Source organism: Canis lupus, chromosome 33 (assembly GCF_048164855.1).
Source record: "Canis lupus baileyi chromosome 33, mCanLup2.hap1, whole genome shotgun sequence".
Classification (NCBI taxonomy): Eukaryota; Metazoa; Chordata; class Mammalia; order Carnivora; family Canidae; genus Canis; species Canis lupus.
This window is the reverse complement of record NC_132870.1, coordinates 12933335-13139730: the sequence shown is the minus strand read 5'-3', so window position 1 is coordinate 13139730 and position 206396 is coordinate 12933335. Positions and strand designations below refer to the sequence as shown.

The 206396-nt window shown below is 35.4% G+C and overlaps 1 protein-coding gene across 17 annotated transcripts; it reads left to right on the top strand.

The window, feature by feature from the left end:
* Positions 1-20722: 20722 nt before the first annotated feature.
* On the top strand, positions 20723-192494 carry SNCA (synuclein alpha). Of its 17 annotated transcripts, XR_012023382.1 has the most exons (14): positions 20723-20852; positions 21732-21834; positions 26990-27078; positions 27387-27483; positions 42107-42252; positions 55083-55124; positions 62876-63018; positions 109536-109584; positions 118927-118981; positions 174002-174060; positions 175600-175705; positions 176256-176418; positions 184000-184083; positions 186325-192494. XR_012023382.1 is itself a non-coding variant. In XM_072810553.1 (7 exons), the coding sequence occupies exons 2-7, from the start codon at positions 42132-42134 to the stop codon at positions 125920-125922; spliced, it is 513 nt and encodes a 170-aa protein (XP_072666654.1). In that variant the 5' UTR covers positions 40423-40608; positions 42107-42131; the 3' UTR covers positions 125923-126041. The 17 variants fall into 17 exon arrangements, 9 of the variants coding, with proteins under 9 accessions (XP_072666656.1, XP_072666653.1, XP_072666654.1 ...); XR_012023378.1 differs by lacking the exons at positions 20723-20852; positions 21732-21834; positions 26990-27078; positions 27387-27483 and adding an exon at positions 40417-40575; XR_012023379.1 differs by lacking the exons at positions 20723-20852; positions 21732-21834; positions 26990-27078; positions 27387-27483 and adding an exon at positions 40417-40750.
* The last annotated feature ends 13902 nt before the right edge of the window (positions 192495-206396 follow it).

Sequence of the window (206396 nt, the reverse complement as noted above, 5' to 3'; positions counted from 1 at the left end):
TTATTTCCTTTCCTTTTGCTTATTCTTGGTTTTACTTGCACTTATTTTCCTGGTTTTATGTCTTTTCTAATATAGGCATTTATTTACTTATTTAAAGATTGTATTTATTTATTCATGAGAGACACAAAGAGAGAGGCAGAGACACAGGCAGAGGGAGAAGCAGGCTCCATGCAGGGAGCCCAATGTGGGACTCGATCCCAGAACCCCAGGATCATGCCCTGGGCTGAAGACAGACGCTCAACTGCTGAGCCACCCAGGAGCCCCTAATATAGGCATTTAGTGCTGGTATGTCCTTATTTTATCTGTACTCCAAAATTTTTATGTGCTGTGTTTTCATTTTCATTCTTAAAGATATTTTAAATATCCCATTTCTTTCTTCTTCAGCTCATGTGTTATTGAGAAATGTATTATTTAATTTCCCAGCATTTAGGGATTTTCTGGGGAAGCTTTCTGTCATTGATTTATAATTTAATTTCATTATGTTCAGAGAACATGCTTTGTATGAGTCTAATTATTTTAAAAACGTGTTGAGAATTGCTTTATGACTTAGGATATGGTCTATCTTGTTAGACTTTCAATATGCACTTGAAAATAGTGTATATGCAGCTGATTTTAGAGAGTTCTAAAAATATCAATTAGGTCAAGTTTACTGGTAATGTTATTTAAGTCCTTCATATCCTTAACTAAATTTCTGTCTAGTTATTTTATAATTGTTGAGGAAAGACTGTTGAAGTCTTCAGCCGTAATTATGGATTTGTCTATTAGTCCTTGAAATTCTGAGATTCTAAGACCTGGGATCTTGCCCCCTGATGTACCTGTCTATATAAAATCCTTGGAGTGTTTCCTTGGTGGACCTCATCTAATCAGGTGAGCTTTAAAAGGGACAAGTGTAAAAAAAATAAAGGGGGGGGCAAGTGTCCAAGTGAGAGGGATTTGAAGGATGAGAGGAATTCTGTGTGAGGGAGACTCCCTGTTCCTGGCATTGAAGATGGTGGGGTCCATGTGGCAAGGACTTCAGAGGGCTTCTAGGAGCTGAGAGAGGCCTCTCAATAACATCCAGTAAGGAAATGGAGACCTTAGTCCTGTGGCCACAAGAAAGTAAATTCTCCAAGAAGTATGTCAACTTGGAATAGGACACTGACCTCCAGATTAGAACATGGCCAGCTGACACCTTGATTTCAGCCATCTGAAACTGAGTAGAGAACACTGTGCCCAGACTTTGACCTATAGAACTGTGACCTAACATATAGGTGTTCTAAAGTCATTACATTTGAAGTAATTTGTTATGCAAAGCAGCAGAAAGCTGAAACAGTGCATAAGCATTTAAGATTTCTATGTCCTCATAATTAATTGGAAGCTTTATTATTATGAAACAAACTTCTTTGCCACTGGAATACTCTTTGATCTGAAATCTACTTTGTCTGATGTTAATAAAACCACTTTACCTTTCTTTGATAAATGTTAGCATGGAATATCTTTTACAATCCTTTACTTGTAACCTGCTTTTGTTTTATATTTAATCTGGATTTACCAAAGACAGCATATAGTTACTGTTTAATCTGATGTCTGCCTTTTAATCGGGGTGTTTAGACTTATCACTATGTTTGATTATTATATAGTTGGATTTAAATTTATCATCTTGCTATTTGTCTTCTATTCATCCCATCTGTCCCTTGCCACCACATCCTCCACCCTTGCCTTTTTTCCTTTGCCCTGTCTTCTTTGTTTTTAAGATATACTTCATGATTCTTCTTTGTTGGCTTATTAGCAATAACTCTTTATAATATTATTTTGGTTTTTTTTTTAAGATTTATTTATTTATTCATTCAGAGAGAGAGCGAAGAGAGAGGCAGAGACACAGGCAGAGGGAGAAGGAGGCCCCATGCAGGAAGCCCGATGTGGGACTTGATCCCGGGTCTTCAGGATCACACCCCGGGCTGCAGGCGGCGCTAAACCGCTGCGCCAATGGGGCTGCCCATCATTTTGGTTTCTGTAGTGTTATTATCCATCTTTAAATCATCACTGCTTACTTTTAGGGGATATTATACTACTTCCTGTAAACTAGAAAAACCTTACAAAAGTATTTTGCATTTTCTGCTCTTCCACAATTTGTGTTATTTTGCTATATATTTTTCTTCTGCATACGTTGTAAACCACACAATAGATCATCGTTAATTTTTTGAATTAATTCTCTCTTCGGGATCCCTGGGTGGCTCAGAGGTTGAGCGCCTCCCTTTATGCCCAGGGCGTGATCCCAGAGTGTCAGGATCGAGTCCCACGTCGGGCTCCCTGCATGGAACCTGCTTCTCCCTCTGCCTGTGTCTCTTCCTCTCTCTCTCTCTCTCTGTGTCTCTCATGAATAAATAAATAAAATCTTTTAAAAAAAATCTCTCTTCAAGAGATTTAAATAATAAGACAAAGAACCTTTATATTTATTCATGTAGTTACCATTTCTTGTGCTCTGCATTCCTTTGTATAGGAATGCGATTTCACCTGGTATCATTTTCCTTCTGCTTGAAAAGCTTCCTTTAACATTTCCTATCATGCAGGTCTGCTGCTGATGACTTCTTTCAGTTTTCATGTCTAACAAAGCCTCATTTTACTATTACTATTATTGTTATTTTATTTTTATTTTGCAATTACTGATTCATTCACTATTACTTTTGAACGATATTTTGGCTGAGTGAAGAATTCTAAGTAGTAGTCTTTTTCACCAGTGCTCTAAAGATGTTACTCCAAAGTCTAGTTTGCATTGTTTCTGACAAAAAAGAAGAAGAAGAAGAAGAAGAAGAAGAAGAAGAAGAAGAAGAAGAAGAAAGCAAGCAAGAAAAAACAAGTACTGACATCCTTATCTTTGTTCTTTGTTCCCCTCTACACAATGTGTCTTTTTTCTCTGGCTGCTTTTGAGAGTTTTTCCTAGGCAATTTCTTTTTTTTTTTTTTTTTTTTTAAAGATTTTATTTATTTTTTCAAGAGAGACACAGAGAGGCAGAGACAGAGGCAGAGGGAAAAGCAGGCTCCATGCAGGGAGCCCAATGTGGGACTCAATCCCAGACTCCAGAATCATGCCCTGGGTGTGAAGGGAGACGCTCACTGCTGAGCTACCCAGGGATACCCTCTTCTTCCATTTTTGAGAGTTCCATATATATTTGGCTACTTGAAGTTATCTCACAGTTCACTAGTGATGTGTTATTTCTTTTTCAGTTGTTTTTCATTCTAGGTCTCATCATGGGCAATTTCTAGTACTAGATCTTCAAGGTGACTAATCTTCTTTTGCAATGTTTTATCTGCATTAATAATCCCATCCAGTGTATTTTCCATCCTAGACATTGTTTGAGTGTTTTTTATATCTTCTCTGTTCACACTTACTATGTTTAACCTTATTTCTACTTTATTGACTGAATAGAATACAGCTAAAAGTGTTCAATATCCTTATCTACTAAATCTATCTTCTGTGTCATTTCAGGGTCATTTTTAGTTGATTTGTTTTTCTTCTCATTATGAGTTGTATTTTCCTTTATCTTTGCATGTCTTATAAATTTCAATAGTATGCCAGACATTGCAAATTTTTCCTGTTGAGTGTTAGATATATTTGTATTCCTTTAAATATTAAGTGTTGTTCTGGTATATGGTTAAATTACTCAGAAATAGCGTGCTCATTTTAATTCTCACTTTTAATTTTTGTCAGGTAGAACCAGAGAAGCATTTAATTAAGGGCTAGTTTCTCTTGACTACTGAGGCAAGATAATTCCTGGTATTCCAATGCCTTGTGAAATATGTGGTGTTCTACTCTGGGTATGAGGAACAGACACTATTCCTGGTCCTATGTGATCTCAGGAGTTTGTCCCCTTCATACTTTCTCCATGGTCCTTTCCCATATATTTCCTCATATGTTTATATTCAGCAGTATCCAACTAAATACTATAAAGTGGCCCTCTGCAGAACTCTGCAGTTTTCTCTCTGGATAGCCCTCTTCCCTCCAGTATGCTGTCCTGTAAGCTATAGGCACCTTTGGTTTTCCAATTCCCAATTCTATCCACCAACTTGAAGAGAATGCAGTGCTCTGTTTAGGATCCTCCTGCTGTGCCATGGCCTGGGCACTTTATCCAGGCAGTAATCTAGGATATCCACAAGGTTCACCTTGGTAATTGCTCTTGTGTCAGCAATCACTGTTCCCTGATATCCAATGCCTAAAAAGCCATTATTTTATATATCCTTCCTGATTTTTTGTAGCTATATCAAGCAAGAGGATAGAGTCACTCCCTATTAACTCCAACTTGGGTAGAAGCAGAAGTTTCCTAATTCAATTTCTTTTGGGGTTTTTATCTGCTGGAGAGATAGGGATGGAAGATTTTTTTAAACATTTGGATTCATGTACTGGTCTGATATGTTATACTTAAAATACTCTAAAATAAATTTATTCCTAGAATGAGGTTATTACTAATGAATCTCATTTAGAATTAAACATAAGAGAAGAATATAATCTTCATGAACTCTTTCCTTATGTAAGCTATAGTAGTGTCTAGCACATTCTGGAAAAAATTAGGAATCCTCTATTTTTACCATTCTAGAGTATTCTTAGAGTAATTATTAAAGAGAATCCAATTCTAAAAAGTAGTTTTACAGTTCTACTTGTAAATTTAATAACATTAGAAAAGACCCTGACACGAACTAAATTGAAGTGACTTAGCATGTAAATGTTAAACTACCTCTGTGAACAACATAAAGTCATTTGAAATGTAGCCCAGATGAATGATCCTTTTGTAATATCACAAATCTAAATTGCTCAGAACTTCCCTGGATTTTCTTTTATCTGTTCATATGTTAACAAATTCATTATATAAAATATCTTTTTGACTAAATGGGGAGACAAATATGACAAAGATTAAGCAGTAGATAATTTCCATATGAAGACTATTAGCTAGTTATGAAAGGAAAATGGAACAGAGAATTTAATACATTTCTTTGGGATTTTGCTTCTATTTATCCAAAATATAGATCCTATGCTGGAATTATTTTATTTTTTAACAAACTTAGGATTTTTAGTAACAAATAATCACAGTTGATGTATGATTTGAATTATTTTCTTCATGAATAACAATATTTAATTAGTTGATTTGCTATTATCAATACTTAAAATCATCTGGCAAAGTAAAAACAAAGGCCATAGCAATTAAAGATAATAAAATAAAAATATTTTTGTATCATTCAAATAACTAAAAATATATTTATATATTTCTTATAGAAATGATTTTATATAAAAGCTCCAAATACTTTTAGTGAATCAGTGAAGGTAATCTTAGTTTTGTGTGCATCCATAAGATTAATTACATAAAGTATTTGAAGATTTCTTTTTTTAAGGTTTTTATTTCAATTCCAGTTAGTTAACACAGTGTTTTATTAGTTTCAGGAATACCATATAGTAATTCACCACTTCTGTATATCACCTAGTGCTCATCACCTATTTAGCCCATCTCCCCATTCCCTCTCCCCTCTGATTACCATTTATTCTCTGTACTTAAGAGTCTGTTTCGTGATATGTCTCTCTCTCTCCTTTTCTTTATTTTTTTCCCTTTGCTTTTCTGTTTTTGTTTCTTGAATTCCATATATGAGTGAAACCATATGGTATTTGTCTGTCTGACTGACTTATATCACTTAGCATTATATTTTCTAACTCCATTCATGTCACTGCAAATGGCAAGATTTCAGTTTGTTGTTTTTGCTTTTTTAAAATGTATTTGACAGAGAGAGAGAGAGAAGGGGCACAAGCAATGGAAGTACCAGGCAGAGGGAGAAGTAGGCTCCCCACTGAACAGAGAGCCAGGTGTGGGGCCCCATCCTAGGACACTGGGATTATGACTTGACTGAGCCACCCAGGCACCCCTCATTGCTAACTTTTAAGTAGATAGTTATGTAATATTTATATTTATAAAAATTTCAAAGCTATAACACATTATACAATATAAAAGAAATGATATAAGCTCTTAAATACAAATTTAGAAATACAGTATGAATAAAACGCCACATATTTCTCTCTTTTTAACATATTGATAGCATAGGATAAATCAGTCTTATACTATTTTTTCTTGGAAACTAACAAAGAAATTTTAGCTTTAAAGTACATGCAACTTTGTTTCTAAACAGCAGATGGCAGTATCAAATTCTAGATTCACTTTACAATATTTTTTTTTCTATTTTTTTTCTTAAACTTTTTTTTTTTTTTAACTCATAATGCAATGCTTGGCTTAACCTCAGAAACACAATTAGGTTTAATTCAACAAATATAGTTTTACTGACATTAATTCCTGAGGAAAAACGTTTGCAGAACTGCTTTTTCAGAATTAATATCTGATAGTAGTTGAAAGCCAATTGGTTAAATTTTGGAGGCATTAACATCAAAACAAAGGAAATCAAACTCTTAATTCAATTGATTACGCTAATAACCCTGGAACACTCCACTTTAAAACTAGGATAATCTGGGGGCACCTGAGTGGCTCAGTTGGTTGGTTAAGTGATGGACCCTTGATTTCAACTTGGGTCATGATCTCAAGGTCATGGGCTTAAGCCTGAGTTGGGCTCATGTAGGGATGGAACCTGCTTAAGATTCTCTCCCTCTCTTCCTGCCCCCCTCTTTCTCTTAAAAAACAAAGCAAGGGCAGCCCGGGTGGCTCAGCGGTTTAGCGCCACCTTCAGCCCAGGGTGTGATCCTGGGGTCCTGGGATCGAGTCCCACATCGGGCTGCCTGCGTGGAGCCTGCTTCTCCCTCTGCCTGTGTCTCTGCCTCTCTCTCTGTGTGTGTCTCAGGAATAAATAAATAAAATCTAAAAAAAAAAAAAGAATCAACAAAAAATAAACAAAAAAATCCCCTAGAATAATCTCCTCTGAGCAGAGATTATGATGGTTTGTGAGGGAAAAGCCTGCGTTGAAGTACACTAGAACATGGTAGCCATCAGGAAGCCCAAGCAAGGCCTGATGGTCACATGGATTCTAAAGGTAAAATAAACACTAAAAATTAAAATAAAATAAACCAATAAAATTTGCCAAACTGTTATTTTCTTTCCCTCAAGAAGTGTAGTCTAGGGAAGAACATATGGGGAAAGAGCTGAGAAGAAGGAAGAAAGATGGGAAAAAAAATAGGTTCATTCTCACAGAAGAGAGATATTCCAGTCTGGTATAGGAAGAACAGATTTATTTATTGTGAAACTATGCTGTAAACACAAGTTCTTTGGTTGAAGAGTTTAGTTAGCAACTTTATCCTGATGATTCTCTTATTCTTATTCTGGTCCATCCTGGCTCTGCCAAGTAGGGCCAGAGGTAGGGTTGCCAACTTCAAGTGCTCATCTGTTTATGTGTTGTATTTTGTCCCACTTTCAGCAATGCCAGTGATATATCATTCTGTTGTGCCAAGTGTTTTTCTTAGAACAACATTTTGGAAATCGAGCCTAAAATATTCTCTTGATCTATCATTATCCCATTTCTCTTGTTTATATCTTTTTTTTAAGTACTTTTTCTGTTTGTCACTCAAAAATGAATTATATATCTTTTTCTCCTTACTTAGCAAAATATTAAAGATTTAGTTTTTTCCATGTTTTCTACCTTATTCTTTTTTTTTTTTTAAGATTTGACTTATTTATTCATGAAAGACACACAGAGAGAGGCAGACAGTAGGCTGAGGGAGAAGCAGGTTCCCTGCAAGGAGCCTGATGTGGGACTCGGTCCCTGGACCCCAGGGATTATGTCCTGAGTGGGAGGCAGGAGCTCAACCGCTAAGCCACCCAGGGGTCCCTCCTACCTCATTCTTTTCAACTTCTTGATTATGCTTCATAAAATGGATTTTGAATGTAACTGTTTTAATCCCATTTAATAATATACTTTTTTTTCTGTTACAGAATATCCCTCATGTGTAACTCAGAAGATACCCACACTGTGGTTTACACTTTCACTATTGCCACTTCTCTACTAAGTTTGTATAAATGGCTTGTTCATTTATTTTGACTCTACCATAAACAATGTGCATTTGTTTTGCTGATTTAGTAACATCAAGAATAAGATTTATTTATTTTTTTTTAAATTTATTTATTTATTTTTTAATTTTTACTTATTTATGATAGTCACAGAGAGAGAGAGAAGCAGAGACACAGGCAGAGGGAGAAGCAGGCTCCATGCACCGGGAGCCCGACGTGGGATTCGATCCTGGGTCTCCAGGATCGCACCCTGGGCCAAAGGCAGGTGCCAAACTGCTGCGCCACCCAGGGATCCCAAGAATAAGATTTAATTGTCTTTATCTATTTTCCCGGGATTTAAAAACAAAAGGCCTTAAGTAAATCAGTTTCCATTCCTGGTTGTGCAGAACTCCGGAGTGTTACTATCTTGGGAGGTCATGATGCTTTAAAAAACAAACCTACGAATAAACCAAGATAAAACTCAGTGGTGTCTGGAGTTCAGGAAGGGTAGGACTGGCATCACTGATAGAGCTGTTGGGGTCCTATTCACAGTCTGGCTTCCACCTAGAGAATAAGAGTAAGAGCGAGAGGAGCAAACAAGTGCTTGCAGGTGACACATAAATGCGTACATGAATGAAGGAAGATTCATTTTTCATGAAAAAGACATAGTGCTGTCTTTCCTATTGCCACTATTCATAGACATGTCGTATGTTATGATTAGTTTCAATTGCAAAAAAGGAGAAAAATGAAAAATAGCAATCACTTAAATAACAATTTCTCTCTTTTGGAGAAATTCAAAGTTGTCAGGAGCTGGGATGATAACCACGTTCTGGAAGGTTTCAAAGATCAAAACTACATCTCATCTACTACTCCGCCATCCTCAGTATGTGTCCCATGTCCTTAAGGTCCAAAATGGCAATAACACCTTTCCCCATCATATCTCTATTTCAGGAAGTAGAACAAAGTATTATATGGAGAAGAAATGAAGACAAAAAGCTGTGCAGCAGATGTCTTTACAGGAGGGTGACACTTATGTTAACATTTAATTGGCCAAAACTTAATCTCATATCCCACCAAACTGTAAGAGATTATAGAAAATGTGCCTTTCTCCATTCTACCTGGATGTTATCCCTGAACATTTCTCAACACAGAGATCTATGTAACCCACATTAAAAAGTTAGTGTAGATAGAAACCTAGTCCTTTAACTGAGTAGAAAAGTACAAATGCTGTATTAATCGTCTTTCTCAGTTTTGATTGTGACAATCCAAATGAATTTGATTGAAACTAAAATAAAGGAAATGCATTTTACTCTGTTGTTATGGTAACTAGAATGGTTGAAATGCACTCATTATTTTCACGGCATAAATGATACATTTCTAACCATGTATTTTAAATAAAATTGCTGCAGGATTTGCCTAAAAGCCAGAGTATAAAGGAATATTTGTTTCTTAGTTGGCAAAAATCAGTTTTGACTAATTTGACACATCTTCAGCAGTTCTGTATTGTATTTGATTTAATTAAATTGTCATCTTGTTTTCATAATGAATAATGGAAATAAAATTTAAAGGTCTAAACAGATGAAAATTCAATTTGAATTTATTGGGTGAACCACTTAAAATGTTCATTTGTAATTTTACTAACAGAATAAATAAGTAATTTCACTGGATATGAGCCATCTCAAAGAGAACATGGCCAATTGCAGTGGCTTTAAGGGATTTAAAGTAACCTATAGATTATGTTCTCAGAGTCCACAAAGTGTTACAGCCCAATATTTGGAAAATCAACATTTTGCTTATGACATCGGACAAGATGTGCCTATGGATAGGTGTATATAAAGTTGTAAAACATAAGGCAAGTTTTAAACTTCTGACCACAGTGGAAGCTTTCATGTTTCAAAAACTTTCAAATATTTAGTGTTTTGTAAAAGGACCATGGTTATATAAAAAGTTAACACTACAGTGAAAGATATACAGGAACTCTCTGTACTTCATAGTCTTTTGTCAATCTCATATTATTTCAAAATAAAAAATGTCTTAAAAACGTTCAGTCTTAAAATACATTAGAAATGTTTATTTGAAGTTTTATTTGGCTAATATATTAATAATATTATATACAGAAAGACAGAGAGTGAAAAAGTTATATTGAATCTGACTGCTGTTTTCAGCCATTCACATTTAGCCTCATCAACTTTACCTCAAGTTGGTCCATTATCCCCTCCCAACTTAGGCTCATGGTTAGGTTATAGTAAATATTTGAAGTAAATAGCAGAAGCATTGAGATATCAAGGATTCACTACGTGTCAGAAAATGATAAAGTTCCACAGCCTTTTAGCACCTATGCCAGGCTGCCTTAGGGTAAGCATACCTCACATTCATAAACAATGGTCTACAGCTTTGAAAGACAATGTGAAAGGAAGTATTTACCCTAGTGGTTTGTTAAAGTGTTAGGAAACAAACCTAATTCAGCTTTCCTCATAATGCAAGCTTTTTTCCTACCTTCTTTTTCACAATTAAAGCTACTTCCATTTTTCCAGATGTCTATATGTTAACATAGAAATGTTTGGGTTTTTTTGCTGAAATACAGGTTTGTGTTTATATTCAACACCTCTTTTCCATCCAACCTTCCAGTTTAGCATGCTCTTGATCTGACCTGCCTGCTCCCTCATAGTCTCTACCTTTTATTATTACATAATTCATCCCATGAAACACCATCAGCTTTTTCTTTTTTTTTTAAGATTATTTATTTATTTATTCATGACACAGACACACACACACACACACACACACAGAGGCAGGGACACAGGCAGAGGGAGAAGCAGGCTCCATGCAGGGAGCCTGATGTGGGACTCGATCCCTAAACTCCAGGATCAGACCCTGGGCTGAAGGCGGCGCTAAACCGCTGAGCCACCCAGGCTGCCCCCATACAGCTTTTTCTATTGCACATCAATATCTCTGGACCTGCCCTGATACATTCCCCCCCCACACACACACACACATATTCAAAGATTTTGAGGCTTAATACTGAGCTCCAGTTTTCATTCTATTCAGTTCAATAAATCAGAAGCACATTTTACTACAGGCTGTGGACTAAACATTTTTATTCACAAAGAATTAAGGCCAAATGTCTGCACTTGTGAAAACAGTGGGGGTGGGGGAATTGGCCATCCAGCATTGTATTCATTCCTACTTTCCAAATTTAGTCTATTTTAGGAAAAATGGACACTAAGCTCTCTAAATCTACACTCCAAACTTCCTTTCTCTTCATTTAAAGTACCTACCCTTTCTTCATTTCTTTCTTTTAGGTTATCCATGAAGATCCTTTGAGGGATATTTATTGCAAACTTTTTTCTAAATCATACAGCAACAAATGATCCCCTGATTTGCTTTTAAGGAAAACATATTTACACAAGTTCAAGGACATGAGACACTTAAAAAATGAAGAGATTTTATGATATAGCAATTTCATTTCATTTAAATCAAAACTTGCAGAAGCAAAGTTTAATAATAGTAAGTTTTGGAATGTTTAGACATGGAGAAAGCCTTCTGGTACATGTTTAGCACATTCTATTTAGTATTAATATAATCTTTATCTGTTCTTTTTTTTTAATTTTTTTTTTATTTATTTATGATAGTCAGAGAGAGAGAGAGAGAGAGAGAGGCAGAGACATAGGCAGAAGGAGAAGCAGGCCCCATGCACCGGGAGCCTGACGTGGGATTCGATCCCGGATCTCCAGGATCGTGCCCTGGGCTAAATGCAGGCGCTAAACCACTGCGCCACCCAGGGATCCCTCTTTATCTGTTCTTTTTATCCTCTATTAGTTTGTAAATTTCTCAAGAAAGCAAGGACACCCTTTAATTTTCTTTTTTTCATAATATTTTCTATTACACTCCACAAAGACATATGATGAATCTTATTTGTTGAATGTATCATAATCTACTTATGGAACCCAATAATAGATTAAAGTTTGTCAACATGCTGAGAGACAACTCTCCATAGGTCCCTTACCTTTCTGCATATCTGGGAAGCAGATGCACCAACTATCTTTGTTCAAGAATATATTTCCAGGGACAGTGGTATGGGGAACAGCCTTGAACCATGTCTTGATAGCTAAGACATTGATAGCATCTTTCTCCAGAACAACGGAAGGTTTTATGACAGCTTTGAAAATAGTCACAGTGTTTTATTCTATGGCAAAGTGCATGCATGTATATTTTCCATTATAAAAGATTTGAATGTTAATATAAAGGTTTTTCTCCTGTATGCAAACCCCTGCATGCATGGGCAACATTGTGTTGTCCTGTGGGGATTTGCTGTGTAGTCTGGCCCCTGCTACATGAGTAAGAAACGGTCTTTCAGCTCTGCTCCAGGAATCTTGAATCTTCTGCAACATTCATGAAACTATGGCAAGCTAACTTGTTGGTTGCAAGTAAGATAAAACTTCAGACCCTTCATAGTTCTTAACTCAGCATTTTGAAAAATATAGAAAATTGTATTTAGGAGAACTGAGCTACATATGGTCCTCCTCTTCAGAATAGCAAAAGTCAAGAAGGACAAAAATATTGAGTCTTGACAACTCTCATCCACAGCTGATAAGAGTGCAATTGATATCACCACTTTGAAAAAACAGCAATATGTACTAAATCTTAACATATTCATACCTTATGATCAGTGATTCCATCCCAGAATAAGGGCCCCTGAAGATGATCACTTCCTCTCCCTGTGACATGAGTATGTTATGTTATGTGGCAAAGGGGAATTTAAACATGTGATTAACAGTAGAGGCCTTGAGACAAGGAGCTTATCTTGGATTTTTCAGGTGGGCCTAATCTAATTGTACAAATCCTTGATAATGTAGAATCCTTCCTGGCTGTAGTGAGGGTGAGATGTACTTATATGGAACCATGATCACAGTGATGCAGCATTGATAACTTTGAGGATGAGGGAAAGCTCCTCTAGAGTCTCCCGAAGGGAATAAAGCCAGCCAACCCTTTAATTTTTGCCCAGTGAGATTTGCATTGGACTCCAAACCCACAGAACTGTAATATAGCTAATTTGTGTTAACTAAATTAACTTGTTATATTGCAATAAAACTAATATAATACCCTAAAGAAATGTATGTGTATATGTGTGTGTATGGATGATTAAATTTATTTAACAAATCAAATAAAAATGGTAAAAGGAATCTATGCTCTTGGAAGTTGGGAGAGTGGCTACCCTTGGGGATAACTAAGAGAACACATGGTGGCATTTTGGGGGTCATGATAATCATCTCTTGATGTGAGTGTTGGTCTCATGGGTATATTAGGTTTGTGAAAATATATCAAGTGACACACTTATGATATATCCAATTTTTCTATATGTATTTTATGCTTCATATAAAACGTATAAAATGCTGCGATACACAAAATCACAAGGCTGAACTACTTGCATTAATTAGATGAATCTGAACAAGTCATGTCGCCTTTTTATCATTCTGAGCGTCAGGTCTCCTAATTATAAGGGGATGAGGATAATAAAAATAATTCCATATTGGATCGAATAGTATCTCTCCAAATTCATGTCTACCCGGAACCTCAGAATATGACCTTATTTGGAAATAGGGATTTTGTAGATGTCATCAAGTTACGATGAAGTCATTTTGTATTAGAGTGGGCAAGACCAATGACATGTGTCCAAAGAAAGGACAGGGAGATTTGGATGCAAAAATGGAGACACATGCAGGAGAACAATGTGTCCATAAGCTGAGGAATGGCAAGGGTTGATGGCAACCATCAGAAGGTAGGAGAACACAAGAAAGAATTCTTCCCCAGAGCCTTCAAAGGGAACAGTCTTGCAGACACCTTGATTTCAGACTTCTAGCCTCTGGAACTGGAAGAGAATAAATTCTTGTTGCTTTAAGCCACCCAGCTTGTGGTACTTTGTTATGGCAGTTAATAAATTAATGAATAATTTAATAATTAATTAATAATTAATGATAGTTAATAAATTAACTACCCTCCTCATAGGTTTTTGAGATAGGTTGAGGACGTAATTTGTATAACAGTGTTGGCAAAATAAAAAATAAAAATAAATAAAAAATAAATAAAAAATAAAAAAACAGTGTTGGCAAAGTACTCTACATTGTTTCCTCTTAACATTCCTATGGGAGTCAGTCTCCAGGTAAGATATATTCCTCCCAGCTACATATCTAAATAATAGATTAATCCTCCTGAGGGGGGAAAAAAGGAATGAAGTGGGTGGGCAGAGAAATATACTAAAAAAATAAGTTGATTGAAAATTTTTTTATTCCTTTAGCTTCCAGCTTCTTTAAAAATCTTCACATATAAAAATAATGCACATCAAAGTAGGTTTTGGTGGCTAAGGGGGCCGGATACATAGCAGTGCTTTTCTCTACCTATATTCTAAATTTCCTGAGAATAAGGCAAAAGAGAAGAAGATAGAGAGTAAAAAATATTGCTTGTATTAGCACTGAAGCTAAGTTAGAAAATGTAGCTTAACTTAAGGAACAAAAAGGTTGATTAACTCAATCCAAGAACTGGCAAATGTACTCCCTTATTCCTCAGTAGCACTAAGCTAAAATCCTCCTCACAGGGCCGGCAGGGGTTAGATTTAGGGCAGGACCCTAGGATGTGCTGGTCGTCTGTCTATAGAAAAATTCCTTTAGAAATGTGTTACACAGCGGCATCTGGGTGGCTTAGTGGTTGAGCATCTGCCTTTGGCTCAGATGGTGATCCCAGGGTCTTGGGATCGAGTCCTGCATCAGGCTCCCCCATGGGAGCCTGCTTCTCCCTCTGTCCATACCTCTGCCTCTCTCTGTGTCTCATGAATAAATAAATAAAATCTTAAAAAAAAATGTGTTACACAATCTACACGTTGCATGTTGCAACGTGCCATAGAGATTTATTAAGTTTAGAACAGAGAAGCAGTACATGATTTTTTCATATTGTATATTTAGTACAAGTGAAGATTCTTCAAGGTAGCAGACATCATTCTTCCTGTTCAGATCCAGGAACCATGTCTCTATGTTTATTGTCAAATGCATGGTTCCTGGTAATTTTATATCTCCCACCTTGAGAAAAAGGCAATAACATATTCATAAGGCTTTGGCTCTTCAGAATCTATTTGTATTGAAATGATCTGGGTTGTCTTGCCTCTGCAGTTGCCTAATAGTATTTATTTAATGCTGCTTACAGAATTACTCATGATGCTGCATCATCCACCATGCTGGCTCTGAATACTGGCTTCAAAAGACTCTCAAGAGTTATTACTATGCTTTTTTGATGAGGACCACACATACAAGTCTTAGAGTATGTCAGAAAATGTGAACAATTGTTTCTCCCCCTCACATTAAACTTACGGTTGGGAATTTTATTGTAAACCTAGAGCAACTCATCTTCCATGTCTTCTCTTGAACTCCTTATAATATAATCACTGACTTTCCAGAGTGTCATCCCTTTCAATGTTGATCTCACCTTGCCTCTCACACATCACCACCAATGAGGAGGATAAGGGAACAGAGAGCCTATAGCAGTCACATTTGCACAAAAATATCCATTTCCATCTCCAACACCATTTAAGAACATCTTCCTGAGAATGTGACTTTGGGCTTAACTCCATTGAGAAGCAAGAAAGAACATTGTTCAGAAAGACTGAAAGGCAACATAGAGCAATTGTCTTGAAAGATTTCAGAGCAGATTGGTGCAGTTACCCCTAAAGGTTTGCCTGATGGGTAGTCTGAAGCACTGAAGGAAGAGGGACTTCAAGAATTTTGAGGAAGGCACTCCAACGTACGGGCAGTGTCAGTGTGATGAAAAAATAGGAGGAAAGCAGCTTTTTCCCAAGTGGTAACAGAAGTGGAGCCAAGCTTAATAGTGTATCCTTTCTATGTTTACCCATTGTTTAAATCCCTCATCTTCCCTGGGGCAGAGTGAGGGTTAGGGAAAGAATTCATGAGAATTTAGGAGAAATCTCTTTTTACGGGAGCCTAAGAAAGGTGGGGAAACTGTTTGACTCTAACAGTAGAAATAGCTGCCTTTTTCTTCAGCCAACAAAATGAAATTTAGAAAGTTATACACTTCTACATCCACCTGCTAACACCTTGGTCCTGCTATCTGAAGTGACTCTCAAAGCAATATGTATATGATGAAAGTGTTTCTTTTATCCTCCACACATTTTAATCCTTGATCTTTTCTGCTTATCTTATAAATAATGCCTAAGAAATTGGCTTACTTAAATTTTAATTTTTAAAATTACTAGGGTTTGAAGGTATAAGTACCCCAGTTGTGCATATTTACCTCCTATGTCAATAGAGTGTATGGTTCACATGAAAAGGGAGCTAATTAAAACCCACTCGAACAAGGCTAAATCCTATTTTTCTTTGTTTTAAGTATCTTCAATCTGTTGACTGATTTCAGCCACAAGTCTCTGCTGACTTCTAAGAGGAGGGTAGCCTTCAAACTGAAGTTTGGAGAATTTTCATACATTCTTGATAAATAGCCTCCCCCTCCCTGTTTGGGATGTGCCACAGAACTCATAAACAGGGATTTACACAAGGTTCTATTATTTTCTTTCTTTTCTTTTTTTAAAGGTTTTTTGTTTTCTAGGGAACAAATCATGGACCATGAAAGTGAAATGCCCAGTGCTATTTAAATATATAAATATGCACAGTCGCTCAGTGTGCTTTTCACTGGGTTAACAATATGTTGTTAAACCATGATGCTGCCAAAAGGACCTGATATTTCAAAAGCAGGAAACATTAGTGTTCAAAAAAAGAGGAGGGGAACTCTAGGTTATGTCCATGATTCCCTTGTGACTATGTTGTCTGCTTCATTGCCTAAAGCAGAGCAAAAGAACCTGTCAAAAAGACCAAAATTCTGGATTAGTCCAACCTAGATCCTTTGCTCCAAAGTATCGTCTTTGTGATTCTGTTTCCTCATCAGCAACATACATATCATTATTAATACTCAACACAATTCAAAGGGTTGAGTGAGGTTAATTAATTTAAAGCACTTGGGTCACAGCTTGAGCCATTACAGGGTATGGATAAACACTTAGCATTAGTATTAGCAACCTTCACTTTCACTTGGATGATGGGATAATATATTTATAACTTGTATATTCAAAGGATTAGTATAAAGAAAAACCAGGGATGCCTGAGTGGCTCAGCGGTTGAGTGTCTGCCTTTGACTCAGGGCATGATCTCAAAGTTCTGGGATCGAGTCCCACATTGGGCTCCCTGCATGGAGTCTGCTTCTCCCTCTGCCTGTGTCTCTGCCTCTCTCTCTCTGTGTTTCTCATGAATAAATGAATAAAATCTTTAAAAAAATTAAAAAGAAAAAACAATTTTTATAAAATAGTTTAAGATACAAAAAGAAGTTAAAAGTAAAGTAGTAAAATTGTCATTTACTTTAACTTGAGTTTGTTTGACCTCAGCCAAGTGGCTATTTCAGTCAGTTTAATTTAGGCATTCTCCAAGTATGATCCCTCGGCCAATAACACCTTCATCACCTGGGCAATGAGTTAGAAATGCACATTCGAGGGACTCAATCCAAGCCCACTAAGAACCATTGAAGGGGAACCATTTAGGGGGAAACCAGCCAAAACACTCTATTTAATATCATGTAGGGAAACAAAGAAATCTTTATATCGATAAGTACTTTCTTCACCGCTAAATGCTCTTTCTTATAGACACTAGATCTAACTCTATTGTTACAAATAAAGTTGTTTAAGTTTTTTTCACAATGCTTTTCCTGCATTGTGTTCATTATTTTTTTTTTAATTTTTATTTATTTATGATAGTCACACACAGAGAGAGAGAGAGAGAGAGAGAGGCAGAGACACAGGCAGAGGGAGAAGCAGGCTCCATGCACCAGGAGCCCGATATGGGATTCGATCCCGGGTCTCCAGGATCGCGCCCTGGGCCAAAGGCAGGCGCTAAACCGCTGCGCCACCCAGGGATCCCCATTGTATTCATTATTTACGGAAATGCTCATTTCTGAACCCAGATATAAACCCAGGATCAGCCTGTTTTCTTCCTATATGTCTCCTCCTCACCCTTCCCCCATCTCCCCTGGATTGCTAGCCTCCTCCCCCACCTCACAGAACTCTTTGCCCTGAAACCCTCAGTCTAATCTGCTTTACCCTTCTATCCAAATATGCTGACCAGTACAGTCTTCTTTTATAAGTCCAAACAGCTGGAGATGAAGTCTCCATGAGGAATGATAAGTTCTCTCTCTTAGCAGTGGTGGCTCTGTGTCTGTGCTGTGCCTTCTGCCCAGATCAATATTTCTTCATGTTTTCACATCATCACTTGTCTTTACCGTGGAGTCTCTGTTCAGACATCATCTCTCCAGGAGTCCTTCGCTGACAGCTTCATTATAAAAACAAACAAACAAACAAACAAACAAACGAAAGCATTCCTTTCACTCCAGGAATTTTCCAGCTCATTCCTCTGCTTTATTTATTTTAAATTAATTATCTCTATTTTGTATATATATATATATATATATATATATATATATATATATATTTTTTTTTTTATTGACTGCCTCTGTCATTAGATCATAAGCAGGTCTTTTTCTCCAAAGCAGAACATGCCACATCACAGGCACACGGTGAACACCACTAGCATTCAAATATAAAACTCTGACATGCCGTTTTATGCAATAATACCTACCAGGAATTTGGCTAAACACTGGGTAGAAAGAATAATAGGATATGTTTCTTGCATTAGAAGAGTGTGTACCCAAATGGTCATTGGTATAGTAATAGAAGAGCATACACAATGGTATGTGAATGCTAAGGCCAACTTCACAGATCAGGAAACATTTTTTTAAGAGAGAATGATAAAAAGCTGAATCTAATTTTAAACTGGTAAATATGGGATTTCAAAAGGCAATAAACATTTATATGTTCTTTTTTTTTTAAGACTTTATTTATTTATTTGAGAGAGAGGGAGAGCGAGAAGCAGACTCACTGTTGAGCAAACAGATGGATGTGGGGACTCAGTCCCTGGACCCTGAGATCATGACCTGAGCCAAGGCAGATGCTTAACTGACTGAGTTATCCAGGTGCTCCAAACATTTATATGTTCTATCAATATTAAAAATAGCATGCTTTATTCAAATTAGTTCATATCACGTTTTCAAGACCAAAATAAATTTGTCTGGCAGCCCGCGTGGCTCAGCGGTTTAGCACTGCCTTCCGCCCAGTGTGTGATCCTAGAGAGCCGTGATTGAGTCCCACGTCCGGCTACCTGCATGGAGCCTGCTTCTCCCTCTGTCTGCCTCTCTTTCTCTCTGTGTCTCTCATGAATAAATAAATAAAATCTTAAACACACACACACACACACACACACACACAAAATAAATTTCTCACTTATTTTTTGTTTGAAATAAAAAGTTTGTCGAGTTAACAAATATGTCTTAGAGCTGTCTTCTGTTTTTTTTAAGATTTTATTTATTTATTTATGTAAGACACAGAAAGGCAGATATATTTTTTAAGATTTTATTTATTTATTTATGTAAGACACAGTGAGGCAGACATAGGCAGATAGGCAGAGGGAGAAGCAGACTCCTGGGAGGAGCCCAATGCAGGAGTAGACCCCCAGCCCCGGGATCATGCCCCAAGCTGAAGGCAGACGCTCAACTGCTGAGCCACCCAGGCGTCCCTTGGAGCTGTCTTCTAATTGGAGTCACCTAACATCTTCATGAACTTCCAATACAGAAACCAGAAAGTCTTTGGACTTCTCCCTCTCCTTCAGCTCTGACATGCAAGTTATCTTTAAATTATATCCATTGCATCTTTTATGTTCGCCAAATGTATTTCCTCCCTTTCCGTTCTCATTGCCAGTGCTTTCACTTTAGCTCTCATAATTCCTTTCTAGATAATTATAACAACATCCTAATTGCTTTCCCCGAATATAGCTTTCATTCCCTTCAAACAACTACAGGATAACATCAGCGTTGCTCTTTAAACAAAATGTATCATGTCACAATTCTCTCTCACTTAAACCTTTTATCACTCTTCCTATCACTAGAATGAACATAGAGCCCAGTCTGTCCAAATGTAGTTAGTCCAGGGGTTACTCCTGCTGTCCAGCTGTCATTACTTGTAGTGCCCTCTTTTGCTCTTATAAGTGCCTGGTTTGAATAATAAATTATACGGTTACTCTTTTCATTGCTTTTAGTATTTGATTTGAATTAGTATTTCATTATACACACAAAGACTTCATTCATGTTATGCCCTGCTATGAAGAGAGGCAAGATTGATCCCACACCCTAATTTCCCTGCTATAAAATCGGAGTGTATCAAAATCATGGATTATGTCTTAATCATGTTTGTACCTCTAATTTTCAACACCATGTCTGGCATTGAATAGGCACTTAATGGTGATTTTTAAATTTTGAATAGTTGCATTTAAAGTTTTTGTTACTAATGATATTCTGTGTGTACCGTGTTTGGATTATTAGGCACAGACATATAGATTTTGATATTCTTTTTAACATGTTCGTTTATTCCTTCAACAAACTGTTATTGACCACCTAACATTTACTAGTTGAACAATGTCCTGGCCATATTTGCAACCAGAGAAACTGAAAACAATAAATGTGACCAAGTAAACGTATGAGTGTTATAAGGTGCTGGAATTAAATTCCATGTACTGTGAGGTCACAAAAGAGGGCACTATTAAGTTTCAGGGGGTTCTAGGAAAAGAAGAGTTTTATGAAAGAAATGACTCTTGAGCTGAATCCTGGAGGATGAACAGTTGTTTCTTTGACAGACAATTTGAGGGAGGCTATTTTAGGCCTGGGCACAAAGATGTGAAGTAGCTGTGCAAATTCAGGGAGGTGCTACTATTTAGCAGAACTGTTATAAGACCTAAGAGGAGCCATGGATGAGGCTAGACAGGTAGACAGAGACCGAAGCATGGGGAGGATTATTGCCCAGTCCCTGTAAACAATGATGAGGCTCTAATGGATGTCAGATGAGGGAAGGGCATACAGAAAATCAGAAAGCTCAGCCTGATTGCAAATGCTGAAGGAGGGAGGTACTTGCCCTTGGGTAATAGAGGTTATTTCAGATATCCAGAAAAGAAAAGTGTGTGAATTTATTTAGTTTTCTTAAAGATTTTATTTATTTATTTGAGGGAAAGAGGGAGAGAGAGCAAGCATGAGGGAGAGGCAGAGGGAGAAGCAGATACCCCACTGAGCAAGGAACCCTACTTGGGGCTTGATCCCAGGACCCTGAGATCATACCTGAGTGGAAGGCAGACGCTTAGTTGACTGAGCCACCCAGGTGCCCCAGTGTGTTTCCACTCCACTATGGAAAATGGGAAATCAATGGGCAAAATATTAAGGAAGTAGTTTCGAAGGGCTTGTTGACTGGGCAGAAAGGGAGAAGAAAGATGTGACCAAAGGATAAATTACAGCTTTCTGTTTTGGCTAATTTAGTGTTTTTGGTGCTGCCATTTGCCAAAATGAGAATATCAGAATGAGGAGTTTTTGAGGAGTGATGAATAGAGAACAAGGATCTGCAAAGGAGATTATAAGAAATGAAGAAGTAGGAAAATAATCTGAAATGAACCATGTCTTAGAAATTTAGGATTGGAGGATTTTAAACTATGGAGGATTATCAGCAGTAAAAAAGGCTGCAGACCAGCCTGGAACCATAAGGACTGAAAAGAATAAGAAATATATTCAGATATAGATATCTGAATTTAATAATGCCTTTGGCAAAATCATGACATAATGTGTGAAATTTTATTCAATTTCACCCACATGTATTCAGTTCTCCTGGAGTTTCAGGTTCTAGATGAGGATTCATGAATATTGACATGAATAAGACCAAGCTCTGCCTCCAGGACTCATGGTCCACAGGACAAGTCAAACGGGTAAGCCACTTTATTGGCCAACCTCACCTTGTCTAAATATAAACGTGGAGCTTTTTTTTTTTCTTTATTGCCTGTAGCCATATAATGTTCACTTCCTCTTTCCCATCCCTTAATAGAATCTGGGTAGAAATAATATTTTTCCAACAAATTTCAGTTATTCAGTTATTCCATCCAGATGTTAAAACTTCAGTAGCAAAATCAATTCAAAACTTCCTCTTCCTCCACAGTATGCCAGACCTGAGGTAAGAAGACGGTGTATTCAGAAATACTCACATTTCAGGTCTTGTAAGAATTTACTGACAGCCACAGATGGTGATAATATTGAATTTAACTATGGTACCAACAGTTTAGTTTTTCTAAATGCTTTTTTTTTTAAAAGATTTTATTTATTTATTCATAGAGACAGAGAGAGACAGAGGCAGAGACACAGGCAGAGGGAGAAGCAGGCTCCATGCAGGGAGCCTGTGGGACTCGGTCCAGGGTCTCCAGGATCACACCCTGGGTTGCAGGCGGCGCCAAACCGCTGCGCCACCGGGGCTGCCCTCTAAATGCTTTTTTTATTGAAGAAGAGAAAATGAGCGGGCAGAGGGCTGGTCAAAGGGAAAAGGAAAGAGAGAATCTCAAGCAGGGTCCATGCTCAGCATAGAGTCTGACTCGGGGCTCAATCTCATGACCCTGAGATCATGACCTGAGCCCAAATCAAGAATTAGATGCTTAACTGACTGAGTCACTCAGGTGCCCCAATGGTTTAGCTATTCTAAACATGGACAGTTTTATGTTACCTAAAGCATCATATAACTTTGCTATGGTGTGTAAATTTTTAAGGCTGGTTGATAGACTGGACGGCAGTGCTCAGAGTCCTAAAAGCATAATATACTAGAGGATCAATGTCAACTGGATATGGGGCTTGGGAAAAAAAAAATTAAAAGGTGTTTGAAGGTAGGGAAGGAGCTACTTCTGGAACCTGAGTGATGGCACCATCATGACAGTCTTGAGCGAGTAGTAGTCTTATGGGGAGTCATTATTTAGGGGAGAAAAATCCTACTTTAACCATTTGAAATATCATTCTTCTTTCTTGTGAACATTCCATATTTACTGAGAAAGTTGCTGAAAGTGGCCATTTGTCATTTTGATCACTTAAAATCCAGCATTATGAATTCAGTACTTTACCACCAGTTCCTCTGAATTCAGCATACTTGCTGGGTAGAAACTGTCTGGCACTTTGTCCGGTGGGAATTCCTTACATTTTAAGTAAACACTAAGTGTTATTGCATGTCAAATCTTGTCTTGCCATTTTGAGATTTTTAACACCTGCTAACTCTGGAAGTTAAAATGTTAAATCAGATGAAAAACATTGCAATAAATTAAAAATAATTGAAGTCTCAAAGCATTAAAGACCTAGTTTAAGAGTTTTAAAAGTTCATATGCTTTGCCAATAAACAAGAAAGATTAACGTGTTGTTTTAAAGAGCAACAACAAAGAATGTGTGAGACAATTGAATTATTCAAGCAATGAATTTAATTCTATTAAATTACTGAAATGAGTTCAAAGAAACATATGATATACATATTAATATATTTGTTTTTGAAAGGGGAGTGAGTAAAAAATTTCTCAACAATTGAAAAAAATAAAATGTTTCTTCAGACACCAATGAGAATTTAATTTGGTGTTCTTAATTAAAATAATGTATTCCAATTTAGACTGCCAATTAAAAAATCAAATGGATCTACTGGAGATTGGCCACTTTAGGAACTAATATAGGTGATGAAAATTATGACTGTTATTATGAATTCTTAATGATTACTAAGTTGACTGTAAATACATATATATACATATGTACATAGATATACATGTATGTAATGAATGCTATATGCTACATGAATTTAAAAAAACATAACTGCAGTAATAGGAAAGAAACTCAAACTTTTCACAGATTTTAAGTGAGACATTTGTGAAATGAGCAAAGAGGAGAAGCTAGAGGTGGAGAAGGAGCTGGAGATTGAGGAAAGGGAGGAAGGGGAGAAGGGATGTTGAAAGTATACCTTGGATAAACCGTGTGATAAATTGGTACATTCTGAAATGTTATGTAGTAAAGAAGTGACATTTGTTGGCAGCTAGAGGTTTGACTCTTCTTTCTTTCTTTCTTTCTTTCTTTCTTTCTTTCTTTCTTTCTTTCTTTCTTCTTTCTTTTCTTTCTTTCTTTCTTTCTTTCTTTCTTTCTTTCTTTCTTTCTCTCTCTCTCTCTTTCTTTCTTTCTTTCTTTCTTTCTTCTTCTTTCTTTCTTCTTTCTCTTGTAAAGATTTATTTATCTTAGAGAGAGAGAGAGAGAGAGTGCAGGGGGAAGGGGCAGAAGGAGAGGGAGAGTATCTTAAGCACATCCCATGCTGAGCACAGAGTTGGTGTGGGCCTTAATCCCAGGACCCTGAGATCATGGCCTGACCTGAAACTGAGAGTTCAACCCTTAACCCACTGTGCCACCCAGGCACCCCTTGACTTGTTCTTTCATGTAGAGACTGTATTGAGTACCAACTAGGCTAGGGTTACATTAACAGAAAAAGCACAAGGATTGAAGGCAAGAGATCTGGTTGAAAGCTGGACCAGCACTTAAAGCTCTCTAAGGACTCTCTTTCTTCATGCTCCAAGTAAAAAGGAGAAAGTGACTACTGATTCATATCTCAGTTATGTGAGGATTAAATGCTATATGAAGTCAAGAGCATATTACCTGTTGTGGGTTAGTGTTCAGGAAATATTAACCCTTTTTTTTCCACTATAGGAGGTAGTGGGTTCTTAATCTTTGTACATTTTCTTGTTTGTTTTACATACGGGTAAGGAAGGCAAGACATTATTTGAGTTATTTGTAAATTTGTGACTTAGAGAAAACATGTATTCAGTCAAATCATCCACTGAGTGTGCCATATTAGAGAGTGAGAGTGTTAGTTTGTGGAATTTGGTGCGACACTTTAGTAAAACAGAATTTGGTACATCTGTAAGTTTAAGCAGGATTTACACTGTAGAATATTAAAAGAACTAAATATTTTTTGCTCATATCTTTCTAATTCAAATATTTAAATTAGTTACTGAGGTATAGACTAAAGTTTACTTTTTTTGGCCTTATTGAAAGAACTATATAAATAACTGGAAAAAAATAGCAGAAATATTATTGTACATTTGATTAATTAATGTTTATTAATTATTTTAGGTATCAAATGAAACTCATAGTCTGAAAACTTTCTTTTTGGTTTTTGTTTACTGAATCTGTATTTTATGTTTTTAAGATAAATTTTTTGTAAACTATTCTATAATTTTACTTTTATTAGTTCAGAATAGTCTTAACCTTCTTTTATCCAAATCATTGAGTATATCATAAAGTTTTAGTTAGGAAGACAGGAGCAATAGTAGATTTTTCAACAGAGATAATGCTGTAAGAGTGGGCTACATTGTATCAAAGGACTGAAAAAGGACATAATGTGATAACACATAGATTAATAAGCACATGAAACAGGTGTCACCGGTACAACTAGGCCATTGAAGGGCAAAGTTCAGGTTATCAGAATCTAAAATCACAAAGCAAGATTCCTGTCAAGTTGGCATTTACACTACTGAGGAGAGGGTGTCACCAGGCTCCTGCCGGCATCTCAGGAGCTCAGAGCAGCAATCAGACTCCTGAGGAAAGCAGACCCAAGAGGAAGGGGTACTGCCTGGATGGCTGGAGCTGATAACTCAGAAACCCAGGGGAAGGATACCACGTGGTTCACTCAGACACCTGAGGAGGGAGTGCTGCCCTCCTGGTCCTGGCAACCCAGAAGGCAGCAACAAGGCTGTTACTGGAAATATAGAAAGCAGCTAGAGGAGGGAACAAATTGCTGCTGGCATGAAGGGAGATGGTTGGAGTCCAGGGATACCAACAATAACAACCAGCAAATAAGGATCAAATCCTTTCTCCCCTGTCTTCCACCATGTCTCTAGAGTCCTCAATTGATAGAATCTAACAGCAGGCAAAGGAACATGGTTTGTGGCTCCTAGCCTCAGCACCAGTGAGGAAAGAAAGGAAAAACTCACCTGGACTGAAGAGCAGTAGCTTTCTAACTAGCACAGTGATGTTCCCATAGGTTTAGCAAAATCTTGCTCATCATCAGTTTTGTTCAGCAATTTCACTTACTCACATATTGATGTGTGTTTATTTTGTGATAATCCACCAGTAAGGAATTGAGTATTTGGTGTTCATAAAAAGCAAATTAATGTCTGAGTACAATTTTTAGTTCAATGTTAAATGTCTCGATTTAAATACAATCAGAGAACTGTTGAGTTATCATCATCTGTTCAATTGATTACCCAAATAGGAGAATCTAGTTACAAAACTGGCAGGAATTCTGGTAAATTATCACTTTTTAAATCAACACTTTATTTTTTTAAAAGATTTTATTTATTTATTCATGAGAGACACACAGAGAGAGGCAGAGACACAGGCAGAGGGAGAAGCAGGCTCCACGCAGGGAGCCTGATGCAGGACTCGATCCCAGGTCTCCAGGATCATGCCCTGGGCTGAAGGTGGCAACAAACCGCGGAGGCACCAGAGCTGCCATTAATCAACACTTTAAATATTCATTAATAAGATATATTTTCTAACTTAGTACTTTAAAAATTGAAAAATAGTTTATTATTGTTATCATCATCATCATCATCATCATCACCATATCCACTGCACAAATACCCTGCTGCGGTCTTTATTCATATAACAATATCCTATATCCTGAATCTGCTCAGTGTTGAAGCCAAGCTTCTCTGTTTAATGTGTCTGGTGGAAGAAACTGTGACAGTGATTTGCTAGGCACATATGTATTTGTTTTTAGTGTAAAAAGGAGACTAGCCCTTCATATTGCCAAAATTCTTCCTGTTTGTGTGATTACCTCTATTCTTGATGCTTCTTTTCAATACCTCTGGGCCTGCCTCTATTTAAAAGTTGCACTGGAATTACAATTTAATCATAGAGTATACAACAGTACACAAACACATTCTACTGAAATTGAAAGGATAGGAAATTTAAAGACTATAGTATAAAACTAACATAGTGACCAAGTAGTCTAATGTTTCCCAAAGGATCCATGAATCTATAGCGCACTGGATGGCACCTTTCAAGTCTTCATTTTCTTTGCAGAGTCTCCAATAGTTCTGTCTTTAAAAGCGTTTCTGCCAAGATTGATAACCTCAGAACTGAGTCTGGGAAGCAAACAATCCAACATCCAGGTAAAAAGAATGGAGAAAGATGAATACATTTTTCAAATTTGTTCTTTTTCATTCTGATAAGTTTCTTCACCTTACAAAAATAAATAATTCTACAGTCTAGATCAATTTGCTTCATTCAGAGGAGATTAAGAATAATAAAATCAGTGAAATGGAAACTATGGGTAAGAAAGGGAACAGATTAGAATGCCTGAAATCAACCTTATTCTAGTAAAAAAACCAAATAGTCGAACTAGAATAGTACAATCATATTTTTGAATAACATTTTAAATCAAAATCAAAATAACATTTGAATCTTTTCATATACACAGTGGGCATTTAAGAAGCTTTTGGAACAAATTGCCAGGTTCTAAAGAGAAATACCATCAAAGTCAAAGCAAGACCCTAGTCCTCACAGAGGTCCCTTGGGTAAGTAGCCAGTTTCCTACAATTGGAAACAGTGAAACCAAAGGAGAAGTAGAGTGAGTAAAGGAGTACTTGAGAGGGGCACCTGGGTGGCTTAGATGGCTAAGCCTCTGCCTTGGCTCAGGTTATGATCTCAGGGTTCTGAGATTGAGCCCCGAATCTGGGTCCTTGCTCAGCGGGGAGTCCATTTCTCCCTCTGCCTCTCCCCACCTGCCTGTGCTCTCTCTCATTCTCTATGTCAAATAAATAAGACTAAAAAAAATGTGCAATTTCTACAGAATTGTGTGGGCAGATTATAATGGAAGGCCTACAGGGTAGAAAGTTTAAAAATGAATAATGGATTCTTTTGATCTTCTAGCAGGTAAAATCAGAAAGGTAAAATCAGAAAACACATTCTTTATAACCTGATTATAATTCAGTTCTTCAAATTCTCAGTTTTAAACTTTACTATACAAATGATATTTTAAGTGAATCTCTCAATCCCACTCTTTTTAAAGAATGACAGCCGAAATGATAATAACCAAATGGCATTGGTGAAGCTGGTTTTAAAGCCTTAGATTAAAAAAAAAAATCAAAGCCTTCGATGTATTTTTAGTTGAGCATATTTATTTCAAAATATTCATGGTGCCAGCTTTTGTTCTCTGTCTCCTGATTTTGTTCTCTACTTTCTGAAGCCTGCAGAGTACAAAACAAACACTTGGAAAGAAAAGGATTGGATGGTACTCATTCTATATATTTTCTTTGCTGGCATATTTGCTTATGAGAGAGTGAGCAAAGGGATTAGTATATATGGCAAAAATATGGCCTCTACATTAGCCATTGCTGTATGCTGGTTGATTAATCTTGGGCCAGACCCATGGCTTCTACAAACTTCAGATTCCCCGTATGAAGCACTAGGCTGGTCATGTAGCTACACTGTTTTTATTTCAAAATATAACTATGACTCTGATGTATATTATCTTTCTAGGACTACCATAACAAAGTGCCACAGATGGGGTGGCTTGAACAACACAAGTTTATTTCTTATTATCCTGGCACTGGAAGTCTAATTTGTCAACAGGGTTGGTCTATATGGTCTCTCTCCTTGGCTTGTGGATGGGCATCTTCCTCCAGTGTTTTCGCATTGCCTCCTCTGTCTTTATGTGTGTCCTAATCTCCTCTTTATCAGTCATATTAAAGTAGGCTCACCCCATGACTTCATTTACATTTACTTACCTCTTTAAAGATGCTATTTACAAATATAGTCATATTCTGAGGTGCTGGAGGTTAGGACTTCAAACATCTGAATTTGAAAAGGACACAATTCAACCCATGGCACTTGAGATGTTAACTCCATTAGCTATTAGTGCTTTGATAAATGAATTTCTACTACTTAAATCAAGACCAATATTTTAGAAGAAAAAAAAAACCTAAAAAACAAAACAAAACAAAGACCAAGATTTCAGAAAGGGCAGGTCATGAGAAATAAAAGGAGAAGACTAAAAGACAGAAAAGATAAAGTGAAGGGGAAAGGAAAATCCTGGCTAAATGAGAGGCTCCCTAATTACGTGAAGCTTCTGAACTCTACTGAGTATTCAGAGAAATGTTTGTATGTCTCTTCACCTTCATTAAAAGTCTCAACATGTCAATCAGAATATACAATTCCCATATGAGAAATTTCCTCAAATTGCTTTCTCTAAATCCATAGCAAAAATTAATTTGCATATTTGGCAAGTGTGCAAAAGCTCAATACCATTCCAACACTGACAGAAAAATTCAAAAAGATTTTAGATGAGAATTATATTATTATTGGCTCTAATTAGCACTCTAAAAGGTATAACATTCTTTCCATGCAACTAAACTCTATTCAGAAAGGTGGTAAATTAAGTTTTTTTCTTTGAGAAAAGAAAAATGTGTAAGAAATCGTGAGAAGTAGAGCTCTAGTGATCATGAGCATATGAATCATCTCGATCAAATAATTAAAGCTTTAATGGAGAAAAATATCATGCAAAAATAATTCCTTGGATGTTATTAGCTAAGGATTATAAGCAGAAGTTAAGATAACACACACAAAAAAAAAATAAAAGAAAAAAAGAAGAGAACACAAGTTCTGCAAAGTTCTCTTGCTTGGATAGGAATTAAAGAGCACGTTCCTTTCTGTGATAGGGACAAATGACTCGGTGATGTTTCTCCTTAGATAGCAGTCTCTGAGAGTCATCCTTTCCACAATGGATTTGGGCACCTGCCCTGTTTCATTACTTCTCCCCTTCTCTGTGATTGTGCTCGGTCATTTTTAGGCCATTATAACACAGAATACTTGTGAGCCTCTTCTCATCTTCAGATAAATTTCTATGTACCACTGTGGGATGTATTGTCAACTTTGTAATAAAGGTTGGGGAAACTCATCACTTGCAATATTCTCAGTTTGAAAATTCCTGAAGAAAGCTAGTGTATTTTAAATATGCTAAACAAAAATATGCTAACTTATGCTAAACAACTCTTAATTACATACATAGGTGTGATTTTTAACTAAATATTATATATATATAAACTATATATTATATATATTGAAAGCTCTTCAGCTATTTGAATTGATGAATCTCAAGATGTGGCTGGTGATACTGATGCACTCTGAAAGATTTTTTTGGAGATTATTCTAACAGAGTTGGCTTTAATGATAGGATGGGAAGAGAATTGTTTTAGAAGAATGTTTAAGTTTTTCAAATATTTTCAGCTCTGAGGTAACATTTGGCATTTCTAAAGTGTTTCAAATTTTCACACTTCTTAGATTTCTAATTTAAAATCCAGTGGTATATACTGTATATATATATTTTTAATAATAAATTTGTTTTTAATTGGTGTTCAATTTGCCAACATACAGAATAACACCCAGTGCTCATCCTGTCAAGTGCCCCCCTCATATTGCTTCATGTCCTCATGCCAATCATTTCTTAAGGAGTTTTAATTTTCTTTTTTTATTTATTTTTTATTTTTTGAGAGAGTGAGAGAGTACACAATTAGGAGGAAGGGGAAGAAGGAGAGAGAGAGAGGGTTTTCTTTCTTTTTTTTTTTTTTAAGATTTTATTCATTTAGGGGCAGTCCGGCTGTCTCAGTGGTTTAGCGCCGCCTTCAATATTTTATGCATTTATTCATGAGACACACAGAGAGAGAGAGAGAGAGAGAGAGAGAGAGAAAGGCAGAGACACAGGCAGAGGGAGGAGCAGGCTCCACACAGGGAGCCTGACTTGGGACTCGATCCCGGGTCTCCAGGATCACGCCCTGGGTTGAAGGCGGCGCTAAACCACTGAGCCAGCCGGCCTGCCCCTAAATGAATAAAATCTTAAAATAAAAAAAAAATAAAAAAAAGAAAAGAAAAGAAAGGAAAAAAAAGAGAAAGATTTATTTATTAGAGAGAGAGACAGAGCATGAGCAGGGGGAAAGGCAGAGGGAACTGGACAAATATATATGCTGAGTGTGGAGCAGAAGGGAGGGCGACTCAATTGTCTGGTTCCAGGGAGGCTTGATCCCAGGACCCTGAGATCATGACCTGAGCCAAAGGCAGACATTTAACTGAGCCATCCAGGTGCCCCGGGAGTTTTAATTTTATAGACAATAAAATTGAACGGTTTTAAGCAAGTTACTCTGAGAAATTTGTAATAAATCTAAGATATATTTGGGCAAATTCTCCTTTGCTTCTAGGTAGACTCTTTTTGGTGTGTGACATTTGTTTTGGTGTTTTTCTGCCTAACCGGAAAGTGTTTACAGCCTCGCTTCCTTTTCATCCAATTAGTAGCTCTTCCGTCTCCAGAACTAAATCTATCCTTTACTTCAACAAGCATTATTTATTTCATCATAGGTGGCATTTGTCTTAGGAGAAGGGCAATAAAACGATTATCCGCTTCCTTCCCCCAAAGTATGCTTTATTATAAGCTAAGTAGAATTAGCTATTTCACACACCATCATAGTAATAATTTACATACATTAGTTTAATCCATTTTCACATGTTTATCAGGTAAATATAGTTAACCTTTCTCTCTTAAAGAGCAGAAGGCAAATGGAGAAAAAGGTCAACAGCAAATTTTCAAGCTGCATTGTGTGCCACTTAAGAAGAAAGAATATTAGGTCGCCTGGATGGCTCAGCAGTTAAGCATCTGCCTTCAGCTCAGGGTGTGATCCTGAAGTCTCAGGATGGAGTCCCACATTGGGCTCCCTGCATGGAGCCTGCTACTCGCTCTGCCTATGTCTCTGCCTCTCTCTCTATGTCTCTCGTGAATAAATAAATAAAATCTTAAAAAAAAAAAAGAAGAAGAATATGGAGACAACAGACTTCATCATTTACTAGTTATGTCACATATCACATAAGAAGTGGACCTAGAGAGATACCTACTCAGAAACTTAACTTGGAAAATTGCATTGCTAAAAACTTTTTATGGAAAATGTAGGAGTATTCTTACAATTGTATAAAACACCATAAATACCTTTCTTTGAGTATATGACAATATTTTCTTAAGTATGAATCTTTAGAAGTGAAATTGCTCAAATGTCTAGATATCAAATGCTTTTGGTACATATTTTTATGTGATCTTTTTAAAAAAGGTAATTCTTAATAGGAGAGTCCAGGTTATCTCATGTTTCTGGACACACTGATATTTTGTTTTTCCCTTTTCTTATATGCATATATTTCTAAGAAGCATGTACTATTTATGCAACAAAAAAAGATGAAGGTGAATTATATTTATATGTCTTTTCAGTCAGTCCTGGCATGGAAGTCCACTTTGATTTTTAACATGTGTGAAAGTGTTATTTTAACCATTCAAATGTTTCCTACAGTGTGAGATCATAATCCAAGATGATTAAGGAGATTGAATTCTCATTTAATTGATTGTTGTTATAGACAGAGAGAGATAAACTAAGCCATTAGGCATGAGTTGCCTTTACATTTGAAAATACTTGGCAAAAGATTTCACTAGTATTCTTTACTGCACATAATATCTTCATTATGTGTATATATGTGTGTATTATATTCCTTTGTGTATATTTTAATGATCTTGTAGGTCATTAAAGCTACTTTCTTACTTCCTTACTTTGAAAACCAGCTGCATACATTTCAGTAACATCAGTGAGATTTTTTTTATGTGAATTATGTTTTCCTTTTGGTGATTCTGTTACATGAGGATGTTTGAATGTTACTTTTTTTTTGTTATATATGAATTTGAATACACATAATGTGAAACTTCTAGTTAGATTTCCTGTAGGAATTAAAGATTTAATATATTTAAACATATTTATTTCTGCACTTTAAATTTTGATTATGTAAAATAAAAAATATATTTTAAAAAAGATTTTATTTATTCATGAGAGACACACAGAGAGAGGCAGAGACACAGGCAGGAGAGAGAAGCAGGCTCCATGCAGGGAGCCTGATGCGGGACTCGATCCCAGAACTTGATGCCGGGACTCCAGGATCATGTCGTGGGCCAAAGGCAGGTGCTCAACTGCTGAGACATCCAGGCATCCCCCAAATACACAACTTTATATTTTAACCATTCTCAAATATTTAACATCCACTGCTATAAAAAAAAAAAAAAAATCTTTCTGGGATCCCTGGGTGGCGCAGCGGTTTAGCGCCTGCCTTTGGCCCAGGGCGCGATCCTGGAGACCTGGAATCGAATCTCATGTCTGGCTCCCGGTGCATGGAGCCTGCTTCTCCCTCTGCCTATGTCTCTGCCTCTCTTTCTCTCTCTCTGTGTGTGACTATCATAAGTAAATAAAAATTAAAAAAAAAATCTTTCTTTGTGACTACCTGATTACTTGGAGTTTCTTCCTATTTTGATCTAAGAACAAAACCAAAAAACAGCTTTTAGGGAAGCTGGGGTGGCTCAGTGGTTTAGGCCTGCTTTCAGTCCAGGGCATGATCCTGGGTTTCAGGATCAAGTCCCACATCAAGCTTCCTGCATGGAGTCTGCTTCTACCTCTGCTTATGTCTCTGTCTCTGTCTCTGTCTCTCTCTGCCTCTCATGAATAAATAAGTAAAACCTTAAAAAAAAAAAACACAGCTTTTAGTCTAATTTTTAATGAGGAAAGTGAAGGGGAAACTGAACTCAAATGATACTTATAAAAATTAAAAATTAATTTTAAGAAGATGATTGATTACATGATACAATATAATATTTTAGTCACAATGATTATACAAATATATATTTATTGGTGTGATTATGTGCTAGTGCTAAGCTGTTTATCAAGTAGCCAGTAAGAAATAATTTCTTCTTGGGGAGCCTAGGAAGCTCATTCAGTTAAGCAGCCCACCCTTGATCTCAGCTCAGGTCTTGATCTCAGGGATGTGAGTTCAAGCCCTGTGTTGAGCTCCACACTGGGTGTGGAGCCTACCAGAAAGAGAGAAAGAAAGAGAGAAAGAAAGAGAGAAAGAAAGAATTTCTTCTCTGAATAATTTCCTTTTCTTAATTTCTTAATAATGTAAGTTTCTAATTTTAGGTGGAATAGCAAGCTTTCAAAATATTAATGACGTGCTTTACATTTGCAGTTGAAGAAAATGTATTTTTTTTAAAAGATCTTATTTATTAAAAAAAAATCTTATTTATTTATTCATGAGAGACACAGAGAGAGAGAAGCAGAGACATAGACAGAGGGACCTGATGTGGGACTTGATCTAGGATCCTCAGGGGCCCTGAGCCAAAGGCAGGCACTCAACCACTGAGCCACCCAGATATCCTTCCCCCAAAAGTATTAAATGCCAGTTAATACTGTAAAATTATCTACAGAGGGAACTATATTAGATGCCTGGATAATTTTGATGTTATAAGAAAAACATGCTCATTTTATTAATTTGCTATGATTTCTGTTTACAAAAGCATTAAAACTTAAAACACTATACAAAACATTATAATTTCTCCCGAAATATTTTTTTCATTCATTTATTTTCTCCCCTCTAAACTCAAATACTGTTGCAAAGTAGAAGTAAAAAAAAAAAAAAAAAGTAGAAGTAGATTTGTGACTGTCTCATCAGTCTGTCCATTTTTCACTCACCTAGAACATTAGAGTCTGAATTTATCTCTGATTTGGATATTCATTCTGAAGACTTTCAGAGTCTTGTCTAAATGAGCTTGGTAAATTTGGAAACAATTTGTTGTGTCATTTTATTTTTCTCCTGTGGCAAATCAACATAATTCACTGCCTGTTTAAAGAAACCAGGGTTCAAGAATGCAAAAGTGCCAGTAAAGATAATAAATGTTAATTCTATAGCTATCATCATTTCTTCAGGCTGCTGAAGTAAATTGCTATGAGAGATGTTGTTATTGTAATCCATACATTAAGAGGAGAAAAGAGATGTTGGCAGATTTTTAATCAATGATTCCTATCAATTCTCCTTGGCTCCCCCTCTCTCTGAATTCCCACAACTTCTATCCCTGGTTGGAAAGGTTTTGCGTACCATACAAAGCTAAAGTTATCAATGGGGGCATCAGATATATTGCGAGTGAGATGAGAAGTTAGAGAGGGCTGGGCATAATGTTCATACTGCTCTAATGAAAAAGTGTTTCCAAAGGCACCCTAAAACAGGGGACTAGGTAATAATAAGGCTACAGAGAGATTTCACTGTACTTAGTTCTTTGCAGAGAACAAATTATTTATTCCTTACAACAGTCACACAAGACAAGTGAGATATCATCCTCATTGTGTTGATGAGAAAATTTGAGGTTGGAGACGTTGGATACTTGCTCTCAATCACTGCTACTAAGTGGTAGAAATTTGCTGAGTCCTTGTATTTAACTTGTTCCTGGTACCCCTATTCTCAGAAATCTACCAGGCTCACCAGGGCTTAGTGCTTTTCTTGAGCTCATAAATATGTATTTTTTCTTCCAATACTAAATCATTTGAACTTTTAAAATCCTAAAATATTTAAATGTATTTTCTATCTGGCTTTATAGTCTTTAATCTTGGAATCGTGTGTGTCTTTGTATTCTTAGCACCACAAAAACCATAGGGACATTTAAGATACTATGCAATTGAATTTTACTTATTTCACGTGGCACTTTCTTGTGGTCACAATTTCTAGTCATTCTACATTTTCAAGGATATACTACAATATTAAGAGCCATGATAAGTCACATTGCGCTATAATAAATGTTCATGATTTTTTTGTTGTTGCCTATGGTATTGTAGAAAAAACATGAAGTTGTTCATGGGGTTAAATTAGTGAATCTCCTCTGGACATTATACTCCCTTTTCATTGCTCCTCATATTTTTTTGGAGTAACTCTATTGCCCTGTCTCAAGCTCACCCTCTTAAAAATCATACACAGTTGTCATCCCAACTGTATCCATTAGGCTTTCCTTTCTGTGCTCACTATGAAATTACAAGAGAGGCCTACCAAGATGTCACTACTCCATGCTTTTCATCCATCTGCAAGAAAATGAGAGAAAGGTACAGATAATTAGATACAGCTGGCTCAAGAATCAATATTACATTGCTCCTAGTGTTCACAACAAATCTGGAATATTATCCAAAGATAGTAATGATTGTATTTTCCTCACTTAAACATACCAAATAAATTCTTATCTGTTTTTCAAAACTTTGTCACAAGAAGCTTCCTTATTTTTCATGCCATTCCATTTTGCAGTACAAGATTTCCACATGTACACTTAGAAAATTTGTTGTTGTAAGGGAAAGACAGTCTAGGTTAACATGCATCTCATAGAATGTTAATCTCTAGCTAAATTACTGTATTAAAACTCAGATAAAACAATCCTATTAAAGAGTAGCAAAGTATTTAGATTTCACTTATCAAAGAGAAAACCAAACATATATGTAGCAGTTATTAACAAAAAGTGCACATCATAGATGTCTCCCAATAGGTTATTCTTCCATATTCTTTATGAAGTACAGGCCATTCAGTGAGTTAACTTTTTTCAAGTTTAAATTTTAAAGTTATATTTACACAGTTAAAAATTTACTTAAGGCTATGATGTCAATCAATGATGAAAAGAAAAGAATATCTTTATTAACTTCCAGTTCTTTTTTTGTCCTTAGAGTAGTTCCATTTCCTTAAGAATAGAGAGCTAAGAGAATGTAAGTAGAATATAAGCAATGTCACTCTTTATATCACCAGTAATTAAAAGTTTATTAAATGCTTACTGTGTTCAAGATGCCTTGTGTGGAGAAAAGACGAGTGTAATATAGAATTATAACTATAACTCTAAATGACCAAAACTGGCTTACAATTTTCTTTCATTGTTTCTTTCTCCTTTCTTTTCTTTCTTTCTTTCTTTCTTTCTTTCTTTCTTTCTTTCTTTCTTTCTTTCTTTCTTTCTTTCTTTCTTTTCTTTCTTTCTTTCTTTCTTTCTTTCTTTCTTTCTTTCTTTCTTTCTTTCTTTCTTCTTTCTTTCTTTTCTTTTTTGTGAGTGATGAGAAATTATCTTTCCCTACTAAGAATTATCAATGTAAAAAAGCAAAATTCCAAATTTGAATGCTTAAGTTATTCTTGATTTCTATGGTCAAATTCAAATCCAAAGACTATTTCTAAGAGAACTGGGTCCCACCTTTATCCTCCCATCCTATACCACATCCTATCTATAAGGTTCTATTGTATTATATTTTATTTTTAAAAATATTTTATTTACTTATTCATGAGAGACAAAGAGAGAGAGTGGCAGAGACAGAGGCAGAGAGAGAAGCAGACTCCGTGCAGGGAGCCCGATGTGGTACTTGATGTGAGACTTGATCTCAGGACAGCGGGATCACGCCCTGAGCCAAAGGCAGATGCTCAACTGCTGAGCCACCCAGATCTCCTCATCTATAAGGTTTTTTTTTTTTAATTTTTAAAAAGATTTTATTTATTTATTCATGACAAACACACAGAGAGAGGCAGAGACACAGGCAGAGGGAGAAGCAGGCTCCATGCAGGGAGCCTGAGGTGGGACTTGATCCCCAGGTCTCCAGGATCATACCCGGGCCTGAAGGCAGCGCCAAACCGCTGGGCCATCAGGGATACCCCATCCATAAGGTTTTAAAGAGTAACTGACAACTCAGGAGATAATTGTGCCTTTTAGAGATTTATTTATTTATTCATGATAGGCATAGAGGGAGAGAGAGAGAGGCAGAGACACAGGCAGAGGAAGAAGCAGGGAGCCCGATGCGGGACTCGACCCCGGGTCCCCAGGATCGTGCCCTCGGCCAAAGGCAGGCGCCAAATCGTGGAGCCACCCAGGGAGCCCCAATAATTGTGTCTTTTACAATGGTTCCTGCTAGATTATCTCAGCTCTGCCACTTAAGAGCCATGCAGTTTTGGCCTTTTACTAAAATTCTTTCAGCTTCAGATTCCCTGACTATAAAAGATACATAATAAAACTTAATTTACCAATTGTGATTAAATGATACAGTACATTAGTCTTTGGTGAAGCATAAAGTACCATATAAAGGTGCTATGGTATCATGCTATGCTATAAGAGGCACAAAAATGTAACAAGCACTCCACTCCAAAATAATTCTCTCATTGGTCTGTCATGAGACTGAAGAAAGTTACCCTTTGGTTTAAAGCAGTAAGTTTCAAGGAGGTCCCTGTTAACTATAAATGTGTCATATGATACATTAAATAACTGTCATAATAGTTTATCAAGGTTACTTGCAGTGATAGGTCACAGTGGAAAAGATATATTACTGCAAAAATCAAAAGAAAAAAAACAAAAGTAGTAAAAGGAAACAAACTACTGATACATGCCACAACATAAATGAACTTCACAAATATGTTGAGTCAAAGAAAGGAAAGAAATTCATACTCTATTATTCCATTTTTGTGCAATTCTAAAATATGTATAACTAAAAGGACAAAAGGGAATTTTCTGGAGTGATGAAAATGTTCTATATTCAAAATGGTGTGGGCTACACTAATGCAGCTATTTTGCAAAACTAATTTAAAGGAATACTTAAGATCTGATGATTTCACTGTATGTATATTATACTTCAATTTTTAAAAAAGACCATTTACATGTTATTGTGGATATTTTAAAATAGTTATTATATTTTATGCATACAGGCTAAAATAGTTATAGATGAAAGGATATATATAATTTTGGGGGCTTAGTAAAATATGAAGGGTGGTGATAAAAAATGGAAAGTGAAGAGCATATAGATGAAATATGATTAGCCATACGTTAAAAAAAGGTGACAGTTGGGTGATATTCACATGGAGTCCTATATTCTCTCAGCTTTTGTTTATGTTTAAACATTTTTCATAATAAAGTTGAAAAAGAGAAGGCTCATTTGCATTCAACTCCTCATTTACAAAAGAAAACTGTGAACAGAGGACATAACTTGTTCAAAGTCTCACAGCCAGACAGCAAACCAAACTCTAAGTTTAACTGTCTTTTTCTGATCCCAAGGAAGCAAAATATGAGCATTTGGAAAGGCTGCTTTTAATAGGGGCAGCCAATAGTGCAAGGGCTTGTTTAAGCAATATATATAATAATATATGACATATATTCTTAACATATCTATACAACATAATATTTACATATATTATATGTATATAAATGGTTTGGTTTTATTTTTTTTAAAAGATTTTATTTATTTATTCATAGAGACACAGAGAGAGGCAGAGACAGGCAGAGGGAGAAGCAGGCTCCATGCAGGGAGCCCAACGTGGGACTCGATCCCGGGTCTCCAGGATCACGCCCTGGGCTGCAGGCGGCGCTAAACCGCTGCGCCACTGGGGCTGCCCAATGGTTTGGTTTTAAGGGATTGTTTTGTAGATTTAAGTTGCATTTTACTTAAATTTCAGAATCCAAATGAGTGCTGGGATATGGAAAGCATTTTTGCCTACAAAAAAAAAAAAAACAAAAAAGAAAAAAGAAACATAAAACAAAGAAACAAATAGCAAAGACTTGTTTTTCCCTTCCAGTGCTAAAATCATCCTCTCAATTCAGGCAAAAACAGCAAATACATTCTGTTAGAGGGAGGAGCTTGGTTCTCCATTCTGGTGTGATCCAGGAACAGCTGTTTTCCCTCCAGCTCTGAGAGAGGTGCAACGTGTTAAGCGATGCAAACGTCGTCTTCAGGCCCGCGCGGATGTCTGCGCGTCCGTGTGTGGGATGGGATGTGTGGGGTATCCGCTCTGAGGGCAACGTGAACCAAAGGAGAAAGGGGAGTAGGGTGTAGAAGGGATGGAGCAATCGGAGGTGATCGTTCAGGAGAAAAAAACCACGCTGGATTCGTCTCCTCCATCGGGCACTTGAGTGTGGAAAGTAAATTCCATTTCGAGAACGAATAACCTTAGGACCGCTCGGTATCGACGGCCGCGGAATATTTATTCCGAGTTCCACTGATGGGGAAAATCAGCGTCTGGCAGCCGCTGATTGGTGGACTAGAGAATGGTGATAGTGGGGTGGGGAGAGGATTCGAAGAGGCTCCTCCTGCCTCAACCCGTACCTCTCTCTCCCTTACTAGCGTCCTCTCCATCCGCGGGACCCTTTCGGGCTCAGCAGAGGTTAAGAGCCAAGGAAAATCTGGGTGACATTTGAGCAAAAGCATCCCTCACATTGTGTTCATCAAAATTTCAGCGATGCGAGGGGAACATGCTCCTGGAAGTGGGGGCTGAGCACCGTTCCTGGGCTGCCGGTCGCCTTCGCCGGCCTCGTAGGAGGGTGGCTCTCCGCGGCCGTGGATCCCTCAGACCTCCACGCCACCAGGGTGGCTCCCGCCAGGGGGTCCCGGGAGGAAGCGGAGGGAAGGGCGGGGAGACGGCGAGGTGGGGGAGGGGGGATGGGAACCAGGGAGAAACAGCAGCCGAAGCCTGTCGGCTCCAGATCGCCCCAAGAGCCCCCTGGGTCCTGAACTTGGGGAAGCGCGGAATACCTGGCCCCGGTCCCCCACCGCGGCCCAGGCTGGCGGCCGGACTGGGAGGTACAGCCTGCCCCGCCCCCCCCACCCCTCCCCGCAGCCGAGCGGAGCCGCGAAGTGCACGCGGCTGGGAGAGCCGCGAGCGCCGGCAGAGGGGCGGGGAGAGGCGCTGACAAATCAGCTGCGGGGGCGGTGAGCCGAGGAGAAGGAGGAGAAAGAGGAAGGGGAGGAAGACCACGACGACTTGCAGGGGACCCGAGAGAGGGGGTGAGAGACCGAGCGCGGCAGCGTGGGGGTGAGGTGTGTGCTGGCTGTGGGCCGACCCGAGGACCGAGCCTGGCCCTCAGCATCCTCCGCGCGCTCTCCCTGCCCTCCCTCCCGACCTGTCTCTTTCTCTCCGATCCAGTTGTGCGGGGGACGGGGAGTGGCAATCCGACGACAGGTTCGTGGGTTTGCCTCCCACGCCCCCAGCCTCTCATCACCGGGTTTTGCTGACAGCAGCCTCCCCGGGGACCATCCCTCTCCTGGTGCCGCCGCCTCCCTTCCTGTGCGCTTCTTATTCTCCCTCTTAATATTTAAATAATATTTGGGATTTTTTTTTTTTTTTTTATTGTGAGGGGGTTGGTCGAGAGGAATTGTAGTTGTGAGGATCAGAGGGACCCAGGTAAGTACCTAAGGATCTCAAAACGGGCAGCTTTGGCGATCCTGGGGGAAACCCGGGAGCACCGGGTCGTGCACTTCTGGGGCGGGGGTGGGGGGGGGGGAGGTCGTTGCTGCAATGAGGACCCGCTGAGCCAAGTCCCTCGGAGGTGGGTGCTTATCTCTTCAGGAGCTCGAGGAAAGTAAGTTGCCCTGGCTTTCCCCTGGCCTCCGATATTCCGCTCTGCCCGGCTCCAAAGGCTGAGAGGTCGCGCTGCTTCCCTGGGAAACGCTCTTCCCTTGGGAAACGGGAGGATGCTCGATGGAGCGTGAGCGGCCAACTTTTATTTCTCTTGTACCTTAAATCCCCCAGTCCGCCCCCCACCCCCCAGTTTCCTCGGTGGAGGAATCAAGCTGTGTTTGGCAGTAATTACCTGGAAGTGCAGGGAGGGCAAGTCAACAGGTGGTAAGGGGTTAACAGGTGCGGCGCCGGGCGGGGCGCGAACTCGCGCGCTCGGAGGAACCCCCCGCCTCGGGCGGCTGGCGCGGGTCGGGAGACGGCTCCGAGTGGGTCGCTGGGGGTGGGGGTGGGGGTGGCTGGCGGGGTGCGCTGGGGCGGGCGCCAGTAGGCTCCCTGTGGGCCTCAGGTTGAGCCCCACCCAGAGCGAGTAGTTCTCTTCCCTCCCCTCTTGGTTATCAACCAGTTAGCCTTCTTGTGGGATTCATTTTAAGATTGTCCCTGACCCCATGCCTCCAGCTCCCTTTCTTTTCCTGTCATTTTTTTATACGAACTTTTGACTCACCTGCTCATCGTTTGGACTCTAGGAAGTTGAAAGAAGGGCCCATCTCTTCATGTAACTACACTTCGAAAATACAGTAAGAACAACTGAGAAAATTCATCCCAATCCATGTTTAGGCAGCTAGATTTTTACTAGCCAAGATGGATGAGGGGTGCTAAATTTTTAATGCAGAAGCTAAAAAAAAAAAAAAAAAGAAAGAAAAAAAGAAAAAAAAATGTTGCCCATCCCCCCAGTGGTTTATTTAGAGTCTCACACTTTTGGGTTGTACTGACCTTTCAGTGGTTTTTATCTTGGGTGATTCTAATTTTATTTTATTCCACCCAAAAGTTCTCATTGAAATTGTATTTTATGTTCTCTAGTGTGGTGTGAACGAATTCATTAGCCATGGATGTATTCATGAAAGGACTTTCAAAGGCCAAGGAGGGAGTCGTGGCTGCTGCTGAAAAAACCAAACAGGGTGTGGCAGAAGCAGCAGGAAAGACAAAAGAGGGTGTCCTCTATGTAGGTAGGTAAGCCCCATATGTCATCTTGATATTTATTTATGACTGGTGGATTAGGATGATTAATGCTCTAAATGCTGGTATTTCTTGCTTGATTCATTTTTGCATCATCACTTGTCAAAAAGAGAAACCGAGTCAGAGGACTGTAGGTAGGCTAATGTGAGCATTTGAGCTAATAGTAAAAAGTGAGGATAACTTTTTGTGTTTTCAGAATATTTAATTTTTCAGTAATACTTAGGACTTTTTAAATGAATAGTTCTGTGCATAAGAGACTATAATTAGGAAAAAGTTTTAAGGGATCCCTGGGTGGCGCAGCGGTTTGGCGCCTGCCTTTGGCCCAGGGCGCGATCCTGGAGATCCGGGATCGAGTCCCACGTCAGGCTCCTGGTGCATGGAGCCTGCTTCTCCCTCTGCCTGTGTCTCTGCCTCTCTCTCTCTCTCTCTCTGTGACTATCATAAATAAATAAAAAAAAAAAATTTAAAAAAAAAAAAAAAAAAGGAAAAAGTTTTAAAAACTCAGTCTCAAAAGGTAATTAAGAATATTTTTGAAAAAAAAAAAAAGATGGGATGCCCGGGTGGCTCAGCTGTTAATGTTAAGCACCTGCCTTTGACCCAGGGTGTGATCCTGGAGACCCAGGATCGAGTCCCACATCAGGCTCCCTGTATGGAGCCTGCTTCTCTCTCTGCCTCTGTCTATGTCTCTGCCTCTCTCTGTGTCTCTCATTAATATATAAATAAATTCTTTAAAAAATATTTTTGAGAAAAAAGAATATTTTTGAAAATCAAAATCATTCATAGGCCTCTGGTTTTTAATCCATCATGACTAATATCAGTAAATTTTAGTGTATTCATGTTTTAAACTAAGACTTTTTGATATGGCCTTGGGATATGTAGAAAGAGGCCTACTGTGGCCCTAAAAAGGAAAGTACAGAACAGTTTTTGGTAGAGTTCATCCTTGTGAGCGCTTGGTGAACTGAAGACTAATTGACCAAAAAAGCGCTTGAAGACTGCTGCTAATATCTCAGAGACATTTATATGTATAATTCACTTGTTTTTTTTTTTTTAAATATTTTATTTATTTATTTATTCATGAGAGACACTGAGAAGGAGAGGCAGAGACACAGGCAGAGGGAGAAACAGGCTCCATGCAGGAAGCCCAATGTGGGACTCGATCCCAGGTCTCCAGGATTAAGCCCTGGCAGAAGGCAGGCGCTAAACCACTGAGGCACCTGGGCTGCCCTATAATTCACTTATTAAATAACACACATACAAAGTAACAAGATTGATGCTTATCATTTCTTTTTGTTCCTAAGTTGACACTTTGTAATATTCACACAGATCCTGACTCTTTTTTCATGTCTTGAACTGTGTTAGGTTGGGTGTTATTTTTGCAAATCACTTCAGAGTCTTTGGGGGGAAGGAATAGACACATACATACACAAACACTCATCCACAGGGATGTATGCACACACTTACCTTTGCCCATTCTGCCTCTCCTCTTTCTCTTTGGCTCCTCTGAGCTCTTGCACGTTCTCTGGTAGCAGCTGTAACAGCAGGATGTGCAGTAATGTGGAGGATAAACGTATTGGATGGTATAAGGTGCTATACTTATGTCTGTCGGTGAAATACCACTATGTTGTCTCTTCAACATGGATACATTGAAAAAGAGTTACACTTGGAATGATTTTTATGAACGCCTCTCTTATATTTTTCATTGCTCGTAGACTTTATTGGCTGAGTTTGATACAAATCTTCAGTTAAATTATTCATTCTCTTAAAATATATTTTCAGAAAATCCTTGAATTAAAGAATGTCACAAATGGAAAAAATGAGTTACTTTCAAATGTTTTTGTAAAGTGTGAATTCTATCTTTTTAGATAGAATTTGGAATACTGAATCAGCAATGCGCAGATAATCAATATCTTTATACTTGTCCTTAGTTTCCTAAGTTGTGCAAGCATGTGCTTGCAACTATTCTTTGACTTCAGTTACTTTATAATTTAATAACTTAAAAAATTTTTAGGATGCTAATATTTACTCCATTAGTTTGTAGTGAGTCCAGAAACTATTGAATATTAATACATTGCTGTTTTCTAGATAATGAATAGGTTTTATTATATGGAAAACTTTTGGTTTTCATTGTCAACTATGAGTTTGGACAAATATAATGATTTTTTGAGATTAATTATGTTCTTATGTAAAATTGTAATTGTTTACATGTCACATGTATTTTTAAATAATCTTCAATATATATCATGGTATTTAACACATAGTGCATTCTATAAATTATTTGTTGGTTGTGTTCTGAAGGATAGTTAAAATTTAAACTCAAACACAGGATTTAGGATGAAAACTGACCATGGGAAGACACAATATAGAGATCAGGATTTGATAGACTTTTTCTGTAAAGTGCTAGGGAGTAAATATTTTAGGCTATAAGGTCTCTGTGTCAAATTAATCCACTCTACTGTTGTGGTAGGAAAGCAGCCATAGATAATAATGTGTTCCAATAAAATAACCTGTGTTCCAATAAAACCTTACTGAAACAGGTAATGGGTTGATTTGGCCCATAGCCTGCAGTTTGTGGACTCTGAGAAAAATAGAGAGAACATAGACTTGATGTCACTCACACAAACCTACATTCTAGTCCAGACTATATCATTTATTACCTTTAGAATACCATAAAAGTTACTTACTACCTATGAGCTTTACTTCCCTCATTTGTAAAAATATGATTTAGATAAATGCAACTAGCTTGCAGAGTTTTTGTGAGGATGTCATAACACATTCTTGCAAAACAGAACACATGAATAATAAAGCACACTTTAAGAAAACTAGACTTATTTTTTGTAGCAGTTTAGGTTCACAGCAAAATTGAGAGGCAAATAACAGAAGTTTCTCATGTACCTCGTGCCCCCACACATGCATGGCCTCCCCCATGATCTACATTTGTTAGATTGAATGGTTCATTTATTAAAATTAATGAACTTACATTGACACATCACAATCACCTAAAACCCACAGTTTACTTTAAGGTTCACTCTTCATGGTATACATTCTTTGCATTTGGACAAATGCATCATTATAGTATCATATAGTTATTTTTAGTGTCCTAAAATTAGGCATCACTTATTCATTTCCCTCCACCAACCCCTGGCAACCACTGATCATTTTTTCTGTCTCCATTATTTTACCATTTCCAGAATGTCATATACCTAGAATCATAAAGTATGTAGAGTTTTAAGGTTGGGTTATTTCACCTAAAAATATCCACTTCAGGCTCTTCTGGGTCTTTTCATGGTTTGATAGCTCTTTTTTTCTTTTTTTTTTTTTTTTAGCACTAAATACTAATTCCATTATTTGGATGTGTCACAGTTATCTATTCACCTCCTGAGGGACATCTTGGTTTCTTCCAAGTTTTAGTAATTGTGAATAAACTGCTATAAACATCCACATGCAGGTTTTTGAATGGACATAAGCTTTCAACTCCTTTGGGTAAATACCAAGGATCACTATTGTTGGATCATATCGTAAAGATATGTTTACTTTTATAAGGAACTGACAAACAGGGGATCCCTGGGTGGCTCAGCAGTTTAGCGCCTGCCTTCGGCCCAGGGCGTGATCCTGGAGTCCCAGGATCGAGTTCCACATCAGGCTCCCTGCATGGAGCCTGCTTCTCCCTCTGCCTGTGTCTCTGCCTCTCTCTCTCTCTCTCTCTCTCTGTCTCTCATGAATAAATAAATAAAATCTTTTAAAAAAATAAGGAACTGACAAACTGTCTTCCAAAGTTGTTGGACCATTTTGCATCCCATCAATAAAGAATAACAGACCTTGTTGCTTCACATCCTTGTCAGCATTTGGTGTTTGAAAATTCTAGATTTTGATCATTCTAACAGGTAGGTGTCTTGTGGTATTTGATAGTTTTAATTTAACATTTCCGAGATGACATATGATGTGCAGCATCTTATTTGTTATCTATATATCTTCTTCGGTGAGCTATCTGGTAAGATCTTTGGCCTTTTACCTGGTTATTTGTTTTCTTATTGTTGAGAGTCCTCTGTATATTTTGGATAATAGTTCCTTTCCAGACATATATTCTGCAAATATTTTTCCTGTAGCCTTTCTCTCTCTCAACACTTCCTTTCATGGAGCAGAAAGTTTTAATTTTAAAGAAGTCCAGCTTATTGATTCTTTATTTCATGGATTGTGCTTTTGGTGTTATATCTAAGTCATTGCCATACCAGGTCATGTAGGTTTTCTCCTATGTTATTCTAGGAGTTTTAGAGTCTTGTATTTTACATTTAAGTCTATGATCCCTCTTGTGTTATTTTTTTTTGTGAAACGTTGTTGTCTAAATTCTTCTCCTTCTCCTGTTTCTTGTTTTTTTCTTTCTTCTTGCATGTGGATGTCCAGTTGTTCCAGCACCATTTGTCAAAAGATTGTCTTTGCTTTATTGTATTACTTTTGCTCCTTTGCCAAAAGTCAGTTGACTATATTTATGTGGTTCCATTTCTAGGTTCTTAATTCTGTTCCATTGGTTTATTGTCTATTCTCTTGCCATTATTTCACTGTCTTGATTACTATAGCTTGACAGTAAGTCTACAAGGCAAGTAGTGTCAGACTTATGATTTTATATTTCAATATTATCATGGCTATTTGGGGCCTTCTGCTTCTCCACATACACTTTAGAATCTGTTTGTTGATATCTACAAAATAACTTGTGAGATTTTGATTAGAATTGCATTGAACTATATAGATCAAGTTAAAAGGAACTGAGATTTTGACAGTATTGAATCTTCTCATCCATGAATACAAAATACCTTTTATTTAGTTTTCTGCTTTTGTTCATCAGAGCTTTGTAGTTCCCCTCATATTGACCTTGTATTTATTCTGTTAAATGTACACCTAAGTATTTTTTTTTGATGAAAATATAAATTGTATTGTGATTTAAATTTTAAATTTCATTTGTTCATTGCTGGTATATATGAAAGTGATTGACTTGTGTTTATTAACCTTGTATCCTACAGTCTTACAATAATTAGGGTTGGTTCTTTAGGATTTTCTATATCAAGTCGTCTGTGAATGAAGACCATTTTATTTCTTCTTTCCCAATCTGTATACCTCTTATTTCCCTTTATTATCTTATTGCATTGGCTAGGATTTCCAGTATGATGCTTGCCTTGTTCCTGGTCTTAATAGGAAAACTCCAGTTTCTTGCTATGAAATATGAATTTATCTATAGTTTTTTTGTAAATATTCTTTTTTGTGTGGAAATATTCTTAATCAAGTTGAGGAAGTTCCCCTCTATTCCTAGTGTACCAGACATTTTTACCACAAATAGATGCTGCATTTTGTTAAATGCTTTTTCTGCATCTATTGATATAATCATGTGATTTGTCTTTTTTATCCTGTGAGTGTGATGGATTACTTTAATTAATGTTTGAATAATGAGCTAACTTTACACACCTGGCATGAATTCCACTTGGTTGTGAAGTATAATTCTTTTTATACATTGTTGGATTTGATTTGTTATTATTTTGCTGAGGATTTTTATAGAACACACTTTTATATATAGGAGCAATGATTAATATTATCAAATAAGCGATTTGTTCAGTGTGGAGCCCCACACGGGGCTTGATCTCATGACTCTGAGATCACCAGCTGAGCTCGAACCAAGAGTTGAATGCTCAGCTGACTGCACCACTCAGGCGCCCCCAGAAATTTATAAATTTAGAGTCAAATTAAGAAGCAAAAAAATTTAGTTTTCTTTATATAATGCCAACTATTATAACAGTAAAGGTGAGAAAATTATCTTCAAAATGCTCTCAGTGCTACTTTGCTCAGTAAGCGGCAATAGTCAAGAGTATGGATTAATATCAAGCTCTCAAATCACAATATGGTTCACCTGCATCAAGTTGACAAATTCAGCATAACATGCAAAGCAGCAATATAGTTGACGATGACTATAGTATAGTCTTACTGTGAGTTCTTGCAACTCCTAGGCATTTGTTTAGACCTTCTCCACTCTGTACCTTGTCATGAAAGAAAGTTATGAGAGAAAAGATGAGAGTTGTGGCCACCTTGGCTCATGGAAGCTGTTAGCTCTGGTCTCTCTTCAGTTTACTAATCACATAGCCACTTGGTATCTACTTTGTAGCTATATGTTTTCAATTATAGATTATTCATCAATTACATGTTAATTACTAATTATAAATACTAATAAACAACTGATGGCAAATAACAGGTGATTAGTTTGATATGAAGCAACTTCATTAAGGCCTTCATTTATCTTTGAATCAGGATACATTCTATGGTTTAGCCCAATGTCCAATTCTGAGGTATTATTCAGAGGAAAGACCACAAACCAACTGTTAAACATTTCTTTCAAATAGTCATTTTTAAAAATATGGGGTACAAGAAGTGGTAGATGAATAGCAATAAGTAGTATTCCCTTAAATACAAGCTGTTCTCACCTTGTGTAGTTCCAGTAGAGAAGAATTTCAGTTTACAACAGTTAGTTGAATACCAGTCCTTCATATCCCAGTTCAAATTTCTGTTCATACAACCTTTGCTCCTAGCTCTTCAGCCCACAGATTGCTATATAAATAACAGAAACTCATTATAATCCTTGATCAAATTACATCACTTTTTTCAGTTTGTCACTGATTGTTCATTTCACATCCGCTACTCAGCTTGCACAGGCAGCAAGGCCTTTGGTTGTGTTGCTTCCTTGTAGCCCAGTGATAAACTCGGCCAATATTTTAAAAAATTGCGTAACTGAACAAGAAAATTGGCCAAAAAAATTGAAAGTGCCTCAAAGAAATGAAATGAAAATGCTGGAAGTAAAATTTGAATCAAAAAGTGTTTTATTTATACAACAAATAGCTGATCTGGGGAATGGTAACACTACTACTGTTCAGGTGACTATAGATTTGTAGCCAGAGGAACTTATTCAAGCGGAAGTAAAATTTAAAAAGTTGTGATGAATAAATTGAAGATGTTTCAGAGGAAGTGCTGCTGCAAAAGTACCTCACATGAAAGGAACTATCAGAGATAGAGCATGAGGTGAAACAATGCAAAGGGTAACATTTTGGAAATTGATTCAAACTTACAAAAGATTATACAGATCTCTAGGGCTTAGGAAAGATGCTCATGCCATATATGAAGTTATACAATGACAAGAAGACCACACTAATCTTGATAAGTTTTTTTTCAAATAAATAAAATACAATAATTCTCAATGTCTTAAATTGATATACTAAGTAGATATTAATTTTACTAGTTTTTCATTTAGCTATCAATTTAAAATAAGTAAAAGAATTTTTAATGTTTCTACAAAAAAGTTGAAAGGTCATGGGATAATTGTAATTTTTACTACCAATTAATTGTTATTTACTTCATTGATATTTAAGATCACTTTTTATAGACTCACTTCAGCCTGTGCATGGTCACTTTACAATCCTATAATACTATGCAAACTGAACGTCAATTGCAAAGTATGCATATATACAAACATGAGCACATTGACACATTGTACTGGATATATAAACTGTTATCCTGTATCCTTTTATGTATTTAACAAGCACACAACTTAATTTATATGAATTTATAATTAATTATTTGTTCTATTTTAAACTGCAAATCCCTTTACAAATATTATATGTGAAGAATAATTATTTCTTACTATTTGATATGTACTAATCACTGTTTTAAAATCTTTATGTGTATTATTTCCTTGATTTTCATGTTGACTGAATGATGTATATTTGGTTATTATGTGGTGAAGTAAAGATTTAAATCTGGGAAATCTAAATTCAAAATCTATATTTTAAAAATTTAACTTTAGTTTTTAATATTGAAATATATTTAACACACAATATTATATTAGCCTCAGTTGTAATAGTGATTTGACAATTCTATACAATATTCAGTGCTCACCACAGTAAGTGTAAGTAGCCATCTGTTACCATATAATGTTATTACAGGGGAATCTCTGTGAGTTAAGTATCTGCCTTTAGCTCAGGTCATGACCCCATGGTTCTGGGATTGAGCTCCATGTCAAGCTCCATGGTGTGTGTGTATGTGGGCGGGGGGCGGGGGGGGGGTCCCTGCTCAGTGGGGAGCCTACTTCTTCCTCTCCCTTTGCCTCTCCCCTGCTTTTGTATATGCTCTCTCTCTCACTTTCTCTTTTGAATAAATAAAATCTTTAAAAATATACTAATGTTATTACAATATTATTGAATATATTCCCTATGTTGTAATTTGCACATCTGTGACTTATTTATTTTATAATTGAAAGGTTGTACTTAATCCTCTTCACCTGTTTCACCCATCCCCTACCCACCTCCAATCTAGCAACCACCATTCTCTGTTTTTATATTTCTAGTCTTTTTTTCAGTTTTTGTTTGTTTTATTTTTTACATTCCACATATACATGAAATTGTGTGGTACTTACCTTTTTCTATCTAACTTACTTCACTTAACATAATACCTTCTATTGTCCATTCATGTCGCAAATGACAAGATCTCAATCTTTTATATGGCCAAGTACCATTCCGTTGTGTGTGTGTGTGTATGTTTTATCCAATCATCTATCAATGGACATTTATGTCACTTATGTTGTTTTCATAAATGGCTATAAGGTGCAGTAAGCATGAGGATCCATTTGTCTTTTTGAATTAGCTGTTTTCATTTTATTCAGGTAAATATTCAATAGTAGAATTACTGGATCATATGGTATTTCTATTTTTAATTTTTTGAAGAACTTCCATACTATTTTTCAAAGTGGTTACACCATTTTACATTCCCACCAACAGTGCATGAAGGTTTCCTTTTCTCCACATCCTTGCCAACTCTTCATTCCTTCTTTTTGATATTCACCAGTCTGACTGGTGTGAAGTTATATTTCATTGTGGTTTTGATTTGCACTTGTGTGATGATTAGTAATGTTGAGCATCTTTTCATGTTTCTGTTGGCTATATATCTTCTTTGGAAAAAATGACTATTCAGGTTCTCTACCCACTTTAAATTGGATTATTTGTTGTTTTTTGGTGTTGAATTGTATGAGTTCTTTTTATGTTTTGGATATTAACCTCTTATCAAATATATCATTTGCAAATATTCTTTCCCATTCATTAAGGTTGCCTTTTCGTTTTGTTGATGGGTTCCTTTGCTGTGAAAAAGCTTTTTATTTTGGTGTAGTTCTGATAGTTTATTTTTGCTTTTATTTCCCTTTCCTGAGGAGGTATATACGTATATATGTTGTTAAGGTCAATGTCCAAGAGATTACTGCTTATATTTCTTTTTAGGAGCTTTATGGCTTCAGGTCTGACACTTAGGTTTTTAATCCAGTTTGAGTTCATTTTTGCATATGCTGTAAGAAAGTCATTCAGTTTCACTCTTTTGCATGTAGCTGTCTAGTTTTCTCATCACTACTTATTTTTTTTAAGATTTTATTTATTTATTCATGATAGACACAGAGAGAGAGAGGCAGAGACACAGGCAGAGGGAGAAGCAGGCTCCATGCAGGGAGCCTGACACGGGACTCGATCCCAGGACTCCAGGATCACACCCTGGGCCAAAGGCAGGCACTAAACTGCTGAGCCACCCAGGGATCCCACTCATCACTACTTATTGAAGAGACTGTTTTTCCCATTGTGTATTCTTGCCTCCTTCATTGTAGGTTAATTAACCATGTAAGTGTGGGTTTGTTTCTGGACAAAACCCATATTCTTAACTACATTGCTATAGTTTATGTTTTATTTTTATCAGAGGTCCTTAGATATATTAGGTGTTTCATTAGATATATTAAGATATATTCAAATTGAAACTTCTTAACTATATTTAAATTGCTTTATTAAACATAAATACTTTTCTAGACTGTTTAGTTAAAATGTAAATTTAAATATGATGCATCCAAATTTCACTTAATGCCTTATTTATATATTTTCATAAAAATATTTAGTGAATGTTTTCAACATGGTCCTGTATATTCATTTCTGTCATCTCATTGATCATATTATTGAAATCATAGATATGTGCTTCTAAAATTTGGAAATTGAAACTCTGTTAGACCAATGTTTTATAAATTTGATCCATGAATTATTAGAATTAGATCATGAGGGTTATTAAAAAATGCAAAGATCAGTACCTGATATATTCTGAATATTTGATGCCCTGACACAAAATTCAGCATTTCAACCAGTGCTCCCACCTGACTGATTCTGCTGCACTCTCCAGTTTAAAGGCCTGGTTCTTAGAGAATGTTTAATCAATTGTATGTAGTCATCTTATTGATAGGGAATCTGAGATTCCCTTATGCTTTTTTTTTTCTGTGTTTTAAAGTGTTTACTGTTAATTTTAACATACCTAGGAAGACCTTTTAAAATAGTGCACTTTTAAAGTAAGGGTTAATACCTAGTTTAATCTCCAAATATGGATTTAAGTCATTTCTCAGGTTTATGCCCTCATCTCCTTATATTCTCCTATGTCTGATAGAAATATATTATTTGATTTACAGGGTAGTTTTCAAATAAATCTCCAATCCAGTGTTATTTTCTCCCCCAAAATTTTTTTAAAAAACTGATGTATGGCAGCCCAGGTGGCTCAGCGGTTTAGTGCTGCCTTCAGCCCAGGGTGTGATCCTAGAGACTGGGGATCAAGTCCCACGTTGGGTTCCCTGCATACAGCCTGCTTCTCCTTCCTGTGTCTCTGCCTCTCTCTCTCTCTCTCTCTCTCATAAATAAAATCTTTAAAAAAAAAAAAACTGGTGTAAAGGCACCTGGGTGGCTCAGTTGATTAAGCATATGACTCTTGATTTTAGCTCAGGTCATGATCTCAGGGTCATGATCTCAGGGTCATGTAGAGAGCCCACTTTGGGCTCTGCTCTGGGCATGGAGTTTGCTTAAGATTCTCTCTTTCCCTCTCCCTCTCTCCCTCTCCCCTCCCCAGATGTGTCTCTTTCCCTCTCAAAAAACAAAAACAAAACCAAAAAAACTGGTGTGACTTACACTGAAAAGTCCAACATTAGAGAGCTCATGAATAAAATAAACTTAGTTTTAATAATAAATATTAATGAACTGTTTGTATAAAAGCTATATTCCTCCTAAAGGTTTGCTTGGCTCAGTGGAAAGAATATAGGTTTAGGGTCATATAGCCCTTAATATCAAAGTATTTAGAGCCAGTTATTCCCTGTATGACTTTAGGCAAATCATTTACTTTGATTTGCAATTTCTTCATATATAAAGTGGGCATAATTCACCTGTATTAAATAGATTGTAACCAAGAAATAAATGAGGTTAAAATGCCTTTTACGTAATACTTGTTCAGCGAATCTTAATTTCTTCTTTTCCTTCTCTTCTGCTTCAGTTTCATGGGTTGACTAATCTCTCTGTTGTCCTGTACTTTAGTATAGCTTTTACAGTTCTGAACCCAAGATCATCTTCCCACCGAGCCCCAGTGTTATCTCACCTTTTTTTTTTTCCCTCTGTAAGTTGATATGTGAAGAGGGACACAAGGGGACAAAAAATCATCATTGTAAGGTGCAGCCACTGAAAAACAGTATGGAGGTCCCTCAAAAAAAGTTAAAAATAGATCTATCCTATGATCCAGTAATTGTACCACTGAGTATTTACCTAAAGAATACAAAAACACTAAATCAGAGGGATACATGCACCCCAATGTTTATAGCAGTATTATCTATAATAGCCAAGAAAGATATGGAGGCTGCCCCAGGGTCCATTGATAGATGAATGGATAAAAAAGATGTGGTATATGTATTTAATGGAATATTGTTCAGCCATAAAAAAGAACGAAATCTTGCCATTAGCAATGACATGGATGGAGCTAGAGAGTACAATGCTAAATGAAATATGTCAATAATGGAAAGATAAATATCATGATTTTACCCCGTATATGGAATCTAAGAAATAGAACAAATGAGCAAAAAGAGAGACAGAGGGGGAGAAAGAGAGAGAAATCAAGGAATAGACTCTTTTTTCCTCAAAGATTTTATTTATTCATGAGAGAGACCGTGAGAGAGAGGCAAAGACATAGGCAGAGAGAGAAGCAGGCTCCATGCAGGAAGCCTGATGTGGGACCCAGGGATCATGCCATGAGCCAGAGGCAGATCTTAACTGCTGAGCCACCGGGGTGTCCCAAGGAATAGACTCAACTATAGAGAATAAACTGATGGTTCAGAGGGGAGGATTCAGGGGGATGGTTGAAATAGATGATGGGAATTATGGAGGGCACTTGTCCTGATGAGCACTGGCAACATATGGAAATGCTTAAATACTACATTACACACCTGGAACTACTATCATCCTGTTAACTAATGAATTAAAGGCTTAAAAAAATAAGACATCATTGTGGGTTAAAAATTTAATTGGAGAGAACCTCCTGGTAGTTTTGCTCTCTTCTATTTGTTGTATGATTACTGGAATTCCTTGTTTTAGATTCCCCCCTCCCCCAAGGCTATTTTTCTATAAGAGCTTCTAAAGATTGAGACCTTTATTTTTTTATTTTTATTTTTTATTAAAGATTTTATTTATTTATTCATGAGAGGCACAGAGACAGAGAGAGAGAGAGGGAGAGAGAGGGAGGCAGAGACACAGGCAGAGGGAGAAGCAGGCTCCTTGCAGGGAGCCTGATGTGGGACTCGATCCCCGGTCTCTAGGATCACACCCCGGGCTGAAGGTGGCGCTAAACCGCTGAGCCTCCGGGGCTGCCCTCTTTTTTTTTTTAATTTTTTTTATTAGTTGTATTTAAAACAAACTAATCAGCAATATAAGGCCAGTTGGAGACTTATGTTTATGTTTTGAATTTGTCTTTATAGGCTCCAAAACCAAGGAAGGAGTGGTTCATGGTGTGACAACAGGTAAGCTCCATGGGACTTATATCCAAGAATGATATTAAAAATATCTAGTAAACATTAATTATTCAGAGTGTAATTGTAAGTAGTCACTGTGTTTGTAGAGAAGCATTATAAGGGACTACCAACTTTAACTTTAATTCTTTATTAAATATGTTTAGATAAGTAAATAGTTATTACTGATAAATAAAATAATGTATTCCACTGTCAAGAATGATTGCTCTGAATTGACCAGATATGTTTAATTTATGGTAGTATCATATATACTCTGAAATATTATGTTTTGGCAAACTGCTATGATAAATTACATATAAGTATTGCCAGTTTTCTAAGGATTAATGTCAAATTTCCTGTAGAGTATAATAAAACATTTTGACATTAAACTATAGTCAGTATAACGCTTCCTTGATGATTCGGAAAACATTTTGGGAAACACCCTTGAAGTAATCAATGAAGTATTTATTGTATTTATCTCTATTTGGTATAACTTTACCAAGAATTTGAATAGGTGTATAATATTAAAATAAATTAATATCAAAAATGATGAAAATTATGGTGGTGATGATGATGAGGAGAATGATAGAGACAGATAGAAAGATGAAAGTAGAACCGAAATTTCATAATCTTAAGAGCCCACAGACTTGCCATGATTCAGTTTCATCTTGTATGTATTCCAAACTGCCTGACAGATGTGATAAAACAGGATATATAATCAGAAATACAATTCACATGATCAGAAAGCAGTAAACGTAATAGTATCTCAGAAAATTACCATGTTCCTACTACTGAATTATAAAATGGAAATGGGGAAAATCAAATGAGAGTATTAATACAGTATTGTGGTTGATAACCATGACACTGGAGCCAGACTTCCTTGGTTCAAATTTCTGCTTACTACTTATGAGCTTTGTGATTTTCTGTAAGATTCATAATCTTTTTGTGATTTAGTTTCTTTATCTGTAAAAGAATAAAGAAATTTAATGTACACAAATACCTAGAGTAATGAAATCAAGTGGTGTGAATTATGTAGGTGTTATTTATCATCACTTTATAGGTGTTTCTATTTGAATAACATTTTTACAGCTAGTGGAGAAAAATATTTCATATGACTATTTTATATATGCTTTTGATAATAAATGAGGGCACAAAATTAAAATAGAACCTTTTGAAAGGTTCTGCTAGAAGCTACATTAACGTATGCTGCTTGCTTTTGCTCTGTTGCAATCCAATCAATGTGTAATGCCCAGAACTAGGCAAGTAAATTAACTGTGTTGACTTCTTGGGACCATCTATAAATATGATTTATTAAGCATGATTTTAATAAGACCTAGGTAGCAGACAGTTGGAGACTGTAGTATCTGAAGAGCCTAGCTAGATTAAAAGTGTTCCATTTGATAGCTGAAGAATCCATGTGGTTTAGAAAGTAGATAAGCATGTGGTCAGATTTAGAGTCTGTGGTAAAAAGTAAAGAATATAACTAATAATATCATCAAATGGAGGCTATGGACATGAGCTGCAAGGGTAACTAACAAAGCTGGAATTTTCATCTTCTCCAGAATGACACAAAGTGAATATGAGTTTGTGTGTGTGTGTGGTCTGTGCACATGTGTATGCACACTACTGAAGTTTGTACAATAAGGCAGCAGTTTGTTTTCTGAAAAACAGTAAGTAGACGGCTACTTTATGTTTCCCTGGTTTTATAATATTGAGGAACTTTGCCTATCATGCCTTCTTTAGCATATTGAAGAATCTGAGATATTCCATAGTAAAGAAATTTTCATAATTTAGTTTAATCCAGGGCCTTTCAAATTTATTTGACCTTATATCAATAGTTACTAGGATTGAATGAGCCAGTGTTCCAGAGAACACTATGGAAAATGCTACTAAGCAACAAGGCCATGATGATTTTGATGTGGGTCATATTTATAGCCATTGTAAAGCCCTCAACTACTCTGACAATAGAAAAATATTGAAAATCTCCTAAGTAGTCTGACTATGAGAAATGCAGTGGGATAAATCTGCGATTAATACTATCCTTTTCCCATATCAGGTAATGAGTAGGATTATTTAATATAAAATTCCAAAATCTAAGTATAAGGATAAATGAATTTAAGATAATTACCTCAATGGTTAGGGAGAAGAGAGGAATTGGTTACCATACCTGGTCTAAAATGTTTCTTAGGGCTGCATAACATAAGTGCTAAATAAATGTTATTATTGTAAATACTCTTAAAGCAGAGAAGTGAGAAACTATTATATAGTATACAACATCATCAGCTAATGTTAAAAGAAAAATTTCCTCAAGATTCATCCCATTTCTTATTTTTGCAGAAATAATAGACTTCAGTAAACTTAGTTAGGCCAAGAGTTTTCTACCTAAAAAATTCCAGAAAAATAAATTCTCCCAGTTAGATAATATCATGATAAAATCTAAAAAAACTCTACCTTACACCCTAGCTATTTGATCTCAGTTCAATATTGTTGCAGTTGTCAATTTAATGCATTATGTTATGGAAAAATATGAGAATGTATTTATTTGGTTGTACTGAATGACATGTCTTTGAAGACACTTTAAAAAATAGATGTTGATAAAATCTTAATTTTTTTTCCTCATGAAAGTATAGTATAAAGAAATTCCAATTATTGGAGATTTTCTGAAAGTTTTGATTCTTATAAACAGAAATTTGTTACATGATAATGAACACAACTAATTTCAACATATTATAATTTAAATTTCTATATCAAAATGTTTTATAATATAAATTTATTTTCCTCAGATATATAATTTGTACCACTCAAAGCTAGATCTTCTTAACTTTATGATTGTGTTTAATATGAAAGGTTAGAGTTACTGTAACTGTTTGAAAAGTTGGTGCCCCATTTTCTTTCTGAGATTTCACTTTTGAGTTAGTCAAATTAAATCTAATTATTGAAGATAATGAATAAATTACAGAGTACACAAAATTTCTTTTTAATGCATTCATAATCATTTATTGAGTATCTGCTGTGAAATACTATAAAGAAAAATAACAGGATCTCTGATTTTAATGGACTCCAAGTAGACTGGTGGTGGTGGAGAGGCACATTGGAAAATGAATAATTCTGGCACAATGCAAAAAGTTCAATAGCAGAGATATATCTAAAATTTTCTGAGATCACAGAAGGATGAACAGGACACTTGTTGGGAGGAAGGTTTTTAATATGGAATTTGACAGTTGAGGTGGGTTTTAATAACAGCTTGAATTTGCTAGGCAAACAGATAGGGAGGTATCTGAGAAGGATTGACGCTTCTGGCCAGATGGAGCTAGATGAATGAAATTGGGAAGACTGGCACAATTAGGGTAAAACATAAAATATTATGCTATCAATTAGTTGGAAGGAAAGTATCGCCTTTGATCCTAGTTATGAGGTCTTTTTCCTTAAAAATGAATATCATTTATTAGAAACAGTATAAAAGGGCTTAACAGTGGGGAATAGGGGCTCAAGGTAACTGGATAATCCACTAGATAAATCAAGTCCTACAGATATATTTTAAATCGTATCTATTATCGCTACATGTACACTGTCATTTTGTAAGGTAACTAATTTGCTTGCTTTTACAATGATAAAATCTGATGAAGTTATATTAAAGGACAAAGTGCATTTTACTGTGAAGTTTATGTGCATTACAAATAAATTAATGTGTATAAATATACAAAGAATGGTCTAGATATATAGAAATAACTTTTTGTGGCTTGTAGAAAAATCATGAGTCTGTAAAAAGATCAAAATTTATTCTTGTCTTTGAGATCATCTAACAAGAAAATGTTCATTTTTCAAGCAAAATTTTCTATTCATGTTCTTGGAAAAGAAAAAAAATGACAAGTTAAAGCCCATAATTCACTATTTTTAAAGGATCAACATTCTGGAAATGTTTAAAAACATGAAATAACTTCTCACTGGCATTTAAATTGAACTTTGCATTGGGAATAACCATAACTTGTTAGGAGACATCAACCATATCCCCAGAAGTGGCAAAAGGCAAATATCAAGCAATACCTTCTGGTGACTTCCTGATTTTAGAATCTAGGGTCACTTCAGCTTCCCTACATTGCCCAGAATTGAAGAGTAAGCATCTGTTCTTACATACTACCTCACTTCCATAACCTGCTCTTTGAAACTCAGTTGTCTTGTCCGCATACTCAGTCATTGGCCTTCTCCAATGGGTGACACACAATCTATTCAATTATCATATGACTAGCATACAACATTTGCCAACTTAACAACTGACAGTGCAGCTCATCTAGTTAGTTCCTCAGGCTGGGCTTTATCTGCAGAGGATGTATGCAAGCATAAAGCATAACCCCCCCCCCCCAAAAAAAAGATGTCTCGGTTTGCTTAGGAGGGAGCCTGAAGAAAAATATCATTCAAAATCCCCAAATCCTGAAATCTGGGAAAAAGGCAGAAAAAGAGTTTGTGAGACAAAAAGAGAAGAGGATAATATTATGTAGATGGACATAAGAGATGCATGATGCAGGCTTTTTGAGTATGAATGTTATAAGGTTTAGATGAATAGAGGTTTTATTTCTCTATTGACATTGAGATTAAGAGCAGAAGCTCATCTGTTTTTTCATAGAACTCTTCATTTAATTGAAACAAACCTTTTTTTCATTGGAGTTTCCTTTATTTGGCAATTGCATGGAGGTAATTATAGAAAGATTGATTCAGTAATTATATCATATGGTCTTGGAGAATTTTTGATATGAAATTAAATCTTCTTCCAAATGTAATCCCAGACTATTTACACTGTCTTCTCTAAATTTTTAACTTATTTAAAAAAATCTACTGAATCACCATATTGTATATTGTTTTATGAAAAAAATTGTTTTATGAACATTAAGTATGACCATTTTCATACTTAATGTCTAGCTCTTTTTTTTTTACCATTTATATTGTTCAAAAATCAATCTTTTTATTAAAAATCCTGTCTCAACCACTTGAAGTTTGATAAAAGGATTAAAATTTCTTTATAACCATCCATTACTCTATTGTTATTTTTTTTTTTTTTTGGCTTTTTAAGTTCTTTAATTTTAATTCCAGTTAGTAAGCATAGAGTGTTATATTAGTTTCAGGTATACAATATAATGATTCAATAATTCTATGCATCACCTGGTGCTCATCACAAGTGCACTCTTTGACCCCTATCACATTGAACCCTTCCCTCCTGATAACCACCAGTTTGTTCTCTATAATTGAGAGTCTGTTTCTTCATTTGTCTTTCTCTCTCTTTTCTTTTCCTTTGTTCATTTGTTTTGTTTCTTAAATTGCACATGTGATAAATAAATAAATTCCACATATGGGTGAAATCATGTATTTGTCTTTCTCTGACTTATCTCACTTAGCATTATATTCTCTAGCTCAATCCATGTTGTTGCAAATGGCAACATTGTTATGGCTGAATAATATTCCATTATATTTATATGTCTATATATCTATGTATCTATATCTATCTATAGATATCTAGATAGATATCTATATATAGAGATTGATTAAAATCTATAGATAGATCGATAGATATATCGATTTATATAGATATAAATTACATCTTCTTTATCCATTCATCAATAAATGGACACTTGGACTGCTTGCATATCTTAATTATTGTAAATAATGCTTCAATGAACATAGGGGTGCATATATCCCTTTCAATCAGTATTTTCTTATTCTTTGGGTAAATACCCAGTAGTGGATCTTAGGGAAGTACTATATTTAATTTTTTTAAAATTTTTATTTATTTATGATAGTCACACACACACAGAGAGAGAGGCAGAGACATAGGCAGAGGGAGAAGCAGGCTCCATGCACCGGGAGCCCGACGTGGGATTCGATCCCGGGTCTCCAGGATCGCGCCCTGGGCCAAAGGCAGGCGCTAAACCTCTGCGCCACCCAGGGAGCCCTATATTTAATTTTTCGAGGAACTTTCATACTGCTTTCCACAGTGGCTGTACAAGTTTGCAATCTTACCAACAGTTCAGGAGAGTTCTTTTTTCTCTACATCCTTGTCTTGTTATTTTGATTTTAGCCATTCTGAGATGTGTGAGGTAATACCTCCTTGCGGTTTTGATTTGCATTTCCCTGATGATAAGTGATGTTGAGCATCTTTTCATGTGTCTTTTGGCCATCTGGATGTCTTCTTTGGGAAAATGTCTATTTATGTCTTGTGCCCATTTCTTAACTGGCTTGTTTTTTGGGTATTGAGTTTGATAAGTTCTTTATAGATTTTGGATACTAACCATTTATCAGTTAAGTCATTTGTAAACATCTTCTCCTATTTAGTAGTTGCCTTTTAGTTTTGTTGAGTGTTTCCTTTGCCGTGAAGAAGCTTTCCATTTTGATGTAGTACCAATAGTTTATTTTTCCTTTTGTTTCCCTTGCCTCAGGAGATGTATCTAGAAAGATGCTGCTATGATCAGTGTCAGAGAAAATACTACCTTTGCTCTCTTCTAGGATTTTTATGGTTTCAGGTCTTGAGCATAGGTCCTTAATCCACTTTGGGTTTGTTTTTATGTATGGTGAAAGAAAGTGGTCTATTTTTTTTTGTATGTTGCTGTCCAGTTTTCACATTACCATTTGTTTAAAGGACTTTTTTTATTGCATATTTTTTCCTCCTATGTCAAAGATTAATTGACCATATAATTGTGGGTTTATTTCTTGGCTTTCTATTCTGTTCCATTGATCTAAATGGCTCTTTTTGTGTCAATACCATACTGTTTTGATCACTTTAGCTTTGTAATATAACTTGAAGTCCAGAGTTGTGATACTTCCAGCGTTGCTTTTTCTTTTCAAGGTTGCTTTAGCTATTTGGGGTCTCTTTCAAATTTTAGAATTGTTTGCTCTAGTTCTGTTAAAATTTCTGTTGGTATTTTGATAAGAATTGCATCAAATGTGTAGATTGCTTTGGGTAGTATAGACATTTTAACAATATATATTTTTTTTAATCCATAAGCATGGAATGTCTTTCCATTTCTTTGTGTTGCCTTCAATTTCTTTCATCAATGTTTTTATAGTTTTCAGAGTACAGGTCTTCAACTTCTTTGGTTAGGTTTATTTCTACATATCTTATTATTTTTGGTGCAATTGTAAATGAGATCATCTTAATTTCTCTTTCTGCTGCTTTATTGTTGGTGTATAGAAATGCAACAGGTTTCTATAGATCGATTTTGTATCCTGTGACTTTACTGAATTAATTTATCAGTTCTATTAATTTTTGGTAGAGTTTTTCAGGTTTTCTGCTTATAGAATTATGTCATCTATATTGTTCATTTCTGATGGTAATGTGAGCACATATGTGTTATATGACTCAGAAGGTGTGGTGAAAATGAATATGCTGATTTAAGAATTGGCATTGAAAATGAAATAAAGAAATAAATACCTGATACTACAATAGCGTACTTGTGATCATTGCCTTTCCCTAAACTTTCCTTAATAATATGTTAACTAAACATCAATTGCTCAAAGGCTCTAAATTTGTGGTCATTACACTTGAAGCACGTGTTAATATCTGCATGATTACAGCAACATACCTTAGCGAAGATTTAATGTTTGTCTAAATGATACTCACTTAAAAATCTCTGAGGCTTTTATTTCTTCTGACACTTCAGTTGTTTATAATATGTGCAAATACAGGTCTTTAAAAGTTGACAGCTAGTGGAAGTGAAATTATTTTAAGTCCCTGTTGTTCCATTGTCCCTTAATCTGTTGTTCTGGATTTATCCCAGTGGCTGAGAAGACCAAAGAGCAAGTGACAAATGTTGGTGAGGCCGTGGTGACAGGGGTGACAGCAGTAGCACAAAAGACAGTGGAGGGAGCAGGGAGCATCGCAGCTGCTACTGGCTTTGGCAAAAAGGATCAGTTGGGCAAGGTATGGTTGCATACATTTTATGTTATATTTTTAAAGTCTTAGGATCACAGTGCATTTTCATGGAAGGCATTAGGCAAGAATAAGATGCTTAGGGCGGGCTGATTGACTCTCTTCTCATAAAAAAAAAAGGACTACTTTTATGTGGGTATTCTTTTTGGAGGTATTAACACAGATAAATGCCATGAAAATTGTACAGTAATCATGATTGTTTCATTTTCTGGAATACAGTTAATGAAATGAACAATGTAATAAATATCCAAAGAACAGTGACATTTCAGAAAGAATGGGTGCTTTCAGCATAGCTATGAATCTTGCAATCTCTCTTTGTTGGAATATAACAAATGCTTTGTGTCCAACTGATAAATTGTCAAATTGAAGATCTTTCGCTTGATTTCTTTATAATGACATCATCTCTTATTAAATGGCACTTTTGCTTATCACATAACAGTTCATTTGCAAATATATGTTTGTGGAGACTGAGAGTCAAATTGTATACCAATCAGAGATCATGATTTTGGGGTGATTTTTAAATTCTCCAAAGAAATTTGACTGCATTTATTGACAAATATGAGACTCTAGTAAGATTATTCAAAAAATATCATGACTGTCATTTTAAACAGGTAAGTTATAGAAAATGAGGTGTCAGCTGGAAGATGAGATTTCATAAATTTTGTGACCACAGCAGCAAAGATTTTTGCTGTTTCCCTGGCACCATGACCTCCTTGTTATTCCTTGAACAAATTGAGTACTCCCTTGCCCTGGCTCCTTCCCCTATCTGGAAAGTTCTTCCCCAAGGTTATATACTTGGTTCACTCCTTCATCTCCTCAGATCTGTGTTAAATGACACCTTTTCAGTGAGTCCTACTCTAACCTATTTGAGATTGAAAACACTCTCCTCACCTCTTGTGTTCCCTATCTCCCTACTCTTTACTTTTTCCATTTACATTGAAGCATGTATCGCCTTAAAGAGTCATAAGTATCTTATTTTTTAAAAAATATTTTATTTATTTGTTTATTTATGAGAGAGAGAGAGAGGGAGAGAGAGAGAGAGAATGCTGTGCATGGGGGTGGGGCAGAGGGAGGAGAGAGAGAATCTCAAGCAGACTTCCCACTGAGCCCTGAGATCAATGACCTAAGCTAAAATCAAGAGTTGGGCACTTAACAGTTGAGCCAGCCAGGTGCCCCAACTTACTTCTTACATATGTTGTTTATTATTTTATTTGCACCCTACTAAAATATAAACCCCAGGAAGGTGGAATATATCTTTGTTCACTGATATTTCACAAGTGTCTAGAAGAGTACCTGACACATGGTAGATAATTAGAAATATTTTTTTCTGATAATTAGAAATATTATATATATATAAAAAATATATATAAGAAATAAGAAATATTATATATATATATATATATAAGAAGGAAAGGAAAGAAGGAATAAGTATAAGCAGAGTGACTTTTATTTCTGTGTCTAATAATTACATGCATTGCATAGCAACTGTGGCTATTTATCCGAAAGTTATCATTGAAATGGTTTTGTAAGAAATATTTTGAATACTATAAGAAAGTAGCTTTAATTGCTGGCAAACTACTCTAGATTGTTTCTACCCCATGTAATTCTATTTGGCAGGCCTGCCTTGATGGATCATTAAAACATTGATTTATAAAAAGGCAGGACTAAAAGTCTGGGACATACAGAGATTTATCATATGTATTTATATCATCTGGGCAATTGATGCTAGTTATGGAAAATCTGAGCTGGGCTTCTAGTGTAGTTCTTCAGCTAACACTTAAGTGTATGGTTAATGATAGTAGTATTCCTTTGTGTAGATATCCTCTTATTACCTGTGCTAATAATTATACAAATTTCTATTTTCTGTCTGACTTTATAAATTATATTTATAGCTTTATTACATTTCAAAATTAGGAGGGACCTCAGGCATTAGTACAGAGGCAATTAGCTTGTTTAATGTCCCAAGTGCTTCTGACAGTCTAATAGAAACGATGGATTCTTCTCAGGAATACACACAATAAAGGCTTAGGGGGGACCTGGAAAGCCCATCAACAGACAAAGTCCATGATTTAGACCAATCCTGTGATTGTACAGATAAGGAAAACAGAATCTACAGAGGGGGAGTGAGCAGTCCAAGGTCACATGGCTGATTGTAATTAACTAGATGCTCATACTGCTTTTCCATCTATGTCACTTCCCCAAGCACTTCCTCAAAATCTACCTTCCTTTTGTTTTTTTATAAACTGAATTACAGACAACCAGATTTAACTGGAAAAATTCTATGCTTCAGAATATTAAGAAACGAGGGAAACATGTACAAACCCCTTCTTACCCCTATTTAAGGCATACTATGTAAATTGCAAATAAGGCATGAGAGTGCTTCATTTCTTACAAAATTGGGCTTTTTTTTGCTTTTCTAAAAACATTCCAATTTAATAATTTAAAGCAGAAATCTAATGATATGACAAAATTAACTATTTGGAGATATTTTTCTTACGGGTACTTACAAGTTCTTCCATATTTTTAATATGAAAATGAAGCCATAAAACCTAGAAATTGCAGCATAGTTATAGAAAAAAAAAACACATTAAACTGAGAGTTTAAATGGCTGATTTTCATCCCTGCTCTGTCATCAATAGGCTGAATGACCTTTTGAGGATCTCCTAAGACTCTTTCTCATATAATGAGAAACTATACCAGAAAATCGTTAAAGCCCAATTTAGCAGTGATGTTCTGAGTTTCCATTTAACTCAAGGAGGATGCTAATAATCTTTTCTTTGTGGCCATATCTATGAAATGCCAAAAATGCTAGAGAGTTTAGATAAAATCTTTCAATTTATTCATTATGAGATTTGAAGTAATGTAATTTCATCATTCAAACTCTGATCAAAATGATTCTGGTAAAGGGAAATAAGTAAATTATTGTTGCTTTAACTACTTGTTAATAACTCCATTGATGTACTCACTCTTTATTCAAGAAATAAAGCTTGCTCACTATGTGTCAGAAACTTTGTTAGATATTGCGGTTAAAATGGTGAGAAAACCATACACAGTTTTTGTCTTCATAGAGCTTATCATCTGGTGACAAAGATAATAATAATCATCTAATTACCACACAAGAAGTATGCCGTTCTAAACTATGAAATGCTATGGAGTACATAATGCAGAGAGTATCCTAGCTAGTATGGGGTAGGGATAAGGGAGAGCATTACAAAAACTTCTCTGAGGAAGTGATGTTTTCATTGAGATCTAGAAAAGTGACTGGCAATTAATAAACAAGTGGGAGGTAGAGGAAAAACATTACAGGCAAAAATAACAACATGAAGAAACCTCATGTGGTAGGAGACCATGGCAAGTCCAAGAGGACTGTAGCCAGAGCCACAGAAAATAAGGTAGAAGAAGCTGGAGAGATAAGTAGGGTCACATTCTGGTTGACCATGTTGAGAATGTTGGTCTTTAAGAATGAAGGAACCTATTGAAAATATTTAAGCAAGGATGTCGGGTTATAACTTCACATGTTGAATAGATGTCTCTACTTGCCTGGTAGGAAACAGATTAAAGGGAAAGAAGAGTGGAAACCAGGGATGACTTAGTGGGCTGTGATGGAAATAAGAGATGACTGTATACTCTAAGGTGTAGGTGGGGAAGAGAAAGAAATAGATTAATTTAAAGACTATGTAGGAGTTAATATCAACAAGATTTGGTAGTACATTTCATGAGGCTTGGGGGAAGAGGGATGTGGTTAGCAGGACTATTGGATGTTAGCTCTTTGAAATGGATTAATGGCTGTGCCATTCTCTTGGCAGTTGGTGCCTGTCTTAAATATCAGCAACAGTGCAAAAGGAGTGGCTACATTGATGTTTAGCCCTTTGAGGGTATTTGGCCCATTACTCCCTGATTGATAGTGGAACAAATCTTTTTATCTTTCATTCCCCCCCTTCCCCTCCTCTCCCCTCCCCTTACCCCCTCTCCTCACCCCTTCTTGCCTGCCTTCCTTCCCTTTTTTTTTTTCTTTCTTCCCTTTGGTGTTTTCTTTTTCTGTTTTTTAAACCAAGAGCTCTAATAGCTCATTTTGATTTTTCTGTTTTTATTTGCTAAATTTATCACTTTGGGGATGTTTGCTTTGGTGTGTTCTATCTCCTTTTGATGTTAACAGAGAGATATGATGATATCTAGATATTTTTTAAATTTGAATTTCATATGACTGAAGCTATCTTTAGTAATAATTTCTAATTATAAGACATTAGATTAAAGGACAAATAGGATGTCTTGAATTTTAAGAATTTGCTTTATCAAATATTATTAGCTTCTCTACTGAATACATTAGAATAGTGCATCTACTGATCTATATATTTTTACCTGTGTGCACACAAGCTATACAACTCATTTCCTGAAGCTCATTCACTTGATTGGCATGGTAGAAACAGGCTGCAAATGTATTGGCAGAAATGCTCAAGTTTTAAGTTCAAACAGTGATGTTATATAGACAAAATTTGTTTCCTACTTTTTTTTTTTTGTTTCCTACTTATATTGAGAACAAATTATCTGCTTGTACCAAGACTATTATAAATAAGCATAATGAGTAAGAGTTTTTCTGTAGTACATCTGTGTTTGAAATATATAGCTAGTAACTGCAACACTTAGTCCATTCCAACTGCTTAACAGTGCTTTGCATGTGATTACTGCTCAAATAAATCCTTACTGAACAAATGAGCATTTCTTTAGTGCTACTGGAATGCGCTAGAAGAGTTGGATCCTTAGTGTCCCTGAGGTCTGTACTTCCATAATTTTTTTCCTATTATTTGTAGAGAGTAAAAGTTCTACACATAACGTAGAGCCACTGCCTGAGAAATAGTACAGCAGTCAGCTTCATTATCACATCCCATTTTAGGCACTGACCTATCTACATGGAAATTAATAGGTTTTATTCAAGTAATAGGCTTGAAATATTCCACTTCATCTGTTCATTTTTTTTCTTCAGAATTAGAGTGAAGTTCCTAAGCAGTGCCACTTTGAAAAAATTAGATCAGATTATAAGAAATTTTTACTATCCCCACACAGTTATCCAGCAAATACTGATTTCAGATGGATAGAAGCACGTATACTCTGTGCTCTGGCCTTCATTTGTAAGAGGATAGTTAACCAAGTGTGTACTAGAGGAGTAAAACAGAGCAGGAATGAAAATATCAGGTTTGACATATTTTATAACATTTAAGTGTCCTCCTTACTTCCTTTGACTTACCAGAGCTATCATGTTTAGCTTGATGCAGACTTATTTTTAAATGCTTGAATATTATAGACCTACTAATTAAATAATCATATGATGGATATTGACATCAGCTAATTCATTTATACTGATTTCACAAATAAGCCAAAAATCACAGGCCATCTTTCAGATTTCTTTGAAGAAGCATATACATATCATAGGTGTAATCTTAATACTGTATTGTTAATAACAAGGTAACAAGAGATGTCAATGTTAGTGAAATATTCTGATTTACAGTTTATTCTCCTTAAGTGTTTTTTAATCATAGATATATTCTCTCAAATAATTAGAAGTATGAGTCTTGCTTTTGTGCTTGACCTCTGAAGATAACCAACATTACTGTTAGTTATAGTTAAGCCTAAGCCAAAAGCTTGGTGGCACAGGGAATTGCCTGATTTGTATTTGTGGTGGGAGTGGCACATACTATTAATAATGTTGTAATCTTTGGCTAAAGAATGTCATAATAAAAGAAAAAAACCTAATTGACCTGATTGGTTTGTTTTTAACATGTATATAATTAGCAATATTTTTCAATGTGATATGTAAAAATACATATTTTAGGCTCATATGAAAGTCTAATATTACATAGAATCTCTACTTAGAAACACATCTATAATGATGGGCTTTCTTTGTATCTAATATTTCAGTGGGTTGAGGATGGATGAATCACGATTCCAAATTCCCCTTAATATTGTAAGGTTGTAAATGGGAAAGTTCACAATAACTATATATAAAGTTAAAAGAAACTTAGGCTTATTATTCAGTTATTTAATGGGTACTTTATATATGCTGGACACTCAGGCACTCTAAGGAATACAGAGGTGAATAACACATGTATGACTCTTACTTTCAAGAAATGTGGTCTAAGCACAGCAACGACATATGTACCCCAGGGTGAAAAAGGAAATTTCTGTTTTTTGAGAATTTGTATGTATCTGTAACACATATATATCAATCATAGGGAAAAAAATGCTTTTTGTTAGGAATGAGAGAGACCTATACTTTCAATAAATATTACACTTTAAATTTTGTTTTTGTCAGCAGATTATGAAATTGCCTCACACGCAGAGAAAACTGCCACAATATTTTACTTTTCAGACAGAAACATAAAAATATTTCTTTTTTTTCATAAAAATATTTCCACCTGAGTCCTAGCACCAGCAGTTAATAATGTGTAAGCATTATAACCCCATGATATATACATGACTACAAATCCAATTTCAGTCTTCAAAAAACCAATTGTGATAGTAGTTTTGTTTGTTAGAAAATGTATTATAGGAAGAATGTGATAGAACTGCTTCAAGGCACACCAGCAAACAGCTTTAACTCATATTTGTGAAATTGGCTCATTCCTTCATAAATGCTTAATATGAATTAAAATTCTACTGAATGCGGGGATCCCTGGGTGGCTCAGCGGTTTGGCGCCTGCCTTCGGCCCAGGGCGTAACCCTGGAGTCGCAGGATCAAGTCCCATGTCAGGCTCCATGCAAGGAGCCTGTGTCTGTGCCTCTCTCTCTCTCTCTCTGTCTCTCATGAATAAATAAAATCTTTAAAAAAAAATTCTACTGAATGCAATGTGAGAGGAATGACCATATTTTATGAACCAGTCTTCACTTGGTTCATGTGGCTAACATCTATTGCTAATATCCTTTCACATGCAAAGAAAAGATGATATTTGATAGTTTCATGGATCAGATATTATTATATAAAGAATGATTTCAAATTTAAGTGTTTTCATTTTAAACCTCTGTTACCATCTGAGCCATATTTCCACCTTATAATTCAATGGAAAACCTTGAAAAAGAATACCAATATGTTTAGGTGACAGGAATAAAGGGGATAGATATTTATTTATTATGACATGCAGTGGTTGTCTCCCAAACTTCAATGATAATCAGCTTTTTTGTTTCTAAAAAGTAAGAGTAATTTTATTTTTTGCTGCTTCAAATATAGGCTTTTAGTTTTCCTATTTTCAGGGAGATATTTAATGGTGGTGTTTGCTTTATCAAGAGAAAATAGACATTCAAAATACACAAAAATCTAGGACAAAATATGTTTACTTGAATTCAAAGCAACAGAAATAAGGTAAATGAGATGCCAATTGTGTTTTGCATGTAAATATATAATTATAGAACTAGAGTTGAATGATACATCTCATCAACCCAATTGTTGCGCAATGAGGAGAAAATGAGCAATTTGTCAATTCAAATAGCAGGTAATTCTTTTATAAGAAATTTTATCAAAACTTTGCAAAACATATAAATGTTTAAGTTACAATTTAAATATTTTCTCTTTATCAGGTGATTCTAGAATTACACAGTTATTTTGAAAATTCTCAAAGTAGTATTTATTTATTATTATTATTTTTAAAGATTTTATTTATTCATGAGATACACAGAGGGAAAGGCAGAGACATAGGCAGAGGGAGAAGCAGGCTTCCTGCGGGGAGCCTGATGCAGGACTTGATCCCAGGACCCAGGATCCCAGGATCATGGGCAGACACTCAACCATTGAGCCATCCAGGTACTCCTCAAAGTAGTATTTAATTCTTAATGAGACTATAGTATACATTAATACAGGGAAAACTAAGCTAGAAATTATGTTTGTTGAATAAACAACTGAATGAATGAATAAAAAAGTTTTTTTTTAAAGGAAATTTATATTTTATCTTCCTGATTAGACATGGAAACTGTCTTACTCTTCTTTAGTGTTCTTTACACTGCCAAAAAACAGTAAATCTATTTGGAACTCAATTCATAAGAATAAATTCAGTTGGCAGCTTTGTGAATTGTGAAGAATAATATGAACTTTTAATTTAAGAATTTTAGAATTTAAGATTTTTTAAAAAAATTTTTATTTATTCATGATAGGCAGACAGTGAGAGAGAGAGAGGCAGAGACACAGGCAGAGGGAGAAGCAGGCTCCATGCACCGGGAGCCTGACGTGGGATTTGATCCCGGATCTCCAGGATCGCGCCCTGGGCCAAAGGCAGGCGCCAAACCGCTGCGCCACCCAGGGATCCCTAGAATTTAAGATTTTAATAGAATTTAACTGTCTGACAAGCCATAATAGCAAATTACCTCCAATTTATATGTATATATTTATGTATATGTATGTATGTATGTATTTGTGTGTGTGTGTGTGTGTGTGTATACTTTATCCTATTTGTTGGAAATCTAAAGAGTGGAGAATTGCCCTTTCAATATTTCTACTTCATGCTACCGGAGTTTTCTCAGCATGTATATACCATTTTGTTTTAAAGGTCTAGTTTTTGGTGAGTAGATTGTGTATTATTTGCTATCTAGTGAAACTGGAGAAGGCATGTGCTCTTACTAATGGTCACTGAGTTAGGGATTAATACATTTGTCATGCAAAGCACACAATGGAATTAAAAATGTTTCATCTTTAAAAAAACCCTTCATCTTTAATTAACATTATGACATATGTAAAGTAGGCACTTTTAAAAAATAATCTCAACTAAATACTAATAACTGCTTAACCTAATGATCCTTTCATAGTGTTCTTCCTGCAAAGGAAAACTAACACTTGTGAGTTTAAAACAAAAGCATTTCACAAGTTTTCTAATTAAAGCTGATCTATATCTGTTCTTTGACTCATCATAATAGCCAGCTGGCCTTTATCATTATACTGGGTTCCTGGTTTATCTACGTCATTTGATTTGGTCATGTGTATAGGAAAAGCATGGCTTAGTATGCAGGGCATGAGCCTTAAGTCAGGGAACGTGGAATTGGTCTTGTGTTTCTCCCTCTGCTAGATGATGTCATCTCACCCGTCTAAGCACAGATTTTCTCATCTGTGAAAAAGAAGTGTTGGATTAAATTAGTTCAGAATGTTTTGAGTATGTTTAATGGCTTGAATTTTAGGCCAGTTTGTTCAATTACACATTGCCAGACCTCTGGAAACTCATTTAACCTTTCTAAACCAAAACTCTCTATAACTGGCCAGCCACTGAACAGTCAGTGTGAATGAAATGATGTCACATAGACAAAAGATAAACAATCAATTGTGATATGTTATACAGTGAGGACATTTTGTTAAGAAGAGCCTGCATTTTCTTTGAATTGTGTTGGGTATATGATTATAGGTCTTGTTCATATGTAAGCAAATTGTAAACACAGAAAGTGGAAAAACCATTCAATGAACATCCTACTTTATTTAGCTAAACACAGGGAAGTCACACTACTATTATTTTTCCTTTGATTTCTCCATTGTGTTCTATTGAATATTACACACATGTAATTAGAAAGACATAATTTCAGGAAGCACTAGAGTAAACAAAATTAAAAAAATTTTCTTTTAAGTGGAAGAAAATCCCAGAGCCCTAATATCTTGTTAGAGGTAGAGTTGCAGTCTTATCTAATGTCTTCTTAATACCAAACCCATGGAGAGTGGGTCTGGCTGGATATTTAGTGGAAGGCAGATTTGAAATGCCGCAGGCTGACTGACACTGTCCCTACTCACTCTTTTTGTCCTTTTCTTAATAAGACTAGTGTTTAGTCCAGGGTTAGAGTACTTAGAGATCCTCAAGACTAAGCATCTCATATCTAAATTGTATTCTTTTATAGCTATTTTCTGTAAGATCTCTTGGAGAAGTCCAAAGAAGTGACTTTCTTCATTCGTATGAAGCTTTTGTACCAAATCCTGATGAAGCTCCCTTCTGACCTGAATAAGAAATAGGTTTAAGAATTGGCTGTGGCATTTTGGCACCCCTTCACTTATACTCAAAGGCAGGAAAGTCTCTTGATGGAAAGGAGGCCAGAGAGCTTTTTTTCTGAAGCAATTTTCTACACCAGAACTTCCTATAATGGAACAATTCCAGAGGTGGTATAATCGTAAGCTTCTCTTACTTTGACATCTTCATAACAGGCACTAAGGCTTAGTTCATAATCTTTAAGGGCTTGCATTGAATCTTATTTTAGTTATTTCCAGTGTAAAACAGTCTCATTGTTATAAATATTCAACCAAATACAAGATTTATTTGTTACCAGAGCTTGACATGAGCTCAAAGCTTCCTTTCCCCAAGTTTGCTTGAAAATGGGATGATATGTCTGCAAAGGGGGAAAGAAGGAGGGATAATGATAGCAATATCCTTGCTTTTGATCAGGCCTGGTTTTCATTCAGCACAGCCACTAATATCCTGGGGTGCCTCTCTGATGTGGATGTTCTATGGTCTAAATGTGTCCACCTGTCCCCTTGTAACCTCAGGGGTCAAGGACAACCATGCTCTCCTGCCACTCCCTGCCTCTGTCCTCCAGACTTGGCCACTAGAGCCTGTCTACTCTTCTTTCTGCCTGATCTGGATGCAGGGAAACCTAGGAATCTCTGCCACACCAGCCTCAACTCTCAGGAATCATGGCCTGTGGGGGTGAGGGGACCAAGATTAAACCCTCCAGCTTGGTATGTCAGCCCCCCATGTCTCTGTGGTTATTTGTTCATACTCTGTAATCACTGGGAAAACTAACAGATCCTGCTCTTCAGGAAGAGTCCCACCAAGGGATGAGATGTGAGCCTTCCCAAGCTCATGAGTTGCCACTAGTCTCTATAGAGAAAGTTTCAGGGGAAAAATAGATTCTGATGCTCCACCAATACTTTTCTTCACATCTATTTCTATGGAAATCTCTCTCCTCTTTCTTTTTAAACTTTATTGATGAAAAAATAATGAAGGGGCCAACACTTGAAAATTTATAATTTAGTTTCATTGTCTCAACTGTAACCTTATTTCATACCAATCCTTGTGCCTCCTGTTTAGATATGAAATAGGGAATTACCTATTACAGCTTTTATCCGATGTCACTGTGCCCTCAGTGGGTGTTTCACATTTCTAATAACTTTATGTGAGAGATGTCCATTCAATCACCAACAATATGGTTGGAAAATAAGTTGATACAAATCATTCCTGAGGACATGCTAGAAATCTTTATTAAAAGATTGAACTTGTGGATATTCTTTGACAGTTTTACTTCCAAGAATGTAAATGATCATAAATTTAAATATAAGGATATTCATCTCAGCTTTGATTATAATGTTAAGTTGAAAAAAAGTTAGACATTTGACAGTAGGGTCTTAGATAAAGTTGATAAGGCCTAAGATATGGTTGATTCATACAGTGGTATATTAAAATGAACATACCACTGAGCAGCCATTAAAATGTTGGCATAGAAGAATAATTAATGGAATGGAAGGATGCTCTTGTTGCATTAAGTGAAAGAACAGATCACAAAACAAGATGAATAGTTTGTATAGTATTACCTATTTTCATTAAAAATAATATCTGTGTATGGTATGTATATATGTATGTATATATACATATATATATATATATATAGAGAGAGAGAGAGAGAGAGAGCTCAGAGAGAGAGAGAGAGAGCGCTGAAGTAAATGCATCAGGCTGTCAGTTTTTCTCAATGGAGGACTCTCTACATTTCCAGCTGGTTAATATTTTGCTTTGGGGAGCCTTCTCATTCACTGTAGGAAGTGTCCCAGCCTTAGGCATTGCTTGTAAGATGCCAGTAATGTTTCCAAGGCATAACTGCAAAAAGTCCGCCCACATTGTCCTTGAGGAAACACTGCAATAGACCACTTCTGGGTCATGGATTACATTCATTTTATTGTCTCCTCTTGCTTATATTTTCTTCAATTTCCTTTAACAAGGATGTATTAAACTTATAACAAAAGCATAATAAATAGTATTTATAGTATTCCACTTTATTCAGCATTTATGTGAGTAGGCATTCTGCTACTTTGACCACAATTAGAACTTAAAGAGGTTAATTTTCCAACAAATTAGAAAAAATCAGCCTCATGGTTACTTAAAAGTACAGTTATATATTTGTTGTTCATTCACTATTTATTCACCAATTCATCTGGTCCATATTTGTTGAAGTCTTGCTGTGTGTAAGATGCTATGCCAGGCATTATCAGAAATATAGTGATATTCAAGACCAATTTCTTTTGCTACGTTAATGACATCTAGCTGTTAATCATGATGAGTATATGTAGGAGTTTCTTAGTCTATTATTGTTATAGATTTGAAGATTTCTCCCCCAACCTCCTTATCTACCCTTCATGTTTGAAGTAAGGCTGTCTCTGAGTGAGGTATCATAGCACTCATAGTCTCTTATTATTTCTCAGAAATAGAAGTCTGGTTATAGTCTTTCATTTATTTCTCTTGATCCCAATTATCAAGCCAAATTAAAATACTATTTCAGCAATTGTCTTTTTGCTATCAAATAATACTGGGTACTACATCCAAATTTCAAGATAAATTTTAACAAAGATTTTTCGAGGAGTAATGGGTTGCATTGCCTGAATGAATTTAATATTTTATTTGTTCTTTCATTTTGGCAAGTTTATCTGATCATGAGGGACCTTACAATTTGACTTTGCATAATTGTAATGCAAATCTTTTGGGCTCTGAGAAAGCTATCATTATCTTACATTCCTGTATCCTTAAAACTTAACCTTTCTCATTTTAATATGCTTTATCCACAGCATGCCCCAATCCCTAAGCTTGTGAATAACTTTTAATGTTTTTATTAACCTGATAACATAGGGAATTGTAAAATTATTCTTTTTGGTAAACTTAAAAAAATTTTTTTTGTTACTTTCTATTACAATTAGATAATCCATCCACAGTGTACAGTTTATTTTATATATGAATAAGGGCCTTGTACCTGGACTGAGAGGGCCTTTATAGTCTCTAGTTTTCCCTATAACCTCTGAATATCTCATTAGTAGGTACTGCCTTTTTGTCATAACTAGCAGATCTGATCATCTCACATTCCTAAGGTCACATTTTAAGATATATATTTGAACCTAGGAGTTTATTGAAACATAATAAGAATTGACTCATTGATGGACATATTCGAGATACATAGAATTCAGTTGCAAATAGAAATTTGAAACTAATTGATACCTTTAAAAAAAGAAACTGCAAAAGAATGACTTGGGAAGGGTAGCAGTTTATATTAATAATGTTTAGTATTGTATATGTGTGTGTATATATATATGAATGTGAGCATGGGGTGTGTGTGTGTAAAATGAAATTTGTGGTAGCATTTTCTTTGGAAATCTACTTGATCTTTTTAGCGTTCAACTCTTCTATAAATGCATCTGCATTGATCTATCTTTGGAATCTATGAAATGGCCTTTGGCAGTACTGCCTTTGACATAATTTGGAAGTTACTAGCTCAATAAATTCTAGAAAATTAGCCAGTGGCTGTCTCCTACCCATAGAATCAAGCTCCAAGGCTTAATCTCATTATTCAAGACCCTATTTTATTTGGCCTCTCTTTCTTTTCAATCATATATTTCACAGTCATTCTACAGAACTCTTCAGTTTGAGCAGATCCCCAAGTATTTTCAAAATCTCTCTCAGTTACCTTAAACAATATGTAACTTTAACTCTGCTTTACCTCTGAGAAGGCTTTTATGCCCCCTGTCTAAATTTTATCAAGTCTAAACTGTCCAGCTCAAGCCTCCAGAACTACAAAAATCTTTCTCTATCTGCTGTAATACATCGTAATTTCATCTTTCTTAGCCTTCATAGCATTTGCAGATCTACCATTCACATTTAGTTACTTAGGTGAAAATACTGAAAGAATTTTTTCTGCTTTTTCTTTTACATTCTCCAGCCAATTCTTTATTATCTGTTCACCTGTATTTCACAATATGCCCAGATCTTACCATGGTTTCCTTCTCCACTGCCACCTCCTGAGGCCAGCTTTCCATCAGTTTTTCACGTAGACTCCTTCCCTAGCATCCTGAGTGACCTCCCTGCGTCTACTTAATTCAATCCAGTTACTCTGTTCTCCATCAGTCACAATAATTCTTTTGAAACAGAAACCAAAAAAAAAAAAAAAAAAAAAAGGAAAAGAAACCAAATCATCCCTCCCCTGCTGTCACCCATCTAGTGGCTTCCTTTCACTCATAGAATAAAATTCAAATCCTTACTGTGGTTTACAGGCCCTACATTATGGCGATCTCATTAAGTCCTATGTCCTATACCTTTTCTCCTGGTGCACTGCCCTCCAACTATGCTGGCACATTTCCAATACTTAATAAATATATATAAAAGGAGTTGTATTAATTTAAGTGTGGACTTCTTCTGAAAGCAAAGACAAATGTTATAATCTTCTGAAAGCAAAGAAAAATGTTATAATCTTCTTCAAAACAAGCTGATTAACCAGAACTTCTGATCTTGATCTTAAAAAGACAAACTGCGAGAATGTGTAAAATGGCAAAGATCATTACTTGATTCCAATTTCCATGTGATTTTTGGTGCATATTAGTGGTTTGGCATATGGGCCAAATGTGGGCCAATCCTAATAAAATTACTTGTATCTTTCATACTTCTCACAAAAGTTTCTCCTTTTCCATACTTGTGTAGCAATTCTAGTTGATTGTACATGGATACATGACATTAACTTTCTCCTTAAGAACAAAGCAACCCTTTCACTCATAAGATAAATCTTGGAGATTTAAAAAACTGCTTATTACTATACATTATTCATATTCCATTAAATGTTTTCTTAGTAAATCACTGAATTAGATTGACTGTTGGACAGATGGGCAGAACCGCATGCATCCAGTATTAGGCAGTTGGTGAGCTCAAGATGCCAGAAAGATTAGGAATATCAAGGCAGGAAGCCTACGATTGTTCTCAAAAAGAACGATCCTTTTGTTCCTGACTCTCCACCATGTGTTTTCCTTTGTCAGTGATACCTTCCAAAACAACTTTCTGCATTTTGTGTCTAAATATACTCAATGTTTTCTCGTGATAATTGATATGTAAATAATAAAAGGAAATGTTTAGGCAGATTGATAAAAAGATTTTTTCTTCCTTCTGCCTTTTATGCAAGGATGACAGCTATGAAATGTATGTTTCTTCTGCAAGGAATGTGACAGTGTTCAGCTGCAAGAAGATGAGAGGGAGAGAAAGACTGCATATTCAGGAATAGCATGTCATTTGTCACTGCCTGGACTCATCAGCCGTGTGGAACTCCAGGAAGCACTGGCTGAGATGTCAGGCTCCTTTATTTATTTCCTCCAGAATACTTCAGCAATACAAATTTCATTAGGAGCAGAGAAAAAAGTTAAAAACTAGTTAGCCTTTGTGATATGGAATAGTCATCTCTGAATATTGATCAAGATTCAAAAGGAAGGCTTAGTAACTTATTTTATTTGTGGGCTATGCTGATTTATCTTAAAATTCTAATTTCAGGAAGTATCTTTGGGTGTAATAGATCTTCTTTATAACAAATGAGGATCCATCCAAAACTATAGATAAATTCTGTCTACTGCAATGTTTGATTTGGTGGAAACCATTGAGTTTGACAGTCCTTCCTCTATAAGAAGGAATCAATTGATACCCTACAGCAAAATTGTAAGGGCCAATAGATTCACATCCAATGCAAATTTTGCATATATTTGCTCTTTTTTAATCCAAAGTAAGTATATCCCTCAGGTCTAGATGTCAGCGAAAATTATGTGAGCAAAATGACATGAGGGCCTTAGTCCTTTTCTATATCCTGTCCTCAGATCCCTTCTAATTGATAGAATAAAAATTGAAGAGCCTGAGAGAAGCCCACTGTGGTCTTATCCTTCCTGACAACACAGTATGGTGATCATCCTCACTTTCTATGTTCAGATAAATTTGGATATTTGCTTGGACTTAATACTTTCTCTCATATTAACAATTTTGCAAAATTAGTTATATAAATCAGCATGCCAAATTTTGCTTAATTTATCCATTGTATTTTGAGTGGAATTAATTCAGCCCTAAATTTTCATTTAGTTATTCTGTACCCAAAGTTTTAACCCACATCAGCCAAACGTACAGAAAGGAATGGCTTTGCTGCCTTCATGGTTAATTCTTTTTTTCTTTCTTTTTGGTTAATTCCTTTAAATTGGTTTTTAAAATTTGGTAAAATATCCTTTTAAACATTTTATTTATTTAATGTTTTTCGTGAACTTCTTTCCCTTTTCTTTGATTATATGCTATATTATAGTTCAAGTTGATTTTCAACTTGCTTATTTTGGTTTGTTTTCCAACTTAAATTTTTTATTCTTTATGTTTTTTACATTTGAATTCCAGCATAGTTAATATACAGTGTCATATTACTTTCAGGTGTACAATGTGGTGATTCATCAATTCTATACATTACCCTGTGCATGTCATCAGGACAAGTGCGCTTTTTAATTCCATCACCTATTTCACTCCCCCAACCCCCACCCACCTCTACTATAGTAACTAACCATCAGTTTATTCTCTGTAGTTAAGAGTCTGTTTCTTCATTTATCTCACTCATGTTTTCCTTTTATTTGTTTTGTTTTTACAATTCCACATATGAGTGAAATCATATGGTATTTGTCTTTCTCCAACTGGTTTATTTTGTTTAGCATGATACTCTATCTCCATTCATGTTGTTACAAATGGAAGATTTCAGTCTTTTTTTTTTATGGCTGAATAAAATACACACACACACACACACACATATATATTCATCAATCAATGGACACTTGGGCTTCTTTCACATCTTGGCAATTGTAAAAATGCTGCTATACATACAGGAGTGTATATGTCCCTTAGAATTAGTGTTTTTAATTCTTTGGGTCAATATCCAGTAGTGCGATTGCTAGGGTAGTTCTGTTTTTAACTTTTTGAGGAACCTCCGTACTATTTTCCAGGGTGGCTGCACCACTTTGCATTCCCACCAACAGTACACAAGGGTTCCTTTTTTCTCCATTTTCTCACCAACATGTGTTGTTTCTTGTGTTGTTGATTTTAGCCATTCTGAGAGGTGTGAGGTGATATCTCAATGTAGTTTTCATATGCATTTCCCTGATGATTAGTGCTATTGAACGTGTCTTTTCATGTCTGTTGGCCATCTGTATGCCTTCTTTGTAGAAATGCCTGCCCATGTCTTTTGCCTATGTTTTAATTGGAGTATTTGGGTTTTGGGTGTTGAATTGTATCAGTCTTCTGTATATTTTGGATACTAACATTTTATTGGATATGCCCTTTGCAAATATCTTCTATTTAGTAGGTTTTAGACATTTATTCATTTATTCAGTCATTTCGTTTTGTGGATTTTTTCTAACACTGTGCAGAAGCCTTTTATTTTAATGAAGTCCTAATAGTTTATATTTGATTTTCAACTCCCTTTTAATGTTAGTTTCTATTAACTTCTTTCTCAGTTCTAAATATTCGTTTCATTTGTTTTCTGTGTCTTTCTTTTCAGACCATTGAAAGGAGATTTATTAGGTTTTTTTAGAATTATTCTGTTACTTTAGGGACTATGTTTCAAAATACTTTAAATGTAATCAGTTAATTCAGCATTGAAGTTTTTCTTTTTAGAGATACATTGTTTACTCAAGCCTCACTGGAAGAGAAGTTGGCTTAATACTCTTACAGTGTATTTAGCTGGTATTAAGTCTTCTAAGGTGCATTGTTTCTAGGAATGCCATTATTTAGCTTCCCTCAGGCACATTGAATACAAACTGATAGAGTCAGTACTTCTTTTCAGAACCTGTTACTGCATAGATATTAAAACTTGCTATTTTTCATCTGCCCATTTCAGAACTTTTATGTGATCTGAGTTAGACACATGTTTGCATTTTTAAAGTTTTCTTTCTTTTTAACATTGAATTTTAAATGAAAGTTGAGATGATAAATAGCAACTAATCCTGATTCTAACAGCAAAAATTTAATAAGCAATCTTGTAGCAAATACAGAAGACAAGTGAGGGCAGCGCCGGTGGCTCAGAGGTTTAGCACCGCCTTCGGCCCAGGGCACGGTCCTGGAGACCTGGGATCGAGTCCCATGTTGGGCTCCTTGCATGGAGCCTGCTTCTCCCTCTGCCTGTATCTCTGCCTCTCTCTCTAGTTTTTAGGGAAAGAATGAGAAAGAAATGAGTAAGAAATGCTCTTAGATCTTAGGGAAAAGGAACATAACATCTCTATATAATAGTTACTCTGAAAAATCTCAGTAAAGCTAAGATTAGTTTTCTCAGATCTGTTTTAGACTGTAGACGCTTAGTTCAATGTCTTTTTCTCCTTATCAGGCTATAATCATTCCAAACATCTTAACTTCTGGGCAATCATGAAAATGAGGCAGCCAGGATACTAAATCTGCCATTAATTTATCTTGATATTCTATTCAGTCTTCTTAGTACTGAAGGTCATGAAGAGAATGAGATAGTTATTGTGGTGTGTGTTTATTTTCTTTCTTTTTTTCTTTTTTTCTTTCATCCTCTCTCTTTCTTTGGTTGGTAGAAGAAGAACAAAATAAAACAGCAATATGAACAGAGACAGTGTCTAAAACTGATTCTTGAATAAATAGGAATCCTACCTTTAATAATCTCCATGTAAAGAGATCTACACCTATCCACTGTCTATAAACTATGGAGTAATCTATTGTGTGTGACATAGTTTGAATTATAGAAAACTGAATTCTAGAAATGGCCGCTGTAGTTAAGGATATATAAAGCAGCTTTTTTTCAACTTTCCATAACATGTAATTACACTAACTTGATTAGCTTTGTTGCCATGAACAAATTGCTTCATTATTCAGTTACATTCTCTGTATGAAATGAGAATAATAAAATTCACATCTCATAGCTGTGATAGAGACTACAGGAGATAAATATGGGCCCAGAACTCATATACTATCTATAGTCTTAGATGAATCTTTGTTAGTATTCTAAAGGAAGCTTGCTGTACCACATCTATGGCAGTGATCAATTGTAATGTGGTTGGTTGAGTGCTTTCTTGTCAAACCACATCTACAGGAGTGATCAATTATAATGTGGTTAGTTGAATGAGTTCTTTGGAGTAAGGACCATCACAGATATGGCCCTATATTTTACATAGTGTTTTGTGATTTTCAGATTGTTTATGTAATACAAATATGTAGCATAGTTAAATGCACATATTTGTCATTACAGCAGTTTCATGATAAGATGGGCAGAAAGAAAATATATTTTTCATTCTACAAATGCATTTTCAAGGCTGAAAAAAGTTAAGTGAACCAAGGTCTCGTGGCTGTGAGTGGCTTAGATGGAGCAAACTGAATTCACTGGTTCTAAGCTCAGAGCTTGCTCTACTAACCCACTAAGACTGTCTCCTATCCCAGCAATGTTTCCAATGTTGTATCATATTATTCTTAGCTATGTATTTGTGCATATCAGAAAAGATGTCTTGCTACTCAAAATTGCTAACAATTAGCAGGTATTGATAGTTATTACTGTTTAAACCTTTACTAAATAAAACATTGATATCAGTGCAAGAAAGAACAGGAAAGGTTTATATCCTATAAATGTCACAAGTTAACTTCTTCAACCTCTCATTAGTACAACAGTTCAACTGTTAGAAAATTCTTTATATTTAGCATACAGCCTTTTTATAATTTCAACACATTTTCTTATTACTATAGTTAAAAAGCAGAATCCTTGGTTGTCTTATCTTTTCTTGGCCACTTGCCTGTTTCAAGCTATAAAGCCAATTACATATGTGTTAGAATGACTAAAACCAAATGACTGGCAGCACCTAATGCTGGAGAGGATGTGAAGCAATAGAAATTCCTCTGATTGATTGCTGATGGGAGTGCAAAATGGTACAGCCACTTTGGAGGTCACTCTGACTGTCTCTTACAAAACTAAACATGCTCTTACCATATAATCCAATAATCACATAATACTTACCTAAAAGATTTGAAAGACCATCCACATAAAAACTTGCACATAGATGTTTCTAGAAGCTTTATACCTAATTGTCAAAACTTGGGAAAAACTAAGATGTGTTCCAACTGGTAAATATATAAATTCTGGCACATTCAGACAATGGAATACTATATGATGATAAAAAGAAATAAGCTATCAAGCCACCAAAACATGGAAGAAGCTTCAATGCATATATCAAAGTGACAGAAGCCAGCCCGAAAAGTCTACATATTGTATGATTTTACCTCTAAGACATTCTGGGAAAAACAAAGCCATGCAAAGCATAAAAATCATTGGTTGTGGAAAGACAGAAGGATAAATAGGTGGAGCATAGAGCTTGTTGCAGGCAGTGAAACTATTCTTTATGATACTGTAATGGAGGGTACATGACATACATTTGTAGAACTCCTAGAACTTTACAACACAAAGAATGAACCCAAGGTAAACTATGAACTGTAGTTTATAATAATGTATTCATATTGGTTCATCAGTCTTAATGAATGCATCATATTAATGCAATATGTTAATAATAGGAAACATTGGGGGGGGGAAGGAGTATATGGAAAATCTCTGTATTTTCCTTACTATTGTATAAACCTAAAGCTTCTCTAAAAAGCTTTACAATTTAAAACATTGTAAAGCCCAGATTAGCTTCAGTACCAGTATAGTAGGAACCTTATTTTGCATCACTTCACTTGTGCAATTCATATAGCTGCGATTCACTTTGGTAAGACTCGGTATACAAATTTCTGAATTTAAGGTTTGTGGGGAAATTTTTGAATTTCAAAATAATCTTTAATGTTCTTCTAAAGTAAGACAAATAGAGCAGTTAATGTTTCATTAAATCACAGAAGATTGATGTATATAAAATATGCCAGGAATGCAATTAGAAACTGAGAGAAGCATGTTATACTGACAGCTCCCACACAGAACTGTGAGGCACTGTGTGGTATTTTTTCCTTCCTCCTTCAAACTTCATTTAGTCATACATTCAACTAATACTTACTGTGGGCTTGGGATCTGGCCCCTCACCACGTATTAAGAAAACTCTCTTTGCCATCAGGGTGCAGTAATGTACAGATACCATTTTCACCTACAGTTTTTTTTTTTTTTTTAAAGATTTCATTTATTTAGTCATGAGAGACACGGGGGGTGGGGAGACAGAGACACAGGCAGAGGGAGAAGCAGGCTCCTTGAACGGAGCCGGATGTGGGACTCGATCCCCAGACCCGGGACTACGCCCTGAACCAAAGGCAGACACTCAATGGCCCAGCCACCCATGCATCCCTTGTCCCTCACCTACAGTCTTACTTTGTTTTTTGTTTTTGTTTTGTTTAGTTTGGACCTCGATCTCTTACAAAAGAGATTGTAAATTCTTCTGAGGATAAAGGTTACATTTTAGTCAACATCATAACCTCTGTAGGAACTAGTACAATGTCTTCAAAAACAGTAGCCTAGGGGATCCCTGGGTGGCTCAGCGGTTTGGTGCCTGCCTTCGGCCTGGGGCGTGATCCTGGAGTCCAGGGATCAGTCCTACATCAGGCTCCGTTCAAGGAGCCTGCTTCTCCCTCTGCCTGTGTCTCTGTCTCTCTCTCTCTGTGTATCTGTCATGAATAAATAAATAAAATCTTAAAAAACAAAACAAAACAGTAGCCTCCAAGAATTTGTTGATTCAATGAATGAGTGCCTGACTAAATTAACAATCATCTCCATATACTTTCCTGCTTCTTTATAAGGTGTGACTATAAGATACTGAGACAGTTTCATTTCTTTATGATCTCCATATTTTCCGCTTGGGAATAGCACTGTTTTACAGTTCCAACCTGGTTGCTACTCTTCATCGTAGGTTTATATCTCTGTTTCACATGAGAGTAATAAGGCAAGAAACTGCATTTAGTGATCTTTTATATTCATTAACTAGCTTTATTTGATCAAATCAAAATGTAAGAGGTAGTATCGGTGTTAATGAATGATTACTACAAGGCTGCCTGCACAAAACATTGCAATGATTGGGACTAAAATGGAGGAAAGACCTCAATGACTATTTGGTATTTTGCTTTTCTATTAATATTTTGATATGAACTTACCTTGTATCACTTGTAATTCCTGCAGAAACAGATGGTACACACAAATTAGTTAATTTGTGGATACTTTCATAAAGTCAGCAATTACGAAGGGTTGGATATAATTAGGGTGTAATGAAGCACTTCAGGATAGTAACAGTGGGCACCATAATAACCACTAGCCCTAAATGGGAAAGAGCAGGAGAGACATTATAGGTTCTGATGGGGTAGGGAAGGAAGAGGTGTAAATGTATGAAGAGAGAAAGAGAGAGAGAGAGAGAAAATAAGAATATCAGAGTGGGAGAGAGAAAAGGGAGAAAACACACGAATAGGCAGAGGTTTTTTTAAAGATAGCTGCCTTATAGCAGTTATGATCTTTGGAATGACCTGACAGGGAGTGGATATTTGGGAAATAAACAACCTGATCTTACTTTCCTCCCTCCATTTACTCTTCTGGTGCTCCCATTGGCCAAATATATATGGTAACCAAAAGGCAGAGGAGTACACTGATGTAACCCTCTGGTTCTCAATGCTGGGAGGGGCAGGCAGCAATTTCGTTCCCAGGGGTCATTTTTGTTTGTCACAATTCTGGGAGGAAGGGGAGAGGTACTAATGGCTTCCAGTGGGTAGAAGTCAGGCATTCTACTAATCATCCTCCAACAACAAAGAAGTATCTAATTCAAAATAACACTAGTGCCAAGGGTGAGAAACCCTGATGTACGTCATACAAGTTATCTCCCCAGAGCACAGAGCAAGAATAGAGGGGAAAATGTTTCTAAGGAGGGAAAAGGAAGAAATCAGCACACTTCACAAAAGAAACCAATAAAAATAGCAGACGTGAGAAGAGATAGCACTGAAAACAGAAGTGTCAAGAATATGACTAGTAGTCTTTTATGGAATTTATTAAAATTTATCCTGGAGCTCATAATATTTAGCAAGCTAGGTTTGTCTTTAGAGAAATAGAAATCCTTTTGAGATTTATACAAGGATTGATTAATAAAGGGCACACACAATACTCTGATTACAGTCAGTCATGTTATGCAAATCACAGACAAGAGCATAATGGAACAAAGAATTTCATGACTACACAGTGAATCCTCTCTTGCTTTCATTTAGGGACTGTGAAAGGCTATATTGTACATAGTAACACAGCCACATAAGACAGTAAGCATGACACTGATGGTATATGTTGCATATACCAATATTCATGGCTTTTCTATCTAGTTGACATTTGATTCTTTTTTTTTTAAAGATTTTATTTATTTATTCATGAGAGACAGAGAGAGAGAGAGAGAGAGGGAGGAAGAGAAGAAGAGAGAGAGAGGCAGAGACATCAGCAGAGGGAGAAGCAGGCTCCTGGCGAGGAGCCTGATGTGGGTCTCAATCCCATACCCCAGGATCACGTCCTGAGCCAAAGGCAGACGCTCAACCATTCAGCCACCCAGGGTCCTGAGATTTGATTCTTTCATTCATCTTTAATTTATTTCCTAAAATACTCTCTACAAAAACTATTTCTCATATTTTTATAATTTAAGGGATATAGATTCCTGACTCATTCTCCAATTTTTGTGTTTTTTGTCAGCAATGACATATATTCTCGTGACTATTCTTTTTTACATTTCTAGAGGGCTCTCTTTCCTAGTATACACTCATCTTCCTCTTTGTGCAGTGCACATTTTTAGACATCATGTCATCACTTTGATTTCAGCAGGCCTAAAGTTGGGCTTAATCTTTTTCCCAAACGAGGGGTCCCTCCATTTCAGTTATCACCATAGACACCATATTTTCCCTATGACCTATGGGATAAATCTTGGGTATATTCATTCTAGGACTTTATTTTCTCCATTCATTCTTCCAGTCTCTCTCCTATCTCTTCCACTGTGGTTTGGCCAGGACTCTCATTGACTTATACCTACATTAGTACTTAAGCTCTCAGTTCATCTCCCTGTGGCTTACCTTTCCTTTCAGTAAATTTTTAACTACCATCTCTGCTTCATACATCATTCCCATTCAAACATACTTAACTGACTCTTCATCATTAGAAGCAAAGGTTTGTCATCAGACTGATATTTCAGTGTTCACATTTTTTTTTTTTGTTCTGGTATTATGTCTTTTGTCATTTGTTTATTCCTACATTTAAGAGTTAGCTAACATTTGAACATCCAGGAGATTTACTACCTACTGTATGAAGTCTCTAATGCTGGTTCATTCATTGTCACTAGAAGTATCAGGCTTTTCCTGTTCATGAATGTGTATATAGTTTATGCCTACAACCTTTTCTTAAATCTGAAATATCTCAGGCATATACTTTTGCCCAAGATCACAAAAGTCCCTGCCATAAATTTTTATACAACCTGCTGCCTACACTACTCCTGTTAAACTTGTCAGAAATAGCTGTTCATGTTAATTATCTTTTCAGTACAAAATCTTTTTCCATTTCTTCATTTAATTGGTTTAGTGTTGGACTGTGATTTTTTTCTTCTTAGTTTTCCTAATAGTTAATACAATTTCTTGTGTATAATAGATGCTCAATAAGTGTTTCCTGTTGATCTCTGTCTGCACTGTCCAGTATGGTAGGCACTAGACTCATGTTGCTATTAAGCCTTTGAAATGTAGCTAGCCTGAATTGAGATGTGGTATAAATACACAGATTTCAAGAACTTAGTATTTAAAAAATCCATATAGTTTCCTAATAGTTTTTTTTCCTAATAGTTTTTATATAGATAGCATGTGGATATTTTAAATGTTATATAAAATAAAAATTCATCTGTTACTTTTTTCTTTTCTCATGTGGCAACTAGAAAATTTTAAATTACATATTTGACTCATATAATAATGATATTGGACAGTGCTCTGAGCAATAATGTGCATGAGCATTTAATGTGCACTACAAGCACTGTGGTTAGATAAAATATTTCATATTCCTTGATGGTACATTATTCTTAATGTTGATTCTCAGGTGTATACATACAGTTTAACATTGTTTAACATTGTTAATGGGAGAGAGCAGGGTAAACAATAGGTTTTCATCTTTTGACTAACTTGTAAAGCTGTATATAAGGACCCAAGGTATCTGAATACTCAAGCAATTTGCATTCACTTGCAGAATTCCAAGGATGTTTATCCCCCTTCATATTCCTTTTAACTTTTCTGTCTCAATGAGAATTTTCCTAAAATGAGTATGCAGCATACTTATTCCTTTTTTCTATGGTTACCTTTTTATCACTGTGATTTCCAGAAACATTTTGGGTTGTGTACTACGTGTTGCACAATTTCATTGATTGAACAATTTATACTACATGTATTAAATGATCATTATTCTAATATTTCAAACTCCTGGAATGTTTGAGATTTGTATAGCTGTGTCCAGCTTTTACTGTTTTTAAACTAAATATTTAATATTTTGATTAAACATTATGGAATTTCTAAATGGCTCAGCAAAACTAACTGTCCTTCCCACAATGAGCTCTACAGTGCAGTGGCTAAAAGGACTGGATTTAGAGTGAGAAAGCCTGTGCTGTCTATCTATGCAAAGATATATATTTGCTGTAGTACTATTTCTTCCTCTGTAGATGAATTCCATGGTGTTGCAATAAGGATTGAATGAGATTAAGCCATTAGAATATAAACGATGCATAGTAAACTCTTGAAGAATGTTAGGTATTATTACTAGTATTTCAATCCTTTAGAAATCTTAGTTTCTTCTTTATCAAAAAAGCTAAAGTTAATATTTCATATAAAACTTGTAGATAAACAATGAAAGTTTACCAAGTGGTTGCATATTTTCTATTTTCTGAACATTGATTTAGAATATAATAGGAAAAATATAATTTAAAATTTGACCTTACATCTACAGAATATCAAATTATTTACAAGAAATTTCAGATGAAGTTGCAAAAGGTAAAACTATACTCTGTAAAATTCTCTTACAGCATCTTAACTCTGTCAATGTTCACAAGGACTCTATCTGTTACTTTGGCATTATTATTACTATTATTACAAAACTCTTTGCTTACTTTCATTACTCAAACCAATTAAGTAAGCAAGTATAATTATAACTTTTTAAACCTAAAAGTCTAAAAAGACAAATAGAAACTGAAATACCCAGGGGAACCATATGTTGGAAGTGTATTGAGGTCTGTCCTTTAAAAAATTTTTGTTTGGAAATATTACCAATTCCTGCAGTTTGTGTAGTGTACATTTTAATTCTATTATAACCAAACTGGTATAGTGGAAAAAAGGTAAGAATTTATATATATATATATAAATATATATATATTACCATTTATCAAAATTGCATTACAGAAGAAAAGGGAGTGTTCACCTGCCAGAGGCTAAGAATCCCTATACCTGCTATAACCTAATAAACACTGGTAGGACATTCTACTTAAATAAGAACAATAGGCATTCTTTTCAAGTATACCTAGAACATTGCCCAGAAGTGATCATATTCTAGACCATAAAACAATTTTCAGTTTATTTAACAGGACTGAAATTATACAAAATCTTTTTTCCAACCATGACAGAAATAAACTAGAAATCAATAACACAAGGATGTCTGGAAAGTTCCAAAATATTAGAAATTACACAATAAGTTTTTAATAATGAGTCGTTCAAATAAGAAATCACAAGGGACATTAGAAATTGTTTTTAACTGAACAAAAATGAAAAAAAAAAAAAAACCAAAACAGTTATAGGATGCAGCCAAAGTAATACATAGAGGAAATCTGTAGTTTTAAATCCTTATATTAGAAAAGAAGAATGGTCCAAAATTAGTAGTCTAAACTTTTATCTTAATAAGGTAGAAAAATAAGGAAAAAAAAAATAAAGCTGAAGGAGATAAAAGGGAATAATAGCAGTCAGAGGAGAGATTAATGAATAGAAAATAAAATATAACTAGAGAAAGGTTTTAACAGCCAAAAACTGGTTCTTTGAAAATATGAAAAGAAGTGATGGACCCCTGGTTGACTGATAAAAAAAAAAAAAAAAAAAAAAAGAGAGAGAGAAAGTACAATTACCAACGTTAGGAATTAAAGAATGCATATTTCTACAGATCCTAGAGACATTAAAAGGATACTAGTGGAATAGCTTGAGCAATGTCATGCATATAAATTCAACAGCTTAGATGCCATGAGCAAGTTATTTTGAAAATATAACTTATCACAATGGGGCAGCCCTGGTGGCGCAGCGGTTTAGTGCCGCCTGCAGCCTGGGTGTGATCCTGGGGACCCTGGACCGAGTCCCACATCGGGCTCCCTGCATGGAGCCTGCTTCTCCCTCTGCCTGTTCCTCTGCCCCTCTCTCTCTCTGTGTCTCTATGAATAAATAAATAAAACCTTTAAAAAAAAATAACTTATCACAATGGTATAAGGTGACATAAAAAATCTTATCTTTATCTGATGAAGAAGACCAGAGAGGAGAGTTGTGGGGAATGGGTGAAATAGGTGATGGGGATTAAAGAGTAAACTTATTCTGATGAACACTGAGTAAGATATAGAATTATTGAATCACTGTATTGTACACCTGAAACTAATATAACACTATGTTAACTATACTGGAATTAAAATAACAAACTCAAAATTAAATGTGTACAGAGTGGGGAAAAACACCTTCCCACATAAAAATTTCCTAGTGTACATGGTTTCAGTGGTGAATTACATAAAATATTTATGGAAGAAAATAATGCCAGTATGAAATGAGCTCTTTCAGAAAATGGAGAATTGGGAGAAAGTTCCCAACTCATTCTGTGAGGCTAGCATAATCTTGGTATGAAACCTGACAAATACACTGCAAAAGAAAAATTAAAGACAAATATCTTTTACAGATTCTAACACCATTAGAAGCAAAATTCCTTAATAAAATTTTAATAAATTAAGTTAGGCAATATTTTTAAAAGATAACATGTGATGACCAAGTGAAGATTATCCTAGGAATGTAAGATTGAGTAAATACTTAAAAAGCAATTGATATAATTTATCAAACATCTGACCATTTCACAGATTCAGGAAAGCATTTGACAAAAAAATAATCATTCTTAATTTATTTTTTAAAAAGTCAGCAAATTAGAAATAGAAGGGAACTTTTCCAGTCTGATATAAGACAATTATCAAAGACCTAACATCAATAAACAAAATAAAAACAACAAAAAAACCTAACATCATACTTAAATGTGGAATATTAAACACTTTCTAAGACAGAGAATAAGGCAAGGAATCTAATGCTCGCTATTTCTACTTAAAGGAAATATCCAGAATAACAATATGTCAATAAATTCAACATTATTTTAGGTCCTAGAGATATAATAGGGCAGGAAAAGAAAATTAAAAGCATAAAAATTAGGACAGAAGAATGAAAGGTGTCTGCATTCACCGACGATCTGTTTGCATATGTAAGCAATCCTAGTGAATCAATAAAACAAGTGATAAGAATTGTTCGAGGTTGCAAGATACAAAACTCAAGATCAATATACAAAAATCAATTGGATTTTTATATACTAGAAAAAACAATTAGGAGATGGATTTTTCAAATGTCATTTCCAATAAGTGTCAAATAATAAACTACCTCAGAGATAAATTTAACAAAAGATGCATAAAACTTCTACACTAAAAACTAAAAATTCTGGCTGGGCTTTTTGTAGACATTGGCAAATTAAACTTATAATTTTTAAGGCTACTCAAAGGACCTAGAGTAGCCAAAGAAGTTTAAAAGAGCAAAGGATTGTATAGTGTTAGAAGAGCTCCATTAACAAATTTTAGGACTTACTCTAAAGCCACAATAATCAGGACAGAGTCATATTAACTTAAAAATAGACATATAGCAAAAGAATGAAACTGGATCACTTTCTTTTTTTTTTTTATTTTTCTGGATCACTTTCTTACACCATATACAAAAATAAACTCAAAATGCTTTAGAGATATAAATGTGAGGCCTGAAACCATAAGACTCCTAGAAGAGTAGTTAGTAATTTTTTTGACATTGGCATTTGCAGTATTTTTCTAGATAGCTCCCTTCAGGTCAGGCAAGGCAAATCAAAGCAAAATTAAACTACTGGGACTATACTATAACAAAAAGCTTTTGCATAGCAAAGGAGAACATCAATAAAACTAAAAGGCAACCTACTGAATGAGAGAGAATATTTGCAAATGATATATCTAGTAAGGTGTCTATATTCAAAATATATAAAAAATTTCTACATCTCAACACCAGAAGAACAAATAATTCAATTAAAATACGGACAGAAGACCTGAATAGATGTTTTTCCAAAGAAGACATACAGATGGCCAATAGAATCGCTAAAATTAAACAATATATATAAAAAATACCTCTGCCTATGTCTCTGCCTCTCTTTCTGTGTCTCTCATGAATAAATAAATAAATAAAATCTTAAAAAAAACAAAAATACTAATTTAAAAAGATACATGCATGTTTACTGCAATATTATTTATAGTAGCAAAGATGTGCAAGCAACCCAAATGTTCACTGATAATGAATAAATAAAAGAAATATATATAATATTTTATATATATGTATGTGTATATATGCCATAAAAAATAATTATATTTTGCCACTTGCAAAAACATGGATGGATGGTTGTAGAGGGTATAATGCAAAGTGAAATAAGTCAGAGAAAGACAAATACCATATGATTTTACTCATAAGTGGAATTTAAGAAACAAAACATGGAAAAAGAGAGGCAAAAAAAAAATAAAGATACTTAAATACAGAGAAAAACTTGTGGTTGCCAAAGGGGAGGTGGGTGGAGAGATGGATAAAATAGGTAAAGAGAATTAAGAGTACACTTATCTAGATAAACAGAGTAATGTATAGACTTGAATATTGTACACTTGAAATATAATACTGCATGTTATTTAAACCTTAATTCATTTTAAATATTTTATTTATTTGTTCATGAGAGAGACACAGAGAAAGGCAGAGACATAGGCAGAGGGAAAAGCAGGCTCCCTGGGGGGAGAAGCAGGCATCCTGGAGGAGCCTAATGTGGGACTCAATCTCAGGACCCCAGCATGATGACCTGAGCCAAAGGCAGATGTAAACCGCTGAGCCTCCCAGGTGCCTTAAACCTTAGTTAAAAAAAAAAAAAAAAAGAATAGACCTATAGATCAGTGGAATATTTTAGTAAATCCAGATATAACCACACTTGTATATGGTCAATTTATTTTTCAACAAAGATGCAATTTACTGGGAAAAAGAAAGTCTTTTCCATAGCCAGTGCTAGAACAACTGGATATCCATATGGGGGGGGCGGGTTATGGGAGGAAGCTTCTAACTTTTCCTCATATTATATGCAAAAAATAACTGTGTATATCACAGGTTACATATAATTAACAATTGTGATATATTCATACAATGGAATACTACATGGCAATAGAAATGGAATGAACTCTGGTAACCTCAACAACATGAACAAATTTCAAAAATATGCTAAGTAAGGGGTGCTGGGGTAACAGCCAGTTAAGCATCTGCCTTTGGCTCAGGTCATGATCCCAGGGTGGTGGGATCATTGTGGAAACAAGTCCAGTGTCCACATCAGACTCCCTCCTCAAAGGGGAGTCTGCTTCTCCCTCTGTCTCTCTCTTCTGCTCTCTCTCTCTCACACAAATAAATAAATAAAATATTTAAATAATATATGCTGAGTGAAAGAATCTGGCAGAAATGAGTACGAACTATAGTCCTAGGTCACACAAATCTCATTTCCAGGACAAAAAGTAGATCACTGGTTGCTGGGGGCAGAGATGAGTATCAATTCAGTCATCTGGGAAGCAGATGCCAAGATAGTATTAGAATTACAGGAGATTTATTGGGAGCAATATCTGTTAAAGGTAAAAAGAGAATGGGAGCAAAAGTAGGCCCAGAAAGTCTTGAGACCACAATGCAGTCTTGCCATCTGTGGCAAGGGAGGCAGAAGGAAGAATTGGGTCGGAAGATGTCAGGCTGCTGTGTCAGGCTCTGGTGCACAGATTGCTGGTTCAGTCAGACACTGGACAGAAATCTCCAGGCAGCGCAGCCTGGGTGGCTCAGCGGTTTAGCGCCACCTTCAGCCCAGGGTCCAGCCCGTGGGTCTCCGGGATCGAGTCCCACGTCGGGCTCCCTGTATGGAGCCTGCTTCTCCCTCTGCCTGTGTCTCTGCCTCTCTGTCGCTGTCTCTGTCTCTGTCTCTCTCTCTGTGTCTCTCATTAATAAATAAATAAAATCTTAAAAAAAAAAAAAAGAAAGAAATCTCCAGGCATTAGTTTTCATGCTTCATTGGCAAGAGGCTGTCCTGATGCATTTGGTGGTGTGGATTCCCTAGCCGCTGCAGTGGGAGACGGACAGTGATCCCTGTGGCTCTTTGGCTTCTGAATAGAGATCTAAGAGGTGTACCACCGCTACCACACTGGGCCAAGGTGGAGGTGGGGAGAAGTGATTAACTAGAAAAAGGCACAAAGTAAATTTGGGGGAGATAATAAAAATATGTGATTCTTTGATTGTGGCAATGGTTATATGGAATTATTAATGCATCAAAACTCTAGAAATATACATTAAACTGTATGTGTATTATTGTAGGCAAATTATACCTCTTATGACTAGTTTTAAATTATTGACTGTCCTTTATATATGAGAACAAATCCAAGAGCAACCTTCCCTCCAAAAAAATCAGTTACCTAATGATCAGCCCAACAGAAGGTACCTTGTGGAAGATGGATGAAATGTGATATTTAGCAAGCCAGGGTGGGGAGGGGTAGAAGTGTTCTAAGTTAACAAACTTCAAAAAGTGTGCTAATAACATACATTTTGGAAAGGCTGCAGGATCTTCCCAGTATAAAATTTTGGCTTTATAAAGGAGTTAAACTATTTATCCAGGAAATAATACCTCCAAGATCTATTGAGGGGTTTGGAGAAGTAAAATATGTAAGATCTCTTTGCCAGATGAGATATTTAACTTTCAGAACATCTGGAGTGAGGTTGCGTTTGTTTTGTAGGAGTGCTTGCCTATCATCAATCCTGGGATGATTTGACCTTCTTCCGCCTCACCTTGTTCTCACTCCCCTAATCTGCTGTTTCAGTTTTCTTCATCTCTTCTTTTTGTTCACCTACTTCCCTCACTTGCAGTTGGTCATGAAGCCTGTGATTTTATTTTCTATATACGACATCTGTGGACTTCATCTCAGGACTTCAGAATCTCTTTGGTGGATGATTGTGAACCATCTTCAACTCATCTATCTTTTTCTGTCCCTGCAGCCATCCAAATTCAGGTCTCATAATTCAGAGTTGTCCCCTGCTTCACATCCATCAGCAGCTCTCCTTCAGATTCAGGACACACACCTGCGTATGGACCTAGGAGGCCTTCCGTGTGCCAGCTCAGCCTTTCTCTCTTATCTCATGTCTTTTCTCTGCTGCCCTCACATTTCCCCCTCTGCTTGTTTGGTGCTCTTCTCTTAGCACCCTCTCTTCCATGTATCTTTTCAGGGTTTTATGTCTGTTGATACATGGTAACTTTGTTAAATAATATATTTCCAAAATTTGACAAGGGACTTCCTAAAGGCTAAGATAGATCTTGTTCTCATTCTTAAAAAGTCCTCAGCATTTTGCCAAGTCCTTAAATATAGAAGAGCCTCAAATGAAATACAATTGTTATTTAGTGGATTACTTCTCTTTTGCTTTACAAGTTTTTTTTTTTTTTAGTTTTTTTTTTTTTTTTTGCTTTACAAGTTTTTAATAAAAAGTAAAAGTCATGATCTTTTTTGATATGTAAAATACATAAACTGATTTTGACCTAAATTTTAGAAAAATTAGAGATATTACTTCCTAAAAGTTTTCTTTTTATAATCTTCCTAAATATTTGTCCGTAAGATACAAAATAATAGGAAAAAAATTGAGTTTCAATATCCTTCTATGAAGTGCTGTTAGGACAAATATTATTTGAACTTTTACCGTATTTAATAGGAGCAGACTCCTAATCTATATTTTTCAATTCTTTTTTTTTCTTTTTTTAAGATTTATACATTTATTTTGGAGAGAGAAAGAGAGTGAGTGCAGGGAGGAACAGGGAGAAAGAACATTCAAGTAGATGCCCCCCTGAGCTCAGAGCTGACCATTGGGCTGGATCTCATGACCCTCAATGAGATCATGGCTTAAACCAAAACCAAGAATCAGATTCTCAACTGCTCAACAGACTGAGCCACTCTGGTACCCCTAGATTTTTCTATTCTAATGTAGATTAATGTTTCATTGAAATACCATACAAAAGCTTCCAAACTGCAATTTTTTTCTGGGGTGGAAGGTTTATTTTCTTCTCTTGGAATATTGAAGAAGAGGACTTAGTATTTCCAGTTAATTCCTTCATATATACTTGAACCAATTTTAGTTGTCAGCCTTCCATCTAAAGCAAACAAACAAACAAACAAACTTTTACCCTGATCTATGGGACCTATGTTACGTGAACAGCTGCTTCTTATCTCTGATGATCAAGTAGCTCAGAATATTTTTTAGCATTCCAACAATAGAAGTAGGAATAGTGTGTCTGTTGTATGACATGGTGATATTTCCAGCTATAATATTGCAGTTGCAATTGTGTACTTCCATGGGAACATGTATAAAAGCTTTTTTTTAAATTTTTATTTATTTATGATAGTCACACACACAGAGAGAGAGAAGCAGAGACATAGGCAGAGGGAGAAGCAGGCTCCATGCATGCACTGGGAACCCGACGTGGGACTCGATCCCGTGTCTCCAGGATCACGCCCTGTGCCAAAGGCAGGCACTAAACCGCTGCGCCACCCAGGGATCCCTATAAAGGCTTTTTAACAGTTGTTAAGTTCACTGTTTATAGGTCAGAGAATACCCAAAGAATAATCATGTGGTAAATGAGATCTAGATTATGAGATAAAAACTAAAATAGCTTTAAATTTATTATGCTCAAAACAAATAGAAGAAAAGTATATTAAAGTGTTCTTGACTTTTATTTCTTTCTTCACAAGTTCTTTTTATAGCCAAGTAAAAAATAGTTTAAGTAAAAAAAAAAAAAATGCACAAAATATGTGTCTACCGGGGATGAAAATATTGGAATCAGGATGATTTCTTCTCCCTCACTCTCCAGAATGTTACTGACTTGGTTTTGCCTAAGTTATTTCTTTCCCTCAACCACCACAACTGTCAATTCTTCGTTTCAAATTTTTTCTCCTGGCCTATAATAATAACTTTCTAATTGTATTTTGTCACTATAGCACATTCTTGCTACATCAGTATTCTACATTATATTAGTCACACACTGTAACCTCAAGGTAAGAGCCTGTCCTAACAGACTGAGGCTTGGAACATCTGTTACATTGGTGGATAATCTTCAGGACCTCTGGAGGGGGGACCTATGGGGATTTATGCAAAATACCATGAGCATGGTAGTGAGGACAATTTGAAGGAAGTATTTGTGTCAAATATCAGCTTTTAATAGGGTTAAACAACACATAAAACATTCAGAACTTTTAAGGTCTGGAGAATTCAAAACTTTTTCCCATCATCATCACTCTCTATCCTATTTTGAGTTCTGTAACAGAATCCGTAAGAATACTCATGAGACCATCATAATAGTGTGCACAGCTTTAAGTGATAGAATAAAAGTTTCCAAAAAAAAAAAAAAAAAGGTTCCTAAGGTTCTTTTCCTACACAGCTTTAAGTGATAGAAAAAAGGTTCCTAAGGTTCTTTTCCCACACACAACTAAATCAACAGGATTTCTTCAGCTCCTGCCAGTTGCTATTCTAGGTATTAGAGATACACAGAAACACACAAGATTCTGCTTTCATGGGACAGTTAATAAATGAGTAAAGAAAAAATAATTCGGATATATGTATGTGTTAAAAAGCATGTTATTTTATTTTATTTATTTTATTTTAGAGATAGAGGGAGGGAGGGAGGGAGGGAGAGAAAGAGAGCATGAGTGGGGGAGGGGCAGGAAGGGAAGGAGAGAATCTCAAGCAGAATTTGCTGAGCTTGGAGCCGATGTGGGGCTCTATCTCATGACCCTGAGATCATGACCTGAGCTGAAACCAAGAGTTCAACACTTAACCCACTGAGCCACCCAGGGGCCCCAAGAGCATTTTATTTTAATTAATAATAATAATAATAATAATAATTGTTTATACTATGTGTTAGTTAACATGCTACTAGGTATTCATAAGCATGACCTCAATTAATTCTCAAAACAATATCTTGGTATTAATATCCTTAGTTTATCTATAAGAAAACTGAGGTTTAAAATCTTTTTGTCCGCCAAATAATATAGTTACAAGGGATAGAACAAAAATGTTGGTTTTCATACATTAACCCAAGTTGACCAGGTGCTTATTACATGCCCAGAGTTATTCTAAGATGCTGGAATATAGCTATGAACAGAACAAGCAAAATGTCCTGCCCACAAAGAATTAACACTTTTATAGCACTTAGGTAAACAATAAACAAAGAAGTAAGTATACATGATGTTGATTTATGATAAGAGCTATAAATGGCCTTAAGTTAGGAATGACAGGGAAACATTCTCCTTTAGAGCCTCCAGAAATGAACTAAGCCCTGCCAACACTTCGATTTTAATCCAGTGAGAACCCTTTAAGACTTCCAACCTGTAGAGTTCTAAGCTTACAAATTTGCGTGGTTTTAAGCTACCAAAATTTTGGCAATTTATTTAACAGCCATGGTAGAATGGTACTATGTCAAAATAGTTACATAATGGAATAATAAAATGCAAATGTCACAAATAATACCTATGGCATTATTGTAAATACTAAAGTGAATGGATTTAAACCTCTAAGGATAGTATTTGTTATAAAATATTGCTTGCTGTAGTATTAATCATCATTATCAAAATTTGGGGGCTTAAAATACATGACATACATGTAAGGAGATATAAAATTTTCCTGCGAAAGTAGAGGTTAGAATAGAGTATATCCTGGTAGATCACAGCTATCAAATAAGAGGAAATGGAATAGGGTTTTTTTGGGGGTTAAATCTAATTTAAAAGGCTTTGGAGAGAAAAATGCAAGCTAAAGGATAGATTAGTCTCTGCTACAGTATGTGTAAAAATAAAGACATGATGGAAGTATTGATAGACTAGATTGACACATTTTATATACCTGTGACAAAGTCATGACCAGGGAATTGGCACGGGAGTAAATAACTCCCAGAAGTAAACCGAGGAGATTGTGTTAATATGGAAGAGTGTCCACAGCATGATTCTCTGACCAGATACTGGGCTGTTGTGAAGGAATTTGGTAGGCACTGCATCACTGGGTTTCATCAGGGAGAAATTGCACAAGATGGGCTTAATAGCCACTTCTACCACTAGCTTATTGTTTAGGCAATTCACTTAGACTCATTTATCCTATTTTCATTTGTAAATATGAGGATGTGTGTTACAGGATCTTTAAGGTTCTTTTCCAGCTGTCAAACTCTATAACTTTCCATTGTCTCCACAGTGGACATCTACTGTTACGTGCAAATATTCTAAATGTAGGCAATGTCAGGAACATTCATTTAAAAAAAATAAAAAGTAAGCAACCTTGAAACGAACATAGATAATGTTTAGTTTCTTTATGTCTTTATTTCCCTTCAAAAGTGTCCCTGATACAAGCCATTCAGAGGTGAGAAAATGTCATGATGTTATTAGTACAAATTGGAAAGATTTGCTTTTCTGAAGTTAGAAAGCCCTTTTCATTTTTCCAAATGAAAGCAATTTGGAAGGGTCAGTATCTATGTATGAAGGTAGTCAGGTCAAAATTACTTGTTTGCAAGACATTTTTACCCACAGAAACCATTGCCATATAATATAAGAGCAAGCAATTCAGTAGTAGGTGTATTTACAAGATGCTGGAAAATTATAATCAGCATGATTTTGAAGCAATAGTGTATCATTACTTTTGAAAGTGGTTGGAGTTAAAAACACTTCACCAGGCTACATGATGATGATGGGGAGGGTAGAAAGGGGAAGGGATCTGTATTCTGTTTTCTTTGTGGACAGAGAAACACATTCTTCATTTTTGTCACACTAGTAAATCACAGCTGTGCAGAATTTATTAATGTTTTCTTTCAAGACAAGCAAAAAGCCACCAAAGGAAATCGACAACTTGTTTTCCTCACACCCAGAGAACAAGATGAGAAACATATCTATCAGTGACTTTAGTTTTGACCTGTGGAATAACTCCTCTGAAGAAAGATAAATTTATTGAATGACTATCTATTTAATCTTTGACCTTTATTTTATAAGAGATTTTTCCATATGACATGCTGAGCTGTCTCAGTTATGTCAGTGTGTCCCCTGAGATAGGTAAAAAGGGACCACAAATATTAGGTGGCAAAGTATCTTTAATAGCAGTTATATACCAAAATATTACTTAAATGAATGTAGTACATATAGGACTCATTAGTATCAGAAAGCATTCTATAAAATAATGAATTAAAGCAATTAGAAATGTTGAGTAGTAACTATTATTTTGAAATATTTGTGATGTTCCAATTATCAACATTAAATTGATACCTGATGAATATGTGTGTGTGTGTGTGTGTGTGTGTGTGTGTACACATATACAGCAGAGGTGATTTCCTAGAGGCCAGGATTCAGTTACCCACATAGTTTACTGCTAGAATTATCCTTCCATCCTCCCATTGTCTTTAGCCATTGTCTTTAGCCATTGTTTGTACCTATCCCCACTCTTCTTCAACCATCACTTGTCATCAAAGACATAGTCCTCTCCCTGCCAAATGCTACTAGAGACCTAGGGCACAGAGATTTAGGCAGCAATCATTACTTTCCAAGAATGAGACTGTGAGTCCTGTGCAAGGTTGCTCATGAAGACTCAGTCCCTTTCTGTAGCACCCAGGAACCTCTTTTGCCTGCCTGACTGTTGAGAACTAGGAAGACTTATGGCTAAGAACTGAGATAAAGAGTACAATTAGAACTAGTAGAGAAACCTGGATTTTGAGAATGGACTTTGGTATTTCTTGGTTAGATAGGTAGTCCTGATAATACAGTTATAGTTTCATGATAATAAGACAGATTGTTATGGGCTTGTTTTGGGAACTAAAACATATCCTTAATGTAATTTCTGTGGTGGAAATAAGGTCACTGTTTCAGCAAATGACTTACAAACACAGTTTGGAGGAGACACATTTATAATTGAGGAGACAGTGCCCTAAGCAATAATGTTCTCCTCCTGTTATAGTCATAAGTCATAATTAGTTTCTTTATATACCCTCAAATGTATTCCGTTCTTTTCAGCCCTATTGACTTGTGATATTGCAGATGTTACTTTTCTATTAATTTATCAAAATACTTCATAAAATTTTATATGTAGTATATTAACCATGAGATTCTTATAAGATTATTTAGCATAATGAATAGATACTGAAATTACATTAAATCTAAATTATTATTACATTATATAAAATATTGCTAATTAGCCCTGTCTTTATTCATTTGAGATAACTTTTGGCATTTATTGTGAATATTCAAAGAAGGGAGTATATTTTTAGCAGGAATCTTATATACTTCCTACATAGAAATGAAGCACTTACTGAAAACAACCGAGACAAAATGTTTCTGAACGTGTACTACACAATTCCTACAACCTCTTCTCCTTTGTAATATTTGCTTTTACTCCTCAGAAAATCACGCTGGCTTACACATATATCCTATCAGTAAGCAGTGTTTGGTTTAAAAAAAATAAAAAGATAAGTTTAAGCATGCTTAAGTAAGGTCTTTGTAAAATTTACCAAATTTCTGAATTGTGCTACTGGACAATTGAAAAGAATGTTCAGTGTTCTCTGTGGCTCTTAACTTTCTCAAGTCTAGAAAGATATTTTACAAGCAAGGGGACAAAAGAAGAAAGATTTTGATTTCAATCTGAGTAAAAACTTCAGTTTTGTGTACTTGATTTTGCTATTTAGGAAGGTGGCAGGATGCTGATCATCAAAGAAAATTATAAATCTAGGTATCCTGCTTTGATTTCTCAGACCTCTCAGATATCCTTTTCAATTCGGACAGAATTTTGAGAGAAATATGTGTTCAAATTAGGTAGTTTCTGGGGAATGTTTTAACTATTAACTTTTAAAAATGTTACTTGCTGACATTTTCTTTCATGTAGCACTGTATTAAAAATTAATTAATTCATCCACTTTCCCTTATTCTTCCTGTTTTTCCTTCTCTTTCTCACTTCCCTCCTTTCTTGATATGGAGACATGCAAACATGGCTCCCTAAGGTCTGAGCAAGCCTGAGGAAGGAGGTTGGCAGTCAGAGGTCAGCTGCAGTATGACCAGACCCAAAGAAGTGGGAGAGAAAAAGGAGGGGTGTGAAGAGGGTTGTTGAAAAGGCAGCCAGACTGGTTATAATATCTGTCACACTTGACAAATAATTGAACAAACAGTAAGTGTATAATAATTTCAACATACTCCAGCTTGAATGATAGTGTCATTGTTGATTTACTGGTTGCAGGAGTTGTATTGTCTTTTTGTTTTGGGGAGGTATTAGGTTAACACATCATTGTGCTGAAAAAGATATTTTAAAGTTGGGGAAAAATCTACATTTATATGGCATGCCATGTATAGATAAATAAAGATGTGAATGTGCATCTACATATATGTATGATGCATATACATTGGTATATATCGATACAGTGGGCAGGGAGAGCAAATGAGGGTAAAATGCTAATAATTAGGAATTCCAGATAAAAAGGATACTGGGATTTTTGTACTGTTTTGACATTTTTCTGTAGGTATAAATGTATTTTGAGTTCTTAAAAAATGAATTTGTTTCTAATTTGTTTTTATTTTTTAATTTATTTTTATTTTACTTAAATTCAATTACTTAACATATAATTTATGATTAGTTTCAGAAGTAGAGGTCAGATTCATCAATCTTATATAATACCCAGTGTCCATTACAACATGTACCCTCCTTAATGTCCATAAATTTGTTTTTTAAAAACAAACAAGGGGTACCTGGGTGGCTTAGTCTGTTAAGCTTCTGCCTTCCACTCAGGTCGTGATCCTGGAGTCCCCAGATCAAGCCCTGCATCAGGCTCCCTGCTCAATGGGGAGCTTGCTTCTCCCTTTCACTTTGCCATCTCCTCACTCATGTTCTCTTTCTTGCTCCTGCTTACTCTCTCTCTCTCTCTCAAATAATAAAATCTTAAACAACAACAACAAAAAGAAGAATTAATTCAGTGAATACCTACCGGGCATTCATATATTAAAAATTGTAAGATAAATTTCTATAGAAATACTCAAAAACAATACCAGTTTATTTCTCATTCACTTAAGTCTGTATTAGGTATTTTGGGCTGGTGGGTGAGTTTCCTCCATGGAGCAATTGAGGGACTCAGATTACTCCCATTTTACAGCCTCACCATCCTCAAGGGGGACATATGTTCCCAGTTGGAAGTAGCATACATTATTTCCTCTCTTATTCCATTGGATATTGGCCACAATTAAATCAAGATAGACTGGAAAATGCAGTATACAGCCACATGTCCTGACGAAGAAAGGAAAACAGATTTTGGTGGACAGCTAGCAAACTCTAATACAGCTGTTATGAAGCATTGTTTGTGGATAGATGCTAACCAGAAGGAGATTATCCCTTCAGCAAGCGTATATTGAACACCTTTTCTTTGTTTGGAACTGAGCTAAGAGTGGGAATATTGAAATTTTATAATCAGACAGAGACACTTCTGTCAGTGAGATCAGAAAGGATGAATATGTGTAATATAATTATACCTACTAAGGCTTGTGTCACTTAAGTAAAATGAATATCCATGAGTACAATTTTTAGCAGTAAGTTTCTGTAGGATGGTTAAAAGTCCTCTTCGAATGTTATTATGTTAAGGAGGAGATGTTTTGGGTTTGTGAGTTAATAATTATAGTTAAAAGCAGTTCTTAATTTTTTTAGTCTTACTTTTCTAGGTTTAAACATATCTGTACCTGCTAACATTCAGAGGGTAGAGACTGTTTTTACCTTCATGACAAGAATACATGTTAGTCATGGAGGTGCTACATTTTTTTGTAAACAGCTAAATAATATTGACTGTTTTGGACTGAATTGACCATTAAGATTAATCCAGTTAAGTGTGCAGACATGGCCAAAATGTGGAGAACCCATTTGTGTTGCAAGTTTCCTTATCTACTCTTATCCAAGTGGTCCTTAAATTTTTATTAGTGAATGTACTTTGGAGATCACTCTCTTGGCTAGGTTGTCACTTTAAAACAAACCTATATGCTTTTCTCATTGAAATATTTTTAGATATTGCCCTACTGGGAGTTTTTTCAAGTAATTAATATATAACTTTTGTACCAACTTAAACTTAGCTTCTTGGAAATAATTCACTCTTAACAGAATCTAGTACCAGAAGAACGTTGAAAGCTTTGTGGATGTTAGCTCAGAACTTTATCTTATTTATTATCTCTTGAGTTATCTCTTCTATGTCATTTCTGTTTTTCCTGAAGGAATCCAAAATATTATTTTGGAAAGTAAAATTTACTTATGAAGAAAAATCAGGTGAAGTATGGACTTTGGCTTATCTCTAATCTTCTAATAAATTTAATTTTAAGACCCTTTTAAGGGTCATTTAGTTGTGATATGAATAGGAAGTTCTGCATTCAGTTTTTAGCTCTTACCAGAGTATCATACTACATTGTGACTGCTTATGGAGATAAAGACCTTAAAAATATATTTATTTTTTCTAACTTTATTGATATATGATTGACAAACAAAATTTGTCTATAGATTGTTCAACATGACTTTAAGGTATGTAATGTAATTATTTAAAATACATATATATTATGAAATGATTACTATAGTCAAATTAATTAACACACTTATGGTTTCCATTTTCTTTTCTTTTTTTAGACTTGTGAGAACACGAGTATACAATACAATGATAATACAATACTAATAATACAGTATTATTAGCCATAGTCACCATACTATACATTAGATTCCCAGAACTTACTCATCCTATAACTGAAAGTTTGTACCTTTTGACCAACATCTCCCCTATTCCACCAGTCTCTGCCAACCACTGTTCTACTCTCCAGTTCTATGAGTTCCACATTTTTAGATTCCACATATATTTCATGTCTTCCAGATTTATGCATGTGGCCACAAATGGCAGGATTTCTTCCTTCCTGTGACTAAATAATATTCTATGATACATATGCACATATACACACATGTTTTCTTTATTCATTCATCAATGGACACCATATCTTGGCTATTATGAATAGTGCTACAATTAACATGGCAATGCAGATATGTCTTCAAGATACTGTTTTTATTTCTTTTGGATATATATACACAGAAGTGGGATTTCTGGATCATTTGGTAGTTTTATTTTTAGTTTTTTGAGTAACCTCCATACTCTTTTCCATGATGGCTGTACCAACTTGGCATTTCCATCAACAGTATACAAGTTCTCTCTTCTCCACACTTTCACCAACACCTATAATCTCTTGTCCTTTTCATAATAGACCTCCTAGCAGGTATAAGGTGATACCTTATTGTGGTTTTGATTTGCATTCTTCTGATAATTGGTAATGTTGAGTACTTTTTCATGTACCTGAGCCATGTGTATGTCTTCTTTGGAAAATATGTTTATTCAGGTCCTTTGCTGATTTTTATAATTGTATCATTTAAGTTTTTTATTTTTTTTCTGTTTTTGCTATTGAGTTGTATGAGATTTTTTTTAAAATAAACTTTGGATATTAACCCCTTATTGGATGTATGTTTTGCAAATATTTTCTCCCATGCCTGAAGTTGCCTTTTCAATTTGTTGATTGCTTCCTTTGCTGTAGAGGCTTTTTAGTTTAGTTTTGGGTTTTTTTGCTTGCTTTGTTGTTCTTAGTGTCGTAGCTAAAAAGTCATTGCAAAGACCAATATCAAGGAAGTTTTTTTCCCTATATTTTTTTCTAAGAGTCTTCCCATTTAAGTTTTATGTTAAAGTCTTTAATCTGTTTCAAGTTTATTGATGAGTGGTATAAGATAGGGGTCCAGTTTTATTCTTTTGCACGTGGATAGCCAGTTTTCCCAACACCCTATTAAAAATGGCTGTCCTTTCCATATGGTGTATTCTTGGAGCCTTTACCAAAGATTATTTGATCATAAATGTGCAGGCTTATTTCTAAGCTCTTTATTCTGTTTTATTCATCTGTCTGTTTTTATTCCAGTACCATACTGTTTTGATTATATAGCTTCATAATATAGTTTGAAACCGGAAAGTGTGATATCTCCAGCTTTGTTCTTTCTCAAGATTTCTTTGGCTGTTTGGGGTCTCTTGTGATTCTGTATGTGTTTTTGGATTATTCTTTCTATTTCTGTGAAAATATAATTGGAATACTGGTAAGAATTGCACAAAATCTCTAGATTGCTTTGGATAATATGAGCATTTTGACAATATTAATTCTTTCAATCTATGAACACAGGCTAGCTTTCATTTATTTGTATCTTCTTTTTTTTTTTTTTTTTTTTTAATTTTTATTTATTTATGATAGTCACAGAGAGAGAGAGAGAGAGAGGCAGAGACACAGGCAGAGGGAGAAGCAGGCTCCATGCACCAGGAGCCCGATGTGGGATTCGATCCCGGGTCTCCAGGATCGCGCCCCGGGCCAAAGGCAGGCACCAAACCGCTGCGCCACCCAGGGATCCCTATTTGTATCTTCTTTAATTTCTTTCATTAGAGTCTTATAGTAATTAACGTATAAATCTTTCACCTCTTTGGTTAAATTTATTCCTAAATATTTTATTCTTTTTATTTTTTTATTTTATTTTTTTTTAAAGATTTATTTATTTATTCATTCAGAGAGAGCGAGAGAGAGGCAGAGACACAGGCAGAGGGGGAAGCAGGCTCCATGCAGGAAGCCCGATGTGGGACTCGATCCTGGGTCTCCAGGATCACACCCCGGGCTGCAGGCAGTGCTAAACCGCTGCGCCACTGGGGCTACCCCTTTATTCTTTTTAATGCTGTTGTAAATGGGATAATTTTCTTAATTTCTTCTTGGATAGTTTGATAGTGTACAGAAACACAACTGTTTTTTATATGTTAAGTTTGTATCCTGCAACATCACTGAATTTGTTTATTAATTCTAAGAGTTGGGGATCCCTGGGTGGCTCAGCGGTTTGGCGCCTGCCTTTGGCCCAGGGGCGATCCTGGAGTCCAGGGATCGAGTCCCGCGTCTGGCTCCTGGCATGGAGCCTGCTTCTCCCTCCTCCTGTGTCTCTGCCTCTCTCTCTCTATGTCTATCATAAATAAATAAATAAATAAATAAATAAATAAATAAATAAATAAATCTATCTTTCAAAAAAAATCTAAGAGTTTTTGGTGGGGTCTTTAGTTTTTCACATATAAAATCATATCATCTGCAAACAGAGCCAATTTATCTTTTTTTTTTAGTTTGGATGTATTTATTTTCCTTGCCTAACTGCTGTGGCTAGGACTTCTAGTACTATATTGAATAGAAGTGGTAAGAATGGACATATTGTCTTTTTCTTGCTCTTAAGGCAAAGACTCACTTTTTATTACTAACTATGATATTAGCTGTGTCTTTGTCATATATGGCCTTCAATATGTTGAGGTACATTCCTTCTATACCTTGAAACATATGTTTAATATGAAATACTAGCCTTTGGTATGGGTGGCAGCATAACAACTTGTTGTTGGTTGTGCTATAGCCTACTTATCCTCCCCATTCTTCTAATTTAAAAAAAAGAACAATTTTAATTGCAATTATGCATAAATCCACATTGAAAAGATAACTGGGAAAACCATCAGTCCTGCAGTTTGAATATAATATACAGTGTCCTGGTAATGACAATTCTGTATCTAGAGATATCTAACATAAATTTGAGTCTCAGATCTGTCCCTAACTACTGATGTGTGTATGATCAAATCATGTAACCTCTATGGGTTCCAATTTACTTATGAATAAAATGCCACTCTTTATTTATAATTTCATATATTATAAATAATGTTTTGATAAACATCCTTGCATTTAAATCTTTGTTTATATATTCACCAATTCCTTAGGAAAGATTGGAGAAATAAATATTGAGGATGCATGTCTGCTGTTCAAAATATTGAAAACTAAAAAAAAAATATTGAAAACTTTTGATATACAATAAATGCATTATATTTAGTAAATATTTCTCATATTTAAATTTATTCACCTTCTTGGTTTTGAAATAGTTTCCTGAACAAACACATATGAAGTCACTAAAAAGTTAACAGAATTTTACAAGTCCTATAACTGAGTAGACCTTTTCATGTCAATATAGGTAGCTGATCCTATAGGTAGAAATATGTTAGGAAATATACTCTGTATCACATAATTTAAGAGCTCTGTGACTTTATTTGTGTCATTTATCACCCCTGAATTTTTGTGTAACAAGAGAATACTATTATCTACCTAGCTGTGTTGAGAATCAAATGGCAACATACATGTGGAAGTGCTTTACAAGTGGTAAACTTGTAAATCTATGTGTATTTTATTACTGTCATTAATGTTTGATAGTTAAATTGTCAGCTTCACTGAATGATCTTTAAGTTTCAATTTCTGGTTATATTGGTTTCCATCTGACATTTCCTAGGATTCATGAATAAGACATTTCTCTTAAATTTATTGACCAGTCTTTCTTTCTTTCTTTCTTTCTTTCTTTCTTTCTTTCTTTCTTTCTTTCTTTCTTTCTTTCTTTCTTTCTTTCTTTCTTTCTTTCTCTTTTTTTTTTAAAGATTTTATTTATTTATTTATTCATGAAAGACACAGAGAGAGGCAGAGACACAGGCAGAGGGAGAAGCAGGCTCCATGAAGGGAGCCTGATGTGGGACTTGATCCCGGGACTCCAGGATCACGCCCTGGGCCAAAGGCAGGTGCTAAACCGCTGAGCCACCCAGGGATTCCTGACCACTGTCTTTCAATAAATATATTGGATACATTTTTATAGTAATCTCAGAACATGGTGAAATTTTAAAGCTCTTTATAGAGGACAAATTTATGAACAAGATTAAAAACAATAAAATGAACAAATGAACTTAAGTGAATCATGTCCAAAAACATTTCGTTTCTGAAGGGGGCTAATTTCAAGAAAAATCCAATTTATTTTTCATGGACATGCAAAATATACCTAGTTCATATAGTACAATTTTAAGGAAAGGAAAGAAAAAAAAACTTGAGAATCTCTGGAATCCTGCCAAAAGAATAATTTGGCATTTTACTTCACTTTCTGGATGCAGTTGATTGGCATACTTACATGAAATTTGTGTCATAGTGGAAACAGAAGAAGAAAACCAGAAAATTCAATGTTCTTGCTCTTTAAGATCAGCATGTTTTGTTATTAGCAATAAACTCTGCCACCCCATACTACGAACCTATATAATATAATTTATGGGACTAATCTCTTTTCTGTTGCTAGACTGCCACATTCTCTGCCTATACTAATGTAGAAGAGCAAATATTTCTTGGTAAGTATTGGTTGATAGTCCCATTCCATATCTCTAAAAACTAGTTCCTTTAAGGTGAATTTATGTATATATAATGAAAAGACTAAACTGTTCATATATTTTAATTAAAATAGATTGTTATCTTAAAAGAAAATGATGGGATGCTTAAATTTTATAGTCAAGTAGATTGATCAATCCTAAGTGAATTTCTAAGATTTGTTCAGCTTACACGACCTTGGGAAGTAATAATTTAAGAGAAATTTTAGTAGAGACATCACTTCATACATGTGGAAGTTTTATGTTTAGGAAATATTACCATAGATATTTTATAAACACATATTAAATTCCTAATACCCTTGAGAAGATTCCAGAATGCCAGGGAAATTTCAGATGTACTTGTCTATAGAATTTCCAGTCTTTTTTTTTTTTTTTTTAAAGACTTTATTTATTTATTCATAGACACAGAGGGAGAGAGGCAGAGACACAGGGAGAGGGAGAAGCAGGCTCCACGCAGGGAGCCCGATGTGGGACTCGATCCCGGGTCTCCAGGATCACAACCCAGGCTGCAGGCGGCGCCAAACCTCTGCGCCACCAGGGCTGCCCTAGAATTTCCAGTCTTAGCATTGGAATGGATCATCATAGGCCCTTCTCTTCACATGCATATTTAGACCCAGAGTAATTAGCTGATTTGCTGAAGGTCACAAAACTAGAAGATAGTGGCATGGGTGCTATCCAAAGGGCTAGTCTTCTTATTACTAAGACTTCTATGTTTTAAAAGCATTGAAGAGTCTCTCTGCTATTGATGGTCCTTTCCTTGATGTATTTCATATTTTTTGTTCGTTTGTTTCATATTTCTAAGCAATTGAGATATATATATATACTATATATAGATATATACAACATATATGCATATATATGTATATAAATATATAAATATATATATAAACACAGTATCTATCTATATATAAAATCATCCTCCTTCCTTTATCTGGAAGATGATATATAGCCAGGGCATCCAAAATAAATGTTTCTCTGTCAGGGTTTCTCTGCCCCTAATAGAAATATTATATATTATCAAGTGTACAAAAATTTTCTTCAATAAGTAACTTTCACATTCTCCCTATCTTAATATCTCAATCTGAGCATTGTGGTCTCATGTTCCTCTAGTGCCTGTATTTCACTCTTTTTATTCACCTATCCATTCATGCCTTTAGCTGATAATTATTGACTACAAGTGAACTACAAGTTTCCTTTGAATTTAGTTTCTGCCATTTTGTCATGGGGGAATGTGGGAGAAGCCATAGCTTTCTTTGATCCATCAAAAATGTATATGTAAAAATTAGGAAGAAATGTGTATTTTCTCAAGTTATCTGTCTAAAAAATTTTAAATGGGAGAATGGAAGTTTGACCTTGAAAATTCATCACAAATCCAATCTGTTTGTCTTTACTATTCCCTGGTAAGATATATCGAATAACTGGAACCTGGAACTGCCATTCTCATTCTTAAAATCTTTCTTAACGTTACTTCTGTTGATAACTGGAATAAACAATTTTTGTCTTACCTGATCCCTCCAATATCATAATAATGGGATCTTAATGTACCCTTTGATTAGCAGGTAATAATTAAACCACTGATGGAAGTGGGCAGTTAGTCCAAGGGCAATTAGAATTAAGATTGGGATTCTTAAAAAAAAAAAAAAAATTGGGATTCTAGGGAATAAAATAATTCTGGAGAAATTTGTACATAAGTCATTAGTATGACACAATATGTTTGTCTATGCATGCAGAAACAACTAATTCCATATGGATGCTTTTATTCACCAAGAAGTAACCACATGATATCTCAGTATTGTTCCAGAGATACCAGCAGCAAGAGTTCTTTTCTAAAGATGTATAAGGAAATTTGAAAAATAAAATTCTTGTAAGTGTTGGTTCAGCTAAAGCAGGATATTTTCAGTTGGTAATGGCTTTTAAAATTAAAATAAGTTCAGCATGTAGGTCATTAACCTTGGGTATGTTCTTTATTGTCATGATCTTTAACCATCTGTTCTCAGATCTAAAGTTTTTTTTTCTTTGCTAGATTATACTCATTCTCACAGCACTTAAGTGATTTCGCCATATTTAAAGACAAGAAAATTAAAAGTAACACCTTCCACATCATTTTTAAAGATGAATTCCTAATGAAATACTCCCCTCTGAGATTGAGAAAGGAACCAAGTGACATCTCTGCTACTTGGGTAGACTAGTCCTAAATGGTTACTGGCTTTAAAAAAAAAAAAATGTATCTGAAAGAAAAATAGGGAAGTCAGGTATTTGGCTATATTTGCTTTGAAAATATGTTTATAAAGTAAATATTAGGAAATGTTTTCCTTTATGTTCTTGTTTAGGAACAGGTATAAATAATTATAAAAATATCTAGGGCCAGTATATAAGTATAAAGAAAAGTTGACCAAGGCCATTAGATGTAACACTGCACTATTGTCTTAATACAAAGTTGTATTGCTAAGAATATAAGATGGTCTCTTGTTTAGGATGAAATGTCATTTACAATCAGGATTTTACATTCACTGGGATACATAATTTGTTTTTTCTATGGATAATGTTGAATGGTACTGAGATACATACCTCTTTTGTGACCACAGCTTTTGTTAGCCAGGCGTAGGGATGCTCTTTCCCTGTGTGAAAGAGCGATACCTGATGTGAAGCTATGGGTCTAGACAGGCTCTAATTCCAGTTGCATTTTTACAGGTTCGTGAAACATTTCTCACTTTTCCTATTTTATTTATGCAAGTCTTGTTACAAACTACAACCAGTTGATCAATTAACTGATATATGTGAGGCCCTATATGTGAGGCTCTCTATATAAAGAAGTATAATTCAATTCATCAATTACTTATTGGACCTCTATTCAACTGCCTTTAAGGTTTTAAATCTAATTCACAAATGGAGGTGAATGAATAATTAAGCAATTAATAAACAATTGTAACATTTAATTTACTTAATAAATAATGATAAATTGAATCAATGTGTTAATAAATAAATATTTTATGAGTGTTTATAGGCAATAACTTTGGAGAATAGTTTTTCTTTTTTTTTAAGATATTAATTTTTTTAAAAATTTATTTGTGAGAGACAGAGGCAGAGACAGGCAGAGGGAGAAGCAGGCTCCATGCAGGGAGCCCGACATGGGACTCGATCCTGGGTCTCCAGGATCAGGCCCTAGGCTGAAGGTGGCACTAAACCGCTGAGCCACTTGGGCTGCCTGGAGAAGAGTAGTTATAGTAAAGGGTAGGTTGTCTGAAAACTAGTCATACGATAGTGAGGTTTAATCAGATTCTTTTTTGTTTGTTTGTTTTTTAAAGATTTTATTTATTTATTCATGGGAGACACAGAGAGAGGCAGAGACACAGACAGAGGGAGAAGCAGGCCCCCGGCGGGGAGCCCAGTGTGGGACTCAATCCCAGGACCCTGGGGCCATGACCTGAGCTAAAGGCAGATACCCAACCACTGAGCCACCCAGGCGTCCCTAATCAGATTCTTGGAAACTTTCAATGAAAGAAATACATGATAAAATTAAAGGCTTTAAATAATCTGTTGACAATGCATAAAATGCTTTGAAGAGAGAGTTTAAGGGTAGGAATAACAATTTGAAGGCAATAACAGATTCATCTGAAACCTCAAGATTTTGGAGTACTTATTTACATATTCTAACTGGCAGTTAAATACTTAAAGGATAGTTTCTTTAAAAAAAGAAAATTCTGCTAACAATGCCTTATGCTGATAATTTTAAAACAGTATTTTCTTTAGTTTATGCAATAGATTTAGAAAGGCTTTTGAAAATGGTTTACATATTACTAATTGATGTACTTTTACAAAATTATAAGCTTAAAAAAATAGTATTTTTTAAGGCCCACGTTATAGAAAAGATGTGAAGTTTTTGTCATTGGTTCTGAGGTATTCACCACAAACTGTTCTATACATTCAAAATGTTTCCTGAAAACTCTTTAGAATTTTTGTCATCTTTAACATCTGTTATTTCTGTGTTCAGGTTGGGTTAAGGATGTATATTTCATAATAACAACCAAAAGAATCAGTGTCCAAGGTATATAGCATAGGTCAGAAAACCCAGTGGCACCAGAGGTCTATGCTGAGGGCTTACCGAAAGGTAACAAAGCACATGGATGGAGATCCCTGGAACATCTTCCTCTGGGGTGAAAACCATGGACATTCCATCACACATACAGATGTGCACACAGGACCACCGATAGGCATCTATGACGTAGGAAGGGAGAGCCATGAGAGTATAGACAAACATTCTGAATGGCTATTTAGAAACAGGTTTCTCTTTTCACAGGAATGTGGCATAGACCCAGCCTTGGTGAGTACAAATACTTGGCACTGAGAAGCAGGATTCAAAGCAGGATCGTAAGTGTACAAATGGAGAAACTTTGATTCCATGGTGCTGGGATCATGACCTGAGCTGAAGGCAGATGCTTAACCTACTGAGCCACCACTAAGTCACTTCTAACTAGGCTTTTTTTTTTTTTTTTTTTTTTGCCTTGGTGCCCTTGTGCCACTCTCTCCTTTGCCTTCTTTTTCCTTCTCTTAGGCAACTCTTCTCTCTACTTCAAGACTTCCTGCAGACATCACATCCTCCAGCAAGTCTCCCTAACTGTCTCCTCTTCCTAGCCCGGCTTATTATATATCCTTCCTCTTTGCTCCTGTGGCACCTGTGCACACTGCTGTTACTGCACTGCCAAGTTGCTCGACTGCTTTTCTGTCTCCTCCAGTTAGACTCTCAGCTCAGTGAGAGAAATAACTATTGCATTCACCTTTATATCCTTGACACCATGCTAAAACCCTGAGAGGGAACCACCCAGAGGTGAAGCTGGGAGGTAGGTCGGGCCATATAGTGAGTCATGTGCATTTGAACTCCACTGATAGTGATATGAACACATTGGCAGTTTTTCAATGGGGGTGAGGTGAAAGCACATTGCAATTTTAGAACAAAAACTGAAAATATACATAGGATTAGGAGAAGAGATTAGACATAGGAATTCCAATTAAGAAGTTTAAGCACAAGTAGAGGTGAGAGATCACTGCAGGTCTGACCCAGATTTCAAATGTGGGAATGGATAAAAAAGTTAATAATTTGAGTGTGAAGGGGGAGAGAGAGAGAGGGAGAAAGTAAGTGGGTGTGAATAATGACTAAGTGTGGAGCTCTTTTTAAAGAGCAAATGAAAATTTGAGTATTCGAGCTAATCAGGCCTAACACCAACTTTTGAACAAAGTAGAGATGCTTGCAACTTACTAATTCAGCCATGGGCTAAGAAATACATATATATGTAATTTCCCAGCCTCCTTGGTGTACCTGATTTGACAAAGGAACCCAGTCAGTCCCATTGTTTCCAAACTCTGTTGCAATCCTAGGCTAGCAAAACAAAGAAATTCTACTTATCCCAAGAATACTATATAAAAAATTGACTCCTTTTTTTCCCCTAAACATATGCTTAAGTATGGGTCAATCTTTTACCTTAGTAATAAATTTTTACTATCACCATTTATATCCATCAATGTTTCAAGTAAGCAAATTGTTTCCCTAACTGAAAAGCATACAACTGGGAAAAAGTATTTTTCTCATAAGAAGCATAGAATATATATTCATAATAAATATTTTTAGAGGGATGCCTGGGTGGCTCAGTGGTTGAGTGTCTGCCTTCCAGCTCAGGGCGTGATCCTGGAGTTCCGGGATCGAGTCCTGGGATCGAGTCCCGCATCGGGCTCCCTCCCAGCCTGCTTCTCCATCTGCCTATGTCTCTGCTTCTCTCTCTTTCTGTGTCTCTCATGAATAAATAAGTAAAATCTAAAAAAATAAATAAATATTTTTAGAGTTAACTGATTAACTACTTTTTAAATATTATGTAAACTATTTCAGGTCACTTTAGAAGTAGTATGATTACAAAAATACTGCAGTGCTGTCTGCTAGCTATTTCTAAGGACACTTTTCATATAATTTCACATTCTTACACCAGTATTACAGATTGTTGTCTTCAAATCTTGATAAGGCATATTTTGGTGCACCCCTGACCACCATACTGGAATCTACACTTCTATTGGAATAAACATTATTAGCTTAAGGCTATTGTGAATATAGTTGTAAGAATGTGCATGAATTTTGCCATCAAGTAAATGATTTTATTATATTTCATGTTCAATCCAAAAATATAAAATTTATTTTTAAACCTACAGAATGCTGATAAAGAAAATGGTCAGCAGGATCCCTGGGTGGCGCAGCGGTTTAGCGCCTGCTTTTGGCCCAGGGTGCGATCCTGGAGACCCGGGATCGAATCCCACATCGGGCTCTCGGTGCATGGAGCCTGCTTCTCCCTCTGCCTATGTCTCTGCCTCTCTCTCTCTCTCTGTGACTCTCATAAATAAATAAAAATTAAAAAAAAAAAAGAAAAAAAAAAGAAAATGGTCAGCAGATTCTGGGTTGATAACTATAAATTTGAAACCATTCATCAGTGGATTAGTGAATAATATATAGGGAGACCATGATTAATAAGTATTAAGGCTGGCTCCAGCAATCAGAGGGTCTAAGGGCCAGGGAACTATGCATTATCCAGCAAAACGTCACTATCTGTGCTCTCCTGTAATGTTTTCCTAAAATTTTAAAAGACAAAGATGAAAACTTGGGAAGCACTAGATATTGACAGCTCTGGGTCCTGATGAATAAAAATGTAAATTGCAAAGTGCTGGCACCTTGCCCAGGCAGGGTTGTCTGGGGACTGCTTTGCAGCAAGGCTGACCATCTGGGAGAGGGAAAGAAAGTGACACTTGCTTCTAGTCTCTTTAACCTTCAGATTTTACATTCCCTGCCTCCCCAGATTAATATGTTTAGGTGTGAAGACTGAGCAAAGATGCCCATCCTGTTTTTCTTCCTTCCTCGCAACCTAATTCAAGTACATTGGGGAAATAGTACTTTTTTCCAGACTTTGGCTGTGTCTGTTATTTTGGGGCTCAGCTGCCTTCATCTTCTTTCAGTCCACAAATATTTTTGAGCTTCCATTCAGTACCTGATGTTGTAATGCTTACTAGCGTGTTTGACAAGTCTGTTCCCTAAAGCTCACAGTTTAACAAAAAGTTCATAAATGAGAATTATGAGTTCATTTATTTAATCATCAAATATTTACTGGACATCTGGACTTTGTCAGAGACTGTATTCATATCAGTGATTAAAAAATGAACAATAGAAATCTCAGGCTTAAGGAAATTTTATATTGCTGAATTTTATTTTTTAAAGATGTATTTATTTGAGAGAGAAAGAGAGAAGCATGGCAGGGGAAGGTCAGAGAGAGTCTTAAGCAGACTCTGTGCTGAGCACAGAGCCTGATGCGGGCCTTGATCTCACGACCCTGAGGTCACAACCTGAGCCAAAACCAAGAGTCAGATGGTTGAACCAACTGTGCCACCCAGGTGCCCCTATTCCTAAGTTTTATAATAGACATATAGGTTCAGGGACCTGGGAACACAGAGGCAGGATGTGTTTAAATAGGAACGGGTCCTTGTCTTAGCTTTTTTGGAATCTGAAAGCTGAATCCGAAATATCATGGAGGATGAAGGTAGTTGATTTGGGTGGAAATCCCAACAAAGAAGAGAGAGTGTGACATGTAAGGAGACAAAGTCAATATAAAACTATGTTATTGAGGGCAATAGAGCCTTAAATTCTCTGTTATCTCAAGAATCATATGGACAATTTCCCTGAATTATCTTCATAAAGGACAGGGGAAGAAACGCATGAGCTCCTATCTCCGATTGATTGAAATCTGTTGCTAGGATATGAACTCCCTGCAATTCTACAGGAATCCCATCTTATGTTTGGCCTTGGAGAGACCTCTAGGCAGAAATAAAAAAGGCACAGCATTTTTAAGGCAAGATGCTGGCACAAAATCAATCAAAGCCCGCGAGGAAGTGCATTCAGCACTGGCTAGAAGCTGAGAAATTGGCAAAGGACTGTGAAAGTGGCACTTTTGCTGTTCCTTTTGATCTGATCTGTAGGTTTTGCTGTGTACAGGTGAGCAAATGCATGCTGGACAAATGGATTAACAAGTGCTAAAGCATGACAGCAAAGAGCATATATTAAGTTCCGGGAAAGTCATGATGCATTGTGCCTTTCCTGACTCTTGAGAGTCAGAAAGAGAATGTGTGTGAGAGAGACGAAGGAATTGAGATAAAAAGTTACGTGGGACAAGATCTCATGCTAGAGAGAGTTGACTTTATCTTACAGAGTAAGAGAAGCTCCTGAAGGATATTAAGATTTGTATTTTAGAATGGCACCTGCTCACCAATATTGAGGTCTGTCTTGTGGGCAGCAGAACTGAGGGCAATAAGGCCATTTTGATGATTAATAATGCAGAAATGGGAAAAGGGTCATCTTGAACCAAAGCTACTTAGGGTATACAATCAAGATTTAACAGGTTAAATATGAAAGGAGAAGGAGCAAACAAGTCATTAGTTTTCTTTAGTCTGTTTTGTTTTTCCACTCATTCTTTCCCTTTGAGTGTGAATGAACTCTATAAACACTTGTATCAGAAAATTCTGCACATCCATACTTGTCTCATCAATGAGACAAATAAGCCCTTATATGTTTAAAATGCGTGAACAGGTTTAAATGTTAGGAAAAAAATTGTAAAGCATAAAACAAATTCCCTGGATGGGGGGAAGGGAGAGAATTGGTTTAATTCTTTGCTGGCAGTATGCTTTGTGATTATTGTACATGTCTATATATAGATTCATGTTTTGCTCATTGGAAAGTGTCTCTAATTACTGCTACTATTGTTATATATTTTTTTACTGTTTGATTTTTGCAAACTTAGAAATCTATGATCAATCCAAATAATCCTTTCTGACAACTTTTTAAAAGCATGCTTAAACATGCAGTCTGCATGGCTACTATGTAGTGGTGCAAAGAAGAAAATCCCATCAGATCTGAGAAAAATCTAGAGTTTATCCACCTGTAAATGCAGTCCTAGCTCAGAAGAAAGACAGCTCTTATGTGTTTCAGCATCAAACTTCCCTAAATGAATACAGAGGAAGAATTATCACTGACGTATAGTTGAAACAGCAGTCAGTTCTCAAGCACAAATGCCATTTCAGTAAAAATTTCTTTGGCTCCCATTGCCTCAATCAAAATGTTGACCTTTCGGTAATGGATGCAAATAAAATAACTGAAAAGAATCCATTGCAATTTTGAAATACTGTGAAAGTGTATTGGGGTGAAGCCACCTTCCCTTAAATAGGGGACAGTTTGCTTGTTGTTTTCTTTCTAGGCAGATAAGAGTAATGCCCTCTTCCTCTCTTTAGTCTCAGCACTTCATCTATTATCCTGTATCAAGAAAGCAGGACAGCATAAATGGAGGTACCGTTAATGGGGGTAATTTGATAATTTGATAAACTGGTAAACAAGTGAGGGAATTGGTGCGGTCACAGGTGATTTTTGGGGAGGGGGATGATTTGGAACTGGAAAAATAATAATTAGCAGAACCTGGTGACAGGTGTGTTTGTTGTACCAGGATGTAAGAAAAATAGGCAGATTTTTATCTCCAAAGGTTAGCCTTTGGTGAAATCCTGGAACTCTTTTGTTACTGGGGAATAAATAAATCCCTGGCCACTTTATATAAAATATTGGTCACTTGGAGATATCATATAAACATAAATTTATACTATATACTAATTAAAAACAAATTATAGGGTGGCGCAGCGGTTTGGCGCCTGCCTTTGGCCCAGGGCGCGATCCTGGAGACCCGGGATCGAATCCCACGTCGGGCTCCCGGTGCATGGAGCCTGCTTCTCCCTCTGCCTATGTCTCTGCCTCTCTCTCTCTCTCTGTGTGTGACTATCATAAATAAATAAAAATTAAAAAAAAAATAAAAATAAAAACAAATTATAATTGCCTAAAGAATTCCAAAATAAGATGGCTCAGTGATTTTTAGAGCTAATATGGTCTAATAGTTCAAAACATGGAGCCTATTGAAGGTAATATAGAGAAATGATGAGATGACTTTTTTGTATGTGTCATACTGGACTCTTCTATGATTGTGGGAGAGATCTAGAATTAAGATAGCCCTAAGTCAGCAATTGATGGGTAGAAACTATAGTAAGTCAATGCCAGATGCAGTACAAATGTCACCATTATTTAATATAATTGAAATATTAGGATTAGGATGTTTGGATATTTGGATGTTTACTACTATACTAGTACTGGTACATTTTACTATTTAATATTTGTTCGTCTTAATTTCCAGCTAAATTTCTGAGTGAAATAGAAGACAATACTAAACAACAAACAAACAAACAGATTTTGCTTTTCTTTTAGGAATATTATATTAATACAGTGGACAGAATAATGCTTCCTCTTTCCCCATCTTTAACCCCTAAAGATGTCCAAGTCCTAGTCTCTGGAAACTGAAAATATGTTATTTTATGGAAAAGGGAAATAAGGTTGCATTTAGAATTAAGTTTGTTAATCAGTTACCTGGAGATGGAGAGATTACCTAGGATCATTTAAGTGGGGCCAAAGTAATCACAAGGCTCCTTATAAATGAAAGAGGCAGGAGGGAGCTTTATAGTCATGCCACTTGAGAAAGACTAGACATGTCATTGCTGGCTTTCCAAAGAGAGCCATAAGCCCAAAGGGGCATACGCAAAGGAATATGTGAGACTCAGGAAGCTGGAGCAGCAAGGAAATAGTCTTTACTCTAGACCTTTAGAAAGAAATGCATCCCTACCGACGTCTTCACATTAACCTTGTGAGACCCATTTTGGCCTTCTTATCTCCAGAATTATAAGATAATGCATTTCTATTGTTTTAGCCATTTTTTTTGTGATTTGTTACAGCAACAATAGAAAATACAATTAAAAGATCATAAAACTAAATGGGTATAATACTAAAAGAATTTAGAAAAGATCATAAGAGTTTTATTACCAAAATAGGAATTTGAAATTCATTGTTTCTTTTAAAGCACAGTCCTTTCATCTATGTAAATATCCCTTTTCATTTTATGGTAATATAAGTATTACTCAGTGACTTGTGAAAACAGAGTTATAATTTAAAATTTAAGTTAATGCTATGAAAAAGGAGCCAGAAAGGGCACCTGGGTGGCTCAGTTGGTTAATTGCCTGCCTTTTGATCTGGTCAAAATCTCAGGGTCCTGAGATCAGGCCCATATCTACCACTACTCCTGCTCCTGCTCCTGCTCTCTCTCTCTCTCTCAAATAAGTAAATAAAATCTTAAAAAAAAAAAAAAAAGAAAGAAACAAAGAACATAGCACACAGAAAGTCTAGTAGACTCTGTATTGTATACCTATATAGGAATTTATGGATTCAGAGTTGAGTTATGAGATATGATCCTCAAGCAAACATCTTAAGGGAAAAATATGCATTATTCAATGAAAATTTAATACTACTGTTTTGGGTCAGTAAACACTGCATCTTTTGAACATCAGGCAGTATTTATTTAAGATTTTAAAGATTAGGAGCACCTGGGTAGCTCAGTGGTTGAATGTCTGCTTTTGGCTTGGGTTGTGATCCCGGGTTCCTGGGATCGAGTCCCCCATGGTGCCCTCTGCAGGGAGCCTGCTTCTCTCTCTGCCTATGTCTCTGCCTCTCTCTCTCTCTCTCTGTCTCTCATAAATAAATAAATAAATAAAATCTTTAAAAAATAAAAAAATGTTAAAGACTAAATCAAAGATGATACTAGATCCTAATTTAAACTTCTAGCCTAAGACATAGTTATAATGTAGAACAGTTATTTGATGTTTGAAGAAAAAAAAAAGCTAAAGAAATTCAGCTACAATGCTGTACTGTGAGGTAGAAGGTACTTCATAGCTATTAATAGGAAACTGTTTAATTTTACTGTCATTTAAAAAGAAAAAAACCCAGAATTTTTACACAGTATTAAAGGATAAAAATTAAATGTACAAAGTATTACAAAGTGTCTTTTAATCACTTGTCTTGTGTTATTTATTTATTTATTTATTTATTTGCCTTGTGTCTTTTAGAAGTAAAGTTCAACCACCCTTAACTTTCTGTAAACAAAACAAAACAAATCCTTAAGGTAGTCTAAGATTTTGATTTTAAGTAATTCACTTTAAATAATATTTTCCTTAAAATGTTCATGCCCTGTCTTCTACCAAGCCTAGGTTAACAAAAAGAATACCCACTTGGACTTTAAGGTAGAACAAAAAAATTAAGTGTTTTGTAAATATCACATATTCTTCTGTCTTTTTATTTTTAATGCAGAAACAGAAAGAGTATGGATTTAGTTTGTCCTAGGATCTTACTAGTGTCAGTATTTCTCTCCTCCCCATCTTGATAGTTACTTGAAATAGGATCTCAGTAGCTGAAGCAAAATTGGGCTCTGGAATTTGGTTAAAAATTATTTGGCTGGAAGCCTGTTGCTGAGGAAAGAAGTAACAAATCTTGAGCATATTTTTGGAGCCAAATGCCAAATTGTCTGTGCTTGGTATCACAGAATCAGCCTTACCCTTCAAAATGATTCCAGACCAAATGCCAGAATTGTCCTGGTTTTGGCTACAAATTCACAAGGAGCGAGAGGGAGAATCACAATTATATGTGGCCCTATGTGTTTTTCAGAATAAATGTCTTTTTCTTTTTAATAATTTACCATTTTAGGTTTTTTTACATTTCATATTTTTAAGGTGACTATTTCAATAAGAAATACTCTACATGTATATATGTTAAGGACCCCAAAATTGCTAGAACTACTATAAATCTTGCAGTGTAAAATAGATGGCGGTGAGGGGCGAAAGAACTCAAAATATTCTTTCCCTACACTGTCCTACTTTGGCATCTGTATTTTTAAATTTTTCCATTGTTAACACTCAATTTGGTGATAGTGGCTGTTACCAAGGTAACTAACTCCACCCAGATAGAAACAAATCTTTAATCTTGAGGATGAGTTTCTATGCCTCTGAGCGTAGTTTCAAGATGCTTACAATTGAGCAAGATCAGATTTGAAATTATAGAACAACATATATAAATATGAAAAGTAGAGAAGCACCAAACTATCTAAACTTTTCATTTTTACCAGTTTATAAATAAATAATATATATATATAGTTATAGTTATACCTTTTTAGTCTTAGTTTATACAAATAACTTTGTAAAGCCCCATTGCTTCTCCATGCAAATATCAAATATTGCCAACAGACTGAAGACTTTTTAAGGTCACTTTTATAGCCATCTCTTTGGTTTACCTTATTTCTTTCCTAATCTCACCATTATTTTTGCTTGCAAGTTTTTCAGCAAATGCTTGTGACCTCAATCTTATCCTACAGAAGTACTGGTAATGACAAAAATGCATATTTCAGACTAAAATAAAATAAAGACAGAATGCAAGTTCATGGAGAAGAATCTACTTCTGTACTTAAATAATTCTTTTTGTTCTGTGTATTCAAATCTGCTCTTGCTTAATCAATTGTAAGCATTTTGAATATAATTTATACATTCAAGAATAATTAACACCAAAGCAGTGATAATTTAAAAGTGGAGATCTACAAATAATTAAATGAACTACAATAAATTCTCATCACTTTCAAAAATAGCTCTGCACTCATTTTTCATTTTTATTCATTGTGACTGAGAGCAGTACCCCTTTCATGTAAGGAATTAATAACATCACCATATTTGAGTGAGAGAGACCTTTGGTGTCTTGAAGACTGAGAGGATCACATGCCTGCCAAAATCATACATTTGTCGTCGACCTGTGGCTAGGCACTTTAGTTACATTCAAACATGCAATAAGAATTCCTTAAGCAGATAATTCTTCCTTTATATTATTTTCATTTCTTGGATCCTCATCTATTGCTACAGACAACAGCTATGCTATAAGAATGTTTTCATGTATTTGTTACCCCTACTAGACTTTGAGATCCTGTAGGTCAGGAACAGCATCTCATTCTTCCCAGAATCTCTAACATCTGCACTATGCTGGTCATAAAACAGATGCTTGCTGAAGAACTGAATAAGGATAGGTACAAGGGACAGAATTAGCACTATTAGAGGAGATGTAAAAAGATAAAGAGCCACTTTGGGAACTTAATCTTCAACATAACCAGCATGCTGGTTGCTCCTTATCTCTTGGTTAATTCCCCTTTGTTTTCCACCACTGAACCAAACATGCAGCAGTAGTATGATTTCCATGTGTCTTGACTCTAACACCTACTCCTAAGATACACTATTATTTTAATAATACCTTAATAATACTCCCCAATAAAACTTGGGGAGACAGGCAAAGAGGAGAATATATGTACTAATTTTAGAAATGTATTCCAATATTAGAAACCAAAAAAAAAAAAGGAAAATTATGGGTCATTAATCAAAGAAACACAGTATCTTATTTTATTTTTAAAAATTTATTTAAAAAAAGATTTATTTATTTATTTTAGAGATAAAAGAGTGTTAGCAGATGAAGGGGCGGAGAGAAAGGATCTCAAGCTGACTCCACAATGAGCATGGAGCCTGATATGGGGCTCAGCTCAATCTCACGACCCTGAGATCATGACCTGAGCCAAAATAAAGAGTTGGATGCTCAACTGACTGGGCCACCCAGTTGCCCCAAGAAACACAGTATTTTGTACTACTTTGTTTACTTGGAGTTGGTAGTAAATCATTATAATCACTGACCTATATTGAGCACTTACTATATACCTGGAACTGGATTATGGCCTTTATGTGTATTATTATCTCATTTATTTTTCACAGTAACCTAGAATGTAGGCATTTTGAGAAGTTAAATAATTTGCCTTTGATCAAAGAGCAAATAATTAGAATTCACAGACATGTCCAACTCTAAATATCATGCTTTTAACCATTATACTCCCTATATTAGCTTCCGAATTTATTTGCAACCCAAATGTTAAAAGACAAGTCATAAACTTAGTAACACCAATGTATTCACTTACTAAGTTTTATCTTCAAATGGTGGTTTTATCTTACTTTATAGATCAGTGAGAATAGAATATTTTCATATTACATGACAATAGCTTATAGTTATGCACAGACATGGTTACTGGTAGGTCTATTTCCTATGCTATTTCACAATGGTAGAACATAACAAAAAAAATGAAACTTAATACACATATATCAGTAGGCCTGTGGTATCTGAAGAGAAATAAATGCCCCTTCAACAGAGGGAGGAAGTATGTGAAGTATTCTAGTGAACAAAGGCCCTTTAGTCATTGACTTGGGAAAATAACAACCAAAACACATTTAAAATTTCTCATGCAAAGTTCATAAAAAGACCACTTTGTTTAAACAGACCGTTCTATAACTACTTACAATGTTCTGTCAAAAATTACAGGGTTTTTTCCTGATATTCCTTCTGCCTGTTTCTGATTAATAGGATGTGGCATACTTTTAGTTTGCTTTAATTTCTTAGATGGCATGTAGGAAACATATTGGAACAGTGGTCTGTGTTGGTGGTGATGTTAGAGTTCTAAGACATCTTAAAATGAGCTTTATTGCTGAAGTAGTGGAGGTAAGGAGTTATGATACCTATTTTATTTTTGCAAATAGGTGTCTTGTGGATCACATACTTTTAATTATATAAGATTCATGTGTACATATATTAATTAGTTACAGACACTTTAAGCTATAAAAGCATACCATGACTAACTGTGGCATCTTGGGCAAATCACTTTGTCTCTCTCTCAAATCCTCCAAAAGGAGGACAACAGGAAAACTCACCTCAAACAGCTATTAACCGTTTAGAAATGTGCCTGGCACATAGTTAGCACCCAAGGAGTGTTGGATTTTATTACTTTTCTAGAAATGGAAAGTAAGATCATCAAAGTTTTATTTCTAAAATCCTCCTACATGACAGATATGGAAACAATTATGGTTCTGTTTTAAGAGAGCTTGGCATGTATTTTTAGGATAAGACCATTCCACTTCAGCTTCAGATGAAAGGGCATACCTGAGTTCTTACCTTTGGATATCAGTCTTCTTGCCTCCATCGTGAGCTACAGAAGCTTTGATGGGGGATGAAGGTAGAGTTTTCAATTGTCTACAAAAGTTTCTTAAAGGAGATAGACTTCCTTCACCCCCCAGTCCCAGAGTCTGATCTAGTCCAAGTGAAAGCAATTGTCTCCTTCATGCAGTCTAAATTATAACTCGTAGAGATATTTTTAAAGCCAGGGAATTCTGTGTGTGATATAATTTTTTTTATTATATAGGTCTACAGTTCCTGAGAATAAGATATTCAAAGTCAGGAACCAGAGTCAAAGTCACAACTTCAATCAATACCTCATCAAGTCAGTTTGTGTGTTGCTTGCATAAAAGCCCTAATCACTACTACTTTAACTTTCATTCTTTCTTTGCCAGCTATTCACAAAATGCCTACTGTGTAACAGTCTCTGTGCTAGTGCTTGACTTGATCTGCCTTTTTTTATATTGCCACCTTCTGCTGCCCTCATTCTTCAAAGTATAAATATATGAAGTGAAAAAAATGAGTCTGTCTCTCATCAAAACCATGTTTCAAACAAACTACTTTTTATCAAAAATACATACTTCATCCTAATAAAACTAGTTTTTGTGGTATACCATTCCAGAAATTTTTATTTGTATCTGGACAAATGGACTCATATACATAATTTGGGGGGATTTTCCTATATTGATGTATTTTTTTTAGCCTGTTTTGCTTTTTATTTGGTTTCTTGATATTGTCTTGACCTAGTTGAGTATTATCCTAGGTGAGCATCAAGGGACTCCAGAGTCCTTCTAACCTGGCCTAACCTGTCTGGTATGAAGCATGGCTTATCCCAAGATTTCATAAGTAAATCTAAAAAAGATATCTTAAAATGAGCTTTATTGCTGAAGTAGTGGAGGTAAGGAGTTATGATACCTATTTTATTTTTGCAAATAGGTGTCTTGTGGATCACATACTTTAATTATATAAGATTAATGTGTGTATATATTAATTAGTTACAGACACTTTAAGTTATAAAAGTATACCATGATAGTCATCTAAATATGGGAAACATCTCTGGTGCTCTAATGCTGCTTCAGTGCAAAGAGGAGCTTCACTTGGAAATATAAGGAACCATTTAAATCCTATTTGAAACAAGTCTGCCAGTGGCTCAGATATATACCAATACACAGGCAAAACTGCTTCCTGTTCGTCACACCCAGCATCCTCAGACTTCATTTTCTGTCCATTTCTATGATCCAGATGTTACATAACTGGAAAATAGGAGTTCTGTTGCTTAGAGGAGCAGCCCTGGGGAGGGCTCAGTCAAGGCTGAGAGTGGAATTGAGAGCAAGCCACTTTCTAGTGCAGAGAGGGTCATGGCCCAAGTATTGGAGGTGTAGCCAACAACAGCTCCCTCATCCCTCCATCTGGTCAATCACAAGGGCCTAGAAATTTCACTTTCCAAATATTTTCTGATTCTGTCTTTCTTCCAAGTTTATCAACATTCATTAGTGCAGGCCTCCTCATCTCTCCCCTAATCTCTAGCTAGAAGTTTCCACAAGTGCAATTGTGCATAATCCCAGCTACAACCCTTCCATGATTACCCAACCTATGCACAATATAGTCCAGATTTCTTTTTTTTTTTAATTTTTTATTTATTTATGATAGTCACAGAGAGAGAGAGAGAGAGAGGCAGAGGGAGAAGCAGGCTCCATGCACCGGGAGCCCGACGTGGGATTCGATCCCGGGTCTCCAGGATCGCGCCCTGGGCCAAAGGCAGGCGCCAAACCGCTGAGCCACCCAGGGATCCCTAGTCCAGATTTCTTATGCATCCAGGTATCCTATGTCCTCACTTTACTTTCTTCAGATTAATTTTCTAGCAATTGACTTCCAATGCAAGTGAAAACCTAGAGTCATGACTGCATGATAAATAAATCTGAAGTTGAAGATCCCAAATGCAAAGACCATGCAATGAAAGGTTTACAGTGATAACACAGGGAGCCCTATAGTATAGTGAGTGAAAGCTTGAACTTTACTGTTACACAGACCATTTGCCAACCATGAGACATTAGGTAAGATGCTTTAATCTCTCTGAGCCTCAATTTCCTCTTATGTGAGATGAGGAAAAAAGTGACTACTACTTCATAGGATTTAAATAAAGCATTGAGCATAGCACATTTGTTAAATGTTAAGTAAGTGTTTAGCATAACAGTTACAAATTCAGTGGTGGTGGTTATTATATGGGGAAGACTCTTGATCCATGTTAAAAATAGTCTATTAGGTATAGATCAATGGCTGTAACACGAAGGCTAGAGAATGATTGAAAAGAATTGGCTACAAGATAATTGAAGGTAGTGATGGTAGAATAAATGAGGGTGGCAAAGTGTGAATCTGCAGTAGCAGAAAGAATGAAGCCACTGGTCTTGCAGGAACTAACATAGGGGAAAGACAGATCAAAAAGCCTTTTCATGAGGTGCTTGGGTTGCCCAGTCAGTTAAGCTTCTGACTCTTGATTTCAGCTCAGGTCATGATCTCAGGGTCATGGGATAGAGCCCTACTGTAGGCTCCCCACTCAGCAGGGAGTCTGCTTGAAGATTATCTCTCTTCCTCTCCCTTTACCCTTCCCCCTGCTCTTGTGTGAGTGCACTTTCTCTCTCTCTGTGTCTGTAAAATAAATAAATAAATCTTAAAAAAAAAAAAAAAAAGCTATTCATGTTTTTTGGCCTCTTTTGCCAAAATGGAAATGAGAAATTTGGAACTTAAAAATCAGGGCAATTGCAGCATCTGGTTTCCACATAATTCTTATCCCTAAAAAAGAATCTGTAAGAAATCCAAAGGATACGAGACAGTCATGGATAGCATTGTATTTCAAATTATCTTCTATTTAATAAAATTATAGCTTGTTTCCAATGTAAAAATAAAGTTTGCAAATTAAAAGAAATGGGTTCCAAATTTGTGGCAGGCAATGTAAGGATAAAGCCTTTTAAGAGATCAATTATATCTCTTTAAATATCAAGTACCTATCAATGTCCCATCAAGCCTTCAGCCAGTATATTTAAACTCATAATTTCAAAATGTTAATGATGCCAATTAACAGTACAATATCTCTGGATACCACTGAAAATAATTTGTGCAATTTGTCAGGAAAACTGAGAAGCAAGGAATGTTAATATTCTACCTGAATGTATATGGAAATCCAATATCAATGAAATAATATCTGTTGGGAATTGTGAGAACTTTTATATCTTTTCGTTTTCTTCTTCCTCAGTGGTATGATTATGTTGAAGATAGTTCTGCATAGTAAGGTGTGTATAAGCATTGTATACCTGAAGTTAAAAGAGATAACCTCCTGGTTTCAGCATAGCTAGTAAATGAGTTTGTAGTTAGGTAGCAATTACATTACTAGCTTTGATCCTGTTACCATTTTCCATTTGATTGTATACAGTGGGATTTTTAAAGTTGAATGCCTTTTTGGACCTATAAACTTTACTGAAAGATGCATTTGCTTGGGTCTGCTGATTTTCATAATCATTATTTCACTCTTACAGATTTCTTATAGGAATACTACAAATGATTTATATAGTACTAAATTTCATTGTATATATTAATAGGCTTTTACTTATGGGAAACAAATAATGATCCGAAGTTAAAAGGCTAATCAAAAGTGTTACAGCTTTAAATGTTATAGAATTTATATTTTAAAAGTTAGATGTCAGGAAAACTCATGAGCTCTAGGTATATTTAGAAGCTATAGATAATTCTTATATCAATTATATAGCTCTCTAATACCAGCTTTCCTTAATGAATAATATTAAGTTTAGTAGTGAAAATATCTCCATGTGCTAATCCTGCATAATTCAGGTAATTTAGAGATTGTCTCTAAACCCATTTTAAATTCAATGATTGGGTAGCCCTGGGGACTCAGAGGTTTAGCATTGCCTTCAGCCCAGGGCGTGATCCTGGAGACCCACGTTCGAGTCCCACATTGGGCTCCCTACATGGAGCCTGCTTCTCCCTCTGCCTGTGTCTCTCTCTGCCTCTCTCTCTCTCTCTGTGTGTCTCTTATGAATAAGTAAATAAGATCTTTAAAAAATAATAAGAAAAAAAATTCAATGATATTTTCCATTCAACCTTCACTTATTTACTGAAAAAAATATTAGCTGAATGTCCACAATATATAAAATATCGTATTTAGCCTAGAGTTTACACTGTTATATAAGCTAACCCTTGAAATATTAATGAAGATACTGAAAAAGAAGAGAAAAGGTCTGAGGAAAGACTAAGTGTTAATTCATTTATAAAATGATACTTGAGGACAAGATTTTTGTTTTTTGCAAGGCATAAAGTTACCATCTTTATTAAGAGTAGGTGTTTCAGACTTAGGATATGACTCCAGTTCCAATAAAGCTTGTTGAACAGCTGCTACACTGATGACCCTGTTACATGAACACTGAGCCATGTTGCATAGTAGCTTCATGCTTCAGCTTTCATAATGGTTAATTCCTTTCATCCTCATTAGTGATTTTCTGAGCTTTGGGATTTCCTATAGCACCTCAGGTATAAAAGTCTACTTATCTAAATGAAAAACAAAGAATAAGATATAACAAATGTTCATGAAATACAAAATGGCTTTGTCAATTTACTATAGCAGAAAATGAATGTTGAAGAAATTAAAGCTTATATGAGATTATGTAACTGCTTTTTAACTAGAAAATATCCTATGTCTAGTTTTATGTACTTTGGAGTTGAGAAAGAAATAGAATTTGTTTTTATGCACTGTCATGTGTTTTCTAAGAAGAGAGCTTTCTGATGAATGAGCACCATGTAAATATAGTAGATATGTAATTATATGCTTTCTTGACCCAGTTCCTAAATAAAAGATATCATTTTAGGAGTGCCTCTAATACTTGTCCTTTTGTTTCAGACCATATTCAGACATGTATCCACTTATACTCTCAGCCAGTAGGGCCATACTGTTCACATGACCCTTTTAGTCCTCTCTGCATATAACATACCAAGTGGACCTTAAGATAGTGAGAGACTGTGCCTACCCAGGTTCATGGTGTTTGCCTGTTATTATGGTTTTAAGAGGAAAGGAACACTTCTAGGTAAAGTGGCACACAGAAGATTATGGGTCAGGCAACTGACCCATTCATTTTCCATCTCTTCACTTCAAATGGTTTTCCTTTGAACTACAGCTGCCACAGATAAAAGTCAAGTTTAAAAAGCTTGTGGTTGTTGGCAAATCACTATCTTCTTTGGCATGAAAGAGTAAGATCTTAAGTATTTCCTTTCTAATGGTAGTAGTTTGTATTTGCATGTTTTATTAGTTACATTAAATATAACCTTACTAAAATATTAGCAAATAAATAAAATTGGGTTAAAGGGATAAGGGAGATATATGTAACTATAAGTAATGAAACTTGATGATAGTATACATGTATAAAAATAGCTTATTGTAGAGAAAAAGGCTGCACTATAAACACTTAAAAATACTTTTAAAAAGAGTACATTTGGTCATAAGTCTGGAAACATATAAATAGATGTGTCTGTAAATTGGATTGTTTCCTCAATGTGTGTGGGTATCAGTTTTGTCTTTTTTCTCTCATAAGAGAGAATGCCAAAGTAAATAGCATGTTTTTTTCTATGTATGTTTCTAAATGGATTCCTCAAAAGGTGGATTAATGATTAATTTTTCTTACTTTATGAGAATATATAAAAAGTCCCAATTAAATCAGCATTATTTATTTCCTGGGAGCCATTCCAAAGGTTACTTCAAAATTCACAAAACCAATGTGAAAGTGCTGGCAGAGAAGCTGATGTAGCCCAGTGAAACGTTTGCCCATGTGTTTGTGATTATACAAGCACAATTAATGTGTAACACATGCTTAAAACTTCTGTAATAAGGACTTTTTTTCACATACTGCATCATGAAAAGAGTAGGTGTCAATTTAGCTAATAGAAAGGAAATGAGTGAGAACCTTAGACTAGGCACTTGAAAATCACTGTTTTTTTACCACAAATCTGTTTCATGCATTGCTCACTTATGCTGAACCTGCTTGAACTCTGGTTGTTTAGATAATATTCTTTCCCTGGGATAAATATTTGTGCTCCCCTATAGTTCTACTGCTGGTACACAGAACAGCATTAAACTGGTTATTTTCTGTGGCTTCCATGACGTCTCTTTCATAATTATCTTTGAATGTTTTAATCATTCTTAAAGTACAGCCAAAGACCATCCATCCATGGTAGGGCTCACGGGGACATATTTTTAAAGGCATTTTGATTGAAGGTCATTTTAGTCCTCAGCTAATGTTAATCACCTTGAAAACAAACCTGTCACTGAAAAGAAGTCCAAACAATAGAGTCATTTGCCAAAGGTGATCTTTTTAAATAAGAATTCTGACTGTTAAGATGAATATTATCACACTTGAGAGATTCGGGTCCCTCAAGATTTATATGAATGCTTAGCTGTTATCAAACCATCTCCTCATACATCTATGAATCATTTACTATGACTTAGTAAATGTCTATTTTTGCATCAGAAAATGGCTTACACAAGTTAATATCCTCTTGCTCCCAGTTATACTCACACATGCATACACCCATACCCTTTCTTCCCAAATGGCTTATAAAGTGGGACAAAAAGACTTTGATTTCTGATTGCGTAATTGATAATATCACACAGGCTATCTGCTCATAATCTGCTGGTCACACTGGCAGAGTCTATGGTTTCAAACATACTGAAAACAGTGCATATGACTGCTCAGTAAATGAGCAGTCTTCTGAAGTTTTACTGTAGTCTTTAAATTACTTAATGTTTTTACCTCGTGCTTTATAATATTTGATAATAGAATTGCCAAATTCATTTAAGTGAACTGTTTAGAATAACTAGCATAGCAACCTGCTAGTGCCTAAAATCAAATCTTCATTCCCTGCTATAAATAGTTTGACAATAATAGGTACCATGGTCAGCTCCAACAAATTCCATGTCAGGATTCATTGGATTAAAATAGACATTGTTTTAGGAACACCTAGGTGGCTCAGCGGTTAAGTGTGATCCTGGAGTCCCAGGATCGAGTCCCACATCGAACTCCTTGCATGGAGCCTGCTTCTCCCTCTGCCTGTGTCTCTGCCTCTGTCTGTGTGTGTGTCTCATGAATAAATAAATAAAATCTTTAAGAAAATAAAAAAGACATTGTTTTAGAGGCCATGTCTTGCCAAAGCTGTCAGTTGTGAGTCAAGCATTCCCTTAAAAGGTGACCTAGAACGGTGAATTCCAAATTCTCTAAATATACACCTATTATTTTTATTTAAAGATAACATTGCTCTTTCCTGATACATTGCATTATGCATGTATTCTTTATAGTCACAGCATTTGTATAAAACATTTCAGCATCTCTGAAATAAACATTGATATTTTAATATTTCTCCTTCCTTCAAGAATGTCTTATGTACAGATACTGCTGCAAGTGTATATAGTGTGCATTAGACAGTAGAAGTGAAAAGTAATAAACCAAACCTCTAGTGTAAATGTGTGGGAAGTGTTTGAAACTATAGGTTTAAATGGCCCCAATAAGAAATATGTTCATCCAGTCCAGATTGCCTTTAGTCTCCAGATAAAAATTGTTTTTTGGCATTACACACCTGATTTTATTAAATTACTCGCTGGTTTTCTTTTTAAATACATGGAATTTATATTTCTGGCTATCTGTGTAACTAGTGCCTAAAAGATAATAGTGAGGGGTGCCTGGGTGGCTCAGAGGGTTAAGCATCTTACTTCAGCTCAGGCCACGGTCCCAGGTCCTGATTTTGAGCCCCTGTGCCCCACCTCCAGCTTCCTGTTCAGCAAGGAGTCTTCTTATCTCTCTCCCTCTGCCCCTTCCTCCACTGACTAAATAAATAAATAGATAGATAGATAAATAAATTTTAAAAAGATATTAGCGAATAGACGACTAACACTAAGAACAAATATCTATACAAATGTACCATTTATTTGGGTGTAATTCACTACCTTGAATTGCTAATAGCTTCTAAGAATGACAGCTGCAATTAGTTGAATAAACCATTATGTTTATTATTAGAACATTAGGCTGTTAATAAGCCCAAATAATTCATAAAATTTGTATCTCATATTACTATTGTTTAGGTTATTAGATGCTTTATTTAATGGTTCTTTCCAATTATTCCACTTAATTTTTTGTTTACCCATTTGCTGAACATCAAAATAAAACAGATTGGGATGCCTGGGTGGCTTAGTGGTTGACCATCTGCCTTCAACTCAGGGTATGAACCCTGGGGTCCCAGGATAGAGTCCTGCATTGGGCTCCCCACAGGGAGCCTGATTCTCCCTCTGCCTATGTCTCTGCCTCTCGCTGTGTCTCTCAAGAATAAATAAATAAAATCTTTAAAATAAAAATAAATAAAACAGATCAAAGAGAAGGGTATTTGAAATCCTAGACAATGAGACTTAAAATCAAAATAAATACACTATTCATAAATATAGTTATTTTTATATTGTATGTCATATAGGCTTTTTAAATATATTATTCTTATAAATTTCGGTTTCCTGTAATATTAATTTAGGGTTGGATGCTTTTTAAAAAATTGCTTTTAATTTTCCTTTGAAAATATTAAAGAATTAACTGCATTCTACATTTGTGTCCAAATATATAATTTCAGCAATTTTGCAAGCTTCCTAGAAAACTACTATTTACTCTTTTACAATGTAAAGAATATATGACAAAACTTTCAACTTTCCCTAAATACTATAAACATCTTTATTTTTTTTTATCCCCTTTTGTCAGGAGTTCTGCAAGACTATATTTTATCTTCAGTTTCACAAAGCAATTTAGAAGAATATTTAAGTGCAAATTCTTTTAAAGCTGTTATTTTCAGGACAAATTAACACTGCATGTTTCAGGGTTACATATGTATGGAAGATTTTAGACTATTTAAAATAAGATATCTCTCTTATTAAATATATTTAAAAATTTAAAGTTATTAAAAGTATCTAAATGTTTATAGTTTTCCAATGTTAAAAATCATAAACATTCTTACCTGGTGGTCATAAAGAGTATACTTTGTAAGAGGGTTTTTTAATATACAAAAAATTCATGTATTTGCTTTAGTGGAACTGATGTAGTGAAAATATAATAACCAATATATGCTGAATTATTATATATTTGCATTTTTTGATAATTATGTTTACAACAAGCCTTTAAAACCCTCCAGTAATTTACTTTGAATTTGTATATTTGTACCTTTTACTTTCAAAATGGGTGACTTTTTAGTTCACTGAATAATTTTTAACATAGGCTAACAAATAGCACATTATTATTTTTAAATTTTTATCATCATAGTAAAGTACAGTTGCCTGAGCCCCAATTGGAGATGAAATGGATGGCTGAACGTTGTCACTGTAAACCTCCCACTGTTATACAATATGGCCACACAAGTGAGCACACAAACCCATCTGAGTCACTCTCAGTGCTATAAATGTTTTAATAGTTTTCTTGAAATCTGGAAATGGAGCTGTCTACAGATGATTTTGAATGTCTTTATTCAAATGTCTCTTCCTTTGAATGTCATTATTATCACCTTTACAAGTTAATTAATAAAAACTTAGATGTTATATTGGCACTTGATGAAACCTTATTAAGCCTTGATATTCTGATTCTGTGTGTAAATAAAAATCCTCAGACAAATGAAAATCTTGAACATATGCAGGAATATCCACAAGATATCAAATATATTTTTTTAAAGTTTAGAAGCATTTACTATTACTTTTGAAACTTGTTAAATGTGATTTAATATAAAGTATCATTTGCTTTAACTTGATTCCACATTGAAAAGTAAATACTATATGTTGGCGAATTGAATTTAAAGTAAAAAAGAAAAGAAAAAAAAGGAAAGTAAAATTTACCTATTTGTTTAAGATGGTAATTCTAGTGATGAAAACAGCAAATTGCCTGTTATATCTTAGTTAAAAGTAATTTTTATCAGTTATAGAACATAGTTTTCATTAATTGAGGTATTATTTCAAATAGGTAAGCCTAAAAAATAAGTTCCCATGCTCTGTTCACTTTCCAAATAAATTTATTTGTTTCATACTGGGGTGGGGGAGAAATCTAACCACTGGCCGTAAACTCTACTATAAGCACTTGCCTCTGGAATCATCCTCCTAGATCCATAGGGAAGTAGGAGAGATAGCAGATGGTTCATGATAGTCCATGAATATCACAAGAAAGAAAAAGATACTGGAAGCACATGTACTGACAGCATCATATGCATGCCAGTGAGAGTGTATTAGTATTATCAAATCAACTGCAATTTTTCACGGTTGAGAGTCAAATGAAATGCTTAAATGTATTAAGTCATTGGGCTTAGAGACTAATTACAGCTAGATTTATGGCTGTGCTAAAATAAAGCCGGTTAGAAAACAGACTAAATTCCCTTAGATACCAAGCCTGACTGATGACTCACCTTAAACTTGGGGAGCATCATTTGTCCTCACTTCTTTGTTTATCTGATGGCTTGCCAGTATCCATTAAGTAGCTGTGAGGAAAGGGAAAAGGGCTGTGTGGATGCATGACAAGACACTGGGATTGATTTGTGGCTTTTGATAATTCCTGAATGCTATTATCTGCTTTAGTATAGAAACAGATGTGCAACTGCTGATAATCGCTGGCTATTACCATCCCAGGGGTCGCTTACTTAATCCAAATAACTTCAGATCTGACAGCCGAGGATAAACATGATTCCCCTCCATTGCAGAACTCCATCTGCAGGGCCTGAGCCTCCCATCAGCCTCCCCACTGATTTATTGGAATCTCCAAGGGTATCTCACAAGTGCTCAAGAACAAATCTGCTCACTTTTATCTGCTTTGCTTCGCTTTTTGAAATCTGCTGGCTTCCAATTAGTAAGGAAGGAATCCTTCCACTGCCACCCTTGCCAATAACCTTGTTTCCTGTGTCCTGTGACCTCAATCAAAACAGTACCTTCAGCATTTGCGCTCTTCCTCCTTAAACTCCCTAGAGCCAGGCTGCGGAACAGACCACTATTTCCCTTCTTGTACCTCTATCCCAACATTTCCATTCTTCAGAGACCATGTCCCCTTCTCTTTCACTTTTTTAAAAAAAATTTTTAAACAAAGCATCATAAAATAAATACTTTGAGCACATAATGAAAATAGAAGCCCATTAACAATTTGGATTCAGACACTCCAGTTTATGGAAAGTTTATACAGGAAGATCACATTTAAATTGAGATGGGAAGGGTGAGAAGGGGCCGACCATGTGGTAAGAGAAAGTTTGGGGGTGGGTGATGGAAATGTGGGACAGAAGACAGAACAAGCTTATATGAGAAGGCCTTGAGGAGGGGAGCATCTGGTGGTTTTTAAAGACATGAGAGATCAGACCTGCTACAATAGAGCAAGTGTGAAAGGAAGACACAGAGGCTGGAGATAAGACCAATTCCAGATTATATAAGTCATAGTCAAATGGATATATGTATAGACTTTTAGGAAGGCATTTAAATTTTATTCAAAATAGATTAACATTGCCCTATTTATGCCACTTATGATTTATAACCAAAAATGTGTAAGAAACAATTAAAAAAAAAAGAAACAAGAACAGTAAAACTGTGGTGATGCTTTTGGTCACAAAATGCTTATATACCCATTTTCACAATGTAAAAATCTTTTAATACAAATTTGAACATGCATGAGCTTATGAATATTAAAGTTTATTGGGGAATGTTGCTGAAGGTGGGATTTATTGCATGAATGAAATTTATTAGGGGGAAATATCTCAATGCCTATTGAGTTAATGCATGCACATTTTTTGTCTTCCTGAAATGCGGTGAGAAAAAGTTATTAAGTAATGTCCATAAAATACTTTTAATTTCTTTGAAGAAAGTAACTATAAATAGAAAAATTGCAACAGGTCCTGACAGCATCCAAAGCTCTTATTCAAAAATAAATGTGGAATTTGCTTATTGATATGATTCAGATTCAGCCATGTTTTCAGAAGCATTTGTTTTCATAAATTTCTTCAAAAAATGAGGACTCGAGTTTAAATTGTTAAGTATCCATCTTGGAGTGGAGCTTTTAAAAATCTGACTGTATTATATTTTGAAAGTGACAAACTATACTTAAAACTGTATTATGTAGGGATGCCTGGGTGGCTCAGCAGTTGAATGTCTGTCTGCCTTTGGCTCAGGGTGTGATCCTGGGGTCAGGATGGAGTCCCAAATCGGGCTCCTTGCTTGGAGCCTGCTTCTCTCTCTGTCTATGTCTCTGACTCTCTCTCTCTCTCTATCATAAATAAATAAATAAAATATTTTTAAAAAACTGTATTATATAAAATGCTTTATACCATACTGAACAGGAATACCACCCTCTTTGTGCCTTTATAAATGTGTGTCTGCCTGGTGCATCACAACCTTCCATGTGTTGAAGGTCCACAGATCTTGCCCATATGCCATAGTAGTAATGTTTTAGTTACAGTTGTTCATTTTACATAAGTCTCTTAAGAAATAGACTATTGGCACAAAAACAGTAGATTATCAGTACAAATTTCATTTATCTTTTTTGAAAAAATGTATGTTTTGTTCATACTTTCATCACAATTACAAATTTCTTTGGCTTTAAGCAGTGAAGTCCAGTGCTTTTTTTCTTGTATCAAAATATCTCCCTCCTCCTCCATAAGTTTTATACTTACTCACAAAGAACTGTTCCAATATCGGATGCTATTGTCTGTGTTTCTTCCTGGAGCAAGTGTTAATTAATCTCTCTGGGTGTGTATGTAGACAGGAGGGGGGTGGGGAGGACAAGTAGTTGTCTAGGGAGTTGACCTCATCTCTACGGGAAAGCAGAATGATGTTCTATATAAAAAGCTTTTGAAAAAGGAAATGAAGCATCCACTTCCCCAGGGTTTCCTCAGTGGTCAGAATCCTTCATTGCTTTAGATCCTCTGGTTTCTGTCCTAGAGCCATGTCATTGAATGGCTAGTCTTTATTCTTGTTCATATTTTGGCATATTTTTACCTGTGCTCTTTAGAAAAGATGCTTGGAATAGGATACACGCATTACCCGAAAACACTAAAGTACATAATACGTTCTAAATGGGAAGCAAAAAAACAGAGAAAATATAATTTAAAAAAGTAATAATTTATAAAAACACCCGATAGGATGTATGTTTTAAAAAAAAAACCCATCTAATCTTCTTGTTGAGTTTCTACTAAGTATATTATATTGAATATGACTAAGAGATCTAAAAAAATAGTTTTATCCTTTTTATGTATTTACCTTTAATTATGAAAGTTTCCAGATAATTTTTCTTATCTAATTTAGGTAACAGATTGTATTACTTAGGGATAGTATAAATAAAACATTTTCTGAGTTTTTAAATAATCTAAAATTATATAGACTATTAAAACTAAAAGAGGAAAAAATAATTCAACAGTGCTCTAGATGAACCTAGCAATTGGCCTTTCTACAGTATATTAGAGTCTCAAAAATAAGAAAATGTCTTTTACAAAAAAGTAACATAGATATGAGAAAAGATTTTTTCAACAAATACAAGAACCAGGAAGCTTGTAAGACTGGTTGAAAGGAGAATTTGAGGAATAAAGATTTCTAGAAATAGTGAGTCAAAGGAATTCTAAGATGAATTGGCTTATAGTTGCAAAACTAGTTGATATTTTACTGATCAATGAACCTTTAGAGTTATATTTTCTTCTGAAAAAGACATCTACAATTTAATATAAAACTCCAAAGTGTTTGTGCTCCAAAAAAAATAGCTAATTGAAAAGTCTAACTCAGATCCTTTCTCTTAGTTAATCTAATCTTTGGTAAGCCTGTTTAAAAAATAACATTTAAAAAACATATAGTAATCCTTTTTATTTATTCCCAAGCTTTAAATTTCCACATGAGCATAAGTGCTATGAAATTTTTAAGTAATAGAGATATCACATAGACCCCAAAACCCTTCCAAAAAGACATTCTAATCTATAGTGTATTTGTGTATTTGTATATTAACTAAGCAAAGCATGCTGAGAGACCATTATTAGTGACTTTAGAGCAGATGGTAAGCTCTAGAGAGAGAATGGGAAAATGAAACATTATTAGAACAATCATTTGCATTGTATTCAATCTTTTTTTTCTTTTTCTAAGTATTTAAAAAGAAGTCAGTTAGAAGATATCAATTTCTGGGAAATGGAACAAGATTTAAAATCAAATCCAGAGGAAAGTAGAGATTTATGAGTGGATGTTAAATGGAGAAAGTGTCTCTTCTTCGATATTTCTTGTACTTGTGTTTGATTCATATAAAAGTTCTCACCTGTTAAACTTTAAAGGTACGGCTGCAATACACAGAGATAGAGGCTGTTAATGAATCCCACTAAAATTTTAGTGATTTAAAAGGTACAAATATTTTCTCATTTGCCTGGAACTCCAAACATTAATGTAAACATTGGTAGACAGATTAAACATAAATAGCAAGGGGACACCTGGGTGGCTCAGTTGGCTAAGCATCTGCCTTTGGCTCAGGTCATGATCCCAGAATCATAGGATCTAGCCCCATATCTCAGCGAAAAGTCTGCTTCTATCTCTGCCCCTCCCCCCTGCTCATGCTTGCTCTCTCTCTCAAATAAATAAAATAAAATAAAATAAAATCTCAAACCATGAATAGCATGTTGGTATGCATGTATCCCAAAATGTACACTCACACATATCTAGTTATGCTTTGAAAGACAATGTGGCCTTGTAGTTGAGAGCATAGCTTCCAGAACCAACATTCCTGGTTCCAATTCCTAGAAGTAGATTGACTTTATTTATTTTTTTTAAAAGATTTTATTTATTTATTCATGAGACACACACACACAGATAGAGAGAGAGAGATGGAGACAGAGACAGAGAGAGAGGCAGAGACACAGGCAGAGGGAGAAGCAGGCTCCATGTAGGGAGACATTTTTAAGAATATCTGTGTATTAGAAAATTTGGCTGAGAAGCAATCTTTTTATTAATGTATTTTTTTCTCTTGAAAATGAAGACCTAAAAATACTTAAAGATGCAGAACAGCAACATGTCTCCAGTGATTGTCTCTTAATTAATGTGCTGATCTATGTGGAGAAAAGGGACAATTTCAAGAGTCCCTTAATAATTATCTAGCCAAGGGCTTCAGATAATTACAACAGGAAGATTTTCAAGACACAAAACACTCTGCAAAATTTGACCTCTCATTTGATTCAGGCATTTTGTTTTAAAAATATTTTCTTTAAAAAATTTTCTTTGATACTTATGCTTCATAAAATCAGCCTAACGTCAGATGGATCCTTAGAAATAACATTGCTCAATTCACAGCTGGGGGATTACGAAATAGTAAACCAACCTTAAAAACAAAAACAAAAACAAAAAACAACAAAACAAAACAAAAAACTCTGTAGTGAGAATAAGAAGACTTAATGAAAAGAAAATCAAGTAATGCTTGGGTAGAAACAGGGAAATGTGGAGTGGAATAATAAAACATACTCAAAATAAGAAATATTAACTCTTGGCAAAGAAGAAAATGGTACCAGACAATGATATGTTCCATTTGTATAACTGATCATTAATTAGTGGTCTTGCTGTGGGAAACAGAGAAAAAGCTGAACCATCACATTCATGAATATTAAATCCATCCATTAGCAAAACTTCCTTTTTGCTTAATTTCACAACTGATAGTCCAAATAATATTCAATTTTCTCCCATTGTAATTAAAAAAAAATCTTAAATCTTTGGGTGAGTTCCTGGATTTTATAAATTCAGCCAGAAACTGCATAAAAAATATTTTGTTTGTTAAAGGCCAGCTTGCCTTCATGATCTTTCTAAATCTTTAAAAAGTCTTTCCTCAGCCCTCTCTCTAACTTGAATAATGGCAGTGTTTTCTGAAAAAAATGATAAACTCTCTCTTTGGTGTGCCTCAAGATACAGAATATATAAACCATCCTTAGATATTGAGCTCTTAATTCTGAATTGTCCTTTGTGATATCAAGTAAGGACACTGCTTTGTATTAAGTGGCCATGGTATTAAGTATAGCCAGATGCAACACTACATTTTCTAAACACCTTATATTCTTTTAAAAATGACTGACATGTAAATTAGATTATAAGTAGACAAATGCATGGATGTTATATTTTCAGTTTCCTATCTTTTGTTCTTGAGTTATTTCCCTATTTTAGCAGCCTTTTCTCTCAGGTGCCTTGCACTCCCCAGTGGCGAGTATTCACATTAACCAAAGCAGTTTTCTTACCTGCCAGAAATAGCCATGACATTTAAAGAGAGGACCAGAGGAGAGAGCAGTTCTTAACACCCAAGCCTGAAGAGCTAATAGTGAAATTGGGACATCAGTTACACAGAGGTTTAGGGAAAATGAGTGTACACAGGTTGGTCCATCTTTAAAAATTTTTATGGAAATTATTTCTGTTCTAAATATGATTAAAACTAACCCATATTGTGTTTGTTGATTTATTAATTTGTTCCACATGTATTGTGCTATGCTGTGAAGATAAATAAAAGTGAAAGTCTAAAATTTTACATTTTTAAAAAAGATTTTATTTATTTAGTCACAAGAGACACACAGAGAGAGGCAGAGACATAGGCAGGGGGAGAAGCAGGCTCCCTGCAGGGAGCCCAATGTGGAACTCAATCCCAGGACCCCAGGATCATGCCCTGAGCTGAAGACAGATGCTCAACCACTTTAGGCGTCCCTAAAATTTCACATTTAGACACTCACTGAATACTTGTTCCAAAACACCTGTTTTGAAAGACTTATTTTATAGATAGGCAGATGACATGCAGATTGGGTAATTTGTCAAATTATAAGAATTTATCAGTAGTACCTTGAACATAACTTCAAGCTTCTAAACTAATGATATTCTATTATATCATGCTGTCTTTTTCCTGAAGTAATATGCATGTATCTTTCTTTTGATAAAGCGTTTATCTACTTGATCATTGTGGTTCTCATACTTGCTTCAAGGAACTCTCTTGAGTTCCTTTGATGTGCTGTAGTCCTCTGTCCCGGGGGAGAGGGAAAGATGGAACCATTTTTATCTATTTGCACAGATTGTAAAAGCTTTCTTATGAAGGAATACTATTTTATACTTAATAATAATTATATTTTGATGATGATGATGATGATAGAGAGGTTTGGATGATACAGATGATTGGATTGTCAAATGTGGGCAGAAATTGTTATGTTGTAATAACACTTAGAGAAGCACCAACCTCTGTTTTCTGAATATAAGTACATGGAAACTCCAACACATTCCTACCACCTGGTTTTTGTTTTATTTTGTTTTGAATAATCAGTGGCATTCCATTTGCCTAAGGAAACAACAGAAGCAAACATTCTTTTCCAGGTTAAACTCACTGACTCTGCTAAGAAAGTAAATTGTGTGCACTGGCTCTTCTGCTCCAATGGACTTTCTAATAAAATCATCTTTGTGCGCTTACATCTTGGTATCCATAGAGATGGAATGCATGGGTACTCCATACCAAATTGTGGTTTGAGTTGTGAAAATGGGATAGAAAGCCTGCAGATGAATAAAAGAATGCCAACCCTGGAAAAATTAGGGCTAGAGAAGATTAAATATTTTCCCAAATTCCAGAGATATCAAAATTAAAAGTAAGAGGAATCTAAAATGAAGGTAAACTAAACAATAAAAATTTATGTAATATGTAAAAACAAATACAAATCATTCAGAATAATTAAATATAAATTTATATTGGATTCTTTTTAATCTTTTATATTGGATTCTTCCTTTAAGAAAGGAAGAAATTTCCTTTCTTCCACCTCATTTTAAAATATACACAGTCTCCTTTGTATACATCAATTTTATAGCAAAGTGGCTTTTTTTTTTGTTTCTAGATGCTTGGAATTATTTTTAAAAATATTGTATGATTTAGGAATTTGGGTGAATATAAAGTGGTTTTGTATATAAATATAGTGTGTGTGTGTACAAATTTATCTATGCTTTAGACTTGGCTTTAATGTAACAAACTGGGCCATCTAAATGGTTTGTTTACAAACTAGCTGTGAGGCCCAGAATGTCATCGTCACCCTATGATGAGAAACTGGCAGTACAATTGTTTTTTCAAAAATTTTAAAATTTAAAAAAAAAAAAATTTTAAAATTTAAATTCAATTTAGTTACCATATAGTGTATTATTAGTTTCAGGGGTAGAATTCAGTGATTCATCAGTTGCATCATGTGCCCTCCTTAATGCCCATCACCCAGTTATCTATAATTAAGAGTCTAATGGTTTGCTTCCCTCTCTGTTTTTATCCTTATTTTTCTTTCCCTTCCCCTATGTTCATTTGTTTTGTTTCTTAAATTCCACATATGAGTGAAATCATATGGTATTTATCTTTCTCTGACTAACTTATTTCACTTAGCATAATACCCTGTAGTTCCAAACATGTTATGGCAAATGGCAAGATTTCATTTTTTTTTTAAAGATTTTATTTATTTATTCATGAGAGACACAGAAAGAGAGAGGCAGAGACACAGGCAGAGGGAGAAAAAGACTCCATGCAGGGAGCCCTATGTGCGACTCGATTACGGGACTCCCGGATCATGCCCTGGGCCGAAGGCAGGTACTAAACCTCTGAGCCACCCAGGGATCCCCAAGATTTCATTTTTTTGTTGGCTGGGTAATATTCCCATATATATATATATATATATATGAATATATATGGTTAAAAAAAAATATATATATATATTACATCTTATTTATCCATTCATCAACTGATGGATATCTTTCCATATTTTGGCTATTGTGGGCAATGCTGCTATAAACACTGGAAGGCAGATGCCCCTTTGGATCACAATGTTTGTATCCTTTAGGTAAATACCTAGTAGTGCAATTGTCGGGTCATAGGGTAGCTCTATATTTAACTTCTTGAGGACCGTCCATACTGTTTTCCAGAGTGGATGCACCAGCTTGCATTCCCACCAACAGTGTAAGAGTTCCTCTTTCTCTGCACCCTCACCAACATTTGTTGTCTCCAGACTTGTTAATTTTAACCATTCTGACCATTGTGAGGTGGTATCTCACTGTGGTTTTTATTTGTATTTCCCTGATGCTGAGTGATGTTAAGCATTTTTTTCATGTCTCTATGGGCCACTTATATGTCTTCTTTGGAGAATTATCTGTTCATGTCTTATGTGACTTTAGAGAAAAATTCAATCTGACCATTCATGCTTATTATCAATAAATCACAAGATTATTCAATAAATATAAATTCCTCGCCCTGACTTTCTTACCCTTAGAACTTTCATCTTTATGATCTCATTGCCCATCTTGCTGCAAAAATAGAGACCATGTGTTTCAGGCTCCTTTTGGTTCTGTGGTTTCTACCCAGAAATATAACTGCATATTAATGTGTCCTGCCTCTCCCAAAGTAAACAAACATCTCCTGTGTTCTTTACTCCATCTTTTTCTCTATCTTTTGAGATTTTATGTTATCAATCAACCCCTGTCTTGTGAAACTCTCCTCCTATTAAAAACATTAATTAATCTCTTTATTTCTTTAAAAAGAAAAACAAAAAGACTAGTAGTCATTGCAGATCCCATTACCCTAAAAATGAATTGTCCCAGCAACTTTCTCTACTCATCACTTCTCAATTTTGTCTACCATACTGGTTTCCAGTGGTCCCGTTTATTTTTATTTTCCCTGGAATCTGACTTCTTCATCTTTTCTGGATTCTTCAACAAACTTGAATATTTGATAAATATATGCATCACCCATGCATAAAAGACTTAGTACTAAAGGTGCACATGTGTACTTATTTTATTTTTTCAGTTCTTGAAACTGCCAGTAATAGTACCACTGTTAGTAAAACAGCTTTTCATTTATCCTCTAAAACATTATTTACTGTTTGCCTTTGCTTTTTCCTCTTTTTCCTACCTTGCCTCTTAGCTAAAAAGTTTCTTTGTCTGATACCATAAGGTTTTCTTTCACTCATCTATATTTCTCTTAATTTGTGAACTCTGATGACTTCTATTATCTCTATGGAGTAAATATTCAAATATATATATATTTATATATAATTATATATATTATATATATACATAATATCCAAAGTTTCAACTCCAATCTCATACTTTCAACATATATTTATATTTATGGAGGCACCTCAGACTCAACATAATAAAAAATGACTTGCACTAAAATTTGCTTTGTCCTCTTTTTCTCTATTACTACTAATAATAGCCCCATCTTCCTAGTCATATTCAAACCTTACTGTTTTTATCTTTTGTCCCTGTGTCATCTGCCTACATTCAGGCAGAGTTGGGAGCTTAAGAGTCTCACATTTCTGTACATTTTAGAGGCAAGGCATTAACTGCTTTTTGTTTGAGACTGTATTTCAAGGATTTTTGTAGAGTGAACAGTCTTGGAAGATAAAAATAGTTTCTTTGTCTAAAGCAAAGGGCAAGTGTGCTTATAGCCTTGGTTAGAGATTGTGTCTCATTCTGAAGCAAAGGAAAGACATATTTACTGCCTACTATAAAAGATTCAAGTTCTCTAAATCCTGAATTCCTCTTCTGTAATGCAATCCACTGCCTATGTAGGTGTCACCTGACCTTCCCTATGGGAATTGGGGCTTAGAGAATCAACTCAAGGAAATGATGACACTCTGACTGCTGTTATTGTTATAGGTAATAAAGGCATTCACCTCTGACCCAGGACTCTTATGTTTTTAGACAGCATCTATAAAACTGTGGTAGACTAACTCATTACCTTGCAAGTAGGATAAAATCTCAGATGTATCACAGTTCTTAAACATCAGTTGCTAAATTTTGTCCATTAAACTTCTACAACATCTCACCAAAGCAATCCCTTTGCTACATTTCCATTCTTCTAGTCACCTGACTACCTCTCTCCAGATTATTGCTGTAGCTAATCTACTTCATGATCCATTCATTTAATACTAATTCCCATTAGCTGACTGGGTTGTAGTTGGCTAAGATTGTGTACTTCATAACAATCTAACACAAAATGTATGAAGCTCTAACTCTGAATTAGACTATAAAGAAACAATATTTTCTGTTTCATAATTTATAATTTAGAGGCATTTATTGATAAATAATATAAAAATTATCATTAGTTGCTCAATTATTTGTGCAAAACAGTGTTAGTTCTATGTTTGCCTTCCCAGATCTTATAATCCCTTAAACACAAATATATTGCACAGTTTTGGAAGTAAGTCATGGTGTTACTAGTTATTGTGACATATTGTCATCAATACTAATGCTACACTATTGGTATTTGCCATTTCTAAGACCTCTGTACTCTATATTTTTCCCCATATATGTCTCTTATGTCAAGGTTATAATTGGCTGATGTAACAGCCTAGAGTTTCATAGGCACAGTATGAAGTCCTTTGTGAGGTTGACCCAAGAGTCTACAAAAAACATACATCTTATTTTGCTTCAATTATGAGAAGCCAGTTATTGAAAGGATAAGAGGTGCTTCTTTACCAGCATTATAGACATCAAGAAAAGCACATTTATCTTTAAGTACTGATGCTGTATTTCTCACCCTCAGTATAGGTCTAAATAAAACACTGCTTATATTTATATGTCTTTGGTTAAAAACAATTAGGGTATTGTACTTGCAGGATTTGCACTGATAGATAAAAACTAAATTCTATAGAGCTATCTCACTTGATGGTCTCAGAACATATCTCAGGCCTATCTATCACTTAGTACTAAAAGTTTTCAGCTTTCTAAACAGCTGAGAGGGAACAAAAAAGAGGACTTGTGAACCAGTTTGAGAAATGCCAAAACACTGACATCTAATAGAGAGTCAAATGTAGTTAGTCAATGAAAAAGTCAACAATCTGTTCCCCCAGAAAAGCTTTATAAAAATTAGCAGAAATATGAAAATATAATAACAGCAAGTAATATATACTGAGATAATATAGGATATACATTTATTGGGATACTTAGATTACAAAAATAAAATGCTTAAGACAGTCAAGAACCTGGTAGATGCTTAGTAAATATTTGTATTATTCTGACTGTGTACTGGTCATTATAGGCTATTTTATGTATATCATTTCACTTAATGCAACAACAGTCTGAGAAAAGTTTTATTATTACCATTTTCCAGTTGAGGAAATCTCAAATTGCTTAAAATATCACGGATACCATCTGCCACTGGGTCAATCAGCCACCAAATCCCATGCTCTTAAAAGCATATTTTCTCCTTGTTTTCTCAACAGCAGATAATGTATACACGTTGTTGGAGGGAGGGGACTGTGACACAAAGTATTTAGAGTGATTTGTACAACAACTCTTTCAGTTCTTCAGGAATAATAGAATTAGGAATAATCCTCAATATAGTTTTCCAACACACAGACTCATGTGTGAACCCACATCAACTTCTCCTTGCAAAGATAGAAATGCTCGCAGCATCTTAAATACACAATATTCTGTATGTTCTTTGTTTTTCTGCCTGTTTTACAGAAATTGAGGACTTTCCACTCAATAAAAACCAGAGGTATAAGCTAATAAAATTAAAGAAAAGAGAATGGTTGGGGCACCTGGGTGGTGCAGTCGGTTAAGCATCTGACTCTTGGTTTTGGCTCAGGTCTGATCTCAAAGTCATGAGATTGAGCCCCATGTGGGACTCCATGCTCAGTGTTTAGTCAGCTTGAGTTTCTCTCTTCCTGTTCCTCTACCCTCCACCCCACTCTCTGACTCTCTCTCTGTGTCTCTCTCTAAAATAAAAAAAAAAAAATCTTTAAAAAACAAAAGAAAGGAGAGTGGTTGACAAATAAATACAGAACTTTGTATTGAGAGTTCAGTGATGTAATCCAGCAGTAATGGATGCTTTAAAAGTAATTAAAGAACACAAAGAAATATTTAGTGTCTAAATAAAGAAGAAAAAGACATTAAACAGAGCAAAGCATATTCATTTGTTGCAGTGAGGAAATATTTAATTTCTCTTCAAATTCTCTGTGGGATAAGACAGAATAAATAAGTAGACATCATGAGTCAGTGTAATACCTGCCTCATGGACTTACCTGGCCATTATGTTTTATTGTGATAATTGAAATGAACTTGGTGCAAGGGCTTGGGAGAAATTGCCACTTCCAGAATAAAGCTCCAGAAGACAAGGCCTGCCACCCAGGCTAAAGTTTTATTGGTTGCTCAAAAGGATTGAGGAAGGGAATGCCTGGGGGGTGCAGTCAGTGAAGCATCTGACTCTTGTTTTCAGCTCAGGTCCAGAACTCAGGGTCCTGAGATCATACCCCAGGTGCCGCTCTCACGTATGCTCAGCTGAGCACTGGGAACCTGCTTGAGATTCTCCCTCTCCTGCTGCCCCTCTTCCCAACCACTCACATTCGCACTCTCTCTCTCTCTCTGAGATAAATAAATCTATCTTAAAAAAAAAAAAAAAAGATTAAGGAAAGAAGCTCAAGGGATGATATAGCAAAGCATTCTAAAAAACACCGTAGTTTCTGTGCCACACATTTGGGGGGTGGAAAATGAACAATTTATTTCTGACAATTTTATCATCTTTATTTTGTCAGAAGACACTAATGAAAAAGTTTAAACCAGAAAAATGCTATGCATTGAATTCATAATAAGCTATTTTTCTCTGTAAGAAAAAAATAATTAGCTTAGGATTTACAGATTTAATAACCATGTAGTAAAAACTACATTCTTTCTATGCACGACATAGACCTAATAGCTGAGTGCCTTTGGAGCCAGACTCTCTCTGTTTATGCACTGATAAAATAGAGATGATAGTAGTAACTTTCTCATAAAGTTGTTTTTTAAGATTAAATAATACTTGTGAAACTCTTGGAACAGTACCAAATATAGAGTAAGCACTAAATAAACCTTAGCTGTAAGATGGAAAATTAAGCATTTTAATATTTTATCTGAATCACCTTCTAATGATACACCCAGGCCACTACCTTTCTTGATAATCTTTTAAGTAGATTTCCTTTTATCTCAGATCTGTTGAAACATGGATAGAGGTTTTCAGAGGAAACCTTTTCTAAGTAACTAAAAGAAAGCAACAACAATTGTATGACAAAGCTTAACAATGAAAGAATTTACAGGGTAGACTAGTGACTGCCATGGCCTGGGGGCATTGTTCCTGAGCCCCTTCTGTCTGTCATAGATGCTAAACAGAGATATTCCAACTTGAAAGCTGAGATCCCCTTGAAGAGATTTCCTTCCAGATCTTCAAAGTCTTTCACATGTAACTGACATCTGTTCCCAGTAGTAAGGACTCCTGGATGCTCAGGTATCACATGCACCTGACTACATGTACTTTGCTCCTGCTTTCAGTCTTTCCTAGTCTTAACTTTCTTAGATAAGAAGACACATCTTTATCATTCTCCTCCTAGATTTCATGTCCATTGACCTTGGGGCTACTGTCTTCACTCCCTGCTTCAGAGCCTTATTAAATCCTAGCCACCCTTTGTGTACAAGCAGCTCATTTTCCCTGACATACTTTCTCCCAGTCAGATACTAAGCCCAGTTTCCCACTTAGTTTTGAATGCAAACACCTGGGCCTTGCTTGGATTGCTAAGATTTTAATGGCAGATTCCTCTTTCTGGGAGACTTTCAGCATTCCCAAGATCCCTAAAATATAGAAGCAGACTCCTCATCTCTTTCTAACCCTTACTGTTCACTGATTCTATACCCAGTTGCTAGTTCTAAGACTTGCCTACAAATATCAATGCATTTGCAAAGATGAAATGACTGGCTGCTTTTGAGCTCAACACGAGAGTAGATCTTTTTCAGGTTGACCCACTTTTACTGTGATATCTCTCATCTAGTCACTACCCAAGGGACAGATCTTCAAAAATCCTATCTATGCAAACTTAAAATAATAAGCACATTTAAATATATATTAAATATGTACAGTGGTATTTTTCATTAATAGAAGATTCATTTTTAGACATGAAAACAGAAAATAGTTCATTCCCAGACTTCCCATTGTATATTAGTATTTAGAACTAGGTGTATAACCATGTAGCAGGAAAAAAAGCTGGCAGTGTTGCTCTGCTGTGCAGTCTTATTAGGTGAGTCAACTAATTACATGGCACTGTCATAAATTTGCCAGTTGCTGAGCTGCTTGTTAATGTTTACAAATAATAAAGTTTTAAGATAGGATATTACCACTTTACTATATTATGGAAATTTCTCTAAAAAAATCATTTCATTCTGATTCCTGTTTTATAGACTAGTTACTTTGTAATTTATGGTTGAATGTATTTAAAACTGGCTTCAGGGATAATACTGACAAATAGCATCCAAAAAATAAACCCCAAATAGATTTATTGTATTAACTTTACTTTCTCCTTCATTTTAAACCTTTTAAAAACAGTCAAATTAATTTTAATTGTATCTGTTCCCTTGATCTTTCTCTCCCTCTCTGAGGGGATTGCCAAGACTAAAGAACTAGGAGGGCAAATGTCAATAAAATAAGTAGTATGCTAATTAATTATCTAAAGTAGGGTATAAATGGCTTCTAAATACATATTTCTATGGAAGACTGGTTTCTCTAAAAATATCCTTGAATTAAAATAGATTTGCATTTTTAATTTGAAAAGATCCCCTGCAGGTATGAACTATGTATAGTAGTATAATGTGTTTACTATAGACTTAATGGCATTCATCAATTTGACGATTCCCAAGTGCTCCAGATGGTTGTTGACATAGTAAACTGTAAATTTGCTGAGACACAATCAATCTGAGCTGGTGTATAACGCATGAAGAGCATAGATTGCTTTGCCAGTAAAAAAGCCTAGCAGATGACCAGGAGGTATATCTTCACTCAGCCTTGTTGCTATGTTATGTTTATTGTATATATATGCAATTTATGATGAAAATCATGTGCTATAGTTGCACTTTTTAATTAAGAGAATCAAGATTGCCTGAGGAGGTAGCCCCAGAGGTAAAATCAGTGGTCTAGTATAATGTGTGTGGTATGTGTGTGTTTTCCCACACTCTAAAGCATGTCTTATACAAGTGAGTAGTAAATGTTGATAGAAAAATTATGGACTAGGATACCTAAAACACAGCAGGATACTATATTGTCAAAACTTAAACCTTTGTATCGTGTTGAAAAGTTAGGCCAACAGAATCTAAAATACCTCTACATTGAAATAGGAGTGCAAAAATTTCAAAATATTGTAGATAGACTTGTCTCTATGATTGTATCAGGCCTATCACCTTTTAATTCCTGCTGATGATGCCTTGCCCTCCCACTTATCCATTCATTCTCTTTTATATCTGTCTCACTTCACAGTGTTGCAACTCTTTGCCTCTTTGCCTTGAAAGGGCCAGATTAGTTCAATAGGCTTCACAAGGTCTTTAGTAGCAGATAGCCCATTAATGCTGGTCCTGCCATATTTGATACATTTCTAAAAGTATAGCATTGAATAGACCAATTCTGTTGGTCACTTTAATTCTGCCCTAGATCTAAACTGTACTTTATCCAAAAATAAAAATTGAATTTTAATTTAACCATACATAATTAGAAAGAAAGGTAAGAGTTTATTGTCTCTTCAACAATATTAATTATTCTTTGGGTGTTGGTTATACTAGAATATGTCAATTTACATGATTTCTCATAGCATAACACTTACTAAAATGCATTGAAACACTCTGTAGTCTGTAAACAATAAATATGATCATTACATTATTTTTGAATTCCCTATTCATAACATTAAGATTTAAGATATTAGTGGTATTTCTGAAATACATATATTGTTTTGGTTTTAAAGTTTAAATAACATAACATTGTCCAATGTTTTTATTATTACTCAATTTCTTTTACTTTTAAACTTCCTTAGCTGTTTAAAAAAAAGAATTGAAATTAATCTGATTTTCAATCATATGCCATTTGCTCTCCATTTCAAATGGCATTATTAAAGCACTAAGAATTGACGACAAAATTTGAATGGTAGTTAGCACTATCTACACTATATCATTTTCTCCCTTTTTAAAAAATTGAGTACATGATATGCACATTATTTTAAAAGTTTATGTTATTGTCACTGGAATAGGAGTTCTGAGCTTGATTTTGTATCAGAAACATTGGATTCTTTAAGATGAGTGCTAAGTTTTTTCCCCTCTTAAGTTGGGGTACTTTGTTTAGTTTCTTAATCATTAGGGTTACTATCTTTGCTGTCCCCACTGTTTGATCTGTTGAGGTATTTGGGGTTTATTAACATTGTTCAACAGTGCAGGAAAACAATAGTTCCACCCCAAAATATCCTTCAGTGTAAAAACAGTGGAAAATGTTTAAGGCATAGATGCCTTATTATGTTATTATAAATTATGTTATTTTTATATTTATTATTATTTATATTTATATAATATAATATTTATACTATTATAAATTGTCCCTATCCCTTTGCCAACAATCTTTTATTGATTTCAAAATGAAAGGTTTTCAGAAAAGGGTGTTTTTTTGATGTATTGACACTGAAAGCAAGTACATTACTCTAAACCAAATGATGCCACAAAATTTACAGTTGATGATGTTGAGTAATAATTTCCAAGAAACATATGGGGCCCTAGAAACCCACATTTTTAACAAGGAACCCAGATGATTGTAGGTTTTGCTTAAGAGGGTGGTTTGGGGAAATAATTTTCATCTCCATTGTGCATTAGAATAAACGTACAATAAAAATAAAAGTCATGCAATTGAACAAAAATAATTTTGTTATACAGAGTATTAATTTACATTTGTTAAAAGATAAACTGGGGCATATTAAAAATTTTAAGAGTTTATTTGAGGAAAACCTTGATTCAAATCCAGAATTATCCAATCTAGCAGATAAAAGGAATTTCAAGATGCTGTGTAAAATGAAAGACTGGTAGGCAGAAAGGAGTAGAAACAAGGAAGTTATACAGAAAAAAGCAGGTTGGTTATGGCAAGGTTACTTTCCTTTAAGGGACAGTGGGGCATCTATTAGGCAGTTAACCTAGCTAGTGCTGATCAGTGCTGATTGACTCGTTTAAGTTCCATTTCTGGTAGAGCTGAAATTGTAATTAAGTCTTCATTTGATGATGTGAGACTAAGCTGAAATGACTCCATTTTGGGCCCATCTTTTTTTTTAAACAATTTCCTCCTTTTGGTCAGGATCTCAGCCTAATTGAGTGACTTGATAATAAATCTAAGCCATTAGCACTACTCCCATTATCACTCTGGAGCTCTCATGTTTTTTTGCTGAATCTCTGTGTAGTACAGTTCATGATGTCAGGTTCACATTTTTTAAGTTGGTCATTGTCTTTGTTCCTTTTATGAAGTTCTGTTGTTAGGGAGGTCATTTGCTTGGTGGTTAGGAGCTGTGAATATGCATTTAAAGCTTTTGAGAGAATACAGTATACTGGGGAGACTGCTATTATTATTATGGACAGGATCATTCCCAATGTATGAGTGTACTTTATAGCCATGATCTGCAAGACCCAAACAATGAGATTCAAATAAGGCAAAGAAAGACCCTTTGAAGAGGTCACTTTCTTTAGCCAACTGGCTTGTTCAGTGATCTTATGTAGCTGAGTCTCAACTTCTCTATAGAGGCTAATCTAAGTGCAGCATGTGCTGCTGGCCATAGCACAGACATCTCCTTGCTTAGCTAAAACATAATTAAAGATTATTCTATTATCATGAACAATGTGGGCCAGGGAATCTGAGGGCTTTTGTTGGGCAGGTATTTCTTTAGCAGCAGATTCTGCAACATCTTCAAGAATAAAGGAGAAGTTCTTGATCATAGCTTGTACTGTTAGCCAGGGGAGTAGGGATCTGCCAAAGAAAGTGAATCTTAAATCATGAATGCCCCCTGGTAATTCCCATTTGAGTCTGTGGCTCAGGACTGAAAGACAACAGCCATGGAGGCTGATAAATTGTAAGTAATACTCTATAAGCCCAGAAAAGTGGTTTTATTTTGTTTACCCTTTTCTTGTCTCCCTTTCATTGTATAGAGCCTTGATGCAAAGTTTCCCAGATTTGGGATTGTTAACTGGAGATAGGGAAATGGACTTCTCTAAGATTAGGGAGTCTGACACTATAGAGATGAGGCTGAGTTTGTGCCAGAGAAACTGAAGCATTGAAAAATCAGAGAGAAGTTTATGATGGGAAGAACTACTGGATCCACCAGCATTGTGGCAAATCTACAGTCGTTTGGAGGTTGGATTACCCTCCTTTGCAGTGGCCTAAGATACATGAATAGTGGCATTATCTTTCCAGGCCAGAGCAAAGAAAAGGTAGACAAAAGAATCATAAAGATATTCTATGTGGTAAGAGAAGAAAGATCTAGAAAGAAATGCTCTAGATTTGACATATTAGGAGGAGGCAGTCTGCCTCAATGTCAGCTTCCTCTCTTCCTAGCCACTTTGATTTTGAGGTCTTCAGTTTTTGCATAGGACCAGATATCAGGTGGAGTTGGCTTCAGGTGTAAAACATGGACCTGAATTTTAATACCTTGGAATTGTCTGCATTATTAGTGGTCAAGAGTACTTGGTAGAGTTTTTTCCATGAATCTCATTTTTACAAAAGCATTAGAGTAACAAAATGATCCATACATGACAAAAAACTTTAAAATGCCCATGGTTAAAGATCTGATGAGAGTTCATTATAATAGAATTGATGAGGAAACTTGCTTATTTCTGTGACTTAGATTTTAAGATAATTGAAATTATGATTGACAACATTATACCAGAACATACTATATATTTTATGAATTTTATATAAATTTGAGAACATTTATACTAATAACGTGCATCTATTTATAGAGAGGTGTGTGTGTGTATATGTATGTATATATGAGTGTAGACATAGATGGGTGTACATACACATACACAAATACCTATCTATGTCCAAAAATATAACCTAAGAAGGTTTATCATCACTTATTTAATAATGCTTAACACATAATTTAACATACCAAATAAACCCAATTTATTTAACATCTCTCTTTTACAAGCCAAGAGACAAATCCTTAGAGTTTCCAGGGTTCTGCTAGGAAATCCCAAAATTACTTCAAAGTTAGAATTTGATTTTAAGAAAATGTCAAAAGGTTTGAGCATCTGATTAATTAGGATCACAAATCATTATGAAATAATAATTATCTATTCGACAAAAGATTATGTCAAAGGTAAATACAGAAGGCTATATAGTTACAAACAAAATTTAGTTCTCTTAATAGTGAGAAAATTGGGTCTTATTAAGTAATCAAAGACCTGAAAAAGACAGTATGTGAAGCATGGTAAGTTATTTAGTAAAACACAAAATCTTTGCTGACCAGGCAGATTACTTAAAAAATAAAGAGAAACCTTTGTTTAAAATGTCTTATTCCGAACAGACCAATAATCTAAGAAAATTTTGTTCTTTTCTTTTATTTTATTTTTAAATTTTGTTCTTTTAACAAAGAAAACCAATTTCCATTCTTGTACCAGTGTACTTTTGATATAAAAATTCATTTTTTTAAATAAAAAAAATCATTCTATTCCTAGCCAGATTGACCACATATAAAATTCTTTTTCCAAAATTCCCTTTCCACAAACCTTCTACAACTTTTGTATACCATTCAGATTTTGTCCTGTGCTTTTTCCTCTTTCACATTCTGAGACAATCATTTTACTTTCCTTACCAAATTTTTATATATGGTGATTTCCCTTCACCTTTATTTTTTTTTACCTTTATTATTTCTAAGTAGTTTTAACAAAATATATTGATTAGAATTCTTAACTCTTAAAATTCTTCATTCCTAGTGAAAACTAAGAAGTCAGCAATTGTGGATTGTTACACCAGCGTTCTCTGGACTGACAAATTTAAAAATACATTTAATAATCTCCAGAAGCATATTCTTTCTCATAGTAAATTTTCCAATGTGGTATGTTTATTAATGGGCCCATTTATCTTTAGTTCCTCTGTAAAAGGAGGCCAAAAGTAGATACATTTGTGATCAGTAATTAATGTTTTAGTATTTCTTATTTGGAAAATATGTAGTCAATAAATATGCATTTTAATTTGTCTCAGTATAACTTTAAGGTTTCAAGTTACCAAAAACATTTCATAAACTTTGTTAAAGTAGACATATGACAAAGCATAGTTATTCTTGAATTTTCTATTTGTAAAATTTTACTTACATCAATTTAATTTACTTGTTCTTAACAATTATGTTTAGATTGTCATGAAAAGTTTTTGAGACATTAAGCAACTAACCATCGTATTATGTTATCTTTCTTGCTAACAAATTCTGTAACAGAGACAATGTAAGCTTATTTGACTTAGTAAATCTAGGTAGAATAAAAGTATTATATTTAATGCTGATAACTCTAAAGACATGCCTGTTTTAATTAAACTAACAAAGTTTAAGTAGCTTCCATTTACTAAAGATTATCCTAGATCCTGTGTACTGGAAAAAATTTGGGATTAGTTTCTATATTTCTGAGAGTATACATCATTTATATAAATGGTTATTTGTCTTTAGGCCAATTAAATAGAGCTGTTTACAAATTAATTGTGGCAATACAATCTGGAAATAGAAAAAAAATCACACATATATAACATACATGTGTAGACATAAACCCATGTATAAATGCAACAGAGATCTTATAGCTTTTGTTTTAAAATTTTAGCCATGAAACAGGTAAGGTAATACAGAACTCACTAGTTTATCAAACAATAGTTGAATACAAATTGTGTTTCTGGCAGAAAGAATAGGTTAAGGTTACCTGCTTGCTTAGATGCCTCAGATTTTACTAATATTTGTGAGACTTTTAAGATTTTTCATAAGCCTAATTTTCAAAATAACTCTTTTTCTTAATTTTTTTCTTCTGATAAGAATTTTCTTGGTTCTTAAAGAAGACCACGTAGAATAATTACATCTCAAAAGGCACAGAGAAAGAATACAATTTCCACCAAGAAGACTTTTGTACCTTATGTTCAGATGTTTTATAATAATCTGCAAGCCTTTTGAGATGAATAGGTGAGGTTTGGGGATTGGTAAAAAAGAAGAGGTGGGGGAATCCCTGGGTGGTTCAGCGGTTTGGCGCCTGCCTTTGGCCCAGGGCGTGATCCTGGAGACCCGGGATCGAGTCCCACATCAGGCTCCCTGCATGGAGCCTGCTTCTCCCTCTGCCTGTGTCTCTGCCTCTTTCTTTCTGTGTCTCTCATGAATAAATAAAAAAAAATCTTAAAAAGAAGAAGAAGAAGAAGAAGAAGAAGAAGAAGAAGAAGAAGAAGAAGAAGAAGAAGAAGAGGTGGGCTTTAAATTGTTTCCAGAGCCCCATTTTTGTTCTTGTGAAGACTGAATGTGTAAGACAACTACAGTTTTTAATTCCGCAAAGAATTGGGTTGCAACTCTTTAAATGATATTAAGAGATTGACCCACCCATCAAACTACATTATCCTCAGTTTGCTTCTTTATATCAGAAAGAGCTTCAACTAAGAGGTAAATCAAAAAGAACCCTATGTTCTAGATTTAGAGTTGTGTGTCTTGGAATGTTTTCATAAATCCTTCCACAAAAGTTTCAGAGTGTTTCCCTCTGGGCACATAGTTTCATTTTAGCTTAGGGGAGCACCTTTATAAAAGTTCTAATCAGGCTATGAGTATCAGCTTCTAATTTGTCCAATTTCTGAGCATAAAGCTTAAAAAAAAAAAAACAAGATTTGAATATCTTGTCCGGTTTCAGCTGGGACAGACATTATTCCAAGAAGTACTGTGCAACCCCGTGGACAAAGGGGTTTCCCCAAAGAAGGTGCAAAAGACACTAACCTCCTAAGAACAAGAGCCACTCCCAGAGAGAGTCAAAGAAAGATGAGACAATATCCCCAAGATCTGGCAAGAGTCAGTGGGACCATAGGCACAAATGGGGTGCAACCTGCATTTCTGTCCAGCCATATTATTGAAGACCCCAACCTGAAGGCTGCTAAGCAAAGTTCTCAGTACATAAAATAAGACAAATAAGAAGGTTATAGTAACACCTGGAAGAGAAAAGATCAAAAAATTACAAACAACAGAGAAAGCAAATTCACGAGTCACAATTCAAAGACCTTGATCTTGATTTTTTTTTTTTAAGATTTTTATTTATTCATTCATGAGACACGCAGAGAGAGAGGCAGAGACACAGGCTGAGGGAGAAGCAGGCTTTCTGCAGGGAGCCTGATGTGAGACTTGATCCCAGGTCTCTAGGATCATGCCCTGGGCCGAAGGCAGGCGCTCAACCGCTGAGCAACCTAGGTGTCCCTCAAACACCTCATTCTTATTTATAGTTTTTTTTTTTTTTTTCTTTTTTTGCCTTCCAATCTCAATTTGAGAGTAAAGGGGCAATGTGAAATTTTACCTTCCTGTCTTGACCAGGCACTACAGATACAGATCTGGGAGAACTGATTTTGATAAGAATTCTCAGGCTTTGGTGACTTCTGCCACTTTTCCCAGGATCTAGTCTGCACACTGAACTGAGTGAGGTGTCCTAGCAAGTCTCATGCGGATCACCAGAAACTAATGGAAGAAAAATAATTTTCCCTCTGCCCTTAATGGTGAGTGGGTGGCGGAAACCCCTTTTCCTCTAGCACATCTCATAAATGGATTAAGTGATGTATGCTAAAAGTTCTCTACTGTAGTCACTAAAATTCAAGATTCTCTTTAATAAGATTGACTGGCTTGTCCAGCCTTAAAATAAAGTTTTATTTACCTGAGGCCTCACACTAGGCCCAGTCCAGCTTAACTCAGACCCAGTTCAATTCCAGTCAGTTTCTAGGCCCATTCCAGAGAAAGATAATGTTCAGAGTCTGAAAGCTTATAATCCAAACTGCAGAGCAAGGATCCCAAAGGGACTTGCCAGGACCTCCAGACATGGCAAGAATGTTGTGAGCTCAATAGAAACAAAAGGCTCATTGGGTCCATGTGCCTGCTTACTTTCTTGTCCTGGGGCTTTCCAAGGTCTCCTCTGGTTCCCGCTTCTGACAACAGAACTGCTAAAAGATAAGCCAAAGCATATCTAAAAATTTAAGTGTTTATTTGGGCAAAAATTTATTTAAATCAGTCAGCATCCAAACTAGAAAGAAACTTGATTCACTGTACAAAATAAATGCCTTTTGGGAGGAAGGGAGTGAGAACAAGAAGTTATACTGAAGCCACAAAGCAAGTTGGTGATTGTAAAGTTACTTTCCTGGGACACCTGAGCGGCTCAGTGGTTGAGCGTCTGCCTTGGGCTCAGAGAGTGTGATCCTGGGGTCCTGGGATCAAGTCCTGCATTGGGCTCCCTGCTGGGAGCCTGCTTCTCCCTCTGCCTGTGTCTCTGCCTCTCTCTGTGTGTCTCTCACGAATAGATTAAAAAAAAAAAAAAAAGATACTTTCCTTTCAGCGATGGCAGGAGTCTATGAGGCAGTTAACCAGTAAACTAATGCTGATCCAGGGATTCGTGATGGACTGGTGTAAGATACTGTTTCTAGGAAAACAGAAACTCTCAGTAAGTCTTCACCTAAGTGACTTCATTTTGAGCCTATTGTCTGGTTTCCTAACATATCTAAGTATAACAGGAGTAAAACATAAAATGTATTAGTGCGTATATAGTTGTGTTCATAAAGAAAAGTATGCTAACCAAAAGTTATATAACAATGTGAAACAAAACTGGCAGATGTAAATATAAGCAAAGTTGATGAAATTTGAGTTGCCTTGTGAATCACAGTTTGACCGAGGGAGACAGACTCTCTAATGTTTTCCAAATATGAAAGTTTTTATTTTATTTTTTTTTAAACAGTAACCAACCAAGTATTTTTTTTAATTTTTTAAAATTTATTTATGATAGTCACAGAGAGAGAGAGAGAGAGAGAGAGGCAGAGACATAGGCAGAGGGAGAAGCAGGCTCCATGCACCGGGAGCCCGACGTGGGATTCGATCCTGGGTCTCCAGGATCATGCCCTGGGCCAAAGGCAGGCGCCAAACCACTGCGCCACCCAGGGATCCCTATGAAAGTTTTTAATACATTGAATTATCCCCTTTCATAACCAACAGAAAGACTGTTAGAGGTACTGAGAGTCAGGGAAGCTGCCACCAACTTGCTGGGGATGCATCAGCAGTTTGGGTGGTTCTCATGCCCTTGCCTTAGAGCAAAGGGAGCAGTTAGCCATGACTCTTTCCTCACGCTACTATTGCTTTTCATTCCTCCTTAGCTTGTTGTACTTTCCTCTCACTTTCACTTTCCTAGAATTGCACGTCCCAGTTGGTAATTGATCATATATCAGCTGATTGACATGACAGGTAAATTTATTTATTTTTCTAAAGATTTTATTTATTCATTCATGGGAGACAGACAGACAGATAGAAAGAGGCAGAGACACAGCAGAGGGAGAAGCAGGCCCCCCGCAGGGAGCCTGACATGGGACTCCATCCCTGGTCTCCAGGATCACGCCCTTGGCTGAAGGTGGCACTAAACCGCTGAGCCACCTGGGCTGCCTGAGAGGTAAATTTAAAAAGAACTTGAGCTTGTGTTTTAGGGTGGAGGAGGTCACAGCCTTTCTAAATCTATACCTTTACTTAGCAAAGGAGAGTCATTCCCCAATAATATTTTTGACAACCATTTTTCTTTCCATGGGTCATATGCAGAAGTAAGATACGAAACTTACTCTATTTCATTGTTCTTAAGACAATCTTACTTGAAAAAGGAAACTATAGGTACTCTGGAGGTAGGGTCTATAATAGAGGGAAAAAGGGATATTCTCTTACTTTATCTGTATACTCTATTGAACTTTGCACACAAGTTCTCTTCCTAAACATGCAGACATATGCCATAATCTAGGTAATTTGTCCTCATCTATTTTATTACTTAATATATTCTGGCTTGATATATTGTAATGAAAACTTGAGAACAAAATGTTTTTTCAAAGATGTTCAACATTTGTTATATTGCTATTTTTTCTCTGTGGTAAAAATGAACGGAACCTGAATTTTGTATTTTCTGATAGGGATTGTGTTTTGAAAACAAGCCCTTAATATCCGTGAATACAACATCTTTTTTTTTTTTTTTTTTAAATTTTTATTTATTTATGATAGTCACAGAGAGAGAGAGAGAGAGGCAGAGACATAGGCAGAGGGAGAAGCAGGCTCCATGCACCGGGAGCCCGACGTGGGATTCGATCCCGGGTCTCCAGGATCGCGCCCTGGGCCAAAGGCAGGCGCCAAACCGCTGTGCCACCCAGGGATCCCCCGTGAATACAACATCTTGATGTTAATTAACTCTCAAAGCATAACTAGGTACAGTTCTAAATTGGAGTTAGAAATTGAAATTTACTAAGAGGTATTTCTAGATAATACTCACTGTTTTTAGAGATGTTTATAAAATGGTAAATATACAAATTAAGGATAAAATGATATCTAGTGATTAAAGTATTTCTTGTGACATTCTCTTTGAAATAGCTGGCAAATATTTTAGTATGCTTAAAAATCTATTAATACATGGAGTTGACAAATATAGGTCACATAATCACATCCTGAAAAACATATCAGCGTTAGAGACTATTGAAATGAATGTGTACATTTGATTACATTCGATATGATAAATGACATATACGACTGATCAACAGATAGATACTCTTTTCTATATTCCATCCATTTCTCCCCACCCAAATCTGGATAATTTCAAAGCAAATACCTAGATATCTTATTTGATAAGTAAACATTTGATCATTTAATTTCTAAAAGTTAAAGATACTTTTTATTTTTTATTTTTTTATTTTTTTTAATTTTTATTATTTTTGTTAAAGATACTTTTTAAATGAAAAACTCCAATATAATATCATACTTTAAAAATAACTCTTTAGTTAAATGCCTACTCAGTGTTCAAACTTCTCCAAATATTTCATATTTGCTTAAATCAGGCTTCAAATAAGAAAAAATAGCATTCTTTAAAAAAAAAAACAAGAAAATATCATTGTTGCAATTTTCAGATACTCTCTCATCTGCTTTAATCTATAGTTTCCTCAAAACTTTTTTGTTTTTCTTGAAATTTACTTTGTTTGAAGTAGCTATATTATTAGTCTTATATCATTCCCCAGAGCCAGAAATTTTGCCAGTTGCATCTAAATGTGAACGTGTTCTTCAGCCCCTTACATTGCTGTAAATTTTCAGATCAAGTAATAAATGTGAATCCAATTCAGATGTTTAGCAAGGATACCCTATAAGGAGCACAGAATACGTGCTTATTGATTCATGTCATGTTCACAGCCATTGCCGATCATTGCCTAGATTCCTTATGAAAAAAAATGATTCTCTATTTTTCCTTTGTTAGCTAGATTAGAGAGAAAAACTTGTACTTACCAACTCTTTGTTTAACCTAACGTAGAGTTAGTACAAGAAAGGCAATATACATACCTGATGATTTTGAAATTTCATTTCTTCTTGTCAATTCTGGCTCTAATTTTTTCCATAAAATAATCCATCTCCAACCTATTCTGCACCTTTCTCATCCCACAGCATCCTATTCTAACCTCTGTATAGTAAACTTCAGTGAAGATTTTGGGACAACAGGCTATGTGTGAGGGGCAGGGTGGGACAGTGAAATTAATTTGCAGCACAGGACTCAACTGAAAATAGGAAACTATCAGTTTTTTTTTTTTTTTTGACCAAAACAGATTTTGCTTATTAACGTAGCAGGAATCATCATGGGAGTAGGCCTAACTTTTACACTGTCACTTCATCCCCACTAGTTCCTCGACTTTCACCAGTTCCCTGCCCACTATGTCCTCGAGGTGGATTTTTCTACACACAGGTGACTCATCAGAGTAGTGTGATAGAGATAATTCTCACCTGTGCTTTAACTAATATTGTTTTTCCTTCTGAGTAAGCTTCTATAAGATGCAACGGCCCCATAGAACATATAATGTTAGTGAATAAAATACTTTGATGGGTTTCAGCAATCAAATCATAAGGATTTCATTTATAAGGAATAGGTTTTTAACTAAGTCTTAAAAGATTGGACATAGGGATATGACAGAAGGTCTAATTTCTCAGTTACAGAAATCTATCGATGTTTCAATTAAAGCAGTTGAATGCCAGAACTCTTGGAGAACTTCAGAATAGTGCTTAAGAGCACAGTCAGAAGTCCCCTCTGCCAATTCAGCTCTGAGCAAATCACTAAACCTCCCTAAGAATGAGTTTTCTAGGGAAGATGTGGCTAAGGATAGTGTGCCTGCCAGTGATTCTCTGGGCTGTCCCACTGTATTTAACATAATATAGTTACTTAAGATTTTTACGTTTAATAATTTATTAAAATATGAATGTATTTGGCCACCTGGATGGCTTAGTTAGCTAAGCGTCTGTGTCTTGATCTCGCCTCAGGACATGGTCTTGGGGTCCTGAGATTGAGCCCCACATTAGTCTCCATGCTGGGTGTGGAGACTGCTGAGATTTCTCTCTCCCTCTGCTCCTCCCACCCCTACCCCCGCTTGTGAGTGCTCTCTCTCTCTCTCTCAAAAAAAAAAAAAAAAAAAGAAAGTATTCAATAATCTCATTCTCCAGAAAACACTTAAAAAGTTCAGCAGTCAGACTTGTAAATACAATATATTTATGCATTTAATGAGTTAAAGTTTTCTGAAAGCATACGCCTATTCTTGCTATGTGCTGATAATTATTGAACATCTTGGGATTTATTTTTGATTGCTTATGCTTCTTATTTTCCCCCTCTTTCTTCATTTGTTAAATGACAAAGATCCAGCTACGTATGCTTTAAAGATCTAATTGCTTTTATTAAATAAAAGTGAGGCAGCATCCCATTCAGCAAGTGGAGGGAGGGTGGTCAGGTGGCAGACTGACAAATATTCTTGAATGATTAATAGAGATGACATTTCTGGGGGAGGTTGAAGTTACCATCAGAATAGGTATCAAGCCCCGCTTTGGGAGCTTACTCGAAGTGACATCATTTTGGGCCTGTGGTTTTCTTCCTAACAATCCCCTCTCTTTTGAGCAGACTCCCAGCTTAACTGACAGATGTGATCAAACTTTAAAACATTAGCATCTCTCTAAGCTAATGAAGTTCCCACGGCCTTTTCCCCTCTTCTGTGAGGTGTCCATCGTCCATGACATTTTTACTTCACCTCTGTGATATTCGTAGATCATGTTTTCCAGTTGACATTTTTTAAGTTGATAATTTTTGTTGTTGATCCTTAGGTGTTCCAGTCATAGAGAGGTCATTTGCTAGGTGGTTAGTGACTACAAACATACATTTAAAGTTTTCCAGAGAAGGGCACCTGGGTGGCTCAGTGGTTGAGCGTCTGCCTTTGGTTCTGGTTGTGATCCCGGGGTCCTGGGATTGAGTCCCACATTGGGCTCCTCGCAGGGAGCCTGCTTCTGGCTCTGCCTCTCTTTCTGTGTCTCTCATGAATAAATAAATAAAATCTTTTAAAAATAAAAGTAAAAAAATAAAGTTTTCCGGAGAATATAATACATGAGGGAGATTATTATGATTAATATAAGCAGAATAATCCCCAATATTTAGAGTATACTCTGGAACCATGGTCCCCAGGACCCAAACCAATCAAAATCAAATAAGTTGAAGAAAAACACAATAAAATAAGTCACCTTTTTAAAAGCCAAGCAGCTTGTCCTTATCTGAGTGTTAGCTTCCTCAAAAGCATAAATCTAGGCATGGCAAGTGGTATTTGACAAAGCCAACACCTCCTTGCTCACCTACAAGATAACCAAGAGCTTCTTTCATTATCAAGAAGAACTTTGGCCAGAGAGTTTAAGGACCCTTGTTAGGCTACTATTACTTTAGAAGATTTTGTAATAATTTTAGGAAGTAAGGAGACATTTTTGATTATAGCCTCATTTATATTTATCCCTAACCAGGGAAATAAGGACCTACCAAAATGAGTGAATCCTGAATCACAAAAGCCTCCTGAGAGGTCCTTTTTAACTCAACAACATAAATTTAGGAGAATAAACCAATACAATGTCTTATTCTGCTTGTGAAAAATTAAGGGAACATTTAGGTTTTCTTCTAGCCTGAAGTCAAAGATGTTAGTCCCTGCCTTAGCAATGGGCTGGGAGATACAGATGAGAGTATCATCTTTCTAGGCCTATGCCAGAGCAAAGGAAAGGAAAAGAGGGAGAAGGGGTTTTCTCTTCAGTTAAACTATGAATTCTTAATCCAGCATCTTGGGTGGAAGCAGGATACCTCTTCTTGTGGATTTGGTTTAGAGGTCTCTAGTATCTTTTAGTTTTGCAGCAGTGTCAGTGGTCAGGGGCATGTGTTAAAGTTTCTTTCAATGGTGCTCAATTAGTGCCATTTTAGAATACCCAGTCACTACATTCCAGAGGATGATTGATAGGTTCCTCTAAAATTAGGATCTAGAAAACCTCCTTTAGCCTACTGATGACTGGCTTAAGCATAAAACCTTAGAGACTTAGAGTAGCTGATCATACTAGCATGAGACAGGTAGGGATCAGCAAAAGACTATATATACTGATAGAATTTCAAGTTGGTAAAGCTTTTGTTAAGGCTCCTAGAATTAGCCCAGTGAAATGGGTGCCTCGATCAGTGGAGATAGTGGAAAATACACTTCAAGTGGGAAGTACATTTAAGTTTTGTTGTTTTTTTTTTAAGATTTTATTTATTTATTCATGAGAGACAGAGAGAGAGAGAGAGAGAGGCAGAGACACAGGCAGAGGGAGAAGCAGGCTCCATCCAGGGAACCCGACATGGAACTCGATCCTGGGTCTCCAGGATCACACCCCGGGCTGCAGGTGGTGCTAAACCGCTGCGCCATCGGGGCAGCCCCATTTAAGTTTTTTGTTTTTCCTGTGAAGGCATCAGACCTGGAGCAAGGAAAGGCTTTAACCTATCCAGAAAATGCATATGCAATAAAAAGAACATACTTATAACCCATACTAACTAGTAGTTTAATGAAGTCTAGTTACAGGTGTTCCATTGAATTTACAGCCATTATTTGCTGTATCAATTTTTCTGATCAGAAGTAGACTGTTGCCATATCACAAGGACAGGAAGGTGACCAAAATCTGCCAATAAGGGGCCATTTTTTCAGAAGAAGAATGAACTTTATCTACATGTACTACAATCCTATAACTATAATAAAAGGAGGCTTGGTATTACTCATTTGACAATGTTTCCATGCGAATTACTTATCCAGTGCCCAATTTGTTTGAAAAATCTTTTTGGAATTTCCAAGTAAACAGGCATTTTTAAAAGAATTTGATTTGGAAAGTTTGTAAAAAATACCCCCCACCACCACCACCCAAAAAAAAAAATTTTTAAACCACTTATCAAGGGATGCCTTGCTGGCTCAGTGGTTGAGCATCTGCCTTTGGCTCAGGGTATGGTCCTGGGGTCCTGGGATTGAGTCCCACATCAGGCTCTCTCTTTGTGTCTCTTACTAATAAATAAATAAAATCTTAAAAAAAAATACAGCATTTATTTAAATAGGATCAACATCATTATGAAACTGGGTATTTAAGAGGTAAAGAATCTTTTACAATAATCTTACCAAAACCAGACCAAAAGGCCAAGAAAACTGCCCTTTTAACGGAGAGAAAACAAAATTTTAACTTTGCAGCAGCTTATTTTGATATTAAAACTTATTTTAAAAATAAATTTATTTAATATTAACCAGCTTGACCACCTATTAATTTTAAAAGGTTTCTTGTTCATAAACATTTTATAATTTTTTTTCTTATGTATTATAATTTTTAAAATATATTCTGACTTTTTTTTTTTCTCTCTTTAACTTCAATTCAGGACAAAGCTACTTTTCCCCCCCTCAACAAAAAGTGCATCTTAATTTCTCATATCTCTTTTTTTTTCTGAAAATCATATCCTACTTTTCTGGAATATAGAGAAGTTTCCCTTATTTTTAGTAGTTTTAATTACATATATGAATTAGAACTTTAATCCTTATGAACCTTGACTTTTCATGAAAACTAGGAAGTAAGCAGTTGTGAATGGTCATATTAGCATTTAAAAAGTTTTCAAATTTTTGAATACATTTTAAAATTTCTAGAAGCATATCTCTTAAAATTTTCAAATGTAACATTAACATTTCCAAATATCTTTTATTTCATCTACTTGTTCTTAATAATTCTGTTTAGATTACTTACAAAAACTTTATTAAACATTACACAGGTTAGTCATTATACTAATCTATTTTGTGCTGTTGTTGATAGATCTTGTAAAAGATAATAAACTTATTTTGGCTACTCAAGTCAGGTAGAATGAAAATTTATATTAACTCTAAAGACATGTTTGTTTTAATTAAACTATCAACTTTAAACTTGGTGTATTTCAAATATTTTTTCAGCTCACATGAATTTGAAAAAACATTTGGATTAATTTCTGTCCCTGAATTATAGAATGCCAATCCTTAAAAGAGCCTAACTTCAAAAGTCCACTCTTACAAATTTTAGCAATGCCATCCAGAGGGAGAAACACATTTACAACACTTTTATAGACACACATAACTATACCCACAGATGAAGACTTTATAACTCTATTTTTAAATCACAGCCAGGAGGCTGTGTGGCTCAGTTTGGCTCAGGTCATGATCCCAAGGTCCTGGGATCTAGTCCTGCATCAGGCTCCTTGCAGGGAACCTGCTTCTCCCTCTATGTCTCTGCCTCTCTGTGTCTCTCATGAGTAAATAAATAAACTATTTAAATAATAATAATAATAATAATTAATAATAATATCACAGCCATGCAGTAGGTACAAAATTTACTGGCTATAAATGTTGGATGAGTTTGTTGCTCTGTTAGATGAATCTAAGGTTATTGGCCTAGGTGGCTAATGGTTTCTTTTAATATTTGTAGAGAAGACACTTAAAAGATTTGTATTTGTCCTTGACAAGTCAAGTTCTAAATGACTTTCCCCCTTGTTTTTTCTTGATAAAAATTACCTCCCTGGAATTTGCATTTTAAAGAGATGGACTAGCTCCCAGTGCATGGAGCCTGCTTCTCCCTCTGCCTGTGTCTCTGCCTCTCTCTCTCTCTCTGTGACTATCATAAATAAATAAAAAAAAAAAAAAAAAAAATAAAGAGATGGACTAAATTCCTGGAAAGGACCAGTTAGACCACTGAACATTTACATTTCAATAGCACAGGGAAAAAATGCAAGTACTTTCTAGAATGACTCTCTTTCCCTCAAAGCCAGGATTTTTATGATACTTAAACACACTACACATTTTGAGATAAATAGGGGAGGTTGTGCGATTGGTCAAAAATATTGGTAGTCTTTGAATTGGTTCTATAATTGTACTTCTGGTCCTGTAAAGACTACATTTGCTTTAAAAAAAAAAAAAAAAGGACAGCTGTTTTTAATTCCTCAAAGAATGGGGTTGCTGTGTAGTGATATCAAAGGACTGACACACCCATCCACTCATGAGAATGTCTTTTCTGAGTATATTTACCTTAGGTGAGAAGGCTTAAAATTTTTATATCAGGTTCTGAATACCAGCTTCCAATTTGGCCAAATTTCTGATTATAGAGTTGTTAAGTCTTTTAAAAATATCTTGTCAGGTTTTAGGTAGGACAAACAGTAAATATTTCTGGAAGTATTAAACAACTTCATGGACCTAAGAGGTATCCTCAAAAAAGGTGTAAAAGATATTATTTTTTTAAAATATCTGTAATTACTCCCAAAGATAGCCAAAAAAAGAACTGACAGCCTACATATTCCAGGCAGACAGAAAGTCAAGCCATATCCTTAAGATATAAAATGAGAAAAACAAAAAGAAAATACTTATTCCCTGGAAAGAAAGAATCAAAAACTAATATGTCTTAACTTTGAACCAGAAGGGATAACAAACATGTTTTTTTTTAGTTTTTATTTTTTTTTAATTTTTTAAAATTAAAAAAAATTTTTAATTTATTTTTTAATTTTTTAAAAAAAAATTTTTAAGTTTTTATTTAATCGCCTGGTGCTCATCTCAGCAAGTGCACCCCTTAATAACATTTTCACCCATTCCCCCCACCGCTGCCCGTCTGGTAACCATCAGTTCTCTATAGTTCCTTAAATTCCATTATGAGTAAAATCATATGGTACTTGCCTTTCTCTGACTGACTTATCTCACTTAGCATTATACTCTCTATCTCCATCTATGTCATTACAAATGGCAAGATTTCTTTTTTTATACCTGAATAATAATAATACTGATGGACACTTAGATTGTTTCACATTTTGGCTATTGTAAATAATGCTGCAATGAACATAGGGATGTACGTATCCCTTTGAACTAGTGTTTTTGTGTTCCTTGGGTAAATACTCAGTAGCATAATTGCTGGATCATAGTGATGTGGGAAACAAAGTAAAATAAATAAATAAATAAATAAATAAATAAATAAATAAATTTCCTTGAGGCAGACAGCCCATTGACAAGTCCTTGAAAGCTGCCTGGATGTTGACACTGCTAAGGGCAAAAGGCAACCTTAGTCCCTCAGAATCCTATGAGTCTACTTTAAACATAGAGAAATTCTTTTGGAAACTTCCTTTTCTCTATACCCCAAGATATATATTAGCAGTCATCATCCAAGCATATGGTCCATTGATATACATCTGAAGGGTCCCATGACTGGGTTTTTACTAAACAATAATAAATGACATTTTCCTAACAATAGCTAGCACCTTCACGGTTCTGGAAACCTTGTTTCCAAAATATCTTGGAAGATTGTGCTCTCTTTGGCTCCCTCCCAACCTGAAAGTTCATAAAAGCCTTCATTATGCTGAGGTAGGTTTCCTCTAAACCTACCTTGTTGAGAGTTTTTATCATGAATGGATGTTGTGCTTTGTCAAGTGCTTTTTTTACATACATCTGCTGTTTTGCCTTCCATTACTCTGTCCTGCAGATTGCGGAACTGTTCTTGTGCTTTCTCTGGTCTGTATTTATTCCATCTAGTGTATATTTAATTTCAGTTATTGGGTTCTTTCCTTCTGAATCATTCTTTCTTCTGTTTTCTTTCTCTTTGTGAGGTCCTCCACTCTTCTCAAGGTTCAGTAAGTATCTTTATGATCAGTACTTTAAATTCTCTATCAGGCATATTACTTATCTCCATCCATTTAGCTCTCATGCTGTGATTTTTTTTTCCTGCTCTTTCATTTCATTTGGGATATATTCCCTTGTCTCCCTATTTTGTCTAAACCTCTGTGTCTGTTGTTGTGTGTTAGGAAAGTCAGCTAGGACCCTTGCTTTTGGAAGTAGTGGCCTTATGGAGAAGAGGACCTGTGGTTTTCCGCAGTACAGTGTCCCCTGTTCATCAGAACCTGGCACTTCAAGAGTGTCTCCTGTGTGTCTTGTGTATACCCTACTATTGTGGCTGAGCTACTTTTGCCTTCAGTCCAGTTGTCTGTAATGTCTTTCTTTGCCGGTTGTGGACATTTTGGTTCCTGTCCAAATTTAGTGGGCTCATACATGGCCACTCTGGGCTTGAGTTGAATCAGATTAGACATTTACTAGAGCTGTGGTTGTACTAAACTGAGGGCACTTTCCTTGTATTGTTCCCTGAGAAGCTTTCATAGTTGGGCAAGGCCTGCAGTCAGACCACGTGTCTGCCCCCAGTGCATTGCTAGGGCCATAGCCAGAGTGGTGTGTATGTGTGGTTATCTTCCCCTCTACCTGGGGTAGGAATCACAGTGACGTGGTGCTGACCCCCATCAGGGCTGCTTGCACACTGCCAGGCTCGTGGCACTGCTCTGGATAGACTCTGGCCAAAGGCATATTGGAGAGGCCAGGTCCATAGGAGAATATAGCAATTGGGCTCATGGTGTTAGTGAGGTGTATGCATGATTGCAGCAAGAGGAGACCTGAAGCCACTTAGAATCCTCCTGCCACAGGGCTGCAATCGGAGAGTTCACAGGAGAGTGTGGGGGTGGTGTGCACAGTGCCAGCAAGGTCTGTGCAGATCCCCTGCAGGAAGGGACCTGAAGGCACCCAGGAAACTGCTCAGGCTGGCAAGGTTGGATGAGGTGGAACTGCAGAAGCCTCCAGTGGCGGGGCACCCTGTTGGTTGGCACTTTGCTGGTTCTTGCAGCTGTCTATGTATCTAGGTTGGAGGGCAAGGTAGGGAAATGGCACCTGCCATCTCTTTTGTTACTGGATAAGTCTCCCAAAGACCCTTGCCCCTTGAGCATAAGCTCTGAGATTAATAAACAAATCTCCCTCCTGTGTACACCCCAGGTGTTTTTCAAACTGCTGTTCTCTGCTGTATCACCATGCGGCTGTTTACTGTCTTATCTCATTAAGGGAATGGACTGTCCCATCACCCTCCTGGCTCTCCTAGGGCCAAGCATGCTCATTTTTAAAGTTCCAGGTGTTAAGCCCTGCTATTTGTAAGAACCCGTGAAATTAAGTCCCTCTGGTTTTCAAAGCTAAATGTTAGGGATATTCGTGTTCCCCATGTGGGATCCCTGTGCCTGGGGTGCCTGGTGTGAGGGTCTGTTTCTCTCCTTTCTCCATGGCAGCACGGTCCGTTCCTCCCATAGACAGTGGGTTAGTTTGCTCCTAACAAGTCTCAGCCCTTCTTACTCTCTTCAGTGTGGCCTCTTCTCTACATTTATTTGTAGAGTCTGTCCTGCCAGTCTTTGAGCCATTTTCTGAGTCAATTACACTGATGTGGGTGTTACGTAGCTGTATCTATAGGACAGGGAGCTTAGAATCCTCCTACTTCATCTTCTTTAGAAGTCAAGCCTTAGCTCTTTTAATATTGAAAAGATTCCTAAGGGGGGGGGAACCCTAAGTAATCAAAGACCTGATAAATGCAAAACATACAATCTTTATTTTTCTGAGCAGATTATATTAAAGAAAAACCTTAACTGGAAATTGTAAACAATGAGCACAAGAATAATCTAAGAAAATTCTGTCTTAACAGAAAAGAAAGCCACATTCTAATTTTAGAGTTGTGTACTTTTAATATTTAAACTCATTCTTTAATAAGTTCATATTGATTTTAGCTTGATTATACATTAAAATTTCATACATTTTGTTCCACAATCTTCTTCAACTATCTTTTTTACATTTGAATTTTGTCCTATATTTTTTGCCTTTCAATAAGCAGTCTTACTTTAAGTCAAAATTGCTTTTTTTTCCCCCTTGACCAGAATGTATCTCCATTCTTCATACCTTCTTTTACCAAAAGCAAGCATCTTTCTTCTCTTGCATACAGAGTTGCTTCCCTTATTATTTCTATTAGCTTTAATTACATATATCAATTAGAATTATCAACTCTCAGGAACCTTAACTAAGAAGTAAACAATTATGAAAGCTCTTTTACACTGGCATTCTGTGAAGACAAACTTATGCTTTTTATTTCTAGAAATATACTTTTTATGATTTCTGCTTTTTTTCATAGAAAATTTCTCAATGTGGCATAAAACATGTTTACTATTAGGTACAAATATTTTGATTCCTCTATAAAAGCAAGTAAAAAGGGACTAAGCTTATTTTCAGTGGTTAACATTTTATATTTGGAAATAATCTTGATACTTAATGAATTTACCTTAACTCATCTCTTAGTAAAACTTTAAAGTATCAGGTTACCAAAATTATTTGAGGAAATTCACTTAAGACATTTTAATTTTATTTATACTTATTAATTTCCTTATTCTTGATTATGTTTAGACCTGAAACATTAGACAAAATCAGCCATTATTCTAAGGTTTTCTGGGTTTTTTTCCTGAAAAATTTTGCAGTAGACACACATGAACTTATTTGACTAGTAAGCCTGCACAGAATAAAAAGTTATATGTTTGCCTTGTAGTCAGTGTTGGTAAGTCTAAGATATATTTATTATAATCAACCAGCAACCTGAAATTACCCTTAATACTGAATATTTCCCAGTCCTGTGAATCCAAAAAGCATTTGTTTTACTCTCTGAGATTTTTTTTCTAAAAAATTCTTAAGTTATAAGTGCTTATTGTTATGCCAATTAAACGGAGCTATATACAAATTTTAGTAATGCCATCCAGAGGTAGAAAATGCCACACTCTATAGTAGACACACATAAACATATAATCAGAGATCTTGTTTAAAAGTGTTTAACCATGAGACAGATATGATAATGCAAAACTTATATGGGGGCCCTCATTCTAAGGTAGATACAGGGGTGTCTATAAGGTTATTGGTGGATTTCTTTCTTTCCTTTTTTTTTAAGATTTTATTCATTTATTCATGAGAGACAGACAGAGAGAGAGAGAGAGAGAGAGAGGCAGAGACACAGGCAGAGGGAGAAGCAGGCTCCATGCAGGGAACCCGATGTGGGACTCGATCCCGGGACTCCAGGACCACGCCCTGGGCTGAAGGCAGGCACTAAACTGCTGAGCCATCCAGGCATCCCAACAGTTACATGAATCTTATAGTCTTTTGTATTAGTTATCTTTTGTATCTTTTTAATTTTTTTATCATTTTTTTTTTGTAGTAAATTTTTCAATGAAGCTATTTTTGGAATTTTGAAGGCTTTACCTTCAAGGACACTTCGTAAGTGATCTTACCTAATTGGAACATTCCTCATAACAGCCATTGTAATTCTAGATTGTTTTTAGTAAAATTTTGCCACTTCTGTAGATATTCACAGATTCTGAGACCATAGTTTTTAGAAATGTTTAGAGTTTAAAGATCCCATTAGCCAAGTCTTTGCGTTTCTCAGGGCCAAACTCATATCTAAAAGGGATATGCAGTTGGGGTGGGAATTATGCATGTTTTACAGTGTACCATGTTGCACGGAAACTGTCTTGAAGTTGGGTGACCTAGGGTCTACCTAACCCATTGTGTAACCAACTTATCCTTTTTTTTTTTTTAAACCAACTTATCCTAATGTGAGAGGCTTAGATTTCTTAAATGCTCAATCTATGTCCACAAATTTTTGCTGCTCTTTGGCATCCAAGATTCCCTTTAGCAATTAGCCTTTACCTCAGGTGTCCATTAACAGAAACCAATATTTACCAAGTAAATAGAACCATGAACACCAGCAGTAAGCAAAGAACTAGATGCTAGGAAAAGGATTAAACCAGCAGACCACAAAGAATGGGGACTCTGGACTGATTCTAAACAAATTAAGGACTTCTGGTGGCAGCTGCAGTTTTCTATATGGAATCTGAGGATAGCACCAAGAGCTGGATTTAAGAAGTTGCTGTGGACTTGCCAGTGAAAGTTTCTATATGCACCACCAGCAATTCCTAATGTGAACTAAACCAGCAGATTCCATTAATGGAGACTGTGGACTGAAACTGGGGAAGGGATTCCAAACTGAAATTGCAGATGGAAACAAGGGCTGAGGATGGGCATTCTGTTAGAGAGTTTCCTGTCAGCCTACACTGGCCTATTAACTCTACAGTGTAAAGCCATTTAGATTGGAACCTTGACGTAAAAAGAACAGAGTTCAAATTGAAAGGAACTCACCAATGTTCCTCAGAAATTGTAAAAAAGACAAGAAACTCAAAAGGATTGGTGAGGCATTGTGCCTCTGTTTCTTGTCCCTGAATGCTGTCAGAAGTTCATTTCAGTTGTCAATACTGCCACCAAATCTGTTATAAAAAAAAAAAAAACTGGGCAAATTTGATGATGCAATTGGCTTTACTCAGTGATTTATGAGTCAAGCAAATAGAAAAGAGTTCCATCAACCTTCAGAAAAGGAAAAAAATTTAAAAACAGAGAAGGAATGGGGGGAAAGGAAATTATTAACAGTGAATGAATTATTTTAGGCAAGATCACACTCCTAAGGGGAACAGAAATGGTCTAAGAGCAGATTGCCTCCTAGTGTTGGCCAGGAAATTAGTTTGGCAGGTTAAAGTTCATATTCTTGGGGATGTTAAAACTACAATTAGGTTAGGCATTAAGACTTGGGTCCTTAACATAAGTGATTCTATTTTAGGCCTGTGGTTTTCTTTTTAACAACAGGTTTACTTTATTTTCCTCATACTTGACTATCACTAAAAGTTACCTAAATACTAATAGATTAATGATGTCACTTGCTCCTCCTAATTAAAAGATGAATTGCTGCCCCATTTTTTCACTGAGGCTATTTGGTGCTTAGAAAAACCTTAAGAAAATTGCCCAACATCACAACTAGAACCTGGGAGACCAGGAAGATCTTGAATTCAGCTGGTCCCATGGACACACCAAGGTAACAGCTACATCTGTTATCCCAAAGACTGGAAGAACAGACTTTCCACAGCTAATCATGAAGAAGGGGTCACATGGAACAGTATTGGAGGGGCAGATACATAATTGGGAACCAAACCCCCAGTGAGGCTAATCACAAATTGGGGGGGCATCACAAACAAAAGAAACAAGATAAAACCCCACCCAAGCCTGGGGAACCAGCACTAGGAAGATGAGTTCCTATAACATTTGGCCTTGAAAAACAGTGGGGCTTAACTTGGTGAGCTTTTGCTATCGGTGGAGCTTAACTCCAAGTACTTTTAAAATCAGCAGGCTTAGTTCTGGGAGAGCTAGAGGGTGATAAGAAACTGAGTCTCTGCCCTTAAAGAACCAGCATAGTAAATAACCCAGGGAGAAAAGGCATAGATGTAGCTGTTTAAGAAAATCTGTGATATATATGAAGGAGAGTTACTTACTAGTCCCAGAATCTGTGTTGAAGGGACAGGGATCTTCAGGAGACTTATCCAAGAATAAAAGTGCCAGTGGGTACCATTTATCTTCCCATCTCCCAGACTAGATGGAAGAGGACACTTGCAAGAATCAGTGTGAACAGTGTCTGACTCCCTTGCTAGCACCATATGCGTGATGCCCACATTCCCCTGCAGACCTAACCTGTTTAACTCACCTGTGTCAGCAAGACATCCTTCCAAAGAAGCTCCTGCATCAACACACACTGTAAGTAGCTCCAGCAAAGGCTGTTGCCATTCCAAAGTGATTCTTTCCCTGGCAGGAGGGGAAGAAAACTACATACAACAGCACACCCACAGTTCCAGCAGCTGAGCCTTTTAGATGATGTGCAGGAATAGCATTTTGCCTTTTGGTGCACCTGCATTCCTGGCAGACAGACTAGGTATAGAAATCTGGTCTGGGGGATCCCTGGGTGGCGCAGTGGTTTGGCGCCTGCCTTTGGCCCAGGGCGCGATCCTGGAGACCCGGGATCGAATCCCACATCAGGCTCCCAGTGCATGGAGCCTGCTTCTCCCTCTGCCTGTGTCTCTGCCTCTCTCTCTCTCTCTCTCTGTGTCTATCATAAAAAAAAAAAAAAAAAAAAAAGAAATCTGGTCTGACTGCTAACCTTGCCCATCATTGGAAGCCTCTCAGGGGCCCAATCAGGAGAGCATTTTGCTGTTTGGTATATTTATACCTGTGGCAGACAGAGTGAGTGCAGACAGCTAGCCCAACTGCTGATATGCCCCACCTAAAAGCCGGGGCATCCTCAGACAGACCCCTCAACAGCACAGGGACCAAGTCTTGAATGGTACATCCACAGGAGGCAAAGTGGGTCATTGCAGCTGACAGGACTGAAGACAAATAGCTTCAGTCTGTAGCTCAACCCCAACAGTAGGGTACACACATCCCACAGAAGAGACACCTTTGAAATGCCTGGTTCTGGTGGGCAGGGGACATTGTGCCACAGGACTTCTTCATAAGGCCACTATTTTTCAAGACTGAGAGACATAGCTGCCATCCTAATACACTGAAACAAACACAGAATGAGACAAAATGAGGAAACAGAGGAATATATCCCAAATGAAATAATGGACAAATACACAGTAAAAAAAAAGCTAAATGAAGTAGAGATAAACAATATGCCTAATAAAGAACTCAAAGTAATAGTCATAAAGATACCCATTGCACTTTGAAAAATAGTGGATAATCTCAGTGAGACTTTTAGCAAAAAGAAAATATAAAAAAAGAACCAGTCAGAGATGGAGAACTCAGTAACTGAAATTAAAACAAAACAAAACAAAACATACATATAGTAGAGGGAATCAAGAGCAAATTAGAAGATGCAGAAGAATGAGTCAATGATCTGGAAAATAGGCTAAGGGAAAGAAACCAAGCTAAACAACAAAAAGAAAAATTAAAAATAAGAATAGATTTTGGGGCACCTGGTAGCTCTGTCAGTTAAGTGGCCAACTCTTGATTTTGGCTCAAGTCATGCTCTCAGGGTTGTGAGATCAAGCCTGTACTGTAAGGCTCTGCACTGGGTATGGAGCTTGCTTAAGATTCTCTCCCTCTACTCCCCCCATCTCAAAAAAAAAAAAAAAAAAAGAATAGGTTGAGGAAATGTAGTAATTTCAAGTGATTTCAGGTTGTGAGATCAAGCCTATACTGTAAGGCTCTGCACTGGGTACGGAGCTTGCTTAAGATTTTCTCCCTCTACTCCCCCCATCTCAAAAAAAAAAAAAAAAAGAAAAAAGAATATGTTGAGGAAATGTAGCGATTTCAAGTATAATAACATTTGCATTATAGAAATAGCAGAAGGAGAGTAGAGAAGGAGGCAAAACATTTTTTGAAGAAATAATAGCTGAAAACTCTCCTAATCTGGGGACAGAGACAGACATTCAGATCTAGGGAATACAGAGAACAACTAACAAGACTAACCAAGGAGATCTACACCAAGACAACATATTAAAATGGCAAGAAAATGTTATAAACAGAGAATTTTAAAATCAGCAAGAGAAGAGAAAATGGTTACATACAAGGGGAAAAGTAAACATGGGGCACCTGTTTGGCACAGTTGGTTAAGTGTAGACTCTTGGTTTTGACTCAGGTAGTAACTCAGGATTGTGAGATTGAGCCCTGCATCTGGCTCTGTGTTTATGTGGAGTCTGCTTGTCCCCCTCCTTCTGCTTCTCTCCATACTTTCCCCCCTCAAATAAATAAATAAAACCTTTAAAAAAAAAAAAAAAGAGCAGGGAACCACTAAAGCTATCAGCTGATTTTTCAGCAGAAACTTTGCAAGCCAGAAAAGAGTGGCATGATATATTATAAGCGCTGAAAGAAAGAAACCTACAACCAAGGATATATACTCTATCCAGCAAAGTCATCATTCAGAACAGAAGGAGGGATAAGGAGTTTCCTGGACAAAAAAAGTTAAAGGAGTTAATCACTACTAAACCAGCCTTCTAAGAAACACTAAATGGAATTCTTTGAATGGAAAGAAAAAGCCATAACTAAAGTAAGAAAAGTATGAAAGAAAAACATTAAAAAAAAAAAAAAACATTGACAGGCAAATGCTAACATGTAAGGGCACATGGGTGGCTCATTTGGTTAGGCATCTGCCTTCAGCTCAGGTCATGATCTCAGGGTCCTGGCTCAGCGGGAGGCTGCTTCTCCATCTCTTTCTGCCCCATGCTCTCTCTCACTCATTCTCTCTCTCTCTCTCTCTTTCTCTCTCAAATAAATAAATAAAAGTTTTTAAATAAAAAGCAAACATAATAAAGATAGTAGATTAATTATTTGTAAAACCTGAATGGAGATTAAAATGCAAAAACAGTTAAGCCAATTATATCTACAAAAGTCAGTCAAGGGATTTATAAGTAAAAGGATATAAAATATGACACCATATACATAGAAAGGGGGAGGTGTTGTAAACATTTAGTGCTTTTAGAATGTGTTCAAACTTAACTGACCATCAACTTAATATAAACTGCTATACACATAAGATGTTATATATGAACCTAATGGTAATCACAAATCTTCAACTTATAATAAGCATGCACACAAGAAGAAAGGAATCCAGGCATAACACTAAAGAAAGCCAATCAAACCAAAAGGGAAGAGAGGAAGGGAAGAAGAAAGAAACAGAGAAGAATGACAAAAAAAAAACAAAAAAACAAAAAACAAACAAACAAACAAAAAAACATAAAACAAGTTACAAAATGGCAGGAAGTACATACCTCTCAATACTTACTTTAAATGTAAATGGTCTAAATGCTCCAATGAAAAGACACAGGGTGATTGAACAGATAGAAAATAAGACCCATCTATATGCTATCTACAAGATACTTACTTCAGACCTAAAGATACATGCAGATTGAAGAAACAGAAAGACATTTACCATGGAAATGGAAACTAAAAATCTGGGGTATTAATATTTATCAGACAAAATAGACTTTATTTTTTTAAAGATTTTATTTATTTATTCATGAAAGACTCAGAGAGAGAGAGAGAGAGAGAGGCACAGGCAGAGGGAGAAGCAGGCTCCTCACGGGGAGCCCCAGGTGGGACTCAATCCTGGGTTACTTACAGTAATACAGTAAGAGTAGGGGACTTTTAACGCTTCATTACACAATGGATAGATCATCCAGACAGAAAGTCAACAAGGAAACAGTGGTTTTGAACAACAGATTAGGCAAGATGGATCTAATGTATATATACATACATATATGTATATATAAATGTGTATAGGGGCACCCAGGTGGCTTGGTCAGTTAAGCATCTGCCTTTAGCTCAGGTCATGGGCCTGAGGTCCTGGGATCGAGCCCCAAGACAGGCTCTCTGCTCAGTAGGAAGTTTGCTTCTCTCTCTCCTTCTCCCTCTATGTGTTCTCTCTCTCAAATAAATAAATAAAAATCTTAAAAAAAAATCCATCTAAAAATAGAAGGAGGAGGAGGAAGGGGAGGCAGAGTGGGGAACAAGGGAGAAGGAACACTTCCAAATTCATTCTATGAGGCCAGCATTACTCTGATACCAAAACCAGACAAAGACACTGCAAAAAAGAAAACTACAGGCCAATATATCTGATGAACATAGATGTAAAATCCTCAATACAATATTAGCAAATGGAATTTGACAATACATTAGAAAAATCATTCAACACAATGAATTGGGATTTCTTGAGGTATGCAGGTGTGGTTCAGTATTTGCTTATCAATCAATATAATACATCATATTAACTAGAGAAAGGATAAGAACCATATGATCCTTTCAATCGATGTCAAAAAACATTGACAAAATACAACATCCATTCATGATAAAAAAAAAACTCTCAACAAAATTATGTTTTTAGCGAACATACTTCAACATAATAAAGGCTATATATGGAAAATACCTCAGCTAACATCATACTCAATGGTGAAAAACTGACAGCTTTTCCCCTAAGATCAAGAACAGGACAAGAATGCCCACTCACTACTTCTATTCAGCATGGTACTGGAAGTTCTAGCTGCAGCAATCAGACAAGAAAAATAAAAAGCATACAAATTGATAAGGAAGAATAAAACTTTCACTATTTGCAGATGACATGATACTACATATAGAAAACCCTGAAGACTCCAGCAAAAAAACTACTAGAACTGATAAATGAATTCCATAAGGTTGCAGGATACAAAATTATGTACAGAAATCTGTTGCATTTCTTTTTTTTTTTTTAAGATTTTATTTATTTATTCATGAGAGACACAGAGAGAGAGAGAGAGAAGGCAGAGACACAGGCAGAGGGAGAAGCAGGCCCCATGCAGGGAGCCTGATGTGGGACTCAATCCCGGAACTCCAGGATCACACCCTGGGCGGAAGGAGGCGCTAAACTGCTGAGCCACCTGGGCTGCCCATCTGTTGCATTTCTATACACAGATAACAAAGTAGCAGAAAGAGAAATTAAGAAAACAGTCCCATTTACAGTTGCACTAAGAAAAATTAGATACCTAGGAATAAACTTAATTAAGGAGATGAAAGACCTGAACTCTGAAAACTGTAAAACTTTGATGAAAGATATTCATGATGACATAAATACATGGAAAAATATTCATTCTCATAGAAGAATTAGTATTGTTAAAATGTGCAGGCAGCCTAAAGCACTATACAGATTCAGTGCAATCCTTATCAAAATGCCAATGGCATTTTTCACAGAAATAAACAGTTTTTAAATTGGTATGGAATCACAAGATATCCCAAACATGAAAACAATCTTGAGGAAGAATAAAGCTGGAGGTATCAATCCCAGATTTCAAGATATATTACAAAGCTATAGTAATCAAAACAGTATGGTACTGACACAAAAACAGTCACATGGATAAATCAAAGAGAATAGAGAACCCAGAAATAAGCCCATGCTTATATGGTCAATCAATCTCCAACAAAGGATGCAAGAATTTACAATGGGGAAAAGACAGTATCTTCAATAAATGGTGTTGGGAAAACTGGATAGTTACATGCAAAAGAATGAAACTAGACCACTTTCATATATCATGCACAAAAATAAACTCACAATGAATTAAAAACCTAAATGTGAGACCTGAAACCATAAAACTTCTAAAAGAAAACATAGGCAGTAATTTCCTTGGCATCAGCTGTAGAAACATTTAGATATGTCCCCTTAGGCAACAGACACAAAAACAAAACAAAACAAAAAACTATTGAGACTATACCAAAATAAACTTTTTGCACCATCAACAAAACAAAAAGGCAAGCTACTGAATGAGGAAGATATTTGCAAATGATATATACAATAGGAGTTAATATCCAAAATATATAAAGAACTTATACAATATATTTTTTAAAAAAGGTGCAATTTTAAAAATCAGAGTACCTGAGTAGGCATCTTCCAAAGAAGACACACAGATGGCTAACAGACACATGAAAAGATGCTCAACATCACTGAGCATCAGGGAAATGCAAATCCAAACCATAATGAGGTATTTATTACCTGTGTATACACACACACATACACACACACACACAGAGGAGTATTACCCATAAAAAGAATAAAATGTTGCCATTTGCAGCAATACTGCTAAGACCTAGAGAATATAATGCTAAGTTAAATAAGTCAGACCAGGGAATGACAAATACCATATGATTTCACTCATATGTGGAATCTAAGAAATAAAAGAAGTGAACAAAGGACAGACTCTGAAATTCAGAGAACAGGTGGTTGCCAGAGGAAAAGTAGGTAGGGGAATGAACTCAAGTGGATTAAAACTAAAAACTTCCAGTTATAAAATAAGTAAGTCACAGAGATGAAATGTACAGTATAGGGCATATAGTCAATAAGATAATAACATTGTTTGGTGACAGATGGTGATTACATTCATTGTGGTAAGCACTGAGTAATGTATAGAATTGTTGAATCATTATGTTGCACACCTGAAACTAATATGACATTATATGTTAATTGTACTTCAATTTTAAAAATCTAGAATCTAGAGAAGTTAAGATTTGAACTCAAGTCTTGTTATACTACAGACCTCATGTCTAACCACTATACAGGAGAGCCTATATTTTTGTCTTGTGGTAAGAGGTAAAGCACTATGGAAACAGTATTTTTATTCCACATTTAGAAGTAAGTTATTTTGGGAAGTTTTTATATTTGATTTCATTTATATATAACCTGGACGTTGTTTGTAAGGAGGGAATTGGGCAGGAGAAGATGATCTATAAACTTCTTGGTCCAGCTAATTTAAGAATGAACATTAATTTGACTTTTCACGTGGGAAGCCATTTCTTTGTCTCTCTGCCTACCTGTCAGTCACTTTCATGATGAAGATAGGAGATCTTACACAAGGCATATTTTTAAACATAAGCTATATTGGCTGAGAGACTATTTGATCTTTTTGAGTAACTCCATTTTAGGCTCACATTGCCTCTCTGCTTTTTCAATTTTCAGTGAACTTTAATGGAATAAATACAAAGCAACAAAGGGTATTTAATGAAAGATATTAGTAAAGACATGAATTCAAGTTGACTTTTATGGTATCTTATTTCTAAGGGGGGAGATCTAAAAAATTTGTGGATCATGTATTTGATTTTTCTTCCTCTCTGTCTTCCTTTCTCTCTCTCTCCTATTGAAACTATATATACATATAGTTTAAATTTTGAAATTTTAAAAAATAATTTCTTTGCCATCATTTAAAAATAAATTATAAAATACATATGCTTTTACATTATAAATGGTATATAAGCTAACTTACAAAAAAGTGAAAACATAACTACCCAATAAAAAGTGCTTTAATTTTTTTGGATTTTCTTCAATCTTTTTAGCTTTGTATCTGAATAATACATTGGTTATGTCCATAATATATACAACTTTGTCTTCTAAAAGGTTCTCATTTTATTATATAATTTTCATGCCATAGTTAATACATATCTTCATAATAATCTATTGAGTAGATGAATTATAATTTTCTAAACTTTTTATCTTCTGTTGAACATTTAGGTTAACATTTTATGTGTGTGTGTGTGTGAAAAATGCTGTCATTGATCCTGTGAAAACATCTTTGGACTACTTGCTGAGTAGTGAATTACTTGGGTAAAAATTTTGTACATTTTTAGGGTTAACAACACATACTACTATAATATTTCTGCAAAGGTATTGTATAGTTTAGAATGCCAGCAGTAATATTAAGGAGTAGCATTTTTACAAAATTATTACCAGTATTATATGTATATAAGATGTTTTTCAAAGTGTGCTTAATTTTCTAAAAGTAAAAATTAGTACCTCATCATATTCCTTTTGTGCTTCCCATTTAGAGTGAAGAAGGAGGCCCACAGGAAGGAATTCTGGAAGATATGCCTGTTGATCCTGACAATGAGGCATATGAAATGCCTTCTGAGGTAAAATTTTGTATCCTACAACTCTGAAAATAAACTTCAGGAATTCAAGTTGGGTCTTTCTATTAAGCAGTACCAAAAATCTATCACCATCAGATTTTCCTTCCATTTGTCCTTAGTGAAAGTGATTTATTCTCTTGAGGGACAAATTGGCCAAATCCAAAATATGTATTGTGCAGACAACTTGAAAGCTAAAAGTGGTTTTTACATTTGTAAAGAGTTGTTTAAACAGAGATACTATGTTGTTCACACAACCTAATAGATGTACTTGCTTACCCTTTACAGAAAGCATTTGCTGATGCCTGAATTAGAAAATTATTCTATTAAAAACCTTACTTTCTAAAATAAATCTCAAAATGGAAGGTTGGGGAAATCAATTGAATGCCTAAGGAAAATTATTATTTGCTACACATTTCCAGCAAACTATTTTCATAGTAAAATAAGTTACCCACAAAACTTAGAGAATAGAAATATGATAAATGCATGGTTTGCAGCAACTGATGTACTTCAATCTAGAATTTTGATGGTTAATTTGGATTTGAAAATAAGTTTAATAGAAAATGTATCATAAGGAAAATTTAAAAATACTTTTAGATGAATGAAGCTGACTCAAGAAGAAATAGAAAATCTGAAAAGATCTATAACAAAGTAAAAAGATTGGATTATTGTTTAAAAAAAATATACCCACAAAGAAAATCCCAGGACCAGACAGATTCACTGATGAATTCTACCAAACATTTAAGGGATAATAACTATTAATTACAATTAATACCAATTAATTTCTCTTCTCCCCTAAAAGGGGAAAGATTACTCTCCAATTAATTGCATGAGGACCGCATTTCCCTAATACCAGCACAAGACATCACAAGCAAAGAAGATATATTATTCATTGAAAATTCAGTTAAAATGTTTTGTAGTTAGATTATATATTATTCTTCATGGCATCAGTAAAAGGCATATTGATAATCTCATTTACACAAATGAAATTAAATTGTTTCTTTACTTAATTAGATTTTACCAAAATTTTTGCATCTTTTTATGCATAGCACAATACTAAATACTGTAGAAAATACAAGATTAGTTGATAGTACCAGGACATAAGGCATTTACATTCTAATAGGCTTGATGAAAACAAATACAAATTTAATTGTTTATTCATGATGATTCCTTTAAATATTGTTGACTATCTTCTATGTATTAAGCATCACAGAGGCAAAAATATTCAAGATACATAAAAAAGTATAATAATTTACAGGATCTGGTTAGAGTGATCGGGAGTTTTATAGAAGAGTTGGTGTTGATCTGTGTGGGAGGGGAGGGGAGATGTGGTAGGCCAAAATGAAAGGAAGACATTCTAGCACTAGGTAATATCAGAAGCAAGGCACGCATGTCTGAACATGCATAAGGATATGTCTGAGGAACAGTGAGTAAATAGGATTTGAGGTTAGGGAACAGAGAGAATAGTGACAGATTAAGGCTGCAGAGAGGGTCAAAGGCAAGTTGTAGAATACTAGAAGAACTTTCCCATTTAAGTTTGTACTATATTCAGAAAGCAACTTGAATTGAGGAAGGTACATTTGTTCATTTTAAAGCAGGATCCTAAAAAATAAATAAGTAAATAAATAAATAAAGCAGGATTCTAATTAAGAGCTGTTCTTTAGGAGGACTAATCTGAGCACTTTAGGTAACACCATTAATATCTTTATTGTGGATGTTATCCATGTATTGTATGGGGAGAGGGGGTTTAGAATGGAAGTAATAATTGAAGCCATGGATGAAGAGATTTTCATTGAGAGAGCAAAAGGAGAGAAAACATCACTTGCCTTTAATATCTTTCTCCTTTTAAGAATTAGGGCATCTTAGCCCTGGAAGAGGCTTTTTAGGCTACTTAATTTTTTTTTTTTTTTTAGGCTACTTTATTTGACTCTCACAAAGTACAGTTGAGGAAACTGGGAGCAAGATAGAGCAACTAACTTGTCCTACAGGACTAGAATATGTGATTGTTAAATGGCATGTGAAAGTAAAATTCAGATATCCGAACTCTGAGCAGGATAATTCACTTTTATATTTGACAGGAAGACAAAACACAGAATTATATTGTATATAACTGAATAGTTACAAAACTATTATGACTATAACCTTCATTCAAGGTGGTGAGCCATGTCCTATCTCATTCACCCTAAATCCTTCATTACTGATGACTAAAACTAATAATAGTTTTCTTTCTGATTTTCTTTATATTAGGAAGGGTATCAAGACTATGAACCCGAAGCCTAAGAAATACTTTTGCTCCCAGTTTCTTGAGACCTACTGACAGATGTTCCATCCTGTACAAGTATTCAGTTCCAAAATGCCCAGTCATAACATTTTCTCAAAATTTTTACAGTGTATTTTAAACTCTTCCATCAGCAGTGATTGAAGTTATCTGTACCAGCCCCTACTCAGCATTTCAGTGCTTCCCTCTCACTGAAGTGATTATATGGTAGCAGGGTCCTCCCTTGTGTGCTGTGTGGATATTGTGGCTTCAAATCTAAAATGTTAAATTAAAGCACCTAAGTGACTACCACTTATTTCTAAATCTTCACTATTTTTTTGTTGCTGTTATTGAGAAGTTGTGATTTACTATCATATATTATAAGATTTCTAGGTGTCTTTTAATGATTATTTCTGTTTAAAAAATAATGATGTGTTGTGAAATTTGTTAATATATACAATACATAGAAACATGTTAGCATGAAACTATGCACCTATAAATATTAACTATGAAATTTTACTGTTTTGTGATGTGTTTTATTAATTTGTGTTTATATATAAATGCTGAAAATTAAAATGTTATCTCATTACAAAAATCTTATTTTTAATCCCATCTCACTTTAATAATAAAATCATGCTTATAACAATATGAACTGAGAACTGACACAATTAACTTAAAGCTCTTGACAGCCATTTGAAGGAGAAGGAATTTTAGAAGAATTAAGCAGACAAGATGGAACATTAATCCTTTACTCTGGAAATTCACTGAAGCAACACTACCCAAAGTATCCTGACATGCAGTGGTGTCTTAAGAGGTTATATGGGAAAAAAAAAATGGGTTCCATGGAATAGTGAGTTTAAGAAATTATTTTGACTATGTCTGCTTCAAATATTAATAAAACATATTAGCACATTAAGGCTTTGAGAGAATCTGACTAACTTTGTTTAACCCAGCATTTTATTTTTATTATTTTTTAAATCAACCCCCCCCCAATCCACCACCTTGGGAAATGCCTTTAAACATTTCTAGGGACTACCAAACCATTACCTTAAGAAATTTCAATTTAAATGGATAAATTCTTAGAAATTTTGAAAAAAAAAAAAAAACAATTACTAGCAATGAAATCAAATTAGTAGTCAAAAAACTCCATCAAACAAGAGTCCAGGACCAGATAACTTGACAGGGGAATTCTACCTAATATTTAAAGAAAAGCTAATAACTGTTCTTCTCAAACTATTCCAAAAAATAGAAGAGGAAGGAAAGCTTTTAAGTTCATTCTGTGAGTCCAGCATTATCCTGATACCAAATCCAAACAAACACACTGCAAAAAAAGAAAACTATGGGCCAATATCTCTGATGAACATAGATGTAAAATCCTCAACACAATATTAGAAAACAGAATTTGACAGTACAATACAAAAATCATTCACCACAATAAATTGGGATTTATTCCAGGGATGCAAGGGTAGTTGAGTATTTGCAAATCAATCAGTGTGATACATTAATAAGAGATAGGATAATAGGATAACCATATGATCATCTCAATAGATTGAGAAAAAGCTTTTGATAAAATAAAATACCTGCAAAGTAGGTCTAGAGGGAACATATTTCAACATAATAAAGGCTATATATGGAAAATATCTCAGCTAACATCATGCTCAATGGTGAAAAATTGAGAGCTTTTCCCCTAAGATCAAGAACAAGACAAGAATGCCCACTCACCACTTCTATTCAGCATGGTACTGGAAGTTCTAGCTGCAGCAATCAGACAAGAAAAATAAAAAGGCATACAAATTGATAAGGAAGAAGTAAAACTTTCACTATTTGCAGATGACATGATACTACATATAGAAAACCCTGAAGACTCCAGCAAAACACAACTAGAATTGATAAATGAATTCAGTAAAGTTGCAGGATACAAAATTATGTAGAGAAATCCGTTGCATTTCTATACACTAATAACAAAGTAGCAGAAAGAGAAATTAAGAACACAATCTCATTTATAAATGTACCAAAAAACAAAATAGACATAAATTTAACTGAAGAAATGAAAGACTGTACTCTGAAAACTTTGTCACTGAGGAAAGAAATTAAATACTATACAAACAAATGGAAAGATATATTGTGCTCATAAATTGAAAGAATTAATTTTATTAAAATATCCGTACTACCCAAGACCCTCTATAGATTCAATACAATTCCCATCAAAACGCTAGTGGCATTTTTCACAGAATTAAAACAAAGAATCCTAAAGTGTTCACAGATCACAATGACTCCAAATAACCAAAGCAATCTTGAGAAATAAGAACAAAACTGAAAGAATAATGCTCCCTGATTTCAAACTATATTACAAAACTATAGTAATAACAACAGTATCATAGGGCACAAAAACAGACATATAAAATAGACTGCCCAGAAATAAACCCATGATTATGTAGTCAATTAACCTATGAGAGAAGAGGCAAGAATATACAATGAGGAAAAAACTGTCTCTTTAACAAATAGTGTTGAGAAAACTGGACCACTATCTTATACAAAAAGAAATTCAAAATGTACTAAAGACTGGAATGTAAGACCTGAAACCATAAAACTTCTAGAAGTAAACATAGGCAGTAATTTCTTTAACACTAGTCTTAGCAATATATTTTTAGACCACTTTCCTCAGGCAAGTACAACAAAAGCAAAAATAAACTATTGAGAGTTTTCCACCATGAAGGAAACTATCAACAAAATGAAAGGCAACCTAGTGAATGGGAGAAGATATTTGCAAATGATATATTTGATAAGGGGCTAATATCCAAAATATATAAATAACTTATGCAAAGCAAAAACAAAAACAAACAGTGCAATCAAAAAATAGGCAGAGGACTTGAACAGACATTTTCCAAAGAAGACAGATGGCCAACAGACACATGAAAAGATGCTCAACATCACTAATCATCAGGGAAATACAAATCAAAACCACAATGAGATATTAACTGAAACCTGTCAGAATGGCTAGAATCAAAAAGACAAGAAATAAAAGTGTTGGTAAGGATGTGAAGAAAAAGGAGCACTTGTGCACTGTTGATGGGGATGAAAATTAGTTCAGCCAGTCTGGAAAACAGTGTGAAGTTTCCTCAAAAAACTAAAGGTAGAAATACCATATGATTTACCTACTACTGTGTATTTACCCAAAGGAAAAAAAAAAAAACACCAATTCAAAAAGATGTATGCACCTCTATGTTTGTTCCAGTATTATGTACAATAGCCAAGATATGGAAGCATTCCAAGAGTTCTCTGATAGATGAACTGATAAAGAAAATGTGGTATAATAGAGTATTACTCAGTTATAAAAAAGGATGAGATTTTGCTATTTGTGTCAACATGGATGGACCCAGAGGGTATTATGCTAAGTGAAACAGGTAAGAGAAAGACAAATACCAACTGATTTTACTTATATGCAGAATCTAAAAACAAGTAAATGAAGAAACAACGACAAAAATAGTTACTCTTAAATAGAGAGAACAAGACAGTATCTGCCAGAGGGGAGTTAGGTAGGGGAATGAGTGAAATAGATAAAAGAGATTATGAGGTACAAATTTGGAGCTATAAAATAAATAAGTCATGGAGATGAAAAGTACAACATGGGGAATACAATTAATGGAAAAAATGTTGATTCTCTAGATTTACAAAAATCTCACGAATTCTTTTAAATTCTGCTGACTATGAATCTCAGGATACTTTTTTAGAAGTAGTTTTTCTATTTGGAAAGATTCACTAAGTCTCCATGGTTTCTGACAGTAAATTTGATTATGAAAGCCCTCTATAAATTAATTGAAAAATTGTTTGGTTTATCTTTTTAATTTTTCAGGAGAAAAATAACAGTTACTTTTAAAAATCACCAGTAGAAAGTGTAATTTTGAGAAGATTCAGAGGTGCTAGGCAGTTTGTATGTAATTATGAGTAATTTGATGTATATCGGGCATTGGCAAGGAAAGAAAAAGGAATGACTGCAATGACTATAAGCATGGTCACCATAGAAACTTCCTTTTTTGTCTAGCTGGAAAGGGACCATTGTGAGTGTTAAACTGTCTGTGTAGTCTTAAACTGGAAAGAAGTGTTGTTTCTTGTTTTATTTAGGTATATTAATGAGTATTCCTAATCAGGAAAACAACTTGGAAAATTAAAATATCTTTGTTCAAAAGTATTCTCATACTAATACACAGGAGGGTGGTTATCTTGTGCCAAACACTTAAATAAAAAGCTGGATAAGGCACACAAGCCTTTTCAGGAAGGCTTATCTCATATCCACTGCTGAGGCATCCACCTGACAGGTAGCCTAAGGGTTAGTCTGTCTCTAGGTTCACTTTGAAAATATCATTCCCTTAAGTTTGAGTTATTCAGCCTCATATGACTCCATGGGGTCTTTATCAAAACAAGTCAGGGTGGGCTTTGGCACCCAAATGGCAACTAAACAATCTAATATGTAGTTTGGCCTTAGAAGTTGGATTTTCAAGATCTCTCCCCTAATGTGAGATGCAAGATATGTTTATTCATCTTTCTGGCTCATGCAGTAGGCCACGCGCGCGCGCACACACACACACACACACACACACACCCCCCTCAAGGACAACCATTAATTCTCAAAGATAGTGCTTTCTACATCCATACTGAGGAAGAAAACCACATTTTTCCAATTGCAAACTCAACAGACTCCTCTTCCATTGTACTGACAGTACTCTGTTTTTATCTGGGATGAGTCATCTCACGTTATTCTGTCTTAGGCAGGAATGCATCAGGGATGGCATTTATTTCCCTGTGAGCTTTGTCCCGGCATTGGAAGATAAAATATATTTTTTATTACTGTGTCAAATATAGATATGTGATTTATCAATACTAGCTCATTTAATTCTCCAAACAACTCTAATAAGTTCTATTATTATTCTCATTTTGTACTTAAGCAAACTAATGTTCCTGTGGACTAGGTAACTTTCTCATACTCATATGGTTAGTAAGTGGCAGAGCCAGGAGTCCAATTAATATAAGGCCAGAGTCTATGTTTTTCTCTAGCCTCCATTGTCTCTCAGAGTGAGGACATACAGCTATGTAAGAGAACCCTGCAGAAGCTTAGGGAATGGAGTAGCTTTTCTACCTGCAATTATTAGAATATTTCTATTTTTCTTCAGATATCTATGTCTAGAATAAGTGATACTCATATAAATGGAGACATATTTCTAATTCTAGGAGAAATTAGCCAAACCCAATTCCCCTGACTGACATTACCTTATAATTAAACTATGAAATAGACAATAGAACTAAGTTATTTATTTTTAGTGGGAAATAAAAATGTTAATATAATAAAAGCAGTCTACGGCAAAAAAAATTTTTAAAAAAGCAGTCTACGGTAAACCAAACTTTGTCATTTTTTTCTGTTGAATCATGGGTACTTGCCTTCTGTCAAATGCCATATATATGTACATATATACTTACACACATACAAAATATATATACATACATACATACATATATATATATATATATATCATTTAACTAGGATTTTCAATTATATATGCTTAGTAATATGATGCCTGAATTTACAAATGAATAAACCAGAAAGGGCAAGAATTAAGAATTTGTATTTTTAAATAATGTTAACACAATATTTTATAATAAACTTTTATTTTCTAGGTGTATTTTTTGATACAGTAATGCTGCATTTTATTATTCAAATAGGCATAAATTTAAAGAGACCAAAAGGAATAGAATAGATGTAATACAAACTATTTCAAAATACGATATTGGTTCTGATGTTTCTTGTATAATTATCTAAGCTTTCCTTTAATTTTCTTTGTTGCTAGAACACTATCTTTGATTATTTTAATAACATAGATGGTATATTGGAAATCGTTTTTAAAAAATGTTTCTTCAAGAAGTTTGAGACTTTAATGAGTTTTGCTGATACAATATACTTCTAAAGTCAGGTAGGATTACATAAAGGATTTCCAAAGTTGTTCTGCCACTATAAGTTACTATGCTGGGGTAGCTTCTCTTATGAACCTTATGAAAATGTATCCTCAATTTCCCTTAAAGGTCAATGACCAGAAATTTCCACTGTTGCTATGACAACACAGCAAGATATGGTGCCTTGGAAATGTGCTGCATTTTAATTAGGTTCCTCTAGGGCTTCCTAACTGCCTTTTGTAGGTAAACTAAATACCAGGTTGCCCTATATCTTACAGTGAGATGAAAGCTAACCCATGTCTGCAAATGTCAAAGCTAAGCTTGGCTCCAATAAAGTCAAATCTAAACAAATAATAGTAGCAGGCCTATGTGTTTATCTTAGAAAAGAATACAATACTCTTTAGCTAAAATAGTCAAGGATGTTTGCTTAATTAGTCTGGCAGGAGTAGTCGTAAAAATGCTGGATTTAAAACTAGACTATGTAGACTGACTCAGTCATGTCACTTCTTACCTTTTTTAATTTAAGCAAGTTACTTAATCTCTCAGTACCTCTATTGTCTTGTCTGCTAAAATATAGATAATAATAATAGTGCCTCATAGCATTGTCATATGGATTAAATAAGTTAATATAAGTGGAATACTTAGGACTATGCCTAGCCTATAGTAAGTGATCAATGAATCAGTGATGCTATTAGTAAGTAGTACTAGTACTGGTAGCAGTGGTAATAGTAGTAGAGTACACTGTATTTTTAAAGTCCAATAAGAAATATTTAAAATGTTCAGATATATTCACTTGTATCTTCTCTTACTAAAAATTTTAATAGCCAAAGCAAGCTCAAGAAAGAGAACAAAACTGGAGATATCACACTTCCTGATTTCAAACTATATTATAAAGCTATAGTAAGCAAACCAGTATGATATTTCCTTAAAACAACATACATTAAGGGAACAGAATAGAGAGCCCAGAAATAAACCCATGCTTATATGGTCAACTAATTTGCAATAAAGGAGCCAAGAATATGAAATGGGGAAAGGGCAGTATCTTCAATAAATGGCATTAGGAAAACTGGACAAGCAAATAAAATGAACCACAACCTTACACTACATATAAAAATGAACTCAAAATGGATTAAAGACTTACACACGAGAATTGAAACCATAAAACTTTTAAAAGGAAACATAGGTGGTAATCCCTTTGACATCAGTCTTATCAATGATTTTTTTGGATCTTACACCAAAAGCAAAGGCAACATATGCAAAAATAAACAAGTGGGACTACACAAAATTAAAGTTTTTGCACAGCAAAGAAAACCACTAACAAAATGAAAAGACAACCTAATGAATGAGAGAAAATATTTGCAAATATTTTATCTGATAAATGGTTAATATCCAAAATCTATAAAGAACTCACACAACTCAAAAACAAACAAGAAAACCCAGTGTGCTTTAAAACCAGGCCCAGGTTCTGAGTGCACAGTTTTCCAAAGAAGATAAACAGATGGCCAAAAAGTACAAGAAAAGGTGTTCAACATCATTAATTATCAGGGAAATCAATCACAATGAGATATCACCTCACACCTGTTACAATGGCTATTTTCAGAAATATAAGAGATAACGAACATTGAAAAAGATACAGAGAAAAGAAAATCTGTGTAGTATTGGTGGAGCACTATGGAAAACAATGTGAAGTTTCCTTTAAAAATTAAAAATAGAACTACCATATGATCCAGCAATTCTGCATCTAGATATTTATCTGACGGAAATAAAAACACCATCTTGAAAAGACACATGCATCCCATGTTCATTGCAGCATTATTTACAACAGCCAAGTATTGAAGCAACCCAAATGTCCATCAGTGGATAAACGATTAAAGAAAATGTGATGTGATATGTCTATTTAATGGAATATTATTCAGTCATAAAAAAACAAGGAAATCTTGCCATTTGAGAAAAGTTAGATGGAACTTGAGGGCATTATATGCTAAGTGAAATAACTCAGATGAAGATAAATAGGGTATTATCCCACTTACATATAGAATCTAAAATAACAGTGGAATTTATCGATATAGAAAATAGATAGGTGGTTGCTAGAGGTGAATAGAGAAGGAGGGTATAAAAGGGAGTCAAAAAATACAAACTTACATTTATAAAATGAATAAATCATGGGAATGTAATGCATAGCATAGTGATTAAAGTTAATAATATTGTATATTTGAAAGTTTTCATCATAAGAAAAAATCTGTAACTGTGTATGGTAATGGATGTTAACTAGACTGATCATTTTGCAATATATGCAAATATTAAATCATGTCGTACCCCTGAAACTAACATAATGTTATCTACTATATCTCAAATTTGTGTGTGTGTGTATATATATATATATATATATATGCACACATATGTATATATATCATAGTAATCAAACTATAGAAATGATCCCTGATAGGCTTTATATTGTAGTAATCAAGATTAGGATGATGGTAGAAACACTTCAGAGACTTGAACAGAGGCTATTAACTAATAGCTATGAGAGCATTTTAATGGTTTAATAACCATTAAGGATATTAGTAGACTATCAACTAGCACCAAAATAAATTGAGAAATCATAACTTACTAAGAGGTGAATTTGCACCCAATCCATAAATATTAGCTTTACAGAACACATCTATCTTTAGATTCAGCTATACTCATCAAGCCACATTATCTTCATATCAAAGTGAGATATTTTTGCCATGTATACAATATATTCACTGATTTTGGTTCTGATCATTAGAAAAAAGGAGAAACATACATAAAAGTAAAACCCATTGGTCCAAAACAGGTTATCATCAACCACCAGGGAACAAAAAAGTCACCTGAATCCCCAACCATTTCCCAAATCTTACCCATTCTCTAATATCTTTCCCCCAAACTCCTGCCATTTGGTAGTCTCATTTTTTTGACCCAAAAGCAGGTAGTATTTTACCTGACAACTTCTGCATTACAACAGAAGCCACAGAAATATCAGAAATTACAATGATTCTAGGAAAAATATTGTTTCTCTTTAGGTCTTCAGTGGGTCCCTGAAAATCATTGCTGCAAAAGACCAAGTGATCTGATAAGATGCTTGCCATGGTTCTGTACTGTCAGGTCATCCTCTGTAGCATGCACCAAACATCAATCAGTAGGACAATGGACACTTGTCTTTTTACCCTCTGGAGTGTGTGACACAGCCTAGGGAACTAAATTAGAATAGCAGAAAAGTATTATTCAATACTCTATTGCTTAACAAAGGTCAACACTTATGGTAGAAATAACCAAAGATTAAATCCAGACAGATGAGCATCTAGACCATATTTGTTATACGAGACCTCTCGCTAATCTCTATGGAAATGGTTAAGGCAAGTCTTGAGAGGCTGCCAAGCATTTGTAATTCAGCAGGATTGACTCCTGCTGTTGAAGATGAAGTGCCATGTTGAATGATGAGAAGTCTGGCAAGTCTTCTTGGCAAACTTCCCCAGCAATAAACCACGGGCACCCTTAGTGGCTTGTACCAGGCTTTCAACCAGGCTGTTTGTCTGACCATTATGAGCAAAAGTATAAAGCTGAGATAAAGACCTTTTCTTTAATTTTTAAAACCTCATCTGAACCAGAAGCAAATACGTGATTTAAAGCAATTGTAATTATGTATTGCTAATAACTGATTCTGAGCTCTAGTTATCATAGCAATGTTTAGAGATGAAATACTGTGGATACTTGGTGCCATTCAAGTAGTTTGTCACAACTTGAAATATGTCTAAGAACAGCTCTGCAAATCAATATTAAAGAGTTTCGATCTGGCTGTTTTGTTACTGCCCATTGTGAGAACAGACATTTAAATCCTACATTCTGTTGGGTTTTTCACTATCGGACCAAGTTCCAGATCATTAGACATAACATTTAGTCATCATTTTCATGCCAACAATTCCTGGATGCACTAGAAACAGTTTGCTCAAAGTACTTCTTTCTGGAATAAAAAGGATTTTCACATAATAGATACCTTTTAATAGATGATAACTCATTGACAGTTTATAATTGACTTGAATTCCTTAAGCAGTTTCTTTACTGACAAACCTTCCCATCCCTACTCCCACACACACCCATCACCAGTTTAAGATAGACCAATCTATAATCTTGCATATTTAACTGTGGAATACATTCAATATGAAGGTGTTGATGGCTTGATCTTTAACACTTAATATCTGTATAATGTTCCTGACTCTGAATGCACTTATCATTTATATCAAATTTATCTCCAAAGATTTCAGACAGGAGCTACAATAAAGCAAACAAGGAAATCACCAAGCCAATATCCCATCACACAAAATTGTAAAATAAGGCTAATTTTTTTAAAGATTAATTTGAGAGAGAGAGAGAGAGAGAGTGAGCATGAGCAGGAGGAGTGTCAGAGGGAGAGAGAATCTCAAGTAGACTCCCCACTGAGCATGTAGACCAATGCAGTGCTCCACCCCATGGCCCTGGGATCATAACCTGAGTCAAAACCAAGAGTCGGACACTCAACTGCCTAAGCCACCAAGGCACTCCTTGAAATTATTTTAAATAACAAATTATTTAGAGAATGGAGAAATAAGTCTACTGAGACTATGGTGTGGAATAATATATTTAAAACCTACATTGAGATCTAAGTTTCTTGGTAGCAATATCTTAATGGGAAACACAAAGATTATCTAATTTTCAATGTCTATAGGAAGAAGATATTTTGTTGATGATGGTGGTGATTATTATTACTTTGCAGAGGAGTAGAAAAGCCCTTTTAATTTTTCCTGCTTTTATATCCAGTAGAAATTTCTCACCAAACAACTCTTTTAAAAACAAAACATGTCAAATGGAACCCTTCCAAATCATAACTCCCTATGGTCAAAGACATATTCATAACCAGGATCGTTGCTGAGGAGGAAATAGTGAAAGTCCCAGGCCATCCTAGGGATGGGTAACTGGGCAGCCTATACTGTTTTCCCCTTCAATGCAGGCCCACATTATGGGCAGAACAGACAGGGACAGATGTTTCAGTTTATCATCCCTTCTAGGTTTCTAAAAGCAGTGAGCCAACGTCCCAAGCACTGCCTACTCAGTGACAGAATTAAAAGCATTACTTTTCCTCAAGGAGAAGGTCCTATGAGGTGATCTGTACAAATTGGAAAGGTGTCTTAAGACATTCAGGTAGAGCAGACTCATATTTGTAGTACAGGTCACTATTGGGAAGAATGACATTTTGAAATTCATCTACAGGAAGAATGAAATACTGGGAAGAAGTCTAGAGACAGAGGCAATATGGAGGAAACTACACAACAAATGACAGTGTGCTAGGGGTCTAACAAGAGGCCTGAGCATGCAGGTGAGATACAATGCTAAGAATACAGGAACAAGTACTATTTGTCCAAGCAACAAAAGGAAAATCTGACAGCAGGCAGCGGCACTCCCTCCACTCCAAGCCAGGAATTTAGCAGTGCGATTCCAGAGCTTTTGGTACATTGGCAATACCAGCGTCAAGCTACATACCAAAAGACCAGAGTTTTGCTTAGATTAACAATAAGCTCTACTTAAAATGCCTTATCAGTTAGATAGCCCAAAATGTCAGCCCTGACTCAGAAGAAATTGGCAAAATAATAAGCAGAGTTCTTACCATGCTTTTGATACTTAGAGAAATTTAAAAATTTTAAGAAGAATTGGAGTTGAGTCTTATACAAAAGCAAACAATTATACGTATCTTAGGCTAAGGTAAAGCAGAAATATAAAAAATGCCATTTTATCAATTATTTGAGCCTCACAATCTCTAAGGTACAATGCACAGTTTGATTTTTTATTTTGCTTTCTTGCAGGGAAGAATCAAAGCCCCCAACACGTAAATCCCAGGGAGCAGATTAAGTAGCCATGTGCTTTCTGAAAATCCTCAAAGCACACATTTGAAAAAGTGTAATTCCTGGGTGGAATCTTGACTATTTCCTGTTTCCTAATCTAGTTAGCTTCCTTTTTGGTGGATGCCTTCATCTTGTTAAGACCGGAGTTGTGAGTGAGTTTACTGTAATAAAATTCCCCAAGACAGCAAAGAGAGAACCATTCAAAATACTCTAGATTGCTAAAAGTTACAAAAAAATTAGGAGTGAGACCAGGTCAAGATTTTCAATCTCCGTAGTTCTGTACATCGGAGTCTATCAGTTACTGCTGACAGCTTTTCCAGAAGATGAATGCCACCTTTCCTCTCAGTGGTAGAGAAGCCCTGCCCCACTGTGACCGCAAAGTTACAGATTGGCTGAGGGTCAGAAAATCATCTAATTTTATGACAGTCCAATGCCTTTATGTTATAAAGAAGCAAACACCCAAGATTGCATGGTCTTGCCATTTTGGATAGAATTAAGACAAGCTTCCAACCAATAAAATACTGCAGCAAAAACTATTAAAGGTGAATTCTACCCTAATTCATAGCAATGTTATAATATATAATTTCTAGAAGGAATAAGAAAATATAATACTAAAATCTCATATTTACTGGAAGTATAATAATACTCCCAAGTGGTGATAATCCTTCCATATGACAGATTTAGGATTCACTATTTCTAGCTCCTTTGAGCCACTGTATACACTCCTACCCCCATACCTTCCTTATGGCTTGTGGGGGAAAAATATAATTTTTAAGTAATTGAAGAAAATTATAATAAATTTACATGTAAGCGTACAAGAAAAGAAACAGAATTCCATGTCTAAATTTTAAACACAAAAACAAGAATTTATTATTTAAGAATAACCCATATACTCATACAAATATAATCTTATCAGGTTTTTTATTGAACACTTTTCCAGGCCCTTATTGTACAGTTCTAGGTAGAATCTTGCATACGGTTAATATCTGAATGAATGAATCAGCTACTAGATGTTATTCATAAACATAAAATGTCTTCTTCTGGATATATTAAGATTGAGATAAAAAGAAACCCTTTGTACATTCACTAAATATGAAAACATGACTAAAACGTGTTATGTCATTCAGGTATACAATTAATATCTTATATGTATAGCATAGATAACCTTTCAAGTGCCTACCATCAAGCACAATGACATTTACTTTTGAAATGCTATCTCTCTGTCCTTTAAACCATGACCGAGTTGTCTTGATCCTTTAAATAAAGGGACTTTAGGTCACTGGAAAAAAAAAAAAAAAAGGCGGGTGGCTTATCTTTAGGAAAAGAAAAACTCAGTCATTTCAGGACACCATCAGCTTAAAAGAAGGCAGCACTTTTTTAGGAGTATGTTTGACATTTTCCACATATTTCAAGAAGGTCTTAGTGATCTAAAATTGTAGCAGATGGAATAGCAGCAGGTGTGAACTCAGCAAATATACAAGAGACTAGATTCTAAAGTAGGCCAGCCACTTAAGGCCTTTGACAATTGAGGTTAGCAAACTGATAGACTAGAAAAGGTATCAAATAGTGCATGTATGTGTATGTGTATGTGTATAATACATTAAAAATTATGGAGTTTTCTATGTGACATGTCATGGATCTAGATTCTAGGACAGACAATAAGCATGGGAAAACAGAGGCCAGAGATACCAGAGTAAAAAGAACCCTTATTCCCAGCTATGGTGCAAATTAACTCAGTTACTGTACTTTTAACCCTTGGAATATACTTCTCTAAAGGGAAATTCTTATTTATTTTGACAACCTTATCCCAAATATCTGTTCTGTCAGCTATTTTGAAAGTGTTTTAAAAAATGAAAACATGCTATTTTTAAATCAGAATCTTTGGGTTCAATTCTTACCTCTATCACATTCTACCTATGTCATCCTAAGAAATATCTTAGTCCCTCTGAAAATAACATGTAAATCGGAAATAATGGAACTTAGATACTTTGTTGTAAAGATTAAATAAACTCTACTATAGTTAAATTACTCTCAATATCTAGTATGTTTTCATTTCCATTTTTTCTTCATTGTTCTAAGAAAAGTCAAAATTATGAGTAAGATGTAAGATAATTAAAATGTTATAAATATTATTCAAATAAATATGCATGCCAAATAAATATATCTGTTTGAATTAAAAATGTAGTCATTCTTTATATTACTGTGGTGAATATTATAAAAAAGAGGGAAAAGCATCTTAAACGATAAGAGCTTAGGGCAAAAGAAATGGAAAGAAAAGTGTTTTAAATAGATTCTGAATTTATCAGTGTTGAAATACCTTCCTGTACATTCTGTTGGAGAGAACTGGATAATTTCTAAAAAGCCTTTTGATTCAGTAAGAGATACATAAACAAAAATTTTAAATTAAATTGCAAAGTAAAATCTTTTTGTTTACTTACACCATCCTAACTTATGTGGAGGAAAAAGAAAAATGATAGAAAACTATAAGTACTCCATCCTTAGACATTCATTTGACATAGACTGCACACTAACCAAAATAGCATGTATTTCGTACTTTTGGCTGCAACAGAGCACAGAAATGTTTTACAAGCTGTTGCACTGACTCAATATTATGCTTGTGAGGATCAGTAATATAAATGCAGTAAGGAAATTCTAATATATCCTTAAACTTTATCCACTAAAGAAATACATTTAAAATCGTGGTTTCTAAATATACATAAGAAGGGGAATCATCCTTGGCTTTCTTGTTTTCGGTTCTCTAATAATGTCTCATCTTTCCACTTGCAGATGATTCAAAAGGGCAAGGACAAAGGCAAAGGGTACATACTACATTATGTGGAGGGCAGGAGTAAAACTGCAAAACTTTAGTTACCAAGAGCTGATGATGTTTCATAGTAGCAGTTGCAAAAGGGAAGCTTCATTTCTGAATGAACCAAGAGGTTGAATTCCTTCACATGGTACCAATGATAGATTTTAACTATCACCCTTAAGTATATGGAAAATTTTGAACTTTATGTAAAATTTAATATACATATGCCTGTGTAACTTTTTCTGGATAAAAATTGTTATGACCGTCATCCACTTCTAAAGTGAATGTGGCTTAGGAGAGGTTAAGAAATTAAAGAATAATAATAGTGCATGTGATTACTAGACACATCTCAGAATCACTATAACCTTATTTTCACAAAATATATTCCATTAAACAATAGTTCCTGAGGAGTTAAGTAGATATAAAATCTGTTGGATAAATTAAACTTCTAAACCAGTATTTTTCAGAGCCGTCAACATTTTAATTAGCCCTGTTCATCACCAAGAGTGCAATATAATGGGCAGTGCTTCAAAAACTCATGTACCAAGGAAAACTTTATCTAGGGAGAATCGTCCAGCTCCAGTATTTTAAGGAAAACACTTATGGAAATAATGATTTAAAAATGCATTTCTAACAAAACATTCAGTGATAGATAACAAAGTGAAAATTTCATAATGCCATTTGAAGTGACCAACTTTTAGTGAGAAAAATAGCAGCTGTGCCTGTGATACCCTGCTAATTCTCCAATAAGCAATAACCATAATTTTGCATAACTGGGTAAATTGACTGGTAGGTCCCAATTGATGAGTAATTCTTCATATATTCCTTAATTATATGGGCAAATTTACTTTGAAAAGTATATTGCCTAGCTCTTTTGACACAGGATCTTTGCTTCTTCCTCTCTATTTAGTAGGTGAACAGAAACAAAAACAAAAACAAAAACACATCAGAATAGTAAAAGAGCATGAAAAAAAAGACTTATCAGCAAGCTGTAGGTATTAAGTCATTGGGGAAATTGTATAAAATGTGTAAGCTATATTTTTTTCTACAGAATTAGCAGAATTTGAAGTTTAATCCATTATACACCTATGTCAAAACAAACGAGACCAAAAAGAAAGACTCTGATAATTAAACTTGATGAATAGTGGGTCTACATCGCCATACTTCTTAAGACTGAAATATTCTGTGTAACTGCTTCTAGTGTTATAAAGACCTATAGGATTGATGTGCCTTATGAATGAACTGGAAACACATTTTATTTATACAAGAATCACAGCTGTAACCTAAAGAGAGAAAACAAGATGCAGGTCATCTTTTCTTTCCTACCTACTTGATTAGCTGTTCAATTATATCCATGAATTCCATTTAAGCTGACAACTCGTATTTTTCTTTTATTCCCTCTGCTCACACTAATATCTTTTAAGTTTTTATGTTCCCCCCTAGTTGTGCCATCTTGTTTTTGCCTGCATCTGTTCTTCATTAGCCTCCCAGAGAGGTAAGTTTTTATCCATCAATATTTATGGAACATTCATGGTGAGCACAAGACTCTGTATATCCATTTGGAAAGATTGTTTTCAAGACTGAAGAAGCTGACAATCTTACAAGGAAGCAAAGGACAAAAATAACTGCTACATTTTCCAACAAGATGAATTTTTTAATAAGTGGTTTTTGTGTGCGTGTGCTGTAAATGAGATAAGGAATCACTTATTTGATTTCTCATTTGTAAAATGCTACTTTGATATTATCTAAAGTTTGCTTTGGAAGCTATTGCTCCTCATTTGTGAAATAGCAAGAAGTTGTTCTTTAAAAAATAATTATGAATATTTTTAGTAAATCTACATTGTTAAATAGCTCTATGTTAGACATATAATATTTTAAGTGCTGAGCTTATTTTTATCACAGTATCCTTTAGTAACTATCTTTTATTCTGCTGTTATTGGATAGAACAATGAATTATAACAATATTTATGTAGCGTTTTGAATATGTATTGAAATGAGGTAAGAATATAAAATTTAATAACTGAATTGATTGAAATTTACTAGATTAGAGTTGAACTGAATGCCTTCTGTACACAGATTAAGAACATATTCTGTCAACAATTTTATTTCAGTAAAATGCAGTATTAAATGTGGATTTTCTAGTAAGGATATCCTTGGAATTTTGTTTCATTGTAGTTAATGTAGGCATTCTAATTTGAGTACAGATTTTTGGAGGAAAAATCTGCCATACATTTGTTATTAGGCAGGAGAAATGTAAAAGGGCATTAATGTTTACAGTGTGAAAACAAATGTCTATACATGATAAATAGTCTTAATGGACTGCTTGAGTTTTATCTGGTTGCAAGTAACAGACACAACAGGATCTAGATTAAACAAATAACCATTCATTTAGGAAGATACTGCCCCACCTCACAGAAGCTAAGCTAGAGCTGAACTGGGTCTCAGGTAAAACAGGCATCAGAGCAGGTTCCCACTCTGGGAGTTCACAGGCCTTAGAGTAAGATTGCCATTAATAAAACTCAACTACTAGATGCTCCCAGTCTCTATGTCTCTCATTTCAATTTCCTAAATTGTTGGGATCATGTAAGGGCTACTGGTTAAACAAGATGTCCACCACCGACCCAATCAACCACAGTAGGCCATATAGAACATCCATGACTGAGAGAGACCCCCTTCTGTATCCATTTCAAAGATGGAGAATGATTGTCACCTAGACACTAGGCCAACAGATGTTCCCTGAAACCAAAAAGAAAAGAGTGTGATAGTTAACAAATTAAATTTTTGTGATTAATAAAGTTGATGATTATACCTTTAAGAATATCTGTTCCCCAGTTATGAGCAGATTATTTCCTAGTTCAGCAGTACAACTAAAATATGTGCTCAGTCTTCCTTTGTAGTACACAGAGAGAAACATTATAAAATGAATTTGATTTTATTTGTATAAGTAAACACTTATATTTTTAAAATTCACCTCGATAGGCTTTAATATTTTTTCCTTTTGAACCTTTGCAAAGTCTTAGATGTGAAATGTAATCCTTCAACTCTATAGCATTTTATAAAAAATTGAAAATCTAATGGCATAAAAGAATAAGGTAATTTTTCTATACACAAATGCATATATAAAACAATATATGGCTTTGATAATTTTTAAGAAATAATCTAGGGTTTCTTTTTAAGTATTACCAGATATTAGAGCTTCTGACTACTCTTAGATGAAAGGATGTTACTCCATTACTGACTATACTTGATGGAGTTTGTAAGGAAATTTTTTGTTTTGTTTTGTTTTACTTGCTTTCCAAGAAAGTTAGTAAGAATCTATCAGCTTTATTTACCTTAATATTCAGAATTTATCAAGAAATTCAGTGGCTATAAAAGTTACAATATATAAGCAAAGAACAACAACAACAAAATATTCCACTTAGTTCTTTGAATAATTATATAATCTACCCTTGATTTTTAAACAAGACAAGTCTCCCCATTCTGCAGTAGTGTAATGAGATGACCAATAGAAATTGTGGGTGATTCTTTATGATTAGTGTCGGTGAAGAAAGCTGATTTAAGTGGCTTCTAAAAGAACTCCATGGTCAAAAATAGCTGAATTTGTTTTCCCGCCTCTGATAATAACCCAGCACTTAACTCCTTTAATGAATTCCTTTTGTTGGATCATGCGACTGAAGAATGGAAAGCAGGAAATTGCAAGATGAAGAGACAGGCTCTCATTGTCTGAGCAGCTGACTGCTGGGCTGAAGTAACATCAAGGGGGCCCAGGCCAAAACAGAAATGACAAACCTCCCCCACCCCACCCCCCAAAAAAAACCCCACAATAGATTCCTTTGTACATTCAGTGGTATGTTAGATGCAGGGCCAGATACTAGCAGTGAATGGAAAACAGGAACCAAGCATGAATGTCCATGAGGAGATGAAAGCCTTGCTTTTTTGCACACTGGCAAATGACATGCATTGAAACACAGGGATTTTTCACAAAGCTCCATCTTGTCTTTTCTCTCTTCAAAGAAAATCAATTAAACTTGGAGCCCTTGACCTTTACCCTCAAGGATGCAAATTGGCAAGAATGGCATTCCTTCTGTGACAACATGCCATGCTTCCTTGATACGAATTACACAGGGAATGAAAGGCAGAGGCTTCTGGGAGTATAGATAAGGGAGGCTGTGAAAACTGATTCCATTATGTTCCACAGGTTATGACAACATTACTAGAATTTTGCTGGTATCCATTATGAGTCATAACCAATTGAACTTTAATAAGAAGTGTGTGTGTGTGTGTGTGTGTGTGTGTATAATAGGGCTAACTTCTCTATATAAGTAATAATGATTGATACAACTAATGTTGACACAGTTGATTCTAAAATTAATCTAGAACTATGACTGGATCTCTGTCAAGAATCCTAGTGTCTACTTCCAATAAGCTTGAGCAACAGCTGTAGCCTGGAACCTTCTAGGTCAGACTAGGTCACATCAGGTGGGGTGACTAGGCCAGTTTTAGAACAGTGCTAACCATTGGTTTAGTTGCAATCTATGTCTTATTTTGAATAGGAGGCATTCCAGTAAATAGAACCAAGTTCCAATATATAAGCTATTAAAATTAGCCTTGTTCTATTTGCAATATGTTAAAAAGGAATAAGTGATTAGACTTAGTGAAAACTATCACATAGGTCCAAAAAAGTCTAATATTTACAAATTTAATAGAGTATTTATGCTCTTCCAGATGCTGAAGTATGGCCTTGCAACTCGGTTTGAATTTTGTTTAGCAGAAAACATATCAAACAAGAAGATAGAATGAAGTTTGATGCAATTGATCGTTATTAAACTTTCTTCCACTGAAACAGATGAAACACTGGAAAAGGGGACTGCACAGGCTGGTGTAACCTAGCAGGCTTTTGGAAGGTTCAGTACAAGTACTAGTTATGAGGACAATGGAATCGGATGCTCTTGCTGAGCATAATTGTTGCATTGTAGAAAGACACTGAAAGGCTGAGGGTAATTTAATAAATCAAAAGCAAATGTGAAATTCAGAGATCCTCCTAAGCTGCGTATAAATTAACTCTTATCTTTGACAACCTAGTACAGAAAAAGTAGAGGATTGAGGCCAGTAGCAGATCTCCAAAGAAGTTTGAAATCTCAACTACATAAAATCAAGGCTGTGCTTGGATAGTACTGGGACTCTGGGACAAGAAGGTTCTGTCCCTCTCTGTTAGAGGAATCAAAGGGTCCCCGTTTCCCTTGCTTAGAGACGATGCAGCAGTCTCTAGATTGTACCCCACCCCATCATAAAAATCTAGTCTGACATCCCCTTCCAGCCACCAGATCAAGACCACAGATCAGGCCACAGATGGCCAAGGAAGTGCTGGGACTAGAGGAGAAGAAATGGACTATATCCTGAGAAAGAATCATGA

Excerpts from the sequence above, each read along its gene's own strand:
- SNCA (XM_072810552.1), top strand. The coding sequence starts at position 42,132 with ATGGATGTATTCATGAAAGGACTTTCAAAGGCCAAGGAGGGAGTCGTG. Across the intron at positions 42,253-55,082 it reads AGAGGGTGTCCTCTATGTAG|GCTCCAAAACCAAGGAAGGA; the intron begins GTAGGTAAGCCC and ends TTGTCTTTATAG. Across the intron at positions 63,019-109,535 it reads AAAAGGATCAGTTGGGCAAG|ACTGCCACATTCTCTGCCTA; the intron begins GTATGGTTGCAT and ends TTCTGTTGCTAG.